Source organism: Betta splendens, chromosome 16, assembly GCF_900634795.4.
Source record: "Betta splendens chromosome 16, fBetSpl5.4, whole genome shotgun sequence".
NCBI lineage: Eukaryota > Metazoa > Chordata > Actinopteri > Anabantiformes > Osphronemidae > Betta > Betta splendens.
Genome location: NC_040896.2, coordinates 1458667 through 1690870, shown reverse-complemented (window position 1 = coordinate 1690870; position 232204 = coordinate 1458667). Strand labels below are relative to the sequence as shown.

General features: G+C 43.6%; 5 protein-coding genes and 1 long non-coding RNA gene across 11 annotated transcripts; 3 read left to right on the top strand and 3 right to left on the bottom strand.

Moving 5' to 3' along the window:
- Positions 1-1727: 1727 nt before the first annotated feature.
- Positions 1728-10779, top strand: preb (prolactin regulatory element binding). Its single transcript, XM_029129834.2, has 10 exons — positions 1728-1878; positions 3730-3914; positions 5730-5928; positions 6540-6793; positions 8477-8557; positions 8660-8787; positions 8876-9049; positions 9733-9805; positions 9883-10042; positions 10124-10779. Exons 2-10 carry the CDS (start codon positions 3780-3782, stop codon positions 10216-10218), a joined length of 1299 nt encoding a protein of 432 aa, XP_028985667.1. The 5' UTR covers positions 1728-1878; positions 3730-3779; the 3' UTR covers positions 10219-10779.
- A 16429-nt stretch (positions 10780-27208) lies between these two features.
- On the top strand, positions 27209-28530 carry LOC129603225 (uncharacterized). The gene is made up of 2 exons (XR_008692945.1): positions 27209-27553; positions 28402-28530. It is a non-coding gene; the product is annotated as an uncharacterized LOC129603225 (long non-coding RNA).
- A 7203-nt stretch (positions 28531-35733) lies between these two features.
- tgfb2 (transforming growth factor, beta 2) lies at positions 35734-87726 on the bottom strand. The gene is made up of 7 exons (XM_029128701.3): positions 86614-87726; positions 55958-56121; positions 39166-39298; positions 38982-39092; positions 38684-38858; positions 38126-38279; positions 35734-38045 (listed from the first exon to the last, which is right to left on the bottom strand). Exons 1-7 carry the CDS (start codon positions 86957-86959, stop codon positions 37887-37889), a joined length of 1242 nt encoding a protein of 413 aa, XP_028984534.1. The 5' UTR covers positions 86960-87726; the 3' UTR covers positions 35734-37886.
- Positions 87727-88828: 1102 nt separating this feature from the next.
- Positions 88829-96294, bottom strand: rrp15 (ribosomal RNA processing 15 homolog). Of its 2 annotated transcripts, none has more exons than XM_029128702.3 (5): positions 96139-96294; positions 93697-93965; positions 91575-91672; positions 91301-91490; positions 88829-88985 (listed from the first exon to the last, which is right to left on the bottom strand). In XM_029128702.3, exons 1-5 carry the CDS (start codon positions 96242-96244, stop codon positions 88860-88862), a joined length of 789 nt encoding a protein of 262 aa, XP_028984535.1. In that variant the 5' UTR covers positions 96245-96294; the 3' UTR covers positions 88829-88859. The 2 variants fall into 2 exon arrangements, with proteins under 2 accessions (XP_028984535.1, XP_055359447.1); XM_055503472.1 differs by lacking the exon at positions 96139-96294 and adding an exon at positions 95602-95635.
- LOC114842808 (vascular endothelial growth factor A-A-like) lies at positions 95371-198480 on the top strand. 5 transcript variants are annotated; one of them, XM_041067743.2, is made up of 7 exons: positions 95371-95457; positions 98113-98152; positions 99098-99294; positions 99540-99616; positions 99695-99724; positions 100338-100802; positions 101503-103606. In XM_041067743.2, the coding sequence occupies exons 1-6, from the start codon at positions 95434-95436 to the stop codon at positions 100357-100359; spliced, it is 390 nt and encodes a 129-aa protein (XP_040923677.1). In that variant the 5' UTR covers positions 95371-95433; the 3' UTR covers positions 100360-100802; positions 101503-103606. The 5 variants fall into 5 exon arrangements, with proteins under 5 accessions (XP_040923677.1, XP_028984536.1, XP_055359448.1 ...); XM_029128703.3 differs by lacking the exon at positions 95371-95457 and adding an exon at positions 96868-97426; XM_055503473.1 differs by lacking the exons at positions 95371-95457; positions 100338-100802; positions 101503-103606 and adding exons at positions 96868-97426; positions 197476-198480.
- Positions 188142-191835, bottom strand: LOC129603222 (uncharacterized). The gene is made up of 2 exons (XM_055503471.1): positions 189388-191835; positions 188142-189294 (listed from the first exon to the last, which is right to left on the bottom strand). Exons 1-2 carry the CDS (start codon positions 190104-190106, stop codon positions 189162-189164), a joined length of 852 nt encoding a protein of 283 aa, XP_055359446.1. The 5' UTR covers positions 190107-191835; the 3' UTR covers positions 188142-189161.
- Positions 198481-232204: the final 33724 nt, after the last annotated feature.

Genomic DNA, 232204 nt, shown 5'->3' with positions numbered 1-232204 from the left:
AACCCCGCTTTCTGAAACCGAAAACTCTGAGTTTTCCTTATTTCGGGGTTAACAAACTCAGAGTTTCCACAAAACCACCTTCTTGAAACGGGCCCCAGGATGACCGATGAATCAGAAACAACAGTGCATCCTGGAACACTGTGGGTTCACCTCTTGTAATGCAGTCCTGCTGTCCATATGCTGACCTATGTGAGGCAGAGAGACAGTCATCATTGACACAAATGTCCTCTTTTGGTCAAAATCCCTTCCACACCCCAGAAGAACCACAGCATGCAGAGCTATGATTTGGGACTGCATTACAAGACGTGAACCCACAGTGTTCCAGGATGCACTGTTGTTTCTGATTCATCTGTCATCTGCACGTAAGATGTTCAATGCAAGGTATGATGACTACTAAACCAATACCGAAGGCAGGTGGTGGAAAATAAAAAGATCCTCTGCAGGCACTCATCTGCTCTGTACATACAGTAACACCTTGATGTTGTGTGACGGATCATCTGATCACACACACTTTGCCTCAGAATCTGCCTCACAAAGATGACGCGATGCACATTAGGGCAGTCATGGCTCACAATGAGTTCAGTTATTGAGAGGCAGGTTGAGTGGCTGTTATTCTCCTGCAGGTAAAGCAGGCTCTGAGACAGGAAGTCCAATGATGGAGCATGTCTAAACAGTCACAATAAACTGTAATAAATCACTGTTTAGAATACTTGCAAAGATCGGCACAACATTCGAGCGTCTTCCTGGGCATAAGAGCATCAACCGGCCAAGCAGGAGGACGCGATTTCAGTCTCACCATAAACTGAAAATCACCGGAACACCGCAGATGCGCTAAATTCTTCCTCATCAGGTGTCGACAAGGTCGTGATGTCGCTGCAGTCTAATGAAGCAGGATGCACAGAAAACTTAGCTTTGTTGGCAGGTGGTTCTGTAAGTGACCCGACGGTGGGAGCTGACTGACCTGTCATTCCTTTAGCAAACGCCATGTGTCGTAACGTAATCGACAGTTGTCAGCACTGAGACGGGCTAAATAAATAATTGTTACGTTGATTAATGTTAACAATGTGGGTCTCATTGTGTGTCAAAACACGACCGCAATCCTTCAAGAGTTACAAATATTTGCCGATGTTGCGCTTCAAATGCTCTTGGGCGTTTTATTGTGAAAGTCCGGCGACTGGCCCCGCCCCCGGTTTCCCTTTTTCTTATTTCGTTTTGAAAGTGGAGAAAAGGAGAATGAGTAAATCAGTATATCGCAAATGTGTTTTACCGATTTACGGAAACGAAACACAGCATAAAAAGACGTTATTCAATTTTCATTTTACACATGAATAATGAATTGCACTTCATGCACGGACCGAAACGGTAGAACATGTAATGATGAGATGTAGAAGATACAGCAGTGAAAGGGAAGTTATGATGGAGGATTTCAGCAGGAGAGGAATAGAGATAAAGGAGATGAGTGACTGACCATCAGAGGCGCTGATAGGCGGCCTTTTTTTTGTTCCTGAGAGCATCGGGGCTAATGAAGAGGATTTGAGACTTCCTGTAGATGGCAGCAATGCAACAACTTTGGATGCCGGCTGCTGTGAATACCCAAAGAAGAAGAAGATGCTGGTCTACAGCACGTGAATAAGCAGTGCTCCTCATGATGCTGGTTTACAGCAACGTCAATACGTAAAGGGTAAAAGCTGCTTCTTCCCCGCCAAATAAGCACGAAGGAGGTACGTCATTACGCATGACTGTGACGCCACGCTGCTTACGTGTAGCTGAGGAAGTGGCTCTGTAACTGCCTTTAGCTGCCATTAACAGTTCACCATAAGGTCAGCTCGGGCATTGGTCTAAGCCGAGCAGGACCAGTAAATTGGGCAGTTTGCACAGGTAGGACGTCGCGCATTAATTACCGCAGACGATAGAAGGTTGCGCCATATGTGGTTAGCTCTTAAGCCCAGAGCTAACGTTAGCATAGTGGTATAAACAATGCTAACATATACAGCATAGAAGCCTACTTGGCGTTTGTTTTTATTATTCATGTAATGCCTTTGACTGTAATGACTTTACAGTCACAAAGTGACTGTACAGTGATAATTCTTTGGAGTAAGCACCCGAACGGAGCCGAAGCTAAGCAGAATCTATTCCAGTCTAAGAGTCTGGGAACTACTGTTCGGTAACTGACGGAGCTGTGTTGTATTTTGCTTATCTCACTACTGAGACCGCAGGTGTAGATTCAAAGCTACAAACCAGATTAGACTCTAAAGTTCTAATAAATTATAGTTCTGAATGCAAATCTATTATGATTCTGATCATGAAAACTCCATAGAGGGTAATGCTGTCTTTTTCTTATTTTTTGGCCACATTAAACTTAGGAAGACTGTAAAGTTAGTTGTAAAATTGTAAATTAGTTATGTGTTAATGAAACTGTTTGTGAAAACAAAAAAAAGTTTTTTTCAACACAATGTAAAACACAAAACATGGTTTTATAACTGTACTTAACTTGTACAGGACAGTTATGGTAATGACATACCACTGAGACCGACCCAGTTTTCAGTCTCTGTTCTGGTTGTGGGACAAGTGATGAAATGGATGAAGCCTATAGTAACAGTCCCACCAGCAGGAACGTTCTGCTAGTGATGGGCAGATGAAGCTTTATGAAGCATTGAAGCCTTTCATCCAGTTGTTTCTCTCCAGCGCAAAGCTTCTTGAAGTAGTCAACAGTATCATTTGGCACGAATTTGAAGGGTGTGGCATTTTGCAGAACGCCTGTGAATTAAATTGTCACCGAAATAAAGAAATATGCAAAACATGTATATTGTATGTTATACTGTATATATAAATACACACACACACACACTGGCATTATGGAAAATTGTTATTTGGAAATGATGGACATAATAATTTACAATAAGGTGAGGGCAGTCGGGGTATGGACAATGATTGTGCTTTTGTAATGTTGAGGTATGGCCAGTGATTATGGTTTAGGGGACACTTTTTTTTATTTAAAAACATCAGGGTCTCCACTGTGGCAGGTCTTAGACAATATCTTTTTTTGGCATTATTTCTTCTGCTTTGGAATACACACGCTCACAGGGTTTTGCCACCACTAATTTATAAAAATGGGGGCAGATATTTCTGTGTCTCCCAGTATTGGCGCTCGCAGCAAAATCCAAACAACTTCCTGAATCAGTCACGTGGTACAGCTGGGCCGTGAGGCTTTGGGCATCATCATTTTCAGCCCCTCCCCTAAATGAAGCGAGCCTTGGTATGCTGCCTCCACTCTGCACATGCTTTGTAGCCTCGATACGGAACGTCACATCACTGCGTTCTGCCCCCATGTGTCACATATAACCCACCACTCACCTGCCACATCATATAACCAATTTTGCAATTACACAGTGGTGCTTCACAATGATTCTAGCAAAAATCAGTCAGTGCAGTATGTTATACAATAGATAAATAAATGGATTTCAGTGTACGTGTGTTCATCAGACATGCATTACAAAGGTGGGTGGCTTCAGACAGCTGATTTGGCATCATGGACCTGCAGCATTTGTGGGATTTAATAGTTAATTAAGCAAGCCCAGACTAATTGCCATCAAAGTTTTCGGCTCTGATATCATCTTATAAGATGGTTAAAAAAACTAAATACTAAATTTCAAACTTCTTGTTGGACTTCTCATTGATCGTGTTTTTGCAGTTTCTAAATGTTGAATATTAACACTTTGCTTTTCTCAGGTGTAATTTAACAGCAGTTTCGTAAAAACATCTGAGTAAACACAGCTACAATGGGAAAGAAGAGACTGCCAGACCTGTACAGAGCGCCCTTTCCCTTATATTCTATCAAAGTGGACCCTAAAACTGGACTGGTGATCACAGCAGGAGGAGGAGGGGCATCTAAGACCGGCATAAAGAATGGTGTGGTAAGTGTGCAAACATTTCTAGGGTGGCTGTGTTGTCTGACGGAACTGAATGTCTTTCCAGGATTTGTATTTGTTACAGCCTGAAATCCTGCACGTGTTTGTATGCTAGAGGGTTTTTGAATTTTAAATTACACTGTTGCAGATTTCACAGGGGACTACAACACCAGAAATCTGTTAAAGGAATATGTGACATTGCACTTGATCAACTGGGTGTAAATTGTTATTTTAATAATTACATTTTAAAATTACAGCCAAACTAATGAACATATTTGCTGCTACATGAAGTAACAGCAGGCAGCCGTTATGTACAAAACATTGACAAATTACAAGTAATTGATAAGTACACTCAGTGGCTCAAGAGTTTTAGTATGGTCAAAATTTGTACAAGTTTCTCATGTACTTGTTTTAAATTGCTGGCCAGTTATCTCTGAATCAAATCGTATCCCAAGCATAAGATTCCTTCCTTTCCTTCCCTGTTCTATTACATGTGATGAAGTTACACTGACTAAAGAAATTGAATGGCTGTTTATGCTCCTCTTTGTGAGCTGCATGTGCACATTAGCAGTATATTCCTTTAGGTCACCTTAAATCATCTGTGCAGGTAATTCACCAGGTACCCTATCATCTGGTGGTAGTGGTTGGGTGTTCTTTACAAAAACAAAATGTAACTAAACTTATCTTCCATCTTCACTTTTTTTTACCCACCAACATTAATTGCCTTGTGTCAGGATCACCTTGTCTTTTTATTTCTGTTGCTCTATAACAGTTGTGAATCATATGACAGTATATGTCATGTCAACAGTATATGAATCAGATCGGGGCTCACAAATGAAAGGTTTGTCCACAGTGTAGTCAAGGCACCAGCTGGGCACCAGTAAGGCTGACAAAATCAGGAGTGAGTAGAAAAAGATATTCTTGTTTATTCATCAAACAAGTCTCAAAAACACATTGACATGGCATGCCCTCGTGCACTGAGTCACTCCTAAATAAGGTAGATTCAGCCACCAGCATGGCATGTACATGGCATGCATGCACCGCCCTGCTCAGGTGAGGCCAGCCCAGACAAACCAAAGAAAACCCACACCAACTCATCCCTCGCGGTCAAGAAACGTTTTACAAGCACTGAATTAACATAAATTAAATAGGAACGACGAAAAACAAATACTCAAATCAAACTCATTGCCAGATGTGATGGTCACGGTCTGCTGTCCACCCTCTCGTTGGTAGCACCCAGCCCTTACCAGCAAAGTGGCTGAGATCAGGCACACCTGGTTGGAGTTGCTGATGAGCTGTTATGGGCTCCATCTACCACAACAGATCCATTTTAACATAAATAAACAAATGGGCCAAAGAAACATAACAATACAACACAAATATATATACGCGCGCGCGCACACACACACACACACACACACACACACACACACACACACACACACACACACACACGAGTGATGCGGTTGTGATGTAAAGGGAGGAGGTGCCCTTTTACATACAGCTTCATGAAAAAAGATGATATATGGTTTATTAGTAAGCTGTAATGTGAAAGCTGCTTATCTCCTGCAGTTGCAGTGTTGCTTTTCCTGTGACTGTTTTGCCCTGACACATATTCATTCTTAGGCAACCCAGTGGTAATTGTCATTACATGAAAACTGTAGTTTGAATTTGTCACATTTAATGTATTTATAAGTACATTATAAAACATTATAATTAATGTTGTCTTCATGGTGTTTTTATAAGTTGTGACCCATTCCAGACATCATGGATACGCAAACCTGTTACAGCTGGGTTATTCTTCATCACTGTGTGTTGCAGCACTTCCTGGATCTACAGCTGGTCAGAGAATACCAGTACAGTGCAAGTCTTCTTCACTGTCATGATACGGAGACACGTGCCACAATGAACATGGCTGTAGGTGATGGCGTGATTGCGGCTGGTCAGGATGGAAGCTGTTGTCTTATGAAGTTCCAACAACGTCCACAGAAAGGAGGAGGTCAACCTGCTGCTCAGAATGGTGAGCCTTTCTGCAGTAGCCTGATGAGTTTACTGTAACTGCTGTTTAGAAATATACAACCTGTATGAAGTCTGTGCTATCCATTGAGTTTTTAGTGTTTGTGTTACATGAGCATACAGATAAATCTCACATATATCATACCATAAAGCACAAAGGTGAAACTTGTATAATACAGATTCATTAAACCTGCTGACATAGTTCAACTAGTTATTTTGTTTAATTTCCAGCTAATAAGAAACCCATACTCTAATTAGTATTTCATTCGAAACATCTGTAAAGGTTTCCTGAGCCTTTGACTGCTCTGTGTGCTCAGTTCACTGTCACGAAGGAGTTGACAGAGGTTGTTGATATACGATGAGGGGATGACACAAAAGGCCATTAAAGCATCTGGGTGTTCAAAATATAGTTTTTGATCATATTCAAATTTATTGAGAATGCCCAATGTTACATACAAGTGTGTGTGTGTGGGGGGGCATGAAAATATTAATATGGACCTCTTTAGAAGATGTGGTTCCAAAGTCATTTATAGTCATATCCTGTAAAACTTGATACCAGCAACGTCCCTCATTCATCAAACCTGAATCTCTTTGTCATTTGTGGCATGTTTACAGTAGGGAACAGCACACAGCAGGGGACCACCAGGCGCAGAACTGGAAAAGGCAATGAAAGTGGAGAGGACGGAGTTGGAACGTCTGGAGATACGTCTGGCACGAAGGATGAGACAGCGAACATCTATGTGACTGCCTTCGCTGAAGTTCAGTCAGACTTGAACCTACAGGATCCACTCCAGAAAGTTGTCCGGTTCAGTTCTGATCTGAGCCTTCTTCTGACTGGGGGCACAGATGGACACATCAGGGTCTGGGAGGTAAGTGATTCTGTAATGTATGTAGGCCAGTGCTTCTAGATTTGACTGTTTCTATTGGCCTGGCCATTTACTCTGACAAATATTGTTATTGTCAAGATTTAAGCTGTTTAATAATAATAAATTATGTGCTGCACATGTAGTGCCCAGGGAGCTAGTGCTAGATATCTTACTCAAGGACACACTCTCCCGCCCCCCCCCCATCTAACAGTCTACCAACTGAGCCACCAAACCACATGCTGTAATGCTGTAGCTTTTGTGTTTTGTGTCATGTTTTTTGTGAAAAATCGGGAGCGACCTGTCCTTTACTTGCCGGCAGGCGCTGTCAGCACTTATATAAACTGTGGGTGAAGTGAAGCCGTCAGAGTGGTGCAGGTCTCAGCTGACGGTTGAAAGTGAATGCTACGAACTAAATAAACAATCGCGATTTCTCAGACCAAGCTTTCTGCCCGCGTCTTTGGTATCAGTGACATCTTGAGAGATTCTGCAGCAACACTGGGCGTTTGTCTCGTTGTAGACGGTGTTGATCAGCGGGAAGCACCAAGATCCTGCACTGAAATCCAAGCCTGTCTAAAAACTGCATTACATATCAGGCTGTTTAAAAGCATTGTAAATGTCTTTATTAGGGTCTGTTAAACGATCACACAGAGTCACAACGGTAGCGTTACTAGGACATACCCAGCTTAACTTCAGCTGCATCATAACATAGCATGGCATTGCCAATAGCCTGTCGGCCAAAATGCTACATTGACGTATGATAGAAACACCAGTTTAACGTTCGCGCATTTGCATCACATCTGCAAATCACAAGAGTAATGTCACACTTCATACACATGAATATGAGCCGTCATGTCTGTCTGATCATTCAAAATAATTAAAGTCATCAGTGCACTAGCTTGTTGCTGCATATGGAGCTTTCAGGATCTGCTGTGTCCCATCAAAGGACTGCCACGACTTCCTTGTTTATTGGCCAGAGTGTGGAGGCAAATTAAGGTCACGTTATTTTACAAGTACAAAGGTGGTTACGCACGCACAGATCGGTTTACGCACGAACAGATCGGTTTATGCACGCACGCATGCACACATGCATCTGGTTACCCATGCACAGATCTGGTTACGCATCTGGTTACGCACGCACAGATCGGTTTACGCACGCACAAATCTAATGTGACCCTAATTTGACTTCATACTAGTCAGACTTAAGAATTTACTAGGCACAATTTGAATTTTGAATATCTGTAATTGGCCACATTTTAAAGATATCAAATACCTTTTTGGATATCTAAAACCCAGATATAACTAGTTGTAATTTAACTGTATATGTCTTTAATTGTAGTTTTGACTAGGCAGAAATGCATTACAGATGTCCAATAAACATTAAATAAGCACAATAGCGCCTGTGTCAAGTCATTTTGGATATCTTAAAAAAGCATAATTTCAGATATTTGTAATTCTCCTTCTGGATATCCAAAATTTGAATTGTGCCTAGTCAAAATGCAGTTGTGCATTTCTTAAATTCCACGTAGATTGGACATTGCAGATATCTATAATGTGAATGCTGTATATCTTATAAATATTATAATATTATCTATATTATCTTATAATCCTCTTGCTTTGGTTTAGACATGATAGGCTGCTTCATCCTGTGATGCAATAGAAAATCTCCTTGTGTTGTTTTTTAAACAGTTTCCATGCTTGAAGAAGAAATTTGACTTTAGAGCACATGAAGGGGAGATAGAAGACTTGGATATAAGTGTAGGGAACAAGGTGAGAGTAACACACTGACATTTAACATTGGCTATACATAATGAGAAATGTTTTGATGGTTTCTTAGTCATGTTTAGTTTTATCTATGTTGGTCTTATGCAGCATCTGGTGACTGTCGGACGAGACTTTGCCTGCAGTGTGTGGAGGGGCAATCAGTTGGCTGTGGGCCTGAAGTGGCACAATACCCTGTCTCACATATCAGAGAAGGCTTTTCGATATATGGCTTGCAGGTTCTGTGAATGCACATCGTTTTTTCGTTGGTTTTGGATGATGTGACACTGTCTGTAGAGTTCATGGTCATGTTTTCGTGCTTTTCAGGTTTGGAAAGGTAGAAGACCAGAAAGAGGCTCTGAGACTTTACACAGTCCAGATCCCACACAAGAGAGACAGGAGACCGCCTCCCTGCTACCTCACCAAATGGGACGGCAAGAGCTTCCTGCCCATGCTGACGGTTCCCTGTGGTGCTGAGGTCATATCCTGTCTAACTGTCAGGTACCTGCTAAACTCATGTTACCATAGGTGCTAAGTGACTTTACATATGAAGATGGATGATGCTGTTTGTCATGTGTTGTCATTTATGTAGCTCTAATAAAATGTCTTTGCTGGGCATATGTGTATGAACTAAAATCAATCTATCTATAAAAATAAATGAGGGCTGGACACGTTAACTCTGTCTGCCTGCCTGCCTGCCTGCCTGCCTGCCTGCCTGTCTGCCTGCCTGTCTGTCTGTCTGTCTGTCTACAAATCTATTTATCTATAAATCTACCTATAAAAATAAATGAGGGCTGGGCACGTTAACTCTGTCTGTCTGCCTGCCTGCCTGCCTGCCTGCCTGCCTGCCTGCCTGCCTGCCTGCCTGCCTGCCTGCCTGCCTGCTTACCTGCCTGCCTTAACCCTATCTGTCTGTCCGTCTGTCCGACACGTGCAGTGAGGCTGGGCATATAAATGCTATCTATCTATCTATCCATCCATACATACATACATAATATAATTTAAAACAGAGGGTTCCGTTTGGAAGACATGTTTTGTCTCATTAAAGGGCTCAAATACCACTGGGCTGATGTGTCACTTCTTAATGTTTTTGAAAATATCTATTGATCCTAATTGTTATGTTTTATTTTATACCATACAGGTCCTTACTGATCACATTGTGATTTTTTCCTTTGTCTTAACAGTGACTCTGGAACATTTCTTGGCCTTGGAACTATAACAGGATCAGTAGCCATCTACATTGCCTTCTCCCTGCAGGTGAATGTATTGAAGTCAGCGTCGCACAAGAAGCCCTGCTGTATGATGCTAATGTACTCCCACTGTTTGTTTTGTAGAAGCTGTACTATGTTAAGGAGTCACATGGCATTGTTGTGACAGATCTGGCATTTCTGCCAGACTCACTGAAAGGTAAAAACATCAAGGGGAAAAATGAAACTGCCATGCTGAGTGTAGCTGTGGACAGCCGCTGTCAGGTGCATGCAGTCCCTAACCGAAGTAAGTCCAGCCTCATCCTACAATGAAAAGAGTAGGACCATTCATCATGACAGTCTTAGCTAATCTTTTGTTTCTACCCAGGCTCCTTTCCCATTTGGCTGGTGCTGCTCCTCTGTGGTCTTGGGCTGGTGGGAGTGATCCTCCTCCTGCAGTTCTTTTTTCCAGGTTTTTTTTAGATGATGCTTTTTGTCACAGTTTTGGGTTGATGGAGCCTCATCTTTCAGTCCCAACATCCAAATTTAAATTCTAATTTCTGATTCTGAACATGTTTGACTGCAGATCCAGATGAACGGACCACGACAGACATTCTGTGATTTTTAATATTTTTGATTATACAATGCAAGTTCAAATGTGAGATCATTTATTGACACACACACACACACACACACACACACACACGCACACACGCACACACACACGCACACACACGCACACACACACACGCACACACACGTGCGCGCGCGTATGTAATATGTATAAACCCATAATGAATATGGGTTTATACCCAATTATATAGATTTGTAGAAATGCATCATCCGCTTGTTTTTTAAACAAATGTAGTCATCAGTAAGTAAAAGAGCAAGGAAACTTAAAGTTCTATTTAATATTGTAATCAGACCCTTTCAAACTCGAAAATGTCTGTTACATCCTCTACAAATGTGTTGACTAACAAAAATCAATATTAATGTTTGTATCCCTATGCCCTGATATAATAAATTTGTCAATGTGCCCACTCACTCACTGTGGCAAGATCTCTAAACTGACTTGGGACTAAGGAGCTGGTTGTACTACTGTAGGTCTGTGTTGGAGCTCCTACTCACACAAGGAGCTCACCATTCCTCTGCAAGTGTGCAACAGGTTTTCTAGTACTGTATACATTACTGTAGCCTTGAGAAATTTAGGGGGACAGTACACTGCCCTACCCAGAGTTCCTGAAGCCGCTTAGCATGAAGCAGAGATTGATACCTTTTTAAGATGCTGTAATGGGTCCAGGATCTTCTCAGATTTAGATCATTGCCCATGATGTGTTAACTTTGGGAACCGCCCACGCTTTTGTTCAGTTCAAAACATTTGGACGTAGTCCCCAGCTGAAAGGAGGCGTCAGTGATATAAAGGCAGTCTTCCTCAGAGCTTTCTGCTTAGCTTCAGCATCCTTCTAGGCCTCCACTGCCAGCTGGTGCTCCTTAACCTTAGGTTAGGTCAGTTGGTAGGGGCAACCAAAACCAACTCCAGGAATGTCTGGACATCAGTGCTACTGGAGTGTACTGGCTGGACTCTGTTTATTTGTGTTGTACTGGTCGCAGTCCTTCTGTTCCCGCCAAGTCATGAAATGATAGCAGGTTCATGCTGCCTTGTATATTTGATGATTGTGGAGTCATCAATTGCTGCTTGTAACTTAGCAGATTTTTATATCACCTGCTGCCTTCTAGTTCATAATCCGACATTCACAGGTTCAAAGCGCCAGACTAATCTTGCATCTGTGCATTCACTTATTCTACCTCTGGTGAAATTTTGACTGTTTTGCTACTGTACTTCCAAGCACATACACACAGTAGAAGATCTTCGTTTTTCAATAAAAAAATTTTTAAATGCACTAAATCACAGTGTGAGTTTTTGTTTTAGTGCTAGTGGCACCATGGGGCCACACAGGCACTGGGGAGACCTGCCCTTCTCTTGAATGGGAAGAGGTGCGTGGTGTGTGTCTATCTGAGAACCTCCCCCCATGGTCTCCTTACAGACTATAAATTCTCATTGTGGGGAGTGTTTCCTTTTCTTTATCTCTGGGCCAGTGCTGACTCCTCGGCGACCTGATCTGGTTCCAGGTGCTGCAGGTCTCCCTGTGGGGTGGGGTGGATGTGGGAATCTGCGCTCCTAAACCTGGGGGTGCTTGGACCCCCTGGTTACTGAGTTACTTCTTGCTTCCTTGCACTCATTGCTTTGGTTTTTACAGGTGGCTCTGTTTACAAATGCTCGGATCACCTTTTCGGTGAATGATGTAGTGATGTTGTTTTCTGTTTTACTTAAGTGAAAGTGGGACAAGCTGCATCAGAGCCCATAGGCAGGTCTTTAATCCTTAGTTGCAAGTACTTATATGTTAATACACCATATAAGTACATACACTGTATGTGTGTGTATGTAGCTGCAGCTGTGATACCTGGTGGCCAAAAACGAGACCTGAGTCCAGATTGTTTTATGTTAAAGAATCGCTGGCCCAGTAATTTTATTTGCATACTTCACCAGACCCTCCCCCAGCTTAAGTCAGCTCTGTGTTGGTGAGATGATGATGTCTTTCCCAGCCTGTGTGTCAGGGGGAAGGAATGCTAGTTTGGGTGGATTGTAGACTAGAAAGTCTTTTTCTGGCTCCAAATTTCCAGTGCATACTACCTTCCACGTGAAGCTGCTTCAGAGTGGATGAGCAACAGAAGAAATAGCCGCCAACTGAGCTTCCAGACTGTAGCGAAGATCACAGTCTGATGAGAACAGGCCTGATAGGCATTATTCAAAACCTGAGGTCAGCAGGTACACTCAGACCTTTGGCACTTTTCGCTGATTGAGTTTGAATATTTTTTTTATTTTGGTACACATACGCTTAACCATGACCAGACATTTCTGTTTGCTTCAGACTATGAACCTTTTTTGCAAAATAAATTTTCTTAATATATTTATATTTGTTTCAAATACCAGTAATTAATTATGAATAATAACTGCTGTTATTTAATTATGATTATTAACTTGTAATGAAGGTAAAAAAGTTGTCTTCATTACCTATGGACTAGTTTTGTTCGTGTTTTGTGTGGGTGAGAACAAACACCAGGTTGGTGTTCACCTCGTGTGCCTCAAGCCTCCTTGTTATCTCAGCCACTAATCGACATTCTAACAAGTGGTGCCGAGCAGCTGAGGCCTGCAACACTGTGAGGAGCTGAAGATGACAAGAGAAAGATTGGGGAAGAGCAGATGATTGGGATGGAGATGACATGCCAGGAGAAAAGACAAACCAGGGAGACAGTCATGTCAGAGATCAGAGGGAACCAATAAAAAAAATGTCAGGGTTACGGGTGTAACCCCTGTTCTTTGAGTGAAGAGACAATGTCTCCTCACCAGTGACATATTACATACAGTATGTACAGAAACTAGACCTCCCACGGTCAGGGTGCATGGATACAGCTTTACAACACACCGGTGTTACGGGTCATGCCTCCTTGTGAGGCTATATAGCCCTTCCGCAGGCGTGAACTCAGTAATAGTTTGATAGGAACCAGTCTCCGTGTGAGCTAAAGACAGAGAGACAGTCTCTTCTCTCAGAGAGCTGGGGTTACACCCGTAAGGCCACAGGGGATGGTGCTTTCCCCTTTTCTGTTTACACTGTACACATCGGACTTTAAATACAGCTACCATCACTGTACGCCTAGAGAAGTTCTCAGACGACAATGCCATTGTTGCATGTGTATTGGGGGGCTGGTGTGAGAACAACCACCTGATTCTAAACACCAATGTGGATAACATCCATTATGGATGATAACATACATTATGTACCTACACTGTGTATTTCATTTGTTGTTGCTGTTCTATATATTTTTTTATACTCTGTGGTATTTACTGGTTATATTTTTGTTGTCGTGCAATATGAAAATTTTACATGATTTTAGTTTATTACAGTTTTATTTTTTCTTTCTTTTTTATTTTTTATATATCTTTCTATAGTGAATACTGCTGCTCTCTGTTTTTCTTCTCTTACATACTGCTGTACTGTTGCCCTATTTAATGTTTCCTTGCTGCTGTAGACAAAAGAATTTCAAGACACAACAATACAACATAAGCAGCTCGGAAAAGGAGTCCGAGCAACAAAATGCAGGAAAAACATCACCAGAGTGATGGTACACTTACGCGGACTGACCAAAACCAGACACCGCGGAACCCGACTCAAAGCAGCGACTTGTGAAACACGGACCCTATGCGGTGGGGTAGGGCTCACCACTGACCCACACCCAATAAGGGGGTAGCACGTATGTAATATGTAACTGCTGTGGAGAGATAGTCTCGAGCGACAGAGAACATAAGTTACTCTCCCTCGCTCCAGATTATGATGATTATTCTGATTTCTTTGAAAAAGTGAAAGCAGCTATTTTGGCAAATATGAAATTACAACATATATTTATCGCAGTAATTTTGAGCCATGGATATTTGTCCATGAGACGAATATGCATCAGAAATGCTTTGTTTCAAAGTGGGTCCCACCAGAATAGTGAACAGTTAATCAACATTAATCTTTAAGCGGTTCCTGAGCATGGTTCACCCAGATCTTGAAGTTTGATGATAATCCAGAGTTGGCTGAGAATGAGTTTAACTGGCTAAATTCTCTACAGCAGCCAAAAGAGGGTCCAGATACACCACCTTTGCCCAGAGAACTCAGTCCAATGAACATGGCTCGGGTTTGAATACAGTTTATTTTAGGATAGGATAGGATAGCGATTTATTGTCATTGTAACAAGTACAACCAGATTGCCAAGGGAGGTGCTGCATGTGTGCGTGCCGCCAATACTGAGCAAGTTGCAATACAATACAATATGAGTACACACACACACACACACACACACACACACACACACACACACACACACACACAGAGTACAATTAGAAACTTGCTGGGATTTTTTTAGGGGACACATCAGGCCGAGGAAGGGTACAGGGGAAAGATGAAGGTTGGAGAGCAGACGATGAGACTAGTCTTGAAGGTGAGGTGTCAAGATCCACACAAGATGGCGGATCGAATGCTTGAGGGTGTGTTTGGTCCAAGACAGAGCCGAAGAGAGAGGGCTAATACGAAATAGCTAAGCATAAGAAATCAATGCACGGCTCATGAAGTGAAATCCCGTGTCGGTGCGCGTATCACGTTGGGAAAGTCACGTGACAAGTCCTGTATCTGTCTGACGCACCGAACTGTTTAAAAGGAAGTGAATGTGTCGGGCTGCATCTACCAAAAGGAATCCCTGAGCGTTTGCTGTACATCCTCAAATTCATCTATAACTAGAACTAGAAAAAGTAATTTCTCGAGAAATTACGTGGGAGAGCTGATCTGCTGCCGCAACGATGCCAAACGCTGATTAAGCTGTTGACGTCCAAAAGTTGAATACGTCCAAAAGTTGACTACGGCAAAACGTTGAAGACGAAAAAACGTTGACAAAGATTAAAACGATGACAAAAGATGGCGACTAAGAAGACGATGATCAAAAAGATGACCAAGGTCATACTAAGACAAGATTAAAAATATGACAATGATTCAAAAGTTCCAACCATCCATCCATTTTCATCCGCTTTATCCGGGGCCAGATTGCGGGGGCAGCAGTCTGAGCAGAGAGTTCCAGACTTCCCTCTCCCTGCACACTTCCTCCAGCTCTTCCTTTGGGACCCCAAGGCGTTCCCAGGCCAACCGAAAGACGTAGTCTCTCCAGCGTGTCCTGGGTCTTCCTCTGGGCCTCCAACCGGTGGGACATGCCCGGAACACCTCCCCAGGGAGGCGTCTAGGAGGCATCCGAACCAGATGCCCGAGCCAGAAGCTCATGACCATAGGTGAGGGTAGGAACGTAGATTGACCGGTAAATTGAGAGCTTTGCCTTTCGGCTCAGCTCCCTCTTCACCACGACGGACCGATACACCGACCGCATTACTGCAGCTGCCGCACCGATCCGTCTGTCAAACTCACGCTCCTTCCTTCCCTCACTCGTGAACAAGACCCCAAGATATTTAAACTCCTCCACTTGGGGCAGGAACTCTTCTCCAACCTGGAGAGAGCAAACCACCTTTTTCCGGTCGAGAACCATGGCCTCAGATTTGGAGGAACTGATTCTCATCCCAGCCGCTTCACACTCAGCTGCAAACCGCACCAGCGCACGCTGGAGGTCCTGGCCCGATGAAGCCAACAGGACATCATTATCTGCAAAAAGCAGAGATGCTATCTTGTGGTCCCCAAACCAGACCTCCTCCGGCCCCTGGCTGCGCCTAGAAATTCTGTCCATAAAAATAATGAACAGAACCGGTGACAAAGGGCTGCCCTGCCGAAGTCCTACATGCACCGGGAACAGGTCTGACTTATTGCTGGCAATGCGAACCAAGCTCCTGCTCCGGTTGTACAGAGACCGAACAGCCCTTAGCAAAGAGCCCTGGACTCCATACTCCCAGAGCACCCCCCACAGGATGTCACGAGGGACGCGGTCGAATGCCTTTTCCAGATCCACAAAGCACATGTAGACTGGTTGGGCAAACTCCCACAAACCCTCAAGCACCCTGCTGAGGGTATAAAGCTGGTCCAGCGTTTCACGACCAGGCCGAAAACCACATTGTTCCTTCTGTATCCGAGGTTCGACTATCGGCCGAATTCTCCTCTCCAGTACCCTGGCAAAGACTTTCCCAGGGAGGCTGAGAAGTGTGATCCCCCTACAGTTGGAACACACTCTCCTGTCCCCCTTTTTGTGAAGAGGGACAACTACCCCGGTTGTCCAGTCCAGATGAACTGTCCCCCTCATCCACGTGATGTTGCAGAGGCGTGTCACCCAAGACAGCCCCACAACTCCAGAGACTTGAGGTACTCGGGACAGATCTCATCCACCCCCGCTGCTCTGCCACCGAGGAGCTTACTTACTACCTCAGTGACCTCAGCCTGGGTGATGGGCGAGTCCGCCTCTGAGTCCTCTGCCTCTGCTTCCTCAGCAGAAGGCATGTCGAAGGGGTTGAGGAGATCCTCAAAGTACTCCTTCCACCGTCCAATAACATCCCCAGTTGAGGTCAACAGCTCCCCACCTCCACTGAAAACAGAGTTGGTAAAGAACTGCTTCCACTCCTGAGGCACAGAACAGTTTGCCAGAATCTCTTTGAGGCTGAGCGATAGTCCTCCTCCATGGCCTCCTCTCACCGAACTCCTCCCAGGCCCGAGTTTTTGCCTCTGCAACAGCACGGGCTGCAGCACGCTTGGCCTGCCGGTACCCATCAGCTGCCTCAGGAGTCCCACAGGTCAACCATACCTGATAGGACTCCTTCTTCAGCTTGATGGTGTCCCTTACCTCCGGCGTCCACCACCGCGTTCGGGGAAACCACCACGACAGGCACCAGAGACCCTGTGTCCACAGCTCCGAACGGCCGCGTTGACGATGGAGATGGAGAACATGGTCCACTCAGACTCTATGTCTCCAACCTCCCTCGGAATCTGGTCGAAGCTCTCCCGGAGGTGTGAGTTAAAGGTCCGTCTGACAGAGGGTTCAGCCAGGCGTTCCCAACAGAAACCTCACAATACGTTTGGGCCTGCCAAGTTGTTCCAGCCTCCTTCCCTGCCAGCGGATCCTACACCAGGTGCTGATCAGTTGCCAGCTCAGCCCCTCTCTTCACCCGAGTGTCCAAAACATATGGCCGAAGGTCAGGTGAAACTACAAAGTCTCAAGCCGGTACCGCTCGACCTCCTGCACAAGCTCAGGCTCCTTTCCCCCAGTGACGTGACATTACATGTCCCAATAGCCAGATTGGTTATCCAGGGATTGGGCCGCCTAGGCTCCCGCCTTCGACTGCTGCCCAATCCACTTCGCATCGGCCCCCTACGGTTCCTCCTGCAGATGGTGGGTCCACTTGAGGACGGCCCCACGGCGCTCTTTTGGGCTGTGCCCGGCTGGAACCCGTGGAACTTGCTCCAGGGTGGGGCCCTGGCTGCGCCATACCGGGCGACGTCTCTGGCCTTGGTTGTCTGCCTTTCATAGGGGGTTTGTGAACCGCTCTTAGTCTGGCCCGTCGCCCAGGACCTGTTTGTCTTGGGAGACCCTACCAGGGGCATTTAGCCCCTGACAACATAGCTCGCCAAATAGCCCCATTAAAGCCAAAGATTTAGATTAAGCCCTTTCAGAATAAAAGCACCCTAATAAGTGTGAGTGGTTATTTACTGATCTCTAAAATAATCTCATTAGCGATTGGTAAGTATTCAGAACCAGACATTTTCTATTCAATCTTGCCTTTAAAGGTAATAAATTGTAATTGGTGCTTTTATTTTGAAAGGATTTACAGGAAATGTGTGGGGGTAATAGCGTAACTGTCAATTAGTTTTCAAATAATCATAAATAACCCTTCAAAGGCAAAAACAGTGCAGTTAAACCTAATAACGGACCAGGGATTGTTAGGAACGCGATGCTGTGAGAGAACGCGAGACTCTGCGAGAACAGCACGAGAAATTCAACAAGGCGGCGCGACACCGGTAGTAAACAACAGCGCGACAAACTATCCGCCAATTTAAATAAATAAATAACTACCTTATTTTATGGAAAATAATCAACCACCCTACCATTCTGGATAACAGAAGAAAGTTTCGAGTACATCGACGAGTGCTTTGAGCGTCTGGTAATGGGGAAAAAGGAGACGGCTCCCAACAAGCGTTCCCGTCCGTCTGACTCACCTGAGTCACCTGGAGCTAGCTCGGCGGACAAAAACATCACGGACATCCTGGTGTCCATAGAGAAAAAAATATCAAGCTTCGACGCGCGTCTGGCACTAGTGGAACTCCTCCACAAAGAGTTTATGGTCCTCCGCGACTCCCTGGAATTCAGTCAGCAGCAGGTGGTTTCTCTCGCCACCGAGAACGAGGCCCTGAAAGGAACTGTGCAGTCCCTGACGGAGGATGTGGCTCAGCTAGCGGCCGAAAATAAAAAAATAAAAGAAGGCATCATCGATCTGCAGGCCCGCAGCATGAGGGACAACCTGGTGTTCTCGGGGATTCCAGAACAGGCGGAGGAAAACACGGAAACCACAATTAAAAACTTCCTTAAACAACAGATGAAGATTCCAGCGGACGCAGTGGACAAGATGGCGTTCCACCGTTCGCATAGACTCGGAGGAAGACGAGCGGATGGCCAGCGCCCTCGCCCCATCGTTGCCAAGTTTCATGACTTTAAGCAGAAGGAACTGGTTAAGAGCCGGGGCAGACAGCTGAAGGGAACCGACTACAGCGTCAACAACCAGTTCCCCAAGGAGATCCTCGACCGCCGCCGCCGAACGGTTCCCCATCCGTAAGAGGTTCATGGCAGAAGGCTGCAGGGCTGTCATCAGCGTCGACAAACTGTACGTCAACGGAGGGCTCTACCGGAACCGGGAAGCAACTCCGTGGCTGTACTAGCAGGTGGTATGTAAAAAATGGTTTAATATAAAAGGTTTGTTAAAAAAATAATAGATGCAATGCAACTATGTGTTATAACTTTACATCCAGTATTCAAACTCGTTCTCTCGCAGATGTTTCATGTAAATGTTTATTGTCAATCTAATGTCACTCACTCACTCACTTTGCAAAGCGCTCACAATACTTAATCACTCACTTTCCTTTCACTTTAATTTTCCTTCCCTTTACTCTTTTTCCTTCACCTACTTTCACTCCACACTGTCTACATCCTTCTTTTCTCTATTCTTCTTCCACGTAGTCAGCCAGCTATGTAGCCCTCCAGCAGCCACACACAAACATCTACTGCACAGGGGAAACACGTGCACATACATAGATAACACACAACTCAGAATACACAGGTACTTAAGGTTAGCCACACACCTAAAGTCTGTCAAACTACAGACACATAAGACTAGTGATCCACAGCAGTCAGGTAAGATATGACACCACTGAAGATTGTCACTTTGAATGTACGTGGAATCAATAAGAAGGAGAAACGATTTAAAATATTTAACCATTTAAAAACCCTACAAGCAGACATTGTTTTACTACAGGAAACTCATATTCCCAAAATTATAAATTACACTCTGGCATCAGCAGAGTTCCCACATGCTTACTTAGCCGGTTACAATTCTAAACAAAGAGGGGTCGCCATCCTGATAAATAAAAAGATTAACTTTACTCATAACGATACCATTGTAGATCCAGAAGGGAGATATATAATCATTAATATCATGATAGGAAACATTGAATATTGCATAGCTAATGTGTATGGCCCAAATGTTGACAACCCCTCTTTCTTTCAATTCAATTCAATTCAATTCAATTCAATTTTATTTATATAGCGCCAAATCACAACAAAGTTATTTCAAGGCACTTTACAAAGTAAGGTTTAAAACCTCACACAACTAAACCCAACAAATCCCACATACAGCAAGCATTTAATTTGACAGCAACAGTGGAGAGGAAAAACTCCCTCTCTAACGAGGAAGAAACCTCCAGCAGAACCAGACTGGATGTGGGCGGCTATCTGCCTCGACCGGTTGGGGTGAGAGGATAGAGAGATAGAAAAGCACAGCAACAGCAACAAGCAACAACAAGCAACAACAGAGCACAGGCAGGATGGTAGGACCAGGGACTGGATGCAGGCAGGATGGTTGGATCCGCAGCTGCCCATCACAGACACCAAACTTTGAGTCCAATGATACCTGTGGGTGAGGACAGAGAGGGAGAAAGAGTGGGGGTGGGGGGGAGAGAGGAGAGAAGCACAACTACTGGAGAGAAAGAGACAAGGTTAGTTAAACATGGGACAATGATGGGAGGTTATTGGACAGAGGAGGTAGAAGGAAACAGAGGAGCTCTGTGTATAAATTAAGTCCCCCAGCAGTCTATGTCTATTGCAGCTTAACTAAGAGATGGTTCCTGTGACTAACAATAATTCCCAGTGACCTGAACCATCTCTAACTATAAGATTTATCAAAAAGGAAGGTTTTAAGCATAATCTTAAAGGTGGAGAGTGTGTCAGCTTCTCGAACCTGAAGAGGGAGCTGGTTCCAGAGGAGAGGAGCTTGGTAGCTAAAAGCTCTGCCCCCTGTTCTACATTTAAACACTCTAGGAACCACAAGTAGCCTAGCGCTCTGAGAACGAAGTGTTCTGCTGGGAGCATAAGGAGCTATAAGGTCTTCAGTTGAATTTCATATGGAGGAAACACGAAAAAGATTTGGTGAAATTACCGAATTTCTGAAAATCAAGAAAGTGTGTAAAGGTTTGCTTAATTTGTTGAAATATAGCCAAATGTATCAAAATGGCTAAGTATTGTAATTAAATAGTTTTGATTTCAAGAGCTGAATGAGTAGCTAAACGTTTTGGAAATATTTGATACGGCTTAAATTTGCTTCAGAACAATTATTTGAATTTAAATTGATAAAAGCTGAAGCTTTGAAGGAAGTGTGTGCAGATAATTGCAAAAAAATAGTTTCATTAACTAGTTATAGTTAACTAGTCAAATGCACAAAAGCGATATTTAGGCTAAAGAATTAGATTGGTGCTTTTATTTTGAAAGTAATTTGAGGAAGTGTGTGTCCTAAATTGCTAAACTGGAAAAAGCGCCCATTAAGTAGTCCTAAATAACAAAAAAAGCAGTCAAAAGCAGAAATCAAAAAGGTTTAGAGGTTAGTTAGTCACACCAAAACTTTAGTACTCTTATTTTGAAATGATTTACAGGAAGCTTGTGCGAGTAACTGTAACTGTAAATTGTTTCATTAACTAGTAATAATAAACCAGTAATGGTTTGGTGTGGGTGCGAGAATGTATCTGAGAGTGCATTGGTTCACGTATGATTGACTAGTTTGTTGTGAGAGAGTCTATGGTGTGTGTGTGTGTGTGTGTGTTGATGTGATGATGTGTGTTGCACATGTGGGTGGGTGTATGCATCTGTGTTTGTGTGAGTTGGTATGCGTGTGGTGCGGTTGAAGTGTGGGGGGTCCGGTTTTTCGCCCGGGGTACGATGATCGTCTGCCTGGGTGGTCTCTTTTCTGCTGACCTCACCAATTGCTAGCCTTGTGCTGCAGGCCGCTGTGGCGCCAGGGGATGAGGTCGGGCCGATGGGGTAGGCCCCGCTCCACCCATGTGGGGGTGGTGGACTGGGGGCGGGCCCCACTCTGGGCGCGGGGGCATCTTCTGGCGGGCTCCCTACGGACCGTGGGTCCTCGGGCTCTACTCTTTCGGGCCGACCCTCCCGCCGGGGGGAGTGTTTGCCCCTGGTTCTCATGGGGCGGACAGCGTTGACCCCCGGTGGCCCACTCTGGCCTCGGGTGCTGTCTCTGTTGCTGCTGCAGCTCTGCCTGGGGGGCTCTGTGTGGGCAGCTTGGGCAACACCTGCCCTCCTGGAACTGAAGGTGTGTGGGCTCCCTGGCTGCTGGGATTCCTTCCTCTGCTTGCTGGATGGGCGTAGTGGCGGAGCCCCTCACATCACCCTGGCTTCCACAAGTGGCATTGTTCATGCACCAACGTCTGCCTCACCCTTTGGGTGAATAATGTTAAGCTACAGCCTTACTAACCTTGTAGTGGGACACTTTCCAAATCCAACTGTAAGTATTACTGATACTTATCACTACCAATATGAATAATGTGTGAATATGGAATTTGTGGTGTTGTATGTCATGACTTTTATTAAGTAGTATGGGATATGTATAATAATGCACATATGTATGTATATTGTATGTATATGTTTGTATTAGTATGTGCACATACCTTATTGGTATTAGTATTAATCTCCAAGGTAAACCACAGTACAAAAATTGTTTAGTTATGAATGTGTTAGCCTAAGGTACATCCATGCTTCTTATTTATTTTTTTTTATTTATTTTTTTGCTCCGATTGTTTACTTAACAGATTTGCTTGGTTTCAGCAGCTGGTTGCACCCCTTACCCCCCCACCTCCCGCATACACACCCTAAAGCAGAAACCTAACCTGTCCACCAACACAGCAACATCACACACATTTTGGATTAGCTAAATAAACCATTAAATAAACCATAAATCAGGAAGAGTATATATATTCTATATATACTCTTCTTGTTAAAGCAAAGCTGTCCATCACAATGTGGCATTCAGCGTAATATATGCTGCTTGCTAAACTGCTGGACAGAACAAAAAAAAAAAAAAACAACAAAAAAAAAAAACAGTAATTACTTATAGACTCATTGCCGATTCATACTTGAAACATTCAAAGGCAAAAATTATTCTATTAAAGCTAAAAAATTGGGTTTAATGCTTTTATTTTAAAATGATTTAGAGATGTGTGTGTTTATAGCTAAACTTTAAAATAGTCTCATTACTTGTCACAATTAACTATTCAAAAACAGAATTTATGCTATTAAAGCTAAAACTTTGGATTGGTACTTTTGTTTTGAAAGGATATTGAGGACACCTGTGCAGGTAATTTCTAAACATTAAGATTGTCTTATCATCTAGTCACAGCTGAACGCAGAAATATTGCCATTTTTAGCTAAAAAGCTGGAAAGGGGCTTTTATTTTGAAAGGATTTGGAGAAGCTGTGTGTGCAGTATATTAGTCTAAATAAGTAGTCATAATAAACCTGTTGAAAGCAGAAATATTGCTATCTTTAGCTAAAAATCAGGATTTGGGCTTTTATTTTGAAAGGATGTGGAGAAGCTGTGTGTGCTTAATAGCTAAACTGTAAAACAGTCACATTAACCAGTCACGATTACCCATTCAAAAGCATAAATAGTCCTGTTAAAGCTACAAATTTTGGGATTTGGTGCTTTTATTTTGAAAGAATATGGAAAAGGCCAGTGCAGGTATTTGCCTAAACATTATATTAGTCTAAATAACTAGTCATAATAACCTGTTGAAAGCAGAACTAGTGTTATCCTTTAGTGAAAAGATCAGGATTGGGCTTTATTTTGAAATGATGTAGAGGGGCTGTGTGTCCTTAATAAGCTAACTGTAAAACAGTCACACTAACCAGTCATGATTACCCATTCAAAAGCACAAATAGTGCTATTAAAGCTAGAAATCTGGATTGGTGCTTTTATTTTGAAAGGATATGGAAATGGCCTGTGCAGTTATTTGTTAAACAGTATATTAGTCTAATTAACTAGTCATAATAAACCTGTTCAAAGCAGAATTATTGCTATCTTTACCAAAAGAGCAGGATTGGGATTTTTATTTTGAAAGGATGTGGAGAAGCTGTGTGTGCAAAACAAAAGGTGCAAGCCAAGGAGTGAAGCCATTGAACCACAGTATTTACTGTAGTTCAAAGAGGACTCACTGTAGCTGAAGATCTGTCTCCACATAGAGAGAGATGTGTGTGTGTGTGTGTGTGTGTGTGTGTGTGTGTGTGTGTGTGTGTGTGTGTGTGTGTGTGTGTGTGTGTGTGTGTGAATATAACATATTTATTGGTTCAATAAACGACTTGAGAGTTGCAACAGTCCCAACATGGTGGACCTAAAGCAAATGAGAATATTTTATTACAAACTCATGCATCAATCATTGCAATTTCAAGTTTAATATATTGTAGTGGCTCACAGCTGTAAGTCCCGCCCTGAGCCGCTAAGGCTTATGGGTAAAACAACCGCTCTTGTGTTTGTAGTTTTATAGTTAAAGTTAGTATTCAAAAAATGTTATGACTTTGGTGAAATTAATTTAGTATTTTGTTAATTTATGCTTGTAATGTGTTCTTTTTGTTTTTGTTTGTTTTTGTCTGGTACACTGTGAGTGAGGGGATTCTGTGTGGGAGTGACGATCAATGAGCAGTGCCTTGTTGGGTGTATGAAAAAAAAAAATGGTGCTGACTCTCTGCTAAGGAAGCACATCAAGAGGTGGTATTGTTTCAAGTCTCTTTGTCTGCACAGTCTTATCTGAGCACCTGAGACATGAACATTTCCCCCTGTAGAATAAGTATAGGAATTAACTGGACAGCCAATTAATTGGTCATGCGTCTTGTATGAAAAGAAGGACTCATACATTAATTTGTTAAGTATTGCTGTAGTCGAGAAAGTGTAAGCTAAGTCTATTGTGCATAGTTTAATACAAAATGACGCATCAGTGATTTTTCTGCTGTATAAGAAAAAGGTCAAAGCTGAAAAGCATTCTGTGACTAATAAACAATTTATTCATAATATTGAAATGCCTAAAATATTGTAATTAAACATAAAAATTGGTCTTTTGCGTCAATATGAAGAGTCTAAGGCAACAATTGTTTATTAATCATTGCAATGGCCACTCCTAGTACCATCAGTTCCTGTCATGGTGCACTACCCACCATGCATTGTGGTATAAATTTGCATATATTGTTAAATCCTGTAATGTTGAAATAATTCCTTAAAAACACCTCCTCAACTATATGAAAGACCAGGTAGTTTAAAAAAGCTTAATGTCTACACCTACTCTTATGGGGAATCAACAGTGCAATGAACTCATCAGTTCACTGAGCATAGAGAGTGTGACTTGTAAGTCAAAGTGCTAATGAGCTCAATCCCATATCTGCTGCAGCTGCGCCGTTGTCATGGGGACAGGGCTCCACAGGCAGGAACCTCCACTGCTCAGCACAAAGAGCTGGAGTGAGGCTGATTTCCACCCCAGGTTAACAGGCTTGTTATACCAAAACCATAAAGATTATCACAAAAATAACTTCACTTTATGAATCACAAGGCTTCAATAAGCACCTGGTGTGCGTTTTATGCTTGAGGAATGAAAATTGTGGCCACAGTCGCAATTTAAAAATGCCTGTCCCTCTGTGATTTTACCCAGAAGTCAGAGAGTTTTTTCCATTGGAGTGAATGGGAGGATTTCTGGAACTCTCTCTCTGGAACAGATTGAAGTGTAGTTTTGATGGCTTAGCCAGGCACATCATTGGAAAGAAGACAAGTATGACTACAAACGAGTGAAGAAAATGTGTTGATAGAGTGAAAACTGTTGCTGTAGTGACGAGTTAAAGAGAAAAGTTCTGGCGTATAAAAGCATCTTTCTACACTCTAGCTGTGAAATCTCCCACTCAATTAGACGCAATACACACTAATGGAAAAGCTGAGAATTCCTAAAAAACCACCCTATGCTTAAACTGCTATAAATCAGAATCTGTTAAAGATATTAACAAGTTGAACAATACATTAATAGTTGAATAGTTGAAGATTGTTTTGTAGTTCAAACGGTGTCTGTAGCTTAAAGTGTGTTGAAGTAGTTAAAGCTGAAAGCAGACAAAGCTAAAGAGGATTTGAAATCCTTCTTCCATTCATTTCAATGGGGAAAAAAAGTTGAAAAAAGCTTAATAACTTGAAAAATATGAAACATATGAATGAGAAAAGCAATATCACACTTCTAAACCTACAGCAAATAAGAATATTTTATTACAAAATCATGCATCAATCAATGCAATTTCAATTTTAACATTGTAGTGGCTCGCAGCAGTTAGTCCCGCCCTGAGCCGCTAAGGCTTATGGGTAAACAACCGTTCTTGTCTTTGGAGTGTTATAGTTAAAGTTTGGATTCAAAAAATGTAATGAGTTTGGTAAAATTAATTTCATATCTTGTTCATTTATGGTTGTAATGTTGTCCAACCCTTGACCCTGGACAACTAGCCAACTATAGGCCCATTTCAAATTTACCCTTTATTTCCAAGATTCTGGAAAAAATCGTGGCTAAACAATTATCTGACCACCTTAGTGGGAATAACCTGTATGAAGATTTTCAGTCAGGATTTAGAAAACATCATAGCACAGAAACAGCTCTGGTTAGAGTCACTAATGATCTTCTATTAGCTTCGGATAATGGTCTAGTTTCTGTCCTTGTCCTGTTAGATCTTAGTGCTGCATTTGATACAATTGATCATCACATTCTATTACAGACACTAGAACATAGAATCGGGATTAATGGAACAGCATTGGGATGGTTTAAATCCTATTTGTTGAACAGATTCCAGTTTGTTCATGTTAATGATAAATTCTCCACACGCACAAGGATTAGCTATGGAGTTCCACAGGGTTCTGTGCTGGGTCCAATTCTGTTTAGCTTATACATGTCTCCTCTAGGTGAGATTATTAGAAAGCATTCTATTAATTTTCATTTTTACGCAGATGATACTCAGCTATACATGTCCTTGGAACCAAATGAAACAGATCAACTAGTCAAAATTCAGGGTTGTTTAAAAGACATCAAATCCTGGATGTCCCAAAACTTCCTTCAACTAAACTCAGATAAAACCGAGATTCTTATTGTTGGGCCTAAAAAATAAAAAAACAATTTAAATTGAATAAGTAAATGTTGTAATTTAACATAAAGATTTGTCTCTTATGTCAACATGTAGAGCCTAATCCAAAGATTGTCCATTATTTATTGCAACGGTCACTCCTATTAACATCACGTTCTGTCATGGTGCATCACCCACAATGCATTGTGCTATTGTTATGGGAAAAATTGTGTCTTCCTTACTTCTATGCAGTTTATACGATTTATGACTTATGTTCAGCAATTAATATCTTATGTTTTGTCTTACTGTATGCATTTGACATTTGACCTACATTGTTCAATGGTTGTCTCTGTCTGATAGACTCTCAACTCTAGCTCCCAAACCCAAGGTCAGGGAGTTGTGTCTCTGTCTGTTGAGACTTGGTGCTCCTTTCTCACAGATAGTTGGACGTCAGCAATGCAGGTGTGAGAAAGTAAAAATCTTCACACACACTGCGACAGGGAGGAGATGGTGCATGTAATTTTAATTGGGTTAGAAAGACAGTCCACCCTAGTCGGACAGAGAAGCTAAAAGGCAGAAACAACTTGAGGATCGTGGGCTCTTTGCATCACACCTTCGTGGTGTGTGTAGAGATGGCGAAATCGAAGCCTCATGAATCACTGAGCAACTATGACACAGTTGGGCTGAAATCGACACATTGCTCGACACCATCACGACACAGTCAGAACAGCGACATCTGCTGGTTGTGCGTGAGAACTGCTTGAGCAGACTGACCATCAAACCCTCTCTGATACGTGGTTGTTCAGGACCACAGTCTATGTTTTATTGTCAAATAAAACTTAATTAATCAAAGGTGTGTAATTGTGTTTCTCTCTGGATAATAATGTATAAGTAGCCTTGATGTGGCAAATCTGTTTGATGTCCGATGTTATTAGAGCTGTATTTGTTCTTCTGCAACTTTGCTTTATTAATACATTGAGGAGACATGTTTGTCCGTTAGTTTAATCAAAAACCTTTATTTCATTTTATTTTTCCACAGAACATGACTTTAATCACATTCTCACCACCTCTCCAGCTTTAGAGAGGAGCCGTTTGCACGGCACTGATGTCTGACTAATAAAGATATCATATTGGAATTGCGACTTGTCAAAATGTAGTTTTAGTCTTTAATTACATTTTGAATTTGTCATAAATACATTACAGATGTCTGTAATGTGAAACTTGTCTATCTAGATCATCTATCATCTTATAGATCATCTGCGGACCGCTTGCCACTATGAAGCTCTGACATATTAAAACAACAGTTCAAACCGCACATAAGCCGCTCGGCAGTCACGTGACGTATCGACACCTCTCGCTCTCCTTGGTCACGTGATTCGGAACGCGATCGAGATTTTGCTTGACGACACTTCCGCTTCAAAAGATCGACGCTGAGTCGAGTGGGAGGTCTCGAGTTGGACATCTCTAGGTGTGTGCACTGATCACCCCAGCTGGTTTTTGGTTTGTTGATGTGCACGATCAACATCCATGCTTTTTATTTGCTTTCCCCATTATTTTTATTTTCTTTATTATTTCAATAAATCACACAAAAGGACAACTCTCTCTCTCATCTACTTCTTTATGGAAAATTTCCACCACAGCTATAAATTTGCATATATTGTTGAATGTTTGTTAAATGCTGCCCCATAACTATATAAAAAACCAGGTAGTTTAAAAAAGCTTAATGTCTACAACTGCTCTTATGGGGAATCAACAGTGCAATGAACTCATCAGTTCACTGAGCATAGAGACTGTGACTTGTAAGTCAAGGTGCTAATGAGCTCAATCCCTTATCTGCTGCAGCTGCGCCATTGTTATGGGGACAGGGCTCCACAGGCAGGAACGTCCACTGCTTAGCACAAAGAGCTGGAGTGAGGCTGATTTCCACCCCAGGTTAACAGGCTTGTTACACCCCAAACCATAAAGATTATCACAAAAATCAGTTCACTTTATGAATCCCAAGGCTTCAATGAGCACCTGCTGTGTGTTTTATGCTTGAGGAATGAAAATTGTGGCCACAGTCGCGATTTAAAAATGCCTGTCCCTCTGTGATTTTACCCAGATGTCAGAGAGTTTTTTCCATTGCAGTGAATGGGAGGATTTCTAGAACTCTCTGTGCTTTGAGGCAGATACAGACTAAAGTATAGTTTTAATGGCTTAGCCAGGCACATCGTTGGTAAGAAGACAAGTATGACTACAAACGAGTGAAGAAAATACGTTGATAGAGTGAAAACTGGCTGTAGTGACGAGTTAAAGAGAAAAGTTCTGGCGTAAGAAAGTGTCTCTCTACACTCTAGCTGTGAAATCTCCCACTCAATTAGACGCAATACACACTAATGGAAAAGCCGAGAATTCCTAAAAAAACACCCTATGCTTAAACTGCTATAACTCAAAATGTGTTAAAGATATCAAGAAGCTAAACAAGACATTAATAGTTGAATAGTTGAAGATTGTTTTGTAGTTTAAATGGTGTCTGTAGCTTAAAGTGTGTTGAAGTAGTTAAAGCTGAAAGTAGACACAGTTGAAGAGGTTTTGAAATCCCTCTTCCATTCATTTCAATGGGGAAAAAAGTTGAAAAAAGCTTAATAACTTGAAAAATATGAAACTTATGAATGAGAAAAATAATAACACACTTCTCCTTAAAAAGCTGAACATTTTGATATTGGAATGGTTTTTGTAGCTCAAAGGATGCGGGAGTAGTTAGGTGCCGAAAAACGTACGGAAGAACTAAAAATAATAATAACTAGATAAAGCATTTCCATAAGAAATGCTTCCAAGGTGAAAATATAGCAATAGAGTTGCTGAAAGTAACTGAAACATTTAAAACAGATTAATTAGCTCAATCATGTAAAGCATAGTTGAATGTATCTAAGGAGAAATAGGAATTAATTAAACAGTGCTGAATATTTGCAGAAGAAGCTGAAGTAGTTGAATTTCATATGGAGGAAACACGAAAAAGATTTGCTGAAATTAACAAACTGCTGAAAATCAATCAATTAATTTGTTGAAATATTGCCAAATGTATCAAAATGGCTAAATATTGTAATTAAATAGTTTTGACTTCAAGAGCTAATTGAGTAGCTAAACGTTTTGGAAATATTTAATACGGCTTAAATTTGCTTCAGAAGGAAGTGTGTGCAGATAATTGCTGAACAGTAAAATAGTTTCATTAACTGGTTATAATTAACTAGTCAAATTCACAAAAGCGATATTTAGGCTAAATAATTAGATTGGTGCTTTTATTTTGAAAGTAATTTGAGGAAGTGTGTGTCCTAAATTGGTAAACTGGAAAAAGCGCTCATTAAGTTGTCCTAAATAACAAAAAAGCAGTCAAAAGCAGAAATTAAAAAGGTTTAGAGCTTAGTTAGTTAAACTAAAAGTTTAGTACTCTTATTTTGAAATGACTTACAGGAAGCTTGTGTGAGTAATTGTGAAATTGTTTCATTAACTAGTAATAATAAACCAGTAATTACTTTTAAACTTATTGCTGATTTACAATTGACCATTCAAAAGCAGAATTTATTCTATTAAAGCTAAAAAATTGGTTTAATGCTTTTATTTCAAAATGATTTAGAGATGTGTGTGTTTATAGCTAAACTTTAAAATCGTCTCATTACTTGTCACAATTAACCATTCAAAAATAGAGTTTATGCTATTAAAGCTAAAAATTTGGATTGGTACTTTTATTTTGAAAGGATATTGAGGACACCTGTGCAGGCAATTTCTAAACATTAAGATTGTCTTATCATCTAGTAACAATACACTAGCTGAATGCAGAAATATTGCCCTTTTTAGCTAAAGATCTGGAATGGGGCTTTTATTTTGAAAGGATTTGGAGAAACTGTGTGTGCAGTATTTTAGTCTAAATAAATAGTCATAATAAACCTGTTGAAAGCAGAAATATTGCTATCTTTAGGTAAAAATCAGGATTTGGGCTTTTATTTTGAAAGGATGTGGAGAAGCTGTGTGTGCTTAATAGCTAAACTGTAAAACAGTCACCTTAACCAGTCACGATTACCCATTCAAAAGCATAAATAGTCCTGTTAAAGCTACAAATTTGGATTGGTGCTTTTATTTTGAAAGAATATGGAAAAGGCCAGTGCAGGTATTTGCTAAACATTATATTAGTCTAAATAACTAGTCATAATAAACCTGTTGAAAGCAGAACTATTGTTATCTTTAGTGAAAGATCAGGATTGGGGCTTTTATTTTGAAATGATGTAGAGGGGCTGTGTGTCCTTAATAGCTAAACTGTAAAACAGTCACACTAACCAGTCATGATTACCCATTCAAAAGCACAAATAGTGCTATTAAAGCTAGAAATCTGGATTGGTGCTTTTATTTTGAAAGGATATGGAAAAGGCCTGTGCAGGTATTTGCTAAACAGTATATTAGTCTAATTAACTAGTGATAATAAACCTATTCAAAGCAGAATTATTGCTATCTTTAGAGAAAGATCAGGATTTGGGCTTTTATTTTGAAAGGATGTGGAAAAGCTGTATGTGCTTAATAGCTAAAATATAAAATACTCTCATTAACTAGTCACAATTGTCCATTCAAAAGCATAAATAGTCCTATTAAAGTTAAAAGTTGGATTGGTGCTTTTATTTTAAAAGGATTTAGAGGTTGTGTGTAAGTAATTACTAAACTATCAATAGTCATTAGATAGTCATAATATGTCATTCAATAGCAAGAATTACCCTATTAAAGGAAATTTTGCTGAAGAATTGCTGAAAGTAGCTGAAACATTAAAAACATAGTTTGAAATAGCAGACAAGTTGAATGAATAGATAAACATATCTAATGATTAGTTTTTTGAAAAGAGGTGTTTGTGTACAAAGAAAACTAAATTTAATTTAAGCAATTACTATTTACTTCTACACATATGATTTCATGGCTGCCTTAGTCAGGACTTGAACCAGTGTCTACAACATCAGAGTCAAACACTTAACCACTGAGCCACAGTAACTGCTGACAATGCAGGTCTAAGCAGCACTATACATACTATTTGAAAAAGATTGCTGAAATTAGCTGAACCATTGAAAACATAGTTTGAAATAGCTGAAAAGGTGAATGCATAGATAAATATCTCTAACGATTAGTTTTTGAAGAAGAGCTGTATGTGCACAAAAGAAACAAAAAAGGTTGAACTAAAGGTAAAGAACTATTTATTACTACTCAACCTTTTCATTTGAGTTTAATGAAGCTGTGAACAAGCAGTTCACATCTTGCAGTTGCCCCAATTGGGATTTGAACCTGAGACTGCCAGAGTCAGAGTCAGGGACCTTATCCACTGAGCCAAAGCAGCTACTACCATTGATTCACATGGCGGCATTACACATGCTAGTGTCAATGGTAAAATCCTGTTGATTTTAATAGGGAAAAGAAAAAGCTTCATATTTCCAAAAGTATAAAAGATATGACTAAGAAAACTAATAGCACACTTCTCCTCAAAAAACTGGACCTTTTGATATTTGAACGGTTTCTGTAGCTCAAAGCGTGTAGGAGGAGTTGGGTGCCGACGATTGTAGAAAAGACGTAAAAAAGGAACATCAATGCTAACACTAGATAAAGCATTTCCATAAGAAAATGCACAGTGAATGCTTCCAAGCTGAAAATATTCCTTTCCTTTTATTTTGAAAGGATGTGGAGAAGCTGTGTGTGCTTAATAGCTAAAATATAAAATACTGTCATTAACTAGTCACAATTGTCCATTCAAAAGCGTAAATAGTCCTAATACAGCTAAAAGTTGGGTTGGTGCTTTTATTTTGAAAGATTCAGAGGAAGTGTCTGATTAAATACTAAAAAATCAAACAGTGTAATAAAGTAATCAATAATATGCATAGAGCTGAGTAAAAACTGTGTCTGTAGTGACGAGTTAAAGACAGAAGTTCTATCTTTAAAAAGCGCGCCCACGCACTCTAGCTCATGTAATACACACTAATGGAAAAGCTGAGAAACAAAACAGTTGAAAGCAGAAATATTGCTATATTATATCTAATTATCCATCCATCCATTTTCTTAACCGCTTACTCCCTAGTGCGGGGTCACGGGGGTGCTGGAGCCTATCCCCGCTGGCTACGGGCGAGAGGCAGGGTACACCCTGGACAGGTCGCCAGTCCATCACAGGGCAACACATAGACAGACAACCATACACTCACACACTCGGGCAATGGAGAGAGTCCAATCAACCTAATGCATGTCTTTGGACTGTGGGAGGAAGCCGGAGAACCCGGAGAGAACGTGCAAACTCCACACAGAATCGAACCCAGAACCTTCTTGCTGTGAGGCGACAGCGCTACCCACCGCACCACCGTGCCGCCTATATCTAATTAAATATTTGTAATAAATCAGTTGAAACATTACTTAAACGAGCTAATGAGTTGAATGTATAGCTGATTGGATCTGCAAAACAAAAGATGCAAGCCAAGGACTGAAGCCATTGAACCACAGTATATACTGTAGTTGAAAGAGGACTTGGGCGGCACGGTGGTGCGCTGGGTAGCACTGTCGCCTCACAGCAAGAAGGTTCTGGGTTCGATTCCCGGAGGCGGCCCTGGTGCCTTTCTGTGTGGAGTTTGCACGTGTTTGCGTGGGTTCTCTCCAGATTCTCCGGCTTCCTCACACAGTCCAAAGACGTGCAGAGATTGGCTTCTCTCCATTGCCCGTAGGTGTGAGTGAATGGTTGTCTGTTTATGTGTTGTTTATGTGTTGTTTATGTGTTGTTTATGTGTTGTTGTCGATGGACTGGCGACCTGTCCAGGGTGTACCCTGCCTCTCGCCCGTAGCCAGCTGGGATAGGCTCCAGCACCCCCGTGACCCCGCACTAGGGAGTAAGCAGTTAAGAAAATGGAATTGATGGTCGCTCCCACACCATGGAAAATGGATGGATGCGTGACCCCGCACTAGGGAGTAAGCAGTTAAGAAAATGGATGGATGGAAAGAGGACTCACTGTAGCTGAAGAGCTGTCTCCACATGGAGAGAGATGTGTGTGAATATAACATATTTATTGGTTCAATAAACGACTTGAGAGTTGCAACAGTCCAAAAACGGTCCACCGTTTTTGGACGGTGGACCGTAAAGCAAATGAGAATATTTTATTACAAAATCATGCATCAATCATTGCAGTTTCAATTTTAACATATTGTAGTGGCAGCAGTTAGTCCCGCCCTGAGTCGCTAAGGCTTATGGGTAAAACAACCGTTTTTGTGTTTAAAGTCTTATTGTTAAAGTTAGGATTAAAAAAATGTTATAACTTTGATGAAATTAATATAGCATCTTGTTCATTTATGGTTGTAATGTGTTCCTTTTGTTTTTCTTCTTTTTTATGTGGTACACCGCGAGTCAGGCGATTGTGTGTGGGAGTGAGCAGTGCTTTGTTTGGTGTGTGCAAAGTAAATGGTGCTTGCTTTCTACAAAGGAAGTGCACCAAGAAGTGTGGTTATTTTGAGTGTCATAACCTGCACAGACTAATCTGAGCAACTGAGACATGAATGATATTGCTGTTAAGTACGGGATTTAATTGAATATTCAGTCAATTTGAGTTGCTTGTAAGAAGTGCTCTTAAAATATAAAGTCTTCATCTAGGCCAAATGTGCATTGTTCATTAAAGAATGAAAATCAATGAGTGTTTATTTTATCATTTTAGCAAAATGACAAGCTTAAGAGCATTCTGCAATTAAGAAAAACATTAAAATATAAGAATTTTGTAATTAAACACAAAGATTAGTCTCTTATGTCAACAAGAAGAGCCTCATCAAACAAATGTTCATCATTAAAGGTCACTCCTATTAACACCACGTTTTGTTATGGTGCATTACCCACAATGCATTGTGCTATAAATTTGCATATATTTTTGAACGGTGTAATGTTGACTTAATTCCTTAAAAACACCCCCTCAACTATTAGACAGACCAGGTAGTTTAAAAAAGCTTAATGGGTACACCTGCTCTTATGGGGAATCAACAATGCAATGAACTTATCAATAATATTCCTAGAGCTGTTGTGAGCATTAGGAGTTTCACTTGTAAGTCAAAGTGCTACTGAGCTCAATGCCTTATCTGCTGCAGCTGCGCCGTTGTCGTAGAACAGGCAGGAACCTCCACTGATCAGCACAAAGAGCTGGAGTGAGGCTGATTTCCACCCCAGCTTAACAGGCTTGTTACACCAAAACCATAAAGATTATCACAAAAATAACTTCACTTTATGAATCCCAAGGGCTTCAATAAGCAACTGGTGTGCGTTTTATGCTTGAGGATTGAAAATTGTGGCCACAGTCGCGATCTAAAAATGCCTGTCCCTCTGTGATTTTACCCAGCAGTCAGAGAGTATTTTCCATTGGAGTGAATGGGAGGATTTCACAATGTGTTGACACCAGCAACACTTCTAGACCCCAGATTTAAACCACTCTGGTTCCGCAGTTCCTTCAAGTGCAATGAGGTTGTCAGTAGACTGCGGTCAGACTGTGCGTCTGTAATTGGACGCACAAATGATCCCCAGATGGAACCGTCTTTACAGCAGCTGTCTGCACCCAGCTAAAGAAAGAGAAGCACAGAGAAATAAGCACCAGAAGAACTGTAATAGGAACTAATTGATCTCCAATCCTATAAACATGTTAAAAGTCCTGATGGCGACAGATGCTTCCCATCTAATCTTTCTGAAGGTATGAGATAAACTGCACAAATCTATCTTTAAGACAGTGATGGGACTGGGAATATTCAGAAAGGATGTGTGTACTAAATGACAAACTAACCACAGAGGTCAGAAGCTTAAATAATTTATTAACCACTAAAGCAACAATGTGTTACAATATGTGTCATCATCAGTGATATTGTCAAACCATCACAACAAAAGCATCTCTATCCTGACAGAACCGGTGCCTGTAGTGTTTGGGACTACAGGGAGTGAAAACAGCATCAGTGCTGTTGTTTTGTAGCCCAGAAAAACAATGACAATGATGGACTGATGAAGGTAGAATAAAGTCTCCTGCAGCTTTCAGGTTGGTAGTAATGACAATAATGATGCTACAGAGACTGGTCTCTATAGACGAGAAACTGCTTCCTTTTCTGCATCATCAACATGTCTGCTGCTTTAACTGGAGGCTATAGTACACATATTCATTAAATAAATGCAGGCTACAGCGTCCTACATGAAAATAAAGCATAAAGCAAAATAAAGCAAGCATGAAGGGTAAATTAGTAAATTAGTGAACTGAGTCTAATCTTTGGTTTGTCTTTGGCTACAAGACTGTTGCTATTTATGATCATATACACTGAGGAGAGAACTGTGAGTGATTCAACAGAGTGAGTAACTTTGAATATTGGTTCAAATATTCCCTATTATCTCTATTATTCTTTTTCAGGCTAAAGAATATTGGAATGGACACCTGAAAATGACCAAGACCTCTAAGAGAACCACAAGTTTCAGTGTGTAGCTCAGTGAAGTCATGTCAGAGTGTCTTTGTCTTCTAACTGCAAACTCTGTCTCACAGAGCAATGACATCTTTCTGATCCCAATTCAGATTTATCAGCCATGTCATGTCAATTCTGTTGTAGGCGGGTGAGAGGTAACGGTAGAATTCCAGTTTAGGGTGGTGCATTGAAGAGAGCCTGAGGTGGGGTTTGTAACAACAGACTGACAGACATGAAACAATGACTGTGTCGGAATTTATCAGACAACACCTATCATGGTCCATTTACAGGCACTTTCTTTTTAAGAAGCCAGTCAAGTGACATATGTCTGCAAATACACAGCAGTAATCGTAAGGTATCACAGTGGTCCTCTAGCTTGGGTGTATTAGGTTAGGAGCCACTGTCCGGCTGGTTTTCCAACTTTCCCTGTTGATTACCTTATTCAGGTGTATCAGTTTGATGCTGAATGACTGAACACACCTGGTCAAGGTGATCAATATTAGCTGGGGCAGGAAGAGTTGGAAAACCAGCAGGATAGTGGCTCTCAAGGACCAGGGTCGAACATCCCTGGTGTAGGAAAAAAATCTCTAGGTGAAACCGAACTTTTTCCAAATTCTACCTTGAATTCAGAATGTGGTTTCATTTAAGTGATGGGCTACTAGAGACAGATGGTTAATTAACATTTAACCCAGAGTTGTAACTACTTTGTAAAAATACACACACGTCTCGGCACATGGCACAAGTTAATAGTTAAAATAAAAATGTTCTTTTAATGAGCGATGATGCTCATGTTATTTTTAATGGTGTCTTTACATGTATTTGACAATTAATATTTTTATAAATGCAACATCTATAAACATCACAGAATAGAGAAGCATAAATGTTATTAGCATGTGGTTGATGCTATCCACTCCTTTACCTGGATGTAAATGTGCATTTACATAAAATCCACATTTAAATTTAGAAAAAGAAAGGATACAAAAAAAGACACAGGGTAAGGAGGGGAGACAGACAGTGGGTAAGACAGTTCTCATGTATGCTTCCAGTGTTAGCCTCATTCATGTCACCACATATTGACACAATCCTAGGTTTTGATTTCGACTTTGAATTCAAATGTTTAGAATTTTTGATTTTGATTCATTGATTTTGTCCCTTACTTGCTGCTTGATTTGATCTGACTCTTTTCAGTCTAGTTGTGTTGTCAAAAACACCAACGATTAACATCCTTAATCCTATGCTACATAAGTACTCTTAGTTCATCTGTGCCGGACAATACGTGAACATTTTCTGACTTGCATATTTTATCTTCAGTGTGCGTTAAAAGCCAGTAGTTCTTTGGTCTGACTGCTTTTAGGCTGCACTGTTCTCCAACACACCAGTCCTGATTGTGGTTGTGTTTGAATGGTAGAGTAAACTTATGGTTTATCTCCACTGTATGTATCTGTTTACATGAAGGAAGGTCACAGAAAATATTTGGACTTGTAGTACAATCACTTTGTCCTTTTAGCTGCACTTGCAGGACTTGACCTTCATATTGGAGAGCTGCTCTATTTTTGGGGTCCTGTCCACGTAGTACAGGATGGTGAGAGGCTCAAGGTCCTGGGAGACACAGCAGGGTGATGCTGATGCTTCAGGGTTGATGGTGTTATACAAGCCTAACACCTGAAAGATTTAAGACCTTAGTCAGTCAGCATCATCAAGGTGAAAGCTAGCTTTCATACACGCTGTTCATAATGCACCACCTTAGAATGCTGTGTGTCAGCGCTCCACAGGTAGGGACACGCCCCAGCACAGAAGTTAGCCTCGTAGCCTCTTGGCTCATGGATCCATCTCCAGCCTAGGTCTTTCTTAAAGTCGATGTAGAGTGAACGTAAGCAGCAGTTGTCCTGAACATTTCTATGAGGAAGTGGATATTAAAGGTCAGACTCATGTTGTTTCTTCTACATGACACTGCCTGCAAGTCGCTCAGCCAAGACTGGAACCTAATGCTTTATAGGGATCACTCACATTCAGACTAGGTGGTACAACAGCAAGTGGCAGCTGTTGGACTACTTTTTTTATTCTGGTATCTCTTAGTCTGGGCTAGCACAATAGAGCTAATGATAAATGCTATTACTCCTGCCCTGATGTCATTACATGGCTGAGTTTAAAGCTCTGTAAGGATTAGAACTGAGCTTCAAATAAGCTGGTAAAACACAGAGATTTTTTCTTACTAAATAAAGCAAAAAAAAAATCAATCCTGACTCCCGACAGCAATGAGCTTACGTTAAACACTCATGTATGTGTGTCTGATAAAGTACTTGGAGCAGTAGGCAGCCCCCAGGGCCCTCTTAGATCTGATGTGCTGCGATTGAGACTCAGACTCTAGTCGGTAGGAAGGCAGTAACATGAGGAGAAGATGTGGAGCTCGACTGTTGTGCTTTCTCTTCTTAAACAGTTTCAAGTCACCACCATGGATGAAGCTATCATCGATACCTGAAAATGACAAAAGCTCTGTCATTAAGATTTATTTTGGTGAATGTTAGCACATCAGCAATCTAAGTTTTTCCAAGTATAATAATCTGTGAGTCTGGTTGTTGGTTGGATATATACACACACCTGCAAACCTTGCCTCCAGCTCCTCACTCTTGTTGGGAATAATGAAGTTATTTGATGGTACAAATGTGCAGCAAGGGCAGTGCAGGCTGATCTTGAATCCACTGTTTCTGTCTGCGGAGAAAGGTCAAACCGCACAGTAAATTATGCCGTTTGTGTCCAGATGTTCAGAGGAGCGCAAACTCACCTCTGTGGTTCAGCCATTCGCTCACTGCCTCCGTCACATCGAAGGATAGCCACTCTCCCTCTGTCTGTGTGCGCACTACCTTGCTGTCAATATAGCGCTGTGTTGGCGATGCCAGGTCCTTGTGTCCTAAAATCTGTGGACAGATGAAAGGCTTGTGATGGTAGAGTTTGCTGCTCTAATTTTTAACATATAGATGTAAAACCCATACACATTTTATCTTATAAAGAGCAGAGTCTGTCTGCTTGTGTCTCAGGATCCCACCACTATTTCAGTCTGGGAGCTAGCACAAGCACAGTGGACAAAATTTCACCTTTATTAGTGTGAGAGCTGAACAGCTCTCACACTATTGATATCTTCGCTCTTTATTAGTGGGAGAGCTGAACAGCTCTCACACTATTGATATCTTCGCTCTTTATCACAGTGAATGCTGCAAAGCATTCACTGTATTGTTTTTCTAAGCTTTATCACAGCGAATGCTGCAAAGCATTCACTGTATTGTTTTTCTAAGCTTTATTATTATTATTATTTTTCTTCCCCCTGTTTTTCTGCATCTAACTAGTCCCGCATACTTTCAGCTACAGAAACGATTCCAATATCAAAATAGCAGTTTAAATATTGGGTGGTTTTTGGTCAATTTTCATCTTTTCACACTTTAGTGTGTATTGCATTATTTAGAGTGCGTGATGTCACAGCCAGAGTGCGAGGGGACGTTTTTTTAAGATAGAACTTCTGTCTTTAACTCGTCACTACGGACACAATTTTCACTCTATCAACGTAATTATTTCAGTAAATCGTAGTCATACTTGTCTTCTTTCTAATGATATGTCTGGCTATACTCTCAGACGTATACTTTAGTCGCTATCACAACCTCAAAGCGCAGAGAGATCCTGGATTTCTCCCATTAAACTCTAATATAATTTTCAGCAGACGTCTGGGGTAAAAAAAAGAGGAGAAGTATTTTGAATTTGCGACTGCGGCTACAAACATTTGTCCTCAACATAAAATTCAACACATTTGCTCATTGAAGACTTGGGACTCGTAAAATGAAATAATTTTTGTGATAACTATTATGGGTTTAGCTGGAACAAGCCTGTTTTATACAGGGTGAAACTCTGCTTTTACAGAGCAGAGTTGAGCCTGATTTTCCCGCCTTTCGTCTCCATGGCGACGGCGCAGCTGCAGATGTCACTGACAGGTCAAACTCCTGATGCTCAGTGTAGACAGCAGTTCCATGCTTATTACTGATTACTCAACTACACTATTGGATTGTGTAGTAATTAAGCACACACTCCTCTAAATACTTTCAAAATAAAAGCACCAAGCAAATAATTTGCTTTAATAGCAATATTTCTGCTTTTAGATGGGTAATTATGACTATTTTAAAGATAGATTAACAGTTTGTAATTACCCACACATGCTTCCTCTACATCCTTCAAAATAAAAGCTCCAATGCCAAGTATTAGCTTTAACTGCACTGTTTTTTGCCTTTGAATGGGTAATTATGATTATTTAAAGACTAATTCACAGTTACGCTATTACCCCCACACATTCCTCTAAATCCTTTCAAAAATAAAAGCACCAATTACAATTTATTACCTTTAATGGCAAGATTGATTAGAAAAATTGTGGTTCTGAATGACTATGCCAATCGTTATAGAGACTACTTTAGAGTTCAGTAAATAGCCACTCAAACTTATTAGGGTGCTTTTATTCTGAAAGGGCTAAATCTGAATCTTTTGCTTTAATAGGGCTATTGTTGCTATTGAATGATAAATTATGACTATCTAATGACTATTTTATAGTTTAGTAATCGCCCACACACAACCTCTAAATCCTTTCAAAATAAAAGCATCAATGTAATTTATTACCTTAAATGGCAAGATTTTTGTTTCTGACTGGTAAAATTTTACTAGTTATTAAACTATTACACAGGTAATTATTTACAAATACTTTCTTCAAATTAAAAAGCTAGTCAGCTTATTTATGATTGTCAACAATGCACTCTGGTCAACTTTTTAATCTTTGATATATTTTTTACCTTGGTCAACTTTTGAATCATTGTCATATTTTAATCTTGTCTTAGTATGACATTGGTCATCTTTTTAATCATCATCTTTTTAATCGCCATCTTTTGTCATCGTTTATTCTTTGTCAACGTTTTCTCGTTTTCATCGCTTTGCCGTAGTCAACTTTTGGACGTAGTCAACTTTTTTGACGTCAGCAGCTTAATCAGCGTTTGTCATCGTTGCGGCAGCAGATCAGCTCTCCCACGTAATTTCTCGAGAAATTACTTTTTCTAGTTTTTCTTATTAGTGGGAGAGCTGAACAGCTCTCACACTATTGATATCTTCGACTTTATTTTTCTCCTTCTTCTTATTATTATTTCGCCCCGTTTTTTGGTCGCTTTCATCGTCTCAACGCTTCGTCGTGGAATCGCCGTTCAACTTTCTAAACGTGTGTCGTCTTTAGGAGATGGGGGCTATTACTTTTCACCTTTTCAGCTTTTCAACTTTTAACGTTATTCAACGTTTTTCGTCGTTTTTTTTATAATGGTCGTCTATGGGAATCATCGTTCAACTTTTGTCAACTTGCCTCTTTCATCAGCGTCTATCATCGTCATACTTTGGCGTAGAAACGTCATTTCAAGGTCAAAAGCGTCTATCATCTTTCAAACGTTCTCCGTGTAAATCAGCGTCCTCGTATCTTTTTATAGTTACGACTTGTGAGCGTTTAAATATCGTGTGGTATTGTTAAATTTTCAGCTTTCCATTAGTGTGTATTGCGTCTGCTAGAGTGCGTGATGTCACAGCTACAGTGAGAAGGTGCACTTTTTTAAGACAGAACTTCTGTCTCTAACTTGTCACTACAGCCACAATTTCTACTCTATCAACGTAATTATTTCACTAAATCGTAGTCATAATTATCTTCTTTCAAATGATGTGTCTGGATATACCCTCAGACCTATACTTTAGTCGCTATCAACCTCAAAGTGCAGAGAGATCCCGAAATTCTCCCATAGACTCTAATGATAATTTTTCGCAGACGTCTGGGGAGAAAAACAGAGCAGACATATTTTGAAATTGCCACTGTTGCTATAAGCTTTTGTCCTCAAACATAAAATTCACACCATTTGCTCATTGAAGCCTTGGGACTCGTAAAATGAAATAATTTTTGTGATAACTATCATGGTTTAGCTGGAACAAGCCTGTTTATACAGGGTGAAACTCTGCTTTTTACAGAGCAGAGTGAGCCTGATTTTCCCCCCTTTTGTCTCCATGGCGACGGCGCAGCTGCAGATTTGACTGACAGGTCAAACTGCTGATGCTCAGTGTACAGAGCAGTTCCATGCTTGTTACTGATTAGTCAACCACACTAATGACTTGCGTAGTGATTAAGCACGCACTTCCTCTAAATCCTTTCAAAATAAAAGCACCAAGCCAAATAATTAGCTTTAATAGCAATATTTCTGCTTTTAGATGGGTAATTATGACTATTTAAATATAGATTAACAGTTTAGTAATGACCCACACATGCTTCCTCTACATCCTTTCAAAATAAAAGCACCAATGCCATTATTAGCTTTAACTGCACTGTTTTTGCCTTTGAATGGGTAATTATGATTATTTAAAGACTAGTTGACAGTTACGCTATTACCCCCACACATTTCCTCTAAATCCTTTCAAAATAAAAGCACCAATTACAATTTATTACCTTTAATGGCAAGATTGATTAAAAAAATTTGTGGTTCTGAATACTTACCAATCGTTAATGGGACTACTTTAGAGTTCAGTAAATAGCCACTCAAACTCATTAGGGTGCTTTTATTCTGAAAGGGCTAAATCTAAATCTTTTGCTTTAATAGGGCTATTCTTGCTATTGAACGATAAATTATGACTATCTAATGACTATTTTATAGTTTAGTAATCGCCCACACACAACCTCTAAATCCTTTCAAAATAAAAGCACCAATGTAATTTATTACCTTAAATGGCAAGATTTTTGTTTCTGACTGGTAAATTTCTACTAGTTATTAAAATATTACACAGGTAATTATTTACAAATACTCTCTTCAAATCAAAAAGATAGTCAGCTTATTTATGATTGTCAACAATGCACATTGGTCAACCTTTTAATCTTTGACATCTTTTAACCTTGGTCAACTTTTGAATCATTGTCATCTCTTTAATATTGTCATAGTATGACCTTGGTCATCTTTTTAATCATCATCATTTTAATCGCCATCTTTTGTCATCGTTTTAATCTTTTGTCAACGTTTTCCTCGTTTTCATCCGTTTTGCCGTAGTCAACTTTTGACGTCAGCAGCTTAATCAGCGTTTGTCATCGTTGCGGCAGCAGATCAGCTCTCCCACGTAATTTCTCGAGAAATTACTTTTTCTAGTTATTCTTATTATTTCGCCCGTTTTTCGGTCGCTATCTGCTTCTCAACGCTTCATCGCAGAATCATCGTTCAACGTTCTAAACGTGCGTCATCGTTAGACGATGCAGGCTATTACTTTTCACGTTTTCAGCTTTTCAACTTTTAAACGTTATTCAACGTTTTCCGTTGTTTTTTTATAATGGTCGTCTATGGGAATCATCGTTCAACTTTCTGTCAACTTCCCTCTTTTCATCAGCGTCTATCATCGTCATACTTTGGCGTAGAAACGTCATTTCAAACGTCAAAAGCGTCTATCATCTTTCAAACGTTCTCCGTGTAAATCAGCGTCCTCGTATCTTTTATAGTTTTCGACTTGTGAGCGTTTAAAATATCGTGTGGTTTTTGTTAAATTTTCAGCTTTTCCATTAGTGTGTATTGGGTCAGTTAGAGTGCGTGATGTCACAGCTACAGTGAGAAGGTGCGCTTTTTTAAGACAGAACTTCTGTCTCTAACTCGTCACTACAGCCACAATTTTTACTCTATCAACATAATTACTTCACTAAATCGTAGTCATACTTGTCTTCTTTCTAATGATGTGTCTGGATATCCCTCAGACCTATACTTTAGTCGCTATCAACCTCAAAGTGCAGAGAGATCCTGAAATTCTCCCATTGACTCTAATGATAATTTTTGGCAGACGTCTGGGGAGAAAAACAGAGGAGACATATTTGAAATTGGCCACTGTGGCTACAAGCTTTTATCCTCAAATATAAAATTCACACCATTTGCTCATTGAAGCCTTGGGACTCGTAAAATGAAATAATTTTTGTGATAACTATCATGGTTTAACTGGAACAAGCCTGTTTATACAGGGTGAAACTCTGCTTTTACAGAGCAGAGTGAGCCTGATATTCCCGCCTTTTGTCTCCATGGCGACGGCGCAGCTGCAGATTTCACTGACAGGTCAAACTGCTGATGCTCAGTGTAGACAGCAGTTCCATGCTTATTACTGATTACTCAACTACACTATTGGATTGTGTAGTAATTAAGCACACACTTCCTCTAAATCCTTTCAAAATAAAAGCACCAAGCCAAATAATTAGCTTTAATAGCAATATTTCAACTTTTAGATGGGTAATTATGACTATTTAAAGATAGATTAACAGTTTAGTAATTACCCACACGTGCTTCCTCTACACCCTTTCAAAATAAAAGCACCAATGCCAATTATTAGCTTTAACTGCACTGTTTTTTGCCTTTGAATGGGTAATTATGATTATTAATGGGTAATTAAAGACTAATTGACAGTTATGCTATTACCCCCACACATTTCCTCTAAATCCTTTCAAAATAAAAGCACCAATTACAATTTATTACCTTTAATGGCAAGATTGATTAAAACATTTGTGGTTCTGAATACTTACCAATCGTTAATGGGACTACTTTAGAGTTCAGTAAATAGACACTCAAACTTATTAGGGTGCTTTTATTCTGAAAGTGCTAAATCTAAATCTTTTGCTTTAATAGGGCTATTCTTGCTATTGAATGATAAATTATGACTATCTAATGACTATTTTATAGTTTAGTAATCACCCACACACAACCTCTAAATCCTTTCAAAATAAAAGCACCAATGTAATTCATTACCTTAAATGGCAGGATTTTTGTTTCTGACTGGTAAATTTCTACTACTTATTAAACCATTACACAGTTAGGTAATGCTTTACAAATACTTTCTTCAAATCAAAAAGATAGTCAGCTTATTTTGATTGTCAACAATGCACCTTGGTCAACTTTTTAATATTTTTAAACGTGGTCAACTTTTGAATCATTGTCATCTCTTTAATATTGTCATAGTATGACCTTGGTCATCTTTTTAATCATCATCTTTTTAATCGCCATCTTTTGTCATCGTTTTAATCTTTGTCAACGTTTTCTCGTTTCATCGTTTTCATCGTTTTCATCGTTTTGCCGTAGTCAACTTTTTGACGTCAGCAGCTTAATCAGCGTTTGTCATCGTTGCGCAGCAGATCAGCTCTCCCACGTAATTTCTCGAGAAATTACTTTTTCTAGTTATTATTATTTTTCTTCCCCCCGTTTTTCTGCATCTAACTAGTCCCGCATACTTTCAGCTACAGAAACGATTCCAATATCAAAATGTTCAGCTTTTTAAGGAGAAGTGTGCTATTACTTTTCTCATTCATATGTTTCATATTTTTCAAGTTATTAAGCTTTTTTTAACTTTTTTTTCCCATTGAAATGAATGGGAACAACTTTTCAAATTCTCTTCAGCTTTGTCTACTTTCAGCTTTAACTACTTCCGCATACTTTAGGCTACAGACACCATTTAAACTACAAAATAATCTTCAACTATTCAACTATTAATCTTCCAGAAATCGTTAAAATATCTTTAATAGTTTCTGATTTATAGCAGTTTAAATATTGGGTGGTTTTTGGTCAATTTTCATCTTTTCCATTAGTGTGTATTGGGTTATTTAGAGTGCGTGATGTCACAGCCAGAGTGCGAGGGGACGTTTTTTTAAGATAGAACTTCTGTCTTTAACTCGTCACTACGGACACAATTTTCCCTCTATCAACGTAATTATTTCAGTAAATCGTAGTCATACTTGTCTTCTTTCTAATGATATGTCTGGCTATACTCTCAGACGTATACTTTAGTCGCTATCAACCTCAAAGCGCAGAGAGATCCTGGATTTCTCCCATTAACTCTAATGATAATTTTCAGCAGACGTCTGGGGAGAAAAAAAAGAGGAGAAGTATTTTGAATTTGCGACTGCGGCTACAAACGTTTGTCCTCAAACATAAAATTCACACCATTTGCTCATTGAAGCCTTGGGACTCGTAAAATGAAATAATTTTTGTGATAACTATCATGGTTTAGCTGGAACAAGCCTGTTTATACAGGGTGAAACTCTGCTTTTACAGAGCAGAGTGAGCCTGATTTTCCCGCCTTTCGTCTCCATGGCGACGGCGCAGCTGCAGATTTCACTGACAGGTCAAACTCCTGATGCTCAGTGTAGACAGCAGTTCCATGCATATTACTGATTACTCAACTACACTATTGGATTGTGTAGTAATTAAGCACACACTTCCTCTTAATCCTTTCAAAATAAAAGCACCAAGCCAAATAATTAGCTTTAATACCAACATTTCTGCTTTTATATGGGTAATTATGATTATTTAAAGATAGATTAACAGTTTAGTAATTAACCACACATGCTTCCTCTACATCCTTTCAAAATAAAAGCACCAATGCAATTTATTAGCTTTAACTGTACTGTTTTTGCCTGTGAATGGTTCATTATGATTATTTAAAGACTAATTGACAGTTACGCTATTACCCCCACACATTTCCTCTAAATCCTTTCAAATAAAAGCACCAATTACAATTTATTACCTTTAATGGCAAGATTGATTAAAAAAAATTGTGGTTCTGAATACTTACCAATCGTTAATGGGACTACTTTAGAGTTCAGTAAATAGCCACTCAACCTTATTAGGGTGCTTTATTTTGAAAGGGCTAAATCTAAATCTTTTGCTTTAATAGGGCTATTGTTGCTATTGAATGATAAATTATGACTATCTAATGACTATTTTATAGTTTAGTAATCACTCACACACAGCTTCTAAATCCTTCCATAAAAAAAGCACCAATGTAATTTATTACCCTAAATGGCAAGATATTTGATTCTGACTGGTAAATTTTTAATAGTTATTAAACTATTACATAGTTAGGTAATTATTTACAAATACTTTCTTCAAATCAAAAAGCTAGTCAGCTTATTTATGATTGTCAACAATGCACCTTGGTCAACTTTTTAATCTTTGACATCTTTTAACCTTGGTCAACTTTTGAATCATTGTCATCTCTTTAATATTGTCATAGTATGACCTTGGTCATCTTTTTAATCATCATCATTTTAATCGCCATCTTTTGTCATCGTTTTAATCTTTTGTCAACGTTTTCTCGTTTTCATCGTTTTGCCGTAGTCAACTTTTTGACGTCAGCAGCTTAATCAGCGTTTGTCATCGTTGCGGCAGCAGATCAGCTCTCCCACGTAATTTCTCGAGAAATTACTTTTTCTAGTTATTCTTATTATTTCGCCCGTTTTTCGGTCGCTATCTGCTTCTCAACGCTTCATCGCAGAATCATCGTTCAACGTTCTAAACGTGCGTCATCGTTAGACGATGCAGGCTATTACTTTTCACGTTTTCAGCTTTTCAACTTTTAACGTTATTCAACGTTTTCCGTTGTTTTTTTATAATGGTCGTCTATGGGAATCATCGTTCAACTTTCTGTCAACTTCCCTCTTTTCATCAGCGTCTATCATCGTCATACTTTGGCGTAGAAACGTCATTTCAACGTCAAAAGCGTCTATCATCTTTCAACGTTCTCCGTGTAAATCAGCGTCCTCGTATCTTTTATAGTTTTCGACTTGTGAGCGTTTAAATATCGTGTGGTTTTTGTTAAATTTTCAGCTTTTCCATTAGTGTGTATTGGGTCAGTTAGAGTGCGTGATGTCACAGCTACAGTGAGAAGGTGCGCTTTTTTAAGACAGAACTTCTGTCTCTAACTCGTCACTACAGCCACAATTTTTACTCTATCAACATAATTACTTCACTAAATCGTAGTCATACTTGTCTTCTTTCTAATGATGTGTCTGGATATACCCTCAGACCTATACTTTAGTCGCTATCAACCTCAAAGTGCAGAGAGATCCTGAAATTCTCCCATTGACTCTAATGATAATTTTTGGCAGACGTCTGGGGAGAAAAACAGAGGAGACATATTTTGAAATTGCCACTGTGGCTACAAGCTTTTATCCTCAAATATAAAATTCACACCATTTGCTCATTGAAGCCTTGGGACTCGTAAAATGAAATAATTTTTGTGATAACTATCATGGTTTAACTGGAACAAGCCTGTTTATACAGGGTGAAACTCTGCTTTTACAGAGCAGAGTGAGCCTGATATTCCCGCCTTTTGTCTCCATGGCGACGGCGCAGCTGCAGATTTCACTGACAGGTCAAACTGCTGATGCTCAGTGTAGACAGCAGTTCCATGCTTATTACTGATTACTCAACTACACTATTGGATTGTGTAGTAATTAAGCACACACTTCCTCTAAATCCTTTCAAAATAAAAGCACCAAGCCAAATAATTAGCTTTAATAGCAATATTTCAACTTTTAGATGGGTAATTATGACTATTTAAAGATAGATTAACAGTTTAGTAATTACCCACACGTGCTTCCTCTACACCCTTTCAAAATAAAAGCACCAATGCCAATTATTAGCTTTAACTGCACTGTTTTTGCCTTTGAATGGGTAATTATGATTATTAATGGGTAATTAAAGACTAATTGACAGTTATGCTATTACCCCCACACATTTCCTCTAAATCCTTTCAAAATAAAAGCACCAATTACAATTTATTACCTTTAATGGCAAGATTGATTAAAACATTTGTGGTTCTGAATACTTACCAATCGTTAATGGGACTACTTTAGAGTTCAGTAAATAGACACTCAAACTTATTAGGGTGCTTTTATTCTGAAAGTGCTAAATCTAAATCTTTTGCTTTAATAGGGCTATTCTTGCTATTGAATGATAAACTATGACTATCTAATGACTATTTTATAGTTTAGTAATCGCCCACACACAACCTCTAAATCCTTTCAAAATAAAAGCACCAATGTAATTTATTACCTTAAATGGCAAGATTTTTGTTTCTGACTGGTAAATTTCTACTAGTTATTAAACTATTACACAGTTAGGTAATTATTTACAAATACTTTCTTCAAATCAAAAAGATAGTCAGCTTATTTTTGATTGTCAACAATGCACCTTGGTCAACTTTTTAATATTTTAAACGTGGTCAACTTTTGAATCATTGTCATCTCTTTAATATTGTCATAGTATGACCTTGGTCATCTTTTTAATCATCATCTTTTTAATCGCCATCTTTTGTCATCGTTTTAATCTTTGTCAACGTTTTCTCGTTTTCATCGTTTTCATCGTTTTCATCGTTTTCATCGTTTTGCCGTAGTCAACTTTTTGACGTCAGCAGCTTAATCAGCGTTTGTCATCGTTGCGGCAGCAGATCAGCTCTCCCACGTAATTTCTCGAGAAATTACTTTTTCTAGTTATTATTATTTTTCTTCCCCCCGTTTTTCTGCATCTAACTAGTCCCGCATACTTTCAGCTACAGAAACGATTCCAATATCAAAATGTTCAGCTTTTTAAGGAGAAGTGTGCTATTACTTTTCTCATTCATATGTTTCATATTTTTCAAGTTATTAAGCTTTTTTTAACTTTTTTTTCCCATTGAAATGAATGGGAACAACTTTTCAAATTCTCTTCAGCTTTGTCTACTTTCAGCTTTAACTACTTCCGCATACTTTAGGCTACAGACACCATTTAAACTACAAAATAATCTTCAACTATTCAACTATTAATCTTCCAGAAATCGTTAAAATATCTTTAATAGTTTCTGATTTATAGCAGTTTAAATATTGGGTGGTTTTTGGTCAATTTTCATCTTTTCCATTAGTGTGTATTGGGTTATTTAGAGTGCGTGATGTCACAGCCAGAGTGCGAGGGGACGTTTTTTTAAGATAGAACTTCTGTCTTTAACTCGTCACTACGGACACAATTTTCCCTCTATCAACGTAATTATTTCAGTAAATCGTAGTCATACTTGTCTTCTTTCTAATGATATGTCTGGCTATACTCTCAGACGTATACTTTAGTCGCTATCAACCTCAAAGCGCAGAGAGATCCTGGATTTCTCCCATTAACTCTAATGATAATTTTCAGCAGACGTCTGGGGAGAAAAAAAAGAGGAGAAGTATTTTGAATTTGCGACTGCGGCTACAAACGTTTGTCCTCAAACATAAAATTCACACCATTTGCTCATTGAAGCCTTGGGACTCGTAAAATGAAATAATTTTTGTGATAACTATCATGGTTTAGCTGGAACAAGCCTGTTTATACAGGGTGAAACTCTGCTTTTACAGAGCAGAGTGAGCCTGATTTTCCCGCCTTTCGTCTCCATGGCGACGGCGCAGCTGCAGATTTCACTGACAGGTCAAACTCCTGATGCTCAGTGTAGACAGCAGTTCCATGCATATTACTGATTACTCAACTACACTATTGGATTGTGTAGTAATTAAGCACACACTTCCTCTTAATCCTTTCAAAATAAAAGCACCAAGCCAAATAATTAGCTTTAATACCAACATTTCTGCTTTTATATGGGTAATTATGATTATTTAAAGATAGATTAACAGTTTAGTAATTAACCACACATGCTTCCTCTACATCCTTTCAAAATAAAAGCACCAATGCAATTTATTAGCTTTAACTGTACTGTTTTTGCCTGTGAATGGTTCATTATGATTATTTAAAGACTAATTGACAGTTACGCTATTACCCCCACACATTTCCTCTAAATCCTTTCAAATAAAAGCACCAATTACAATTTATTACCTTTAATGGCAAGATTGATTAAAAAAAATTGTGGTTCTGAATACTTACCAATCGTTAATGGGACTACTTTAGAGTTCAGTAAATAGCCACTCAACCTTATTAGGGTGCTTTTATTTTGAAAGGGCTAAATCTAAATCTTTTGCTTTAATAGGGCTATTGTTGCTATTGAATGATAAATTATGACTATCTAATGACTATTTTATAGTTTAGTAATCACTCACACACAGCTTCTAAATCCTTCCATAAAAAAAGCACCAATGTAATTTATTACCCTAAATGGCAAGATATTTGATTCTGACTGGTAAATTTTTAATAGTTATTAAACTATTACATAGTTAGGTAATTATTTACAAATACTTTCTTCAAATCAAAAAGCTAGTCAGCTTATTTATGATTGTCAACAATGCACCTTGGTCAACTTTTTAATCTTTGACATCTTTTAACCGTGGTCAACTTTTGAATCATTGTCATCTCTTTAATATTGTCATAGTATGACCTTGGTCATCTTTTTAATCATCATCTTTTTATTCGCCATCTTTTGTCATCGTTTTAATCTTTGTCAATGTTTTCTCGTTTTCATCGTTTTCATCGTTTTGCCGTAGTCAACTTTTGGACGTAGTCAACTTTGTGACGTCAGCAGCTTAATCAGCGTTTGTCATCGTTGCGGCAGCAGATCAGCTCTCCCACGTAATTTCTCGAGAAATTACTTTTTCTAGTTATTATTATTATTTCGCCCCGTTTTTCGGTCGCTATCTACTTCTCAACGCTTCATCGCAGAATCATCGTTCAACGTTCTAAACGTGCGTCATCGTTAGACGATGCAGGCTATTACTTTTCACGTTTTCAGCTTTTCAACTTTTAACGTTATTCAACGTTTTCCGTCGTTTTTTTATAATGGTCGTCTATGGGAATCATCGTTCAACTTTCTGTCAACTTGCCTCTTTTCATCAGCGTCTATCATCGTCATACTTTGGCGTAGAAACGTCATTTCAACGTCAAAAGCGTCTATCATCTTTCAACGTTCTCCGTGTAAATCAGCGTCCTCGTATCTTTTATAGTTTTCGCCTTGTGAGCGTTTAAATATCGTGTGGTTTTTGTTAAATTTTCAGCTTTTCCATTAGTGTGTATTGGGTCAGTTAGAGTGCGTGATGTCACAGCTACAGTGAGAAGGTGCGCTTTTTTAAGACAGAACTTCTGTCTCTAACTCGTCACTACAGCCACAATTTTTACTCTATCAACATAATTACTTCACTAAATCGTAGTCATACTTGTCTTCTTTCTAATGATGTGTCTGGATATACCCTCAGACCTATACTTTAGTCGCTATCAACCTCAAAGCGCAGAGACATCCTGAAATTCTACCATAGACTCTAATGATAATTTTCGGCAGACATCTGGGGACAAAAACAGAGGAGACATATTTTGAAATTGCCACTGTGGCTACAAGCTTTTGTCCTCAAACATAAAATTCGCACGATTTGCTCATTGAAGCCTTGGGACTCGTAAAATGAAATAATTTTTGTGATAACTATCATGGTTTAGCTGGAACAAGCCTGTTTATACAGGGTGAAACTCTGCTTTTACAGAGCAGAGAGAGCCTGATTTTCCCGCCTTTAGTAATTACCCACACATGCTTCCTCTACATCCTTTTAAAATAAAAGCACCAATGCCAATTATTAGCTTTAACTGCACTGTTTTTGTCTTTGAATGGGTAATTATGAATATTTAAAGACTAATTGACAGTTACGCTATTACCCCCACACATTTCCTCTAAATCCTTTCAAAATAAAAGCACCAATTGCAATTTATTACCTTTAATGGCAAGATTGATTAGAAAACATCTACTTCTGAATACTTACCAATCGTTAATGAGACTACTTTAGAGTTCAGTTAATAACCACTCACACTTATTAGGGTGCTTTTATTCTGAAAGGGCTGCTTTAATAGGGCTATTCTTGCTATTGAATGATAAATTATGACTATCTATTGAGTATTTTATAGTTTAGTAATCACTCACACACAACCTCTAAATCCTTTCAAAATAAAAGCTCCAATGTAATTTATTACCTTAAATGGCAAGATTTTTTTTCTGACAGGTAAATTTTGACTAGTTATTAAACTATTACACAGTTAAGTAATTATTTACAAATACTTTCTTCAAATCAAAAAGCTAGTCAGCTTATTTATGATTGTCAACAATGTACCTTGGTCAACTTTTTAATATTTGACATCTTTTAACCTTGGTCAACTTTTGAATCATTGTCATATTTTTAATCTTGTCTTAGTGTGACCATGGTCATCTTTTTAATTATCATCTTTTTAATCGTTAAAGGTATCATAATATTACCACAAACCGGAAACAAGAACAACAAGCATTAATAGTATACCTTTGTTGTTTTCTGGTCTCATTTATAGCTTGTTAGAAGTGTAATGTTAGACGTTGACCAGCAGATGACGCCAAACTAATCTTTATCAAATGCTTTGACTCAGCACAACACATTTGCTTTATTTTGCTTGAAAAAGCTTCAGCCCCATGCTAAGGTAAAACCTGGGTAGCATAACAAGCATGGAATTTGGTCTCTCGTCTGAATCTGAGCAGTGGTTTAACTGAAGACAGCAATGGAGAGAGTGACAGCTAAAAGCCAGTAAGTGGAGTCAAGATGCTGAGAGGATGGAAAGGAAGCAGAAATGGTCTGACATGAAGAGCTGCTCCTTGTTACAGAGAATGATTAAAGCTCCTAAATGACTGGCACACTCAGGGTGGAAATGTAGTATAGGTTCAGAGTAAATACCTATGTAGCAACTCAGAAATGCAGATTGACTCCTGCATGGTTTTAGTGTGACTTCAGTGCCGTCTCACTAACTCTGACAAACATGAAATCTTGTCCCCCAATCTAACTTAGTTAATGAGGCAGAACAAAGACAACAGCACCACTAATGGCTGGAGACCTGTTGTCACATACTGTATATAATAAAAATCTCACTTTAAGCAGAGCCAACATGGCCCCTTTTATTTGGTTTACACGCTACAAGTTTCAACACATTCCTCTTTAATATCAGTCTAAATAGTATTTACTGATCCCACATTAAGGAAATTCTCTTGTTAACCAGCTCACAATAAAGGGCAGTAAAAATGGAATGGGCACTTTGATGGTTAAAACCTGTTTAACCTGACTAAGAATTTCTGTTCAAAAGGCTGGGAATTATTGTTACTGTATGCTTATTAATGGAGCACAGCTCAATTAGAAAGTTCACACCTCCTTTTCAGATACTTTGAATGAAAAACAACCAAATTGCAGATTCCTAGAGTTTACAGTTACAGTTGTCCAAAAATGACCTACTGTCTGTCATTATGCAGGTGATACAGTTAATAAAAGCCTTTCCTTAAGAGGGTACAAAACCCTTAAAACATTCCTATTTATAAAAACCTAAATGGTATTTATTCTCTTGTGTGTGCGTGTGTGTCTTCACAGGTTAGATTAAATGACTTTCTGAAGTTTTTGTGATCAAAGAGCACATCCAGATATTTGCACTGCTTAAACAAATAAGGGAACACGTAATAATGCCAAATCCATTACAATTCTAGGATCTCACCCTGTCCAGTTAGGAAGCAACACTAACTATTGTGGGAATGGAAGCGACGACAGGTGGAAACTAGAAGCAACTATCAAGACAAGCCCTATGAAGTATTGGTTTCGGGTGGTGGCCACAGAGCATTTTCCCTGTCCTCATCCTTTCTAGCCTGTGTGCTCACCATGGTAGGCAGTATCATGATGTCTGATACCCACAGAGACACCGACAGGGTGTCTTTACCCTCAGGTAAAGCCGCCCATACATGATCAATGGCACCTGCTGTGCCTCCCAGCATAGAGGAGAAACGAGGGGAGGCCGTAGGAGGACAAACCCAGAGCCTCTAGAACGACCTCTAGTGGGCCACTGATGCATGTTTCTGCTCAGACCGTTAGGAACAGACTCCATGACAGTGGTGTGATGTGCTCACAGCCAAACACCGTGCAGGCCAGGCAGGTTCTCCACTAACACTATTTGCTCCTCACGAATGAGAATGGTTCTCCTATGTTCTCCTTGGCGTCTCCAGACGTTTCAGCTTCCTGCATGAAGGCATCGATGCTATGGACAGACCTGGATCCAGCCTAGCACCTCATCACTAGACTGTCCAAAATTATGCGGTTATTGATGTATCTAGTACATACTAAGATACTAAGATACATACTTTATTGATCTCCTTTGTGGCTTGGTGGCTCAGTTGGTAGAGTGTTGGCTCTGGGAGCCACGCACACGTTTTATGCTGTGTTTTATGGGGTGTATCATTTACTGTTTATCTCTCTATGTAAACTGCCAGCCTGGGAACTGGTCGGTGCAGAGAGGTTTGTCTCAAAAGAAAATCTGTCCTGAAGCAGCCTTACATTTACAAAGTTGTTTTAACCACATTAGATAGAATAAAATAATTAAAAAATAGTTCTATTTAGATTTTCGATTCCTGAGAAACCAGGTTTGTCATACGGCTCCCAGTGCAGCAATGCCATTTGTCTTAGACCCTGGTGGAGTGTCAGACAAGGCATCTGGCTTAAAGTTTTAATCCTTCCCCCTTGTGGTGCACAGATTTGAAAAAGTCATTGACAAATTAAAAAGTTTGTAGTTAAACATAACTAAAATTAGTGTAATAGGAAACTCTTCTAAGAGAAAAAAAACAATATTTTCTTGTTAAAATAACTTGTGATTGGCAACAGTCAGAATTTGTACAAATGTAACTAATAACGCTGTTAGTAAAAAATGAGTTATACCATACTAAGTAGAAATGAATCAGTGTATACATGTTAAAAATATTTTTTTTTCAATCTCAGTTGTGGCAGCACCAAATATCAGGTTAAGAAGTTTGTGTACCTGGTAGAGTTCAATGCGCTGCTCAGAAACTCGGGCGACTGGGTTTTGAAGACGAAAAATCCTGAGCTCCGCTTTAACCAGATTGGATGAATTCTTTTCCATGGAGGACACATCAAATGTCAGCCGCCTGAAGTATGGGCTGAAGTGTGTAGGAGAGATGACATCTACAAAACAGAAGAGCAATTGGGTCATTGCATGGATGACAGACATTTCATGATGGTCAGTTAGCAGTTAATGTGAAGTTTATCCCACAATCCCGGTTACACTTCCTATAGTCACATATCTAATAACCTTTGAATACCCACATCTTTCATATATACAATAAACTTCTTACCAATGTCACCAATATCACCATTCATTCATTTCATCCTGTACTGAGTACACGTGCATCTCAGTTTCTTCATCCCCATTTGTACTGTGCAAGCTTAGGTTTTTTTGTCTTTTAATGCTTAGCTGTTGTAAAATGCAATTTCCCCACTGTGAGACTAATAAAAGCATTCTTATTTTACTATAAATATCCTAAATAAATAAATGTTTGAGTAAAGATTGCAGGAGGCGGGAGGGAGGGAGAAGAACAGGAATTTGGATGTGCAGAGTGAAATGCTGATAAAGTGCTGTTACAAACAGTGTCAGACCGGAAGTGCTAACAAGCTCAGAGGGGGAAGTGGAGGAGGAGGAAATAGCCATGCTTGCACTGAGCGGGAAAATCAAGAGTTGTGCGGAGCTTAGGAAAGCACAGGCTCTTAGGCCACAGGGAGAAAGGAAAGGGGGAGAAGGGATGAACCCAAATGCAGCAACCTGTAAACAAGGAATGGGTTTTAACATTTAATGTTATTTATTAAATGAAAACAAACACAAAAAACAACTGCACACGGCACGGTAAAAATAACAGGTAAGTATAACTAAACTTACCTGGTGGCCCCTAGAGGCTGGCTTCAAAACAACCGGCAAACCCTGAAGCACCGAGCTCGGGCAGGTGGAGGGCTCAGCGCTTCAGGGTTTCACTAAAAACCACAAATACCACTCTGCAAACATAATGTACTTTAAGGGAGTCCATTAAGTCCATCACAGTGAGTGGTGAAACAAGAATTCATCCCAGGGTCCCGCTGGGGGCAGGGTGGCACTTCAGTGCTTTAAACAAAGTTCATAAAAACAGTTACCACTTCCTCCATGGTAAGTGCTGACAAACAATCTATCTAGCTTCCAGCTAGGCACAGCTAGATTGGACCCCAGAAAGGAGGGGGAAGGGGAGGAGGGACAGAATAATGCAGCCAATGCATTTTTTCCGATTCATTAATAATTTGTCTTGATTAATAGTCCAATCGACTGATTAGGACTCCTTCAGGCATGTGGAGTAACCACGACATCTCCTCAAGCCTGACAGACAAGGCTTTTACCAATCTCACCAAGCGTTCAGTCTTTCTGCAGATGTTATCCGTCTGTCTTCTTTCCGTATATCAGCAAGTTCCCATACAATGCTGTTAATCCGGGTAAACATTAAAGTGCAATTTCCAGCGAGAGCTGGTTTGTCGGACATAAGTGGAATCATTGACTGGACATAGTAAATATTTTAACGGCTTTCATATTAATTCTTGTTGCACCTAAGAATCTATGCGCCCCGAAGCTGATAAAGCATCCCCTTATCAGCCATGCTGATCTCCACCTCTGATGAGGTGAGACTTTCAGTGGTTTATTTGTAATCCACAGTAGAGCTTTTTGCAGTTGGCCTTTTTCTGTTGGAGCTCTTGTGGCCGAATGAGGAACAGACCTTGAATATTCTACATGTGAGTAATTTTGGGTCTTCAGTTATTTCCATATATGGCGTGCTAATGAAGGACAGAGATTAACTGCTTGAGGCTTGGTCTTTGCTTTGGCGATAGGAGCCATGACAGGAGCTGGGGGTGGAGCTTCCGGACGAGAGTCTGTTGGAGCCGATGAGTTGAAGTGGTCCAAGGCTGTTCACACTGCTGCCAAAAATCCTGTTCGTAATATCCCATTGAGATCAACAGCAATGTCACCATTTCCGGCATTCGTAGGATAGCGTGGAACTGCAGTACAACCAAAAGGAGGTCACCCAATTTATTAATTGCATACACCATGTCCTTGGGTGAGCTCAGTCTCCACATGCGTAAAAAACAAACCCCAGTTGTTGAGCAGATCAATGAGAGTGGATCTGCTCTGGTGTAGCTGGAGCCATTGAAAATCTCTAGTGCAAAAAAATAAAATAAAAACATAGAGCAGGAAACAACACAACCACAAAGACAGACAATCTAACAAACTAAACTAAACACAAACTGTGGATTGGTTGGGTTCTAGGTTGGTTGGTGTGTTTCCTTATGAATACGGATAATGATTGTCAGACCAGAAGTGCTAGCAGGAAGGAGGAAGAAGAAAGTGGAGGAGGGGCATATAACTGCGCTTAAATTTAAGCTTGGCACACTGCCAGAACCAGGATTAGGCCACTAACCTGAGACCTTGCACCAGTGAATTCTCCTTTGATTGCACTCGCTAGTCGGGCCACAAAGAGGAAGGGAAAGTAGAGACCTGACAGACATTAAAACAACACACTGAGTTGAATTAATAACTGTTTTTGCTCAAATACAATGTCTTGTGGCTGTATACTAGGGCTATAACAAATGATTATTTTGATAATCGATTAATTGACTCTTTAAATGTCAAACAAAACACAAAATTTAATTATAAAACTTCAATATGCAAAATATAAATAAACAAAGCAAGCAAGTTTTGTTCCAATGTGAAGTTCTGCAGCAGCTCCAGTCAACCTGAGAACCCACGAAGACACGGGATAACATGTTAACTCCACACAGACTCCTGGGCTCCGTCTGGTTCTGTGACAACCACTAAAAACTATGTCGTCATATGTTAATGCTGCTGTTACATTTAGTGTCTGCACTGTTTGAGTTGTGCTGTTCTGTGGCGCTGTTCATTACTACGTATGTAGCAAACGAGATGATTCGCAGCCATCTGACGCTTGTGACAGAACAGATTAAAGGAGACTGATCATACTTTTCATTCTAAAGAATATTAGACCTCAATGTCTCAGAAAGGTCTTTGTAAATTTACATTCCATAAAACCCTGTAGATCGTCCACACTGCCCCTGTCAATGTGTGGTTTTCACTCCCCATCAGCAAACGCTGTGTTTTCTGGGCGTGTCACAAGCGAAGCTGCTCACCACACCTCTGTGCGGAAGCGCATACCTTTTTTGTTGTTTTTTCTTTTTTTAAATTGGCTCCACGGATACGAGCCACCGCACGGTTACGATACAATAGGTGGCACTAGTGCGACATTGAGAATGCAATCCATCGCAATCCTGCACAGAAGAAGAAGACCCACTACAGGACTGCACGACATTAGCCAGCTGGTTCGTAGCGTAATAGAACCGCACGTCTACGTTCCCGAATCTGACCCTGAAGCTGAAGAGGAGGCTGTTGAAGTCACTACATTTCGGCTGATGCAAGATGTGTCTCATTGGTAATGTATTTGCATGCATTTACTTGAATTTGTTTGATTTATGTAAATTGCAACGAGATTAGCGGTTGCTAATTCGTATGCTAAACGGCCTGTGTAGCTTGAATATTCACAACACGACTTACCTGGAAAACTCTTATTAATAGAAAACACTACTTTAGCTTACATTATAAAAATAAATAAAAGGTTGAGAGCATAGCTGAAATAATATAAATACATTTTACACTGTTTTTGTCTTACTTGTGCTGCTGTTCTGACATAATTTTATTTAAAAAATGTGCATTAATATTCAAAGCAATCACTGCATGACCTACCTGGGAACAAAAAGCATTGGTTCAAATTATATATATTGACCTAACAAATTTTTACTGCTTTTAATTATGTTTTTTGATCATTTTTGATGAACCTGACAGTAATGGAAGTAGTAAGTATAATAAGAATAATAAAACCTTTAATAGTCCCGCAGTGGGGAAATTACTCACAACAGCAGTACAGATTAGAGAGAATACAGCGACAGAACAGTTCGTGTTGGCACAGTACAACGCAATACAGTACAGGTAGAGTGAAAATGATGTCATTGAAGGGTTATTGCACACTAATGAATATAAGTCTTGTAACAGTTCGCAGGAATGTTGCACAGAAAATTTGTTATTTGTTGCACATTGTGTAAATATAGAGTAGATAAGTGATAATTCACAGAGTTTGCATCAAATTTCACAGATTACTATATAAACCACTGATGCAGAGGGTGAGTGAATGTAGTGGGACGGGGTTAACAATTTTGATTGTACAGTCTGATAGCAACAGACAGGAAAGATCTGCGAAATCTTTCCTTTACACAGCGAGGGTAGATTAGTCTGCTACTGAAGCTGCTCTCCAGAGCAGACAGTGAGTCATCCAGTGGGTGAGAGTCCTGGTCCAGGATGGATGTGAGTTTAGCCAGGACCCTTCTCTCACCCACTTCCTGCACCGTGTCTTCCTGTCCCTCACTGTGATGCTGCTGCCCCAGCAGACCACACGGTACGGGATGGCTGATGCCACCACAGAGTCATAGAAGGTCTTCAGGAATGGCCCCCTCACTCCAAAAGACCGCAGTCTCCTCAGCAGGTAGAGTCTGCTCTGACCCTTCCTGTACAGTGCATCCGTGTTATGAGTCCAGTCCAGTTTATTGTTCAGATAAACACCCAGGTACTTGTAAGAGTCCACTCTCTCAATGTCCATTCCCTGGATGTACATCGATGGGATGACAGCAGGCTGCCATCTGCGGAAATCCACCACCATCTCCTTTGTTTTCCCTTCATTGATCAGGAGGTGGTTCCGATGGCACCAGTCCACAAAATGCTGAGTAAGTCCTCTGTACTCTGCCTCGTCATCATCGGTGATCAGTCCGAGGATTGCAGAGTCATCAGAGAACCTCTGCAGAACACAGCTGTTTGTGTTGTGTCTGAAGTCTGACATATACAGGGTGAAAAGGACACACAGTCCCTGGCTCTCACAATCTGAGGCCTGTTTGTGAGATAGTCCATAATCCACTCCGTCAGATGGAGGTCCACTCCAGCCTCCTCCAGTTTGTGTTTCAAAAGCATCGGCTGGATGGTGTTGAAGGCACTGGAGAAGTCAAAGAACATGATCCTCACAGTGCTACCGGGCTTCTCCAGGTGGGAAAGAGCTCGATGTAGGAGAAGGATGACGGCATCATCTACTCCTATGCCTGTTACACAGTCTGTTATTGCATTAATGTATTCCACATGTGGGTCGCAGAGCTCCGTCCACACAGCGGTGTTAAAACAGTCCCTGAGAGCCTCCTCGCTCTCAGCCGTCCACCTCTTTACTGTGCGGGGCACCATCGGCTGCCTGTGTACAACAGGTTCATACACAGGCAGGAGATGCAGGATGTTGTGGTCAGCTCTGCCCAGCGGTGGGAGGGAGGATATAGTGTAAGACCCTTTGGTGTTGGCGTAGAATAAGTCCAGTGTTTTATTGTCTCTGGTGGGGCAGGTCACATACTGGGTGTATGTAGGCAGAGCAGCTGAGGGAGGTGCTGGTTAAAGTCCCTAGAGAGCAGGAAGAAGGCCTGTGGGTGCTGTGTTTGCAGTCTGCTGGTGACTGAGAGCAGGGTCTCAGAAGCTGTGTTGGCATTAGCGGAGGGTGGGACGTACACAGCAATTATTATAACATGCGTGAACTCCCGTGGCAGGTAGGCCTCATGCCCACCGCCAACAGCTCAATGTCTGTTTTACAAAGCTTCTCTCTGACAGTGCAATGTCCTGGTTTATGCTACCTCATGTTCACAAACACAGCCAGACCCCTCCCTTCATCTTACCGCTGTTCTCCGTTCTGTCCGCACGCAGTAGATAAAAGTTGTCCAGTGCGACAGTCAAGTCCAGGATGAGTGAAGTCAGCCAGGTCTCCGTAACAACAGGACGCTGCTCGTCCTGTATTCCAGCTGGTGCCATGTGAGCGCCGCAAGCTCGTCCATCTTGTTGGGGAGAGATCTCACGTTTCCCATGATGACGGAGGGGATAGCAGGCCTGAAGCGTCTCGTTTTCTCCCATCGTAGTTTTCCGGCGCGGCGCCCACGTCGGGTCTTCACTAGCAGCTCAGCGTGGATCTCGTGTCTGTCTCTGGGGAGAACTGCGGCGTATCTGAAGTTGTTACAGGTATCTAGTCTACAGAGGCTAGTGAGCTGGTGCTGGGGATTCCTGGGGTGAAGAATCTGAGTTGCCATCTCTTCATGGTTGGGTTGTAGATGAAGGCAGTTTCCTGATGGATAAAACACTAAATGATGATCACTGTATGATGGATGTAGACCACCTGTGGCATAACTCCTTTACCATTTGAGTAGAAATGTGTTTTTTGTAAGTGCAATACTCCATTGAGTTTTTTTTATTTATATATAATTTATATGGTTTTTATTCATGGCCAGTTCATCTTTATAGCTTACCATATTAGAAAGAGAAAAACATGTAATTTCAATACTCTGATTTCCTGAATAAAAGTGTTTTGCCCTCAGAAAAACAGAGTTAAGTGAAAAATGTAATAGTTAAAGCCAACTTTATCGTCAACCAAAAAAAATCCACCACTACAACAAACTGTTACCTTCACACTCCAATGTGCAATGTATAGGTTTCTGAGTTAATTAAGAAGTCTGGGGGTTTGAGGACTGAAGCTTTTGCAGGGCCTTGCAGATGAAATGCTTGATGGAAGTAGGGTAAACAGACCATGTCCTGGGTAGGGGGTACACTTGGTTATGTTGGAGATTTCCTTTCTGCAGCAGGACAGGTATAGTTGTAGACAGATGACCAGGAAGATGTTGTGATCCTTGTTCTCATCACTAGTTGGAAGACTGAGCGGAAGCAGTGTGATGGAAATTTCGTATTACCCCCTAATGCCGATCATTTTCCTTATTAATGCCTTAATAATAATCTGATTGCTTTTGATTCATGTTCATATTCATAAATGTTGATCATTCACATCCTTAAACATTCTATATATCTGTATATTGCTGCAAGCCTCTGAGCAGGAGGGGTCCTCAGTTATCTTTTGAACAGGAAGCCTAGTTCTGATTTGATCACTCTGTGAGACAGTGTCTGATTGTCTGACTTGATGACCCTGTGACGTAGTGTTTGACTTAGACAAGGAACAGAATGATCCTTGAGTGAGGCCTTCCTCTTTTGTCACCTTTGCTCACTTGGCAAATTGTTCTGAAGTTTGAGCTCATGTGTGGAGGTTTTGTGTTATCTGTAGGCTTTAAAACTCGGGACAGGAGGAGAAGTTTTCAGAGAACCTTGGTGTGCACTTTGTGTGAGCATCAACTTGTTCTCTCCACTCGGGTGCCTTTCTTTTCTTTTACCTATTCTTTTCCTTTCTTTTTTAGTTTTTCTACATGCATATGGAGAAATAAATTTGCAAAGACAACTTTTGAATTCTTCTTTTCATTGAGTGGTCAGAAGCTTTCGTGGTAATTTTTTTTCCAGCAGTCCTCTACCAGATGGAAGCTTTGGCTGTCCTCAAGGTACTGCAACCAGAATTGTAGATTAGTGAAATGTTTAGTATTATGTAGGTCAAAACCAGACAAAAAATTAAACCAAACAAGAGGACAGGCCTGCCTGTGCTAAAACAACAGATAAACAGTTGTTACAATTCAAATATAAAATCTAAACAGTGTATACCAATTATAATTAAAATCTTCTATTGCCTATCTTACTGTTGGTACATGCCTACATACAAATGTACATACCTTCACTCCTGAGCTGGGCAGCAGATGTCTGTGTACCAACAGTCTGCAGTGATTTCTCTGTTTGACAGCCTCCTTGCATGTGGGTAACTGGGACGTGCCCCCCTACAGTATAGAAAAAGACAATGTTACATTTACTGTGAATTGTATTGGTCCTACAAATATAATGGCTATGATACACAAGCTATAGGTAACTGACCAGATAAGCAGCAGTTATTGTAGAGATGTGACTAATTAGCAACTAAGCTTGCAACACAACACAGTTACCATTCCAACTAATCATGTTAGAATTTGATAGAACAATGACATAACCCCGAATCACAAGTTGATTTAGGCTGTGACACAGGATGGGGTAATAACGAACATAACCGCGTTCATCTGCAATTTCTTATTGTAGCAATCGTCCAGCCTTAGCTCTAAAGTGCAAAGGCCTAACGGTATGCTAACAGCTAACGCAACACACAAATAGGAGCGGCAGCACATGTCAACAAGACAAAAGCTCGATCCACCACTCCCTGCCTGTCGCCGATTGAAGGCCCATTGTCAGGTTTCGAGATCACTTTCTGTTTTATTGTGTCACAGTTCCGGTTTCCAGCCTCATCCTGTTTATGCTAGCATTACTTCCAGTTATCATTACACGCACCTGTTTTGTATTAATCATCACTCACCTGGCTACTTAAGCACCACCAGTCACATCAGTCATTCGCCAGATCGTTGTATGCATGTCGTCACGTTCCAGCAGTTACCCGTTCAGCTCATCTCGTCTTCAACCCTGTTCTGTGTTCCTAACCGCTGATTCTCGCCTGATCCCGACCGGTACCGTAGCCTCGTTGATTCTGTTGCTGAACCCTGCTTGTTTACTGGACCTGATTACGCCTGCTGATTCCAAAACGGAAAACTGAGCCTTCTTGTATTGACCCTCGCCTGTTACCGGACCCGATTACACCTGCTTCCTCTGTACCGAAATCCTGTGCTTGCCTGTCTATGACCTGGACTGTCTGTGACTTTGATTACTGTATTAAACCCTGTGGTTTTACCATCTGCCTGCTGTCTCCTCGCTGTGCATGTGGGTCCGATCTCTGCCCAAGCCTAAAACCCATAGCTATTAGCTGTTCCCCACACAGGTGTGTGATTGCGCCAACTCAGAGTAGCACATTTGAAAGGGACAAAGGATCTGTTGACTTGCTGTAGCCGTTAGCAAAGCTAGCTATTAGCTTGTCTCACATGTGGGTTACTACATCTACATTTGAAACAGACCAACTAGCTTACTTGCTGTACTGTACTTGCTACAGCGAGCTAGACCCACCGCTTCCTGCCTGTCGCCACTCGAAGAGCGATAACGATCAGCTGTTCCCCCCAGGTGTAGGTGATTGCAGAAAAAGGCCAAAAGCTAGGCCCACGGCTTCTTGCTTGTAGCCGCTCAAAGGCCGATAGCCATTAGCTTTTCTCCACACAGGTGTGTGGCTGCAGGAGCCCACATAAGCACATTTAAAGGGGACAAAGGCTGTAGACGTTAGCATAGCTAGCTATTAGCTTGCCTCACACATGGGTTACTACATTTTAAACAGACAAACTAACATTTTAAAACATTATAAATATCAAGCACGTACTTACTTCAGTGAGTGGATGACGGACTGTAGCAATATCCCCTTTTTTTTCCAACAGGAGCCGTGAAAGAAATCCAGCATTGTACGCACCCTCGTTTGAAATGCACATACGTATAATGTTTCTGGCACCGGTCCGGTAAAAATAAAAGTGACCCACAAAGTCCTCACTTTTTGATCTCTTGGTAAAATTAATAGACTTTGGTGTTGGTTAAAACACCCAAGAACTGAACTATTTCTATGGGAGGACTCTGGCGCTGCCGTACTCGTCTGTTCACGGTGAGTGAGAGGGGGTAAATGGCGGAAGTCCAGTTTTGGTTCAGTATCCTTGTGTTGGTAGTTCAGGATTTGCAGGGAGGACTTCCTGCTTCTGTGACGACGGGGGGGGGGGGGGTCTCAAAATGTAAAAAAAGGAGGAAATGCACTTCTACCATGCTCAGTGTGTGTAAATGTGACCCTTAGAGTCATAGGAACGCTCCAAGATGTCTAAAAAGTGGATTTTGCATGATAAGACATCTTTAAGTAACAAAGTAACTTTAAACACAGCAGCACTTAATGAGTCTTCATGCGATGATAAACAGCGTTTGTTACCGCTGCTACATCCGGGACACCAGTGTTTCATTCTTACATTCTCCTGTAGTATTTACAAACCACGAGCTGAACTTTGTATGGCTTACAGGTTAATGTTGTTTTGGTTTGATATTTAATGCTCATATGAAGAAATTAGCCCACAGCCTTTCTCCTGCTGCCGCTCGGTTTGTTTTCTCCGGTATTTTGCCAGCGGCTGCAATATTTTGCCATCGCGCTGCGCCGTCAAATTAGCAGCCCGAGTAATCGATAACGGCAAATCATTATCAATAAATTTCCGTCATTGATTATAATCAAGTTGTCGATACGTTGTCTGTTCAGGGTGGATAAACACTGTTGGTGTGTACTGTCCTGTATTGTCCTGCTGAGATGAAATAGATATTTTGCCTTCCTTGACACCTCAAAGTTTACAGTGTGTGGATGACACACGGTACAAACCTTAACCAGGACAAGCACATGACATCCATGAACACCAGCAAAAACTCAAAAACCTTCTTACTGTTTGTAAAGACACTCCTTGTAACTGTCGTGCTTACGACTTGAGCTGACGACTTGGCACACCAGTAGGGAACTGTACAAAAACAGGGCTTAAATAAGACACTACACAGGTGAGTCAACTTACAATCAGAACTAGACACAGGAGATGATTTAATGAAAAATCAACAAACCAAGAGGGGCGTGAAGAATTAAAACCAAAAGCGCCCCTAGGGCCAATTGTCACAGTAATACTGTTGAGTAATTATTTTTGAATTACTTATGCATTATCGTTATCACTGTGAACTGTGACTTGGTCACAGCTACCAGACAATCAGCAGCATCATTTATTCTATGAAGGCTCTTCTAGAGATTACAGACTGCAAGTGACCACACTGTCCAGAAGCTATTGGTTGATTCTCATCTAACACAAAGCAGAGAACATGCCCATATCCACAAAAGCCGGGATGACAATAGACAGCAGTACAACAAACACAAAGTACATATTTTCTCAAGTAACAAATTTACACAATTTTATACCAAATAGTGTCAAACTTTTAGAATATTAGCAACTCAAGGTGATACTTGAAGCAAAAAATAAAAGTACTCACATGCATGTGCAACCATCCTCAACAGTAGAGCAATTTATTGGAATTTACAAAATTTACTAAAATGATTTTAATAAGTATGTGAACTCCTATCAACCTGGTTATGGTATTAAGGTATAAAATATAAATCATTAAACAAAATTCAATATATGAGTGGTGCTGATGGTGGTGGTCGCAAAGAAAATCATCCTTATGAACTGGAAAACTAAAAAAAAATTAAGCATTACTCAGTACCTGAACAGCTTGTTAGATTATACCACCTTAGACACATTGTCTGCTTCATCAAATCAGTGACCAAAACTATACTCCTGATTGATTCCATTTCCAGGTAAGGATGCGTGGAGCTCGGGTACTGCGTCATGTTTGGCACAGTGGTTTGGGGGGTGACTGGTGATTGGGGGTGCCTGCCTACCTAAGGAACCAGGACAACGGGACTGGTGGACTCTGGGCTGGCCGCATGGGTCCCCTATGGCGGGGGTGTGGTGGCTGCTGAGACCGGCGTGTTGTGACTCGGCTTCCACGCCACCAGGGGCAGCCTGGTTTCACCCTTTTGGTTTTGTGTCCTTGTTTCCTGTCTTGTGTTTCCTGTATTAGTTTGATTGGGTTCACCTGTCTTGTCTGGTATTTAAGGTCTCAGTTTGTGCACAGTCTTTGTTGGTGCATTACTTGTTACTTATTACTCGTTACCGTGCCATCGTGCTCTGTCCAGGTTTGTGTGTTTGTTTGCTGATTACGTTAGATACTGTTGTTTGCATGTTTTGTGTTTTAGGATAGTTATTTAGTTTCCTGCTCTGCAGCGATCTTTAGTTTACCTGTGAGTTTTATGTGTTAGTTTGCATGTTTTGTTTTCTGGTTTATCCTGCATACGCAGCGTCCTTAGTTTGTATTGTCCTTTCTGTATGTTTTATTATTAAACCATTTGCCGTCAGTCCTGTCTGTGGGTCGTTGCATTGGGGTCTTCTCTCCCAGTTCAGTTTGGTGGCCATTGTAGCCTGTTTCCCACTCGTGGTGAGTGTGTGTTAGAATATTGTTCAGTCCAGTTTGACCCTTGTCCGTAACACGGCGGTCCTGTGCCGGAGTAGGGCCTTTCTGAGGGTTGGCGTGCGCCTGTCTCCGGGGAGCGGAAGCGGGCCTCCCTGCCGGTGTGCGGGGGGCGGACCTGGGGGTGGAGACCTGGGTGACCTGCATCCGGGGGACTCCCTTCGGGGGTGCCTGCCTTTGCCCGGTGGATGTCTCTCCCCTGGGGCGCTGCCCCTGCTCGGGTGGGGCGCTGCCTGCCCTAGCGGTCCGACGCCCTCTGGTGACTGCTCGGGCCTGTTGCAGGGGGGGTTGGCGGACTACTCAGGCTACAACCTTCATTGGGCCCTGGGCGGAGGTTGGCGCTCAATGCACAACCGCAGAGTATGTGTGTGGGTTTGAGTGTAGCACTACACGGGGCGAGCATGGGCATACTTGAGCGAGAGAATGGGTAAGTGTGAAAGAAGGGTGAGGATGGCTCTGGCTGTGCTGCGTGTGGCGCCTGGGCAGTAGTACTGCGGTCCCTGGGTCTCGGCTGTCTCTTCCTGGCTGGGGGCTGTGGGGGGCGGTGGGATGGGTAGCAGAGCCAGTCGGGAACCTGGCTCTGTGGACCCTGGTGCTCTGCTTCCAAACTACATTTCTCCACATTCATCCACTTAGGTCTGTAAGGGGCAACCTGCTGATGGAGGGACCGGTGCTACCGGGAAGTGGTTCCGTCCCTCCCAAGTGGGATGCTCTGCAGTTTTAATTGCATTAGCCATACACACTTGTCAAGGAATCTGGGGGCTCCTTCCGGGGGGGCCAGTAGACGGAGCCTTCCCATTGATGGCTCTGTCTGCTGGACCCCTCGGAGAATTGGCTATCTCCCAAAGTTCCTCATACTTAGCCACATACACATACATTTTGGGCCGTGGGTGGACTCTTTCACTGGGGCCTGGGGCTGAGGCCAGTTGTGGCCTTGCCCACTGGTCCTGGTGGAGAGATCACCACCCAGTTTTAACTGCAAAAGGACATTTAGGGGGAGGGGGTGCACTGTCCGGGGGACACACCGTCAGCCAGCGGTCGTGCTCCTGGAGGTGTCACCCACCTTCAGTGCACTTAAGTTCCACACACTCACGTCCAAGCTGGGTTGCAGGGTTCTGGGGTACCTTTTCTGCTGGCCTCTGCCTCCCCCGGCTTGGGGGGGTTGGGCGGGGCTCGGGAGGAGCTGCGGTCCCTGCCTGGGGCCACATGGACAGCAGGCCGGAGACCTACCCTCCCCACGAATGTGATCGAGCGAATGGTGTGGGAGCGAGAATGTATCTGAGAGTGCATTGGTTCACGTATGATTGACTAGGTTGTTGTGAGAGAGTTTATGGTGTGTGTGTGATAATGTGTGTTGTACATGTGGGTTGGTGTATGCGTCTGTGTTTGTGTGAGTTTGTATGCGTGTGGTGCGGTCGGAGTGTGGGGGGTCCGGTTTTCCGGCCGGGGTACGATGATTGTCTGCCTGGGTGGTCTCTTTTCTGCTGACCCCCACCAATTGCTGGCCTTGTGCTGCAGGCCGGTGTGGTGCCAGGGAATGAGGTCGGGCCAATGGGGTAGGTCCCGCTCCGCTCGTGTAGGGGTGGTGGACTGGGGGCGGGTCCCACTCTGGGTGTGGGGGCATCTCCTGGCGGGCTCCCTACGGACCGTGGGTCCTCGGGCTCCACTCTTTCAGGCCGACCCTCCCACCGGGGGGGAGTGTTTGCCCCTGGTTCTCATGGGGCGGACAGCGTTGACCCCCGGTGGCCCACTCTGACCTTGGGTGCTGTCTCTGTGGCTGCTGCAGCTCTGCCTGGGGGGCTCTGTGTGGGCGGCTTGGGTCGCAACACCTGCCCTCCTGGAACTGAAGGTGTGTGGGCTCCCTGGCTGCTAGGATTCTTTCCTCTGCTTGTTGGATGGGCGTAGTGGCCGAGCCCCTCACATCACCTTGGCTTCCACAAGTGGCATTGTTCATGCACCAACGTCTGCCTCACCCTTTGGGTAAATAATATCAAGCTACAGCCTTACTAACCTTGTAGTGGGACACTTTCCAAATCCAACTGTAAGTATTACTGATACTTATTACTACCAATATCAATAATGTGTGAATATGGAAATTGTGGTGTTGTATGTCATGACTTTGATTAAGTTGTATGGGATATGTATAACAATGCACATATGTATGTATATGATATGTATATGTTTGTATGAGTATGTGCACACATCTTAACACTATTATTGGTATTAGTATTAATTTCCAAAGTAAACCACAGTACAACAGTTTTTAGTTATGAATGTGTTAGCCTAAGGTACATCCCTGCTTCTTATTTATTTTGCTCCGATTGTTTACTTAACAGATCCGCTTGGTTTCAGCAGCTGGTTGCAACCCCCCCCCCCCCACCACCACCACCACCACCCCAAAGCAGAAACTTAACCTGTCCACCAACACAGCAACATCAAATATTTGGGATTAGCTAAATAAACCATCAAATAAACCATAAATAAAGAAGAGTATATATATCCTCTTGCTAAAGCAAAGCTGTCCATCACAATATGGCATTCAGCGTAAGATATGCAGCTTGGTAAACTGCTGGACAGAACAAAAAAAAAAAGTGACCACACTGTGCAGAAGCTATTGGTTGATTCTCATCTAACACAAAGCAGAGAACACGCCCATATCCACAAAAGCCAAGATGACAATAGACAGCAGTACAACAAACACAAAGTACATATTTTCTCAAGTAACAAATTTACACAATTTTATACCAAATAGTGTCAAACTTTTAGAATATTAGCAACTCAAGGTGATACTTGAAGCAAAAAATAAAAGTACTCACATGCATGTGCAACCATCCTCAACAGTAGAGCAATTTATTGGAATTTACAAAATTTACTAAAATGATTTTAATAAGTATGTGAACTCCTATCAACCTGGTTATGGTATTAAGGTATAAAATATAAATCATTAAACAAAATTCAATATATGAGTGGTGCTGATGGTGGTAGTGTAGTGGTAATGTAGTTGGAGGGTAGTAATAGAGGTGGCAGTGTAGTGGTGGTGGGGGTGGTGTAGTGGTGGGGGTGTGTTACTGGCCATGGTGTAGTAGTAGTGGCAGTGGAGGTGTACTAGTGTAGTAGTAATAGTAGTAGTGTTGGTGTAGTAGTAGTAGTGGTGTGTAGTAGTAATGGTGGTGGTGTAGTATGTTATGGGAAAAATTGTTTCTTCCTTATTCTATGCAGTTATTATATGATTTATGACTTATGTTCTGCAATAATATCCTATGTTTTGTCTTACTTTTGTTTTATGTTTTTTACCTTTCACCTAGATTGTTCAGTCGTCGTCTCTGCCTGATAGACTCTGGACTCTATCTCCCAAACCCAAGGCCGGGGAGTTGTATCTCTCTGTCTGTTCAGACTTAGTGCTCCTTCCTCTCTGATAGCCAGATGCCAGTGATGCAGGTGTGAGAATGTAAACACCTCCACACACACGGCGACAGGGATGAGATGGTGCATACAGTTTGATCTGGCTATACAGACGTTCCATCATAGTCAGACAGAGGGGTTAAAAGGCAGAAACAACCTTAGAACTGTAGGCTCTTTGCATCACACCGTTGTGGTGTACTTATGCACTGATCTCCCCAGCTGTTTTTTGGTTTATTGATGTGCACAACCAACATCCATGTTTTTTAATTGCTTTCCCCATTTTTTTCCTTCCTTTTTATATTTATAATAAATCACACAAAAGACAACTCTCTCATGTGCCTCTTTATGGGAAATTTCCACCACAAGTACTAGTAGTGGGGATGGTGGTGTAGAAGTAGCGTTGGTGATGTTGTGGTAGCAGTGTAGTAATGGTAGTGGTGGTGTAGTAGTATTGGCGGTGGTGGTCTAGTAATAGAGGTAGTGGTGGTGTAGTACTAGAAGTGGTGATAGTGGTGTAGTATAGGTGCTGGTGTAGTAATGGTAGAGGTGGTGTAGTAATAGAAGTTGTGGTGATCTGATGGTGTAGTAGTGGTGGTACTGCAACCTGTGTTTGCCTCCATGTCAGGTGAAGTTTACCAAATAAATTTAACTTTACTTCAAAGGATTTAGGAATCAATGTATTTTCAGTTTATTTCCTGTCTATAGCTGCAATTCAAAAGAAAACATCAAAAGAGAACTTCCCAATAAGCGTGCCTGATTCTTCCTGTCCTTAGTGTCAGGTACAGTATCTTCGGCCACTTCATGTGCTTTATCTGTCATCCATGTTCGTTCTAGTATCAGCTGGACTCTAGACGGCAGACATCAGATATTAAAGACTAAAGCTGAGTAATCATGGGCTGCAGCTGATGCTGACCTCACTGTTTTTGTCTGTGTCTCCCACTGTCCTCATATTCAGCTGCATATAAATAATAATAATCATAAAAATCATAATTTATTAAGTAGAACCTGTTCCACTATACACGGCTGTCCGGCTGTCACCTTCTGTAACATTTCCTTCACTGCCAAGCAGCCATATTTGTCTACGTCATTCATCTTTCTTTACTTACAAACTAAAATATTTCTCAGCAGTTACCATGTAATAATGGATCACACGATGAAACTGATGAAAGTGTGACTGAACTACTTTTGACCTGTCTTCTCTTTTGATTTCTCCATTAGAGCTTCTCCACAGTCACCTAAACCCCTGGTTACAGCCCGTCTTCCTTCTTTGTCAACCTTTATTACATTACCTGGTTCAGACCTCTCTAACATCAGTTATAAATTTACCACTTCAGTCAAAGATTCTGAAAAAACAATAATCTGCCTGTACATTCTGGTTTTTGCTCCAGTTAGCTACAGACTACTTTAACTTTGTTGCGTTTGACTAGAGAGCTGAAAAAACATTACTGGGTGTAGGTTTAGTGAGTAACACAACCTTGTTAGTGTGTCATGATGAGGTGTTTATGACTGAATGCACTTCTTTCTTAAACTGAGAATCAGTTTAGCCTCTAAAGATTTTAAGACCGTTCATGAGAAATCACTTTTTTCTTTTTTCTTCCACATTCTTTAAATCCTAAGAGGTCAGCACATCTGAGATGTGAAATGTGAATCTTTATACAATCCACCCATTTTCAAACTACTTATCCACACGTCTCTTGGTCACAATACATGAATTTGGATCCAAATTTTATCCATTTCTGCAAATGCTACAGTTAGTTAATGCTACAGAAGCTCCAGCAATTGCAACAGCAACTGTTGTATAGAAAGCTTTTCAGCTGCTTTTGAAGGAATAATGCTATTTCCATGGACACTGGCTTTCCATTCTGTGTGTACAGTATGTTAAAGGAGCAATAGCACACTGATTTGTTAGTATTGTTTAATCTCGGCCAATCAAAAGGCAGTAAGGGACAGGTGCGTCTCACCTTAGTACTGACAGTTTGAACTTTCAAATTAATTTTGACACACAAAGAGCGTTCACAAGATCATGCAATGTATTATAGCTGTTAACGGTGTGAACGGTCATTTGAATAAAGACACATATAAACTATGAGAAAATGAAATGCAAGGCTTTAGATGGAAGTCTCAAAATAGCCTGGACTAATGGTAGCTCACTGTCTGCCTGCAGGGATCATGTGGTGTAGCTGGCGAGAGAAGGATGACGTCCGAGCTATGCCTGTTTGGGTTATTTTGTCCAACGCTGATCGCGTCTGTTCATCCTCTTTATTTTTGGTCACGTTGTTTTTCTCTCTTGGCCCTTGTTTTAGAAGCGTGTAAATGCATATGTTTCAACAACTGTTGTATTAGAAATGCTAATACACTTAGAAAGCACAGCCATCCCTGGAGCTCCTGCAGTCAACCTGATGTTGCACACACCCATGCACCCAGACTCCTTTCCAGCATTTGAGGCATCCAAGGCTCAGTACATGCATCAAATATCCACCTCCCCTTTCTCCTGGCCTTCTGGTAGGACTATCATCTTACACAGTGCTGCTGCTAAAAGGCACAGAAAAAAAGTGCTGCAAGAACTAAATCTCTCTCACCCTCATGTTACGCAACGTTACTTGGCTACAGCAGCTGATCAGTTCAAATGGCAACAGCGTCCAGCTCTTGCATAAGTGTGGTGAGGTCTGTCACTCAGAAGGATAGTCTAAGGTTTTAAAAGTGTTCAGCTCTCTGTGCAGCTGCTTTTCTGTTTCTGGTCACTCCATCAGAAGGATCAGACCGAGGAACAGAAACAACTGACATTACATGTGAAGGTTGGCACTGCACAGAAAATGAGAAGAAATGAACTGAAACAGACACGACATGCTGTAAAACTGACACAAGCCAGTATGGCCCCAGTGATGGGACCCTGTGGAGATGGAAAAGCCTGTGGCTCAGTACAAACAATGAAACCACCATGAACAACTGTGTTGCTGTCTACGTGTGGGATAATGAGACAAAATCAAAACGTGGACACTAGTCACATAAGGCTCTGAATCTAAGAAATACATTATATACCAGATTCTAGCACAGCACCCACTAAAAACAACTCATTAGTTCATGTAGTGATCATAACATGTCTGGTATCACCACATTAACATCGCATTTCGCAAAATGTCAGTTGACAGAGAAACACAACAAGATAATGGTCTTGTTAAGCAGCAGGAGCCTCTACAAGCTGAATGTAGGAAGTCCTCACGAGAAAGGAAGTTAACCCCAAAGACGCTAGAGTTAAGGCAACAAGAGACTAACCGAGGAGAAAGTAAATTCATCAAGCTATATGAAAGCTGGAAGGAGCAGGTTAGAGCAGCACGTATGAATCTTAAGGAAGAGTGAGACAAAAGCTAGAGACGTTTATGAAGGTATAGGATCTCATTTGGCACCTTCTACTGATATTCGTAGAAAAATGGATTCCTGCACAGCAGTTACAACAGATTTAATGGGCTTAATGAAGGTACGTATGAGTAAAGTTGGACAAGATGAGTTTGATGCAAGTGCAGAAAATGCAAGCCTTCACATGGTGCTTGACAGGGAGTATGCAGAGTCAATATTTGGGACTATGAGATCCAAATCTATTGTTCATAGCCAGAGTTCGAGCCGTTCATCAGCTGAGCAAAGTATAACAGCCAAAAGAGCAGAGTGTGCTGCGCAGTTAGCTGCAAAGGAAGCAGAGATTGAAAGAGAAGAAGCAATCGCTGCACAAAGACAAAGAGCTTAAAAGGCTAGAAAATCAAAGAGATCTTGAATTAATAGCTGAAAAACTAAAGGCATACTCTGAGGCTGATTCAAATGAGAAGTGTTATGAAAACAGAACAACCCACTATGAGGTGACCAGTGGTCCTGCAGTCCCAAATAAAGAAGGTAAAGAAGGAACAAGCATCACAAACAATGGAGAGCCACTACTTCAAGCTCTACATGACTTGACCAGACTTCCGAGTGTGGTCGGCAGCTCACCACAAACAGCAAAGTTGACTGAGGTGACAGGTTTGTGCCATCGTGTGGCTGTTAAAGAACTCCCACCACTAACACCAACTACTGTCATCTGAGCCCTTGAATCGGACTTCAAGGACCACAAACCCAGGCGAAAAATGTGTATCATTCTCATATTCACACATTTACTAAATGAAGGAATATGCCAGAACGCTAATGGGCACTTTGAAATGCCTCTCCCATTTAAGACACGCCCACAATTACCAGAAAACAAACATCCAATTGCAGTCATCTGTGATGTAGAAAACATGTTTCACAGATTTCATTAAAGCCAAGACGACAGAGACTACTTATGCTTTTTGTGGTGGGAAAATGGCGAAACAAGTTCAGAACCAAAAGAATATCGCATGAAAGTCCATCTTTTTGGAGCAGCATCTTCTCCTGGTTGTGCGAATTACGGAATGAAGTATCTGGCCAGTCACAATGAAAACGATCCAGCAGCCAATTTTAGAAAGAATTTTTATGTTGACGATGGCCTCATCAGTGTAGATTTTGTGGAAGCAGCCATTCAACTTGTTGAAGAAGTACAAGACGTGATACAAGACAACTCAGCGTGGGATTCTTTCAACTGTAGCCTCAATGTTTGATCCACTTCCTGGCCCCCTTTCTTCTGCTGGGGAAGCAAGTACTACAGGAGATGTGTCAAAGGGGCATTGGATGGGATGAACCACTCCCTACAGAATTAAAGCCACAGTGGGACAGTTGGCTTAATGACCTTAAGAAGCTACAACACCTCCAAATCCCAAGATGCCTTGTTTTGGAAGACCCTAGCAAGGTTCTGGGAGTTGAACTACATCACTTCTCAGATGCAAGTAGCCATAGATATGGTCAGTGCTCGTACATCAGAGTAGTGAGTAGAGACAGGGTGCAATGCTCCTTAGTCATTGGTAAAGCCAGGGTGGCACCCACAAAGGTTGTAACCATACCAAGGCTGGAATTTACTGCATCAGTAGTTTCTGCAGCAGTCAGCAGCATGTTGAGGGAGAAGTTCGAGCTCAAAATTGATGAATAATATTTTTGTACAGATTCCCAGGTGGTCTTAGGCTAACAATGAAGCAAAGAGATTCCATGTGTTTGTAGCAAATCGCGTTCAACGAATCAGAGAAACCACTAAACCTGCACAGTGGTACTACATCGAGACGGATCAAAACGCAGCGGATCACGCCTCCAGAGGGCTTAAGGTGGAAGAGTTGATAAACTCGAGTTGGTTCACTGGTCCCAAGTTCCTATGGGAAAGAAAAATTGTCACACAAAAATCTACTCCAAAGATTCTGATAGGGGATCCCGAAGTCAAGACAATACAGGCACTGCAAACACAGGCTGAAAAAGAGGACAGGTTTATAGAAACGTTTGAACGGTTCTCAAAATGGCATACAGCAATAAATGTTGTTTTTCAGATCCAGAAACTAGCAAAGGGAATAAAACCTACAGAACCCGTCACTCACTGTCACTGATCAAACTAGCGCAGAAAGATACCTTTAAAGAGGAAATGCAAATACTTGAAACAAGACATGGAAAACTTCCACAGAGCCACAAACTGTTTCAGCTTGATCCTGTCTTAGAATATGGTGTGCTCAGGGTGGGAGGTCGACTGAGAAAAGCTGCCTTACCTTTGGACGTGAGGCACCCAGTGATTCTACCAAGAAATGGTGTGGTAACCCGCCTTATCTTAAGCTACTGTCATGAGAAAACCCAGCACCAAGGCAGAGGGCAAACTCTCAGTGAACTGAGAGCAAATGGTTTCTGGATTGTTGGGGGCAGCAAGTTTGTAACAAACTACATCAATCAGTTTATTACATGCAGAAGAGCTCGAAGGCCTACAGAGATGCAAAAAATTGAGTGTTTCCGGTCAAGACTGAGGATTGGCTGACTGACGGTAAGCGTATCGCGTCACTTCCGGTTACTGAGGTTTGCTGCCGCTGTGTGTGTAGGGCATTACTCTCCGCTCTTTTCTAAATATTATCGTTTTATATCTAGTAGCGACTGCTAAGAGTTGCAAAACAAGCTTGTAACACTCAAGCATCCTTTCCTTTCATTAAACATCCTGATATTTTTCACTGTTATCTAAGTGTTTTCTCCGCTACCGTAGCTTCTAGCTTACTTTCCTGCTATGGCTTCCCCCTTTTCCTCTCCCTCTCGCTCTGTTCGGTGCTCGGTGTGTCTTATGTTTAGCTTATCCTCTGCCTCCTTTAGTGATGGTAATGGGATCTGTAAAAGGTGTACGCTAGTTGCAGGGTTGGACGCGAGGTTGTTAGACTTAGAGTCTCGGCTTCGCACTTTAGAAAACAGGTCAGCTAGCCAGGTCCCCTTAGTCGGTGCGGAGCCTCTTGGCTTAGCTGCTACCAATCCCCCGGCAGGTCCCAGGCAGCTGGGTAATGACTGGGTGACCGCTCATAAGAAACGTAGCTTTAGGCAGGCGCCCACGGTTCACCACCAACCGCTTCACGTTTCAAACAGATTTTCCCCACTCAGCAACAAACGGCCTAATGACGCCCGGTTACGCCAATCGGAAGTCACTAAAACTAACATTGAGTCAGAGTGTTTGTTCGCCAAAACAATGTCGGACGCCGTAGTTTTCTCTGAACCCCTCCCCAATGTGACCAGCGATGACATGTATAGCCGGCTGTCATCGCTCCACCGCTGGTTGTCTAGGTGGTGTCCTGCAAACGATGTGGGCTTTGTGGCTAATTGGAGCTCTTTTTGGGGAAAACCTGGGCTGATTAGAAGAGAGGGCGTCCATCCCACGTTGAACGGAGCCTCTCTGCTTTCTAGTAACATGGCCATGTTGCTTAGCCTCCCCACTCCGTGACAACTTAGAGTGGAGCCCAGGACGCAGAGTTGCAGTCTTACACACCTCTCTGCATGTTCTCTACAGCCGCAACCCACTCTTAGTCTTAGTTATCGCATAGAGACTGTGTCTGCTCCCCGACCACCTAAACTATACAAGTCACACACAAATCAAAGAGGAGTGACTTACCAGAATTTAATAAACATCAAAACAGTTCCTCTTACAGAACAAAGTAACAGTAAGTTAATAAATTGTGGTTTATTAAATATCAGATCTCTCTCATCTAAATCCTTGTTAATAAATGACTTCATAAGTGACCATCACATAGATCTGTTCTGTCTCACTGAAACCTGGCTGCAGCAGGATGAATAAGTTACTTTAAATGAGTCGACTCCAAAGAGTCACATCAACTATCATGTTCCAAGAAGTACAGGTAGAGGTGAAGGATTAGCAGCAATTTATAAATCAGATTTATTAATTACTCCTAAAACTAAACATTGTTATAACTCATTTGAGAGCCTCACTCTGAGCCTTTCTCACCCAGACTCTAAAACTCAGAAGCCACTTGTGTTTTGTATTGTTTACCGTCCTCCTGCTCCATATTCGGAGTTCTTAACTTAATTTGGTAAATGAACCCACTCATCGTTTTAACCATACCTTCGATCTTGTCCTGACATATGGGGGTGAAATTGATGATTTAATAGTTCTTCCCCAAAACCCTCTGTTATTTGGCCATTTCTTAATAACCTTTGAATTTAGCATAATTGACCTTACAATAGCTGGAAAGAAATGTTACTATAGCAGATGTTTATCTGACAACGCTGTTGCCAGATTCAAGCAGATGATTCCATCATCTTTTGCCTTCATGTGTTGTAGATACACAGAGAACAGTCACCTTAATCCTTATGAACAGGTTGACTGTCTTGTAGATGATGCTGCAGCTTCTCTACGTACAATGTTAGACGCAGTGGCTCCTCTGAAGAAGAAGACAGTGAATCAGAGGAGGTTAGCTCCGTGGTATAACTCAGAGATCCACAGCCTAAAGCACAGGACCAGACAACTAGAAAGACAGTGGCGTTCCAACAAAATAAATGTAAACTGCATTGCATGGAAGGACAGTATAATAAAATATAAAAAAACACTTTGTGCTGCTAGAAAAAAAAAATTATTCTGCCCTAATTGAGGAAAACAAAAACAACCCCAGGTTTCTTTTCAGCACTGTAGCCAGGCTGACTAAGAGTCATAGCTGTGTTGAGTCTACTATCCCCTTAAATCTCAGCAGCAATGACTTTATGAACTACTTTACTACTACTACTTCAGCAGCGACCTCCTCCAAATGACAGAAAGCACTGTCTAGATCCATCAACTTTAAATTTACCAAATCCTCTGTCATGAGGCTTCTTCCCCATAACTCATATGGAGTTAACCTCAATAATCAACTCTTCCAAGTCGTCCACTTGTCTATTAGATCCAATCCCAACCAGAATACTCAAAGAGGTTCTACCTTTAATCCGCTCGTCCATATTAAATCAAATCAACCAATATTTACATTTAGGCTATGTACCACAGGCTTTTAAGGTGGCTGTGGTCAAACCTCTATTGAAAAAACCAACCCTGGACCCTGGAGAACTAGCCAACTATAGGCCCATTTCAAATTTACCCTTCATTTCCAAGATTCTGGAAAAAATCATGGCTAAACAATTATCTGACCACCTGAGTGGGAATAAACTGTAACATCATAGCACAGAAACAGCTCTGGTTAGAGTCACTAATGATCTTCTATTAGCTTCGGACAATGGGTTAGTTTCTGTCCTTGTCCTGTTAGATCTTAGTGCTGCATTTGATACAATTGATCATAACATTCTATTACAGACACCAGAACATAGAATCGGGATTAAAGGAACAGGATTAGCTATGGAGTACCACAAGGTTCTGTGTTTGGTCCAATTTTGTTTAGCCTATACATGTCTCCTCTAGGTGAGATTATTAGAAAGCATTCTTGTCTCTTTCTCTCCAGTAGTTGTGCATCTCTCCCGCTCTCTCTCTCTCTCTCTCTCCTCCACTCTGTCCTCACCTACAGGTATCATTGGACTCAAAGTTTGGTGTCTGTGATGGGCAGCTGTGGATCAAACCATTCTGCCTGTATCCAGTCCCTGGTCCAACCTTCCTGCCTGTGCTCTGTTGTTGCTTGTTGTTGTTGCTGTGCTTTTCTCTCTCTCGCTCCCCTCACCCCAACCCACTTTACTTTGTAAAGTGCCTTGAGATAACTTTGTTGTGATTGGAAGATCTGTCAACCGATGCTTTCATAAATGCTTTTGGCTGTTTCATAGCAATTCGTGGAAGTGTGAGATAAATTAGATCTGATCAAGGGACAAATTTTGTTGGGGCAAGAAACAAATTAACAAAGGCTCTGCACGAGATGGACAAAGACAAAGTCACAGCTTACCTAGCAGAAAACCAATGTGATTTCACTATGAATGTACCTGATGCCAGTCACATGGGAGGTGCATGGGAATGGTAGATTAGGTCTGTTAGGAGCGTCCTGAGCTGGGCCCTCTCTCAAAGTGCTGGAAGATTGGATGATGCTTCCTTAAGGACTTTCCTATATGAAGCCATGTCAATCGTGAATAGTCGTCCATCTAAGGCATCTATCCCACTGCCTCTACTAGGAAAATTTGAGAGTGAAGATCTATACGCCAGGAAACGATGGTGCAGTTTGCGAGTAGCATTGTGGGTCAGTAGCATGAGGGCAAAGGAGAGACGCTAACTGCTGGTAATTCTGTGCACGATCCAAGAGGCGCACACGGTAATTGTGGTTTAATGTTGTCAATGTTATTTTTCGTGTATATGTTCAGAGCATTTATTTCATTCTATTGTTGTAGGTTTTACGGTGTCTGATGATGAAGGGGAGTAAATAAAGAATGTCAAAGACATCAGTATGATGCGTGGCCATGATTGTGGATCTGTGCAGCTACAAACATTATCAAGAAAAAAGTAGCAGTGTTCGTCTTATTCCAGGCCCCGTGCTCAGGGCAGCACAGGACGCCTGGCCTCATGCACTTGGCTAGCTCCTGGGCTGGACAATAGGCCAAGGAAGGAAGAAGTAGATGAACGAGCAGTGGCATCATGAGAGGTGGGCAGGTGTCTTCATGAACCCCAGAATAGTTAATTATGTAGTGAGAACTACTGAGCCAAACAGGTTAGCACCTGTTGGTGCGTGGGACACTGTGAGCAGTGACAGCTCTGTGTTCAGCTCAGTCATGCCAGTGTGTTTGTCCTCTTCCCACTGAATTTCGACGTCTGCTGGTCTGTGTGTTGGCTGTCCACCATAGGACTTTCATCTTCTGCTTCAATCAGACACCAAACAACGCTCCATAATGTAATCCACGCTCATTCCAGCACCACTATGCCCTCAGTAGTCAACAGTTTTTCAGATCGTTTCTGAAAGACAGTATTGGATCACATACTCTCAGAACTCCCCCAAAAATCCTTGACCTGACTCATTTGGTAAAGTTATCTGAATTATCATCTTTGATCTGCCAGTTTATGTTACACCCTCGGGACAAACTAGACTAGGAGACACTAGACACACTGAACGTGTGTCCCATGTGCTGTTGGTTGGATTTTAGTTTGTTCAATCAGAAAAAACAGACCTGGACAGCGGAAACACGATGATATGATAACAACACCTAATGTATGGAGTCAAATTAGGGTCACATTAGATTTGTGCGTGCGTAAACCGATCTGTGCTTGCATAACCAGATGCGTGTGTGCGTAGCCAGATCTGTGCATGTGTCAAGAGCACACTTTAGCGATTTAATGTTAAGATTTTGTCATGCTTGCTCTCAAAACCCTTCCTTTGCTTTATAAATGTCTCTGCTCGCCCTCAGATTCACTCTGCTCAAGTTCAAATCTGTATTCGCGCTCTCAGATTTCCAGCACTCGCGCTCAAATCTTCCTCCTTGCTCTCAGTTCTTGCTGCTCGCTCTCAATTCGTCTCACACTTGCTCTCGCTAGGAGGCCAGGGCTGCTGACCAATGACATGACGTTTACTTTTCTCATGCGGAAGAGAAGCAAAGTGACTTCAGAACAAGTATTTCTGAGTCTGTGTATTAAAAAAAGTCAAAGTCAACTTTATTGTCAATTTCTACAATATTTTTTGTTTTGGATCTACCGAGAATTGAAATTACGTTACTCTCAGACCCCCGATATACAACATCGTAAGAACACAGAACAGACCCGACCACAAATACAACCCCCCGCCCCCAAAAAGCAAAACAACAGAAAGTGGACTACTAATACATCGTATGATGCTATGACGCATTCATTCTATTTTTCATAAAAGGTGACCTGTTTTTGCATTATCTAATTTTACCTTGGTACAGAGAAAATAAATAAATTCATCCAGAGTCAGGTGGCTGCCTTTAGACTTGTTGACATAATAATATAATATATATTTTAACCTGTCCACCCTGTAAATTGTAGGTCAAGCCCAACAACATCAGCACCAGGGTTAGATCGCTAAACAGATTCTCCAGAGAGTCTCCAGTTTTCAGTCTCCAGTCAGACTCCAGTCAGACTGAAAAAGTGATCAGTGGCAACTGCAGATCATCGGGTGCCGTGGATCAGGACAGACACCAGCTGAAGTCAACGGCAACAACGGCAGATTCTCTGTGCAGATCGTCAACTGATTTGTTTTATTTCTCTGTGTTTCATCTCACCTCTTTCTGCGGCTAGTTTGGGGAATTGAATGAAACATATGTTTGACATCTGTCTGGAGAATCAATTCCCATTGGACTTTGCTCAGGTCAGAAAATACGTTGTATTTCCCAGTTAACTCCAAACATCACTAATCTCCCATTCACCTTCCACTCATTGAAACAATGAATCAGTTTCTTCCAGTGTAATAAACGGCGCTGCGTGAAGCCCTGTGCTCCGATGAAGTTAAAACAGTTTTGCTAAACAGGTTTAAACATATCAAAAATCACAACTTTACTGATGGTCTGATGTCTCTTTATTCCTCCATTTTGCTCAAACCAACGTAAGGGCTAGATGGACAAACATACATTGTATTAAAAAATAAAAATCATGTTGGACTGTTAATGCTTTGTATTCAATTGCATTAAGCTAGTTTAATCGATTACCACAGTTAGCGATGTAATTAAATACAAAATAGCTCAACGATGTTCATAATTTCCATAATAAGTGACGTTACTGCTTTTAATTAGAGTTTTAACCAAAATATCATCACAGTGTTCCTTTTACGTTCTCATTGCTTCTCTTGAAATCACAAGACAGACCAAGGACACAAAACCGAAAGGGGAAGCCAGGCTCCTCTCTGGTGGTGTGGTTCAAAGTTCAAGGTTCACCAGGATCAGGAACTGCTGAGTGTTTATGGACGCCATTATTCACAGTGTGGTACAGCTCGACACCAGGTTTCCACGTGGCCTTACACTACCATTATCACAGCAGCTAGAGCTTATCCTTTCTAGGTATGTATAAATCTGAGTTCATTCCTTAACATGTTAAAGATGAAACTAACAGGCATTGTAAATGAGACTCCTGTAAAACAATCCCTTTAATGGCACGGAGGGCAGCTCAGGCTGAGAGGACCAACAGGCTATTGCCTTCCAAATTCTACCCTGAAGTTGTGCATGAGCTTGGCAGTAGACCAGAGCATGGTTTCATTGGAAGTACATCTAAGCCTGGTTCATCACACAGATTCTACGACATGCACAGATCAGGACACCTTCCTCTATATTAACTATAGTCAAAGATGACATAATCACTGGCCTTATGATATGATTCATGTACGCACAGTGGGGCTCTATTAGCGTGATAGAGCTTCCTGCTGACGCCATTCTCATAACAAAGCGGAAGGAAATATGACGAAGATGAAAAAAGGCATGTTTGAACTAAACATCAGCATCAGATGTGGGAGCCCATGGAAAACAAGCCACTTCTCTCATAACTTGTGTTATTGGGAACACTGGTGCTAACTATATAAGATGTTTATCCACCTGAAGACTACAACTGGACCCTTTACAGACCGTTGTATCATGTTTCTGACTAAACAGAACATATATTTTTAAAATGTTAATACATGTTTTATCAAACAATGTCATTTAAATCTGACCTATAGGAGCTGCTTGCTGAACGAGTGCCGCTGTGTGACTGTAAACAGTTTGCTGAAGAGAAGCAGTGACGGCTCGACCACCGGCACTGACAAGCCTGTGCCAACTAAAAGCTGATCTGTGTTTATATGTGGCCTGAAGGTTCAAATTGGAGTTTTTGTTTGACCATTAGAAAAATGATGCCAACGGTAAAAATTAATTTATGTCTGTAAAGTTTACACTTGACCAAGAGAGAATGCTCATGTGTGTGACTGTTGCTAGGAGTCAGTTTCAACATGCTGAAGCCCATTATAATAATGCACCTTATTGTCACATTGAAACCCTGGATGTGTTGCTGTAAATCCAGACCTAAAGCTCCACTCAGCAGCTAAGCTCAGCCTGGTCTTACCTCACACCTACCATCAATTATGTGTATTGAAGAAAGCTGTAACCATCACCACAATCAGGAAATGGATGTCTAAAGCCAACGGCACAGACTGAGATGTATAACCTGAAGAGAGACACAATCACTGTTGACATCAAGGCCACCATTTAAAAATAGAGACCAAAAAAATCCAATATGTCCAATGTGAGCTGAAAAGGACAATAACATGAGAAACGCGTGATGGGAATAAACAATTTCACTAACAGCTAGATCAGGTACCCATGGGTGACAAGTCTACTCACTCCTCACCGCTCCTCAGTGCCATTCTCTGCTCCACCTGAATAAGCCAGCAGCTGTCAGAGACAGCTGTCAGAGACAGGCATCATTACACTTGTGTTTTAATGATTATGAACCTTATGATTATGAGCCTTAGTTTACTTCAGGAGAAAGTGAGCTACTTTAAGCCATGGTCATAGACGTCCATTTTTACTAAACCAGACTCAGCTTCATATTGCTGCAAACATACGACATGAGATCGCCAGGCTAACATTTTGTTTGGTTGGCGTCTCAAAAGCGCTTGTGTAATGTTGGAAACCAAAAAGATGTTCAAGTGCGTAACAGGGAGAGGCGTGAGCTTGTAGAAGACGAGAGCACCACGTGGCCAACACTGGCTCAGTGTATGTCCATTTAATGGACAGTTTGAAGGTGGTGGGAGAATGAGAGAATCACTTCACATTACTTCATACCAAACGTTCTCATCATGACAGGTAAAAAATGAGCAAGCAAAAGCAAACTCCACATATTTAACGTCTGTGATGTTATGTCTATATGAAGAAACAGCCAGAGAAAACTGGAGCAAACACAGAGCAGGTGTAAAGACCACTAAACCGAGTTAATCTACGCATCGGTAGATGCTCTACAGGAAAGCATCCTCCAGGCTGACTGGAGCCTCCTGTCTGGGACCTGGAGGCTCTAGCTTCCAGACCTGAGAGTTTCCATTCATTGTTTATACAAGACCTCATAGCTAGCTGGGTTCAAACAAACAACTACTGTATGAGTAAAGTTCTCTGCAAATTCCATACATTGAGTCTGTGCTGCCCTGCATTTATCTGAGACCTGAATGAATGGGAGCCACTTGTGCCTTGTTCCCTCATGCATGCTGACTCAGCATTAGCTACACACTCAACACACTCAAAGCTTTGGCGTCACGCCTCATTCATTTAGGACTGGTTTGGTCTGCTGTATTTTGAATTTTGTACGGTCTGAGACTTCCTTTGTATACATAACATGTTTGTTGTGAATTGGCTGATACATTATTCTACATTTAATGCATACAGTAAAGTTAACGGCAGTGCTTTCCCAGGAAGGTCAACATTAACAAGTTTGATATGTTTCAAGGGCAAAAGAAAGTCTAGGTGTTGAAGGTGTCTAAACCCAAGCTGACCAAGAACCAACCAGGTTGGGCCTGATGAGTACCAAAGCTTCCAGTGAGTGAAGTCTACTGGGATTCTCAGTGACTTTCATTCTGTAGACTGCCTGACCCACAGTAGAAGGTCTGTCATTCATCCTGGAGTAACCCAACAACCTAACAATCCTCATCCAGCAGCTGATGAAAAAGATGCTGTGCTGTTCAGCTGCCATTAAACGTACTTATGAGCTAAAACAGGCTTTAGCAGAAAGTCACTACATTACAAACACATTACCTGCAATAACCAATTACTTAGTTTGTCTATTTTCACTGGTTTAATAAAAGACTTCGTATTCCTTGGAATTTCTATGAGGAGTCCGTGTAAACCCAGTGTAATGGGTTTTCCAAAACAATCACAAGCCCAATTTCAAATTAATCAAACTATGTTTAAGACGTCATTTGTGGCTCAGCTTCAGGAACACACGTACGCACTGGCACTATACTTACTTTCTGACTGGTGGAAAGGCTGCATGTCGATCTTGTGCACCTCCTTGGCATAATACTCCTCCTCGCTCCGCTGTCGCTCACACGTCGCCGCCCGCTCGTTGGCTTTTTCCTGCAGCAAATCCCGGGTGCTGTTGTAAATTGCGACAATGTCTCCGGACACCTCATCGGGCTCCGGGAAGTCCTCCGGTGGCGCAGTGAGCTTTAACTTGCTCAGGATCTGCCCTCGGATGGCCTCGATGCGCTTCTTCTTGAACTGTTCCATGTCCAGCGTACTGCATGTGGACAAACTAAGTGCCACGGCGACTAAATCCAAAGTGAACACAATGCTGATGATACACAGGTTCATCTTGTCCAGTCGCCCTTAATTTTAAATAAAAAACGGCTTTAGGAAAACACTCAGAGGTGGGTTAAATATCACCAAGCAGACACATTCCTTGGTCAGAAATCAAAGTGGAGGCCGTTTAGGCATACGAGCCAGTTGGCCCCGAGTAGTTCTCTAAAAACGGTATGGTTCGGATTTCTAGTTTAAATAACGAATCTCTGCAATCCATCCAAGTGCCTCGACACAAAAAGCGAGCCGTTATTTGGAGTCGCAGGGAAATAGTCGCCACGACGCGTAAAGAAGAAACTCGGCGTTGGCTTAGCACCAAGCGCATTTAAATCAGTCGAAAACAGGAGTTCAAAGCGTAAAAGTTTGGTTGTGAGCGGGACGCACAGCCTTGTAGCCACTGCATCAGAGAGCTTGGATCTCAGCTCACAAACAGCCCGCAGCCCAAGTTTTGCTGAACCTCCGCCGGACGTCAAACGCGGCCCTGGTGTTCCGAGTGCGCAAGGTAATAGTTGTTCAGAAGCAGCCAAGAGAACCCTCCCGGCGCGGCTGCACAGCGCTGTGGCGCGTCTCCCTTCGGGCCATCCAGTTGCGCTACAGCTGGCGTTTCCCGCGGATTTATGCGAGACTCAAATACCTCGCGCTCCCCACCAGCCTGCTTCAATTCGGGGCTGTGATCATCGCTGTGGAAGTCGGGACCCCTTCACTTCCACACTACTAGGGCATTCATTGCAGCTTAAGACGACTTGCTGGACCAGCTCCGGTATGGCCCTGGTGCGCCGTGACGCGTGGTCCTACAGCCCGTAGATTACGCTTCTTCCTCTAATGGAGCCCCAAGGACTTGTTCACACGATATCCGCAAGCAAAACCTTCCCAGTACGGTTTTCAGCATTTGCAACATTCAGAGAAATTCAAGTCATGACTAAAGAAAGTGGACTCGTGGTAAAAGATGTGCTCTGGATCTGTTGCCAACGTCTCCTCTGACTTTACGCCATGAGACGGGCCATTTCGTCCAGAGCGAGGAACCGATACAAACACGTAGACTGGGTATGTCGCACTTCCGAAAATCAAATCATTCTGAATACACTGCAGTTTACCAGAAGATCTTTTCTTCCTTCTGGGCCAAGTTAGGCCGAACCAGACAGAAGGCGTCACAGCCAGTCACCTTCTGTAAAACCAACGAAGAACAAGTTTAACTCTTTAAACATTTGTTACTGTCCAGTAACGGCCTTTGGGGGATCCTGGCTGTGAAACAGAAGTGCACCATTACATTTATACACGGCAGAGTTCAGAGAGTCAAGATTAGGTTTGAGTGGCAAAGCTTGGATTTGGCCTGTTCCCCACTATGCATTAAGAGGCTGCTGTGGTTCATCTCCCAGCAGCTCAGTGCACAAACAGGCGTCAAGTGTAGCTCTGCTTCCATTAGGTCACACAGTCATGGTTCATCTAAATCCTCTGCTGCAACTACATCAGTAAGAAACAATAATAACAGGAAAATAATGCAGCAGGAAGGTTAGTCCAGCGGCTTCACTAAAAGCCTTTCCTATCAGTTCACATCAGGTGTTGGCCCTGACAGCAGCTCTATTTAACCAGTAGCCCCACACAGGCCTTACAAAATGTTCAATGCACATACACTGTTGGCTACTGTGACAAGAACCATTGATGCAGCATGTTCATAATATTTTTCATACCTGCAGAAGGTTGAGGCCTTCAGCAAAAATTAGACGACATCAAACTGCTCCAAAGTACAGTTACACTGTTAGACATTCATGGTTCCATGACATGTCTATGTACATCACATACATAAGGACACTACACCACTGAAGACTCTGAAGTAAGTGATCTTTTACCAAGAACACAAGTAAAAACAGTAATGCACTGTGTTGAAAAAAAATTGGTCTTTAATATTAAGTTTAAGTTATGTCACTGTCTTGTGCTCCGTTTCCTCTCCGTCACTGGCTTTGTCCCAGTCTTTCATGTTGGCTCCCATCATGAACTCATCAGTGAGTACACTCCAGGTGGGCTTTTCCTCTGCTGCACTAGTCTGCACACAAAAAGTTACAGCACACGGTCATTGATCATGTTCGGGATGTGGGTGCAGTTAGGCTTTGTTTCCCATCCATGCTGTCATGAATAGAATGCCTTTATTAGTATTTATTTATTAGTATTTATTATTACAGCGGGGAAATTTAATCAGCAGCCAGCTTGACCGGCGCCAAGTCTGACAGTGGAAGCAAGTTGCAGTACAAACAATACAAAAACAAAACACACGCACACACAGTGGCGCACAATACAAGTGGAAACCTTGGTGGAATTTTTTCTTGGATACATCAGGACAGATAGATAAGGTCGGAGAGCAGATGGTGAGACTGTATACTGCATCAGTATAGTGAAGTGTTGTTTATAGATGTATGACCGAGGCTGACCAATATGTTTACATGCCAGTCCAACAGTTGTCCTTGAAAGAAGACACAATAAGGGAAAGAAGATAGAGGCACAGCTGGTGAGCTAGATTGGACCTGGAAAAGGAGGGGTGAGGGAGAAGGAACAGAATAATACACAGCCAATTCTAGTACATTTTAACAATCCATGACTAATTTGTCTAGATCAATAGTCCAATCGGTCAGAACTCAGGGCTTCATCGCCTCCTGTGGGACCATGGGTTACCGTTGACATCTCCTCAAGCCTGTCAGACACGGCTGTCACCATATTCACCAAGTGTTCAGCCTGTCTGCAGATGTTATCCATCTGTCTCCTGTCTTCCTCCGAACGGCTGAGATCTTACTAGTCAGTCCTGTAATCTGGGCATCCGAACGGGCTAAATTGGTACTGATCAGTCCCTCAATCCGGGTCATCATCCTCTGATGCAATTCCTCCGAACGAGCTGAGATGTTACTTGTCAGTCCTTTAATCCAGGCTAACCTCTGGTGTAATTCCGTCAGCTGAGTAACCATGGCCCTCATCGGCGTTTGTAGCTCCATAGCCGGTGGACGTGCCAATAAGTCAGCCGTAGATTTTCCAATCTTCCGATAAAGCAAGGCACCGCCAAGGCCAATCATGAGTAGCCCTATTGTCAAAGTCCAAAATATGAATAGATCCTCTGCATCCTTGATGGACAGAGGCTTCAGACACATGGGGCACCAGGAATTCCAGGCATCTCGCACGTAACCAGAGGCAAGAGTCCCAGAGGGGCAGAGGGGTTCTCCCGGAGATTCTTTCCTTTGTGAGAAAATTTTATCCAATGTGCTGAGTGTTCAGTTAACTAGTTCCATGTTCAAAAATAGTTGTTATTCCAGAATAGCAGATCAGGGTGCTCAGAAAAGACAGGACAAGGACACTGCAAGCAAAAGTAGAGTGGGAGCAGAGAGAAAACACGTCTGCACTCCTCAAGAGGTGGAAGTAGAAGACGTAGAAGTAAAAACAACCGTTAAAACACAGCAGCAGCACCAGCTGGTGGAGGCAGTTTTCAATCTGTGTTCAATCTTTATGTTAAGGATGATTAGATTTGGAGTTCCAGAGGGTTCTGTGCTCAGTCCAGTACGTGTCTCTTCGAGGTTATATCATTAGGACTTTTCCATTGCCATGCAGATGCCACCTTATATATGTAAGAAACAAATATCAGTCCTACATATCTGGTTCCCTTCAACTACATTCAGGTATAACAGTGATTAGCTCTTCTGTTTTCTTGTATCTCTTTTATCCAATAACCTATCATTGTTCTATGTTTAACTAACCTTATCTCCTTGTCCCCAGTAGTTGCTGGAGTAAGAGTAGTGCTTCTTCTCCCCCACTCTAGCCTCATCTATAGGTATCATCAGACTCCATGCTTTGTGTCTGATGGGCAGCTGCGGTTCCAACCGTCCTGCCTGTGTCCAGTCCCTGGTCCAACCGCCCTGCCTTTGCCCTGTTATTGTCTGCCTCACCCCCTGTCTGCCTCTCCCCCTCCCGGTTGAGGCAGATGGCCGCCCACATTCAGCCTGGTTCTGCTGGAGGTTCCTTATTAGAGAGTTTTTCCTCTCCACTGTTGCTGTCAAATTGTAATTAATTACATTTAAATGCTTGCTGTATGTGGAATTCGTTGGTTTAGTCGTGTATGATCTTAAACTTTACCCTGTAAAGTGCCTTGAGATAACTATGTTGTGATTTTTAAGTTGAAATTTAGGTTTAATATCAGAGAAATATATTATGTTAAATCCATGTTTTGAAATGAATTTCATTTTTTTAAAAATGAATTGTTGCAGTCCCAACACCGTTTATCTCAAAAATCGGTAATTGTCTACAACAAATCGCAATCTGTCTCCAATTTAAGGTTGGATGCATTTAGTCAAACTAGCAAAAAAGCAAGACGTGAGAACTTACAGTGTGTCTTTCCGTCCTGCTGGACTCTACAGCCACCCCTTCGTTTCTCCTCAGTACGTCAATAAAGTCTTTTTTAGAGACTAAAGACAGGATTTTGGCCTTCTTCCTCTCTGAACCACCTAATTCCTGGATCTTGTGCTCCATTGTTTTCTGGTGTTTCCTTACGGCATTGAAGAGCTGCACCACCCCTCTAAGCATCAAAACACAATCACACATTGACATTAGATATGCCACTTTAAATGCTGTTACACAAAATCTGAGAAAAACAACAAACCTTGTAGCAATTCTCTGCAGAGCTCGTTCTGTTTCACGGTTCTTTACTATGTCTGGTTTCTCCATGAACATTATCTCCCACGCTTGTCTCTTGTCAACCTGTTGGACGAAATGCATTAACAAGTCACCAAACTGTCTACACACTCTGACACGCACGCACACATTGAATTTACCAATTATGCTTTCAACTAATCCATAGGTCATGTTGAGTGGCAGTATAGACCGCTTTTTAACCTGGAGCCAGTGGATGACTGTTCTGCCTGGACACAAGGGAACCATGCCGGCACAGCAGGTCACTCCACGGACGTACCAATGTATGCAACAGACAACACTGGGGAACAAAGCTGCTGCAGCCTCCTCAGAGACCTGGCAGATCTGGAGTATGTGTCTGTGAATTGCAGACAATGTTTACCTTCCCAGGAAGGTTATTGTTGTAGTAACACTCCACCCACCAAGTTGAAGAGCAGGTAGCCTGACCCATGGCAACATGCAACTAGCAGCCAATGCATAGGACAGGTCCTACTTCAATACAGAGCTGCTAGCAGTGACCACTGTTTCCTCTTTTTTCCACAAACACTCCTAAAACTGCAACCCGTGATTGAAATGAACATTTGATCCAGGAGATAATGCGTTAACATGCCGCCGCATGCGGGTTAGAACGAGGAATATTTCAGTATTCAAAAGGTTCAAATGGGAATCAGACCACATCATTGATAGCGGATTTTTAATCACTTATATGAATAAAACATTTTATACTCACATCAATTGCTCAAAACAGGTGTTGGCACATTAAACAAGTATTTTCATCATTTTGGTATTACCATGAGCAATAAAATCGCCTCATTTACATTGCAAATTATAAATAGTTCTTCTAGGCATTGTGTGAAAGACGTTTATTACTCTGGAAGTCACTAAATGCCTTGTCAACCCCAAAGGAGGCTTGATTCTGCTTCAGACCCTATGCTGTGGTTCACGTTGGTTGGGCTTAATTGGTGGAGGGCAGACAGCTGGGTTTCTGTAGAGCTTAAGGGCAAATGTACAAAGATGCATAGGGCTGCAACAACAAATCGATAACGGAAATTGATCGAGAATGATTTGCTATAATTGCTTAGTCAGGCTGCTCCTTTTCCAGCGCAGCAGCAAATAATGCAGCTGCTGGCGAAATGCATGAGAAAACAAACCAAGAGGCATCAAAAAGGAAAGCTGCCCCCTAATTTCTTGAGCTGTGATATGTGAAACCAAGAAAAAGTTAACCTGCAAGTCATACAGAGTTCAGCTCGTGGTTTGTAAATACTACAAACCACCTGTTGCAGATCTTCACAATGGAACACAACTCTATGCGTGCTTCGTTTTTTGTTTTTTGTTTTTTTTTGGGATATTGGGGTTTTATTATACAAACGCTGGATTGTTTGAGATTTAAAGAGAAAAAAAACCTGCCAAGCGATTTCTAATAAGCAAAACATCGAATACTGTTTTTTACATTTTTTTATTTGTAAAATCTGATTAATCGAAAAGTAATCAACAGATTAATCAGTCATCAAAATAATTGTTAGTTGCAGCCCTAGATATGCACCACTCACTCAGTCTTTGTTCCGTTTTAACATTCCTGTATGAGTTACATTTCCATTGTTCCCATACAATAATTTTAGCACGGAACATCAGATTAAACACATTTTATCTGCATTAACAGAACTGGTGGGTTCCTGGAACACCTGATAGCACTGTGTCTGCAAATGAGAGATCATAAAAGCATTGAAGTAGCTAACAGTTATTTACATCATCTTGTGCAGCATTTGGCCCTGTGCAGCTTCTTACAGGGGACAATGACCAAAACACACAGGAAGAGATTCTTCACTTCTCTTAACAGATGGTTTAACTCAAAGTCAGACAAGTAGCAGCTGGTAACAGCTTGACAAAGCTTCTGCAGGGGAGACAGCAAAGGCTTCTCATCTAAACAATATATTTAGTTTCTGAAAGGTTAAAGCCACAGACAATGTATTGTCAAATGCTTTCTGAGGGTCTGATGCCTATTAACAAAAGTCTGCCCTACCTGTATTTCACCTTTGACTGACTTTAGTTTATGCAATACAGCTGAAGGCCAATCAAGCAAGAACAGTCATTACCTGTTTCTTCCTTTCCAGCTGCTCCTGTTTCTGTCTCTCCTTCATCTTGTCCAGCTGTTTGTTTCTCAGAAGGATGCTGCTCTTCCTCTCTGGGGTCTTCTTCCCCAGGATCTTTGCCATGGCCTCTGCCCACCCAGCATTCATGTTGCTTTCATCTCCCTTCTCGTCACCATCTCCATCGTATTCCTCTCCATCCTTTTCATCATTGCTTCCTCCATTGGAAACACTCTGGTCATTGTAGTCCTCAAATGATGGCTGTACATCCTCCCCTAAATCAAATACATACAGTTACTGTATAAGACAAAATGCAGATGCAGTAACAAAGTGGAGATTCTTCAGCTTCAATTTTTAAAATCAGAATCAACTAGTATGTCATTACATTACTGCAGTTTCTGATACAATTATAAATCTATAAAAGAAAAATGCTTCTGTTCCTATAAAAGTACAGAGCTCTTATAGTATAAATGTGTTCTGTCAACTTAAAACTGTATATGAGAGTTACAAACTGGAATAACTATATCAAAACTAACTTCAGCACAGCAAATTAGGATTTAGATCTCTAGGATCTGTGAAACATCCTGACCCCCTTCATTATACTGCCAGGAGAAAAATAGGAGCAGCAGCAGCTATTGTAGGTGTTGTTTAACAGCCCACATGCAGCGCATTATGGAAATATATGAAGAGGTGAAATCCCTTCGGAAGCATTCCACAGATAATACAGATGCTGGTCATATTAGAATATCATCAAAACGTTTATGTATTATGTATTTATTTTTTACCAATTCCATTCAAAAAGTGAAACTTGCATATTATATTCATTCATTACACACAGACTGACTGAATTATGATTATAACTGACAACTAATAACGTCAAAAATTCCGTATTTCAGAAAATTAGAATATTGTGAAAGGGTTCAATATTGAAGACACCTGGTGCCACACTCTAATTAGCCATTTACTTCAAAACACCTGCCAAGGCCTTTAAATGGTTTCTCAGTCTAGTTTTGAAGGCTACACAATCATGGGGAAGACTGCTGACCCAACAGCTGTCCACAAGACGACCACTGACACCTTGAACAAGGAGGGTACAAAGGCTGGCTGTTCAGAGCTGTGTCCAAGCACATTAAGTGTCTATGCTGGTGACCCCAACAATTGCAAGGCAGCCTAACATACCATTGTTGCTGACATACAGTAATCTGAATAAGAGCATGATTAACAGCCAATTTTGTGGAGTTACAGCATTCTGAATCAAGGCATGATCCACTGTCTTTCTGCAATATGCAGCCATAAGAGAATATAGTCACATGCTCCAGCTGTGAATAATATGTCTGCAAAGACCACTCTACTGTTGGTTGAACATCCTGCGGCTCTTGAAACAACTGATAAATGATCCTAGTGTGCATTGCTTAAACAAATTGACATTTAAATGGTTAAATAAAAAATATATTTTATACTGAATACAAGAACTGATTGTAGTTACCAGCACCTGTATACACTAGCAGCTCCAGAGAAAATCATAATTCCTGAATGATAAACTTTAAATGCTTTAGATTCAATTTGGGAATTTATGCAGTACTCAGATTAACTGGTTAACTATTTAACTATGGCAGTTTGCACTTTTCCATGCATTTCACAGTTTCATCAGGGGTTAGGCCCCCAACAATAACGCTAATCTTCAATGATAAACTCTGCATTTGGTAGTGAGGTGGAGGCGGATTATTTGCTGTGACGTTCTTGATGCGAACAGCTGAAAATGAGAAGGTGAGGAGCCATGCATTTAAACTAATTAATGTTGATGTTCATATAAAAGACATTTGAAAAGCCAACTTGGCTGAAATACGCCCTTCACCAGAAACCTAGACCACCAACTACACTATGACAACAGGTACAGACTTTTGACTTTACCTAGTCTAAAGTCCGTCATCGGTTGTGACTCTTCAGACCATCGGTGGCTCAAAGGTATGTCCGTGTCCTTTGGCCTTTATATTGGCATCATCTTCAAATTTTACCAGCACACTTGCTACCTTTAGATAGACATTCTCGGTATTCATTTGGAGGCAAACTCACAGGACTCGTCTAAACAGCCAAGAGAAGCCTCCTGCTTAAAGCCAGCACGTGTTTGCTTGTCTGAGTGAGTGTCCTGCAGCCCACTGGCGTTATTGGTAGTTGATTACACATAGGTTTGTAACTCGCCCTCTATAACTCTCGCCATTTCCCGTTTTTTTACAACGTGCTACGGCCAGCGGGCTTCGTGGAAACGTGGTTCGAGATAAGGTTGTTTGAGAGTCATTGTTACCAGTTGTTCGAGGTAGTGTGCTACGTTTTTGCTACATCTGTACTATACTTATGTTATATTGATTCAAATTGGGAATTGGGGATTCGCGATATGTGCAGTCATTGTATTTTACAAGACAACAAAGATAAACTACACGCAAAACTTACCGGTAAACAGCACATGCAGCTCCTCCATGGCCGCCATCATTGAGTTACGCAAGAACTGTGGCTGTGTTCTTCTTCCAATAAACAACGAAAGGCGCGTTATCGCCATCGACTGGTGAGGAGTAGTAGTAATAGTAATGGTAGTAGCAATAATAGTTATAGCAGTTGATCAGGACTGCACATGCATCTAAAAAGATTGTTGTTATGACAATGAAACAATACTTTCATATTTTCATTGTTGCCTCCACTTGTCTTTGATATTTTTCAGTATACTATGAAAGGTTTCACTGTCACATTTGCCAATGGTGTGCTTCCCTGTTCTAACAGTGTGATGTGTGATATCAAGTCCACTGTGTCCAAGTTCCTTTTATCCCAATATGTGCTGGTGTCATAAACATTTTACTATTCCGATCCTTTTCTGAATTATACGTCTGCTGTATTTTTGTTAGATTGCTCTACTGTATGAATGACAGATGTAAACTGCCATACAACCTACGCAAACACCATATGGTGTTTAGAATGCTTAGAATGACATCCATTAGGCAATACAACCCAAATTCCTATGGATCGTAAATGTAGCATGGTCATGGCCTACGCTGTGCAGCTGTCGTACTCATATGGTGCCCTGGTGGTCAGAGGCTGTGGGACGCCAGGAGGCGGAGCTGAAAGGTAGAGCCCCGCCCACGTCCATGCGTAGACGTTCAGTCCTACCCACGTCGATGACCTCCGCCTTCCCGCGACCCGCAGCCATTACTGTCACGCGCAGCCTTGCGCGAATATCCTCTGTGATGCTTTAAACCGTAACGCAACAAAAACCGGACACTTATAAAAACACAAGGGGTTCACAGAAGAACGCAAACAATCCCTCAACGCCACACGGTAGTTCACAGCGTCACGCTACTCTATCAATGGGAACTGGGACGGACCCCAGAGAAAGTTGGTGACCCGGTCTACGCTGAAATTCATTCATATCCCAGGATTGCTGTGTTCTGACAAGGATTCTAGCGCCTTTGTTTGCTTTCTAAGTTCAAGGTTTTCTGCGTAGCTCTGCGGCGACACGCAGGGACGGTTCCGGAAAAAGTGCATGGAAGGCATGCATTGACTTTTTTTTCTCGATTGTCAAGATCTGCCATGGATTTTTAAAATTCTGCTTTTTATTTTTTTCACCGTGTCCTGTTGCTGTTTGCTCGTCGACTGTGAAACTACAAAGTGCGGTTGTCCAACCATGAACTTTGTTGTCAGTTTGCTTCGCATCCTTGTGGCGGCGGCTCTGCGCTTCTCCGTGGTGAAGGTGAGCGCGTCGCTTTGTGCTGATGCTGCCGGTCCTGTCTGGGCCTTTCAGCCTGAGAGGAGACGAAGCACGAGCCGCGCAGCGCGTTTACTCTTCTGCCATCAAACTGGAGAAACTATGAGCTGCTTACACTGCTCGTCGTTGAGACGCACGAAGCGTGCTGTGCTTAGTTCTAACAGCCCAGCACTCGTTTCATGTGTAGTTACAGCTGTGTCAGCTCTTGTTTCTCGCCAGGTTACTTTCTTGTCAGTATATTACCTGGTGCCCCCCTCGTTCCCACGGACTCGCCCGTTTTCTCACGCAATATCTTCAGCAGTTACAGCAGCCCAACGGTGTCGAGCCTTTCAAAATAAAAGCAAACGGCTAGAAATAGGCGCTGATAGTTTGTGTCATTTTTTTGGAATAACCTTACTGAAAATAAAATTTGATCAGCATACTTTCAATGTAAAAGCAGTCGTTTTATTAAAGGTGCAGCTTTACAGTAGATGTGACTGGAGACTTGTATGTCTCCAGTCATGAGTCAGTACAAAACCCGACCATCAGAAGCTTCTGGTGCGGGTGTTTGCAGACACACTGATCCACATCTAGTCGCCTCTGGTTAATAATGGAGATGATTAATGTGTTACATAGTCCTGACGTTGAAAGAAGCAGTGCTAAACATCTGTTGTGTTGTGCATCTCCTGCAGACTGCCAGCATTAAGGGACTGGACAAGAGTAAATCTCAGGGTAAGTGCAACATGTTAATAATAGTTCGCAGACTGTACATGAGTTGGACATTTGCATTGATGGTGCCTAAGACTGTTTTATCACCAGCTTGATCTAACAAAGAATGATGTAAGATGTGCTGATTAGGAGCTAGATTTGGGTGTATGGACCTTCCTCCAGTGTCTTAGATCAGACCCACCAAGGAGTCTGTGCTTTTTGACCTGTTTTATATCTGCTGACCAAGATCCCTTTGAGGTGCGTGTAAACTGTGGCCTGTCTTTTGTGTAAAGGTGTCACACTAACCTCAGTCAGTCACATGCTCTTACATGAGTAATGATGTTTCTGCACTTTCATGGCTATGGCAAAGGTCTTGTGATAATGACATTTCAAATGAATTTCTCAAGGATGCATCTATGTGCCATCTGTAAATCTGATTGTGGCACTCAGCCCATAGTATTAGGGAGAGGCAGCCTCGCAGGGGTGGGCTTCCAGGGTTACATATCACAGATGAAGCTGGTGCCACAAAACCTGACATCCCAGCTGCTCTGACAAACCTGGGGCCATGAGGTAACCAGGGGTCACTGGTAAACCAGATCAAGTGTATGGTGGGTCGGATTATTCTGGGCTTTATGGGGAGTGGAACTGTAGAAATGATACGAAGCAGCATGACTCAAATCCTCATAATGTTTAAGCTCAGTGCTCTATTCACACAAGAAGTATAGTTGCTGTCTTTTTAGTCACATACACCCTGAACTCCCTTGATTTCTACACGTGGACTCATTTTAGTACAAAATGAACCCAGATCTATTTTCTGCTATTTGCATTCAGCCCTTTAAAAGGATATTTCCTAACATTAATTCATGCTTTAATGTGTTGTGAGGGCCTCCAGCATTACATGAAACTGTTCACCTGTCACCACAGCAATGAAGATGGTGATGAAGACATTTTCACGGTCTTGTCTTTTAGTCATACCTTTCAACATCGTCTTCAGCAAGAGTGTGTGTCAGCCCAGAGAGGTCCTGGTGGACATCTTCCAGGAGTATCCAGAGGACACTGAGCATGCCTATATCCCCTCCTGTGTGGTACTCAGCAGGTGTGGAGGCTGCTGCAGTGACGAAGCAATGGAGTGTGTACCCACAGAATCTCGCAATGTCACGTTGCAGGTAAGCTGCGTCAAAACGGTTCTTTGTGTTGAAGTGAGAATAAAATAATTACACCTAACTGGACAATAAAGCATTATCTGTCATCTGTCATGGTGGTGTGGACATGGACTCCACTCCGTTAAGTAAAGCAGTGGTTCATGAAACATGACGGTAGCTCTCTCTGGTTCCTGTGTCAACTAGGCCTCAGCACTTATGGCTCAAAGTCATGTCGTATTAAACTGGACCGTTGTGTCCTTATCTTCAAGGTAATGCGGCTAAGACCAATGGTGTCTCAACATACCATTCAGTTAAGTTTCACAGAGCATCGAAGGTGTTATTGCAGGTAGGAGACATTCTTTCACACAATGCTGACTGTGACAAAAGGAAAGATTTAACTGCCCTCAATGTTCTTGAATTTCAGACCAAAGCCAGGTGTTCAAGTGAAGAAATAGTAAGTATGTGTTCTTTTCTGCTCTTTGACTGTGTGCTTGTCTGACTAACTGACTCATGGACAGTCTTCTGGTCAGGGCTGAGGCCTGCTGGCCCTCTCAGGTCTGGTTAATGTGGACTGGCTACAGAGCACCTGCTGCTGTCTGCCCTTCGGTTGCACAAGCCTGACTACTCCCTGGTCTAATTATAGCAGAAGGCGTCGTGGTGTTCGCCTCTTTTTTTAAGTTGTGTAAAAAGAAAATGGCTCAAACGTTGCATTGAGCAGTGTAGTTGCCTGCATCTTGGCATTCTTTGTGGTAGTAGGGGTTAGTCTGAGGTTTAAATGGTGGGGGTCAGCTATCAACAGACTGTGTTGCCACCCTTCTATTCATCCAGGTGTGGGTTCCTCTTTGTGTCGGTGGTAAAAGCTGTGGGGCCAGAGTCAATGTGGGCCAGTTGTACGCCTTGATGCCTCCATGAGGGGGGCAGCTACATTAATGGCTGTCTGCTGCTGTTTTCTTGGTTGTTTGAGATTATATACAATAGCCCAGAAAAACACAAGCACTGATACTGATGGTGTTCATTTTAGCCTTGACAGAAACACTGATATGTTATTTTTCTGGATTGTTTTCAAGCCACATGCCTACGACGAGGTGATATGCAATTGATCCTGCTGCTTGGATGTATCTGTTACACTTCATTATTGTCTCATTGTCCTTGTTGTGTCTGTTCTGTGAGCTTCTGTCTTATAGGCTGAGCAGGGTTTACATATGCTGTAATAAGCATATTGTCCAAATCAGCTTCAAGCTAAAATATGTACTGTTTTCATCAGTTTGCACATGTTTTTGTGGAATAGGATGAATCAGACTGCTGAGCCAGACATTTGCTTGGACCATTTGTCTTTGGTTTGTCTATGTCTGCTCCGTAGCTCAGATGTCTCTGTTTTTCCACCTTTGCTTCTCTTGTAGTAACTGTACACCTTGCTCACAGAGGGCAAAGCGCTTGTTTGTGCAGGACCTTCTCACCTGTAAATGTTTCTGCAAATTCAATCATTTAGAATGCAGGTCCAGGGAACTTGAGTTAAACGAAAGAACTTGCAGGTTTGTTTATCATGCACACAAAAGAAACTGGAATTTTATTTCAAACACCTGTTTCCATCCAGTGTGGCTCAAATCCTGATAAAGCAGAAACAAGATACTTTGCTGAGGATACGACTGCACTGCCAAAACATGTAAAACACACAATTAAAAAAAGATAAAACACATCCCAGCCCACTTGCTGGTATTATTTGAATTGAAGATGAATTGTCTCTTAGAAGCTGAAAAATTTGACAGCTATAGTAGTTGGATATTTAAACTCTCTTCATCCACTTATGAAGATTATTAAAGATCTGAAACAGGTGAATGGAATCTATGGCCTTAAAAAGTTTTTTAAGGCCATAGATAGACATTTTGGTATTTGAATGTGTATGAATTAAAAATACAGTTTAAAGGTTTAGGGATAGCTCCATAGGATTTGTTTTGGTTTGGTTGATAGGTCAGTTTGGTCAGTAGTCCTTGGTGAACAAATGTCTTTATACAGTGGAGATAGTAGGTTTCTGTGTCATTTGTTACTGTGTGTAATATTAGGGAGTGGTTTAATATGGGAATAAAATATAACTTTCAGTACTTGTATATCATTCGTGTTTATTGAGAAGTTCCAAGAGGATGTTTTTCATTATTTCTCCATGAAGCAATTATGTATCAGAAGACGTCGCCGTAGCAAATCAATGTAACTAGATTTCCATCTTGTTCTTCACAGATGTGATAAAAAGAGATGAGACCAGCATGACACAGCACTTTGAAACCTGATGATGCATTCCCTGCAACGACACAATGAACTGAAGCAACATTCAGAATGAAGGTCTCCGTTTTGTCTGCTTGTATATGTGCTTGATGCTGCTACATGAATACCAGACAATGGCTGCAGCTGGGAGTTATTCACCATCACTGGACTGCAGCCTGAACTTTGTGCACAAGTCCCAATGCTTTAAATCAAACGTGATGTCACTGGAGGTTTGACTTCAGCTACTTCCAATACACATTCAGTGGTTGACTGAGTGGTACATGCTCTGGCATTGGATGTTTCTTAGAAAGTGCCAAACCACCCACTGTGGCCCAGAGCCTTGTGTCAAACATGTAGAAGGTGTACCATGGTGTGAAGACGTCCACATTGCTGCTCGTCTGCGGGGTTTGCTGAGTTAAACAATTAATACAGGCTGTCCCCACCAGCTCAGACCACCTTTGCCTCAGATAATTCAGTGTGGCCACCTATAGTTCCTAAGTCAGTTTAGTGTGTGGCGTTCCTCTATGTGGAGAGTCTGATCTCAGGTTTGATGTGCACCTCACTATAAAATATCGTAAGTTTCAGTGAACTGAGCATCCACAACCAAGCAATTTATTGTCACTACATTTTAGTTCTACAATCCTTTCTGTGAATATGACCCATAGCTGTAATGAGAACATATTGTTAGGGCATTGTTTCAGGGGAAAACATACTTGATCTACACTCAGACATTCCCTGTTTAAACCTGTATCGTGCTCAGCCTGTTGAGCGATGGGTGAGAATGATGGATCCATGCGGCTTTGGCTTTTAAGTTACTGCAGCGTGAGTCCAGCTGAGGCCTTTTGCCTGCAAGTGGAAAAACTACACTGTTTGTTCATGTTTTGACTCCAGATATTTAATTGTTGTTTATTTTGTTGAAATTTCCCAAGTTAGAACAAAGCAAAGAAATGTATTTATTAAATTGTTGCCATTTGGAAAGGCACTTTGAAGAAATGCAGTGGAGATGACCGGTGAAGGGGAAGTAGGAAGTTCAATAGAGGTTGTTGTGTTTACCACACCAGCTGATGTTTTAGGTTACAGCTAAGATGCTGGATCACAGATATTTGTGCTATATAATTAATAACTTGCACTATAAAACAAGCCTGAACTTTCATTGTCAATGTTTTTTAAAAGACAGGTGAAACAAACAATCAAAATCATGGTTGCACGGTTCCTCTAAAGTCAGCACAAAAGCAGCTTGCGTTCTGCTTGTGTCTGGATCTGTGGCCTTCAGGGCTCATTGGTTCACATATGGCTGTCATCCTACACTAAACTACAGAATCAACGAACCGTTTCTGTTCCACCGGTTCAGGGCTTATGTCATTCATTGTAGACACCAAGTCAACCCATTGCACCGAAGTCCACTTAGTGGACCAATGGTTCTCCATAGTGAGTCTTATGGGATATTATGTATAAAGGGCAGAATGCACTGAATGAGGCCAGGTGGCTGCATACTTGCTGCAGAAAGCATTTCCCCTTTGGCTTTTTTTTAGCCTTTTTTGTGTTTTCATCCCTGTCATGTGAAGTCTATGACTAGCCTGGCAGAGATTCTAAAGGACAAATTTTCATCTGTTGGTCAACTAGCCAACCAAGAATGAACGTGCTGCACAGAGAAGCACCAACAAAGTGAAATCAGTGGTTTCCATGTTAGTAGATCTAACTCCTGCCCCCTAACGGGTGTGAGCTGTGTGCTGGGCTCTGCTCAGTGAAAACTCAACATGGACCATTCAAAGGCCCCTTTAAAGCTTCTGTTTTTATGAATGTGTTTTTAATACCCAGGACTAAAACTCATGTTTCCTACCTGCAAGTGTCAGCTACACCTGTGGTTCTGGGCTCATCCCTCCTTCTGTGTTCTCTGTCAGTCACATTAAAGTGAAGTCATTTACTGTGCCTGTTGTCGCCATGTTCTTTGTATATTTATAATATATTTATTGATACTCTAAAATATTAAGCCATTTATTGTTTTTAGTGTAGCTATTTAAATGTATTTATTTGAGAAAGTGTATGTTTGTTTCTATTAAAAGTTTTTTTTGAAAAACTATATTCTCTACAGTATGTGAAAATGATTGCAGCAGACGCTTGGTCCTGGGAGGTCACCAGCAGGCATGAGCTCCGATCGTCGGCTGAAACGTGCTTATGCAGTAACCACAATGATGAACAGAACGTTACAGAATGTAACAACCGGAACTTGAAATTATTTTTAAAATATCAATGTTCAGTAGACAGGTGTTTCTTTTTTTCTGCCTAGTTTTTCTCCCACTATCCACTGCCAGGGTTGGATGACTGCTGATCTTCATCTCTCCTCCGTTTGCAATACCATCTTACCAAATTCTCCAAAATCCTAAATGAAATACAAAATGAAGCTTTGCTGCTTTTCATTTCACCTTTTGGAGCAAAAGCAATCACTTTGACTCCAAAAACAAACTTTGCCCTCAGACGTCACTCACAAGCTCTCAAACAAGAAATTGTGCCTCAGTGCACTGTTTTTGGTCTGGGTCAGACTAGAGACTCTTCTCTGTCCTCATCTACCCTTGGCTTGCATCTACAGATATGTCTAGGCAGCTTCTTTCATGGCCTGAAGGAGGTGAGCATAGATATGAGGTTCCACCACCATGCAGAAAGATGCTAGAAAACCTCATGTCATTTGTAAACCAGTCATGGTGGACAGCTTTCATTTCTTAGTGGATCTATTGCTCCACAACTCAAAAACTGATTCAGACCCTTTTCTTAATCTGTTGAAAAAATCTGATTGATTTAAGTTGAATATTGACACATAGTGTTTTCAGCTTGGTAATTGTTCAATGAGCTCAAGTTGTGGTGACTAAGTGAATAATTTTGAATACCATTGTTTTCTAACTGAGCACACGGTGTAGGAGTAGAAATGTAGGAAAAAAAGTTAACCAGATTTGATTCATGAGTCAAAGCAGGTTTATAGTTCATAAAAATGGGTGTGCTGGTGGTTATACTGCACACCCTGGTTATAGTGTTTTAGAAAACAAGAAAAAATGTAACTGACTCATGAGACTGACTAACTCTGGTGTGGCTTTACCTAAAGGAGAAAAGTGTCTCCACACTGCCATTCTGCATCACGTTTTTTTCCCCACAGTGCAACAATTGTCCTTTATTTTCATCCTGTCCAGCAGTTCAACAAGGAGCATATATTAGGCTGAATGCGGTATTGTGATGGACAGTTTTGAGAGTATATATAAGTATATAAGAAATATATATACTTGATTAATGGTTTATTTTTCCTTTTTATTTAGTCCACGTGTGATGTTGCTGTGCTGGATGAGTTTGTGCATTGGGGTATGTATGTGTGTGCTCTTCTAGCAAGTGCTTTACACACTATTTTCAAATCTACATTTATTAGTGAAATTGATCTGTAACTTGAGGTAAGCGTAGGGTCTTTCACTGGTTAGGGGAGTCTCCGGTTCCCTGGGGACTAATGAAGGCTGAATTCATATTTGTCGGTAATGAAGGCTGTTGTTTAACTTTAACTACCATTTTGTAAAAGCTGGGTGGCAGCATGGACCAGAACTCCTTGTAAAATTCAGTTGGGAATCCATCTGGCCCTGGAGATTTTTTATTTGGCATCTCTTGCAGAGCTTCATGCAGTTCTGCCAAAGACAACAATGAGTTTAGAGTTGTGGTTTGTTCTTCCTTTAACTTTAAGTTTTTTTGTTTTTTTTAAGTTCTAGTTTATTCAGAAACACCTCTGAGGCTGAGGTGGATGGATCTATTTGGGATGCATATAACTCTTGGTAAATGTTTTTAAAGGTATCATTTATTTCAAGATTTCAATTCAAAATTCAAGATTCAAAATCCCAGAGGGAAATTATTTTGCCTTCTTTGATCACTGTCACAGATGGGGGTAAACACAAGAAGGACGGGAGATTAAAAACAGACTGCTAACACATCTACACACACTCACTGTTAGGGAATTTGTTAGTTCCCTTTGTAAATCTTAAATAAAGCAGACACAATCAGTTGAGACCTTCTTCGGGATTTTACTTGCAAGGAGTGAGCAGTTTACAGCAAAGGCAACTTCTGGGATGGCATTCTGGGAAGTGCATAGTCACACAGAACGTGGGAAATATTTTCTGCACAAAGCATTAGGCTCATCAGATAAGGATGTTACACAACTGTACTCTCTATTTCTTGCAGAGAAAAAGGAGAAAACTTCAAGGCCATAGCACAGTTAACGAGGTTTCAGCAAAATATGTTTCTATGATTAAATGCAGTATATTTCCAACACTCACATCAAGTCTAATTACTATTGTGTAATTACATCTAATTAGTAGGTAAAGTTTTAGTATACATGTTAGTGCATGGATTAAAATCAATTCTTACAGAGGGAGGAGGAATTGTACAGGCTGATGGCACCGCTGAAGGTTCTCCTCTGTAAGGCCAGCACACTGTGTAGGGGGTGGAGGTGTTGTCTAGGATAGAGAGGAGTTTGACCAGCATCCTCCTCTCAGCTACAGCATGTAGGGGGTCCAGCTCCACCCCCAGAACAGAACCAGCCCTCCTGATCACTTTGTCCAGTCTGTTACTGTCTGCTACATTCATGCTGCTGCCCAACAGACCACAGCCTAAAACACTGGACCCACAGACTCATAACATCCTCAGCATGGAGCTGCAGACGTTAAAGGACCTTAGCCTCCTCAGACAGGACATTCTGCTCTGAGCCTTCTTGTACACAGCTGAGGAGTTCTTTTTCCAGTCCAGTTTATTGTCCACTCCCAGGGATTTGTACTCGATCACCGCCTCCACCTCTTCATTTTTAATAGAGAGAGGGTGACAGTACTCACAGATTTCCTAAAGTCTATCAACAGCTCCTTGATTTTATTGATGTTCAGTTGGAGGTGGTTTGGTCCATACCAGTCCACAAAGCTGTTCACCATTCCCTGGTACTCTGTCACATCAATTCTGCAGGCGGATGTACTGGGGGCGGTTGGTGAGGTAGTCCATGATCCATGAGATCAGGGAGGGTTCCACCTGGATGTCCTTCAGTTTCTCTCCCAGCCTCCATGATGTGAGAGGTCAAAGCTACGGGTCTGTAGTCGTTGAAGACTCTGGGACGTGGCTTCTTATTCACTGGCACGATGCATGACTTTTTCCACCCAAGAGGAACTCTCTCCAGCTCCAGGTCAAGATTTGTTGGAGGACACCACATAGCTGCAGGGCACACACTTTCAGCACCCTTGGGCTGATTGGATTGGGCTGGACTAGCCAGTAATGGTCCTCATGCCCCTCCCCACTTCCCTGGTGTTGTTGTTCTGAGGTCTGTGTTCCAGTTTCCTCCTGTAAGCCTCCTTCCCATCCCTAATTTTGACTGACAGCGCTCTCTGGACACTCCTAGCTGCCTTCCTGTCTCCTGACCTGAATGATTTCTCCTTTTTATTCAGGATGACTTTAAAGTCACAAGTGACCCATTGTTGTCAGGAAAGCAGCGAAAACTTTATCAGGTACATGGGTATACATGAAGAAATGTATACAATCTGTGATGCAGTCTGTTAGTCCATCAATGTCCTCCCCGTGAGTTTCACAGAGTGCCTCCCAATCAGTGTATCGCTCTGCAGGGCGACACGGTCCTCATCTGTCACCTTTTAACGGTTTTAATGGTGGCAGGCTGCCTTTGGACCTGAGGTGTGTATTGTGGCAGCAGATGAATCAAATTGTGATCTGACATTCCCAGAGGGGGGTGCAAACAACGAAGAGGATAATGTGTGCAAACTCTCTGGGAAAATAATATGGATGGAGGCCCAGCAGTTCGATGTCAGGGCTGCAGTTCTGCTCTTTGACCGTCACATGTCCAGGATGGCACCAGGTCTCAGTGAAACACATCAAACTGCATTCAGCAAAGATTTTCTCCTCTCTCACTAGAGCTGTCAGTTCGTCCATTTTATTATCCAGTGACATCATGTTGGCCATAATTAGCAAAAGGAGACACGACTTGAATCTTCTCACCTTCTCTTTGCGCAACTCCTTTCTTCAGTCTTTATTCTTGTGTTTCTCCTTATCTCTTCAAGGAAGCTTGACATGTCTGGCCTAGTCACATATTTTGCAGCCGAACTTATTGTGATCAGCTGATCTCGGGTGTAAACAAAGTTCACGCATCAGCTTTACGCATGAGGGAAAGTATAAATCCAAGCGAAAAAACGGGCCAAAAAACTCTCTCCAACAACATGATCAGAGAGGCTGCATCTTAAATACTAAGGCTAATTAAAGCAAATCACTCGCAGTAGGTATAAAGTAAGAAAAAATATAGAAAAGACAACACGGTATGACAGCGATCAAAGCGTGCTGCAACAGGGCTCGCGCATGCGCAACTGATCCCCCCATTTCATGGGGATCATGTGATGTGATGTGATGTTCCCTTTCTTAATAATTATTGAATGGATGGTTTGTCTTTCCTTATTTTTTAATTGGTTGGCTTGAAATTTACCACATTTGTTAGCATGGTCAAAGTTCTCCCAGCGTAACTGATGTATCTGAAACTAAGTTTTGCAAGCAATTATATTATTAATTTCATTTTTAGATTACTTAGATCTTTTAGGACATCATTGGTTGGTGAGGCATCATATTTAATCTCTAGAGATTTTATTTTTTGCTCTAATTCTAATTCAAGTAGCATGTCCTTTTTTTCTTGTGTGATGAATATGAAATTATTCTACAGCGCATAACTGCCTTCCCAGAACACAGGGTGAGGTTCCTGGTGTATCGTTGATTTCTATAAAGGTTGCCCATTCTGTCCTCACATAACTGATGAAGTCTTGATCATTGAGTAATGATGTATTAAACCTCCAATTCCTGGTTGATGGCATAACTGTCTTAATCAAAGAAATGGACATTGGTGCATGATCACTGATTGTGATGGGGTGAAATATTTACTAAAATATAATCCTCAAAGAGATTCTGGCAAACTGTTCGGCGCCTCAGGAGGGGGAAGCAGTTCTTTACCAACTCTGTTTTCAGTGGAGGTGGGGAGCTGTTGACCTCAACTGGGGATGTTATTGGACAGTGGAAGGAGTACTTTGAGGATCTCCTCAACCCCTTCGACATGCCTTCTGCTGAGGAAGCAGAGGCAGGGGACTCAGAGGCGGACTCGCCCATCACCCAGGCTGAGGTCACTGAGGTAGTAAGTAAGCTCCTCGGTGGCAGAGCAGCGGGGGTGGATGAGATCTGTCCTGAGTACCTCAAGTCTCTGGATGTTGTGGGGCTGTCTTGGGTGACACGCCTCTGCAACATCGCGTGGACGAGGGGGACAGTTCCTCTAGACTGGACAACCGGGGTGGTTGTCCCGCTTCACAAAAAGGGGGACAGGAGAGAGTGTTCCAACTATAGGGGATCACACTTCTCAGCCTCCCTGGGGAAGTCTATGCCAGGGTACTGGAGAGGTGAATTCGGCCGATAGTCGAACCTCGGATACAGGAGGAACAATGTGGTTTTCGGCCTGGTCGTGGAACACTGGACCAGCTTTATACCCTCAGCAGGGTGCTTGAGGGTTTGTGGGAGTTTGCCCAACCAGTCTACATGTGCTTTGTGGATCTGGAGAAGGCATTCGACCGCGTCCCTCGTGACATCCTGTGGGGGGTGCTCCGGCAGTATGGAGTCCAGGGCTCTTTGCTAAGGGCTGTTCGGTCTCTGTACAACCGGAGCAGGAGCTTGGTTCGCATTGCCAGCAATGAGTCAGACCTGTTCCCGGTGCATGTTGGACTTCGGCAGGGCTGCCCTTTGTCACCGGTTCTGTTCATTATTTTTATGGACAGAATTTCTAGGCGCAGCCAGGGGCCGGAGGGGGTCTGGTTTGGGGACCACAGGATAGCATCTCTGCTTTTTGCAGATAATGTTGTCCTGTTGGCTTCATCAGGCCAGGACCTCCAGCGTGCGCGAGTATGAAGCGGCTGGGATGAGAATCAGTTTCTCCAAATCTGAGGCCATGGTTCTCGACCGAAAAAAGGTGGTTTGCTTTCTCCAGGTTGGAGGAGAGTTTCTGCCCCAGGTGGAGGAGTTTAAGTATCTTGGGGTCTTGTTCACAAGTGAGGGAAGGAAGGAGCGTGAGTTTGACAAACGGACCGGTGCGGCGACTGCAGTAATGCGGTCGGTGTATCGGTCCGACGTGGTGAAGAGGGAGCTGAGCCAAAAGGCAAAGCTCTCAATTTACCGGTCAATCTACGTTCCTACCCTCACCTATGGTCATGAGCTTTGGGTCATGACCGAAAGGGCAAGGTCACGGATACAAGCGGCTGAAATGAGCTTCCTCCGCAGGGTGGCTGGGCACTCCCTTAGAGATAAGGTGAGGAGCTCTGTCACTTGGAGCTTGGAGTAGAGTCGCTGCTACTCCACATCGAGAGGAGCCAGTTGAGATGGCTCGGGCATCTGGTTCGGATGCCTCCTGGACGCCTCCCTGGGGAGGTGTTCCGGGCATGTCCCACTGGTAGGAGGCCCAGAGGAAGACCCAGGACTCGCTGGAGAGACTACGTCTCTCGGCTGGCCTGGGAACGTCTTGGGGTCCCACCGGAAGAGTTGGAGGAAGTGTCCAGGGAGAGGGAAGTCTGGAACTCTCTGCTCAGACTGCTGCCCCCGCGACCCGGCCCTGGATAAGTGGATGAAAATGGATGGATGGATGGATCTAGACAGTGCTTTCTGTCATTTGGAAGAAGTTGCTGCTGAATGTTTTTTCTAATGATAATTTTATTAGTAAAGTAGTTCATAAAGTCATTGCTGCTGACATTTAAGGGGATAGTAGACTCAATACAGCTTTGACTCTTTGTCAGCCTGGCTACAGTGCTGAAAAGAAACCTGGGGTTGTTTTTGTTTTTTGTTTTTAGGGAGGAATAATATGTTTTTCTAGCAGCACAAAGTGCTTTTTTATATTTCATTAGACTGTCCTTCCATGCAATGCAGTTTACATTTATTTTGTTGGAACACCACTGTCTTTCTAGTTGTCTGGTCCTTTGCTTTAGGCTGCGGATCACTGAGTTATACCATGGAGCTAACCTCCTCTGATTCACTGTCTTTTTCTTCAGAGGAGCCACTGTGTCTAACATTGTACGTAGAGAAGCTGCAGCATCATCTACAAGACAGTCAACCTGTTCATAAGGATTAAGGTGACTGTTCTCTGTGTATCTACAACACATTGAGGCAAAAGATGATGGAATCATCCGCTTAAATCTGGCAACAGTGTTGTCAGATAAACATCTGCTATAGTAACATTTCTTTTCAGCTATTGTAGGGTCAATTGTGCTAAATTCAAAAGTTAATAAGAAATGGTCAGATAACAGAGGGTTTTGGGGAAGAACTATTAAATTATCAGTTTCAACCGCATATGTCAGGACAAGATCGAGGGTGTGGTTAAAACGATGAGTGGGTTCATTTACCTGCTGTGTAAAACCAATAGTGTCTATTAAGGAGTTGAAAGCAGTGCTGAGACAGTTGCTGTCAACATCTACATGAATGTTAAAGTCTCCCACTACAATGACTTTATCTGTGCTAAGAACTAAGGCAGATAAGAATTCAGAGAATTCAGTTAAGAACTCTGAATATGGAGCAGGAGGACGGTAAACAATACAAAACACAACTGGTTTCTGAGTTTTAGAGTCTGGGTGAGAAAGGCTCAGAGTGAGGCTCTCAAATGAGTTATAACTATGTTTAGGTTTAGGAGTAATCAATAAATCTGATTTATAAATTGTTGCTACTCCTCCACCTCTACCTGTACTTCTTGGAACATGATAGTTGATGTGGCTCATTGGAGTCGACTCATTTAAGGTAACATATTCATATACTCGATGTATTCGAGTACATCGACGAGTGCTTCGAGCATCTGGTAATGGGGAAAAAGGACACTGCTCCAAACAAGAGGTCCCGTCCGTCTGACTCACCTGAGTCACCTGGAGCTAGCTCGGCGGACAAAAACATCACGGACATCCTGGAGGCAATCGAGAAAAAAAATATCAAGCTTCAACGCGTGTCTGGCGCTAGTGGAACTCCTCCACAAAGAGTTTATGGCCCTCAGCGACTCCCTGGAATTTAGCCAGCAGCAGGTGGTTTCTCTCGCCACCGAGAACGAGGCCCTGAAAGGAACGGTGCAATCCCTGACGAAGGATGTGGCTCAGCTAGCGGCCGAAAATAAAAAAATAAAAGAAGGCATGATCGATCTGCAGGCCCGCAGCATGAGGGACAACCTGGTGTTCTCGGGAACAGGCAGAGGAAAACGTGGAAACCACCTTAAAAAACTTCCTTAAACAACAGATGAAGCTCCCGGCGCAAGTTGTGGACAAGATGGCGTTCCACCGTTCCACTGTACGTCAATGGAGAGCTCTACCGGGACCGGGAAGCAACTCCGTGGCTGTACTAGCAGGTGGTATGTAACAACAATGGTTTAATATAAAAGGTTTGTTTAAAAATAATAGATGCAATGCAACTATGTGTTATAACTCTACATCCAGTATTCAAACTCGTTCTCTCGCAGATGTTTCATGTAAATGTTTATTGTCAATCTAATGTCACTCACCCACTCACTTTGCAATGCGCTCATCATGCTTAATCACTCACTTTCCTTTCACTTTAATTTCCTTCCCTTTACTCCTTTTCCTTCACCTACTTTCACTCTACACTGTGTACATCCTTCTTTTCTCTATTCTTCTCCCACGTAGTCAGCCAGCTATGTAGCCCTCCAGCAGCCACACACAAACATCTACTGCACAGGGGAAACACGTGCACATACATAGATAAAACACAACTCAGAATACACAGGTACTTAAGGTTAGCCACACACCTAAAGTCTGTCACACTACATACACACAAGACTAGTGATCCACAGCAGTCAGGAAGGATATGACACCACTGAAGATTGTCACCTGGAATGTACATGGAATCAATAAGAAGGAGAAACGATTTAAAATATTTAATCATTTGAAAACCCTACAAGCAGACATTGTTTTACTACAGGAAACTCATATTCCCAAAATTATAAATTACACTCTGGCATCAGCAGAGTTCCCACATGCTTACTTAGCCGGTTACAATTCTAAACAAAGAGGGGTCGCCCTTTACTTATAACGATACCATTGTAGATCCAGAAGGGAGATATATAATCAGTAATATCTTGATAGAAACATTGAATATTGCATAGCTAATGTGTATGGCCCTAATGTTGACGACCCCTCTTTCTTTCACAGCTTCTTCACATCACTGTCTGCTCACTCTGGTTCCAAACTTATAGTAGGAGGGGACTTTAATTTAGTATTCAACCCAGAGTTGGACAGGCTAAGCAAAGCTGTGAGCAACAGGAACTGGCAATCAGTACAGACCTTAAAACAGTACATGGATGATTTCAGTCTCTGTGACACATGGCATTCTCTTCATCCTACATCCAGGGAATATACCTTTTTCTCGCCAGTTCACCACTCTCACTCCCGTATAGATTATATTTTAGTAAATAACTCAGTCTTACAAGATGTCTCTGACACCAATATTCACTCTATCATAATCAGTGATAATGCACCAATGTCCATTTCGTTGATTAAGACAGTCACACCATCAACCAGGAATTGGAGGTTTAAGACATCATTACTCAATGATCGAGACTTCATCAGTTATGTCAGGAGAGAATGGAAAACCTTTATAGAAATCAACGATACACCGGAAATCTCACCCTGTGTTCTTTGGGAGACTGGGAAGGCAGTTATGCGCAGTAGAATTATTTCATATTCATCGCACACAGGAAAAAAAAGGACATGTTACTTGAATTGGAATTAGAGAAAAAAATAAAATCTCTAGAGATTAAATATGCTGCCTCTCCAACCAATGATAGAATCCTAGAAGACCTAAGGAATCTAAAGCTGAAATTAAACAATATAATTGATTGCAAAACTCAGTTTCAGATAGACCAATTACGCTGGGAGAACTTTGACCATGCTAACAAATGTGGTAAATTTCTAGCTAACCAATTAAAAAATAATAAAGAAAAATAAATCATCCATTCAATAACTAATAAGAAAGGGAATATTACTCATGATCTCCATGAAATAAATAATACCTTTAAAAACTTTTACCAAGAGTTATATATGTCCCAAATAGACCCATCCACCTCAGCCATAGAGGCGTTTCTGAATAAATTAGAACTGCCCAAGCTAAAGGAAGAACAATCCACAACTCTAGACTCAGAGTCTCTAGACTCATCTTTGGCAGAACTACATGAAGCTCTGCAGGAGATGCCCAATAAAAAAGCTCCAGGACCAGATGGATTCCCAACGGAATTTTATAAAGAGTTCTGGTCCATGCTGACACCCAGCTTTTACAAAATGGTAGCTGAAATTAAAGAACAGCATTCATTACCAGCAAATATGAATTCTGCCTTCATAAGCCTGCTCCAAAAACCAGGAAAAGACCCTACACTCCCATCGAGTTATAGACCAATTTCACTAATAAATGTAAATCTAAAAATAGTGTGTAAAGCACTTGCTAGAAGATTAGAAAAAAACACTCCATATATAATTCACTCTGATCAAACAGGCTTCATTAAAGGTAGACAGTCAACAAACAATATGAACAGATTAATAAACTTAATTGATTATGTCACCACCCATAAACTAGAGTCAGCCATCGTCTCCTTAGATGCAGAAAAAGCTTTGGATAGAGTAAACTGGAAGTTTCTTTTAGCCACTCTGCACAAATTTGGCATTGGGAAATCATTCATAGACTTGATCCAAATATTATACAGCTCAGCAAATGCCGCAGTCAGAACAAACAACCAGATTTCACCAAGCTTTAATCTGCATAGAGGGACAAGACAGGGCTGCCCACTTTCCCCATCACTATTTGCAATATTTATTGAACCTCTAGCCGCAGCTATAAGACAGCATGGAGGAATTACTGGAATGTCGACCAAATCAGTAAATCATAAAATAAGTTTATATGCTGACGATGTGTTACTGTTTCTCCTGGAGCTGCAGACGTCTCCTTCTACAACTATCAGCCTCATAGAGGAATTCTCAGGCCTTTCAGAATACTCTATTAACTGGACCAAATCTATAGTGCTACCACTTAACCTTAAGGTGACTAATATCTCCTCTACCACACTCCATTCAGGGAACATTAAATACTTGGGCATTGAATTATCGTCTAGGCTATCAGAGCTTATTGATCTAAACTACAACCCATTATTAAAACAAATAGAAGCCAACCTCAAAAGATGGCAGTCCTTACCCATTTCACTTATGGGAAGAATTGCCACCATAAAAATGATGATCCTGCCAAAAATTAATTACATAATTGCAATAATTCCACCTCAGCCAGCCCAGGTGTGGTTTAAGACATTAGACTCCTACATCTCACAGTTTTTGTGGAAAACCAAGCCACCACGAATTAGTTTAAAAACTCTTCAAAAATCCAGACGCTGCGGCGGCCTAGAACTACCTAACTTCCACCACTATTTTCTTGCCAATAGACTGAACCATGTCCACAAATGGATAAAACCCATGCCAGCAGACTCCTCCTGGATAGACATTGAACAAACATTTTGTGGAAATATTAAAGTTGCAGATCTGCCCTTTATCAGCACCAAAATCAAACATCATAGTTGTTACCAGAGCGTTAGCATAAAAGCATCTCTGACAGCCTGGTGGGATTTTCTTAAAATTAATGGGTCTTCGCTTACTCTCCAAAACACCCCTCTCTGGAACAACCCAGACATCATACAAAACAAAAAGGCAATATACTTTCCAACTTGGCATATCAAAGTAATAACACATCTGAAACATGTTTTCACAAGAGACAAGTTTACCACTTTTGAAGAATTAGTGTCCCACTATGAAATCACTAGGGCCAATTTCTTAGAATACCAACAACTAAAGTCAATACTTAATGCAAAAAGTAAGAATACTTCCATCCACATGCAACCACCACCAGTAATAGAGCGATTTATTGATATATCAGGGAAAAGGATAGTATTCAAAATCTACATGTTAATTTCCAATGTAGATCAGACAGTGAGCCTTCCGATCTCTAAATCGGAAGCTGATCTCAATATCACCACTAGTTACACATTCTGGAATAATATATGTTATAATTTATTCAGAATGACAAAAAATACAAATTTACAACTAATACAATACAAAATTCTACATAGAACTCACTATACAGGACAAAGGATGTTCCAAATGGGTCTCACAAACTCAAATATTTGCCCTCACTGTACAGATAACACAGCAGATAGATTTCTACATGCATTCTGGTCATGTTCACCTGTGCAGCAATTTTGGCAAAGAGTATGTGAACACCTGTCAACCCAGTTAAGCTTCCCAATCCCAGCGGCCCCTGCACTTTGTCTTCTAGGAGATCTAAGTGGGCTTGATCTAGAGACAAACCCGTCACACACACTTCTTTCTGCCCTCTGTGTTGCAAAGAAAATCATCCTTGTGAACTGGAAAACTAAAAAAAAATAAGCATTACTCAGTACCTGAAGAGCTTGTTAGATTATACCACCTTAGACACATTGTCTGCTTCATCAAATCAATGACCAAAACTATACTCCTGATTGATTCCATTTCCAGGTAAGGATGCGTGGGGCTCGGGTACTGCGTCGTGTCTGGCACAGTGGTGGGGGGGTGACTGGTGGTTGGGGGTGCCTGCCTACCTAAGGAACCAGGACAACGGGACTGGTGGGCTGGCTGCATGGGTCCCCTGCGGCGGGGGTGTGGTGGCTGCTGAGACCGGCGGTCCTGTGCCGGAGTAGGCCCATTTTGAGGGTTGGCGTGTGTCTGTCTCCGGGGAGCGGAGGCGGGCCTCCCTGCCGGTGTGCGGGGGGTGGACCTGGGGGTGGAGACCTTGGTGACCTGCTTCCGGGGGACTCCCTCCGGGGTGCCTGCCTGTGCCCGGAGGGGTGTCTCTCCCCTGGGGCGCTGCCCCTGCTCGGGTGGGGCGCTGCCTGCCCTAGCGGTCCGACGCCCTCTGGTGACTGCTCGGGCCTGTTGCATGGGGGGTTGTTCGGACTACTCAGGCTACAACCTTCATTGGGCCCTGGGCGGAGGTTGGCCCTCAATGCACAACCGCAGAGTATGTGTGTGGGTTTGAGTGTAGCACTACACGGGGCGAGCATGGGCATACTTGAGCGAGAGAATGGGTAAGTGTGAAAGAAGGGTGAGGATGGCTCTGGCTGTGCTGCGTGTGGCGCCTGGGCAGTAGTACTGTGGTCCCTGGGTCTTAGCTGTCTCTTCCTGGCTGGGGGCTGTGGGGGGCGGTGGGATGGGTAGCAGAGCCAGTCGGGAACCTGGCTCTGCGGACCCTGGTGCTCTGCTTCCCAACTACATTTCTCCACATTCATCCACTTAGGTCTGCAAGGGTCGTCCTGCTGATGGAGGGACCGGTGCTACCGGGAAGTGGTTCCGTCCCTCCCAAGTGGGAGGCTCTGCAGTTTTAATTGCATTAGCCATACACACTCGTCCAGGAATCTGGGGGCTCCTTCCGGGGGGGCCAGTAGACGGAGCCTTCCCATTTTTGGCTCTGCCTGCTGGACCCCTCGGAGAATTGGCTATCTCCCAAAGTTCCTCATACTTAGCCACATACACATACATTTAGGGCCGGGGTTGGGCTCTTTCACTGGGGCCTGGGGCTGAGGCCAGTTGTGGCCTCGCCCACTGGCCCTGGTGGAGAGATCACCACCCAGTTTTAACTGCAAAAAGACATTTAGGGGGAGGGGGTGCACTGTCCGGGGGACACACCGTCAGCCAGCGGTCGTGCTCCTGGAGGTGTCACCCACCTTCAGTGCACTTTAGTTCCACACACTCACGTCCAAGCTGGGTTGCAGGGTTCTGGGGTACCTTTTCTGTTGCCCTCTGCCTCCCCCGGCTTGGGGGGGTTGGGCGGGGCTCGGGAGGAGCTGCGGTCCCTGCCTGGGGCCACATGGACAGCAGGCCGGAGACCTACCCTCCCCACGAATGTGATCGAGCGAATGGTGTGGGAGCGAGAATGTATCTGAGAGTGCATTGGTTCACGTATGATTGACTAGGTTGTTGTGAGAGAGTTTATGGTGTGTGTGTGATGATGTGTGTTGTACATGTGGGTGGGTGTATGTGTCTGTGTTTGTGTGTGTTTGTATGCGTGTGGTGCGGTTGGAGTGTGGGGGGTCCGGTTTTCCGCCCGGGGTACGATGATCGTCTGCCTGGGTGGTCTCTTTTATGCTGACCCCACCAATTGCTGGCCTTGTGCTGCAGGCCGCTGTGGCGCCAGGGGATGATGTCGGGCCGATGGGGTAGGCCCCGCTCCGCTCGTGTAGGGGTGGTAGACTGGGGGCAGGTCTCAGTTTGGGCGCGGGGGCATCTCCTGGCGGGCTCCCTACGGACCGTGGGTCCTCGGGCTCCACTTTTTCAGGCCGACCCTCCCACCGGGGGGAGTGTTTGCCCCTGGTTCTCTTGGGGTGGACAGCGTTGACCCTTGGTGGCCCACTCTGACCTCGGGTGCTGTCTCTGTGGCTGCTGCAGCTCTGCCTGGGGGGCTCTGTGTGGGCGGCTTGGGTCGCAACACCTGCCCTCCTGGAACTGAAGGTGTGTGGGCCCCCTGGCTGCTAGGATTCTTTCCTCTGCTTGTTGGATGGGCTTTAGTGGCTGAGCTCCTCACATCACCCTGGCTTCCACAAGTGGCATTGTTCATGCACCAACGTCTGCCTCACCCTTTGGGTGAATAATATCAAGCTACAGCCTTACTAACCTTGTAGTGGTACACTTTCCAAATCCAACTGTAAGTATTACTGATACTTATCACTAGCAATATCAATAATGTGTGAATATGGAAATTGTGATGTTGTATGTCATGACTTTTATTAAGTAGTATGGGACATGTATAACAATACACATATGTATGTATATGATATGTATATGTTGTACCAAGCTCAAGCTCAAGCTCAAGCTCAAGCCTCAGCTCAGCCACGTCAAGCTCAAGCTCAAGCTCAAGCCTCAGCTCAGCCACGTCAAGCTCAAGCCTCAGCTCAGCCACGTCAAGCTCAAGCCTCAGCTCAGCCACGTCAAGCTCAAGCCTCAGCTCAGCCACGTCAAGCTCAAGCTCAAGCTCCAGCTTTACGCCAGCTAGTGGACACCCCTGGCCAGCCAAACCAGGCCTCAGTTCCTGTCGACCTCCCTGCTGAGGTCGTTCCAGTTCCTGTCGACCTCCCGGCTGAGGTCGTTCTAGTTCCTGTCGGCTTCTCGGAGGACGCCGTGCTAGTTCCTGTCGGCTCCTCGGAGGACGCCGTGCTAGTTCCTGCCACTGACGGCTCCTCGGAGGCCGCAGTTCTAGTTCCTGCCACTGACGGCTCCTCGGAGGCCGCAGTTCTAGTTCCTGCCACTGTCGGCTCCTCGGAGGCCGCAGTTCTAGTTCCTGCCACTGTCGGCTCCTCGGAGGCCGCAGTTCTAGTTCCTGCCACTGTCGGCTCCTCGGAGGCCGCAGTTCTAGTTCCTGCCACTGACGGCTCCTCGGAGGCCGCAGTTCTAGTTCCTGCCACTGTTGGCTCCTCGGAGGCCGCAGTTCTAGTTCCTGCCACTGTCAGCCTCGGAGAGGCCGCAGTTTCCGCCGATCCCCAGGAGGGGGTCGCTCCTGCCGCAGCTCCCGCCGCAGCTCCCGACGATCCCCAGGAGGGGGTCGCTCCTGCCGCAGCACCTGCCGCAGCCCCTGCCGCAGCCCCTGGCGGCCTCCAGGAGGAGGTCGGTCCAGCTCTGTCTCCTGCCGCCCTCCCGGAGGAGGTCGGTCCAGCTCTGTCTCCTGCCGCCCTCCCGGAGGAGGTCGGTCCAGCGCGGTCTCCTGCCGCCCTCCCGGAGGAGGTCGGTCCAGCGCGGTCTCCTGCCGCCCTCCCGGAGGAGGTGGTCGGCCCGCTCCTGGTCCCTGTGTTTTTTGGGCCAATGTGTGCAGGTGCAGCTCCTGGTGGTCCAGCGCCGGCCGCGTTTGCAGCGATTCCGGTTGATCTGGCACAGATCGCATCAACCTCAGCTCCTGGCGGTCCGGTCCGGTCCCGGCCACGCCCGTCTCCGCTCCTGGTGGTCCGGTCCCGGCCACGCCCGTCTCCGCCCCTGGTGGTCTGGCGCCTGCAGAATCTGCATCGGTTCCTGGTGGCTTGGCACCTGCCGCGCCTGCATCGGTTCCTGGTGGCTTGGCACCTGCCGCGCCTGCATCGGTTCCTGGTGGCTTGGCACCTGCCGCGCGGCCTCTGCCGTTGCCGACCACCGCGCCTCCTCAGCCCCCTAGAGCACTGCCGGTCTGGAGAGCACCAGCACATGTGTTTGGCCACTGGAGGCGTCTTGTTCCAACGCCGGCCTCCTAGGACTCCAGCCTTGCCCTCGGGCACAAGATGTGCCGTCTCGGCCTGGCGGCTGCGCGGCCGAGACTCTCCCCGCATCCACCCTCCTTGAGGAGGTTTCTGGACTTTGTATTTCCCCCGTCATGGACTCAGTAGTCATGGACTCTATTCCGTTCCTGCAAGTCATTCTGTGTGTTTTAATCCTCTCATTTTCTATTCTAGCCTGTCACCCCCCTTGCTTGGTTGTGTTTTGTTTTGGTCGTCTTGGAATCCGCCCTAGACGGGGGGGTTCTGTCACAGCTCATGTCATTTAGCCACGGCACTCAGTCATTTCCGGTTTTATTTTGTACCACTTCCTGTTCAGTGCCCATGTTTTCAGTTCCAGTTTTACCTCCGGTTTTAGTTGTTCCTGTTAGTAATTACTCACCTGCTACCTATCCAGCCATCATCATCTCTCTGCATTTAAGCACCAGCTCTAGCCCTGCCCAGTTGCCAGATTGTTTGTTCATCCACCCGTGACAACTTTCCAGCGTCTCCGTGCACCATTTCCTGCCTGCTGTCTTGACCGTGTCTTTTGCCTTGCCCTCGTCTGTACCTTTGCTGGAGTTTTCTGGATTTGCTGTGTATTCGACCCGAGCCTGCTTTTTGACCACCGATTGCCAGATCCTTGCCTGTACTGAAACCGCTGCCTTTGTATATCGACCCTTGCCTGCCTGACTACGAGAACTATTAAACCTTTTTTGTCACCGAGCCTTGTCTCCGCTGTGCATGTGGGTCCGCTACCTAGAGCGCCGTGACACAAGCAAATAGCGACTACGAGTCTTTATTCCGTAGAAAAAGCAACACGGCTGCAGCGGCGGAAGAAAATAGCTCTTCGAGTCAATGCATAAGTTTACATTTTAATCATACAGTGTTCAGCGTAACTAATTACTAGAAGCAATTGTTCACTCATCTAAGAAGTTTCTTCAGTAATTGCATAAATACCGATGTTTGTATGAATTAAAAGTGCAGTGTTATGTCTATGCATTTTTAAAATTCCTGTTGTGGTTGATGTGGGATTTGTAAAGTAATGATAATTCAATAATCCAATACATTTCATGGAGAGCAATTATTACATTAATCTAATTAGGTTTTTAAAAGTTACCCAAAACTGTAATAATGTAAAATTAAAAATTGAAATTAAATTCTTATAAGATTGAAAAGACAGATCTAGAAATTGAAATTCCCAAACACAAGCTGGAGGTGAGTGTATAGTTAAAGGTGAATTGTATAAATTATTGGAAGAATCATAAAATCTAACAATTGCCTTTGTATTTGTAGGAAATGAAGAAAACCAAATAAATTATGATTTGCATTCATTCAGTTTCTTTTATTGGTGGTGGTGGTGGTGGTGATGGCTGATTAAGACATCATGGCAAATCACATCTGACTGTCCATCCACTCTGCAGGTTACCGTGATGGAAGGAGTCTCCTCAGGGTCTTGTATTTGTAGGGCAGGCTGTTGCTCCCCTTTAATAATTGCAATAATTTGGAGAACAACACATGTCACAATAATGTCACAGGCCTCTCAGGTGTTTCCCTGAGGTGACGTAGGCACTGAAGACATGCTTTCAACAGGCCATAGGTCATTTCCAACCAGGCTCTTGTTCTGCAGTGCCACATTAAAGCGCTGCTGGGGGCCTGTTTCAGGTTCTGGGTGAGGGGTCAGTTTTGTGGGCTGGCATTAACCCCTATCTCCAGCAGAAAGCCGTCAATCTCTCCTAGAAGAAAGTTCTCATTACTTTAGTGCTGCATAGAAGTGCTTCTGTGAGTGTGAGTGCATGCATTGAAATGCGTGTATTGGACATACACGTACTTACCACAGTTCAGCCTGTTACTTAGGGTTGACTCACGATATATTCATGAGTCATGACCAGAGTCAGACTTGGCCTCCACGTTTGTGATGTGCAGCATCACATGTGATCTTGGTGGTGTAAACAATGATACGTCAGTTACAGTATGTTGATGTAGTCTTTGACCATTAGAAAGAGTAATCAGTGCACCTGCACATTTATCAGTTTATTTCAGATCACAGCAAGATATTATTACCTTATCATCATTTTTCAGATTAGCCTCACTGAAAGAATTAAATTCCACATACCTGCAATCCTGTAAAACTCTTCTTTAATGGCTTTAAGGAGTTTGTGTCAAGAAAAGCGCTTGAGGTCGAACTATTCTACAAACAGTGGCTTCACTAATGTGCTCAGCATCTCCATTGTTATAAAGAAAACTACCGTTTGCAAAAAAAAAATTGTAACGCAACACAAAGAATCTGTTCGGATGTAAAAGCATGGCCACGATGGGTGACGTGTCTGATGAATGGGTGAATAAGATTATTAAAAAAAATGGTACAGCTAAAATAAATATGCACGGCGATATGACAGAAAATTAACTTGTGGTGTCAAGATCCTCTCGCGGCATAAATTCAATGCCGTAGATTCCAGCCTGTTTGCTTTTTGGGCTGGTTTAAGCAGCGCAGATGCTTTGAAACACCTTGAAAGTCCAGCCTGGCTGACTGTTACTTTGCTGACTCCGAGCCGTCATCATCACCGCGGGCGACGATTCTTGGCCCAGAGGCCGTGGCACCTGGACCAGAGAGGGCACGCCTGCTCAACCAACCGGTAACGGGAGACGCTGTACAGCGGCTACAGCTCCAAACTAAGGCAAGACCAACATCTCTGATCCTCTGAGAATTCTGGTGTTTCTCAAAGCGTTAAAATTGAACATCCCAAATTCATTAGTTATCCTTAGATTCAAACTAATTAGAGACAAATACCCTTTTCACTTGATCAAAGCCATCACACATTCAGGTCTTGACCATTCTTTGGGTTTCACTCATTGATTCATTCACTGTTCATCATCTCATTCTGATTGTTCTCTCATTTTCTGTTCTGTTTATTTGAGTATTTCCATACTATGTTATTCATATATCCAGGAGTGTTACATTAATAAAACGTTAAAAGGAATCTAGTTTTGTGTGCATTGCTCTTCAGATTTAAGCAGAGGTCACTGAACCACGACAAGAATTCACGGCATAAGAGACTGATTTGGTTTTATCACAAGAAAGTGGTTATTGTTGTTCATGAGTGGTAACTCATTGAAGTGATATCTGGCATTGTCTAGATTGATACAAGCGTGGTTTCAGCTTTAAAACAAACCTGGTGCCCCAACTTCGAGGTATATTAATGTTTCTGCATTAATATCAAACTATTAATAATTTGAATCCGCTACATATTATTGGAGCCCCGTGTGAGGCGCTATTTCATACCTTTGCCTGTCTGAGAACGTTGCAAACCATAGTTCGGTTGACTAGAATCAGTTGTTGGTGCATTTTTTGTTTGACTTTCGAAAAAGCTTGATCTGAAGCTTAGTTGGTTTACAATAAAACGAGTGGACACGGCCGTGCGCTGTGGAGTGTTGTCGTTTAAGTCCGCGCCGCGCAAGTCCTCCAGCCGAGAGGAGCGCGCAGATAATTAAGCGTTGCTGACGAAGTCAGAAATACGTAGAAGAACAATATTGTTTTGATTGAAGTGTGTTTGCAAACATTGTTATAACTGAGCGTCGCCATAAGTTTGTGTGAAATTAAAGGGCTTGTTGGCGAGTTCCTTGGTTGCTGCGTGTTCCAGAACTACGGGCTGCGCCCTGGATTAAGTCGATTCTCTGCGTGTTCCAGTTAATTCACCTCTGATCCAGACCTTCCCTTTAGAGCAGCTGGATTAGCTACCCAGCTCCCTATAAACTGTTAAAACGAACTGTCTGACAGGGAAAGAGTGACGTTTATTGCGCATTATCTTGGTGAGTCATACGGACTTTATTGTTATTGAAGAAAACCGGTTAAATAGTGAAAACGTTGAAGTTGCCCACTGTGCAATGCAAAGTGGGAAATAAATGATCCGAAGTTGTTAAGACTTGATACTGTTGAGTTCAAACGTTGAACTGTTTCTAGGCCTTGGAGCCCAAAGCGTGTAGCCGCCCTGCTAATTTAAGTGTATGAATTAAATGCTCTGATCCGCAGCCAGAGCGCAACTGACCTAAAACTTTACCTGCAGCGAGCGCCTTTCAAGGGGCGTGCCCAAAAGTTGTCGGTGCTGACGTCACCGCCCTACAGCGCCTCCCAGTCGAGAGCGCCCTGTCGTCCTTAAAAGAAATTAAAATCCTAGTGATACTCTCTGCCTCCACCCAGTGACCGATTTGGTTAACTGAGTCAGAAAGCAGGCATTCCAGCAGAGTAGGCCCAGTGCATCTCATAGTTGGATTTAAATAGCCTTAATTGTTAACGAACGTTGTTTTGCTTACGACTAGTCACAATTAATTCTATTTACTCACTTTGGATTGAATCATACATTGAATGACTTTAATGAGTTTTTTTTTTTAAAGTTAAAATTAATGCATAGGTAACTGCTGATCTTTGAATATAGACTGCAAATACTTTGATATTGCAAACTATTATTGAATTTTTCTTTGCAATTTTTTTTAGCTTATTCGATTTGATTGATTTTTACCTGTTATCTTTGATTGCCATATTGGGTATAGAACTTTTCTTTTAGAAAAAAAAAACTTCCATAAAGAATTTAATTTATTTGATCTACTGTAGTTAAAGAAGCATTTGAATTTAAATAATTGATTAGGTGCCTCCTCACCTGTATAAAGATACAATAAGGAAGAAGTAAACTTTTTGTGATTAATTGAGAACCACTCAATTCAGGAGAACTGCTGACCAACCTCAGTAACCAAAACACTGGTAAGATGGAGCCAACCAGTGAGTTGAAAATCCCGAATACCAGCAAGTCCACTGACCCTAGCATAGATATCCGGGTCGCGACTGAAGAAGCATTAAATGAGCTGACCCAAGCTTTTATTCCTGGATATATGACGGAAATCCAAGGATCTACGGTGAAGGAACTTGACAATCTGTTAACAGACTTCACTGCTGACGCCCTAACCCAGTCCTTGAAAGAAAAGGATAAGATGAAAATGCTGGGACGAATGGCCATGATAATGTCCATCCAATTAAAACAAACACACCAACTACTAGAGAGAGCCAATAAAAAATTAGACTCGCAAACAACAAAACACCCAACTACAAGAAAAAAATAACCTTCTTGAACACCTCCTGGAAATGTCAAAATGGGATCAAGCAGAATCAGTAGCCAAATCCAGTGAATTAGCCGCTGATTTTCAAACAGAAAAGGAGGATTTAGAAAATGAAAATCATGAATTAAAACAATCCCTCTTGCAATGTGAGCAAGAGCTCACTACTTCTCAACAACAGCTTGAAGAAGCACGAGTAGATCAAAACAAAACACAAACTTTGCTCTCCCAAACTACGGATGAGAATGATGACTGGTTGTTGCTGAAAACAAAACATGCGAAATTAAACGCCTCCAAGAAAAACATGAGAAAGAATTAGCCAAGGTTAAAAGAGATCTTGATTATTCTTTTGAAATAGGGAAGACACACACTTCCCATGATGCCTTTTACCAGCAAACAAAAAGGGACGCAATCCCTCCCAAGGAGGAGGAGCTGCCACCTGCCGTGCTCCATTCATACCTCCCACCTGAACCACTGAGAGCACAATATTCGCACAGAAGCTCATCACCAGTGGTTGCAAACGCATTGCCTTCTTCCCCTCTAGGTCAAAACGCATCACAAAGACCTTCTATGAGAGATTTGGATAAAATAGCATGTAACATCACGCACTTTGATCCTAGTCCTGGTGGTTCTAATGATACCACCGGCTACTTAAAGGACATCAGCTTTTACCTGCAAAGGTATCCACAGTCTACAACCCATGATAAGTTATATCTTATCAAATTAACCTCGAGTCATGATGTTAGCAATTTAATTGAACGACAACCCAGCATAATCAGAGATGATTATGACCTGCTATGCGATGCTCTAGAGCGGGAAATCTCGCTCCCAATCTGGACTTAATGCAGCTATTGCTATTAAGCAAGCCCATGAAGATCCTCAGGCGTACTACCGACGCCTTCTTCGAGCCTACTTCGGCTCTAGAAATGAACCAGGAATGGAGGAAGACTTGAACTTCAAAACACTTTTCATCAAAAACCTCCATCCTGCTACTAGCAGTCATCTTGGCATTTCAGCAAATCCACGCAACTCCACCAGCCAACACCTACGTGAACTGGCATCGTTGGGGTTTGCAAAACACAAAGAGATTCATCCAAAGAATCCTGAGCCGAGTACTGTGTTCAACATTGACACCAAACATTTGCCTCTGAGAGTAGAAGGAGCCTATGATGGTGGCTCAAAGAACACCGAAAGAACTCCCTGGAGATCCCATCGACCTCAAGATAGTCATGAACCATACAGGTTTCAGAAAATTAACCCATGGCGTAGCCACCCCAAGTCATCTTGGTCTGACAAAAGACCTAATTCTATGAGGTATGAAACGAAACATCCTTCCTCTGCTTCCTTTAAAGATCAACCTAACCCTCAGCACAGAAGTGACTTTCGAGTGCAAAGGGGGGGACATAGGTGAACGACCACACGCACAGAACGGTTACCGTTGAGATTACACATCTCATGGTCCTTCTTGGCGCAAATCCTTTAAGAAGGAGAATAGAAATGGTTATGTGCAAAACAGAAATAACCCACATGAGCCCCACTTTGATGCCTCGGGCCTCAACGAAAAGGACTTGGAGACACTTGAACAAGTTGCCCAAGACCTCAGAGAGAAAAAGAATAGAACAGCCGATGTTTTGGCCAAGCCCAGCCTAAAGCCCACATGTGTGGCTGAGACACCAGAGTCTCCCAGTGCAGTCTTGGTAGTTCAGCTGGACTCTAATAAGTCACCCAAGGATGATGATCCGCTCATTCCAGGTGACCCGCCCTCCTTACAATTTCTTGGGAACCTCACTAAAAAGGGGGTTGCACGAAAACCTCACTTAGCAGTCACTCTGGAAAACACCTTCAAACAGGAGGCTCTTCTTGACACAGCTTCCGACCTCACTTTAATATCTACTGCACTGCTCAACAAACTGACTTCAGTGATGCAGCAGACAGGCAAACAGCTTACACTGCATCCATGCTCCCTGAAGATTCAACCTTATGCCCCTACAGGGACCATTCTTACAGCCATGGCTTTGATCCATGTGTCTATTGGTCCAATGAAGTTTGTTCACCCAGTATACGTGTCATCCCTGGAAACGGTTCCTCTATTGATAGGCCAAGACCTACTCAACCGCTTGGAACCAGTAATAGACCTCAAGCATTCCAGAATCTGGGCACAAGTCCGTGACCCTGTGCCCCTCCCGCACAACCAGCCCACAGAGGTCCAATGCTGCACCCTTACCGTTGTGGCGCCCTCCGACCCCACTAATCAGGCTGATCCACTGACCAAACAAGGTGCCATCCTAGGCCTGCCTGTACACTCGATCTAGAACTGGTTGGAACATTTTTACAGCATTTGCAAATCATTGTGCCTTATCATGTGCCTACTATCGTATGGCTACGACACCCTCACTCTCCTTTAGTCGTGGTGCCTCATAGCCACAGGGGGGTAATGATGACGTAGGCCCATGACCCTTCACGCGCAAAACACAGATGAATCAAAACTACACGCAACACTCTTCAACAAGTGGCATACAGGCCACATAGGAAGAACGATCTAACAGATTATAACCAGAAAGCTTCCCACCAAAAGTTCCCAAGTGGGGGACAAGCCCACTAAAGAACCCAAATGAATTCATTAGTGGTCATTGTGTTGTTTTGTTGTTTGATTTTGTGAACTAAGTGGGGGACACGCAGACAATCCATCAAAGTTGATTAAAGGATGATAATGATATGACATGCTACCATCTTTGATCTGAACAATATGAGCAATGTTGAAATTTCTGACTTCCTCAGTAAACACGTGGTACAGTGATAAAGGTAACCTTATCTGAATTTAGCATGAAGATTGTTCAAACTATTAGTGTAAAGATAATTGAGAATATTAAGGAGTCGTTTGACAAGCCCAGGCTCCAATTTGGTTTATTTCGTAGGCGTGATTTAATGCAGGCGCCACTGTAGTAACTTTAAAAGTCTAGGCTACATGCTGAAATTCTGAATATCTTATCTCTGCTTTCTAAAAGCTCAAATTAAGGATCAACAAAAGGTATTACCAGCTTGAAAACTGTTTGGTGATGATGCCACAAAACCAGAACTTTTGAGATCATAACAGTTAGATTTTTAGAAACCTGGAAAGAATTTTTCTTCCTCTTTCCCTTCTCTTTCCTCCTTAAGTTGTTCTTCACACATATACACAGTACATACACACATACATATAGGTAACAAAGGAACCCACCTTAGTCAGTAGGAACCTGACTAATTGACTATAGCATGTAATGGCAGATTTGTTTGTTTTACTAGACCTAATGTTATTTTTTCTTTACTAGGCTTATTTGTTGCCCCTCTTTCGCCAGATATTTTCCCTTTTGATTTAGAAGTTTCTTTACTACTAGTTAACTGAAATGTTGCTATGTAACCACCATTGGTTAGAATGTTATTAGTACTGAGTCCCACTCTTTCACGATAGTTCCTTTGACATCCCATAGTCATAGGACAGGTTTTCCCCTTTGATTTTATAAGGGAATACAAAAAAAAGTGAAGCACCAGTCTACTCATGGGATTAGAATGTTCCACAGGTTCCTGTCTGCCATGCGTGGATGCCTGGAAGTACCTCACGAAGATCTCTATCTTCATTCGATCAGCGTGAGCTAAGTGGGGGAATATGTAGCAATCCACGTCTGGACGGAGGTAACCTGACCTACATGTGAACTTAACTCCCTCCTTTGAAGAGCCCCTACGTCCCTTTCAGTCCCCAGAGATAAGGGACCCTGAATCTTTCTCCACAACAGGAGACTGGCTTCTATCACTACAGGCACCAACTGACGCCAACATCTCAAATGTCCATATCAAAGAACCATGAGTCCACTTTGTTGATCTACCTGTAAATCCCTCAGGATTCTACCTCTGCCTATCATGCCAAAAGGAGAGGCTGTCACATTTATCACCAAGGAGCTGTCTCTCCCAGAACTGGGACCACCAGCCATAAAATGTGGAATGTGCTCATCAAAGAGAACGAGAGACTTCATTTGGACACAAGTTCTGGTTCAGACGCACCAGAGCTTTCAACCTCCATGAAACAGATGTCATTGTATTCTGTGGACAAAATGTTTTCATTTGATATTAGATTGGTTTCTGTGTGATGTTCAATGCCTGATCTACAGATTTGCCAGGAAATTCCTAAAGTTACAAAGGGACTTCAACTCATCACCATGCTTTCCTTTGTGTGTAAACACAAAGTTGAAATAGAGAGACTCACCTTCTTTACTTCTTTTAATCTGTGCAACATACACATGGACTATTTCCACCAGCTACAATTCGGTATCCTCATTATTGTATCACATTTTTAAGTGTTACAATTGTTTAATTAGTAATGTCCAGATGAGGTCATTTATAATTTGATTTTGCTTGCATTTATTATTTGTGTAGGTTTTAGTGTTTACTGTTACTTATACTGTTTACTTATACTGTTGCATAAGACAAGACCAGGCATCATGAATAACATTTAATTTGTTACAGCGTTGTAAGGGACCACATATAAGACCTTAAGATTCTATGCATTTAATGTTGCTGGTTAACCATTCTGACTTCTCTGCTCATTTGAGTGTCAAAGTGATTAATACATGTTTATTGTGTTATGGTGTGATGGAACTTTGAGCTTGATGAAAAGAGGAAAGCTTAGTTATCCCAGATTTAGGAGCGATCCAAACAAAATAGTTTGATTCCTGATCTGAAGAGGTGGAACTCTTCACCACTGGTTGAAGTCATTTCTCCGCCCTGCAGTGACCACTGCCCCAGGGGTATTTAAACCAGTGACACCCTAGGCGAATCGGATTTCCCTCTATCTTCAAACTTCTTTCACCTTCTCTTTTTGCGTCGCATTACTTACATTACTAAATTTTGTAAACCTAAGTTAAACTTAGAAACACGAACGAACAACGATTTTTGTTACGTTAGAAAGTCATCAAGATACTCCGCAAAACTGAAACTATCACAACCAGTCCTTAATTGACTCGCTATTTTTGATCGAACTAATTAAATTAGATTCCAGCCCGTTTGCTTTTTGGGCTGGTTTAAGCAGCGCTAACGCTTTGAAACACCTTGGAAAGACCAGCCTGGCTGACTGTTACTTCGCTGACTCCGAGCCGTCATCATCACCGCGGGCGACGATTCTTGGCCCAGAGGCCGTGGCACCTGGACCAGAGAGGGCACGCCTGCTCAACCAACCGGTAACGGGAGACGCTGTACAGCGGCTACAGCTCCAAACTAAGGCAAGACGAACATCTCTAATCCTCTGAGAATTCTGGTGTTTCTCAAAGCGCTAAAATTGAACATCACAAATTCATTAGTTATTCTTAGATTCAAACTAATTAGAGACAAATACTCTTTTCGCTTGATCAAAGCCATCACACACTCAGGTCTTGACCATTCTTTGGGTTTCACTCATTGATTCATTCACTGTTCATCATCTTATTCTGATTGTTCTCTCATTTTCTGTTCTGTTTATTTGAGTATTTCCATACTATGTTATTCATATATCCAGTAGTGTTAGATTAATAAAACGTTAAAAGGAATCTGGTTTTGTGTGCATTGCTCTTCAGATTTAAGCAGAGGTCACTGAACCGCGACAAGAATTCACGGCATAAGAGACTGATTTGGTTTTATCACAAGAAAGTGGTTATTGTTGTTCATGAGTGGTAACTCATTGAAGTGATATCTGGCGTTGTCTAGATTGATACAAGCGTGGTTTCAGCTTTAAAACAAACCTGATGCCACAACTTCGAGGTATATTAATGTTTCTGCATTAATATCAAACTATTACTAATTTGAATCCGCTACATCACTTTAAAAAGGGGCGGAGACCGAAGGAAACGCTGGGTTTCCCGAATAAAACTCCCGACCAGGTTTGGTTCACAGAGTAAGTTGCCATAGTAACTGACTCTAAGTTTCCATTACCTCGGTTCTTGAAACGGGTTTAAATTTACCCCGCTTTACGGGTTTAAGTTACTTCGCTTTCTGAAACCGAAAACTCTGAGTTTTCCTCATTTCGGGGTAACAAACTCAGACTTTCCACAAAACCTCCTTCTTGAAACGGGCCCCTGGTGCATCTGAACCAGGACTAGGTCCAGATTTAGTCTCTTGTTCTCTTAACGAGCACATTCCACATTTTAGGGCTGGTGGTAGGCAGGCAGGATGGTTGGATCAGGGACTGGACACAGCCAGGATGGTTGGACCAATGATTGGACACAGGCAGGATCGTTGGATCAGTGATTGGACACAAGCAGGATAGTTGGATCAGGGACTGGACACAATGTTGGAGAAAATATATTTTCTATTATTTATCTCATTTATACATTTACCATTTATCATTTTCCATTTGCTGTGCCTTATAACCACATTGACAGTTGCACAGACGTCTAACCACATGCTTAAGTTCTTATACAAGTATTGTCAAATACGCAGGACAATTTTATCACACTTGCTTTGTGCTCCTATTCAGACGTAGGTGTGTAAAACCACAAGAGGTGGCCTGTTAGTATTGCTATGACTACTTGGTTGTTTCCGCATGTTAACAAGTGCACCAATGATATGATAATGAAGGCGTGTACAAGTGTCAATAAAATGTTGTGCTTTGGGGAAGTTCGTTGGAGTTGGTGGTCTCTGAGTGAAGCGCTTATTCAATTCAATTCAATTCAATTTTATTTATATAGCGCCAAATCACAACAAAGTTATTTCAAGGCACATTACAAAGTAAGGTTTAAAACCTCACACAACTAAACCCAACAAATCCCACATACAGCAAGCATTTAATTTGACAGCAACAGTGGAGAGGAAAAACTCCCTCTCTAACGAGGAAGAAACCTCCAGCAGAACCAGACTGGATGTGGGCAGCCATCTGCCTCGACCGGTTGGGGTGAGAGGATAGAGAGAAAAGCACAGCAACAGCAACAAGCAACAACAGAGCACAGGCAGGATGGTTGGACCAGGGACTGGATACAGGCAGGATGGTTGGATCCGCAGCGGCCCATCACAGACACCAAACTTTGAGTCCTATGATACCTGTAGGTGAGGACAGAGAGCAGAGAGAGAGAGAGAGAGAGAGAGAGAGAGAGAGAAGTACAACTACTGGAGAGAAAGAGACAAGGTTAGTTGAACATGGGACAATAATTAAACATGGGACAATCTTAGACAAACGCTAAGATCTCAGGCGAGCTCCCCTTGGCCAAGTAAAAACTGGTTGACTCTCAGTTGTGCTATATTGTTCTCATCTCTGTGTGTATCAGTGCTGTTGTGGTATTTTCAGACTGTAATGGAAAAATTGTACTTTAATGCTTTTTGTGTTCATTTCTGACTCTGTATAGCAACCATGCATTCTGTACTTGTTGATTAGACCCAGAACTGAACATTCGCAGACAGACAATCTATCTCCCTCTCAAGGTGACCGATTGTTCATGGCCTGAGTCTGCCTTTTACCCCTGGGCTCTGGCTCCTTTTTGTCTGATGCCTCACCAGACCCAAGGCTGTAACCTTGTGTATTCCCTGTGTAACGTGAACATCTTCACCCACAGTGTGATAAGGAGATTCCATCAGGTCCCGGGAGAAAGGTTAAAAGGCAGAAGCAACTTGAGAATCGTGGGCTCTTATTCAAATTCAAATTCATCTCTTATTTCAATAAATCACACAAAAGGACAACTCTCTCATCTGCTTCTTTATGGAAAATTTCCACCACAAGACCCAACACACAAGCAGGATGGTTGGATCAGGGACTGTACACGGGCAGGATGGTTGGACCCGCAGCTGCCCATCACAGACACATAGCTCTTAGTCCAATGATACAGTACCTCTACGTGAGGATAGAGTTGGATAGAGGGTAGAAGGATAGAGTAGAGATAGAGAGAGGGGAGAAGCACAACTACTAGAGAGAAAGAGACAAGGTTAGTTAAACATGGAGCAATGATGGGAAGTTAGTGGATAGAAGAGAAAGAAGGAAACATAGAAGCTCAGTGTCTAAATTAAGCCCCCCGGCAGTCTATGTCTATTGTATCTTAACTAAGGGATGGTTTCTGTGACTAGCAAGTGGCATATTTTCCTGTATAACATTGAAACATTCATTAAATAATCATGCATACATAAGAACAGCACAACTTCGTTGAATGTTACATTGTAGTCAGGGTCAAAAACACAGAATTTACACCTTATGACTGTCCCTAGAACTGGTGGGGGTAGTTTATAATAGGGTCCTGTCAAGCCCTTGCGGTTCGGAACCGGGGGGAGTTTGTAACAGTGGATGGTTTATCGGCTTTGGTGTGGAAGGTGGTTACCATTGTTGATATAATATTAATAATCCATCCATCCATTTTCAACCGCTTTATCCGGGGCCGGGTTGCAGGGGCAGCAGTCTGAGCAGAGAGTTCCAGACTTCCCTCTCCCCACACTTACTCCAGCTCTTCCGGTGGGACGTCAAGACGTTCCCAGGCCAGCCGAGAGACATAGTCTCTCCAGCGTGTCCTGGGTCTTCCTCTGGGCCTTCTACCGGTGGGACATGCCCGGAACAGGCGTCCAGGAGGCATCTAAAACAGATTCCCGAGCCACCTCAACTGGCTCCTCTCGATGTGGAGGAGCAGCGACTCTACTCTGAGCTCCTCCCGGGTGACAGAGCTCCTCACCTTATCTCTAAGGGAGCACTAAGCCACGCTACGGAGAAAGCTCATTTCAGCCACTTGTATATGTGATCTTCCCCTTTCGGTCATGAACCAAAGCTCATGTCCATAGGTGAGGTTATGAATGTAAATTGAGAGCTTTGCCTTTCGGCTCAGCTCCCTCTTCACCACAATCGACCGGTTAATCAACTTTATAGGAACACATTTCATATGGTACAGGTGAAAGGGACACTAACAACCCAACGCAGCCGAGGCTGTAGCAGCAGAGAAACGTAGATCTTTGTCCTGCATGTTGATGCATGTTTCCCCTTCCCCCCTGTGTCCCCGCTCTGGGACATGGATGGCCCCGCCCACTTTCATTCCCCAGACGGACATGAAAGAGGGAATAACAAAATAAACAGCTGGTTAACTTTGTAGGAACATGGCTGTAGCTTTGCAATGACTTTATGTGGTACAGGTGAAAGGAGTAATAACAAAATAAACGAAATATAAAACGGAAACGCTTTCAAGCATTTTCTGTTTATATTTTTTATTGCGCATTTGTTAAAACTTGATGGGTGTCTCTCTTTTGAGTTTTGCTTTCTTCTAAATAAGTGTAAAACAGTCCTTAATATTCATGCAGAATCAATATATGCAGAACAAACAACTTGCTGCATTAATGAGTCGGAGATCTACTGAGTCCTGGCGTTCTGGCATACCATAGAGAGAGTTTATTACAATTTATTTATTTTTATTATATGATATTCTCTACAAGTTAGCAGTGGTAGTCTGCCAGACCTGTGTGAAATACCATAAGAAGAGCGTTTTAAAAAAGTCAACTGAAAGGTTTTGGCGTCCCACAGGTGCAGCTGATCATGCTGCCAGATCTCCCATTGAGCTTTTTCTATGTCTCGGAGCTAAAGTATTTTACACCTATTGACCGAGTGGAGACAATATGTTAATGTCTCTGTGCCAATACAGAGTAGGGAATGAGGTTTGAAGTTTGCTTTTGCAACTGAATCAACATCAGACGCCGTAACTCGCGCGGAGCGAGTTCCAAATCCACAGTGTTGCCTGTGTAATAAAACATTGTTTTTCTGCAGATATTGTGGTAAATGTCATTACGGTAAAGTATAATAATGCTGCTTCCGTTTAAGGGACACATTGACTATGTCTTACTGTTTTGACTGTTTAACTTCACCACCTTAAAAGTGGTCAAAGTGGTTTATGAGTTATTTTCGTTTTCATTCAGTGAAAAACGTTAACATTTATTGTGCATAATAAGCACATGTAAAACAAACAAGCTGCCTCATTAATGCGTTGTTGATCTGCTGAGTCCTGACGTTCTGACGCGCCATGGAGAAAGATTTAATACAATGTATTGATTTATATTAAATAAAATCCTCTTACAGATTTTATGTGAACGTCCATAAGAACTGCGTTTAAAAGCGGTGAAGTGAAAGGTTTTTAATGTTAGGAGTATAAGAAAAAGACCATTGGTTTTAGAAGCCAGATGTTGTTTAATTAGTAGGAGATCAGATCAGGGGACTCTGCCGGTGTGCGCACCCAGCTGATTCATTCCGCCTCCAGACAGGCTCTTGCAGCGATATGTTTGGGGTCATTGTCCTGGAAAAAACGATGCCGTTTCAATATACTTTCTAATATATGGCCCCACTGTGCGTTTGATTATGGACTCCTCGAAAAACTGTCTCTCCATAATCCCCTCGAAAATAATCATCGGTCCTAGTCCCCACCTACAAATCATTCCTCAAACGTGGAGTTTGAGGGGATGTTTAGGTCGCGGTTTGGAAACCAAGTGTCCTTTCTTTGCGAAGCTCATTCTGGCAAAATGCTCCAATGCCACAGTCCAAGCCCTAGACGCCGCAGTCCTGGTTCACCACGCAGACCCCATGACAGAGATCCAGCCCACGCCGCGCCCAGCGCCTCAAACGGCGGTCAGTCACAGGCGCTCCGGACGACGTCGGCGAGGGCGCGGTTCCAGAGCCCTGGGTCCCGAGACCTCGGTTGTGGTGACTGAGCAGCTCTCTTCTTCAGCAGAGGACTTCCGTGGTTCCCCTACTGACTGTGCCACGTCTATAGCAGGCATCCCAGACAGCGTTGCCCAGCGGGTCCACCTCCACTGCTCTCCTCCGGTCGTGTTCCTCTTCGCCCACCTGATGGACATGGCTGATTCGGCAGCAGACCAGGGCACAAGGGAACGATCATTTGAGGAGGCAGCTGCTCTCGTCCTGAGGGAACCTGCCCTGCGTGAGGCCCTGCAACTCCCAGGTCTGCAGCCAGCAGCCACACCACGTCCTACTTCTCAGTCAGGTCAGTCCAGACCCGCTCAGTCTCCAGCCCTGTCGCGTCCAGAGTGCAGCTCAGCCTTGTCGCGTTCAGGTTCCAGTCCAGTCCAGTCTCGTTCGGGTTCAGGACCAGTCGAGCCACGTTCAGGTTCCAGTCCAGTCGAGTCACGTTCAGGTTCCAGTCCAGTCGAGCCACGTTCAGGATCCAGTCCAGTTGAGCCACGTTCAGGATCCAGTCCAGTCGAGCCACGTTCAGGTTCCAGTCCAGTCGAGTAGCGCTCCAGTCCAGTCGAGTCACGCTCCAGTCCAGTCGAGTCACGTTCCAGTCCAGTCGAGTCAGGCTCAGGCCTCGTCCCAGCCAGGGGATGCCACCCATCAAACAAGTGCTATTCAAACCCGATCCGGCCCGACGTCTACTCCGTCGAGCTCGGCAGCTGCAAGTAGCCATGCAGGACGAGGTCGCGCCAGCTGGAGTTTCTGCTGCAGTCCCCACCGACCTCCAGGATGAGGTCGCGCCAGCTGGAGTTTCTGCCGCAGTCCCCACCGACCTCCAGGGGGAGGTCGCGCCAGCTGGAGTTTCTGCTGCAGCCCCCGCCGACCTCCAGGAGGAGGTCGCGCCAGCCGCAGTTCCTGCCGCAGTTCCCGCTGCGGCTCCCCAAGACCTCCAGGAGGAGGTTGCGCCTGCCGCAGTTCCCGCCGACCTCCAGGAGGAGGTCGCGCCAGCTGCGGTTCCTGCCGCAGTTCCCGCTGCGGTTCCCGCCGACCTCCAGGAGGTTGCGCCAGCCGCAGTTCCCGCCGACCTCCAGGAGGAGGTTCCGGGCTTCGGGGACGCTAGCCAAAGGGCTGCCCCAGGTGCTCCTGGTGGCCCGGTCCCGGCCACGCTCATCTCAGCTCCTGGTGGTCCGGCCACGCTCGTCTCAGCCCCTGGTGGCCCGGCTCCGGCCGCATCTGCATCGGTTCCTGGCGGCTCGGCTCCGGCCGCATCTGCAACGGTTACTGGTGGCCCGGCTCCGGCCGCATCTGCATCGGTTCCTGGTGGTCCGGCGCCGACCGCATCTGCATCGGTTCCTGGTGGTCCGGCGCCGACCACGTCTCCACGTCTGTCTTCGTCTCTGGCCCCGACTCTGGCTCCACGTCGGTCTTCGTCTCTGGTTCCGGCCACGTCTTCACGTCGGTCTTCGTCCCTGGTTCTGGCCACGTCTCCACGTCTGCCCCCGTCTCTGGTCCGGCTCTGGCCCCACATCTGTCTTCACCGCTGGTTCCACGTTGGTTCTCGCCTCGGCGGCCGGAACTGGTGGCCTCGCCCTCGGCTCCGCCGTCGTCAGGGTCGCTCGCCTGGGTCGCTCGCCTGGGGGGCGCCATGACATCATTTTTTGTGCTTAATGTGCAGACACAGATAGAAATGAACAATCGGACCTCACATCTTTGTGCCACCTAGTGGTTAACACGAGACTAGCACCCTGATTTTTTTCAGCTTGCTGCAGGATAAAAAATCCTTAATTGGGGACGCACCCGTGGCACGCTGGCGACGCGCACGTACTGCAGTAAAAAAGGTGGTCGCTTTGAAGTTTTGCTCGGACGAGGCCAAAGAAGAGTTTTGGCTACAGCTAGAAAACCACAATCGAACATTTCGGCCCGAAGAACGACTGGTCATTGGAGGTGACCTGAATGGTCACGTGGGAACCAGACGGGATGGCTACAAAGATCACCATGGCGGACAGGGATTTGGCACGCGAAACGAAGAAGGATGCAAAATCCTAGATTTTGCCGAAGCACACAATCTGGCCGTCGCAAACACCTACTTCAAGAAACGACCCTCCCATCTGATCACCTACGCCAGTGGAGGCAGGTCCACTCAGATCGCCTACTGGCTCACCAACAGAAGGAGCATGAACCTGGTCACCAACACGAAGGTCATTCCATCTGACAACGTTGCCCCCCAACACCGGCTGCTAGTCATGGACATGCTTTTGGACATTGGGCAACACCGGCGACCACCAACCACGGGACCCGCCCCCATAAAATGGTGGAAACTAACTGAGAACAAAGATCACTTCAAGGAGAAAATTGAACAGCTCACCATCGATCCTGACAAGTCAGTAATTTTGATTTGGGTCAGTGTAACTGAACATATCCGAAAAACGGCCAAAGAAGTGGCAGGAGAGACCAAACCGGCAAAGCGCTTTGTTGAGAAGCAAATCTGGTGGTGGAATGAAGAAGTGCAAAGTATCGTCAAAGAAAAGAAGACTGCTTTCAAGAAATGGAAACAAACATACAAAGACTTGGACTACCATCTTTACAAAGCCTGCAAATGGGCCGCGAAGAGAGCAGTAGCCAAAGCGAGATCTGCCCACTACGACCAATTATACGCCGATTTAGACTCGCCAGAATGAGCGAACAAGATCTATCGCCTAGCCAGGTCGCGAAATCGCTCAACACAAGATATCGGTCAGGTCAAATGCATCAAGGACGAAAACCATCAGGTGCCGAAGTGGAACGTGCGGTCAAAAAGATAAAGAATGAGAAGGCCACAGAACCAGACGACATACCAGCCGATGTCTGGAAGTTCCTTGGACGTCCTGGAGCCGACCTTCTGGCAGACCTGTTCAACAACATCACCACCACAGGCATAGTCCCAAAAGACTGGACGACAAGCATCACCGTACCAATATGGAAGAACAAAGGTGATGTAGCCGAGTGCTCAAACTACCGTCCTATACGCCTCCTATGCCATGGCATGAAGATATTCGAAAGAGTTATCGACGCCCGTATCTGCAACATCATCGCCATCACCCCAAACCAATGCGGCTTTGTTAAAAGAAGTGGTACCACAGACGCCATCCACGCGGTTTGCCTACTATTGGAGGAACATCGGGAAAAGAACAAATCGGTCCATATTGCCTTCTTAGACCTGGACAGGGTGCCCCACGACCTCATTTGGCACTCCTTGCAATCCCATGAAGTCCCAGAGGCGTATGTGGAATGGATCAAGCTTCTCTAAAACAATGTCACCAGCACTGTCAGATGCGCAGCAGGACTATCACCACCCTTCCCCATCACCGTCGGAGTCCACCAGGGGTCTGCCCTCTCTCCTCTACTTTTCATCCTATGTATGGACATCACAGCCGACCTACAACTGCCGCACCCGTGGTCCCTTTTATTTGCTGACGACGTGTTCCTCTCAAGCGAAGACCGAGATGAGACCCAAGGCAGCAACGGAATACATGGAAGATGGCCCCCAAACCGAAGGAAACATCAGAGTAGAAGAACTTAAGAAGACCGAAGAATTCCGATACTTGGCTTCAGTCATCAGCAGCGATGGGAACATCACCGCAGACGTCCGAGCAAGAATAAATGCAGCTTGGCTGAAGTGGAGACAAGTCACCGGCGTTCTTTGTGACAAAAGGATGCCAGACCGCCTCAAAGGGAAGATCTACAAGACTGTTGTCCGCCCAGTCAACCTCTACGGAGCCGAATGCTGGCCCGCCTCTTCCACTCATTAACAAGCCCTCAATACCATGGAAATGAAGATGCTTTGATGGAGCTTGGGAGTCACCAGATGGGATTGCATCATGAATGAGGACATCCTAGGAGGCTCGGGGTGGCACCAATCAAAGAGAAGATGCTCGAATCACGACTTCGGTGGTACGGCCATGTGGTGGTACGGCTGCAGCGATGAAGACTCCGTCGCTAAAACAGCAATGCGCATTGAACCTACTGGACGTCGGAAGACCCAAGAAGCGTTGGATGGACCAAATTAAGGAAGACCTAAAGATCGTCGGCGCGTCACCAGAAGATTCCCTCGACAGGACCAAATCTTTGCCAAAGAGCAGACCCTGCGTAAGCGGGACAAACACTAAGATAGAAGAAGGTTTCACATTACCTGTCAGCAACAGACAATCAGTTCAGGTATTTAACCACCAGTACTCACATCAAACCTCCGCCGGATTGTAGTGATGCATGTCCTCTTTCCAGCAATTCCTCCAGATGACGTGCTCAGTGAATGTCTCAGGCAGTGGACAACAGAGGATGAGATGCTTGAAGAGGGACCAACATGGGAAGATATGCCCAAACATGGGATGTACCACCGGAACATAACTGAAGTGGCTGATCTCAACAAATCCTACAAATGGCTTGAAAGGGCTGGGCTGAAGGACAGCACAGAGGCACTCATCCTGGCTGCACAGGAGCAGGCCCTGAGCACCAGTGCCATAGAGGCTCAGATCTACCATGCCAGACAAGACCCAAGGTGTAGACTGTGCATAGAGGCCCCTGAGACCAGCACATAACTATAGGGTGTAAGATGCTGGCAGGGAAAGCATACATGGAACGACATAACCAAGTAGCTGGCATAGTATACAGGAACATCTGCGCAGAGTATGGACTGGAGACCCCAAGGTCAAAGTGGGAAACACCTCCCAAGGTCGTAGAGAACGAGCGAGACAAGATCCTGTGGGACTTCCAGATACAGACAGACAGAATGGTAATGGCGAACCAACCAGACATTGTGGTGGTGGACAAAGAACAGAGGACAGCCGTAGTGGTGGATGTGGCAATACCAAGCGATGGCAAGATCGAAAGGAGCATGAGAAACTAGAGAAATACCAGTCCTAGGAACAGCAAGGATACTGCGCAGAACCCTCAAGCTCCCTGGCCTCTGGTAGAGGACCCGAGCTTGGAAAGCGGATGAGACCATCCGCGGAGGGTGAGAATAGAGTGTTATAGTATTAATATAATATAATATGATCGCAGCTGGTAGGAAGGATCTACAATATCTCTCCTTCATACAGTGAGGGTGGATCATTCTGTTGCTGAAGCTGCTCCAGAGCAGACAATGAATCCTCCAGTGGGTGAGAGTCCTGAGTTTAGCCAGGACCCTTATCTGACCCACCTCCTGCACTGTGTCCAGATCACAGCCCAGGACAGAGCTGGACTTCTTGATGACTCTGTCCAGTCTCTTCCTGTCCCTCACTGTGATGCTGCTACTCCAGCAGACCACACCGTACAGGATAGCTGATGCCACCACAGAGTCTTCAGGAGTGGCCCCCTCATTCCAAAAGACCCCAGTCTCCTCAGCAGGTAGAGTCTGCTCTGACCCTTCCTGTACAGTGCATCCGTGTTATGAGTCCAGTCCAGTTTATTGTTCAGATGCACACCCAGGTACTTGTAAGAGTCAATGTCCATTCCCTGCATCGGTAGGATGACAGCAGGCTGCCGTCTGCTGAAATCCACCCATTTCCTTCATTTTCCCTGCGTTGATCAGGAGTTGGTTCCACTAGCACCAGTCCACAAAGTTCTGAGTGAGTCCTCTGTACTGAGTCTGACAATCGAGGAATCATCAGAGAACTTCTGCAGAACACAGCTGTCCGTGTTGTGCTGAAGTCTGACGTATAGAGGTTGAAGAGGAGGGATGCCAGTAAAGTCCCCTGTGGGGCCCCACACTGCAGGTCAGAGTCTCAGGCACACAGTCCCTGGCTCTCACAAACTGAGGCCTGTATATGAGGTAGTCCATAATCCACTCTGTTAGATAGAGATCCACACCAGCTTCCTCCAGTTTGTGTTTCAGAAGCACCGGCTGGATGGTATTGACAGCACTGGAGAAATCAAAAAACATGATCCTCTCAGTGCAGTCGGGCTTCTCCAGGTGAGAAAGAGCTTGATGTAGGAGCTATTCGGATGCCGTGTCAGTAGGTGAACTGCATAGGGTCCAGGTAGGTTCCTACCGCAGAGCGGAGATGACCCAGGACCAGTCTCTCCAGTGTCTTCATCAAATGTGATGTTAGTGCCACTGGTCTGAAGCTGCTGAGGCCTTTGGCATGTGAAGAGCATGTGATGCGGTTTGCTGTTCCAACACAGATGCTCTACTTTTACCCTCCTACACACAGTATAGATAATGTCTCTTATGTCACTCCATCCCCCACTGACTTGGTCCGACAGAAAAATAACTTTTCCAAAATGTGGTGGCTCTGTGGAGACCACCCCAGACCTACTTTACCAGCTATTTGGACCGGCACCTGTAATCAGGTGATGATCCTCACAGGACGAATCCATCTTTTGCCCTTAGCACAACAGAAGCACTCTTGTACTAAATCACACAATGTACTACATTCAAAAATCCTGACACCAATTCACTCATTGATCCTGATCCTGATCCTGATGATGATGATGTTGATGATGATGATGATGATGAAGAAGATGATAATGATGATGATGATGATAGCAAGAAAGATACTGAGTCCACAACAGTTTAATCACCATGTAGTCATACCTTCCCATTTTCCTGTTCAATCAGGGAGCATAATCTGAATGAAAATGATTATTGACTTATCTCCCTTTTATTCTTTCCACAAAAACTATCCACAAAAACAGCTCATAAACCTTTTATCCTCAAGTTATTTGCATTCTTTATTATTACAGAATGCCGTGATTAACAATTTTTATTCTTTAAATGCTTGATTAACGTGTAATCAAAAGGGAGGAAGGTAATAGGAAAAATTGTGTCTTGTGCTTTTTTATTCTGCATAGTAATCATGTGCTCTGTAACTGATTGGGCTCAACACTGATCATTCTTATACAAACAATCTCTCTCACTCTCAATTGCCCTGTTGTACATCAAGTGTTGGCATCTGATGTTCTGTTTGACTGACTAATAGCGTATGGTCTGCATCTGCCTTTTACACCCCGGGCTCTGTCTCACTCCTATCTAATTCCTCACTAGACCCGAGGCCGTTAAACCGGATGTGTCAGGAATCGAGAATCCTCACCGTGTTATTAGCCACTTCCTGTCTTATTTTGTCTCGTTCCAGTTTCAGTTAGTCCACCAGTTTTGCCTTTACCTTTACTTCCAATTCAATATTCATCAGCTGTTTCCTGTTAGTCATTTACTCAGTTTTAAACTCCAGCATTCACAGTGACCAGTTGTCAGATTGTCTGTTCTTTATTGCCAGCATTCCAGCGTTTTTCTTGTATGGTCTAGACCGAGCCCTGATCCAGTCCTTGTTTTGACCACAACCTTCCCTGCACCCTTTGTACCGTTGCCTTCTGCCTGCCTGTATTTTGACCTAGCCTGTTTTGACCGCCTTCTGCCTGCTCCTTGCCTGTACCTCTGTAACCGCTCAGTATATGACCACTGCCTGTTTTACCTGCCTTTGCCTAACGATTAAAACCTTGTACCACCTGATAGAATGCATCTAGTCTTTGAAGTTTGGTGTTCCTTCCTTTCTGATAACAAGACCACGATGAACATTCTCACTCACGGTAAGATAAGGTGGCATGAACAATTTGATTGGTCCAGAGAGACATTTCACCGGGGCCAGGAAAGGGGTTAAAAGGCGGGAACAACTTGAGGACCATGGGCTCGTCGTGGTGTTGGGGGTATGCACAAATTATAATAATTGAATTTATAGCTCCTGAGTGGTGATACCAATTATGTTTATAATTTAGATTCACAAATGTTGGTTATTAGCTTAAATATCTAACTATATATGAGAAAGGTCTATATTTTGGTAAGTGAAACACTTAATTATTATTGATTAATAATTATTAACTGAAATAATTATTAATTAATTTATAGGGTACCACCCTGTTACAAGGGACCAATAACCAATTTGGAATAGCCAATACAGTCTCAATTGTATTTAAGTTAGTTGAAGGGTGAACTCCGTACCACAGCCGACTCAATTTAACAGTGCTGTAAAACCATACAAATATGAACTATGAACGCATTATTAAACAATTAATATTAACTCCAGTATCAACAATACATCCATCCATCCATCCATTTTCTGAACCGCTTACTCCCTAGTGCGGGGTCACGGGGGTGCTGGAGCCTATCCCAGCTGGCTACGGGCGAGAGGCAGGGTACACCCTGGACAGGTCGCCAGTCCATCGCAGGTCAACAATACATTTAATCAGCAAATCACAACTTAATCGTATGGTGTGTTTGTCTGGAAATACTGTATGTGTATGCGTGTTACCTGAAATAAAAGTGTGTGTGTGTGTGTGTGTGAGTGTGAGAGAGAGAGAGAGAGAGAGAGAGAGAGAGAGAGAGAGAGAGAGAGAAGGAAGGAGAACGGAGGAGGGGGAGTGCCTCCCCCTTTAGGGGCGTGGTGAGGTGGCACAGCTGCGCGTGTGTCGGTGAGCCCTTTGAATGGAGCACGCCTGTCTGGCGCTCACAGGGAAAGAAGCGTCTAAAAGAGTGTGAAGTAGGACTAGCGTAACTATGACTTGCAGTCTCACAAACACGTGGGGCTATATGCGGCAATATAGTCACATGATCGCGGAAGCACGCAGTGGTTGAATCGTGCGCTTGGCGTGGTCACAGCAGAAACAGAGCAACAGCACAGTACCACAATAAAGCAAGTTTAAACTAGCAAAATCACAGATTACAGCACTTTAATGGCACCTCTTACATTTATGTGGTGCTATAACGGTATTTCTAACGGGTTAGATGTTTCTCGATTATTTATGAAACTGATTTTTGATGTCTTGTCTTGACCGTCTTCTGCACAGAGGAAGGCTAAAAGTGAGTTGAAGAGCTTCCAAACCCAGCAGCACAGAGGAAGCAGTGATCCAGTCACTTCCTCTATGTGTTTAGGATCTAGAGGCTCCTCCTCGTCTGCACAGGAGGCCGGAGGGAGCAAAGCAGTGCAGGCTGCAAGACGTTTAAGCTTATCACAACTTCATGTCACTATTATTACTCAGGTAAATTGATGCTTAGGTGATTTCTTATGAGCTTATGAGCTTCCGGAAACACAGGGAATGGCATCTCTCACGTCCTATAGTCATCATCTGGCCTCTGTCATCAAGGAAACCCTGAATAAAGTTCCACAGCTTCACCTGTCATCAGGAGTATGCCCTTACGCTCCATCAGCTCTGGTTTTCTTCAACCAGTGATGATAAATTTTCCTAAGGAAGGCACAGAGGGAAAAAAGAGAGGGATAGGGAAAGAGTAAGGGAGGGAGCTTGGAGAGAGAGGTAGGAAGAGAGGGAGTTTGGAGAAAGAGAATGAGGGACGAAGAAGGAGCAAAAGAAGGCCAAAGAGTGGGAGCTTGGAGGAGCGGCTTCGGACGTTATCACGCTATTCAATGGTTCATTATCAGTGGTTATCAGCCCATATGTATTGGCCAATAGGTACCTACCTACCTACTGGCAGGGGTGAGTAGGTGCAGTAGGTTGTCGTCATCAATTCATAAAGTAGATCACGGCTCAGATGATTTAACCAGCAGTCAGTAGGGGCGCTGTTGAGCGGTTGTTTTTCAGACAGGAAAGTCAGAAAGTTTTTGATTTTGATTATATTAGCGAGCATAACTTAGCAAGTAGCTAACTGTATTTTGTTAACTAAGCGTAACCTCAACCCCCCACCCGTTATCTAACCCTAACCTTGACCACAATAACGTCTAAAGCTGCTGAACGTAGCAACTTAGCTAGCTGCTAGCTGTTAGCGAGTAGGTAGAGTAGGCACCTATTGGCCCATACGAATGGGCTGAGAAGTACTGATCAGCCCATATGTTATGGGTGATAACATCTGAAGCAGGTGCTTGGAGGTTGAGAGGGAGGGTGCCTGAACATGAGGGAGATTAGTTAGAGGGGGGAAGGGAGCTTGTAAGAAGAGAGGGAGGGAAGAAGAGAGCTTGACTAGAAAAAGAAGTTAATGAGATGGAGGGATGGAGGGAGCATGGAGGGTGAGAGGGAGGGAGGAAAAGCTGGACTGTAGGGAGGAAGCTTGGAGGTAGAGAGGGAGGGAGCTTGAACGTCAGGGAGCTCGACTAGAGGGAGGGAGTAAGGGAGCTTGGAAGGTGAGAGGGAGGGAGTAGAAGAGCTTGAATAGAGCGAGGGAGAATGCTTGGAGGGACATACTGTAGGGAAGGAGCTTGAACATCAGGGAACTCGAATAGAGGGAGGATGGGAGCTTGGAGGGCGAGGGGGAGGGAAGAAAAAAGTTTGACTAGAGGAAGGGAGGGAGATTAGAGGGAGAGAGGGAGGGAACTTGAGTCACTTGAGGAAGCTTGGAGGGTGAAAGAGAGGGAGGAAAAGAGCTTGACTAGAGGGAGGGATGGAGCTTGGAGGTTGAGAGGCAAAGGGGCTTGAACATCAGGGAGCTCGACTAGAGGGAGGGAGGTAGGTAGGTAGGTAGGGAAAGAGCTTGGAGGGTGAGGGGAAAGGAGGGGGGAGCTTGACTATCAGGTAGCTCGACAAGAAGGAGGGAGCTTGGCTATAGAAAGAAGAAGGTTGACTAGAGGGATGGAGGTAGAATTGAAAGATGGAGGATGCCTATAAGGAGGGAGGTTGACCAAAGGAGAGAGGTTGACTAGAAGGAGGGAGTATGACTAGAAGGTGGGAGGTTGACCAAAGGAGGGATGTTAACTAGAAGGAGGGTAGTTGACTAGAAGGAGGGAGGTTGACCAAAGTAGGGACTTTGACTGAAGGGAAGGACTTTAACTAGAAGGAGAGATGAGCGCCCTCATTTTCAACTGCTTACCCCTTGTAAGGGAAGCTGTTGCTGGATTAAAATGTCCCCGTGGTATTGTATCATATTAATGGAGATAGTCCTTTTAATTTTAATAAAATTTTTATTTTTAATTTAAAGTGGAGGAGGAGGAGGAGCAGTAGCGGCACCAGCCCACACCTTGACCCCTACACGTGACCTCTGTTGAGTCGTTGCTCATCTAGTCGTCACTTGTGTTGTTCGAGTTTTCCAATTGGTCACCATGGCCCTAACCCCTGTCCCACCTGCTGGCCACCTCAAGCTCACCGGGGGGGATCCCAGGGCATTCCCAGGAGCAGTCCAGACATGGTCTGTCCTGTCCTGGGTCTTCCCCAGGGCCTCTTCCCACGGGTCTAGTCTGGATCACCTGACCTGGAAAAGATCCAGGCCGTCAGAGCCCTAACTCTAAGCCTAAGCCCAACGCTCCTCTCAATGTGGAGAAGCTGCGGCCTGTTCGTCTGGTCATAAGTCAAATGTTATGACCATGAGTGAGAGAAGGAGCGTAGAGCCACCGGTGAATTGAGAGTCAGCTCCTTCTTCACCCCAACAGTCGGTGTTGCACTCACTGTTGCACAGCGTTGTTGTTCTCTCACTCGTGAACAAGACCAAAAGATGCTTAACCCATCCACATGGAGCAGGAGGGCTCCCCTAACAAAGACCAGCCACCCTTTTCCTGCGGAGGCCATGGCCTCAGATTGGGAGGCGCTCAATCTCACACCAGCCGCTTCACACTAACACACTGCAAACCCAAGCAACAAACAAATCGTTCCTCCTGAATCTGAGGTTCGACTATTGGCTGACCTCTCCTCACCCTTAACAAAACCCTGGCACAGACTTTAAGAAACGGTGACCCAGAGGTGAACGCCATCACTCAACTGGAAAAGTGAAATATTTAAAGTAAGTTTCTATATTGGAGCCAGTATAATGTTTAAAATTTTCGTCTCCTTATATCTTTACTGCTTAAAGTACACAGTGCTGTTGCTGGATGCAATTCATTGATTCCATTGATACAAGTTCACTAAGCACTGTGATAAAAGACTGCAGGAAAGCAATAAGTTTATCTCCAAGTTATTTAATTATGGAGATATAAACAATGATTTGAGTAAAGAGACAACATATTTTTAGATTTGTCTTAATCATAGTTTTAACTTCGGAAATTAAGAATGACTTGCTCCCAATTAAGCATTAAACTTTGGAGCAATGGTAACTACTGAAAACTTGAAAAGTTAATATTGTTCAGCATTTAACCAAAGCCAAATTCATTAATGTGTTTTGAGGAAAAGAAAAACAATTACAGTAGCTGTAACTTATTAGAGTAATTTTATATAGCGTGATCCAGAGTTTCATTCTTTTAGTGTAGTCCACATGAGTCTCTGGAGGACATCCTCAAACCAAACAGTTTGCCAGAATCTCTCCAGGCCAACCGATAGTCCTCCTCCATGGCCTCTCCAGGAGGTGAGTTTAAATCCCATTGACGTACTGTATGGTTTAGCCAGAAATTCCACAGGCCCACTGAGGGATGGCAGTGAATCCAATGACCACCAGGTGGCGATAACTCACTGCCCTATAACAGCTCAGACCCTCTTTTTACAGGAGTGTCCATACTGTGGTTGTGCCCAGTGACATAACCCAGAGGTCGACCTCCAGTTGGAGTTTCCTTGTGCTTCATGGTCATTTTTAGTTTTTATTTTTATTTTGAGTCAGGTGTGAACAGGTGTTCTGTTGCCCAGGCAGAATGTCAGAACTGCACTGTGGGTGGGAGGCAAATGGAAACAGTGAAAGCCATTCTTTGATCCAATTCACTTCATTAATTACCATTATTAATTAATTCCAATCACAATTACCAGGTCATGTCATTTTATCATATAGCCAGATATTTACATCTGAATCTGATGCAGAACTTAGAAAACACCATGTTTTGTCAGAGCTGGAAGTACTGGAAGTCAAACAAACAAGTGGAGTTTGTGGACAAGAATTTCCCCTTGGCCACAATAAAGTGTAAAGCAAGTAAAGTAAGAAGAGACTGATGTTGATTCTTAAGCAATAAATAGCCAAACAGAGTAAAAGAAAATGAAACTGCAAGAAGTTACGGTCAAAGCCTGCAAAAGCATCACAAGCAGACAAAGTTAAGGTTGGTGATGCCAGTGGGTCACAGGCTTAATGCAGTTATTGCAAATACATAATTAAAGTGCATATGTGTAAATGCGTTAATCACTTTAATCTCTTTTATATTGCAACTATAGTTGACGTGTGTGGGTCCAAACAAATTCAATTCAATTCAGCACAAAGGTGCTGTTTTCTAAGTTGTGTATCACATGCAGATGTACAGAAAGTGTTAATTTTGAAAATTGAAGGTGAATAAATAAATAAATACCTAGGTCAGGTCAAATTTAGATGTGAATTCGGAATTTAAAGTCTGTCTTTGACCGCTCTGTTTGGTAACTGAACCTATAAACACAACCTACTGACAACCTAATAATATAAACACAACCTACTGATGAAACACAACCTAAAAATATAAATACAACCTACCAATAAAACACAACCTAGTCATAAAACACAACCTACTGATATAAACATAACACATCTAAACCTGAGAAATACATGACGATTGACATTTGCCAAATCATCATTTTTTGTATGAACTTTGTAAAAGACATTTATTGAATGACTAACTAACCCTAACTGCAAATAACTATATTATTTGTGCTGTCAACATGCAAGTCCAGTTTGCCATCAACCGCTAACAACAACCTTCTAGACTAAAGCACGCAGATGTACCAAACAAGATTGTTTACGCTGGACAGGTCTCTATCCATCACAAAACTACATACACAGAATGGAAATAACTACACTAGAGTCTCCAGTGAACTGATAACATGTCTTTGGACTGTGGGAGGAAACAGTGAAATGAGGTGAACATGCAAACTCCTTTGCATGTTCTCCCCGTGTTCCTGTGGGTTCTCTCCGGGTTCTCCTGATTCCTCCCACGGTCCAAAAACATGCGTCTGGTTGATTGGTCACTCTAAATTGCCCGTAGGTGTGTGTGTGTGTTTGAATGGTTGTTTGTATGTGTGGCCCTGTGATGGAATGGCTACTTGTCCAGGGTGTACCCCGCCCATTGCCAGCTAGGATAGGATCCAGCCCACCCGCGACCCCACGTACAGGATTAAGTGGAATAGAAGATGGATGATGGATGGATGCAAACTCTTCAGAGAAAAGCACCTAGGCCATGTGTGAATCGAACCCACAACCTTTTGCTGTGAAGCAGCGGTGAGTTACTATAGAAATATCACCACTTCTGGCTACAGTTAAAAGCTGTATGTGAGATTTGTTTAGCTGTGTAATGTATTTACCTTTATTGACCCGGGCTGACTGACAGTAAGTGTATCACGTCCCTTCCAGTTCCTGACGCCAATCGGAAGTCACTAAAACTAACATTGGACTTCATTAGCCAAAACAATGTCGGACTCCGTAGTTTTCTCTCGACCCCTCCCCAATGTGACCAGCGATGACATGTATAGCCGGCTGTCATCGCTCCACCGCTGGTTGTCTAGGTGGTGTCCTGCAAACGATGTGGGCCTAATTGGAGCACTTTTTGGGGAAAACCTGTTCTGATTCGAAGAGACGACGTCCATCCCATGTTGGACGGAGCCTCTCTGCTCTCTAGTAACATGGCCATGTTGCTTAGTCTCCCCACTCCGTGACAACTCAGAGTGGAGCCCAGGACGCAGAGTCACAGTCTTACACGCCTCGCTGCATGTTCTCTACAGCTGCCACCCACTCTTAGTTAGTCTCTTACTCTTAGTAAGTTAATAAAGTGTGGTTTATTAAATATCAGATCTCTCTCTCATCTAAATCCTTGTTAATAAATGATTCGATAAGTGACCATCACATAGATCTGTTCTGTCTAACTGAAACCTGGCTGCAGCAGGATGAATATGTTACTTTAAATGAGTCGACTCCAATCAGTCAGACAAACTATCATGTTCCTAGAAGTACAGGTAGAGGTGGAGGAGTAGCAGTAATTTATAGATCAGATTTATTAATTACTCCTAAACCTAAACATAGTTATAACTCATTTGAGAGCCTCACTCTGAGCCTTTCTCACCCAGACTCTAAAACTCAGAAGCCAGTTGTGTTTTGTATTGTTTATGGTCCTCCTGCTCCATATTAGGAGTTCTTAACTGAATTCTCTAAATTCTTATCTGACTTAGTTCTTAGCACAGATAAAGTCATTGTAGTGGGAGACTTTAACATTCATGTAGATGTTGACAGTAACTGTCTCAGCACTGCTTTTAACTCCTTAATAGACACTATTGGTTTTACACAGCAGGTAAATGAACCCACTCATCGTTTTAACCATACCCTCGATCTTTTCCTGACATATGGGGTTGAAATTGATAATTTAATAGTTCTTCCCCAAAACCCTCTGTTATCTGACCATTTGTTATTAACTTTTGAATTTAGCATAATTGACCCTACAATAGCTGGAAAGAAATTTTACTATAGCAACGCTGTTGCCAGATTCAAGCAGATGATTCCATCATCTTTTGCCTCAATGTCTTGTAGATACACAGAGAACAGTCACCTTAATCCTTATGAACAGGTTGACTGTCTTAGATGATGCTGCAGCTTCTCTACGTACAATGTTAGACACAGTGGCTCCTCTGAAGAAGAAGACAGTGAATCAGAGGAGGTTAGCTCCGTGGTATAACTCAGAGATCCGCAGCCTAAAGCACAGGACCAGACAACTAGAAAGACAGTGGCGTTCCAACAAAATAAATGTAAACTGCATTGCATGGTAGGACAATCTACTAATATATAAAAAGCACTTTGTGCTGCTAGAAAAACATATTATCCCTCCTTAATTGAGGAAAACAAAAACAACCCCAGGTTTCTTTTCAGCACTGTAACCAAGCTAACAAAGAGTCATAGCTGTGTTTAGCCTACTATCTGCTTAAATCTCAGCAGCAATGGCTTTATGAACTATGACCACATTTACTAATAAAATTATCACTATTAGAGATGACATTCAGCAGCGACTTCTTCCAAATGACAGAAAGCACTGTCTAGATCCATGAACTTTAAATTTACCAAGTCCTCTGTCTTACCTAGACAGCTTCTTCCCCATAACTCATACGGAATTAACCTCAATAATCAACTCTTCCAAGTTGTCCACTTGTCTTTTAAATCCAATCCCAACCAGATTACTTAAAGACGTTCTACCTTTAATCAGCTCGTCCATATTAAATCAAATCAACCAATCTTTACATATAGGCTAAGTACCACAGGCTTTTAAGGTGGCTGTGGTCAAACCTGAATTGAAAAAAACAAACCTGGACCCTGGAGAACTAGCCAACTATAGGCCCATTTCAAATTTACCCTTTATTTCCAAGATTCTTGAAAAAATCGTGGCTAAACAATTGTCTGACCCCCTGACTGGGAATAACCTGTATGAAGATTTTCAGTCAGGATTCAGAAAACATCATAGCACAGAAGAAGCTCTGGTTAGAGTCACTAATGATCTTCTATTATATTCTATTACAGACACTAGAACATAGAACCGGGGTTAAAGGAACAGCATTGGGATGGTTTAAATCCTATTTGTTGAACAGATTTCAGTTTGTTCATGTTAATGAGAAATTCTCCACATGCACAAGGATTAGCTATGGAGTACCACAGAGTTCTGTGCTTGGTCCAATTCTGTTTAGCCTATACATGTCTCCTAGGTGAGATTATTAGAAAGCATTCTATTAATTTTCATTGTTACGCAGATGATACTCAGCTATATATGTCCTTGGAACCAAATGAAAATAATTTTTACACTGAGCTCCTCTGTTTCCTTCTACCTCTTCTGTCCAATAACCTCCCATCGTTGTTCTATGTTCAACTACCTTGTCTCTTTCTCTCCAGTAGTTGTGGTTCTCTCTCTCTCTGTCTCTCTGTCTCTCTGTCTCTCTCTCTCTCTCTCCTTCACTCTGTCCTCACCTACAGGAATCATTGGACTCAAAGTTTGGTGTCTGTGATGGGCAGCTGCGGATCCAACCATCCTGCCTGTATCCAGTCCCTGGTCCAACCATCCTGCCTGTGCTCTGTTGTTGCTTGTTGTTGCTTGTTGTTGTTGCTGTGCTTTTCTCTCTCTCTATCCCCTTACCCCAACCGGTCGAGGCAGATGGCCGCCCACATCCAGCCTGGTTCTGCTGGAGGTTTCTTCCTCTTTAGAGAGGGAGATTTTCCTCTCCACTGTTGCTGTCAAATTAAATGCTTGCTGTATGTGGAATTTGTTGGGTCTAGTTGTGTAAGGTCTTAAACCTTACTTTGTAAAGTGCCTTGAGGAAACTTTGTTGTGAATTGGCTCTTTATAAATAAAATTGAATTAAATAAAACATTTCTTAACTCAGTTCAGTAAATACAGTTTGAATTCAGGTGCAGCCTCATTGTAGTTAAAGGTTTCCAGGATAAATACAGGTGGCAGACACCTGACAGCATGTTGGCAACCACCTGATGACACCCAACACTACCAAACACACACACATCCACTCTAATGGGGGGAGGGGGCTGGGCAGGTGCAGGTTAGGGGGGGGGCATTTACCAGCCTCAGGTTATCGTGACTGTGCCTCTTGGTTTTAGGTGAGATCTTACCCGTCACAGGTGAATCAGTCTTCCAAACCAGTAGTGGTGGTCACTGAGTGGACTCATATGGAGATTCTAGACATGTTCATACGCTGGGAACAACTTTAAGTCAAGCCGGGAATCAAAACAGCGGCCATAGCCTCAGCTTTTCTTCAGATCGGCTGTTCAGCAGCTCTGACCTCAAACGGTCGTGACTGTGCCTGCCTGCCTTCCCGGGTTTGTAGGTGGGATCGTACCCGTCATGGGCGAACCCTCCTTCCATGTTTGCACCACCAGCAGCTCAGAGGCTGTTGTTGGCTCCTCCTCCAACACACACCGTTACATGGACATCACCACCCAGAGGTGGTGGTTGCTGTGGTAACTTTGTTGTAGGTGCCTGGTGAGAGAGCCTCAGGTTGTGGTGACAGTGGAGGTCAGTGTGGCTCATACAGAGCTTTGACAAACACACACATTGACACACTTTAATTGTCTTTCCCAAGGACACGTAAACTCTAGTCCAGAGGAGCCTATTTCTGGCGTCAAACAGTTGTGACTTACGCCACACCACTAGCAGCTAGAGGCTAGTTTTGGCTCCTCCCCCAACACAGACCACTATCCCCTCCTCCCCCTTCACCCACCTTACACTACGTCACCTGTGGTGGTTGTGGGTGTTACCAGGTGCTTGTAACGTAGTTGTCAGGCAGCTTCCACAAAAATCTACAGTACATTGAGTGGCCCAGGCTGTGAGGCTGCTCTCTTCTGGGATTTTTTACTCTTTCTGTGCCTCCTCCTTATTTCTTTTATTTCTCTTCAGTCACCTTCTTCTCCTCCACCTTCATCTTCACCCCCCCCCTTTCCACTTTTGCCTCTTCCTAGGAGGCGTTGAAGGCCGCCACCTCCAGCTCCATGCTTCTCCTTTTCTCTTTTATTTTGTTGGCTTTTACTTCTTGTTCTTCTCCATCTTTTTCAGTTTTCTCTCCTGCTTCTCCACTGTCTGGTTCCGCTCTTTTACTAATTTCTCTGTTACCTTCTGAGTCTTCTTCGGTTCCTTTGCTCTCTCTTTATCTTCCCTCCTTAATTCCTTTTCTCTTATCTTCGTCAGCCTCACGTCCTTCTTCTCTCTTGTCTTTTCTCCTTTCTTTTTTGACTTTTTGATCGTTTTCATTAGTTTTTCCTCCTCCTCTAACGTCTACATTGTTGTTTAAATCCATTAATCTCCCCCTGGATACTCATCTTCAATTGTTTCTCTGTCTTTCCACTCTTTTCTTTTATCTTATTTATCTCTCTCCATTTGTATTCTCTTATCTTCATAAACCTCCCCTCCTCCCCCTCTCTTGCCATTCTTTCTTTCTTTTTTGACTTAATCTTCTTCATCAGTCTTTGCTCATTCTCCGCCTATATTATTGTTGTTTTATTATATTGTTTTCTTAGTTGTTTTAAATCCTTAAACAACTCCTGGTTATTTTCCTTCACTTGCTTCTCTCTCTCGTCTTTTCTCTCTTTCAATCTTTTACTTTCTCCTTATCTCCCCTCCTCAATTCCTTTGCTTCCAACCTCATCAGCTTTGCCTCCTCCTTCTCTCTTGTCTCTTTTTCTTTCTTTTTTGCCTTTTCCTTCTTTTTCAGTTCTCTTTGATCCTCCACGACCTCCTGTTTCCATTCTTTTTTTTAGTTGTTTAAATTTCCTAATGTCCTCCTGTTTACTCTCCTTAAGTTGTTTCTCTCGATCCTTGAGTTCTTTTGCCTTTTCTTTATTTTTCCTCCTTCATTCCTTTTCTCTCAACTTCCTCAACCTTACCTCTTCTTTCTCTCAAATTTTTTGTGTCTTCATCTCCACCACCTCTGCCGCCTCCTCCTCCGCCGCTGACTCCTCCTCTGCAGCCTCCTCCTCCACCTCCTCCTCCTCTTCCTCCGCCGCCTCCTCATTTGTCACCTCCTCCTGGCATGGTGGTGTAGTGGGTAGCACCGTCTCCTCACAGCAAGGTACCGTCTCCTCTCGATTCCCGGAGGCGGCCCTGGTGCCTTTCTTCCCATGTTTGCGTGGGTTCTCGCTGGGTTCCCACAGTCCAAAGACGTGCATTAGGTTGATTGGCCTCTCTCCATTGCCCATAGGTGTGAGTGTGTGTGTGAATGGTTGTATGTCTCTGTATTGCCCTGCAATGGACTGGCGACCCAGCCACGGTGTGCTCTGCCTCTTGCCCATAGACAGCTGGGTTAGGTTCCAGCACCCCCGCGACCCCGCATATAGGAATAAGCGGCGTGGAAAATGGATGGATAATTAGGATGAAAACTATCGAAGCCTCACATTTGAGCCATGTTTGTTAACAGAAACACATTTTATACATGAAGAAAGGCTAAACGCTGACCTTTTACAGACGGCAGCCGTACTAAGTAAGATTTCCAGGAAACCAGCCTCAATAGTTTTATTTATAAAAACATGATGCTATACTCAAAGATGTATTGTGTAGATATATTTATAAATATTTCCAGGTATGTCATACAATCAACTTGATTAAGGTCAGATGACTGTGAACAATGTTGGTAAACAGACATATCTAATGTTATTAGAGAATTTAACATCAGATAGAAGTCATGTAAAAACTGCATTTGCTGCTACTGCTGCTGTGATAATGTTGGTTAATGAAATGTTATGTGAACAACTAAAGGCTTTCAGTTCACCAGCATTAATCACTACCACAGCTGTTGCTTTTTCTTCACTGGCGTAAGAGCTTCTTTACCATAGTAAATTCAATTCAATTCAATTCAATTTTATTTATATAGCGCCAAATCACAACAAGTTATTTCAAGGCACTTTACAAAGTAAGGTTTAAAACCTCACACAACTAAACCCAACAAATCCCACATACAGCAAGCATTTAATTTGACAGCAACAGTGGAGAGGAAAAACTCCCTCTCTAACGAGGAAGAAACCTCCAGCAGAACCAGACTGGATGTGGGCGGCCATCTGCCTCGACCGGTTGGGGTGAGAGGATAGAGAGATAGAAAAGCACAGCAACAGCAACAAGCAACAACAAGCAACAACAGAGCACAGGCAGGATGGTAGGACCAGGGACTGGATGCAGGCAGGATGGTTGGATCCGCAGCTGCCCATCACAGACACCAAACTTTGAGTCCAATGATACCTGTGGGTGAGGACAGAGAGGGAGAAAGAGTGGGGGTGGGGGGGAGAGAGGAGAGAAGCACAACTACTGGACAGAAAGAGACAAGGTTAGTTAAACATGGGACAATGATGGGAGGTTATGGGACAGAGGAGGTAGAAGGAAACAGAGGAGCTCAGTGTATAAATTAAGTCCCCCAGCAAAATGAAACATCAAATAATCAGCAGTCAGTAGTGACACCTTCAATTAATAAACTCAATCACACCATGCACTAAATGTTACACCTTCTGTTAAGAAGTGGTCTTAAAATATTCAGCTCAAACGGGAACCATCTGATCTGGAGCCTGTTTTACTGGGAGAACCGTCTTCACTTCAAAGCCTCAAAGTTGGCCACAAGTGGTTATAACGATAAACTAAAATTAAATAAATGAAAAGCAGGTAAATAAGTTCGTCTATCGCTCATTCTGCCGCCTAACACAACACAGACACACTGATCCTATCCAGCCTCTGCATTAAGTAAACACAGCTTCATTAAATGTGTCTCAGTAAAAGCTGCCTTCTAATGATAGTGAGAGGTTTTACTCTAATCCCTGATATAATAAACATTAACAATCCATTTAAATTGACACTTAATACATCAAACGCTGGTTACAGTAAAAGAGCATTTTAAATTAACTGCTGCTGAAAGACACACGCACAGACACTGGTTTTCAGGTAACAAGCAGATCAGCACAAGGAACATCATGTTTTCACTTGATCTTTTCAGGTCATTTGGTAAAGTCTCTGCTCTTACAACGTTGCTGATAAGAAACGTGTCCTGGACCACACATTGCTCAGAAGGGAATCAAGCTGCTTATGGGACAGTAGGCACGCTGAGGGTCGCACCAGAACAGCAGCACTAACAACTCATAGTAAGACAAGAGGGACTGTTTAGATCTGAGCGCGGCATTTAGGACTTCAGAGGTGGTCAGTAAATGCAGTAGTCGCCTTTTATTTCGCTGACTGATGCTGCTAAATTAACCTGTTGCCGTGTCATTGTCACATGACTATACTGCCGCATATCGCTTCTGGTAATCTGCTTTGTTGGTGTAATCTTCCTGTCTTTCATTGCTCTGTGTTTAAGATACTGCTGGTTTCTAGGTTTTATCCCGAAACCCATTTGTCCCCGCGTTCAGCAACAAAACTAACACTTTGTTTAAAGGACATGCAAGCACACATTGCGCTTAGCTTGCTTTTTTATTGAACTACAGCTTGCCGCTGCCATCTTGGTTTCCTCACACTGTAAGAGGCCCCTGATCGCTTAGAGATGGACTCCCTCTCACACGTACATTCCTAGGTAACTTATACAACTACCTAGTAGTATAGCCATCATACTATTACTCTTTGTACTACAACTGTGGCTGACTAGTTTTTCCTACATGTCTACTAGTCTACTGCCTACTGTCTGAATTTGTCTGGACATTTTAAATCTGCCAGAGAAACCAAGGCCGTGATCAGTTCACCAGAGAATTTTTCCCAGAGGAGGAAGATCCGAGTGGTGAGTGTGGAACAAAATAGATGGTGTTTTTGCAGCTGATGAATGCCCCCTGCAGTTTCCAGCTAGCATGCTAATGCTACCGACTGCTTCCACTCACATTTATGCAAATCTCAGGTTGATGTGTATTAAAAATTAGGAAAACTAATATAAAACTTCACAGAAACATGCAAGTAAAGTAAATTACTTTACTTTAAATTACTTAATTAATCACACTCACATGAGCCGCAGTAACATTTGGTTCATCAGAGCTGTTTGGACCCACTTTAAACTGTTCACATATTTACTCATGTTAAACAGGTTGAGTGAACAGCGTTTCTCCAAATGTTCATCTTGCTTTAATGTTATGACCCCAGAAAGAAAAAAATTGACCTCACCAAACATTCAAAACTATGAGTGATGTTTAAAACATATAAAATAACCTTTATTTGTATGTCACCAATGAAATCAGCTCCACTTTCTTCCAGCTTCATGTTAACATCTGTGAGGGTGTGTGTGTAAATAACTGATCTCATCCAGCCTCTGCATCAGGTCTCCACCACCTATACCATCAGAAGAACCTCCTAAGCATCTATATAGTCTCATGCATCTGTCCTTTAACTGTCTGATGTCATTTTGCTGCAAACATGAAGGTGCTGTGGTGCACAGACACTGGTTTGTACCCTGACATGCACATCAGCATGAGGAACATCCTGTTTTCTTTGTGTGCTCTCTTCAGGTTGTTCGGTGAAGTCGTCTTGTGTCACTTTTCCAAAGTTGCTGAGAAGAAATGTGTCCTTGCAGCCTTCAAGCCCATCGTTGCTCACTTTGACCCTGAATTTGATCACAATCCACATGTGGTCATGTCTTGTCTACAGAGCAGATATTCAAAGTAATCTAAACACCAGTGTTTGTAAATATATTCCACTATCTTAAAGTCATCTTAAAGATAGTCTGTGCAGGTACTCAGCATGTTCCTCAGGTCTGTGCTTCACATGCTGCAGTTTGTGTATTTTGATGTAGACATGTAATATTTAAGCCAATTAAGTTATGCAAGTTATGTAAGTTATGTAAGTTTTTGGGGATATGCGAGGGGCACAAATTATAATAATTGGTTTTATAGCTCCTGAGTGGAGATACCAATTATGTTTATAATTTAGATTCACAAATCTTGGTTATTAGCTTAAATATATATAACTATATGACAAATGTCTATAGTTTGGTAAGTGAAACACTTACCATTATTGATTTAATAATTATTAATTGAATTAATAATTACTTTATTTACGGGGCACCACCCTGTTACCAGGGACCAATAACCGATTTGGAATAGCCAATACAGTCTCATTTGTATTTAAGTTGGTTGAAGGATGAACTCCGTACCATAGCCAACTCAATTCACTAGTGCTGCAAAACCATGTACAAATAATCACAGACAACGACCAATTAAATTATGAACGCTTTATTAAACAGTTAATATTAACTCTAGTGTCAACACTATCTTGAATAACTCAGCAAATCACAACTTAATCTTATGGTGTGTTCGTCTGGAAGTACTGTATGTGTATGTGCGTTACCTGGGATAGGAGGTGTGTGTGTGTGTGTGTGTGTGTGTGTGCGTGTGTGAGAGAGAGAGAGAAAGAGAAAGGAGGAGGAGGGCGGAGCGCCCCCCTTTAGGGGCGTGGTGAGGTGGCACAGCTGCGCGCGTGTGCCGGTGAGCCCTTTGAATGGAGCGCGCATGTCTGGCGCTCACAGGGAAAGAAGCGTGTAAAGGAGTGTTAAGTGGGACTAGCGTGGATAAGGCTTGTGGTCACACAAACACGTGGGGCTATATTCTGCGATATAGTCACGTGATCGCGGAAGCGTGCAGTGGTTGAAACGTGCGCTTGGTGTGGTCGCAGAAGAGACAGAGCACCGCACAGTACCACAATAAAGCACTTAAGCTAGCGAAATCACAGGTTACAACACTTCAGTGTGCACCTCTTAGATTCACGTAGATCGGTAACAGCGTTACAGTCACGTGATCGCGGAAATACACAGTGGTCAGATCGTGTGTGCAGGAAAAGAAACAACACAACAATAAAACAATTACTGATACCCTAAGAGTTCTACTCTGCTCAGACCTAAGAATGCCTCTGCCTTACTGCTTAATCCTGGTGAGAAGATCCGGCGCGTGCGTGCTTGCGCTGTCGCGGTCCGGTCCAGGTGTTCGTCGGGGTGATCGCGTCGTGATCAGCTGATGCGGCGGCGAGGGAGGCAGTTACGCTGGCGGTTTCCTGTCTTGTGGCTGGAAGTAGATGGGTGATCAGGCCCGTTCTCTGTGACGACGTCCCCGTTAGTTCAGCTGTTGGCTGCGGTGGAGGCTTCAGGCGTGCCGGTGCAGAGGGAGCTCCAGGTGGGGCAGGTAGAGGGTCGAAGAGAACAAGGGTCTGCAGTGGTCTCGTGTGCGAGGAGGGAAGGGTCCGGGACGAAGTCGGAGAGAAGAAGGGAGAGAGAAATCGAAGAGAACAAGGGACGAGTCTTCGGTCATGGCGACTTTTATAACCGTGTTTTTGGTCACGCCCGTCCTATTGTTTGGTCCAATCAGGATGGCTGACGTCCAAGTTCTTCCGGCTGACGTCCAAGTTTCTCCGCCGTTTGTCGCTTGTGTCAGCGGGGGAGCCAGGTATGGGTCCCCAGCCTGGCGCCTGGTTTTGGCGCTGAGATTTGAAATCTCTTTGTTCTCACTTACTACTATCAGGATGAGGACTTTACATGCGGGCCGCAGTATTTCCTTTGTCTGAGCATGTGGGACCTTAATAATAATTCTGTTAATAACAGATTATACAGATGAGGTCCCCCAACAAAGTTAAGCAGTCAGCAGCAGGCAGTCCACCACTGAATATGACAGCTCCATCTTTTATCTTTGACTTTCACAGCAACATTTACTGAAGAAATGTCTGAAGGTGGACCTGGAAGTATTCAGCAAACTTAAAAAGCAAAGGTGCTTGTGTGTGTGTCAATTATCCAAGACTTCCACTAAAACATGATTCTTATTGTGGTGCTATGGAGGTTTGCCCCACCCACCTTCCAGCCAAGATGGGAAATAATTGGCTCCCTGGGAGGCGGGCCAGGCTGGTGCCTTCAAGTACAGGTGAACGTCTGATTAGGGCTCTTTGTTGGCTTGAGGCTGGTGCCCATGAGCGCAGGTGAGCACCCGAATAAGATCGTTGTGGTTTATCCGTGGCTGCAGTGGTGCGCCTGTGTACGATCGTTACAGGTAAGGGGAGCTGCTGTCTGTGTGGTGATGCAGGGTTTTGAGTCCCCCCCTCAGGCGCAGCGCTTATGAGCGACTCTTTTCCAGAGCCGGACCCCTTCACAGAGCCGGCGTCATAATAAAAGCTATCCGGGCTGGCATTGGCTCGTGTCGCGGCGGTAGGTGTTCAGGTAACAGACTGATCTTGCCTTTAAATCCCTCAGTTTCTCCCTGCATGGTAGTTTACCGTGTTTTTAATTTAGCGCGCCAGCGGCTGGGGAGAGCGGAGCCTCGCTGGTAGATGACGACTGCGGGGGCAGCGACCGGGAAGCACAGCTGCGCTACCATCCAGATTACCGCTTTGGGTCTGGATGCAAGTGACCCACGGGTTTGTGCCCTTCCCCGACGCTGCTGTTTCTGGCTTCTTCTGCTTCTTCTTTTATTGTGTCTCGGTTTCGCCAAGGTTTCGGTCCCTCGGATTGTCCAGGAGCTAAGAGGCGGAAACCACTGTTTGTTTGTGTGTGTGTGTGTGTGTGTGTGTGTGTGTGTGTGTGTGTGTGTGTGTGTGTGTGTGTGTGTGTGTGTGTGTGTGTGTGTGTGTGTGTGTGTGTGTGTCTGCGCATATCACTGTTGATTCCTCTGTTGTTGTTAATTTAGGTTTGTTGGCTTTTGTTTTGGTTTCTATTTTGTTGTTTTTGTTTGCCGTGGTTTTGCATGGTGTGATTTTGGTTTGTATTACTTTTTGGTGTTTATATTACTTAACTTACCTCGAGTGGTGTATTTTAATTGAGAACTATATTTTAAAGAATAAACATTGTCGAGTGTGAACGTCCTCCTCTGCCTCCCCTGGCGTCCTTTCCGTGCGGGCTCTTGCCGCCCTGTCACATTATGTATTTCCTGCTGCAGGGGTGCTTGTACTTCCATGACTGCAGTTGTAGTTGTAACATGTCAGTACAGAAAGTGGAGATCCCTGCCAGGCTGTTACAGAAACTGGAGATTACCCACAGACATCAAAAGGTGAAGATAAGCTTTATCAATTTTTTTTTCTTTTTACCCAGCGCCGGTTGAGCTGGCTGCTGGTCAGAACAGCTCCTGTCCTTCTATTTATTACTTTCCTAGCTTACCTAAGTTTATCTGTCTCTTGTTTTGTTAATTATACCAGTGTACATAACCTGTAAACAGCTTTTATATTGTTTTCCTAAGTTTGGCGCAGTACAAACGCTGTTTAAAAGCTACGATGTGCATTGGAGCCAGAGTGCGCATTGTTTACACAACAGAGCAGCTGATCGCGCTGCGCAGCGCCACAGTTCTCCCCTCCGTCATCATGGGAAACGTGAGCTCTCTCCCCCAACAAGACGGAATAGCTTGCGGCGCTCGGTAAGAGGAAGGGAGGGGGTCTGGCTGTGTTTGTGAACATGAAGTGGTGTAAGCCAGGACATTGCACTGTCAGAGAGAAGCTTTGTAAAAGAGACATTGAGCTGTTAGAAGTGGGCATGAGGCCATTCTACCTGCCACGGGAGTTCACGCATGTTATAATAATTGCTGTGTACGCCCCACCCTCCGCTAACGCCGACACAGCTTCTGAGACCCTGCTCTCAGTCACCAGCAGGCTGCAAACACAGCACCCACAGGCCCTCTTCCTGATCTCTGGGGACTTTAACCATGCACCTCCTTCAGCTGCAACACCAAAGAGGCCTACACTGCATCCTCCCTCCCACCGCTGGGCAGAGCTGACCACAAAATCCTGCATCTCCTGCCTGTGTATAAACCTGTAGTACACAGGCAGCCGGTGGTGCCCCGCACAGTGAAGAGGTGGACAGCTGAGAGCGAGGAGGCTCTCAGGGACTGTTTTAACACCACTGTTTGGACGGAGCTCTGTGACCCACATGGGGAGGACATTAATGCTATCACACAGTGTGTAATGGACTACATCAACTTCTGCTGTGAAAACAACGTTCCCTCCAGGTTCAGTGTTTCACCAACAACAAGCCGTGTCCCCCCCCTGATATTAAAGCTCTGCTAAAAAAGAAGAAGAGAGCATTTAAATCATGGGACAGGGAGGAGCTGAGGAGGGTGCAGAAGAAGCTGAGGAGGAAAAGGGGGGGGCAACTACAGGAGGAAGATGGAAAAGCAGCTGCAGCTGTTGGTACCACGGCTCTGGAAGACGCCCTGCGTGGTACCAGTGCCCAAGACACCGCACGCACAAAGACCTCAGCAGCTTCAGACCAGTGGCTCTGACATCACACCTGATGAAGACACTGGAGAGACTGGTCCTGGGTCGTCTCCGCTCTGCGGTGGGAACCTACCTGGACCCGCTGCAGTTCGCCTACCGACATAACATAGGAGTAGAGGACGCCGTTATCTTCCTCCTACATCGAGCTCTTTCCCACGAGGACAAGCCCGGCAGCACTGTGAGGATCATATTTTTTGATTTCTCCAATGCCTTCAACCCTATCCAGCCGAGGCTTCTGAAACACAAACTGGAGGAGGCTGGTGTGGACCTCCATCTGACGGAGTAGATTATGGACTACCTCATAAACAGGCCTCAGTTTGTGAGAGCCAGGGACTGTGTGTCTGACACGCTGACCTGCAGTGGGTGGGCCCCACAGGGGACTGTACTGGCCCCCTTCCTCTTCACCCTCTATACGTCAGACTTCAGACACAACACGGACACCTGTGTTCCACAGAAGTTCTCTGATGACTCTGCGGTCGTTGGACTGATCACCGATGATGACGAGGCAGAGTACAGAGGACTTACTCAGAACTTTGTGGACTGGTGCCAGCAGAACCACCTCCTGATCAATGCAGGGAAAACAAAAGAGATGGTGGTGCATTTCCGCAGATGGCAGCCTGCTTTCATCTCACCGATGCACATCTAGGGGATGGACTTTGAGAGAGTGGACTCTGACAAGTACCTGGGTGTGCATCTTAGTAATAATCAAAGGTTTTCCTATTCTTATTATACTTATTCTTAATGAAAAGGCCCAGTTCATTATACAACTGTAAAATAGAAACAATCAGAAAGAAACTCATCTAATACTTTTGCTGTGGCATTGAATGTGTGATGTTATTTGTTAGTAACTGTGCTCTTTTCCGGACAACTGCTCTTCACTGGTTGGCATCGACCCTTCAGCTGGTTATGGCAAGTGTTTATAGACACATACCACTTACCATCGCCAATCACACTTTCCATTTAAAACAACCAGAAACTTATGTCCATTATTACCATATGTCTAACATTGGTAGAAATAATTTGTTCCAACACAGCGTAAAGGTTTAACAATGGTTGTACATGAAATTGCATGCAGTGAAGGCAACTGAGAAAAGTGTAGCTTAGGAGTGTTCATTGTAATTTATTTCATAGGATAAGACATCTGTTAAAAAAAGGTCAATCAGTCTTTGGATTTCCTTAAAGGTACCCGATTATACAGCTTTTCACTGTGACACCACACATTTCCTCTGAGTCCTTTCAAAATTAAAGTACCAATACAATTTATTACTTTAAATGGCAAGATTTTTGGAAATTTTCTTGTTCTAAATGAATAATTACCAATCGTTAGAGACTATTTTACAATTCAGTAAATAACCACACACACATATTATAGTGCTTTTATTCTGAAAGGGCTTAAAGCTGCCTGATTATACAGCTTTTCACTCTAAAGAATATTGGACTTCAATGTCTCAGTAAGGTCTCAGTAAATTTTCATTCCATTAAACCCTTTAAATCAGGGGTGTCCAAACTTTTTGCACAAAGGGCCAGATTTGATAAAGTAAAGATGCCTGGGGGCCAGTAAATCCTTCTGATGTTTTTTAACCAAAAGAGTTACATGCAAATGTACACAATTATGAAACAATTTTCATCGTCACAATTCTCTTTACTTTTCAAATGGCAGTGTAACCAAATATAAGCCGCTCAGGCAGACATGAACAACTTTTAAACGACAACTCATATCTGGGGAGTTAGATAACATTGAACACTGAACTGTATGAAATACCTTAAATTTACATGAGTTTGATAAATATCTTTGCCTCATGAACATTTTAAACAGGAGTTATATGTAATGCAAAGTTGTCTCTTATCATTAAAGTTTAAAACAAGTACATTTTGCTCTTATCTTTTACAAGATCTTTCAGAGTAATAGTTTGTTATAGGTACACAACAACAACAGTTATATACAAATTTTATTCAAGATGTTTAACCCCTTAAGTTCTACTGTCCCTCCTGAGGAACACCTGAGGGGATCATGCGAGTTATGACTGTGTACAATCTAGCTGCTAAACCTCAGCGACACAAGCTGCACACACACAAAGCTTAGACTTTCGTCTTTCCGACCATTTAAACCATTCCCAGCTACAACAACCACAGCGCAGTCACCAAATGTTTAAAAAACAATAACCATAAATCCATAAATTTTCCATCACTTACTTTTGACGACTTCGTGACTTGACGACGTGTGTGGTCTCTTTTCGTTCGTTACGATCCAGAGAATGTAATCCAATAAAGCGTTTCGGTCCAAAACACATGGTACATCCACACTGGTCCAAAAACTACAAGTGTTCTGCTCCAACTCGTGAGCGAAAAATAATTTTTTCCAACTTCTGTGAGCCATAACTCGCTAAATTCAAAAGCGAAAGTAACGGGAACTTTTCAAGATAGAGGCTGCCGGGCTTCGGCTTCGAACGAGACCAACTAAGCCGTAAACCTCCGTTCATTGGCCCCACCATGGCAACCCCTAGCACACATGGGCCAACCCTACCCTCCCCCCCTCCCTCCACTCACAGGCCACTAGCGCTGTCTGACAGTTAGACAGTATACATGTCTCCTCTAGGTGAGATTGTTAGAAAGCATTCTATTTCTTTTTTCATTGCTACGAGGATGATACTCAGCTATATATGTCCTTGGAACCAAATGAAACAGATCAACTAGTCAAAATTCAGAGTTGTTTATTAGACATCAAATCCTGGATGTCCCAAAACTTCCTTCAACTAAATTCAGATAAAACTGAAATTCTTATTGTTGGGCCTAAAAATCTGAGAGAGACGCTACTGAGTCAGATAGCCACCCTGAATGGCATAACATTAGCTTCAGATTCTACTGTGAGAAACCGTGGTGTCATCTTTGACCAGGATCTCTCTTTTACATCTTACATTAAACAAATTTCCAGAACCGCCTACTTCCATCTTAGAAATATAGCTAAAATCAGAAGCATCCTCTCTCAGAGCGATGCAGAGAAACTGATCCATGCATTTGTTACCTCTAGGCTGGACTACTGTAACTCCTTACTCATAGGATGTCCTAACAGCTCCTTAAAAAGCCTAGAGCTTATTCAAAATGCTGCAGCCAGAGTTCTGACAGGACAGGAAGAGAGATCACATTTCTCCTACATTAGCTTCTCTGCACTGGCTGCCTGTAAAATGTAGGATAGAATTTAAAATTCTCCTACTCACCTACAAAGTACTTAATGATAAAGCTCCTTCTTATCTTAAACACCTCATAGTTCCTTATGCTCCCAGCAGAACGTTTCATTCTCAGAGCGCTGTGCTACTTGTGGTTCCTAGAGTCTTTAAATGTACCAAGCTCCTCTCCTCTGGAACAAACTCCCTCTTCAGGTTGGAGAAGCTGACACACTCTCCACCTTTAAGATTAGGCTTAAAACCTTCCTTTTTGATAATGCTTATAGTTAGAGATGGTTCAGGTCACTGGCAATGATTGTTAGTCACAGGAACCATCTCTTAGTTAAGCTGTTTGAAAACCTCCTTGCATTTGGGTAACTGGGATGTGCCCCCCTACAGTATAGAAAAAGACAATGTTCCATTTACTGTGAATTGTGTTGGTCCTACAAATATAATGGCTATGGTACACAAGCTATAGGTAACTGATCAGATAAGCAGCAGTTATTGTATAGATGAAGTTTGCAACAGAACACAGTTACTATTCCAACTAACCATGTTAGAATTTGATAGAAAAATGACATAACCCCATATCACAAGTTGATTTAGGCTGTGCCACAGGACGGGGTAATAACAGACATAACCGCGTTCATCTGCAATATCTTAGTGTAGTGATCACACAGCTGTAGGTCTAAAGTGCAAAGGACTAACGCGACACACAAATAGGAGCGGCAGTATATGTAAACAGGACAAAAGCTTGATTCACCGCTCCCTGCCTCTAGCTGATCGAAGGCCCATAGCTATTAGCTGTCCCCCACACAGGTGTGTGATTGCACTAACTCAGAGTAGGCAGAATAGGCTCAGAGCACATTTGAAAGGGACAAAGGCTCGGTTGACTCGCTATAGCCGTTAGCAAAGCTAGCTATTAGCTTGTCTCACATGTGGGTTACTACATTTTAAACAGACCAACTAACATATTAAAACATCACAAGTATCAAGCACGTACTTACTACAGCAAGCTAGATCCACCGCTCCCTGCCTGTAGCTGCTTAAAGGCCGATTACTATTAGCTGTTGCCCCCAGGCGTATGTGATTGCAGACAAAGGCCAAAAGCTAGACCCACCGCTCCCTGCCTGTAGCCGCTCGAAGGCCGATAGCTATTAGCTTTCCTCCACACAGGCGTGAGGCTGCAGGAGCCAACATGAGCACATTTGAAGGGGACGAAGGCTCGGTCGACTGGCTGTAGCCGTTAGCATAGATAGCTATTAGATTGCCTCACACATGGGTTACTACATTTTAAACTGACAAACTAACATTTTAAAATATTATAAATATCAAGCATGTACTTAATTCAGTGAGTGGATGACGGACTGTAGGAATAGATCCTTTTTTTCCAACAGGAGCCGTGAAACAAATGCAGCATTGCACCCTCGTTTGAAATGCACATATGTATAAATGCTGTGGCAGTGATTCTTAGAGTAGGATAAGGTCTGTCTCCATTGGATAAAGTCTAAAAATGGGAAAAAAGGAGGAAATGCACTCCTACCGTGCTTAGTGTGTGTAAATATGACCCATAGAGTCATAGGAATGCTCCAAAATGTCTAGAAAGTGAATTTTGCCTGATATGACCCCTTGAAAGTTATGAGGTTTATAAATGTTAAGTTGACTGAATTTTGTATTCTGTTGTATATTGAATTGAATATTTGTCGACATTTGTCAAGACGATGACTGAACTGATCAGGAGATGGCGCTAGAGGAGAGGCTAACTCAAGTTCAGTGCAGCTGAAAAAAAAGGAGACGCTCGTCGAGGCTAGTGCTAGCGTCAGGTGGTGTTAACAAGCTACAGATAGTGGTATTTTGATCTTTGTGAGGTGTTCACTTTCAAGCTGGCTAGATTTGCCACGGCAGACTGTCAAGTGCTGGGATAAAAGTGACAACACGAAAAAAGTGACGGTTTGGTAAAAAAAAACTTGAGTTTACCTCACTTCAGAGTTAGCCAGCTGGGGCTAAACCAGTTGACTTAGCCAGCTAGCCACGTGAGAGATGACCGCAGATCGCCGGATGTCAAGACGTGGCGCATGGAGTTGTTTAGACACCGACATAGAACGGGGGCTGGACGCACAAAGGCTAACTGGGTGTGTACCACAGTTCAACAACACCAGACCGTCACGTATGTCCAGAAGTTCTGGCTAATGTAGACAAGGAAGATAGCGAAAGCAACAGTAACATTGTACATGTGTTAAAGGACAAATGTTTGGCGAGTAAAGATCTGGAAAGTCAGCTAAACCCCAGTTGAAGCATTCTGTCTCTTTGTTTTGGGACTGAGGACTGTAAGGACAACACTTTCGCCGACAACCTACAGGACAGGGAGGGTAACAACAGCATGAATCTCAGCCTCTGCAAAGATGAGCAGAGGCCACACTGACTCCACTATAACTTTGTATCATGGGCTTATTTGGATGGGGTGAGAGGATGAAGAAAGAGAAAAGCACAGCAACAACAAGCAACAACAGAGCACAGGCATGATGGTTGCCCATCACAGACACATAGCTTTGAGTCCGATGATACCTGTAGGTGAGGACAGAGTGGGGAAGAGAGAGAGTGGGGGAGAAGCACAACTACTTGAGAGAAAGAGACAAGGTTAGTTAAACATGGAATAACAATAGAATTATTGGATAGAAGAGTTAAAAGGGACCAGATGAGCTCACTGTATAAATTAAGTCCCCTAGCAGTCTATGTCTATTGCAGCTAAAAGATGGTTCCTGTGATCAAAAATTTGTACCAATGAATTATATCTGGTGCCTTTGAGCTATAATCAAAATGTATGTCAGGCATTTTCTTTGGTTTATTCTAGTTCATTCACTCTGTTCAACATTTAAAACTCACGCATTCACTCCTTTGCCTCCAGATGTGGGTGTAATTCCTTATGCTGTGGAGCCTGGTTTGTCCAATACTATGATCATAAGGTGCATAAACCAGCCTCTTGTGGACATAATCAAGACCTTTAGGTTGTTGATAATCCAGCAGAAGGAGCCTACACCACCATCTACCTCACAGTCATTCCTGCAAAAAAACTCAGCAATGGAGGATTAAGATAAGATAAGATGTGAGTATGAGGTCATTGCAGGGTTATTGCACAGTAATGAGTATAAGATTTGTACCGTTAAAAATATAAATGATTATTCACAGATTTTGCACAAATATTGTGCAGAGCAGGTTGCTATATAAACCACTGATGCAATGGGTGAGTGACTGTAGTGGGACGTGGTCAACAGTTCTGATTGTACAGTCTGACAGCAGCAGGTAGGATAGATCTACGATATCACTCTTTCACACAGCGAGGGTGGATCAGTCTGCTACTGAAGCTGCTCTCCAGAGCAGACAGTGAGTCCTCCAGTGGGTGAGAGTCCTGGTCCATAATGGATGTCAGTTTAGCCAGGACCCTTCTCTCACCCACCTCCTGCAGCCTGTTCAGAGTGCAGCCCAAGACAGAGCTGGACTTCTTGATGATCCTGTCCAGTCTCTTCCTGTCCTTCAACGTAATGCTGCTGCTCCAGCAGACCACACCGTACCGGATGGCTGATGCCACCACAGAGTCATTCTAGGTCTTCAGGAGTGGCCTCCTCACTTCAAAAGGCCGCAGTCTCCTCAGCATGTAGCGTCTGCTCTGACGCTGGCACCAGTCCACAAAGTTCTGAGTGAGTCCTCTTTAGTGCTTTGCACTGGTACCACGCAGGAGGTCTTCTAGAGCTGCGGTACCACCGTCAGCTTAGGTTGGGCTTAGGCTTAGGTTGAAGACATGCTCCATAACTCCACACAGTTCGCCTGCGCAGGACTTTAGGAGTCTGGAGCTGATGCCTTCTGGTCCAGCTGCTTTCCTTGCCTTGATCTTCCTGAGCTCTCTTCTTACCTGGGTGCTGGAGAATGATGGGGGTTGAAGGAGTGTCTCAGTGTGGTGTGAAGTGAGGGGGTATCGCTGGGATGAGTCACCAGTCTGCAAGGCTGACGGTAAAGGGCTTTGTGTAAAGGTGTGAAGAACTGTAGGGGGTGGTAATTCAGTGGTATGGGGTGACAAGAGGTTTGGAGGCAGCTGCTGGGAGGTGTGAGTGGGTGCTTGGTCAAACCTATTAAAGTGTGAGTTCAGCTTGTTGACCCAGCTCAGGTCCCCCTCAGCCTGTGGGGTGGGGGCTTTTAAGCCTGAAATGGTTTTCAGGCTTCTCCACACCTCACTGACATTGTTCTGCTGCAGCTGCTCCTCCATATTCCTCCTGTAGTTGGCCTTCCCCTCATGGATTCTCCTTCTCAGCTTCTTCTGCACCCTCCTCAGCTCCTCCCTGTCCCCTGATTTAAATCCTCCCTCCTTCTCCTGTAGCAGAGCTTTAATATCAGGGGTGACCCAAGGCTTGTTGTTGGTGAGACACAAAAAAAAAAAAAAACACCTGGAGGGAACAGTGTTTTCACAGCAGAAGTTGATGTAATCCATACCACAGTCTGTTGTGTAATCCATTCCACAGTCTGAGGTGGAATGGATTACCTCTTCACTGTGCCGGGCACCACCGGCTGCCTGTGTACTACAGGTTTATACACAGGCAGGAGATGCAGGATGTTGTGGTCAGCTCTGCCCAGCGGTGGGAGGGAGGATGCAGTGTAGGCCTCTTTGGTGTTGGCGTAGAATAAGTCCAGGGTTTTATTGTCTTTGGGGGGGCAGATCTACAGGTCAGCTTGAAAGCAATACTCAGATGAAGTCAATCCAAGTCATTGTGTGAAGTCTCACTTTGTGACATTTAAGATGCTGCATGTTCTTTCTCCTTTTATAGAGACTTTATCCTACGACACCTTCCAGTACAACCTGGGATGAAGGCACTGCCTTAAAGTTAAAGCAGCTGTGAGCTCTTGTTTTATAATACTAATAGGACATGGTCTGTGCCTGTCTTATACCCGGTCTCTGGCTCCCTTCTATGAGATTCCTCACCAGACCTGAGGCAGTAAAACCTACTGCATCTTGGCTTTGAAGCTTGGTGTTCCTTCCTTTCTAATCTAAACAAGACAGCGATGATGTAAAAGTCAGAATGTAAACATTCTCACTTACGGCAAGATAAGGAGACACAAGCAATTTGATTGGTCCAGGTTCCACCGGAACCAGAGAAATGGGTTAAAAGGCAGAGACAGCCTGAGAACGGGGTGATCTCAGCATTATACCATGCGGTGTTTGTTCTGGTCTCCCCAGCTAGCTTTTTGATTTGGCTTTCTCATTATATTTATTTTCTTTATTATTTCAATAAATTGCACAAGGACACCTCTCTCATCTGCCTTTTATTACAAAATTTCCACCACAGTCTTGGCGTGACAAACAGGATCCCGCTGCAGGTCGTCTGGACGGCAGTCCTAAGGACTAGGTTCGCTTACCCTTCAAGTGGGAGTGGGAGGACTGCTAACCCATCTGGATCGTCTCTGACGAGAGCCAACAAACCCAAAATCCAACCTCTGTTTGGCCCGGTGAGAGAGATTCCTTTTTGTTGCGACTTGTTGAAGAAAAAAAAGGGGAGTTTTGATATTTGGTTCCGGTTATTCTGGTTTTACTTGGTTCTAATTATTTGGTTTAGGAATAACAATGAATAACTGCGAACCCAGTTTACGCAAAGTCTTTCACCCCACTTCACATGAACCCATCTACTCTCTGTACTTCTCTCATAAGCAATGATCAATTTTACTGCTAAAAGTAAATGTAAATGTCTGTTTCCTGGAGTCTATCCCAGATGCTCCCCAGACAACGACCCTGCCAAACTGCAAGGGTTGAGGAACAGTCACTGCATCTTAACCTGACCCGAACAGATTGTTCACTACCTATATAATAATATATGATATGATACATAAATATACTACAAATCCCCTCCTCTGGGATCAGGCTGGGGTTTTCAGAGCGCTTCGCAGAGGGTCCGCTGGTAGCACACAGCGGACCTTTTCCGACCTCTCGGTTCTCTCTGCAGAGGAACAAGCAGGTGAATTCGGTCTCTGCCTCTCTTGTTATTACTCTCTTGTAATCATTATATGATTGTTTCAATTTGTCATGTATAATAAATTTGTATGCTATTGATTTAAACTTCAAAGTTGAGTTCTTGTGAAATCTCTGTCGTGGTTGAAGAGAATAGAAAATACACGACAGAAATTGGCGTCACGAACAGGATTCGAACCTGTGCGGGGAAACCCCATTGGATTTCGAGTCCAATGCCTTAACAGATTGTTCACTACCTATATAATAATATATGATATGATACATAAATATACTACAAATCCCCTCCTCATGGGCATTTTAATGCCCATCAATCTTAAAAGCGAGCGGCCAAGAAAGCTCCTCTTTGACTCATCATGCTGCATTATATTAAATAGACATGAACTTCAACATTAAGATGACACAGCAAAGTTAAAGATTCACAAAATCTGTGGTGAATAGAACACCTAAGCTCTTCTTTCAGCTCCAACAGGTGATCCTCCCACGCTGCCTGTAAACAAGTACATTCAGTAACAAACCTCACAGTTTTCATTCTACATAAGTGTCCTCTTTATCACAACAGACTCTTCACAGACTCCACACCAACCACAGTCAATCATGAAGGTCTGTGATCCCACGTCATCCAGCATCTGCAATTCAGCTCATGCACGGGCAAATTCATCAGTGTATATCAACGATGCAGCTAAGGGCGGCGCTCCGCCCACACCCTATAGCCGTGTTGGTCAGCGCAGCCCCACAAAATTAGGTGGGTGAGGATTGTTTGAGGAGTGTAGCTGGAAGTAGAATAATTGGACTCTCCATCAGCTCCTTCGGCTCCATCGACTCCTCCTTCGTCCGTCACGGTTGTACTGGAAGCTGTGGTACTGCACCCTCTGCGTTGTCCTAGGAACCTCATCTGATGCCCTGCCTTTCTGCTAGCGACCCAGTTGGCCCAGCTTGCCTTCACATTGAACACAGAGTCCCTCATTTCTGGACCGTTCAGGGCTCCAGCACACTTCTGCTGCACCATCCTCTGTCCCCCTCAGACTGGTGCTCCAGCTGTGACCTGAGAGCTGATAGCTGAGAGGCAGAAAGATCTGCACTATAGTGCAGCATAAACCATCCTACAGAGCTAGGGTTAGGGTTAGAGTGAACAGAACATATAGTTTGCTTTTTATTCCAGGTCGTTGCTGTAGAAATCAAAAGATCAGAGAATATAAAAACCCACAGTCGTAGCAGGTCATAAGAGACACCCTCCTCTGATACTGAAGTAACCTGTGGATGGAGGTTAAGAGTAGAAGAGAAGTTGGTTAGGAAAGAGGTTAGGAAAGAAAATTAGTTTAAGCGAGATGTTTATGCTGACACAGTTTCTCCACTGCTGCTCTGTGTAGAAAGAAGGGTTGAAGTTGTTAATGTGAGCTTCCTGTGTACAACAACACACTGAAATGCAGAATGAAAATGGTTAAACCCTCATTATATAAAATCAACAGCAATAAAACATCGTTAACACGTGTGATGGTCAGTCCGTAGAGCATATATCAGTCAGTCATGTCACTGTCATGAGCTCAGGGTTTGTTTTTTTTTTTTTTTTTTTATCGTGCACGTGAGCTAAGAGAGAAACCTCTTGCTATATGAGAACTATAATTTAGAAAGGCTAGCCTGTGACCTTGTTCTGCTAAATGAGTCAGCAGTGTCACTCAGGGCCCATCAGTGATCCGGAGTTTGATCTTCTTTGTCCTCTTCTTTCCTGCAATGGAACAGCACAGCTTTCCTGCGTATATTAATCATCTGTTTCACATAGAAACTTGGTTGATGCATTAAACACCATTTCGTCAAGCAAAGCTTCGTGCAATGTTAGTCTATGCGTTCGGCATATTTTACAAGCTACAGCAAAACTTTAAATTTAGTCCCCCCCCCTTTCTTAAATTTTTCTAGATATTTGCAGAATATGCATTTGCTTGTCATATCAAACCGTCCGACCGTCGTGAGACAGGTTAGTTTTACCCTACTGATGATGTGTTGTTGCAATAGTAATTTATACAAGCTACAATGTTCACAGTACTTTTTCATCCCTCTATTGTCATTATCACATTTACACTTCCCTTTTCATTCACTCCTCGACTTCCCTTAACTCCTTTCCTCCCTCAGTAGCTATTTACAGTATATACCCAATCAAATTTTGTGCCAACTCGACCACAACCTTTCCCCCCTGGATTAAGTTCACCAACTTGGGATAAAACACAACAGAAACAGAATAGTCCATTCCCACAGCAGATGCCACACACACAAGTTCCCCAGTTACTAGAGACCGTCATAAAGCAATAATCAAAACAATTTTTTACAATACATTTTTTCCCCCTCAATAGACAGATAACTGTCCATTGAATTTGAAGCCGATTAAATCATTAAATTAAGATGGATGGATAAAAGAACACTAGCAAAACCCTTAAAAGTAATTTCCTACAATTATTTATCCTACGTATTTATCCTTACCAGGGATCATCATCAATCCCTGAATAAACTGAGTGAAATTAAGGATGATGTCAATAGAAGGAACAAGAATGTTTAGACCTTAATAACTACAACATCAACATGAACTAATCTCAGTTTGAACACAGAATCACTGCGTTGTAGGAAACCTTATTGAATTCAAGACGCATTGCGGATGCATGCATTAAGTGACTTTATGACAAAATTAACGTAAAGACTAAATAAGCTGCATCCTCACAAACTATCAGAAATGACACATAGACATAACACAACCTAGTTGTCATGATTCATGTTACATGTCACATCCGGTTTTATTTTGTTAAACTTCCTGTCACTCTCCGGTTCTCAGTATTCACACCTGTCCGTAATTAGCAATCACTCATCAGTATTTAACCTCCAGCTCTCACAGACTCTAGCCGCCAGATTGTTAGTTCATGTACTCTTTCCAGCATTCTATAGTTAGCCATTCGTGTTTTGACCGTGACCGCCTCGACCATTGATTCTTGCCTGAACCCTGTAAATCCTGCTACCTGTGAAAGACCCGTGCCTGAGAATCTGACCGTGAGTTTTTGCCTGATCCTTGTCTGTACTTTTGCCAGTCTGCTCGTGTACCGAACCCTGCCTGGACCTTGACCCTGAGATTGCCTGCTCCCTTGTGTATTGTCTACTGGAACGAACTGTGTATGACCTGGACCGCCTGACTCTGTATCACCGAATAAACCTGCACTTAATCACATCTGTGTTTCTGCGCCGTGCATGTGGGTCCGACACCTGCCCAAGCCTGACAGAACAATCTGGCCAGAAATGGACTCCGCCGGTGCAGAGAACCTCCGAGCACAGCTCATGGCTCAGGAGCAACGAGCAGCAGAGCAGGAGGAGAAAACCAACGCCGCTCTCCAGAGATTGGCCGAGTGTGTTCTGCGACAGGAGACGGCGATGGCAGGATTAACTGAGGCGATGAACCGCCTGACTCAGAGCTCGACGGGAGAGACGAGACCGACGCCGGGCGCCACTGCCGCGGCTGCGCCTCTGGCCGCAGCGGTTCCCTTGGCCGTCGCTCCAGACGCCAGGCTGGGCGCCCCGATACGTTTCTCTGGTGAGTCAGGAGACTGTCGAGCATTTCTCACGCAGTGTGAGATTCATTTTGAACTGCATTCACCCGCGTTCCCATCGGAACGCGCTCGAGTGGCATACGCTATTTCACATCTGACGGGGGACGCGGAAGCGTGGGCGACAGCGGAGTGGCAAAACGGCTCTCCTTGCATATGCACCTTCGCCGCCTTCGCCACCGCATTAAAACAGATCTTCCAGGAAGTCACCCCGGGACGCGAGGCGGCTCAGCGGCTGGTGAACATTCGGCAGGGCGGTAGATCGACGGCGAAGTACGCGATCGAGTTCCGCACGCTAGCCGCAGAAGCAGGCTGGGACGCCACCGCATTGGGTGATGTATTTATCCGCGGACTCTCTCGGCGGGTCAAGGATTGCTTGGCGGCGAGGGATTTGCCCAGCAATTTGGACGCTCTGATTGCCCTGGCGATACAAATTGACCGTAGGCTGGGGAGCAACGAACGGGAGCACCACCGAGAGGAGAAGCTGCGGGAGGACCGTCGACTTCGCACCACGAGCCCCAGGAGGGGGCAGCGTGAGCCTGGCGGTCAGACCGTTCCCCGGAACCCGGAAGTGGGACCGTCGCCAGAGGAGCCGATGCAGATCGGACGCGCACGGCTGACAGAGGAGGAGAAGCGGCGTCGACGCTCCCATAGACTGTGCATGTATTGCGGTCAGGCCGGACATTTCGCCCTGCACTGTCCGCTAAAAGACATGGCTCATCACTAGCGCGGAGGGTAGCGGTGAGCCGAACAATTTTAGGTAGCGCCTCCGCTCGTTCACTACCGACAGTAACACTAGTCTCCAGTACCCGATCCGTCCAGCAGGCGGTCCTCATTGACTCCGGAGCTGATGCCAGTCTGATGGACGCCGGACTCGTGGAGCGACTGGGCATCGCGGCAATCCCCTTGGCGTCCCCCGTGGAGACGGCAGCGCTGGACGGACGACGGCTCTGGAGAGTTACCCATCGAACCGAGCCGGTAATAATGACTTTTTCTGACACGCACACCGAGAGAATCACGTTTTTAGTCGTGGAATCATGCTACCACCCGGTGGTACTGGGCCACACGTGGTTGAGGCTGCACAACCCCACATTGGATTGGCGCAAGGGGGAGGTGAGCCGATGGGACTCGGATTGTATGAACACTTGCTTTCAGCCCGCAGTTTCCCAACAGGCACCTGCAGGGGCAACGGCGACAACCGGTGAGGAGATCGAACAGGCCGATCTGACGGGAGTTCCTGATTGCTACCACGACCTTCGCGCAGTGTTTAGCAAGGCCCGTGCGACCTCCCTTCCGCCCCACCGGAAACATGACTGCGCGATCAACCTGCGCCCAGGGACCACGCCGCCCAAGGGGAGGTTGTATCAGCTTTCTCCCAAGGAAACCCGGGCTATGAAGGAATATCTGGACTCCGCACTGGCCTCAGGTATCATTCGTCCCTCATCCTCTCCTGCGGGCGCAGGGTTCTTCTTTGTGGGGAAGAAGGACGGTTCCCTGCGGCCCTGCATTGATTACCGGGGTCTCAATGACATCACTGTAAGAGACTCCTACCCTCTTCCCTTATTATCCTCCGCGTTCGAGTTGCTAGCAGGAGCTACTCACTTTACCAAGTTGGACCTCCGTAACGCCTACCACCTGGTTCGGATCCGAGAGGGGGATGAATGGAAAACGGCCTTCAATACCCCGAATGGACACTACGAGTACCTCGTCATGCCCTTTGGTCTGACCAACGCGCCAGCGGTCTTCCAGGCATTTGTAAACGAGGTACTCGGTCCCATGATTAATGACTTTGTTTTTGTATACCTTGATGACATCCTGGTCTTTTCCCGCTCCGAGGAGGAGCACATTGCTCATGTCCGCCAGGTCCTCAGGAAACTACTTGAACACCGATTATATGTTAAGGCAGAGAAATGTGAGTTCCATGCTGACCAGGTCTCGTTTTTAGGATTCATTGTCAGCAGGGACAAGATCGAAATGGACCCAGCCAAGACCCAGGCAGTTCAGGAGTGGCCGGTCCCACAGAGCAGGAGAGAGGTGCAGCGCTTCTTAGGGTTTGCCAACTTTTATAGAAAGTTCATCAGGAGATTCAGCAGTATTGCCGCCCCACTGCACACGCTAACCTCATGTAAGACTGCCTTTCAGTGGACAGGCGAGGCAGAGGAGGCGTTTCAGCGTCTGAAACGCAGTTTCATCACGGCACCCGTGTTACGGATGCCCGACCCACAGCGGCAGTTCGTGGTGGAGGTCGACGCGTCCAACTCCGGAGTTGGGGCCGTGCTGTCCCAGAGGGATCCCACGGATGGTAGGATCCACCCATGTGCCTTCATGTCCCGCAAGCTATCCCCCGCGGAGCGGAATTACGACATCGGGGACCGAGAACTGCTCGCGGTAAAGGTATCCCTAGAGGAGTGGAGACACTGGCTGGAGGGGGCAGACCAGCCCTTCCTAGTATACACGGATCATAAGAACCTTGAATACCTGAGAACGGCGAAGCGGCTGAATTCACGCCAGGCCCGATGGGCACTGTTCTTCAGCCGTTTCAATTTTCACCTGTCGTATCGTCCTGGATCAAAGAATGTGAAACCTGACGTTCTGTCTCGCCTGTATGACGCGCAGCAGGATCCAGCAGACCCAGAGTCCATCCTACCACCCGGATGCCTGGTGGGGGCAGTCACCTGGTCGGTGGAGCGTCGGGTACGGGAGGCCAACCGCGACCGTCCAGTCCCACGCGGCGTTCCGCCCAATCGGCTGTTCGTGCCACCCGACCTCAGGGGAGAGGTCATCCAGTGGGCTCACGCCTCATTAGTAAGTGGGCACCCCGGGGTGGCTGGCACTCTGTTTAGGCTGGGGGAGAGGTTCTGGTGGCCGACGGTGAAGAGGGACGTCCAGGAATACGTCGCAGCATGTCCCACGTGCGCCATGGGCAAGGCGTCGCATCAGCGACCGGCCGGTCTGCTGCGTCCTCTGCCGGTACCGCACCGCCCATGGTCACACCTAGCCCTGGATTTCGTCACCGGTTTACCACTCTCCCAGGGGAAGACAGTCGTCATGACGGTGGTAGACCGCTTCTCCAGGTTGGCCCACTTTATCCCCCTACCCAAGTTGCCGTCAGCCAAGGCTACGGCCCAAGCCATGCTCGAGCATGTTTTTAAGCTCCATGGCTTCCCTTCAGACATTGTGTCGGACCGAGGGCCCCAGTTCGTCTCGCGATTCTGGCGAGAGTTCTGTTCTCTCCTAGGGGCAGAAGTTAGCTTATCGTCGGGGTACCACCCCGAGTCCCACGGACAGGCCGAACGGGCCAATCAGCAGCTGGAGGTAGGATTGCGGCTCCTCGCCTCCAGAAACCCGGGGTCATGGGCCAGCAAGCTCGTGTGGGTGGAGTTCGCCCACAACACGTTGCCCTGCGCCTCCACCGGGCTGACCCCGTTTCAGTGCGCCTATGGGTTTCAGCCGCCATTGTTTCCGGTCCTGGAGGAAGAGGTCCACGTCCCGTCGGCGCACGCCCTGGTCCAGCGTTGCCGCCGCACATGGTTGCAGGCACGGCGCACCATGTTGCGGGCACGGGACCAGTACAAGCGGGCGGCCGATCGTAAGCGGACACCGGGCCCAGAATACAAGGTGGGCGATCAGGTCTGGTTATCCACCAGGGACCTCAGGTTGCAGGCCCAGACCCGTAAGTTGACTCCGAAATTCATTGGTCCATATACCATATCCCGAATCATTAATCCTGTCTCTGTGAGGCTCTCGTTGCCCAGGACAATGAAGATCCACCCCACTTTCCACATCAGCCGCCTCAAGCCCTACAGATCGTGCCCCATGGTTCCTCCTCATCAACCGCCTCCTCCTCCTCGGATCGTGGACGGAGGGCCTGTCTACACGGTTCGGGACCTCCGCGACTGCAGACGTCGGGGGCGGGGCTTCCAGTATCTGGTCGACTGGGAGGGCTACGGGCCGGACGAACGCTCTTGGGTGCCGGCCCGGGACATACTGGACAAGTCCCTCATTAGGGACTTTCACGCAGCACATCCTGAGGCCCCGTCCCCGGACGGGATGGGGCAACACAGCCACGGCTCTGCAGACGAGGAGGATTCCGGCGCTGGTCCCTCCTCCTGATGTCCTCCCTCCGCCCACCCTGCTTCATCGCTCGAGCGAGGGGGGGAGATTCGAGCCCTCCTCCTGTTTCCTCCCTCCACCCGCCCTGGGCGGAGGGGGGAGGGGCTCGTTGGCGCCGTGGAAGACGCTATAGGGGGGGGGGTACTGTCATGATTCATGTTACATGTCACATCCGGTTTTATTTTGTTAAACTTCCTGTCACTCTCCGGTTCTCAGTATTCACACCTGTCCGTAATTAGCAATCACTCATCAGTATTTAACCTCCAGCTCTCACAGACTCTAGCCGCCAGATTGTTAGTTCATGTACTCTTTCCAACATTCTATAGTTAGCCATTCGTGTTTTGACCGTGACCGCCTCGACCATTGATTCTTGCCTGAACCCTGTAAATCCTGCTACCTGTGAAAGACCCGTGCCTGAGAATCTGACCGTGAGTTTTTGCCTGATCCTTGTCTGTACTTTTGCCAGTCTGCTCGTGTACCGAACCCTGCCTGGACCTTGACCCTGAGATTGCCTGCTCCCTTGTGTATTGTCTACTGGAACGAACTGTGTATGACCTGGACCGCCTGACTCTGTATCACCGAATAAACCTGCACTTAATCACATCTGTGTTTCTGCGCCGTGCATGTGGGTCCGACACCTGCCCAAGCCTGACACTAGTTAACTGTTGGAAACGCAAAGCTATACCCTAGAAATTCAAACAACCCCACAATTATTGTTACATCTAATTATAATTCCCCTGTGACTGTCAGAATTTGTAGTGATAACAAAATAGCTGTGGACGATAACTGAAGTATTGTAACCTATTAAAGAAAGTCCCTATAAACCCATATACAGTCACCCCTCTTGGAGGATAAAGCACCGTCACTGTTGCTGCTCAGTCTCTTCCCCAGACCTTCTCCTTCTATGCCGTAAAGAACACCACAGCCCTGTAACACTTGTTTAAGGCCTGCAGACTGATGACATCTATGTCAACTGTTTAGCAAAAGAATGGAAAGAAAAAATGAACTGAGACCTGGTTTACACATTTGCTAAATGTGTCTTCTGCTCTGTTGGAATATATTAATGATAGTGATGATAAGAACTAAGTGGAACCTCATCAAAACATGTCAAGGCGATCATTAAAACTGCAGCCCCACTTAAACAGTAGACGTACTGTGCAAATCCTAAATGTAGTGCAGTGAACTGTAACTGCTCGTAGCAACACAATCCATTTTTATTATAATACTGTACTATAGAAGGCTAAGCATTGTTGCAACAGTTACACCTTGCAGGTTCCGAATGGTTAGGTTTTTCTATCTATTGGGGAACTGGCACAGTAGCAGTGAAAGGCACACCTGGTTTTAGTCACCTTGAAGTTTAATGTTTTCTGTAACATATGAGAGCATGATGCGTTATACTAGCTTACATACTGTAGGGATCAAACTGCTGTTTACTGTATGAGGGAAACATGTACACTCTCCTCATTCCCTTTTTAGCTGATTGACCTCCTCAGATACTTCACTCACTTTATGGTATGTGGGAGGCACTTCCTACAGTATTAAGGCTTGTCTAGTGAAACTTCCTTACCTCAATAATGAGAATGAGTCTTTACCAATATAATGAGACAACTGTCTACAGTTAGTGTTAGTTGGAGAGATGAAATGAGGCATGTCTCAAAGTCTGGTGCACACAGTCCCTTCATCCACATACTTCAATTCACATTGTTTTTAACACCGTCACCCACTGAGCATCAGGTGGAGCATTTGTCAGCAGAGTGATTGAATTGGGAACTTTATCTTGCAATATTCTCTATACCTTTGTCTTTCCCTTGCCTAGTAAAATTGGCATATTTTTAATTTTTGTCTCTGTTGGCAGGTTTAAGGACTAAGTCATTCTCACCAGCCGACTTGTTTATTTTGTTTCCAAATTTTAGATATTTGTCTGAGTCTCAAAGTACTAAAGTGTGCATCAAGGTGAAGTCACAGATTCAGAAGCATCTGGCTTTTTGGCTTTTGATGGAGCCCATCAACAAAGTTCATGAATCCTGCAGGTGTCTGGTCCTCTCTAGTACCCAGCTGAGGGGCCTCCACATTGATCAGCGGACCCCTTTGGTCTGGGCACTCCTCGTGAGCCTCGTAGCCAATCAAAGCAATGGCTTCTTACGTGACCAGTCTTCCCACAGCAGTAGCATCTCACGCCTCCTCTTTGGCTGCCTCCTGTTCCTCTGCCTTTGTCTGCAGGGAACCCTCCTCTCCTCATAGGAGGTCGTCTTGTCCACCCTCCTGGTAGAATGTACATCACCTGAGGTGTGGCCATGCCTGGTGGTGTAGGTGGGGTCTGAGGCACGCTGGCTGGTTGAGCAGAGACCATCCTCCTCTCTCTTTTCTCCCCCTCTGTTCGCTGCTGCTGGCGTGTTGCTTCTTTCACTGACTCCTTTGCCTGCTTCTGACGCAGCTCAACAGCATGAATCACAAGCTTAGTTATTTGTTCTAGTGACAAGTTGCAAAGTTCCACAGTGTCATTCAGATCATTCTGTTCCGGTTTTGAAGGCCAGGGCAGATTTTGACACTTTGCCCCTTTGATCAGCAGAGGAAGTCCATCAGAAACCTCATTTACCCGTTCGTCACCCACACACACTGATTCCTCATCTGACTCAGCCCACAGTGATCTAACTGCTCTGTCACGCAGATCACTTTCACTGCAGGAATTTCCAATTGAGATTTTCTCTGTTTTTAAATAAATGTCGGGCAGTTCTAACAACTCATCCCTTTTCACTGCCCTGTCTGTCCCTTCTAGATCAGCTACAGGGTGACCTGGCTTCTTTGTCCGTAATGGTTTTATTTTTTCTGCATCCATCTGGGACGCATCTGAAAGAGACTTAATTATAGAGATCTGATTAAATTGATTATCACCACATTGAGTCGTCTTTTTGCTCATCGTTTTTGCACAGTTGATAAACAATTGCAACACTGCATTTTCTCTTTCCCATTTAAGGCCTCGCTTTACAGATTTGTCTTTTATCTTATAGGTTTTTATAAAACCTTGCATCTCTGCACACTGCCTCAGATCAAATGTCCCCTCTGACGACCAGGGCGATGTGGATTCATGTGTCCGCTTGCTCCATTTGTGTGAGCATTTCTGAATTTCCTTCATCAACACCTCGACTGGAGACATGTTCCCATCCACAGATGTATCTTTACTGAAGATATGATTTCATCCCCTACTTACACTTAATTATACTTGTGACTGAACTAATCTCAATCAGTGTTCATAACTGAAGTAAGTTCCCTGTCTTTACAACCCATAGTTAGTGAAAAGCAACATAAATATTAACCAGTTAAATTGTAATTAGACGCTCTTCCTTTCTGGGTATCTTGGTTTTACCTCTGTTTTAAGCAACTGGCCCGATAATCATTCCTAGTGACTGTTGAGCTGATGAGTTTTGATTTGTTCTGATTAAAAGAGTAAGTCTGATGCAAAGATAAACCAAACCACTGCAGAAACGCCCACTTCAGAGCAACTGCTGAAGAAAAATTATAAGCAGCTTATTGGAGCTGATCATGTGCTTTGTTTATATTACTAGGTTTACACAAAATCAGCATGATTGAAACACTTGATTTAACGTGATAGTGATGTCACAGGCTGTGCCTGACCCACATAAGGTCACAAATGGTGGTCTTGCTCATGAGAATGCAGGTGCTACAGACGCGTGAGCAGAAGGACCTTTGATATAAATGGAGGAATGTTTATTAACTTTGCCCAAATAACCTAGTTAACCTAGAACCAGATAAAAAGAAGTAAAAAATAGAAAAGAAGAAAAAAATAGAAGCTAAATCCCACCAATACACACTGACAGACAGTATAGCCAACACGCTGCAGACCACTACTAGTACACTAGCATGTATATCGCATAAACCCCTTCTTGTGGTTCTATTCTCACCTAGTGTATTACTAACATTTATTCTCACCTACTACTGACCAGGCACTAATGGTCAATACATACATACATCTGATCTGAAAAGTTGGTGAAAACTCAGGGGAGGGGTGAGGCGGAGCCTCAGACAGATGGAGGCTCGAAAGTACTCTGTTTGTCTTTGTACTTCCAGTCTGATTCTGCTCTTAGAGAAGCACACGGCTGACGACTGAGCCAATTTAGAAGCGTTAGCGTTACAGTAAAATTCCTTCCTCTTCAACCAACGTAGTAAACGTTTTGAAGTTTAGCTGCTGTCAATAATAGGAACAAAACTAAGGCTTTACTGCAGTCTGTCAACTATGTGTCTATGTCTCTCCAATGCACACTCACACACACACCCTTAAGCTTAATGCTCTGAGCAGTAAAACACATACACACACACTCTTCTCTCTCTCTGGAGCGTAAACAACAGAAGAGGCACACGGCTGACGCCTCCACACCCAATTCAGAGACCGCGCCTCAATTCACAACTCCCCCCTTTTTTATTTTTTAATAAACAAAGCAGCCGCGGTCTTTACACACCGTGACCAGCTTGAACACTCCCAACCACAGTGCGGACACGTCGTCACCAAAAAATGCACTAAAATACTCAGATTACGTCAAGATGATTATAAAAGTACAAAGAAAAGTAAACATGATTTAGGATAATAAAGTATTAAGCTATTACAAAATTTAAACTTCGTCGCCACCTGGCACCAAGCCAACGGCTCCCCCCAACCATCTGAAGACACACACGTACAGTAAGAGGAGCGGGGATCTCTCTCTAGTCCACACACACACACACACTCACTCCCCCGCCCTCCTGCTCTCTTTGCCTCTCTCCCTCACACACACACACACTCCCTCTGCACCGGAGGAGTAGAGGAGCCGCTGTCAACCCAGCCTACTCAAATTTAAATCAGCAACAAGCAACTATTACGCCGTTTAACTTCACATACGTATATACACAAATACACACTTGATTAAACTTCATACATTATTGCCAGCACACTTCATATGCATATCACAGAAAGCGCTTTTACCGGTTTCCCTATGTCTCTCAGGCCTCACAACTCATGAGAAAATCTACACTTGGATTGATCAGTCCCAAGCTTAATGTAGGTCTCCTCATACGCACATAAACCTACAGTGCCTAAAACCAAAATTTGATTGAATGTGTAGCACAAGGTCACACTCTATTTCCTAATGCACTGAGGCCGCACCGTAACCTGATGCTTGTTACGCACCCCCCCCTGTAAATTTGGTGTACGCTTTTGAAATGGCATAATATAGCTCCTACCCTATGAAAGAGTAAATAGAGAGTGTCCAGTCCAGTGAAAAAATGTGCATATATTTTGCCACTTCAGCGTTGTTGGGCCGAAGCCATCGGCATCAGTTATGGTACTTACACAGCCTTTATATATACTTTAACCAAATACAGACTTCAAAGCCCTTAATATTAGAGTGTCCAATCCGCGTCTGCCTTAAGTCAACATTTAAGTCAACGTCTAGAGGTCAATAGGCCATGTCATTTTCTCTTTCCCCACAATAAAAGCAAAGCACAGCACACAAATAAAGCAGTTGGTTAGTTATATTTATATACAGCAAATTATACAAGCAAATTCTCCACTGCCTCTCTCTGCTTATTCCCACACAGATTGTTTTCTAGAAATAGCCGAATCAGAATTTAGAATCTTCTAATATAACCAACATTTGCCCACACTGCCCCCAACACAGAGAATCGTCATATAAGAGCTTTAAGCGCATCTCACCTGTGGCCACCAGTGACGAGTCGTCTCGGGCTGGGTGCAGTCGGGCACCTGTCGGCTTCAGACCCGGCTTTCCTGCCTGCTTGGAGTGACGCCAATTTCTGTCGTGTATTTTCTATTCTCTTCAACCACGACAGAGATTTCACAAGAACTCAACTTTGAAGTTTAAATCAATAGCATACAAATTTATTATACATGACAAATTGAAACAATCATATAATGATTACAAGAGAGTAATAACAAGAGAGGCAGAGACCGAATTCACCTGCTTGTTCCTCTGCAGAGAGAACCGAGAGGTCGGAAAAGGTCCGCTGTGTGCTACCAGCGGACCCTCTGCGAAGCGCTCTGAAAACCCCAGCCTGTGAAGGCCTGCTTTTAACCACCACCTAAAATCTTTCCACATGTCCAAATAAGGACGTGTAGATGTTTTTCTCAGCTACTCAGAAAGTCCTGGCGCTGGGCCGTGTTATCTGTCCAGCTCCAGCTGCATCTGGCCCACCATCAACCTCCCAGTTCCTTTCCCAGGTCGGCGTGACATTTTGAATATTTCCTTAGGAACAGCTTGGATAAACATTGTTAACAACAACAGATTCTGCGAACACGGATCCTGCGAACCCAGTTTACGCAAACTCTTTCACCCCACTTCACATGAACCCATCTACTCTCTGTACTTCTCTCATAAGCAATGATCAATTTTACTGCTAAAAGTAAATGTAAATGTCTGTTTCCTGGAGTCTATCCCAGATGCTCCCCAGACAACGACCCTGCCAAACTGCAAGGGTTGAGGAACAGTCACTGCATCTTAACCTGACCCGAACAGATTGTTCACTACCTATATAATAATATATGATATGATACATAAATATACTACAGTACGACGGTGAGGGAATACTTCAGAGAAGTGTCACGGAACGGCAGAGAGAGGACCCAAATGCACGGCACCGGGACACAAGGTTGGTGGTGAAAAACGAGGTTTATTCCAGCAATCGAAGTCACAAGCAGTCCAGGTCATACACGGATAAGCACGGGACAGAGGCACAAAGGGAGCAGGCGTAATCGGGTTCAGTAAAAGGTTGTCAGGGATCGCTCGGAAGAGGACCCACATGCACAGCACAATACACGATTTTCTGGCGTTAAAGAGTGTAGTTTATTCCAGTTGCAGAGTGAAGTCCAGGCAGGGTCATACACAGGCGATCAGGCAGGTTACATGGGATTAGGCAGAGACGTAGTCAGGGGCAGGCACAGATCATAACCGGGAGGAGAGTACAATACCATACGTAAGACGGTGAAGCGTGGTCAGGCAGGCAAACAAGTTTGAGCATCAAAACCAGAGAACACGAAAACACGGCAGGAACAATGAACTGGGGAAAACAACGATGAACACACGAACAACGATCTGGCAAGGGACCTTGGCAACAGGTGGTGGCTAAATACAAAGTGACTTAATTACTGATAAAGTGCAGGTGTGGGTAATGACCAGGACAGCTGTGACAAGACGTAAACCGGGACTGAAGCTAAAACAGGAACAGAAACCAGGAGACTACCAAAATAAAACAGGAAACAACTAGACCCAAGACCCAGATCGTGACAGTACCCCCCTCCCAAGGGCGGATTCCAGACGACCAAAAAAACAAAAAAAAAACAAACCCGAGCAGGACGGGCGGAGGGAGGACTGGCGGAGGGACAGAACAAAAAACAACCCGCACAGAACACAGACAGGGCGGGCGGAGGGCGGACCGGGGGAGGGCAAAACGGGAACCCCCATCAAACAAAACCCACGCCCGAACACAGACCCGAGAACCCACCAAAAACCCAAAACAAGGACGGGCCTCAAACCAGAAAAAACAAAACAAAAACGGGTCTCATGATCAAGAGAACCCAACATGAATGTCCACAAGACAAAAACAAAGTCCACGACCAGGTAAAACACAGAGTCCAGGGAGTCCCTCACGGAGGGTGGGGACGCGGCGAGATCCTGCTCAACCGCCGCTGAGGCAGGGGGGCACCCCCAGCGCCCTTGGGCTGGGCCAGCGTCCACGGGGACCCCCCCGAACGGCGATGTCCTCCAGGCGGACGCTGATCCTGGAGACCGAGGGGTCGAGGTGGACGTCGCCGCAGGAGGCAGCGCCATCCAGGCAGCAGGAGGCGCCGAGGGCGAGGCCACCAGTCCGGCAGCAGAGACCGAGACGAGGCAGGAACCAGAGACGACGACAGACGTGGAGACGAGGCAGGAACCAGAGGCGAAGACAGACGTGGAGCCGAGCCGCCAGGAACCGATGCAGGTGCGGCCGGAGCCGAGCCGCCAGGAACAGATGCAGGTGCGGCCGGAGCCGAGCCGCCAGGAACCGATGCAGGTGCGGCCGGAGCCGAGCCGCCAGGAACCGATGCAGGTGCGGCCGGAGCCGGGCCGCCAGGAACCGATGCAGGTGCGGCCGGAGCCGGGCCGCCAGGAACCGATGCAGGTGCGGCCGGAGCCGGGCCGCCAGGAACCGATGCAGGTGCGGCCGGAGCCGGGCCGCCAGGAACCGATGCAGGTGCGGCCGGAGCCGAGCCGCCAGGAACCGATGCAGGTGCGGCCGGAGCCGAGCCGCCAGGGACAATGAACTGGGGAAAACAACGCCGACAGGGACTGGGACAGGAACTGGAACGGCCGCAACATGGCCGACAGGGACTGGGACAGGAACTGGAACGGCAGCAACGTGGCCGACAGGGACTGAAACGACCTCTACTTGGCCGACAGGAACAGGAACTGGAACGGCCCCAACATGGCCGACAGGGACAAGAACGGCTTCAACATGGCCGACAGGGACAAGAACGGCCTCGACATGGCCGACAGGGACAGGAACTGGAACGGCCTCAACATGGCCGACAGGGACAGGAACTAGAACGGCCCCAACATGGCCGACAGGAACAGGGACGGCCTCAACATGGCCGACAGGAACAGGGACGGGAACGGCGTCCTTACTGGAGCCGGCAGCGCTGCTCTCTGGCCCCTCACGGGAGCCGGCGGCGCTGCTCTCAGGCTCCCCACGGGAGCCGGCGGCGCTGCTCTCAGGCTCCCCACGGGAGCCGGCGGCGCTGCTCCCAGGCTCCCCACGGGAGCCGGCGGCGCTGCTCCCAGGCTCCCCACTGGAGCCGGCGGCGCTGCTCCCAGGCTCCCCACTGGAGCCGGCGGCGCTGCCCTCAGGCTCCCCACTGGAGCCGGCAGCGACTGAGACGGCGTCTACTCCGGAGCCGGTTTGGCTGCTTGCAACCGCCGAGCTCGACGGAGCAGACGTCCGGCCTGATCGGGTGTGCCTAGCACCCGTTCGACAGGTGGTGTCCTCTGACTGGGACAAGACCTGCGCGTGACTGGACTGAACTGGGACAGGGCTCAACTGTGCTGGGACTGGGCTCGACTGGACTGGGACTGGGCTCGACTGAACTGGGACTGGGCTCGACTGGACTGGGCTCGACTGGACTGGGCTCGACTGGACTGGGCTCGACTGGAGCGGGGCTAGAGCCCGGACTGGGCTCGACTGGACTGGGCTCGACCGGACTGAGACCTGGACTGGGCTCGACCGGACTGAGACCTGGACTGGGCTCGACCGGACTGAGACCTGGACTGGGCTCGACTGGACTGGGCTCGACTGGACTGAAACCTGGACTGGGCTCGACTGGACTGAAACCTGGACTGGGCTCGACTGGGCTGAAACCTGGACTGGGCTCGACTGGGCTGAAACCTGGACTGGGCTCGACTGGACTGGGCTCGACTGGACTGGGCTCGACTGGACTGGGGCTGGAACCTGAGCGTGGCGAGGCTGAACGGCGACTGGAGCCTGAGCAGAGCATGGCTGAACTGGGGACTGGGCAACACACGGCTGAACTGGGGACTTGGCAACACACGGCTGAACTGGGGACTGGGCAACACACGGCTGAACTGGGGACTGGGCAACACACGGCTGAACTGGGGACTGGGCAACACACGGCTGAACTGGGGACTGGGCAAAACACGGCTGAGCTGGAGACTGAACAGTGCGCGGCTGAACTGGAGACTGAACAGCGCGCGGCTGAACTGGAGACTGAACAGCGCGCGGCTGGGCTGGAGACGGGGGACCGCGTGAGTGCAGGAAATCCTCCCAGCGGAACAACCATGGAGCTGGGCAGGTTGGTGCAGACACGACGGTCCGACGGGGCTGGGAGGAGGAAACCGAAACCATCGGCGGTGCGACCGGCGCTGGCGTGGTGCGATGATTAACTCATCGTACCTCGCGCACAGCCGCTCATAGAGGCGACGAACACTGGGGCGCTCTAACGCGCTGTCATCGTCCTCCAGCGTCAATATCGCCACCTCCACGGCGCTGCACTGGTTCTCCGGGTTAATCGCCCGTCGGTAATCCTCCGCGAGGATTTTAAAATAAACGCGTAGGTCGCTGGGTAGCTCGGCGCAGGTGAACTCCATACTTCCTCGCAGGTGATTGAGACTCGCCGCCAAAAAAAAAACAAGAAACAAAAACAGTCACTGACCTGGGCGACGGCTGAGTGCTGGCTGGGTCCAAGTTTGGCCAGATTGTTCTGTCAGGGATCGCTCGGAAGAGGACCCACATGCACAGCACAATACACGATTTTCTGGCGTTAAAGAGTGTAGTTTATTCCAGTTGCAGAGTGAAGTCCAGGCAGGGTCATACACAGGCGATCAGGCAGGTTACATGGGATTAGGCAGAGACGTAGTCAGGGGCAGGCACAGATCATAACCGGGAGGAGAGTACAATACCATACGTAAGACGGTGAAGCGTGGTCAGGCAGGCAAAAAAGTTCGAGCATCAAAACCAGAGAACACGAAAACACGGCAGGAACAATGAACTGGGGAAAACAACGATGAACACACGAACAACGATCTGGCAAGGGACCTTGGCAACAGGTGGTGGCTAAATACAAAGTGACTTAATTACTGATAAAGTGCAGGTGTGGGTAATGACCAGGACAGCTGTGACAAGACGTAAACCGGGAGTGAAGCTAAAACAGGAACAGAAACCAGGAGACTACCAAAATAAAACAGGAAACAACTAGACCCAAGACCCAGATCGTGACAAAGGTGTGGTTCAATAACAGAAGGCTCAGAATTACGTGTCCAAAACAGCAGGCTTAATCAGTTCCAGTTAACATGCAGGTTTCGGTAACAAAATAAACAGAGTACGGTACCGGTCAGGATCAGGCGAGAAACGGCGGTCAGGAACTCGGAACAGGGTCGAAGACAAGGTAGGCTGAACAGGAACTGCTGGAAGGTGACGACATGCGTGCAACGATCTGGCAAAGACTATGGTGACTGGTGGTGGTTTAAATACACAGGTGATTACTTATGACAGACAGGTGTGTGTAATGAGACCGGGACGTGAAACAGGAACTAACCAGATGAAAACAGAAACCGGAAGTACTACCAAAACAAAACAGGAAACCAAAACATGCTAAGTGAAAACAGAGTCCTTCAAAATAAATGCCAGAAACAAGAAACAAAACGAGAACCAAAAACCCAGATCGTGACAGGAAGACTCTGCCGCTAGATCTGGACGGTTCCCTTTTTATGGAGATGTCCAATAAAAAGGAATTTTTGGATAGTTCCGGACAGAACACAAATAATCTAAGACAGGAAACCGCCAAATTCTGGAAGATTAGCCATTATAGCATTATAAAATTAACAAGGCGTAAATATGGTAACGAGTGCGTGTCATGTCTTCGAGACTGGACGAAACATTATAAGTTTTAAGAATGGAGTGGAATGGTTGATCACTCATTATGAAGGACATACACATTTTAAAAGAAGCTTTAGAAGAGAAGGAGAAACAGCTTAGTTAAAAGCAAAACAATCAACGTTAAAAACTTAGAGGAAATTAAATTAAACACCAGATGTCTTGAGATTTGGATTAAAGAATCAAAACGCCCTGTAACCTACTTTTCCGCCAAACTTGACCCAGTCTCTGCGGGGCTTCCACGGTGCCTCCGAGCAGTGGCTGCCGCAGAGAAAGTCGTTCTGGCATCACGTAGCAGGCTACTCTGACGTCACATTGTTGGTTCCTCGCGCCATGTCTATGATCCTCTTGGAACAGAAAATATCACAGCTTAGATACAACACCATCTTGCTTAAAATGCAGAATATTACTATCAAAATGTGCAATGTGCTTAACCCAGCCACTTTGTTCCCAGGCCCTGACGATGGCGAGCCTCTCAACTGCGTTTCAGTCTTAAACCAGGTCACCACTGGAACAAGCAATTGACCGTTCAATGTTGGACTTCACCAAACTAACGCCAGCAGAAGGTAAAAAGTATTGTTTGGTGATTGTTGATATGTGGTCAAAATGGGTGAAGGCCTTTCTAGATAAACATGCTAACAGCCATGCAGTTATCAAAGCGCTTTTGACAGAAATAAGGTGGGGGAATTCCAGCCATATCAGCAGTGACAATGGCTCACAGTTTGCTAACCAAGCCTTAAAGGAAGGAAGTAGGGAAGTTTCTGAACATTAACATCAGAAAGCATTGCTCCTGCCACCCCCAGAGTGGAGGAGCGGTAGAGCGAGAGAATGGTACTTTGAAAAACAAACTAACTAAATGCTGCTCAGAGACTGGTCTTAAATGAACTTCCCATCGTGCTCTCATACATGAGAATGAGGAGAAGGGCGAGAACAAACCTCAGCCACACACATGGATCACTGAATGCTTGGAGCTGTACAACATCAACAGGACTCTAAGGGCCTTCATTGCAAACTCGATGAGGTTGTGGAGAATCACCCTTGAAGCCAATGGGAAGCCACTTGCCCAAGTATCAATCAAATGTGGCATATACCAAGGAGATGCACTGTCCCCACTGCTGTTCTGCATAGGTCTGAACCCCCTCAGCCAAATAATATACAAGACTGGCTATGGATACCGGCTCCGGAACGGGGCCACCATAAGTCACCTCCTCTACATGGATGACATCAAGCTGTACGCCAAGAGCGAGCAAGACATCGACTCACTGATCCACACCACCAGGATCTACAGCTCGGACATCAGGATGTCATTCGGGCTCGAGAAATGTGGGAGGATGGTGGACTGGGCTCGACTGGGCTGAAACCTGGACTGGGCTCGACTGGGCTGAAACCTGGACTGGGCTCGACTGGACTGGGCTCGACTGGACTGGGCTCGACTGGACTGGGGCTGGAACCTGAGCGTGGCGAGGCTGAACGGCGACTGGAGCCTGAGCAGAGCATGGCTGAACTGGGGACTGGGCAACACACGGCTGAACTGGGGACTTGGCAACACACGGCTGAACTGGGGACTGGGCAACACACGGCTGAACTGGGGACTGGGCAACACACGGCTGAACTGGGGACTGGGCAAAACACGGCTGAGCTGGAGACTGAACAGTGCGCGGCTGAACTGGAGACTGAACAGCGCGCGGCTGAACTGGAGACTGAACAGCGCGCGGCTGGGCTGGAGACGGGGGACCGCGTGAGTGCAGGAAATCCTCCCAGCGGAACAACCATGGAGCTGGGCAGGTTGGTGCAGACACGACGGTCCGACGGGGCTGGGAGGAGGAAACCGAAACCATCGGCGGTGCGACCGGCGCTGGCGTGGTGCGATGATTAACTCATCGTACCTCGCGCACAGCCGCTCATAGAGGCGACGAACACTGGGGCGCTCTAACGCGCTGTCATCGTCCTCCAGCGTCAATATCGCCACCTCCACGGCGCTGCACTGGTTCTCCGGGTTAATCGCCCGTCGGTAATCCTCCGCGAGGATTTTAAAATAAACGCGTAGGTCGCTGGGTAGCTCGGCGCAGGTGAACTCCATACTTCCTCGCAGGTGATTGAGACTCGCCGCCAAAAAAAAAACAAGAAACAAAAACAGTCACTGACCTGGGCGACGGCTGAGTGCTGGCTGGGTCCAAGTTTGGCCAGATTGTTCTGTCAGGGATCGCTCGGAAGAGGACCCACATGCACAGCACAATACACGATTTTCTGGCGTTAAAGAGTGTAGTTTATTCCAGTTGCAGAGTGAAGTCCAGGCAGGGTCATACACAGGCGATCAGGCAGGTTACATGGGATTAGGCAGAGACGTAGTCAGGGGCAGGCACAGATCATAACCGGGAGGAGAGTACAATACCATACGTAAGACGGTGAAGCGTGGTCAGGCAGGCAAAAAAGTTCGAGCATCAAAACCAGAGAACACGAAAACACGGCAGGAACAATGAACTGGGGAAAACAACGATGAACACACGAACAACGATCTGGCAAGGGACCTTGGCAACAGGTGGTGGCTAAATACAAAGTGACTTAATTACTGATAAAGTGCAGGTGTGGGTAATGACCAGGACAGCTGTGACAAGACGTAAACCGGGAGTGAAGCTAAAACAGGAACAGAAACCAGGAGACTACCAAAATAAAACAGGAAACAACTAGACCCAAGACCCAGATCGTGACAAAGGTGTGGTTCAATAACAGAAGGCTCAGAATTACGTGTCCAAAACAGCAGGCTTAATGTGTCCAAAACAGCAGATGGTGACAAAGAGAGGCAAGGTAATCCACACAGAAGGGGTCTCACTCCCAGAAGGAACAATAGCAGACATTGAGGACAGTTACAAGTACCTTGGAATACCATAGGCAAACGGCAACCTTGAACAGGCAACAAGGAATGCGGCAACAGCCAAATACCTCCAACGAGTAAGGCAAGTCCTAGGAAGCCAGCTCAATGGCAAGAACAAATCCCAGGCAATAAACAGCTACGCCCTGCCAGTGATCAGATACCCTGCGGGAATAATAAGGTGGCCAAAGGAAGAGATACAGACCACAGATGTTAAGACACGAAAGCTCCTCACCATGCATGGAGGGTTCCACCCCAAATCCAGCACCCTGAGACTGTACGCTAGCCGCAAGGAAGGAGGCCGAGGACTAGTGAGCGTGAGAGCCACTATCCAGGATAAAACATCCAAGATCCATAAGTACATCAAGGATAAGGCCCCGACAGATGACGTGCTGAGTGAATGTCTCAGGCAGTGGAGAACAGAGGATGAGATGCTGGAAGAGGGACCATCATGGGAGGACAAGCCCTTACACGGGATGTACCACCGGAACATAACTGAAGTGGCTGATCTCAACAAATCCTACCAATGGCTTGAAAGGGCTTGGCTGAAGGACAGCACAGAGGCACTCATCCTGGCCGCACAGGAGCAGGCCCTGAGCACCAGAGCCATAGAGGCCCAGATCTACCACACCAGACAAGACCCAAGGTGTAGACTGTGCAAAGAGACCCCTGAGACGGTCCAGCACATAACTGCAGGGTGTAAGATGCTGGCAGGGAAAGCATACATGGAACGCCATAACCAAGAGGCTGGCATAGTATACAGGAACATCTGCGCAGAGTATGGACTGGAAACCCCAAGGTCAAAGTGGGAAACACCTCCCAAGGTGGTAGAGAACAAGCGAGCCAAGATCCTGTGGGACTTCCAGATAGAGTGTTAATTCACACTGAGTCAGGAGCTGCTGTAAACTCAGGGAGGCCAATTCAGGTTCATTCAGGAGTCTGTTTGCCACGACATTCAGGGAGGCGGACCCACATGCACAGCGGAAACAGGACTTGGAGATTAAAGATGTTTTAATAATATCATGGTCAGACAAGCGTAGGTTGGTACACAGCAGTGGCAGCGAGATACAGGCTTGGGTCAGGCAATCGGTGCTCAAAGACAGGCTAGGTTCAACACTCACTCATCGAAGGCAAGGCAGGAAACAAGGTCTGGATAGCTTCGGTCATACAAGGCTTGGCACAGAGATCATAACGCTGAAATGGTGGCTTAACGATGCAGACAATCTGGCAACTAGACAGGGTGAATACTGTGCTTAAATGCAGGAGAGTTTGCACGTAGTGACTATAAGTAAAGCAAGCAAACAACAAACAACAGGAAGTGGAAAAAACAAAACAGGAAGTTGACATGAGCAATGGCTAAGAGTTCGTTATGCTGTTCAATGTTCTTAGTTTGTTCTTTGTTTCTTCCACAGACAATGACTCATCTGTGCTTTCTCTGGGTCTGACTGTCATTGTCCTGCTGGCTGGTGGTTTGGGAAACCCAAATCGACAATCGGCATTGTAGTCTGCATTCGGATAAAATAAATTTAAGGCTGTGTAAGTTCTGTGTTGACGCTGGAAAATTTGACTCAGGTATTGAGCGGGGTCACTGAACCATACCTCGTTGAGCGGCTGTTAAATTAAAGGGGAAGACGTACGGTACCGGTGTCGGTAGGCAGTGCGGCCTCTGTGCAACGGGCTGTGAAATTCGGACAATTAGACTTGCTCGATAGAATCGAAATTTATTAGGCACTGTAGGCTTATGCAATGTATAGGGAATCTACATTAAGCTTGGGACGGATCAATCCAAGTGTAGAGTTTCCCATGGTTTGTGAGGCCTGATAACATAGGGATAAACGGTAAAAGCGCTTTCTGTTTATTATGTGTGTCACGGACTCAAGGTAGCGGACCCACACGCACAGCGGAGACAAGACTGGGTGATAACGCAGTTTACTAGTTCGTGGTCAGGCAGGCGAAGGTCAGTACACAGAGCAGGCAGGTACAGTACAGGCAGGGTTAGACAAGCGGTAATCACAAGGCAGGCTAGGGTCAACTCACGGCAAGGCAGGGTCGTAGACGAGACAAGAATCAGGGTCAGGAGAAGCGAGGTCATACACGGGTTATCAAGATTATGGATACAAAACGCTGGATTGCTGGCAGTAACATAAAGAGACAATCTGGCAAGGTGCTGGGCTTAGAGGTGGTGCTTAAATACTAATGAGAACACAGGTGAGTAATGATTGATAGAATACAGCTGGGGATATCACGTGACTGCAAAGTAAAGCTAAAACAAAAGTGACAAGACAAACTGGAAGTATAAGAAAATAAAACAGGAAGTGAGTCCAGGCTGTGACAATGTGTTGAACTGCAGTGTGTCGATGTGTCAGTATTGCGCAAGTATAGTTAAGTTGGAGTGAGTACATGTTTTGGTATATGTCGATGCATTTAGGGATAGTGTGATGAGTGTTAAGTTGTTGTTGTGTTAATAATTAATAGGTGTCGAGGTAATAACATTTGAGTCTGTGTCGGTAAAAAACTTTGAGAGGGTGTTAATAATTGACAGTGTGCGTTCCCTTTTGGTCCTTTGGAGCAGAGTGTGTGTGTGTGTAACAGGGGAGATAAAGACTCACTGTTCAGTGTCTGTGTGTGTCTGTCTGAACAGTCTGGGGAGAGCCGTGGGGTGAGTGCTGTGTAGATTACATTTTTGAACGTTTTGATCTTTCTATCATTTTTGGTAATTCTCTAATATTTTTTAGTGTCCGGTGTGGACATTGGGGAAAATTTTTTTGAAATAATGTGTGTATTTTAGAGACTACGCTTCCACACTGTGGTTGGGACAGGTAAAGCAGCTCACAGAGTGTGTGCAGATCGCGGCCTCCTGGTGTGGTTAAAAAAGAAAAAGGGGGGAGGAGTGAACTGGGACTCCAAATTGGGCCCGGAGACGTTAGCTTTGTTCCTCTTTAGGTATTCACTTCTCCTGTGTGCGTGTGTGTGTGTGTGTGTGCGTGTGCGTGTGTGCGTGCGCAACTACTGTCCAGGGCAGCAAGTCAAATAAGTCAAATAAATATGATAAAAAATAAAAGTATAATAAGTCCATTAACATTCAATCCTGGTCGGTCCATATCGTGTATCATATACATACCTATACATACGCCCTATATTCATATTATGTAACTTGGCCGTTGCTTTCTTCTCCAGATATAGGAATAATGAGAAAACATCCTCTCTTTTTTCAGGAGATTCAGAAGTATTCGAAGAAATGGAATAAGCGGACGCATAGGGCTACGTCACCCTGGCCAACAGAGGGGACATTTGATCTGAGGCAGTGGGTAGAGATGGAGGGTTTTATAAAAGCCTATAAGATAAAAGACAAATCTGTGGAGCAAGGCCTTAAACAGAAACGAGTAAATGCAGTGTTGCATTTTATTATTAACTGTGCAAAAATGATGGGCAAAAAGACGGCTCAATGTTGTAATAATCAATCTAATCAGATCACTATAATTAAGTCTCTCCGTGACAAACGGGTAAATGAGATTTCTAATGGACTTCCTCTGCTGGTCAAAGGGGCACAGCGTCAAAATCTGCCCTGGCCTTCAAGACCAGATCAGAATGATCTGACTGACACTGTGGGACCTTGCAACTTGTCACGAGAACAAATAACTGACCATGTGATTCATGCTGTTGAGCTGCGTCAGAAGCAGGCAAAGCACAGACCTTCATGATTGACTGTTACAGCATGTGAGGATCACCTGTTGGAACTGAAAGAAGAGCCTAGGCAAAGGACGAGCTGGAGCCGAAATTTAAACCAGGGCATCCAGTGTACATCAAGGGGTTTGTGCATAAAAGTTGAGTCCGTGTGAAATCTTTAGCAATGTCAGAACATGAAATACACGTCATTTACATTACACATGTCATCTCAGCCCTAAATGAAATATTGTTCTTAAATCTGTTCCTCATCAGCTGTTTCATGAGTTCTCTGTGTCAAATCCTGAATGCAATGTCATGTGCATAATGCTGAGTCATGTATGATCTCTGCCTTTGTCTGAATTTCGGATCGTCTCTGTAACGCTCTGTGATGTAGTGCTCCTGTTTCTCCTTAAAACCCGCATTATGCCTGTAACGCTCAGTTATGTATTGCTGTTGTTTCTTTCTAAAAACAGCATTGTCTCTGTACAGGCTTTTTTTTCCTTAAAATTCTGAATTGTCCATGTTGAACACAATAAACTTCTAATTCCACTGAATTTAGGTTAGTGGAGACAATTTGTGAAATGCTATCAGACATATTAGTAATAGGCTTCAGTGGTTGAGCAGACATCATTGTGTCATTGCGTGAAACAATATGTGATGAAACTGAATTCATAGAAAAAGTGACATGGTTGCTCTAGCTCAGTTTCCATAATATGGGATGTGTTGTGACTGGAAATTGCAGGATTGGCATTTAGGTTTAACATCATCCAACGGAGCATGTGTCACACTTGTGTGTGAGGTGCAGATCTGCTTTCTATATACTGGACAGCATAAAATCTGCTCTGGTGAAGTTCTCAGCCTATTGAAGGAATGCAAGAAAGGTCAGTGAGTTACAGGTGCTGGCTGTTTCTGGGTTTCTAGGGTTACTCTTATATTATTATAAAAGAGTCAATCTATGTATTTAGCCTTAACAGCGCTATTTTTTGTTTTAATAGGTAATTGTGTTTAGTTAATGTGGCTACTATAAAGTTTAGGTATTAAGCACACACACCTCTCTGAAATCCTTTCAAAAAAATGCAACAATCCAAGTCTTTATCTTTAAATGCACCATTTCTGCCTTTGAATCGTTAACTGAGACTTCAAATGCAGCAGTTCAATTTCGCTGATTCCAGTCGACTAGCAGGCACTGACTCTCCTCATACCAGTGCCTTTCCAGCCGCTTATCAGCAGCCCCCCTTCTTGTGCTATCTGCAGTAGGTGTTAAACATGCTAATGTGGCCACCCCAATTTTAAGCACAAATGACACAATTTCAGGGTAAAACCAAAAGGTGGAGCTCTGATCACAAAAGCCTAGTGTCTGAAGTATTGAAGCAGTTCTGAGAGCAGACCTTAGAACTGATTGTGTGGTATCACACACTGCTTGGTAGATAGAAAGACAGACAACACACACCTTACAGCCTCAACTGAAAAGCTGAGAAATTGCAAGTTTGTAAAATTTGAATTGAGTATTGTACTTACTTTATTTATCATAGACAGGCATAAGAACAGCCGCTCACACTGCCACAGCTGCCAAACTTCTGGAGGTTTATCAGTTACTGGGTATATTGGGCTGAATTGGAATTTACAAATGTACCTAAAGAAATCCATCATTTCTCAGTGTATATATTTGGTCATATTCATTTGAATGTAGTGTGTGTCAGCCTGCATGCTTCAGGAGCCGTTTTTAATTCAAAAAGAGCAGTTGACTCTTCTAAGAAAGCTTAGATAAGCATAGCAATAAAAGCCTCCTTTCAGACATAACGGCTAATATACAAACCTGGTCAGACTGCGTTTTCACCAGCATCTTCTCCCCAAGAGAATAGTCCTGCAGTGTTACTGTTACCTGATTTGATTGTGATATAAAATGAAATACATTTCAATTTAAAGGATACATTTGTGATACATGACCCAAATGAAATGGCAACTCATTATGAACAAATTTGTATATTGTCAGGAAACACACGGTGGAGGACCCAAACGCACAGCGCAGACACAACGTGAGGTATTGGAGGATTTATTAAAGCTCTTGGTCAGACAGGCAGAGGTCGGTACACGAATGGCAAGAATGATAGCAGCGGCACAGACAGGGAGTGAGTAAGGCAGTCAAGATCCAGACTGGGTTCCATACACAAAACTGAGTCAACAGGCACTGGGAGCAGGCAGGACATGGTCAAAACAAGAAACAAGTTCGATACACGACAGACTTACTTGGCTGAATGCTGGAGCGTAGACACACAAACGTGAACTAACAATCTGGCGAGGTACTGGGGTGCGAGGTGGTGCTTAAATCTACGGTGAACTGATTACTAATGAATTGCAGATGTGGATAATAACCGGTGGAAACAGGGACAGCTGTGACATACGGTAAAGAGGAAGTGAAGCTAGAACAGAAACAGAAACCGGGGGTACATATATAATATTTAACCAAAACAACAATTTAGAATCATTTAGAATCATCATTCGAGTAATATTACATGCTTTATATATTCCAGACAAGCATTATTCTTTGTCATGTCTAACCTGTTGTACAGTATAATTGCATAAGTGTGACTTAGTCATATTTTCAAAATAAGCTGAAGCAGTTGAAATTTAAATTAAGGAAATTTCAAAAAGATCAGCTGAATTTGATTAAATATAGCTGAATGTATCAAAATAGGTAAATAGAGTTCAAGAGCTGAAAGAATAATTGAAAGTTGTGGAAACATTCAAAACAGCTGACAGTAGCTGCAGAGGAAGTAGCTGAATTTTAGATTTGGAAAAATTGGAGCATTTGAGCAAGCATGTGCAGATAATTGCTAAACAGTAATATAGTCTCATTAACTAATCATAATTAACCAGTTAAAAGCAGAAAATGTGCTACTTAGTGTAAAGATCCGGATTTGGATCAGATGTGGATTTGGATTAGTGCTTATATTTTTAAATAAAACAAATAAAACAAAAGCAGTTTGATTTCAATAAAAATTATGAAATATTTCACACATGACTACAGTCTTGTAAAAGCCTCTAAATCTTGTTGTGTAAGACTTGTTCTAATCAGTCATCATTGCTCAGTGTCATAGTTCACGTTATTTCCTGTTTTATTTTGGTAATACTTCCTGTGTCTCAGTTCAGTTCCCGGTTCATTCAGCACACCTGTTAACAGTTAATTAATCAGCACCACTATATAGCCTCCACCTCTCACAGACTCCAGTTGCCAGATTGTTAAGTTCAGCACTTCTTTCCAGCATTTCGTATCGTGTCTACCGTGTATTGATCCTGACTCCCTTGACTACTGAATCCTGCCTGAACCTTGTCTGTTACCTTTGCCTGGAAAAGAACCTTGCCTGAACATCTGACTGTGAGTTTGCCTAGCCCTTGTCTGTACCGTCACCGTGACCGCCTGTGTACCGAACCCTGCCTGTCTATTGACCTGAGATCGCCTATTTCCTGTCTGTGCTTCAATACCTCGCCTCTTGTGTATGACCTGGACTGTCCGACTCCGCCTGTGGAAATAAAGCCTGTATTTATCCTCAACCTGCCTTTGTGCTGTGCATGTGGGTCCGACGTCTGCCCAAGCTTGACACTTAGAGGAGCCGTATACATACTATTCGAAAAACTGAAACTTTCTAAAAGTTCTTCATCTATGATATAGATTACTAATATAGTGATACATTAAGCATAAAACTCAATTTATCTGGGAAATACAAATTTTTATATTATAATGTGATTGCATAAACATGCCTCAGATGGGAATAGAACCCAGATCCCCCACTCCAGAGTCAAGAAATTAAATCATTAAGCTACAGGATATTACAGCTGAAAGGCGACTTGGCTCTAGGGTTTCCTCCAGATGGAAAGAAATGCTTAGCAAGTTTAAGCTTTTTATTTTATTAAACAAAGACTTGAATGTTGCAACAGTCTCAAAGGTGTTACCCTAAAATAAATGTGGATATTTTAATATAGAACCATGCATCAGTCATTGCAATGATCACTCCTTCTCACGCCAGCTTCTGTTATGGTGCCAGAAATACTCACTATTAATACTACAATACAAGTATGGCTAAATATACCTATATAAGAAAGATCAGGTAGATTAAAAAAGCTGAATGTGTGCACCTGCTTTGATTAGGAATGGACAGTGTAGACACTGTGGACACTGAGTAGTAGAGAGTTTGAGCAGAAGGGTTAGACCTTTCAATCAAAGTATTACTGAGCTCAATCTCGGATAGATTGCAGCTGCGCCGTTGTCATGGAGACAGATCTCCAAAGGCAGGAAACTTCACAGATCAGCTCAATGATCTGTAGTGAAACTGATTTCCACCCCTGCTTAACAGGTGTGCTGCAGCAAAACCATAAGGGTTGTCACAAAGATAACTTCACTTCATAAATCCCAAGGCTTCAATGAGCAACTGGTGTGAGTTTTATGTTTGTGGAGTGAAAATTGTGGCCACAGTTACGATTTAAAAATTCTAATCCTCCCTAATTTCTTCACAGAACTCTTACGGGTAAATGCATTAGAGTCTTTTTCTGATTTCTGGAACTCTCTGTGCTTTGAGGCAGATACAGACTAAAGTATAGGTCTGATGGTTTAACCAGGCACATTATTAGAAAAAGGACAAGTATTACTACGACTGTGAAAAACATATAGAGTAAAAACTGTGGCTGCAATGACGAGTTAAAGAGTAAAGTTCAGTCTTAAAAAGACGTGTCTCTGCCCTCTAGCTGTGACATAATGCACTCTAGCTCAAGCAATACACACTAAAGGAAAAGCTGAGAATTCCTCAAAAACCACCCTATACTTAAACTGCTATAACTCAGAAAGTATTAAAGATATTAAAAAATGAACCAGAGATTAATAGTTGAATAGTTGAAGGGTACTTTGTAGTTCAAATGGTGTCTGTAGCTTAAAGTATGTGGAAGTAGTTAAAGCTGAAACAAGACAAAACTGAAGAATATTTAAACAGTTGTTTCAATGGGAAGAAATGAATAAAAAAAGCGTAATAACTTGAAAGATATGAAACATATGAATGAGAAAACAGCCCGCGTCGTAAAAAGCTGAATATAACTGACTAACTATAATAAAGATTACAACATCTAAAGAGTGCTGGAAGAATTCACTGTGATTATAATGTTGCCAGCTCTCACACTAAAAATAATGCTATTAAAGTAAAACCTTAAGATTGATGCTTTATTTTGAAAGGATTCAGGGGAAGTGTGTGACTAATTACTAAACAATAACTAAACAGTGTAATGAATTAATCAGTAATATGCATAGAGCATCAGGAGTTTGACCTGTTGACCAAAGCTGCAGCTGCGCCATTGTCCATAGAGACGAAAGGCGGGAAAATCATGCTCATTCTTCTCTGAGGAAGCAGTGTTGCACCCCTATTAAACAGGCTTGTTACACCAAAAACAAAATAGCTATCAAAAGAATACCTTTACCTTATGAATGCCAAGGCTTTAATGAGCAAGTGACATGAGTTTTATGTTTGAAGACTAAAAATTGTGGCCACAGTCCTGATTTCAAAATGTCAGTCTTTCTGTGTTTCTCCCCAAAAGTCTCACAAAAAAACATTCAAGTCTATGGGAGGAATTCTGTAACTCTCTTCACTTTGAGGCAGCTACAGTATAGGTCTGGCTTAACCAGACACATCATTACAAAGAAGGCAAGTATAACTATGAACGAGTGAAAGAATTATGTTCATAGAGTAAAAACTGTGGCTGTAGTGATGAGAATAAAAATAATAAGAATAAGTCGCAGAGCTCCGTCCACACAGTGGTGGTAAAACAGTCCCTGAGAGCCACCTCGCTCTCAGTTGTCCACCTCTTCACTGTACTGAGCACCACCGACTGCCTGTGTACAACAGGTTTATACACAGGCAGGAGATGCAGGATGTTGTGGTCAGCTCTGCCCAGCGGTGGGAGGGAGGATGCAGTGTAGGCCTATTTGGTGTTGGCCTAGAATAAGTCCAGGGTTTTATTGTCACTGGTGGGGCAGGTCAAATATTGGGTATATGTAGGCAGAGCAGCTGAAGGAGGTGCAAGGTTAAAGTCTCTAGAGATAAGGAAGAGGGCCTGTGGGTGCTGTATTTGCAGCCTGCTGGTGACTGAGAGCAGAAGCTGTGTTGGCGCTAGCGGAGGGTGGGACGTACACAGCAATTATTATAATGTGGGTAAACTCTTGTGGCAGGTAGAATGGCCTCATGCCCACCGCAACCAGCTCAATGTCTCTTTTACAAAGCTTCTCTCTGACAGTGCAATGTCCTGGTTTATGCCACCTCATGTTCACAAACACAGCCAGATCCCCTCCCTTCCTCTTACTGCTGTTCTCTGTTCTGTCCGCACGCAGTAGATGAAAGTTGTCCAGTGCAATGGTCGAGTACGGGATGAGTGAAGTCAGCCAGGTCTCCGGACCCTGCTCGTCCTCCAGCTGGTGCCGTGTGAGCGCCGCAAGCTGGTCCATCTTGTTGGGGAGAGATCTCACGTTTCCCATGATGACGGAGGGGACAGCGGGCCTGAAGCGTCTCGTTTCTCCCGTTGTAGTTTTCCAGAGCGGCGCCCCCATCGGGTCGTCACTAGCAGCGCAGCAATAATCTCGTGTCTGTCTGCAGCCAGCTCGACCGGCGGAGAGATGTATAGGCTAAACAGAACTGGACCAAGCACAGAACCTTGTGGTACTCCATAGATAATCCTTGCATGCAATGCATGTGGAGAATTTCTCATTGACATGAACAAACTGGAATCTGTTCAACAAATAGGATTTAAACCATCCCAATGCTGTTCCTTTAATTATGATTCTATGTTCTAGACTCTGTAGTAGAATGTTATGATCAATTGTATCAAGTGCAGCACTAAGATCTAACAGGACAACGACAGAAACTAGGCCATTGTCTGAAGCTAAGAGAAGATCATTAGTGATTCTAACCAGGGCTGTTTCTGTGCTATGATGTTTTCTAAATCTGAAAATCTTGGTACAGGTTATTCCCACTCAGGTGGTCGGATAATTGTTTAGCCACAACAAAGTGCTTTTTTATATATTGTTAAACTGTCCTTCAATGCAATGAAGTTTACATTCATTTTGTTGGAACGCCACTGCCTTTCTAGTTGTCTGGTCCAGTGCTTTAGGCTGCGGATCTCTGAGTTATACCATGGAGCTAACGTCCTCTAATTCACTGCCTTCTTCTTCAGAGGAGTCACTGTGTCTAACATTGTACGTAGAGAAGCTGCAGCATCATCAAGACAGTTAACCTGTTCACAAGGATTAAGGTGACTGTTCTCCTCTGTGTAGCTACAAGACAATGAGGCAAAAGATGATGGAATCATCTGCGTGAATCTGGCAACAGCTGTTACAAACACCCCAAGACCAGACAGGGCAGAACCCAAAAGCAGTAACAGGCGAGGATGGCAGAATACAAAACAATATATTTATTATACTACACAAAACAAAGGGTCACTACAGAGTAGGCAAAAGGTACATAAACTAAACTGAGGCGCACTGCGAAGCAGGATCAAACAAACCAGGCAGAGGAATAATACAAAACAGAAGCCACTACCAAACAAAACTAGGACACAATAGGTCGCTGCACTGAGGCAAAATAGGAATAACAGGGCTGTTCACGATCCAAACTAAACACAAAATCAACCGTCATACAGGAAGCCAGATGCAAACTGAGAGTCCACCATAACACACTGACAACTGGAGGAGTCTCCATCCTCCATTTAAATAGTCTCCCAGTTAATGATGTTCCCGGAAGGAAACAGTTACTCAGTGCCGCCCTCTGAGGTTGGGAGGAGACTCACAACAACAGCGTTGTCAGATAAACATCTGTTATAGTATATATATATATATTACTTTCCAGCTGCTGTGAGGTCAATAATGGTAAATTCAAAAGTTAATAGGAAATGGTCAGATAACAGAGGGTTTTGGGGAAGAACTATTAAATTATCAATTTCAACCCTATATGTCAGGACAAGATCGAGGGTATGGTTAAAACAATGAGTGGGTTCATTTACCTGCTGAGTAAAACCAATAGTGTCTATTAAGGAGTTCAAGGCTGTGCTGAGACAGTTGCTGTCAACATCTACATGAATGTTAAAATCTCCCACTACAATGACTTTATCTGGGCTAAGAACTAAGTCAGATAAGAATTCAGGGAATTCAGTTAAGAACTCTGAATATGGAGCAGGAGGACGGTAAACAATACAAAACACAAGTGGCTTCTGAGTTTTAGAGTCTGGCTGAGAAAGGCTCAGAGTGAGGCTCTCAAATGAGTTAGAACTATGTTTGGGTTTTGTTGTTTTATTGTTTTGTCGTAGTCAACTTTTTGACGTCATCAGCGCGTGGCATCGTTGCAGCAGCAGATCATCTCTCTCTGTAATTTCTCGAGAAATTACTTTTTTGGTTTCAGTTAGAGAGGCAGCCGGTAAAAGTGTCTACCCCCACCTTGTTTGGGATTCAAATCTGCCGCGTCAGTGCCCAGTTTGCACTGCGGGAAGAATGTGTCACGTCCTTCTGGCTTGTAGGTTTTAATTATTGGAAAAACATCCATCCATCCATCCATCCATCCATTTTCTTAATCGCGTACTCCCTAGTGCGGGGTCACGGGGGTGCTGGAGCCTATCCCAGCTGGCTACGGGTGAGAGGCAGGGTACACCCTGGACAGGTCGTATTGGAAAAACAGCGTCTCATCATCATCATGTGATCACGAGATGACAACATTGTATTACTTAGTGCATGGATCGCCAAGATCATGAACCGCCGGTCGCGTTATAGTATGCGTGCAGCGTTCGATTTGTGGCAGACAAGCTACTGTAACCCTGATTTCTCGCTGTTGGTACAGGCAATTTTCTTTAAGTGGTATGCTTCTTTGATGCACCACACGGCAAGACAGTACGGCACATGTACACTTTTTTCTTTACGCCGCTCTTACCCAACGCGCGTCACCTTTTCCTGTCCCCTGTCAACAAGGACAGGTAGGAACTAATGTTAATGACAAATAAAATCACAGTAGCTGAAATGTCATGTTTCCCAAACATAAAATAAAAAAAATAAAAAGGAATACTAACTAAGGTTACACTACTACAATTTAAAAAAGTGAATGAGGATGATCTAGACCAGAGATCTGCCACCGGTAACACCCACGTTTTCAATGAAAAAAACAAACACTGGGAGCCGCGGAGGGCAGCAATATTATATTATTTGAGAACTTTCAACATTTGTTTTTTAATCCGAAGAAGACATAAAAGTCAGGGCTCAGAGATCTAACGATAAAACATTGTTAAGGCATCGACAAGGACAGCTAACTCGCTTTTCCCTGCTTCAAACAGCTGCTGTAACTGAGAGCAACCCGTACGGCATCACCGGTCAATCTGGAAACGTATTCATTGATTCGGACGTTGGTCTGCTGTGGTGGAAATTTTGCAATAAAGGCAGATGAGAGAGAGTTGTCCTTTTGTGCGATTTATTGAAATAATGAGGAAAGCAATTAAAAAGCCAGCTGGGGAGATCAGAACATACACCACGGAGGTATAATGCAAAGATCACCCCGTTCAGGCAGGTTGTCTCTGCCTTTTAACCTCTCTCCCGGGACCTGGTGGAATCTTCCTATCACACTGTGGGTGAAGATGTTTACATTACACAGGGAATACACAAGGTCTACAGCCTTGGGTCTGGTAGGGCATCAGATAGAAAGGAGCCAGAGACCAGGGGTAAAAGGCAGACACAAGCCATAAACAATCGGTCAGTCAAACACAACATTAGATGTCAGCACTTAATGTGCGACAGAACCTTGAGAGGAAGATAGATTGTTTGTCTAATAATGTTCAGTTCTGGGTCTAATCAACAAGTACAGAATGCATGGTTATTGTACAGAGTCAGAAATGAACACAAGAGCATTAAAGCACAATTTTTCCATTACAATTCCCCCCTTTTGATTACATATTATTCAAACATTGAAAGAATAAAAATTGTCAATCGTGGTATTCATTCTGTAGTAATAAAGCATTCTTTAAAAATGATTCGTTAAATGTATTGCTTATAAAGATGTAAAGATGTAAATGGCGTAGGGACAAAAGATTGTGAGCTGTTTTTGTGGGTAGTTATACTAGAATAACCCTTGTGTATGAGCTTTGGTAAGACAGGGACATAAGCCTATAATTGATTCCAATCAGTTCATGTTCAATCATCCTGAATAAAGGTACAGCATGTTTTACCAAACCTGACACAAACACTTCCCATCTTTGTTAATAACATCTCTAAGGCCATTCTATTCTGCCATGTTGTCTTCGCTATGTGGGGCAATTGTTCCGTCATGGTCATCAGGTCTCTAATGGCACAAACTAAGCATGATCGATTTGTGGGTGACTCCGGTGTGCGGTGGATAAGAGTGTCTTCGGTTGATGCGAATGTCAGAGTGACCACGCATATTGCTGTCATCGTCAATATGACAATCATTTTTATCTTGTTTCGTCTGGTGGATGTCATTTTGCGTCAGTGGAAGATAAAAATTTGTGTGAAAGTGTGAATCAAGTAGAAAACAACTCTAGATATGCTTAGCGTAAAATGTTTTCGCTCAAAAATAGTGCATAAAATCACAGAAAGGCATACAGAGTCAGAAATGAACACAAGAGCAATAAAGCACAATTTTTCCATTACATCTGCCCGCTTTAATGTAGACACAAAACTCGTCAAAGCAAAAGAGCTCAGTGCAGCATTTACAAATCACATGTGAACGTTTTAATTTTTTTTTTGTAAATAAAAATAATGTTTGCCCTGTTCAAACCTGGGGAATAAAAACGATTCTGATTGTGAAAGCAGCTGATCAACTTTGTGGGAATACATTTTATATGGTACAGGTGAAAGGGAGACTAACAACCCAACGCAGCCGAGGCTGTAGCAGCAGAGAAACGCAGATCTTTGTCCTGCGTGTTGATGCGTGTTTCCCCTTCCCCCAGTGTCCCTGCTCTGAGACCCCGCCCACTTTCGTTCACCAGACGGACATGAAAGAGGGAATGACGAAATAAACAGCTGGTTAACTTTGTATGAACATGGCTGTAGCTCTGCAATGACTTTATGTGGTACAGGTGAAAGGAGTAATAACGAAATAAACAGCTGGTTAACTTCGTTGGAACGCCTTGTAGTAGGAACTGGTATATTGAGAAAACCCAGTAGTCCTAGTGTTAAGGTGTGTGAACTGGAGAGGAGACGGCAGCAGCGACTGAAGAGCGACTGATTAGAGTTGATGTCGTCCCCGCTGACAGGCGCATTCATTTGATAATGCACGACCTTGGCTGACAGTTCAGTTGAAAAACACACTGAATCTTTATCAAACCATCCCTGAATAACATCTATGAACTGCAGTTTCTTCCTTGATTATCCATGATTATTATGGAAGAAGTGCAAATCTTCGCCAGTCCAAATTGTGCAATTAATACTGTGTTTACAATAAAGGTAATAAATAATAATAATAGTATTTTCATTATAAAATGCGCTGCATATTTTAAACGAATGTCGAAGTGCTACAAATAACTTAGACCAGAAAGCTACGATAAATACATACACGTTTTATTTTTGCAGAGTAAACATGTAGAACAAACTACTTGCTGCATTAATGAGACCTTTATATCTTATATCTTAGACCTGCAGCTGATCACGCCGCCCGATGCTGCCCAGTCTCCTACGGAGCTTTGTCCCGGAGCTGTAGTATTTATCACCTGCTGATTGAGTAGTAGCAACACATTAGCATGTCTATGCGCCTCTACGGGGGAGGGGAGGGATGAGAAGTTTGTCTTTGCGACTGTGAGCAAACATGAGACAAACAAAAGCTTGGTCGAACTCAGATCCAAGTCATCTGAGTACGAAACACATCACATATCATTCGATCTCGTGTTTCATTCGAGCGGTAGTCTGGATCTCTCTGCTAAGACTGCTGCCCCGTGACCCATTCATGGATGAACTTCGATTAAAAAATAAAAGCAGAGGTTTTTTGTTTTTCTCTAAACGAAAAAAAACAGCTTTAATTCCAATTCCGTGTGTTTTTGTTAAAAAATATTTTTGTTCGGTTTATTGGTTTGTAAGGCGGTGCTTTTATTCAAATCTGTTTGCCGCCCATAGCAAGAAAAGGAGAAGCCGGTGAAGGCGGATAGATGGACGGATGGGAAATCAAAGTTTTGAAACATACACGGGCCGAATAAGTCACATTCCTCTCGTAGCCTGCATTTTTGCACATCCATACATTTGTGTATTGATCACTCTCTGTCTGGACACATGACTCCAAAACATGTCACGTGTTTGTGTAAGAGTTTGATGTCTCCACCAAATTATAAGCAGAGGTAACGAGAGAACGACTTTTTGTGTTTTCCGTTTGTCTCTAAACAATAAAAACATATTACCTCCAATTCCGTGTCTTTTTGTAAAAAACAAATATTTTTGCCTGTTTTATTGGTGTCAGGTTTTGGCAGAGATCGGACCCACATGCACAGCACGAGACGTCAGACAGATAGTATTATATTAAGGGTTTAATGCAATTCTCTTACAACAGTCGGTCCAGGCCATACACAAAGGATTCTCGGATTTCGGTACAATGGGAGCAGGCTGAGTCAGATCCACGGGCAGGCAAGGGTTCGATAACAGGATTAGCAAGATTACAGTACCGGTAAGGAGCAGGCTATCTCGGGGTCAGGCGGTCAGGTCGGTATCACAAGATCTTTCCAGGCGACGGTACCATTCAGGAGTAGGCGGGAATCGGGAGTCAAGAATACGAAACAGGATCGAGGAACAAACAGGCAGAACGATGAAGCGCTGGAAGGTGATGACTAGCATACGACGATCTGGCAAGGGGCTATGGGAACTGGTGGTGGTTAAATACACAGGTGAGTGATTACTGATTCTAGACAGGTGTGTGTAATGAGACCGGGCCGTGGAACGGGGGCTAACCAGATGAGACACAGGTGCGTAACTGAAAACCGGAAGTGAAGCGGGAACTGCTGTGGCGTGACGCGAAAGGGAAGTGCTTACAAAATAAAACGGGAAACTGGATCCAAAACACGGGTGACAAACTAAGTCCTTTCAAAACAAAAGCGGAAACTAACCTGATGAACAGAAACCGGAACCTGACAATTGGTTTGTAAGGCGGTGCTTTGATTAAAATCCGTTTGCTGCTCATGGGAAGAGAAATGAAAACGCCGGTGAAAGTGGCTGGATGGACGGATGGGAAATGAAAATGTTGAAACGTACATGGGCGGAATAAGTGATCTCGGCCACTCAGTTACAATGACACGCACAGTCAAAACAAGTCAAACTGCAGTTCTGCAGACACAGAGTAAACGCGTAGGAACAAACATGTTGCTGTAATACTCCGCTGTAGATCTGCTGATTTCTGGCGTCCTGTCAAAATTACAATCGACAACTGCTGTAAAGCAAATTCCTATGATTATGACGGTTATTTACGTAAAAACTACGACTATTGGAAAACATTCATTAACAAGTTGTGGAAGTTTAAAATCTAAATAAGCGGCTGTAGTCGCAGATGGACTGCGCTCTACGTCTTTACTTGCGCATTCAAATTATATTAATTAAACCGCGACGCATAATCACGGAATTATGTGAAGCCAAAATGTTGTATCAGATGGGTGGGTGTGTACATATTTTTAAGAGACGCCTTCTATTTAAAGACACGAAAAAGCTGAGGAGAATGAAAACAAGAACGTGTTGCTGCTGTGGCGCTGCCTGTTTTAAACCACACAGAACAATTGCAACATAAAATAACTAAGCCATCAACAAGTTGTTGCTCTTCACACTCCCCATGTTTTAGCACACAACAGATACTTAATAGTAAAAACCTAATAGTAAAATAGGTCTGGTGTAATATATGTCTTACAGGTAGAAATGAACATTCGGACCTCAGTTACGCTGTAGTGCTTTAGAGGCTTCTAATCAACGCTGCGCCAACTGGTGGTTAAAACGAGACTAGCGTCCTGATTTTTTTCAGCCGGCTGCAGGATTAAAAATCTTCAGTCAGCGACGCACTCGCTGCACCGTGGCGGCGCGTCGGTACTGCAGTAAAAACCCTAGTCACTTTGAACCGCTACCACTGTAGGGTGCCAACAATTACTCAATAATGAAATATTAAAAGAAATATCTGAAAGTGGTTGATTGCTGAACATAACAAATTTTAAAAAACAACAGAGTTGAAAACCTTTCTCTTTAACAGAAAAAAAGTTGCAGACCTGATGTAAAAGTGTCACAGTCTCTGGCTCTGTTCCTTGTTTTATTTTGGTTCCAGTTTCCATTTCCGGTTTTATTTTGGTATCACTCCCGGGTTCTGTTTCTGTCCCTGCTTTACTTCCTGTTTACGTCTTGAGATAAGGAAGAGATAAGGAAGAGATAAGGAAGAGGGCCTGTGGGTGCTGTATTTGCAGCCTGCTGGTGACTGAGAGCAGAAGCTGTGTTGGCGCTAGCGGAGGGTGGGACGTACACAGCAATTATTATAATGTGGGTAAACTCTTGTGGCAGGTAGAATGGCCTCATGCCCACCGCAACCAGCTCAATGTCTCTTTTACAAAGCTTCTCTCTGACAGTGCAATGTCCTGGTTTATGCCACCTCATGTTCACAAACACAGCCAGATCCCCTCCCTTCCTCTTACTGCTGTTCTCTGTTCTGTCCGCACGCAGTAGATGAAAGTTGTCCAGTGCAATGGTCGAGTACGGGATGAGTGAAGTCAGCCAGGTCTCCGGACCCTGCTCGTCCTCCAGCTGGTGCCGTGTGAGCGCCGCAAGCTGGTCCATCTTGTTGGGGAGAGATCTCACGTTTCCCATGATGACGGAGGGGACAGCGGGCCTGAAGCGTCTCGTTTCTCCCGTTGTAGTTTTCCAGAGCGGCGCCCCCATCGGGTCGTCACTAGCAGCGCAGCAATAATCTCGTGTCTGTCTGCAGCCAGCTCGACCGGCGGAGAGATGTATAGGCTAAACAGAACTGGACCAAGCACAGAACCTTGTGGTACTCCATAGATAATCCTTGCATGCAATGCATGTGGAGAATTTCTCATTGACATGAACAAACTGGAATCTGTTCAACAAATAGGATTTAAACCATCCCAATGCTGTTCCTTTAATTATGATTCTATGTTCTAGACTCTGTAGTAGAATGTTATGATCAATTGTATCAAGTGCAGCACTAAGATCTAACAGGACAACGACAGAAACTAGGCCATTGTCTGAAGCTAAGAGAAGATCATTAGTGATTCTAACCAGGGCTGTTTCTGTGCTATGATGTTTTCTAAATCTGAAAATCTTGGTACAGGTTATTCCCACTCAGGTGGTCGGATAATTGTTTAGCCACAACAAAGTGCTTTTTTATATATTGTTAAACTGTCCTTCAATGCAATGAAGTTTACATTCATTTTGTTGGAACGCCACTGCCTTTCTAGTTGTCTGGTCCAGTGCTTTAGGCTGCGGATCTCTGAGTTATACCATGGAGCTAACGTCCTCTAATTCACTGCCTTCTTCTTCAGAGGAGTCACTGTGTCTAACATTGTACGTAGAGAAGCTGCAGCATCATCTATAAGACAGTTAACCTGTTCACAAGGATTAAGGTGACTGTTCTCCTCTGTGTAGCTACAAGACAATGAGGCAAAAGATGATGGAATCATCTGCGTGAATCTGGCAACAGCTGTTACAAACACCCCAAGACCAGACAGGGCAGAACCCAAAAGCAGTAACAGGCGAGGATGGCAGAATACAAAACAATATATTTATTATACTACACAAAACAAAGGGTCACTACAGAGTAGGCAAAAGGTACATAAACTAAACTGAGGCGCACTGCGAAGCAGGATCAAACAAACCAGGCAGAGGAATAATACAAAACAGAAGCCACTACCAAACAAAACTAGGACACAATAGGTCGCTGCACTGAGGCAAAATAGGAATAACAGGGCTGTTCACGATCCAAACTAAACACAAAATCAACCGTCATACAGGAAGCCAGATGCAAACTGAGAGTCCACCATAACACACTGACAACTGGAGGAGTCTCCATCCTCCATTTAAATAGTCTCCCAGTTAATGATGTTCCCGGAAGGAAACAGTTACTCAGTGCCGCCCTCTGAGGTTGGGAGGAGACTCACAACAACAGCGTTGTCAGATAAACATCTGTTATAGTATATATATATATATATTACTTTCCAGCTGCTGTGAGGTCAATAATGGTAAATTCAAAAGTTAATAGGAAATGGTCAGATAACAGAGGGTTTTGGGGAAGAACTATTAAATTATCAATTTCAACCCTATATGTCAGGACAAGATCGAGGGTATGGTTAAAACAATGAGTGGGTTCATTTACCTGCTGAGTAAAACCAATAGTGTCTATTAAGGAGTTCAAGGCTGTGCTGAGACAGTTGCTGTCAACATCTACATGAATGTTAAAATCTCCCACTACAATGACTTTATCTGGGCTAAGAACTAAGTCAGATAAGAATTCAGGGAATTCAGTTAAGAACTCTGAATATGGAGCAGGAGGACGGTAAACAATACAAAACACAAGTGGCTTCTGAGTTTTAGAGTCTGGCTGAGAAAGGCTCAGAGTGAGGCTCTCAAATGAGTTAGAACTATGTTTGGGTTTTGTTGTTTTATTGTTTTGTCGTAGTCAACTTTTTGACGTCATCAGCGCGTGGCATCGTTGCAGCAGCAGATCATCTCTCTCTGTAATTTCTCGAGAAATTACTTTTTTGGTTTCAGTTAGAGAGGCAGCCGGTAAAAGTGTCTACCCCCCACCTTGTTTGGGATTCAAATCTGCCGCGTCAGTGCCCAGTTTGCACTGCGGGAAGAATGTGTTACGTCCTTCTGGCTTGTAGGTTTTAATTATTGGAAAAACATCCATCCATCCATCCATCCATCCATTTTCTTAATCGCGTACTCCCTAGTGCGGGGTCACGGGGGTGCTGGAGCCTATCCCAGCTGGCTACGGGTGAGAGGCAGGGTACACCCTGGACAGGTCGTATTGGAAAAACAGCGTCTCATCATCATCATGTGATCACGAGATGACAACATTGTATTACTTAGTGCATGGATCGCCAAGATCATGAACCGCCGGTCGCGTTATAGTATGCGTGCAGCGTTCGATTTGTGGCAGACAAGCTACTGTAACCCTGATTTCTCGCTGTTGGTACAGGCAATTTTCTTTAAGTGGTATGCTTCTTTGATGCACCACACGGCAAGACAGTACGGCACATGTACACTTTTTTCTTTACGCCGCTCTTACCCAACGCGCGTCACCTTTTCCTGTCCCCTGTCAACAAGGACAGGTAGGAACTAATGTTAATGACAAATAAAATCACAGTAGCTGAAATGTCATGTTTCCCAAACATAAAATAAAAAAAATAAAAAGGAATACTAACTAAGGTTACACTACTACAATTTAAAAAAGTGAATGAGGATGATCTAGACCAGAGATCTGCCACCATTAACACCCACGTTTTCAATGAAAAAAACAAACACTGGGAGCCGCGGAGGGCAGCAATATTATATTATTTGAGAACTTTCAACATTTGTTTTTTAATCCGAAGAAGACATAAAAGTCAGGGCTCAGAGATCTAACAGATGATAAAACATTGTTAAGGCATCGACAAGGACAGCTAACTCGCTTTTCCCTGCTTCAAACAGCTGCTGTAACTGAGAGCAACCCGTACGGCATCACCGGTCAATCTGGAAACGTATTCATTGATTCGGACGTTGGTCTGCTGTGGTGGAAATTTTGCAATAAAGGCAGATGAGAGAGAGTTGTCCTTTTGTGCGATTTATTGAAATAATGAGGAAAGCAATTAAAAAGCCAGCTGGGGAGATCAGAACATACACCACGGAGGTATAATGCAAAGATCACCCCGTTCAGGCAGGTTGTCTCTGCCTTTTAACCTCTCTCCCGGGACCTGGTGGAATCTTCCTATCACACTGTGGGTGAAGATGTTTACATTACACAGGGAATACACAAGGTCTACAGCCTTGGGTCTGGTAGGGCATCAGATAGAAAGGAGCCAGAGACCAGGGGTAAAAGGCAGACACAAGCCATAAACAATCGGTCAGTCAAACACAACATTAGATGTCAGCACTTAATGTGCGACAGAACCTTGAGAGGAAGATAGATTGTTTGTCTAATAATGTTCAGTTCTGGGTCTAATCAACAAGTACAGAATGCATGGTTATTGTACAGAGTCAGAAATGAACACAAGAGCATTAAAGCACAATTTTTCCATTACAATTCCCCCCTTTTGATTACATATTATTCAAACATTGAAAGAATAAAAATTGTCAATCGTGGTATTCATTCTGTAGTAATAAAGCATTCTTTAAAAATGATTCGTTAAATGTATTGCTTATAAAGATGTAAAGATGTAAATGGCGTAGGGACAAAAGATTGTGAGCTGTTTTTGTGGGTAGTTATACTAGAATAACCCTTGTGTATGAGCTTTGGTAAGACAGGGACATAAGCCTATAATTGATTCCAATCAGTTCATGTTCAATCATCCTGAATAAAGGTACAGCATGTTTTACCAAACCTGACACAAACACTTCCCATCTTTGTTAATAACATCTCTAAGGCCATTCTATTCTGCCATGTTGTCTTCGCTATGTGGGGCAATTGTTCCGTCATGGTCATCAGGTCTCTAATGGCACAAACTAAGCATGATCGATTTGTGGGTGACTCCGGTGTGCGGTGGATAAGAGTGTCTTCGGTTGATGCGAATGTCAGAGTGACCACGCATATTGCTGTCATCGTCAATATGACAATCATTTTTATCTTGTTTCGTCTGGTGGATGTCATTTTGCGTCAGTGGAAGATAAAAATTTGTGTGAAAGTGTGAATCAAGTAGAAAACAACTCTAGATATGCTTAGCGTAAAATGTTTTCGCTCAAAAATAGTGCATAAAATCACAGAAAGGCATACAGAGTCAGAAATGAACACAAGAGCAATAAAGCACAATTTTTCCATTACATCTGCCCGCTTTAATGTAGACACAAAACTCGTCAAAGCAAAAGAGCTCAGTGCAGCATTTACAAATCACATGTGAACGTTTTAATTTTTTTTTTGTAAATAAAAATAATGTTTGCCCTGTTCAAACCTGGGGAATAAAAACGATTCTGATTGTGAAAGCAGCTGATCAACTTTGTGGGAATACATTTTATATGGTACAGGTGAAAGGGAGACTAACAACCCAACGCAGCCGAGGCTGTAGCAGCAGAGAAACGCAGATCTTTGTCCTGCGTGTTGATGCGTGTTTCCCCTTCCCCCAGTGTCCCTGCTCTGAGACCCCGCCCACTTTCGTTCACCAGACGGACATGAAAGAGGGAATGACGAAATAAACAGCTGGTTAACTTTGTATGAACATGGCTGTAGCTCTGCAATGACTTTATGTGGTACAGGTGAAAGGAGTAATAACGAAATAAACAGCTGGTTAACTTCGTTGGAACGCCTTGTAGTAGGAACTGGTATATTGAGAAAACCCAGTAGTCCTAGTGTTAAGGTGTGTGAACTGGAGAGGAGACGGCAGCAGCGACTGAAGAGCGACTGATTAGAGTTGATGTCGTCCCCGCTGACAGGCGCATTCATTTGATAATGCACGACCTTGGCTGACAGTTCAGTTGAAAAACACACTGAATCTTTATCAAACCATCCCTGAATAACATCTATGAACTGCAGTTTCTTCCTTGATTATCCATGATTATTATGGAAGAAGTGCAAATCTTCGCCAGTCCAAATTGTGCAATTAATACTGTGTTTACAATAAAGGTAATAAATAATAATAATAGTATTTTCATTATAAAATGCGCTGCATATTTTAAACGAATGTCGAAGTGCTACAAATAACTTAGACCAGAAAGCTACGATAAATACATACACGTTTTATTTTTGCAGAGTAAACATGTAGAACAAACTACTTGCTGCATTAATGAGACCTTTATATCTTATATCTTAGACCTGCAGCTGATCACGCCGCCCGATGCTGCCCAGTCTCCTACGGAGCTTTGTCCCGGAGCTGTAGTATTATCACCTGCTGATTGAGTAGTAGCAACACATTAGCATGTCTATGCGCCTCTACGGGGGAGGGGAGGGATGAGAAGTTTGTCTTTGCGACTGTGAGCAAACATGAGACAAACAAAAGCTTGGTCGAACTCAGATCCAAGTCATCTGAGTACGAAACACATCACATATCATTCGATCTCGTGTTTCATTCGAGCGGTAGTCTGGATCTCTCTGCTAAGACTGCTGCCCCGTGACCCATTCATGGATGAACTTCGATTAAAAAATAAAAGCAGAGGTTTTTTGTTTTTCTCTAAACGAAAAAAAACAGCTTTAATTCCAATTCCGTGTGTTTTTGTTAAAAAATATTTTTGTTCGGTTTATTGGTTTGTAAGGCGGTGCTTTTATTCAAATCTGTTTGCCGCCCATAGCAAGAAAAGGAGAAGCCGGTGAAGGCGGATAGATGGACGGATGGGAAATCAAAGTTTTGAAACATACACGGGCCGAATAAGTCACATTCCTCTCGTAGCCTGCATTTTTGCACATCCATACATTTGTGTATTGATCACTCTCTGTCTGGACACATGACTCCAAAACATGTCACGTGTTTGTGTAAGAGTTTGATGTCTCCACCAAATTATAAGCAGAGGTAACGAGAGAACGACTTTTTGTGTTTTCCGTTTGTCTCTAAACAATAAAAACATATTACCTCCAATTCCGTGTCTTTTTGTAAAAAACAAATATTTTTGCCTGTTTTATTGGTGTCAGGTTTTGGCAGAGATCGGACCCACATGCACAGCACGAGACGTCAGACAGATAGTATTATATTAAGGGTTTAATGCAATTCTCTTACAACAGTCGGTCCAGGCCATACACAAAGGATTCTCGGATTTCGGTACAATGGGAGCAGGCTGAGTCAGATCCACGGGCAGGCAAGGGTTCGATAACAGGATTAGCAAGATTACAGTACCGGTAAGGAGCAGGCTATCTCGGGGTCAGGCGGTCAGGTCGGTATCACAAGATCTTTCCAGGCGACGGTACCATTCAGGAGTAGGCGGGAATCGGGAGTCAAGAATACGAAACAGGATCGAGGAACAAACAGGCAGAACGATGAAGCGCTGGAAGGTGATGACTAGCATACGACGATCTGGCAAGGGGCTATGGGAACTGGTGGTGGTTAAATACACAGGTGAGTGATTACTGATTCTAGACAGGTGTGTGTAATGAGACCGGGCCGTGGAACGGGGGCTAACCAGATGAGACACAGGTGCGTAACTGAAAACCGGAAGTGAAGCGGGAACTGCTGTGGCGTGACGCGAAAGGGAAGTGCTTACAAAATAAAACGGGAAACTGGATCCAAAACACGGGTGACAAACTAAGTCCTTTCAAAACAAAAGCGGAAACTAACCTGATGAACAGAAACCGGAACCTGACAATTGGTTTGTAAGGCGGTGCTTTGATTAAAATCCGTTTGCTGCTCATGGGAAGAGAAATGAAAACGCCGGTGAAAGTGGCTGGATGGACGGATGGGAAATGAAAATGTTGAAACGTACATGGGCGGAATAAGTGATCTCGGCCACTCAGTTACAATGACACGCACAGTCAAAACAAGTCAAACTGCAGTTCTGCAGACACAGAGTAAACGCGTAGGAACAAACATGTTGCTGTAATACTCCGCTGTAGATCTGCTGATTTCTGGCGTCCTGTCAAAATTACAATCGACAACTGCTGTAAAGCAAATTCCTATGATTATGACGGTTATTTACGTAAAAACTACGACTATTGGAAAACATTCATTAACAAGTTGTGGAAGTTTAAAATCTAAATAAGCGGCTGTAGTCGCAGATGGACTGCGCTCTACGTCTTTACTTGCGCATTCAAATTATATTAATTAAACCGCGACGCATAATCACGGAATTATGTGAAGCCAAAATGTTGTATCAGATGGGTGGGTGTGTACATATTTTTAAGAGACGCCTTCTATTTAAAGACACGAAAAAGCTGAGGAGAATGAAAACAAGAACGTGTTGCTGCTGTGGCGCTGCCTGTTTTAAACCACACAGAACAATTGCAACATAAAATAACTAAGCCATCAACAAGTTGTTGCTCTTCACACTCCCCATGTTTTAGCACACAACAGATACTTAATAGTAAAAACCTAATAGTAAAATAGGTCTGGTGTAATATATGTCTTACAGGTAGAAATGAACATTCGGACCTCAGTTACGCTGTAGTGCTTTAGAGGCTTCTAATCAACGCTGCGCCAACTGGTGGTTAAAACGAGACTAGCGTCCTGATTTTTTTCAGCCGGCTGCAGGATTAAAAATCTTCAGTCAGCGACGCACTCGCTGCACCGTGGCGGCGCGTCGGTACTGCAGTAAAAACCCTAGTCACTTTGAACCGCTACCACTGTAGGGTGCCAACAATTACTCAATAATGAAATATTAAAAGAAATATCTGAAAGTGGTTGATTGCTGAACATAACAAATTTTAAAAAACAACAGAGTTGAAAACCTTTCTCTTTAACAGAAAAAAAGTTGCAGACCTGATGTAAAAGTGTCACAGTCTCTGGCTCTGTTCCTTGTTTTATTTTGGTTCCAGTTTCCATTTCCGGTTTTATTTTGGTATCACTCCCGGGTTCTGTTTCTGTCCCTGCTTTACTTCCTGTTTACGTCTTGTCACAGCTGTCCTGGTCATTATCCACACCTGCAGGTTATCAGTAATCAAGTCACTTTGTATTTAACCACCACCTGTTTCCCTAGCTCTTTGTCAGATCGTTGTTTGTGTGTTACCGTTGTTCCCAGTCATTGAGTCTGCCCGGCCGTGTTTTCATGTACCCTGTTTTGACCGTTGACTCTGAGCCTGCCTATTCCTGCCTGTCTTGTCTGCCCTGATCTTCTGCTCTGCACATTACCAACCTTGTTTGCCTGCCTGACCACGATTCTCCGCCTGACGACTTGGTACTGTATACCTGGCTTTCGTGTATGAACCTTACCTGTCCCTGACGCTGTCTCTGCCTAACCTGGAATAAACCACCCTTTGATCACCGTCATCCTGTGTTACGCTGTGCATTTGGGTCCTCATCCGAGCGTTACTGACAAAAAGTGCCTAATTAAGGTCCTGTAAAATAATCTCATTAATTATTATTCAGTCATAATTAGAAGCCTTGCTAATAAAGAAAATGAGTTGAATGAATGCTTTTATTTTGTGTGTGTGTGTGGGGGGGGGGGGGTAATTTTTGAGTTGTAAAATAGTCTCATTAACTAGTCATATAATTAATAATAATTAAAACCAATACTTAAAGGAACAGCAACAACATGGTAAATAAATCCTATTTGTTGAACAGATTCCAGTTTGTTCCTCCAAATTTTCCATATGCACAAGGATTAGCTATGGAGTACCACAGGGTTCTGTGCTTGGTCCAATACTCTTCAGTCTGTGCATGTCTCCTCTACATAACATTATCAGGAACCATTCTATAAATTTTCATTGTTTTGCAGATGACACACACTATATCTGTCTCTGCAACCAAATGAAACAGATCAACTAGTCAAAAGAGGTCAGAGAGGTGAATTCACCTGCCGATTTGCCTATCCCGCCTAATAAACCAAAATTAATTTCATAAAAATGCACCTCAACCAGTTGAGGCAGATGGCTGCCCACATCCAGCCTGGTTCTGCTGGAGGTTTCTTCCTTGTTAGAGAGGGATTTTTTTTCCTTGCTACTGTTTTTGTCAAATTTTGATTAATTACAGTTATTTGCTTACTTTATTTTGGATTTGTTGTGTTTAGCTGTAAGGTCTTGTAGGATGTTTTATAGTGCCTTGAGATAAAGCTGTTGTGAATTGGTGCCATATAAATAAAATTGTATTTAATTAAATAATGTATATTTGTTTCTGTTGTTTTTTTCATAATTCTTTGAATTATGAATATTAAAAATAAGAATAAGAATTAATTTATTTATATTTTATTTTATATTTTTCATTAGTCCAACAGCAGGGAAACTGCATAACAGCTCAAATCATGAAAAGAGAACAAGAAAAAGAGAAAAAAAAGAAACCATAACCACACATATCCATAAACAGAACTCTGGGACTGATAGTGGATATTGCACATTATGAGTATGATGTTGTGGATATTGCACATTATGAGTATGATGCAGGAATTTTGAGCGGAGTGAGTAGTGTGTGGAATCACTGATGGGTATTGCATTATATGGCACAAGTATTGCACAGATAAGAATGTTTTAGTCATAGCCACTGATGCAGTGTAAGTTTTTGGATGGGGGGTAATTAACAGTTTTGATTGTATAGTCTGATTGCAGCAGGTAGGAAAGATCTGCGGAATCTCTTCATCACACAGCGAGGGTGGATCAGTCTGTTGCTGAAGCTGCTCTCCAAAGCAGAATACATCCTCCAGTGGGTGAGAGTCCTGGTCCAGAATAGATGTCAGTTTAGTTAGGTCTTCCTGTCCCTCACAGTGATTCTGCTATTCCACCATACAGGATGGCTGATGCCACTACAGCGTCATAGAAGGGGTGTTATGGGCAAAATTGTTCCTTTCTTATTCTACGCAGTTATTATATGGTTTATGACTTATGTTCTGCAATTAATATCAACAAATATATGTTTTGTCTTACTTCTGTTTTATGTATTTTTATATTTTATCTAGATTGTTCAATGGTTGTCTCTGCCTGATAGACTCAAGACTCTAACTCCCAAACCCAAGGCCGGGGAGTTGTGTGTGTTGTGTCTCTTATAGTCAGACGCCACTGATGCAGATGTGAGAATGTAAACATCTCCACACACACAGCAACAAGGATGAGATGGTGCATCAATCTGATTGGGCTACACAGAAATTCCAAAGTAGTCGGGCAGAGGAGTTAAAGGCAGAAACAACCTGAGGACTGTGGGCTCTTTGCACCACGAGATCAGTGCATACACCTTTGTGGTGTATGCACTGATCTTCCCAGCTGGTATTTGGTTTGTTGATGTGCACGACCAACATCAATGTTTTTGATTTTCTTTTCACATTATTTTTATTTTCCTTTATTTCTATAATAAATCACGCAAAAGACACTTTTCAACTACAATTTTGGCGTCCATGAACAGGATCTTCGCTGCAGTTCGTCTGGACGGTTTGACCAGGGAAGATAGTCCTAAGAACTGCTCACCCGTCAGGATCACGTCTGATGAGATCCAACAAGATCAAATTCAAACTCAAATCTTAACTTGGCTCTGACCAGTGAGAGAGATTTTTTCTGAATGAATCTAACTCACAACACAGGAACAGATGTCAAGCACAAGGCTTCAGAGTGAGCCAAAGCCAAAACAACAAACAAACGGTGTCTATGGTTTCCAACGCTAGCTACGCCCTGTCACAAAGAAGAAAAAGAAACAAACCAAAAGACATTCATTAAACCTAACTCCCTAGTTACAGAAACAGGAGAAAACAGAGCAAACAAAACGGTGGCTCACCCCTACAGCGTGGCGAAAACAAACACAAGGTCCAAAACGAAAAACTCATTCATGGGTATGGATCGCTAAACACACTGGCCAAATCACAGGCTGTCGTCTCTCCAAGCGGGGGTGGGCGCTATCCAGCTTGAGGCCCATTTAAGCCCCCCGACCACGTCCCTCCAGCCAATGGGGATTGCTTCCTCTTCCTCCAATTCCGTCCGTACATATACACACAGTCACAGGGACACACGCATATGCACACAGACAGACCATGATCCGTAACACCCCCCCACCCAAAACAAACAAACCATACTGACAAGGATGGTTTGTGTTTCACAGAACAGAACGAGACAGAGCGTTGGCAATTACATTTAACGAGCCTTTCTTATGGCGTATCTTTATATTGAAGTCCTGTACGAGCATAGGCCTCTGATTGGAATTTCGCATCAGTGCCAAAAAAACTAGGGGATTATGATTCGTGTACACAATGATGGGATGGGTATTGGAGCCAAGATACACTTCCAAGTGTTGTAAAGCGAGGAGCAGCGAGAGTGCTTCCTTCTCAATGGAAATGTTATACCGAAGGGCATCACAGTATACTGGACCGAAGGGTATCACCGTCGCTCCCTCCACCGTTGGAAGTCCGTCCGCCGTTTCGTCCTCCAATTGCCCGCTTGCCCGCCATTTGTAACCCCACCCAGACTTCAGACACCTTAAAGCTACTGAAACATTGGATGCTATAGGCCACAAAGCGAGCCTATCTAAATTACTGTTTGTTCAGACTAAGGTTTTTTTTCTGGGTCATTGTAATTAGAGCTAATGGCAATCCATCTCACCCAAAAGAGTTGAAGGAATTCAAAACCTGCCTAAACCGTGCACGTATAAACAGTTTGTGTTTATGTTCTTATTGTAGGACCATCATTCCTAACTTTACTGTCTTTGAGGTCCTATTCAGGGTTCTGATGCACACATCTTTATCGTCCACTTCTTCTCTCACATGTGCGGATCACCTCTGACGAGGCTAAGGCTGAACAACATTCACTGACCTCAAGCTGACTTTTCGGTCTGCTCCTACTTTGGTTCTTCCTGATCTGACCCTACGCGACCTTTCACTCAAACAGTGAACGAGAAATCAGGTTGTACGACTTCTGTTCTTTTGTTCTGTAGCCTATTTTCCTGCTTCATCCAGCTGTTGCTGAACTTCCACGGTGCCTATGAGCAGTGGCTGTGGCAGAAAGAGCCGTGCTGGCATCACGTGACATTGTCGGCTACTCTGACATCACTTTGTTGGTTCCTCATGCTGTGTCTTTATCAATACCTGATGAGGAAGAATTTAGCGCATCTGCGGTGTTCCGGTGATTTTTCATTTTACAGTGAGACTGAAATTGCTTCCTCCTGCTTGGCCGGTTTATGCCCAGGAAGACTCTCTAATGTTGTAATTTTGGCCAAAAGAGGACATTCGTGTCAATGATGACTGTCTCTCTGCCTCACATAGGTCATAGGACTGCACTGCAAGACGTGAACCCACAGTGTTCCAGGATGCACTGTTGTTTCTGATTCATCTTGATCTGAGGAAAACAGTCTGTACAGAGGCAGCCGGTAAAAGTGTCTACCCCCACCGTGTTTGGGTTTCAAATCTGCCGCGTCACTGCCGGGTTTGTACTGCGGGAGGAGTGTGTTACGTCCTTCTGGCCTGTAGGTGGCGATTGACTCCCACTTTTGGTCCTCAAACATCGTAGTTGCTTACGTCATATAGCCTCTTGTAGAACAACCAATGATCAGGTCTTTGGTGGCCTAGTGGTTAACGTGCATGGCCACAACGTTTTTTTTTTGTCCGGGGTTCGAGTCTGAGTGGAAGCAGTTTTTTTATTTTAATTATTGGAAAAACAGCGTCTCATCATCATCATGTGATCACGAGATGACAACGTTGTATTACTTAGTGCATGAATCGCCAAGACCATGAACCGCTGGTCGCGTTATAGTATGAAGTTATGAACGTAAGTAAATTATGGCAAATTATGGCAGTTTAAAACCGAAAATAAGAAGCTGAGCGGTGCGCCCTCCCGCGTGCAGCGTTCGATTTATGGCAGACAAGCTACTGTAACCCTGATTTCTCGCTGTTGGTACGGGCAATTTTCTTTACGAGGAATGCTTCTTTAATGCACCACACGGCAAGACAGTACGGCACATGTACACTTTTGTCTTTACGCCGCTCTCACCCAACGCGCGTCACATTTTCCTGTCCCCCGTCAACAAGGACAAGTAGGAACTAATGTTGATGACAAATAAAATCACAATAGCTGAAATGTCACGTTTCCCAAACATAAAATAAAAAAATAAAAAGGAATACTAACTAAGGTTACACTACTACAATTTAAAAAAGTGAATAAGGATGATCTAGACCAGAGGTCTGCCACCGGTAACACCCACGTTTTAAATGAAAAAAACAAACACTGGGAGCCGCGGAGGGCGGCAATATTATATTATTTCAGAACATTCAACATTTGTTTTTTAATCCAAAGAAGACATAAAAGTCAGGGCTCAGAGATCTAGTCGATGATAAAACATTGTCAAGGCATCGACAAGAACAGCTAACTCGCTTTTCCCACCTTCAAACAGCTGCTGTAACTGAGAGCAACCCGTGCGGCATCACCGGTCAATCTGTAAACGTATTAATTTTTTTTGTAAATAAAAATAATGTTTGCCCTGTTCAAACCTGCATGGGGAATAAAAAAGATTCTGATTCTGAAAGCGGCTGAGCAACTTCGTAGGAACACATTTCATACATTTCATATGCTGCTACAGCCGAGGCTGCAGCAGCAGAGAAACGCAGATCTTTGTCCTGCGTGTTGATGTGTGTTTGCCCTCCCCCCAGTGTCCCTGCTCCGGAACGTGGATGGCCACGCCCACTTTCATTCACCAGACGGACATGAAAGAGGAAATAACGAAATAAACAGCTGGTTAACTTCGTAGGAACACCTTGTAGTAGGAACTGTTATATTTAGAAAACCCAGTAGTCCTAGTGTTAAGATGTGTGAACTGGGGAGGAGACGGCAGCAGCGACTGAAGAGCGACTGAATAGAGTTGATGTCTTCCCCGCTGACAGGCGCATTCATTTGATAATGCACGTATCTTGGCTGACAGTTCAGTTGAAAAACACACTGAATCTTTACAAACCGTCCCTCAATAACATCTACGAACTGCAGTTTCTTCCTTGATTATCCATGATTATTATGAAAGAAGCGCAAATCTTCGCCAGTCCAAATTGTGCAATTAATACTGTGTTTACAATAAAGGTAATAAATAATAATAATAGTATTTTCAAATGCACTGCATATTTTAAACGAATGTCGAAGTGCTAAAAATAACTTAGATCAAAAAGCTACGATAAATACATACGTTTATTTTTGCAGAGTAAACATGTAGAACAAACTACTTGCTGCATTAATGAGTCTTAGACCTGCAGCTGATCACGCCGCCCGATGCTGCCCAGTGTCTCACAGAGCTTTGTCCCGGAGCTGAGGTATTTCTCACCTGCTGATGGAGTGGTAGCAACACATTAGCATGTCTCTGCGCCTCTACGAAGGAGGGGGAGGGGTGTGTAGATTTCCTTTGCGACTGTGAGCAAACATGAGACAAGCAAAAGCTTGGTCGAACTCAGATCCAAGTCATCTGAGTACGAAACACATCACATATCATTCGATCTCGTGTTTTTACTGAGTGGCAGTCTGGAGCTCTCTGCTAAGACTGCTGCCCCGCGACCCGTCCACGGATGAGCTTCAATTAAAAATTAAAAGCAGAGTTTTTTTTGTTTTTCGTTTTTCTCTAAACGAAAAAACAGCTTTAAATTCAAGTCCGTGTGTTTTTGTTAAAAATATTTTTGTTCGGTTTATTGGTTTGTAATGCGGTGCTTTTATTCAGGATAGATAGACGGATGGGAAATCAAAGTTTTGAAACATACACGGGCTGAATAAGTCACATCAGCCACTCATTCAGTTACAATGACACGCACAGTCAAAACACATTCTCGCTACATCTCGTGCACCACTCCCCCGTTCCTCTCGTAGCCTGCATTTGCACATCCATACATTTGTGTATTGGTCACTCTCTGTCTGGACACATGACTCCGAAACACGTCACGTGTTTGTGTAAGAGTTTGATGTCTCCACCAAATTATAAGCAGAGGTAACGAGAGAACGACTTTTTGTGTTTTCCGTTTGTCTCTAAACAATAAAAACATATTACCTCCAATTCCGTGTCTTTTTGTAAAAAACAAATATTTTTGCCTGTTTTATTGGTTTGTAAGGCGGTGCTTTGATTAAAATCCGTTTGCCGCTCATCGAAAGAAACGAAAACGCCGGTGAAAGTGGCTGGATGGACGGATGGGAAATGAAAATGTTGAAACGTACACGGGTCGAATAAGTCTCTCAGCCTCAGTTACAATGACACGCACAGTCAAAACAAGTCAAACTGCAGTTCTGCAGACACAGAGTAAACGCGTAGGAACAAACATGTTGCTGTAATGCGTCGCTGTAGATCTGCTGATTTCTGGCGTCCTGTCAAAATTACGACCGACAACTGCTGTAAAACAAATTCCTATGATTATTACGGTTATTTACGTAAAATCTACGACTATTGGAAAACATTCATTAACAAGTTGTGGAAGTTTGAAACCTAAATAAGCGGCTGTAGTCGCAGATGGACTGCGCTCTACGTCTTTACTGGCGCATTCAAATTATATTAATTAAACCGCGACGAATAATCATGGTTTTATGTGAAGTCAATGTGTTGTATCGGATGTTAGAGCGGTGGGTGTGTACATATTTTTAAGAGACGCCTTCTATTTAAAGACACGAATAAGCTGAGGAGAATAAAAACAAGAATGTGTTGCTGCTGTGGCGCTGCCTGTTTTAAACCACACAGAACAATTATAAGTTCGCAGTGAACAGAAAACAGCTAAGCCATCAACAAGTTGTTGCCCTTCACACTCCCCATGTTTTAGCACAAAACAGATAATTAATAGTAAAATAGGTCTGGTGTAATATATGTGTGTTACAGGTAGAAATGAACAGTCGGGCCTCAGTTACGCTGCAGTGCTTTGGAGGCTTCTAATCAACGCTGCGCCACCTGGTGGTTAAAACGAGACTAGCGTCCTGATTTTTTCCAGCCAGCTGCAGGATTAAAAATCTTTAGTCAGCGACGCACTCGCTGCGCCGTGGCGACGCGGCGGTACTGCAGTAAAAACCCTAGTCACTTTGAACCGCTGCCACTGTAGCTCTTTTAGCAACTTGTTTTCAAATAATTAAGCCATTGTTTTATATGTTTCTATGCTGATAGATAATATTACATTTTACATGTTCTATAAAGTTCAGCCTTGAAGATGTTGTAGATTTTGTGAGTTGTCAGATTTAAACTTGGTAAATAAACATTGGTTAAAAAACATATGGGCAGTTGTGACTACAAATGTTTTGTGAAAAAAAAGGACTGCTGCTTTACATGTCAAGCTTTTGTAGATATCGGACCCACATGCACAGCGTGGACAGGTTGGTGGTTTAAGAGGTGACAGTCTTTATTACGTAACTTAAGGCAAGGCAAGCAGAGTTATACACAGGTGCTCTCAGACGTGAGTTCCAAAGGAGCAGGCAAAATCAAAATCCGGGGACAGCACGGCAGCAGTACAGGTAAGGATCAGGCTCTAATCTTGGTCAAACGGTCAGGTACGTTACCAGTCTTTCCACGGCAAAAGTACAGGCAAGGAGCAGGCAGGAATCCGAAGTCAAGGTATGAAACTGAAAGAGACAAAAGCTCGGTTGACTCGCTGTAGCCGTTAGCAACGCTAGCTATTAGCTTGTCTCATATGTGGGTTACTACATTTTAGACAGACCAACTAACATATTAAGACATCACAAGTATCAATCTCCAGGCATCTCCTGGCGGGCTCCCTACGGACCGTGGGTCCTCGGGCTCCACTCTTTCAGGCCAACCCTCCCGCCGGGGGGGATAGTTTGCCCCTGGTTCTCATGGGGCGGACAGCGTTGACCCACGGTGACCACTCTGACCTCGGGTGCTGTCTCTGTGGCTGCTGCAGCTCTGCCTGGGGGGCTCTGTGTGGGCGGCTCGGTCGCAACACCTGCCCTCCTGGAACTGAAGGTGTGTGGGCTCCCTGGCTGCTAGAAATCTTTCCTCTGCTTGTTGGATGGGCGTAGTGGCTGAGCTCCTCACATCACCCTGGCTTCCACAAGTGGCATTATTCATGCACCAAAGTCTGCCTCACCCTTTAGGTGAATAATGTTAAGCTACAGCCTTACTAACCTTGTAGTGGGACACTCAAAACCTGAACAGGCTTTCCAAATCCAACTGTAAGTATTACTGATACTTATCACTACCAATATCAATAATGTATAAATATGGAAATTGTGGTGTTGTATGTCATGACTTTTCTTAAGTAGTATAAGATATGTATAATAATGCATATGTGTATGTATATGATATGTATATGTTTGTATGAGTATGTGCACATACCTTAATGCTATTATTGGTATTAAGAACTGAACACTTTCTAAGGGAGGACTTGGGTGCTGCCATGTTCGTCTGTTCACGGTGGTGAGTGAGAGGGGGGAAATGGCGGAAGTCCAGTTTTGGTCCGGTATCAATGTGGGGGTGGTGGTTCAAAATTTGCAGGGAGGACTTCCTGCTTCTGTGACGACAGGGGGGAATGGTTTCAGAGTAGGACAAGGTCTGTCTCCATTGGATAAAGTCTTAAAATGTAAAAAAAGGAGGAATACACTTCTACCATGCTCAGTGTGTGTGAATGTGACCTATAGAGTCATAGAAACGCTCCAAAATGTTTTAAAAAGTGGATTTTGCATGATATGACCCCTTTAATGTGTAATCAAAAGGGGGGAGTGTTATGAGAAAAATTGTTTCTTACTTATTCTATGCAGTTATTATGTGGTTTATGACTTATGTTCTGCAATTAATATCTCATGTTTTGTCTTACTTCTGTTTTATGTACTGTTGTGTATCTCTGTATGTTGAGACTTAGCGCTCCTTCCTCTCTGATAGTCAGACACCAGTAATGCAGATGTGAGAATGTAAACATCTCCACACACACAAGGCGACAGGAATTGAGATGGTGCATGCAATCTGATTGGGCTACACAGACATTCCAACGTAGTCGGACAGAGTGGTTAAAGGCAGAAGCAACCTGAGGATTGTGGGCTCTTTGCATCACACCTTCGTGGTGTGTGCACTGATCTCCCCAGCTGGTTTTTGGTTTGTTGATGTGCATGATCAACATCCATGTTTTTGATTTGCTTTTCCCAATATTTTTATTTCCCTTTATTTTTTTATAATAAATCAGACAAAAGACAACTCTCTCATCTGCCTCTTTATGGGAAATTTCCACCACAAGGGCCAAGGGTCCTGGTGGGGCAAGTGACATATTGTGTATAAGTCGGCAGAGCAGCTGAAGAAAGTGAGTGGTTGAAGTCCCCAGAGCTCAGCAACCTGTGGGTGCTGTGTCTGCAGCTTGCTGGTGACTGAGAACAGAGGCTGCTGTGTCAGTGTTAGTGGAGGGTGGGACGTACACAGCCATTACTATAACATGTGAATATATATTAACTATAATGTGTAAACTCCTGTAGCAGGTAAAAAGGCCTCATGTCTATGTAATATAACTCAATTGTTTTATTACATACAGTATGGTATTGTATTTCTTTAACAAGAGGGGTATATATAAAATATATATACTCTTTTTGATTAATAGTTTATTTAATGGTTTATTTAGCTAATCCTAAATATGTGTGATGTTGCTGTGTTGGTGGACAGGTTGAGTTTCGGGAGGGGGGGCTGGGGGTGGTAGTGCAACCAGCTGCTGAAACCAAGCAAATCTGTTAAGTAAACAATTGGTGCAAAATAAATAAGCAGGGATGTACCTTAGGCTAACACATTCATAACTAAACAACTGTTGTACTGTGGTTTACCTTGGAGATTAATGCTAACACAAATAATAGTGTTAAGGTATGTGCACATACTCATACAAACATATACATATATCATATACAAACATATATGCAGTGTTATACATATCTCATACTACTTAATAATAGCCATGATATACAACACCACAATTTCCATGTTTACACATAATTGATATTGGTAGTGATAAGTATCAGTAATACTTACAGTTGGTTAACTTAAAAGAGTGGGCCACTGTGGGTCAACGCTGTCCACCCCATGAGAACCAGGGGCAAACACTCCCCCCAGTCGGAGGGCCGGCTTGAGAGAATGGAGCCCGAGGACCCACGGTCCGTAGGGAGCCCGCTAGGAGATGCCCCCGAGCCTAGAGTGGGGCCCACCCCCAGTCCACCACCCCTACACGAGCGGAGCAGGGCCTACCCCATCAGCCCGACCATATCCCCTGGCACCACACCGGCCTGCAGCACAAGCACCACACGCATACATACTCACACACACACACACACACACACACACACACACACACACACACACACACACACACACACACACACACACACACACACACACACACATACCAAAAACTCTCTCACAAAAAACTAGTCAATCATACGTTCCCGTGACACACTGCAACTATCCACCTCTGCTGGTGAACAACAGCACTGTGGTTTCAAAGCACAGAGAATCTTTATGAAAAGCTTAATGACAAATGTTTTGTTTTTAATTTTGGGCAAGAAGGGAGTGATTTTCTCTACACCAGTACACTGACTGACCAAACCCAACATCAATTGCATATAAAACAAAAATGTT

Bases quoted from the DNA above. Each gene is read 5' to 3' on its own strand.
- preb (XM_029129834.2), top strand. From the start codon at position 3,780: ATGGGAAAGAAGAGACTGCCAGACCTGTACAGAGCGCCCTTTCCCTTA. The intron at 9,050-9,732 runs GTACCTGCTAAA...TTGTCTTAACAG, and splicing joins ATATCCTGTCTAACTGTCAG to TGACTCTGGAACATTTCTTG. The intron at 9,806-9,882 runs GTGAATGTATTG...TTTGTTTTGTAG, and splicing joins ACATTGCCTTCTCCCTGCAG to AAGCTGTACTATGTTAAGGA.
- tgfb2 (XM_029128701.3), bottom strand. From the start codon at position 86,959: ATGAACCTGTGTATCATCAGCATTGTGTTCACTTTGGATTTAGTCGCC. The intron at 39,093-39,165 runs GTGAGTTTGCGC...CTTTCTCCGCAG, and splicing joins CGAATGGCTGAACCACAGAG to ACAGAAACAGTGGATTCAAG. The intron at 38,046-38,125 runs GTGGTGCATTAT...TAAATCTTTCAG, and splicing joins CTGACACACAGCATTCTAAG to GTGTTAGGCTTGTATAACAC.
- rrp15 (XM_029128702.3), bottom strand. From the start codon at position 96,244: ATGGCGATAACGCGCCTTTCGTTGTTTATTGGAAGAAGAACACAGCCA. The intron at 91,673-93,696 runs GTAATGACTGTT...TTCGTCCAACAG, and splicing joins AGCTGGAAAGGAAGAAACAG to GTTGACAAGAGACAAGCGTG. The intron at 91,491-91,574 runs GTTTGTTGTTTT...TTTGATGCTTAG, and splicing joins CTGCAGAGAATTGCTACAAG to AGGGGTGGTGCAGCTCTTCA.
- LOC114842808 (XM_029128703.3), top strand. From the start codon at position 97,361: ATGAACTTTGTTGTCAGTTTGCTTCGCATCCTTGTGGCGGCGGCTCTG. The intron at 98,153-99,097 runs GTAAGTGCAACA...CTTGTCTTTTAG, and splicing joins GGACAAGAGTAAATCTCAGG to TCATACCTTTCAACATCGTC. The intron at 99,295-99,539 runs GTAAGCTGCGTC...CTTATCTTCAAG, and splicing joins CTCGCAATGTCACGTTGCAG to GTAATGCGGCTAAGACCAAT.
- LOC129603222 (XM_055503471.1), bottom strand. From the start codon at position 190,106: ATGGAGTTCACCTGCGCCGAGCTACCCAGCGACCTACGCGTTTATTTT. The intron at 189,295-189,387 runs GTTTCAGCCCAG...GTTTCAGTCCAG, and splicing joins TCCAGTCGAGCCCAGTCCAG to TCGAGCCCAGTCCAGTCGAG.